The sequence below is a fragment of the Pituophis catenifer genome, unplaced genomic scaffold (assembly GCF_029215685.1).
Source record: "Pituophis catenifer annectens isolate HBS135680 unplaced genomic scaffold, rPitCat1.0.hap2 SCAF_2, whole genome shotgun sequence".
Classification (NCBI taxonomy): Eukaryota; Metazoa; Chordata; class Lepidosauria; order Squamata; family Colubridae; genus Pituophis; species Pituophis catenifer.
The window spans coordinates 50,953,822-51,242,179 of NW_027256882.1; the positions used below are offsets into that span (position 1 = coordinate 50,953,822).

The following is a 288,358-nucleotide window of genomic DNA, read 5'->3' on the forward strand; positions in this document are numbered from 1 at the left end:
CTCTAGATTATTAACTATATCATCTGTTTTAGTCTTATTTTAGAGCTTTTAGTGGTGCTGCTTCATCCCTCCATGACTGCCCATCAGAGGTGGTATTCAGTTGGTTCAGACCGGTTCACCTGAACCGGTAGCGGAAATCCCGCCCATCTGGGCTCCATGCCATCCTATTTAGGCACATTTTTGAGGCCTGGCGCATGCACGGAAGGCAGGTGCGCACACAAATTGAGCGCATGTGCGCACCAAGCAAGCGTGTGTACGCGTGGCAAACCAGTAGTAACATCATGTGAAACCCACTGCTGCTGCCCATATAGTGTCTATTTCTTCCCCTCCCCCTCCTGTGCAGACCAGTTCATTACTTGCTTGTAGTGTTATAACCTATATCTGTATTGCTTTTCCTTCTTCTAAAGCCAAAAGGGACTAGACTCTACGGATAGTGCTATTCAGGATATGATCTATGCATACAACACTTAAACGTTAGGCAGTGCAAGTTCAAGATGGACTGTTTTCCAACTATTACCCATTGAATGTAGATACCAATAAAAGAGTACCTGTAGCACTGGACTGAACTGTGGAGACCTTAATGTTCTCTGAGCTTGATTGTTTGCTTGCAGATATTTCATTAGCCAACATCAGTGTTCCTTCTTTATATACAGTAGCTTGCTTTGCCAGTGTTGATAGGGAGTGGTTTTCTCTTTGAAAGTTCCCATAGAAGAGAATATTTGTAGCTCAAGTTTGAACTGTGCGGTCCTCAGAAATTACTTGATTAGGGTAATATTTTTGCTTGTTTGTTTCCTTGGGGTTAATCCCAGTTTATCTGGATGTTGGTTGCTAAAGAGGATGTGTCATGGTCTTTTTGTTTCCTTCTTAGCTTTTCTATGGTCTCTTTTGAATGGTCTGTAAATGTGTTTCACCTCTATATGTCTATTGATGGCTGATATGTCTGAATGCCAAGCTTCCAGGAATTCCCTAGTCGTTTTGGATTTGATGCTCAGTTTACCAGTTGAAACTATGGTTGAGTCTGTCCATGTTTTGTGAATATATAGACCACATTGAATGTAGATGTTTGAAAACAAACTTCAGTACGAGTGTCACTTATTTACGTATATTCAGCCACATGGTCACCCTGACTGCAAGGTAGAGGTGGGTTTCAGCAGGTTCTGACCAGTTCTGGAGAACCGGTAGCAGAAATTTTGAGTAGTTCGGAGAACCGGTAAATACCACCTTTGACTGGCCCCGCCCCCATCTATTCTCTGCCTCCCGAGTCCCAGCTGATCGGGAGGAAATGGGGATTTTGCAGTAACCTTCCCCTGGATTGGGGAGGGAATGGAGATTTTACAGTATCCTTCCCCTGCCACGCCCACCAAGCCATACCACACCCACAGAACCGGTAGTAAAAAAATTTGAAACCCACCACTGCTGCACGGACTTCCCTAGTGCTTTTTTTTGGAATATGTATCTTGGCAGACATCCAGACCCTGAATCCCTGAGAATTTTGATTGTATAACCTAGCAATGTCAACCTTTATTTTCTTTGTCAAGAAGAACAAATATGGTTGTAACAGTATACTTTTTTAAAATTCATTTTATTCATCCTATGTATACATTTTGTTTTTGTCCATAGGAAAGCACCTATCCAATGCAGCACAATGTGATCAATAAAAGAAAATCACTGAAACATTATTTACCCCTTTCTTTTACTGACCCAAAAGGAAAAGTAAAATAATTAAAAAATAAGAAAGCAAGATAACAAAAGTGCTTGCAAATATTATTGAATTTCATAAAGATTAATGGGATCCTTACAAAAGTATATGTATATATTACAAGAACTGCTTAATCATTTGGTGGTCCTCTTGTTGGAAAAAAAAAGAAGTAATCCACCTAAAAATTAGTAACTATCGTAACCTCCTTATATGTCATTCATTTTCTTTCCTTTTTTTGCACCATTGATAGACATCATCATAATACTACTTAGTATAAAGGAATGTATAGGGTTTTTAAAATATATTTTTGTATAAATACTCAGTCACCTCATTACTGAAAAATAGCAGATGGAGTTAAGCACCATATTTCTGTCTAAATGCTTACAGTGCAAGTTTCCCTTTTCCCTACAGAACATTTTAAAAAATGAGTGATATTGTAACAAAATCACTACTCCTTTATACTACACAGTATTTTCATAAAATGTACTCTAAAAGGTATTTTTGGCATTTTTCCTTTTTAAAAAATACACCTTTTAATATTTATTTAAATCTATAATGTATATTTAACATTTTGACCTGCCTGAATTTATTCAGTTCTGAAATCTATCAGCTGTGAATACTTGTAAGAAACATGTTTTTTTTTAATTATTTGTTAAAGATATTCATATATGCTTCTCATCAGAAATCATCCTATAATAACTGTAAAGCGGATTAAAAAACAGTATTTTGCTATTTATCAATAGAACCAAGGAACAGCTTATGCTCCACAGTGAAAGTGAGAACATTCAGGAGAAATCATATTGATGGCCATTATCTTACTGATCCACAGCAAGAATAAATGTATAAAAGATGGGTAGTTTGTGGTCTGGTGCCAGCTGGAAGCAACCAGATCCATTCATGAAAAGTTCATCTACTTTGTTGCGTTCTACCTATAATACAAGAATCTCCCCAGACTGTTTGCCTTCTCTTGGGAACCAACAGATGAGGTTCCATGGAACTTGGAAGAGGTCTTTGGCTTATGCCTTTTGTAGCTGAGCAAGGACTCAAGGCTAGTTCTAAGCTTGACCCCTCCTCCCTGCCTGGCTGGGAGTTTCTTAACATTTGGGCATATTTGTAAAGAAGATTATGTTATCTGTTCAGTCAAAATAATAATTTTGATCTAGCAGTTAGGTAAATGAGCTTGGAAGACCTAAGTACCTGGAGATATGGAACTCTTTGTGGAGAACCTTGTTTGTACTTTGTCTTCTCAGACTGGTCACAAGCTATTTGACCTGACAAACTAGTGAGAGCAAAAATGCATTTGATATTTGAATATGCAATGCTATATTAATCAATTCTTTTGATATTAATACAATGTGTTTATTTTGAATCAGATTTCGCTGACAACCCTTTTTACGTCAGAGAAGGAGTTCAACATAAATTATTGTAAAGGGACAGATATTTCAGGGAGGTTTACAGTAGAATCATTTAATTTTTCTAAATCTGCCCAGTAGTTGATAAGCAAATGGCTTAGATATTTTTTTTTTAAAAAAATAAAACAATAACTCATGGGGCGACTTGCAAATGCATAACGAACATGGTGGTGTAATATTTTTTTTTTGAAGCTGTTTATATTGGAAAATGTAACCACCTTTATTAAGTCTATAACTTACTGATTTTAAGGTATAACTGTTATTAGGGATATCAAGTTTGCCACAAGAGAAATGGCTTTGCTCCAGTACTAGATGACTATTAAGTTCTGAAATCTTACCATGCAATAATTAAAACTCAGCTAAAATTAATAAAATAAGGTATGTGTGCTTATCAATCTTGCAGATAAAAAGTTAGTTTGAAAAAAACAAATAGGGAAATTAGACATAACATCTCTTCTTCATGTGGTATATTTGGCAGAAAAAACAACCTTCTGGTATTACTGACTTCTCAATAACAGAAATTAAATATTCTGATTTTTGCGAATTATTTTTGGAGCAAATGTAAACACACAAAAATGATTCTGCTCTGCATTGCTCTAGAGTAGAAATGTTTTAAATATAGCAGTTGTGATCTGATCCATATGTACTTGGTTTTTTTTTGAAAAATAGTGCAGTATGTATTGCAGATTCACCTAATTCCTGAAAGGAATATATGCTGTGATATAGCATATATAGCAATTCCAGAATTTCATCAATATGTATATGGATTAGTGTACATTATTTTTTCCTTGTTAGTAATGATTCTGTAATTTGTTTGAACAATCGATTTTTAATAGCAGAAGGATTGTATAGGACTAATTGTATAGCTCTAATTAAGGCAAAATATTTTTGTGTTCCATTATGTTTGCTTGAAAAGCAAGTATATTCTTCCTCAGCAGAAACTCAATTCTTGGAGCTTGGGTCAGATCCAGATCCCATATATTGAAACTTCTCTTTAAAACCATGTTTAAAAAGATGGTTCCTGCTAATATGAAATTTTAGGCAAAAAATTCAAATGTCTAATTTTTAGAGAATTTTTTCTTCAGTATTCGTTTACTTTCCATATTTTAACTTCCAATTTTGAAGACCACTGATCCAGACTGATAGTAACTGTTCCTTGTGGCTATATGTTGCCAGTATGATAGCACACACAAATCCTATCACTGAAAATAATTTCTCTGAAGAAGGAACCGCTCATAAATTTCTGAATAATATTAGGCCTTCATCCAATGTAGGTAAAAGCTTTGTCTGTCTTAAACTAATATTTGAACCAATTCTCATTTTACACAAATTTAATTACTCATTCTCCATTGCCACAAGACAAGGCAAAGAATTAGCTTTTAAAGCCTACAGGTTATTAATAAATATTATCATATTAGCACCAAACCAGTGACTTTTATAGGATTAGTCAATGGAAATTATATGCCATTACAAATATGTAAGATATAGTTATTGATAAAGCATAAATACTACCATGCGTGTTCACCAAATCTCTGCAAAGTACTGATTGCTATATAAATTTAATAACAATAATTATATTCCTCATAAGGGAGAATTGGTTTTAAAATGCCAGAAATACCTTAATGAAAACCAGTTAGCACCTTACAAATATCAGTGCAGCCTGTAACAAGAAGAGAAATTACTGAATGAAGGTAAACAACTGAATACAGTGACAATAAACATATCACTTTTGTCAAAATGCTACATATGATGTAGAATATGTAAAAATGCAGTGGTGTGACTGCAAGGTTTAATTTTTTTTTTTAAAAAAAGAACAGAGGATAAGCAGCTTTAATATAAAATTTTACATACAAAAATATTAAATCAAAATAAATAATTCCAGACATAAATATAATACATTAGAACTTCAAGAATATACTGTACACACATACACGTATGCATACATACACAGATACAATCATACTTTTTTTTAAAAAGGCACATTACGTACATTTCTCTCTCTCACACATACACATATACACGCACATACACATACACACACAAACATAGAAATAAAAAAAAAAAAAGGAAGGCAGAGGTATTGCTTAATTGTCCTTCATCCATCTTGCTTAAGCTCCCGGCATTAAGAAATCCTGGAAATTAAAAACAAGATAAAGAGATCTCATTTCTACTTTCTAGACAACAGAGGGGTGTGTGTGTGTGTGTGTGTGTGTGTGTGTGTGTGTGTGTATGATCTTTTATGGAGGCAGTCTGATATGCACAGAAGCATCATAATTCTACTCTGTACAGTTTAACAACCTTTTTTTTTTTTACATTAGTGCAACAGCTTCCAGCACGAGGTCCTTATATCACTAAATTATCTTTATGTCATTCGACTTAGGCTTTATATGCAGATAATTGAATTATACATAGATTCAACCCTTGCAGACTCAGCAACTCCTCAATGTTTTTGGAACCATCACGTTTGTGAGAATCATTTCCCAAAGGGTCAAGTGTCCTAGCCATGGATGACATCCAAAAGGTCAGCTTGAAAAGAAAACTGGTAGACTTTCCTTAAAGCAAACAAAGAATCAAACAAACTGTTAGGAAATGATAGTTACCTAACTTGTTGGGTTGGCAATATATAAAACCTCAATATAGCTTTAAGGCTGTATTGCTGTATTGCATCATACTGTTTCCTGATTGGTTAGCTCTGTAGCCAATGTCCTTAAGAGGGAGCTTGAAACATGGTTAGTGTCTCTTTACTGCTCTCTGCTACTCTTTGCTGAACGTTACTGATCGTTACTGCTATTTGCTGTGTTTGCTACTGTTTGCAACTGTTTATTGTGTATGACTACAACGACTGGTAAGAAGACTTTGTTATTGGAATATCCCCTATTTTACTCTCTACTACTTTATCTGTGTATGACCTGGACTGTTTATTGGACTGTGCTTATTATTATTTTCCTACAAGTAAACACAACTCAGTGTATCTGTGTGTTGACTGTGATTATTTGCAACTGCTCTCAGTCGCTTTCATGTGCACACCCTTGCTACTCTAGGGTTGCTCTGTGAATTCCTCAACACAAACCACTATTTTCATATGGAGCCTTGAGTGCTCATCTTAAAAGAAAAGGAATGAATGAAGGAATGGCAATTCAGAAATACCAGCCAGGGATAGGTTTAAGTGGATGTGATTACTCAGAAATTGTTTTTTTTTTAATCAAATGTTATAGTACAGTGATGGCAAACCTTTTTGGCACTGAGTGCCCAAACTGGAACATGTGTGTGTGCATACACGCACGCATGCGTCAGAGCCCAAGAAGCTCAAAGACTAGTTGGCCAGTGTGCATGCACGCGCTGGCAACCCGGTCTTCAGGTTTCCGGGGCTCTGGCACGAGTGAAGATCAACTTGCCGGTGCACATGTGCGTGCTGGAAACCAGAAGAGCAGCTGGCGATGGCACGCGTGCCCACAGAGAGGACCCTTGTGCCACCTCTGGCACGCGTGCCATAGGCTCACCATTGCAGTTAGAGTAGTAAGCAATATTGTTGTGATGACATCTGAATATTCAAGAAAAACAAAAAAATAAAAGTTAAAACTTAATCAACCAAGAGCCTTGGTAGTACAGTGGTCTAAAGCACCCTGTTATTAAGACCAGCTGCCTGCAATTACTGCAGGTTCGAATCTCGCCAGGCTCAAGGTTGACTCAGCCTTCCATCCTTTCTAAGGTAGGTAAATTGAGGATCCAGTTGTGGGGGCAATAAGCTGACTTTGTATAAATATACAAAAAAAAACCCCTGAGTTGTCATTCAATTGACAATTGAATGTCTCCGACGTTGCTGTTCCTTACACTGTTTGATGGAGTTCCAAATACTGAAGACAGCCAGCATGAACCTGAACATCTGATGGTAGAAGTATTGTACTATCACAAAGCAAACCTTACTGCTTTTATTAAATGAAGGAGTAGAGTTTGTCTCACAATATGGCTTTTGTCATTTTGATGCAAGGAGCTATGGATATAGTCCCGGAAAAAAGTTTTTACAAAATGTGAGTGAAACAGGGGCCTCTTCTGAACATCTTAATCAAAGTCCAGATGGCTTGTCATCATCAGCAAGCCTGTGAAATATTTCCCAGATGAGTCCATAAAGGGGCTTTGGAGTATATGAGGGCACAATGCTCCTTTCTGCACATCCTTAAACCAATTGTGATATGAAGTAGTCAGTAAACAAAGTCTACCTGTACCCTCTTCTTCTGAACAAATCACACTTAGGTGTGGGTGGAAAACTTAGGAAAAAGGTGGAAGTGACAATTTTAGAGCTAAATCCAAATATGGTTTTGTGCCAGAAGTGATGTCATTATACTCAAATGCATCAGTGTTCAGTGACTCCATGTACCAATTCTGAGGCTAAGAGATTGTAAAGGAAAGCTGGCCTGGTGGAATTACAATTCAGCCAAATGAACTTCACTGCAAATAAATACAGACCTAGTTGATTAAATAAATATCACTGACCAGATGCACAATTAAGCCCATAAACATTTAAATATGTGTAAATATAACACCAAAATATGCAGAAATTACAACTTACCATTGCTATAACACTTGAACATCGAGGCCAGTTCCAGACGATGGAGTACATTTTCCACAGTAACCACCACATTTTCCTATTACTTTGGTACCATCCTATATAGATAAAACGAGGGGGGGGGGGGGGAAATACACCAGAGAGGAATAAATGCAATTCTTTATATCCCAAAACTATTTGAGCAATTTATAGAAGGAAAATGTATTAACAACCCTAACCCCAATTACATTAGTTAAAGGGAACATATTTCTGAATGAAAATGCAGAGGGTTAGAAAAAGAAAATATATTTAGGTTAAAGGAACATAGAAGGAAATGAAGGAACTGATAATAAAATAAAAACGTATAAAACAAAGAGGTCGCCACCCCAGCTCTGTAAAACCTTATGATTTTAAAATGAAATTATACACATATAACATTCAGTATTTGTTCTGTTTTCTTTAATATGCATAATTTTGTACTTATTTATTTATTCTGTCATGATTATGTAGTGTATATTGGAGGTGGTGACCCTTTGAGGGTTGTATGCAACAAAATTTCATTTTAATGTATGCCGATTAGCGTACATTCAAAGTGACAATAAAGTGTATTCTAAGTCTAAGTCTATTTCTGCTTCAAACGCCTTTTGATTTTAAAACAACAACAACAGAATTTGCCTCAGAAAGACAGAAAAAAATATATATAAAGGGCAAAACGAACAACACAAGAGACTTTCCAGTCCTACATGTTGTTAAAACTTCTGTGTTTGCTACTCTTGATCTCTGACACCGATCCCACTTTCTTGTTCACTTGTTTCTCCTGATACTGAAACTTCAAGAGCTGCGTCTGACAGCCGAAACAGGGAAAGTAGCCAATATTGATTGTCTTGAATCTCTGCTTTCAGTTGGTCATTTGGGACTCCCTCTAGGAGTTCCTGCTGAACATTGATTTTTTTCCCCCAGCTGCTTCAGAGTAACAAAGTGAAAATTCTCCTTTGCACTGTCCCTTTTGAGACAAACATGATGCCTTTTATTTTCCACAGGTCTTGGATCCCTTTATGTGCAAGTGGCCCAAGTATGCCAACCGTTTTTCCGCTGGAATTGTCCTGCTTACTGCAGCAAATTGTTGATCACGGCAAGATTGACATTTGTGTAGATTCTCAAACTGCGGGTTTGCAGCTCTGGGGAAGGAGCAGGGACCGTAATGGGGAAACCTGAAAGGGATTGGACTTGTTCCTGTTCTGCCTGAATGCGTTTGTTGACTTGCTGGACTGGGATATGTGCAGAACATAGACTATTCGGTCTAGTGGTGAAGGCACCAGGCTAGAAATCAGTAGAGTGTGAGTTCTAGTCCCTCTTTAGGCATGAAAGTCAGCTGGGTGACTTTGGGCCAGTCTCTCTCACTTAGCCCAACCCATTTTGAGGAAAATAGGAAGAAGAAGGTGTATTAGCTGTCTTGACTAATTTATGCTTATTTATTCTAATTGTATGTTATATTCAGGCATATTCAGGAAATATGCCTATTATTATACAATTATTATGGTAGTATAGTATAAATAAGCCATAATAAATGGAGCAGCCTAGCGCATTAATATCTCTGGATTCATGGAGGATGAGGGTACTTAGGCACTACAGACCCTGGGAAAGAATTTGCCTTTCTTTCCTTGAGTTTAATAGCATTGTTAGAACAAGCACTGAACTGCCTACTGTGGAGGACTCAGACAATTAATTAAAGAAGTGTGTGCAATCACGAAGCTCAGTCTTTTTACTTTCACAGTTAAGCAGATCCACTAATTAATTGCAATAATACAGATCAAGTTGAATTTACTCCAATCTATGGTTTTAAACCCACCAATTACATACCATGCTTTGCAATTCTTGGGCTTTAGTTTTGACTACCCTTTCATATACACACACATACTTTTTGCTATTTACAAGAAGGAGCGGCAAGTTAGCATACACAACACTTTAATTCAAAGTAAGTTTCGCTTACAGGAGATCTTGTGATTTCAGAAACAGCGTAATTTCCTTGTGAAAGCCACTTTGAGGTCTGCGTTACTGACAGGCCGGTTCCAGAGAGGTTGATGCTAAAGCGACCCTTTCAAAACAACAACAACAACAAAAGACGTATATGAGATTGTACTGGCTTTCTGAAACGATTACTAAATACCCGAAATGCACGCTCTTTTAAAAGCAAAGACAAAGGAAAGAGAAAGAAAGAAAGAAAGAAAGTCTATTTGTGAACAATGTCGTTTTCTAGTGCTTTGGGTCCCCTGTGTAACAACAGACCACAGAGTCATTATTCTAACAAGATCTCCCTGGCACTGTTTTCAATTGTTCCAAGCCCTCACAGCGATTAGCACATACTGTACAAATCACAGCAGGACTGAGATTAAGCATTTATTCTCATTTGCAGCAGTTCGAGAACAAGGCTGCCTTGCTGCGGCCTGCCAGTTGAGGGCATTCTTGTCCTTCCAGTGTTCTTTGTCGCTTTTTAACTCTTCTGAGAGAGGGAGGAGAGAGTGAAAGAGAGAGAGAAAGAGAAAGAAAGAAAGAAAGAGAGGGAGAGAGAAAGAGAGAGAGAGGGAGAGAAAGAGAGAGAGGGGGAGAGGGAGAGACGGAGAAAGAGAGAGAGAGAGGGAGAGAAAGAAAGAGAGAGAGAGGGAGAGAAAGAAAGAGAGAGAGAGGAAGAAAGAGGGAGAAAGAGAGAGAGGGAGAAAGAGAGAAAGAAAGAGAAAGGCAGCGGGAGAGGGAGAAAAAGGGAGAGGGAGGGGTAGAGAGACAGGGAGAGAAAGAAAGGGAGAAAGAGAGAGAGAAAGAGAGGGAGAAAGAGGGAGAGGGAGAGAAAGAAAGAGAGAGAGAGAAAGTGGGAGAGAGAGAAAGAGAGAGAGGGAGAGGGAGGGAGAGAGAGAGAAAGAGGGGGAAGAGAGAGAGAAAGAGGGAGAGGGAGAAAGAGGGAGAAAGAGAGAGGAGAGGGAGGGAGAGAGAGAGAAAGAGAGGGAGAGAGAGTGAAAGAGAGGAGAAGAGAGAGAGAGAGACAAAGAGAGGGAGAGAGAGAGAGAGGGGAGGGAGGGAGGGAGGGAGAGAGAGAGAGAGAGAGGGAGAGAGAATAGCATTTTCCTACATTTGGACAGCTATATTTTCTTGCTCTTTTATCTAGATAGGACATTTGCCTGGTTGACTTGTCAGGATTTTCTGTGGCCAAAACTAAGGCTCCTTTAGCATTTGTACGTCTGAACATATTGAACATGCGAATGCTAAAGGAGCCTTAGTTTTGGCTACAGAAAATCCTGACAAGTTCAACCAGGCAAACATCCTGTCTCAGAACATGTTCTGAGTTTTAGTTTTGTAATTTAAAATACGTATCATAACACTTTCCTTCCTGATCAATTATAAGTTGAAGAAGCGTCTCTTCCTCCCTCTCCCCCCCTTTTAATCTCCATGGAGCAAATATTCATTTTGCTGCATGAAGCACTGGTGTTTATATTGGCTAAAACAGGACTCTGTGTATTTTATTTATACTGTCATTTTATGCAATGCTCTTAAAGGTAAAAGTAAAGGTTTCCCCTCTCAGTCAAGGCTGAGTCTAGGGGGCAGTGCTCATCTCTGTTTCTTAGCTAAGGGAACCAGCATTACCTGAAGACATTTCCGTGGTCATGGAGCTGGTATGACAATGCTAAGGCGCACGGAACGTTGTTACCTTCCCACCGAAGTGGTACCTATTTATCTACTTGCATTTGCATGCTTTTGAACTGCTAGGTTGGCAGGAGCTGGGGCAAGTAACAGGAGTTCACCACTTAAACTTTATATATCACCTTGATGACACAAACCTAGCTTGTTACATCTCAAGGATAACTGGCTCTCATGTGAAACCATTCATTTCTCATATATTCAACAGGGCCTAGTCTTTAGTCCCCATTCATGATGGGAAGCAGAGATTTCTCTTAATCTGCTGCCCCCCCTGCCATGTTTGAGATTCTTCAGTTACACAAAAACTTGTTGCTCCAATTATACATTGTTTTCAAAAACAAGCAAATATTATTTTGTTTCCTTAGCTCAAATTAGTTATTGTAATGCATTTTAATCTGATGATTTATGCAGTTTTAATAATTAGTTCCCATTTATTTTATGAGTCTCTTTAAGAATTCTTTTGGATTAAACAGTGGGCTACTTGCAAAGAAAACTGGCTTAAATGCAATAATATATTAAATATAAGATAAAAAAATTAAAGAACATTTGATCGCCACAATATTTGGATCACCACAATAAATCCTCAATTCAGAGGTACTAACTCTTTTATCAGTACAATTAAAAAAAAAAACCCAAACAGAATGTACAATATTTAAGAAAGGAGATGTTAGACAAGGAGTGACAGAATAAGGCAATGGTTGGTGCATGATTGATTTGATTGGGAATAAATGACAAAATGCTGGAAGGTAACTAGGGATCAAGGGATACCTGTGGGCATTTGGCTGCACTGTAGCAATCCCCAGCAGTGGCAAAAGGAACAGGTCTCCCATCAAGTGTCTGTGCAAACTGTAAGTCGGTAGCTGTGAAGAAATATTTGGCAAGAACCACAGAGACAAAGGGGAAATGGAATGGTTGGAAAAGAAAAAAAAAATGCAAATGTTTAATCTGGCTCTTACAGAAAATAAAACACTTAACTTTATACATTTATTTTTCTGACTAATCAGCAATCCTCCCTGATTTTTCACATAGATAATTAAATGAGAAACTTGGCACAACGTTTAAACTTGTGTAGAGAGACACTGAAAATGAGGAATAATTCTGTGAAAACCATTCACCATTACAAGCATTGTAAATATGCAGGGGTGCCAATCTTTTAATAATGCACTACGGGTTTGCCTCTTTTCTCTTTGTTTGTTTGTATTTTTTAGTATGTCTAAAATTTTAGGATGGCTGTATAGCAGCAAGTTTCCCCTGCCATTTGTTTTAACCATAGGCATAAAGTGTGGATGTAGTCTTATAGACCATAAAAGAACTGCAATTTATTTGGTCTATTTCATATGCCTCTTTAGGAGCTATCACTAGGAACTGCCTCTAGCTTGAGACAACGTCCAGCTCAGTGGTGGGTTCAAATTTTTTTACTAATGGTTCTGTGGGTGTGGCTTGGTGGGTGTGGAAGGGGAAGGATACTGTAAAATCTCCATTTCCACCCCAATCCAGGGGAAGGTTACTGCAAAATCCCCATTTCCTCCCAATCAGTTGAGATTTGGGAGGCAGAGAATAGATGGGGATGGGGCCAGTCAGAATTTTTACTACCGGTTCTCTGAACTACTCAAAATTTCTGCTACCAGTTCTCCAGAACTGGTCAGAACCTGCTGAAACCCACCTCTGTCCAGCTAGAATACAAAAACCAGCTCCAATATTGTTGCTAAATTGTGCAATCTGATTGCTCTTGTGTATCCTTTCTGCTTTCTGATGGGACTTCAGTCAAAAGGGAATTCTGGTGAGAACTACCGTCCCAATACTGTGAGATGTCAAGCTCCAGGGAAATCAGGAGATCCAGGCAGTTCAAATGGATTTATTGCAAACTTAAACTCTCTACAAGAATCTGAACCACTAACATTCAAAGCAATTTGGTGGTAGATAAGGAATTCAAGGTGGGCTGGACCTAGATCTCATGTGGGCGAGAAGGAACATGACTGATGACATGTCTGTCCCCTCCCTTAGGCTCAATCTGGTCACCTCCTACACTATGATTTGATTGCTTATTTGTACCCTATGACTATCATTAAGTGTTGTACCATATGATTTTTGATGAACGTATCTTTTCTTTTATGTACACTGAGAGCATATGCATCAAGACAAATTCTTTGGGTGTCCAATCACACTTGGCCAATAAAAAAAATCTATTCTATTCTGTTCTATTCTATTCTATTCTATTCTATTCTATTCTATTCTATTCTATTCTATTCTATTCTATTCTATTCTATTCTATTCTATTCTATTCTATTCTATTCTATTCTATTCTAATTCCCCAATGAGAAATGGGATTACATAAAATAGAATTTTCATGACAATGCTTAAGATTATGATGTTACATTTGAGTTTAGCTGAGGCAAGATAGGGAAAAGAACATTCACAGAAAACTAAGTTTAATGTGCAGCAAGGTAAAATATTTCGTTTTTAAGCACTGTAAAAGAAGATATGATAATATAAAAGTTAAACTCGGGAAATGTAAGCTGGTCTCTTTTAGAATAGCAATTTCAACAATAAGAAAAACAAGTTGAGAAACAAAATATTAGTGTTACTCACTTATTATCTGCATAGCATTCAGGTCCAGCCTTACTTTGCTGAAGGCAGAAAACCCAGCTGCTGTGTAATCTTTCCTACACTGACAATTCTCTCTTCGGCTTCCATTATATGGACATTCAGTTGGGTTATGCAACCTGGATCAAAAGAAAGCCCCTTTTTTACTTACTGCAAGAAAAATTATACAAGGTAGCGAGACATAATAAAAAAATACAGAATGGCTGCCTGCCCTTACCTGTAGCTGTAGACTTCTGAGAAATTCTCCGCATCACCATTTACCAAAGTGATGTATTCTTTAGGGCTATCAGAATCCATGCCAGCACAATATATCTGGGGGGAAAGGAGCCATAATTTTACGAAATGATTAAAACTGATGATGAGCGCAAAGGGCAGAAATAAGAAGAGGGTATAGAATTATGATTTTCTGAAAAAATTGCACAATGTAAATGTAATTGAATCTCAAAGTGCTGGTTGCTCATTTTCTTTTCACATTGTTCTAACAATCTTTTCCCTCTCGAAATGAGAGCTGAAACAGAAAGTTTTCTTCGTAATCAGAAGTGGCATTCTGCCAGTTCGTACCAGTTCGGGTGAACCATTAGAGGCGACTGCGTCTGCCCCGGTGTAATGCTGTCCTATTTAGCCACATTTTCGAGGCCGGGCCAGTGGTAGGTTGTTCCCTGTTTGCAAGAACCGGTAGTAAAGACTGCGGGAAGCTCCACCCACCGCTCCGGATGTCGTCATCAGCAATCTGCGCATGTGCATGCGCGATCCCATTGCAAACCGGTAGTAAAGGTAAGTAGAATCCACCTCTGGGCCAGGCGCATGCGTGGAAGGCGTGCGCGCAAAGTGCATGTGCGGAAGGAACACTTGCAAAGCGCATGCGTGGAAAGTATGCGTGCAGGCAAATCGATGGTAAGCATTTCTGAAACCCACCACTGTTCGTAATGATACTTATTGTGGAATGCCTTGCTTCTAATTCACTGAAAAGCAAATGCCTGTACTCCCAGCAAGAAAACAGAAATTTTAACCTAAGGTTCCCCCCCCCCCGTCATATAAACAGTATTCCCCCTCAAAACAAACAAACAAACAAACAAAAAAAAAACAGAGGACATGTTTGATTCATACCTTTAAAAGTCTTCCTTTAACTTTTAGAAAATATTCACCATCCTCAATAATGACTTTGAGTCTTTTTGCCTCTTTGCAGCTTGTTGGTAGCTCACCTAAAATAAGGAAAAGAAAGATGAGGCTCTAATCAGCAAAAACTAAACAGTCCAAATAACACAGTGTGGATTTCTAACAGCTGATCGGCAGATTATTACTGTGAATATTTCTAGATAGGGTGAGATGCCTTTAGTTATTTAATTAAAGAGAAAGACCTTGGAAGTGTATGAAGCAGGGAAACTCCTCCCCCACCCCACCTGCAGTGATGTTATAAAATTTGTAAGATAAGATTTTTTTGGGGGGGTGGGTGGGCATGACTCAGCACAGACTTCCAATGTCAGTGCAACCTATGGCATTTTGCTCACATAGCCATCTATGTGGTCTTCAAACTTGGCAGCTTCAAGTTGAAGTCCACAAATCTTAAAGCTGCCAATTTTGGGGACCCCTGATCTAAGGGATATGTTAGCACTGGTTATTCTTCATTTAAAGTGATACCAGGCCTGGTCTATCATCTTATAAAGTGTATGAAAAGAAATCAGATATAGTTAGGCATAGAAAACGTTAAAGTTTTCTTAGACTATTATACTTGAAGATGATTGCTGCAGTTCGTTTGTTGGAAGAAAACAGGTTTTTTTTTCTTTAACAAAATGCCATTTTTGTTGCAGTGGAAGATCTCCCACCCCCAGTATCTAGGTGCTAGGAAATTTTATTTGTGCCTTACATTCATTCCACTCTCCCTTTCCTTCGTTGTGCATTGGAGACTGCACATATGATGGTCTCTCAAGCACTGAGCCCCATGCATTGTGAGGAAATCAAGCACCATAACATTCTCTGCTATTTCTGTTGTTGCCTTCCTGGCTTAGAAAGTGCTGCAGAGCATTTTTACAACACACTGCTGAAGTAATGCCAAAGCTTCAGATCACTTGAGGGTTCTTCAAACCAGAGTTCTCAAATTCTTAAGAAAAATTGTGTGAATGTGAAAGGGAGCTGTGTTTTTTTTTTTTTTTTTTAAATCCCTCTAAAGCCGTGATGATGAACCTATGGCACGTGTATCCATATCGGTGAGCACGCGACCTCAGCTCCGGCGCGTGGCCCACCAGAAGTAGGGAAACAGGCTGTTTCCTGCCTCTGGAGGGCCTCGGTGGTGGTGGTAGGAAAGGCCCATTTTTCTCTCTCCCCAGGCTCTAGAGCCTTTCCAGGAGGTTGGGAAGGGCAAAAATTGCCTCCCCCCTCCCAACAGGCCTTCCAGAGAGCAGAAATGGTCCATTTGCCAACTTCCAGTGGGAAGTACTTTTCTCCCCTCCCCCCAGCACGCAATTAGCCATTACTGCTCTAAAGGAATGGCAACTTTCCATTCCAAGGAGTGGCATGGACTTCAACTCCCAGAATCCTCAGTCAGCAATGCTTAGTTTAATTTGAGTGAAAAAAGGGTGGGATATGATATAAAAATATGTGGAACTAGATCTGTACTAATGCTAGCACAGGATTAAAAGGAAAACTAAAACTCATTTCCAAAGACTCTTACAATTATGGATGTTGTGGCATGGCCTTCTTTCCTCAGGTTTTAAATCATCAAGGCACAAGGTACTTGCTTGGTCATTGTTTGTGAGGCACTGAACTGACCGATGCATCACCCCAATTCCACAAGTCACTGAACACTGAAAAGGAAGGAAACCAAATTCAGAACCTTTCCTATTACCTATAACTTTCTAGTGAGTTAAAGGGAGCAAGAAAGAACAAAAACTTAACTGGCTAATAAAACCAAAGCTTAATTAAAAGACTGAATACAAAAAGGAAATGTTTGTGCATCTTTATCCTCTTGGCTCTTCTGAACTCTACAAAATGCTTTGCTGCATATTTAGTACAACTGTGTGAAAATTAAGATGCTCTTTAAAAACAAAGATATTAGGAACTTTGCACAGTGAGAACTACAAGCCTACGGAGGCTTAAATAGCAGAACAATTTTTAAAAGTAGAAGAAACAGGGGAGGAAACTTTTTCACACAGTATGCAGTTTTTAACCAGTGCTATAAACAGCAATTTGCCATCTAACTAACTCTCTCTCTCTGAGCACACATACACAGATTTTCTTGCTGGCAGGCATATTATCACAGCTATTTATGACCGGATATAGTAATATACCAGCTGAAAAAAGGACATGCTGAAGGAAAACCAATTAATTGTTCAAAATATCATTGATCTTTCTGCAATAAAACTCTTTGGTAAGGTGCAGATCAAAGATGGAACAATTAAGGAGAAGTAGCAGGATAAACTGCAGGATAAATTACAGACTGCACTAGCTGTTTGCAGTTATTTAGAGAAATTATTTTCAGAACAACAAACAAATGCAGATGGATACATATACAGTTCCTGAGTAAACAAGTTAAGCGGAGATAAAAGGTAATACTTCCCATTTGTAGCACAAATTAGAAACTACATTGTCCCTAATTTAAGAGCACATTTAGAAGGTTTTGAGAGCACATCTAAGTTACCTTTGGGTGGGCAGAGGATTATATATATAATTGTGGAAGGGATACATGGGTCCCAACATTGGGGTGGGACAAAGATGCAAAATGGGCGGGACTGCACATGGCAAGAATAGAATATTTTCTTCTCTTTCCAAGGTATTCTGGAGACAAAATGTTAGTGTTTTAAAAACCATGCTAAGCCACTTTAAGATTTACATTGCAGCTTTTGTGTTTCCAGCCTCAAAAATAGAAAAAATATATATATGAATTTGCTGAGTTTTCTCTAATGGCACTCCCTTGCTCTAAACCACACTTCTCTAACTAGGGGAGTAATAACTATTGAAAAGAAACATAAGAAACACTTCACCATAACTGACTATTCCAGTTGTTTACTATGAAGGACTAATTTCTCTTTTAGCAAAGATCTACAGCCACAAGCTTTGTACCGTAAAATGTAGGAAGCCAAGTGAAAATACATCTAACAAATATGAAGGTTGCTTGAAGAGCTATCAGAAAGGCTCTTTTCAAAAGTTCAAATGGATTGGATTTTATTTCTGTATCCAAGCAATACAAACAATTGGTCACAGCAAGAGGAGAGCCTTCTGAACTCCAAACAAATGCCAGACTTTTCAGTTGTGTAGGAATGGTGTTAAAAGGAAAGAAAGATCTGTATGTGACCTTGTAAATGGAATTTGGGTTTTTCAGTAGCAAAATTCCATATCTCCTAGCAACACAGGACCACACAATCTGACCACCTTGGTTTGAGCATGCTTCGGTCAACACTTACTTATTTAGTGTTGGCCTGCCTAGCTTTCTTTCTTCATTTACTCAACCGCCTAGAGTTCGTATTGCTTTTCCTTATGCATGAGAAAAACAATGATTGGCAGTGAGAAGATAACCTAGGTAAGGAAAAATGAATTCTCTTTGAAGCCAGAACTAAATCTTGAACAAATTTTCTATCCTTTGTCGCTACTTTCTATTCATGTTAACTGGTTGGCTGATCATTTTATTTTATTTTATTTTGTTTTGTTTTTTGTTTTATTTATTTTATTTTTATTTTATTTTGCCATGAACCAAATGCGCACTTCTCTAAGCCACTAACATTTATGTCAGCTGAGATATAATTATTTAGATATCCCTTTTATAGTCATAAAAACTGTAAGTTCTGGCCATTCATTGTAGGTAGGGAGAATCAAATCAACCTTTGAAGGGTGAAAAGGTGTATTTGGCACAGGCCATTTTCCAAAACATAAATGGGGCCATGAAAATAAGGTGAGCGGGACCAAAACGGGAACTAAAATTCATTAAATAAAATTAATCCATTTGTATTTAATAAGTGTTCTCTTTAGCATGTTGAATGTACAACTCAGTAGCAACTCTGCATGAAACCAGTAGCATAATTAGTATAAATTTATAATACTTGATTATACATAACTCCAACTCTGTTAATCTAATCTAATACTGATGGTGCTCAGTTGTACATTTGTACCCTGGGTTGCTATCAAGGTTCTTTTTTGGTATGTGGAGGCTGGATGGGAAAGATCAGGTTTTGTCTTACTCCTAGCAAGACCAAATGGTTGTAGGTTTTAGGGCCCCCGGAATCTGGAGAGGTTTCCATCTTTGACTCTGGTTAGAGTTGGTACACAATTTGCAGGTCCTCTTGGACTTGCAGCTCTCGACTGGGAAGGTGGCAGCCGTGGCTGTGAAGGTTTTTGTGCAAATCCTTTTAGTGCACAACTTGTGGTCCTTCTTGCCTGGAGAGGCTATGTTCATGGCCATTCATGCTTTGTTCATCTTCCAGTTGGACTGATGCAATGTGATCTGCATGGATCCCTACATGCAGTGGTTGCAAGCGATCTAGTGTGCCCCAGTACATGCAGTTTTGGGCATAAACCAGTTCACCCATGTAGCAACACTGCTTTTCAAACTATGCTGGCTCAGAGTAAGCTTTGGGTGCAATGTGTTAATTCAAAGGGCTGTAAAGCCCTACATATCATAGTGCCAGGTTGTTCGCAGGACTGCTTGTATCTAAGTATTTCTGCTCATCCCACATAATGTGGCAGGTTAGACATGCTCTGGGTCCTTCTGCCATCTAGCAGGACCCAGGAGATGTTCCTTCCCTATTATGGCACCTATGGAAAAATGTCCCCCCAAGACAATTGGAGTAACTAACCCTGTTAGCTTTTTGTAGGACTTCAAAAATCTGGGTTTCCTGCAAACATTGCGCCAAGGATGTCTGCTTAGCTTGATACATAAAATTACTTTAATTTCACATAGTTTACTAGAAGCCCTTGTCACACTGTACTATTTATGTATGTTTAATTATTATATTTTTCTGTAACAGATATTTAAATAACCCTTTCTAAAAGCTTTTATGCTATGTTCTGATGCCTTTTTAGCCCAAAATCAAAATCACGATGTTGAGAAGGACGGTCATATAAATCAATCAATCAATAGGAATAAATCAATAAATAGGAGGACTCTTTGGCATGCGGCACATGGCTCTTGGGCATGAGTTTGTACGGCCATGGAACAAATAAATATTAATTCATTCGTGAAGTAACACACAGTAATCCGTGAAAGAGGACATCTTGTTTCTTTAAGGTCAGTTGGGCTATGTAGTAAAATAAATCATGAATAATAACAAAACAAAAATTTAGAAACATACACTTCCCCAATTTCCAACTCTCCAGGATGCCAAAACAGGGCACTCGCCTAGATAGCATGACTGCACATTTGGTGGTGGTGTGCCTGGACAATGGACATTGTTCTGATAACCATATTCATAGTGATCTTTCCCTGTATAAATCTCACTGCAGGAAACCAGCCTTTGCTTGTAGCCTTTACCACAGGTCACAGAGCACTGAAAAATATGAAGCAAAAGCAAAACATACTTTAAAAATAAAATCACTCAAAGAAAGCATTTGACAAAGTAGAAAATGAGCTATCCAGTGGCCTATGAAGTGTCACGAGTCAAATATGAATTGCTACTATTTCCAGCTTGGCTACTTTCCAGATGTTTTGGCTTAAATTCTATCAGTATATTCCTTTGTTGGTCCTGGGGCTTGGTTCCTCAGCTGGCAGGTTCATTGACTTAACTTCTAAGGAAGGTAAACTTCCTAGGTGGGTCCAGTTTTGGGTGGGGAGTGATTTATAAAAGTATCACCTTGGAAGCATGGAACTTGGTAATCAACTTGGGAGCATGGATATCCTTGGCTCTTTTCCCATATTTTTTCTTCAGGATCATATCCTTTCCAGGAAATGAGGCAATCCGCAAGAGATAGGTGACAATACAGGATGAATACTTTACTTTGTATTCATTCTGTCTGTCAAACTAACAGCAGTGGTCATGGCAGAATTGAAAATTTTGTATGGCCAGGAAACTAAAGTACTAGAAAACAGAAGAACATAGGATGAATGTGAAGTGAAAAAAGAAACTGGAGGCTAAATGTGATGGATTATTTCAATCCTGCCTTTTAATCCTTTGAGTACCTGTTTCAATTGCTCTGCCAAATAAGGTGGGTGGGAATGTTGAAGGAAAATAGCCACAGTATCTTTTTTAATTTTATGAAAATAGCGCCAAATGTCCTGAAAGCTATGCTGTTTGACTCTGTATGATTGATATTGCTTCCTGGAAGCAGGAAGGCACTCTATATCCCTTTTACTATCTACGTGCTGCAAAGACCATATATAATTTGTGAATACATACTCTGGTGACTTTGTTCAAAGGAACGGATACAGTATTTATATTTTATCATTTTTTGTCAGTTTTGACTGACACGTTCTCCCCAACTGTGAACTTTTTTTTTTTTTTTTGCTTTCTGAGGAAGCCAGAAGCACTTTTCCTAAGGAAAACGTAGAAATCCATGCTAAAAATGTTGCTGAATTTCCTGCAAAGGTACAATTTTGCTGCTAGATTTTGGAATATAACCTAAATTTTAGGCAAACAGGTTTTCAAGCTAAATATAAATTTTTGACAGGACCAAGACTTCTGCTTCCTAATTAGATAATTTGATCACCCCCTTCTTTCACTCAATAACACTCAATTGACTACCCAAATTCAGCCTTTCCCAATATCCTTCAGATGTATTGAAACTACAAATCCAAGAATTCTGGATGTAGTCATTCCAACACAAATGGGAGTCACAGATTGACAGGCGAGGGACTTAAAATCTAGCTGTAGTTTGCAAATCTGATTCTGATTCTATTTAATTTATTCTGGCTAGCAATCTTGAAAAACATAATGCCCCAGGAACTTTACAGATGATACTGTGTCAATTGACTTTATATCAATTTCTCAACACATAGGTAAAGTACCAAAATAGATTGGTCATATTCTTTTAAGGTTAAGATTTCCAACTAAAGTACTCTTTTTTTCTATGTACAATACCAGCGTCACAGGAGACCTTTCAAATAAAATGTATTCTATGTGAGATCCTACTAATGTGGTCCAATTTCTTTATTACTACTGCCTATTCCAGACAGTCATGAAACTTTAATTGAAGCTGCTCCATCTATTTCAGATGAATGTTCATAAATGACATTTGATTGGGGTAGTAAAAAGCTCCAGATATTGGCAGCTGGACCTTCCTGTAAGAATTAGCTTGGACACCTGTCTGCAAATGCCAACTTTTGATGGCAGCCCTATCTCTACTTTGCTGCAAGCATTAAGACTCTTCAGCTTTGATTTGATTAAATATATTTTTGGAGCTTCATTAGAATGAACAGTGGTCGTAAAGATGCTCCACAGGTTAGAGAAACTTTTTCTATAATGAGCTAAGCATACATTCTGCCAAGTCTCTCCCCACTGCCTTCACTTTTGGTAACCCAACAAATCAATCAATGAAGAACCAAGGAAACTAACTTCCCTCCCTCCTGGGAATCAAGACTACATTCCACCACAATAACATGGAGGAGATTCTTGTAATTGCGAAGGGATGCTGGCGGGCTACATGTATTCCCTATGACTTTTATTAAATAAGAAAGAGCATTACAAGAAAATTACAAAGCTAGCTGGTTTGTACATTTTATCTTGCCTTTCTGTGTAGCTGTCACTGATTATAGTTTAACAACTAAGCCTTGCTGGTTTTTTCGTTGCCCAGAGTTAAGATACATACCTCTGACCAGTCTCCTGTAATCCAAATGTATTCACATGGGGGTAAGGTGCAAATCTCAACATCGGATGGCCTCTTGTTTGGATCACAGTGAAGACTATCAACTTCTTGCATGTTTTGGTCCACACAGATAAGTTTCCGGTATCTAGACCCCTTGCCACAGGTTTTGCTACACTGTCGACATAAAAAGAATAAAGAGAGCAGTTGGTAGACAGAATATGACACCAGTATAGTTAGATGACAAAGAAGGGGAAAAAAAAAGAGGATTATAAGAAATTTAACACACAATTTTCTCTTGGCTTAATGGCCACTCCAGACTTTACATGGCATGCTGAAGGCTGTATTCAAAATATAGACAGGGCTAAGATCTGTTTTTTCTTTCTTTCTTTTTTTTTTCCAAAAAATGTTTTTTATTTTTATTTCTCATAAACATATTTACATGTACAGTCATTTCCATCATTTTTCATTCATCTTTTGTTTTAACTTTCATTTTTACTTTTTACTTTTTCGGGGCTGCTCTTTTACCCTTTACCTTTACTCTAACCTTTCTTCGTCTCCTCCCCTTCTCTTCCTTTCTCTTTCTCCTCCTACTTCCTTCGTTCTTCCTCTCCTTCTCTTTCCTACTTCCCCTTCTCTTCCCCCACTCCTCTCTTCTTCCCCCCTTCTAACCTAAGAGGGAAGTAGTAGGTTTTTAAGAGGTGAAATGAATGTCCTAAACATATACAAGGCCTATAGCATCCATTTTGCCTTTTAAAACTCCCCAACTGCAAAAAAGAGCCAAAATTTTGACATTGTCAATATCTGTCAGGCCCCAAAACTAAAAAAAGCCATGTTGCGGTTCTTTTAAGCAGTTTCCTTTATTATTTCCTAGCCTATAGATCAAAAATCTTACCAAACTAAAGGAAACTACTTAACACCATTAAACACACTCTGAGAACTACTAAGGATGAACCGTCTTAACTCTCTCCCACGTAAACTATCTAAACTTTGCTGTCTTTTGCTCCTCTGGAATGTACTCCCTCCCTCCCTCCCTCCTGGAAATCAGGACTACATTCCACTACACTATATGTATTGGTGGGTTACATGTATTCCCTATGACTTTTATCCCTTTTTAATAATTTTTAAACACCATTTTCAATTATTAAATAAGTGATGGAGCTGATCCAGTAGCCTCAATAGGTCAATATCAACTTCCCTAAATAAGATGCTTGGAGTAAATCCTAAATTTGAAGCATGTGTCAGCTCTAAATAAAAACACACCTATTCCATTACCATTAAGTTATATATCTCAACAGGAAGCAGCAGCTGGCTGAGCCTGCTTGGCCTTAAAACTAACCAGGGTTATGCCTGGGTAGGATGTGCAGACCATCAATGAATTCAAAGGCTGTAAGCTAGATAGGGAAGTGAAAAACATTTGGGAAGTAGACACTGCCCAAGCACACTACCAAAGAAAACTGCATGATTTTATCCATACAGAACAAAGGAACTCAAGAACAAAGGAACATACAGGTATCTTTCTTCTATTAAGTCATCCATGCTAATATTTAATTGTTGAACAATCATATTAGCAGCTGTTCATAGCAAATTTAACTCTATAATAAATGCTCTAGGCAGAAAAATAAAATTTGGGGATAGGAAAAGTAAAAGACAGCCTGAAGCAGCCACCCAAAAGATAAATATTGCTATATTGGGTCATATGTTATGCACGGTAGCTTGCAAATATGCAAGAACGGTAATATACTCCTGCTGCAATTTTATTTTATTTACAAAGTGTTAAGGCAATTTAGAATTAAAACATAATACAATCTAAACTGTACTAACACAAATGAAATTCATTAATGCAAAACAAAACAAACATCATCCACAGCTTCAAAAAGGTAACACTTGAAATGTTGTGCAAATGTATGTTTCACTCCCTAAAATACCAAGGAATTACTCAAGTGGGCCCAATAAACCCACCTACATCATAACCATGTTTAAGCATTCTAAATAGGCGAAATTACTTCAACCCACTTAGCCTCTCTAGAAATTTCCAATCCTCATTAAATATGGAATAATTTCATAGTGTGTAATATTACTGTGAAATGACTGCAGCTGTACAGCCCACTCTTAACCATGTATTATGTATATTAAATGAACACCAGTACTAGATTTGTATGAGCTTTCTTTAGAGATTACTGAAAATAGATAACAAGTGGCAATTTGCTTAACTGGAAGCAAAGTGACAGTACAATAAATTTTCCTTCTTTGACTTCAATACTTCCTTTCACATTGGGTAGCGGCTTGTGTAGTATAGACATTTATTGTATATTTCAATATAACTACCCATTATCACTTATTTGGTCTTTTCACCCTATTTCCATATCTATAGGAAATACAGCAACTCACTGAAACATTATTGAAACCGAACTAACATTCTGTAGGGGATTCTTCTGAAGATATAAGTGAGGCACATAGTCAGTAACAAGGGAGATTCATCTGTTCACAGGCTTGAGTAAAGTAGCACTTGACACGACAGAGCAAATTCTATGGCCCCAATGTCCTGAAGGGCCCATTTTGATTCCTGAAATTCCAGTATTCCCGTACATTAATGGCCTTTCCATCTACCATATTTTTAGGAGTATAAAACACACATTTCCCCACCCCCCCAAAGGGGGTGAAAATTTAGGTGCGTCTTATACACCAAATGTAGCCCCGTCCACCCTTTGGCCTCTGCCTCCCAGCAGTTTACCTCCTTGCAGCAAGCAGCAAGAAGAAACAGCTCGTTTCAGCTTCAGCATAGCCTAATTAGCAGAAGTTGATTGTCCCTTGGATCGGCCTCTCGACTCTCAGCTGTTTCAGGCTGCAGGGATTGCCATTGCTTATTGCTGCGTGGGCCTCTGCTGCTTGCTGCAAGGAGGTAAATTGCTGGGAGCAGATTCTTTTTTTCTTGTGCTAATCAAGCTATGCTGAAAACGAAAATGAAAGTAAAGCAGGCTATTTGCTGTTTGCTGCAATGAGGCAAAATTGCTGGGAGGCAGAGGCAGAGGCAGATTTCTTTTTCTTGTTTTCCTCACCAAAAAAGGTGGGTGCGTCTTATAGTCTGGCGCGTCTTATACTCCAAAAAATACGGTATTTAACTCTTTTAAACCTAGTTTTAAAATACACCTGAAAATGATCTGAGCAGCTTGACTATTCCTGGATCTATGAGTATATCATGAATATATGCTATAAGTCTAAAGGTGGCAAAGAGATGCAATCTAGTCAATTCTTTCTGGCTAATACCTGAGCAAATACCTCCAAATTTCTAATGCTGGAACATAGGCAAGTCTGCCTTTGGGTTTCTTTACTAAAGATACTAGCAGGTGGCAGACCCTCAGAGTTGGAAGCAAGTCCCCCTCGGATAAAAACACATGGAAATTGTCCTTTCTGCAGCAATATTTACTGCTTACATAGCATTTTCACACCCTCAATGCTGTGACAGTGATATATTAAAATTGCTCACAATGGTTACAAGATTATGTAATTGGTGAAGGATTCATCCTTCCTCAATAACAGGAGCGTGCCTTGCTCTCCAAGACTAAATCAAGATTCTGGGGTGACATTCTGCAGTTGCTGCCAACCTTAATTTCAGAAGGCCTTAAGTAGAGTCGACCATGACGGCAATTCAAAAGGGCAGTAAGTTCACTAAAATGCAGCTGAGTGGGATAAGGGAAACCGTTACTCACACATATCAGAACCTTGATCGTACATGGTGCTGGCTTCCATTATATATCAGCAAAATTCCTGAATTTGAGCACTTGATCAAAAGTCAGATACATCATTACCTCCAGAAATGTGACATATTCTCCCACCTTCACAGGGTACTGTGGGAGGTTAAGACAATTTTCTGGAAATCTAATACTCCCAAATTCTTCTCTGATGAAGTTGATGGACATCTATTTAGATCAGGGGTGTCAAACTCGATTTCATTGAGGGCCGCATCAGGGTTGTGTTTCACCGGGGGAAGGGCGTGGCCAGGGTGGGTGTGGCGAGCTCAATGTCACTCATGTTGTGGGCGCCTTTGGAGGCCTGAACACTCTGTCAGCGAAAACGGGCTCACGAGCTCCATTTTCGGCTGCGACAGCCTCCTGCAACCCTCTGTTAGTGAAAACAGAGTTCTGTTTTTGCTGGCAGAGGCACCGTGGGCCGGTCCTTTGCTGTTTCCAGGGCGGCCCAGCGGGTCAGATTTAAGCACCCTGTGGGCTGGATCATTCCCTGGGCCTTGAGTTTGACACCCCTGATTTAGATCATTTAAATGAGGACAAATTTACATGGGATTTGACTATAAATGGCTATTAGCTCTAATGCCAGTTTTCATTAAGAAACAATAGACAGCATACTTTAAAGAGCAACAGAGGACAATGCCTCTGACCATGTTTATGGACTTCCTGAATGCAGCCAGTCAGAGAATACTAAGCTGGATGGATTGTTGGCCTGATCCAGCAGGGCTCTTATTATGTCCTTCCATGAAAAAAAAAATCTCCTCCCTGCTGTCTTTCCTTTGATTTACACTTTTTGCTGGCTTCCTCTTCATTGGTAATCCGTAACTTGTGTTTACTTTGGACATTTCCTAATCCCTTGGCTCAAAGTTTCAAATTTTGTTTTGGAAACAGAAACCTAGCTCGGAGCACAAGAAACCATTAAGCACATGAGGTAAACTGAAGGGGAAGAAATCGATTATATGTGTTATTTGCCAATTATGAACGGAAATGTGCTTCTTCTGAATATATGCTCCTGTTCTCAGCAACATGCAATATTTGGTAGTACCTACATGACTGTGAAAATACACTCAACAGAAAATAGCTAGTCGGAAATCCGATAAAAAAATATAGTCTGGTACTGGAGAGTTGCTATCTCTTAATAGATCAAGAAACTGAAATAGCTCTGAATACCATTTATATTCACTTCACAGCGATCATCTTTAGCAGCTTATTCTTTCTTAAACAAAACAAAGGGCAATTATTTTCTACTAACAAGGCTATTATTTTTTTTTTTTACCGTTCAGTAGAAACTCATTATTCTTTTATGTTATCCCATTTAAAGTACAGGCTAGAGCTTTGTCACCCTGGCTTGAATTCCTAAAAGTGCCACAGAATATGAGCAATATTTGTCTCTTTTTTACTCATTCCCTTGCCTCATTTCTCTCAAACTGATTTAGCACAGGATTAATTCAGTATCTATTTGCCCCCTGGACTGTGCTTTGTCATTTCTCGCCTAGCACTAATATTATTCCTGCTTTCAGACCCAGAATTCTTGCCACCATTCTTGACTTAAATGCTTATTTAAGTCGTTGCCTTGCATAACCAGAGAAAATGCTTTGAAACAGCAACGGAATCCAAACTTGGTTCTGTAAATGTTTGGTTTTTAGTTGCCAGTTTCTTTAATACTCTATTTGGGCATACGAGGGAAAACCACACCCTTTGTGAATGTCTGCTCTTGAATATGAATAATTGGACCGATTCTTTTTCCCCTGCTGCTTTCTGGTTCACTTAGAAAGAAGTTATTCCTCAAATTGGTGGAACTACTGTACAAAATTTGTTCTTCGGTTTGTATATGCATGTCAATAGAAGATGCCTGGCAATAGCTGTTTGCTGTTTGTTTGCTTCCAATTTCTGCACATTGCTGTGTAACTATCAAAGACTTCATTATATCATTTAGCTAAGAGGAAAGAGTGACATCACATGTCATGGCAATGGATTTATTGATGAATTTCACTTGCATTGCTGGCTTTCACAAATTTTTAATACACTGATTTGGTCTTATGCAATAACCCTAACCCAAAAGTCTAGCGTCATTGCAGAGAATAAAATACTGTGACACATATGCATTATTCAGATTTGGTGTTACAAAAAGTGATTAAAATATCTAAGAACTATGGAGAAGTGTTAAGAATGAACTATGCTATATAGCCATGATGGTGAACCTATGGCACGTATGCCACAGGTGGCACGCAGAGCCCTCTCTGTGGGCATGCAAGCCGTCACCCCAGCTGAGCTCTATCATGAAGGTGCACGCGCCTCCCGCCGGCCAGCTGGTTTTCGGCTCTCTGCTGCGCATGTGCGGGGGGAGGGGCGCATGCAGGAGATGCGCGCACATGTGCAGGGAGCGGGGGGTCGCATGTGTGTGTCACACATGCATGCGTGGAGGGTTGGGGTACATGCACGGGGGTTGCACATGCATGCATAGGGGGTGGGAGTCACATGTGCATGCACAGGGCGCACGTGGAGAGTTGCAGGCAGATGCAGGGGGGGGTGGGGCACGTGCATTGCATTATGGCTGCACGGGGGTTGCACGTGCATGCATGTGGGGGTCACATGTACATGCACAGGGCGCACGCTGAGAGTTGCAGGCACATGCAGAAGGGGGGTTGCACGTGCATTGCATTATAGCTGCACGTGAGTGTGCTTTCGGCACGTGACGACAAAAAGGTTAGCCATCACTGCTATATAGAATAGCATATTTATTATGAAATTTCTGTCATGCTTATGACCATAAGAGTAGTAAATTGAGAACTACCTGAACTTTCTCTGGAAATGGTTACACCAATGGCATCACTGTAGTGTCAAGATATGTTCTATATTTGAAAATATGATTTGGACTTTCTAAATTATCTACAAAAATTACTTTACACCAGGTTTCCCAGATATGTAGGTCTTGCATTATAAAACTTCACCTCCATGTTAGCTGGGGATTTGAAGATTAAAGGTGAACTCTTCTGATGGGCATCGGATTATGGAATGCTGCGCCAACTGCATTTCTAAAGAATTATGTACATCAAAACAAGGCAGAGTTTTGGAAGGATTATGAATGACAGCTTGGGACAGTAAATAACCAAGTGGCGGAGGGTTCAAGTTGAGACATTAATGAGGTTGCAACCTTGTTTCTGTCAATTTGGATTTACTAATAGCTGGCTTAATTCAGTCTGTATCTCATTTCTCAACAAATAACTGGCACACTACTTATATATGTCAGAAAAGGTGACTTTTTGATATGTGTTTTTTCCATTGATTAGCAAAACTAACCTGAAAAGGAGGTGAGGCAAACCAAAATAAGAAATCCAAAATGGTTGGCAAAGAGAAAGATAGGAATAATTTTTAAAACAATCTGATAGGACTAGGATATGCTTTCTTTAAAGTGGAATAAAAAGCGGTGTGTATTTTTTTTTTTTTAAGAAAAGCATTCCTAGTAGTTTCCTCAGTCACATGTTAGAGATTTACGGAGACTAGACACAAATACACACACACATCCAATCTAACACAGAGAGAGCCTGGAAAGCTTTAGAGAATCAGCATAGCCCATCAGATATTCACCTCCCACAAAAGGGTGGGCAGTAATTTTGCAGAGGAGGGGTATCTAATGCTTTCCAGTTGTGGAAAGTTGTAACAAAAATAGTGAGAAACAGAGAGGAAAGCAATGGAGAGACAAGGCAAGTTAGTTACTTTGGAGCTAATTACTTCAACTAGGTAAGTCTTACTAATTCATTTGATGACCTATTTCTTAAGTACTTGTGATACGTGTATTAGCTTAAATGTATTATGTTCATACTGTGTTACCAACAATATCTCACACTCTTTTTACCAGAAGCTTGTTGGAAACAGGATTGTTAGATTTGAATCTTTATTTCTTTCTTCTTTGTGTAAAACGAGTACAAAATCCTGAGATACTGTAAGATACTGCAGCGCTACTCAAATATGCATATATTAAATATATTTACTCCAGTTGAAGATAAACCTCTTTGGCATTCCTATTACCCTCTCATTTCCCATGACATGCAAATAGAGCATGTGTGGATTATAAATCAATAGAAAAACAGAAAAATATGTATTTTCTCTTTTTTTTTTAAAAAAAAAAAAAAGATCTCCACAGTCTGTAACTTTATACAGAAAATGTGGTAAGAAATTCTGCCCTGTATATTGTAGTTTTCACTTAAGCAACTGACAAGAAGGCTGGCATCAAAAGAGATGTTTAAATTGGAGGAAGTTACTTTCTTAGTTTTGAATAATTGTCTGAAAGGGGAAAGTTGGCTCTTTCAGAGTTTGAACAACTGGGAGTTGCATTACTCTCCCCCCCCCTCCTGCCCTTTCAAATAGAAATTCAGCAAGGGGAGAGCAGAGAAGAAAGAACTATATGCTGTTTTGCATAAGTGAATCGTTAGTGCTGCATCTTTCATCACCAGATCATATTAGGTAATTTAACAGCTTATATACAATCGTGTCACCTTGGTGCTAAATCGTATTACACTGGGCAAATGTTATGGTAAAAGATGCCACGGTCTTAATTCACGCCTTCATTCTGCATATAACTCAAAACTAAAATAAAGTTATATACTTTGCATCCTATTTTAAGATATCCTGTGTGATAGAAGTAATGTGATGTACCTCTCCTATATCAATACACCCAAGTCATAACTCACCAAAGTTCTGATTATTCTGTGGAATATAACGAAAATGGGAAGACAAATAGGCATTAAGAAAACCCCTTGGTGGTGGTTATTCAATTTTTAATCAGCATGAAAGTATGGGGTCAAAGTAGGCAGGCCGGCCCCAATATAGAGCAGAACCTCAATTTGATAGAGGGGAAAGTTTAATCTTTTGTATGTCAGACATCAATAAGACTTTTCTGTTTCTTTTGTTTTTGTTTTTAACTACCCGTGTCATGTGAAAGCTCCAATTAGTTTTGAAGTGGGTGCATGGCCAAGGGAGTAGGGATAAAATCTGTCCGGTACACTGATCAGTGTCAGGCTCCTATGCTTTGTTTCAGTAGAAGAAATCCCAAAAGGGAGCTATGTATTGTTTATTTAACCTACTAGGTCATCTAACCAAACTTTTTCCTCTTAGATCAGTATTAATATATCAGGTTGTACAGCCTCAAGTACTGAGAATTTTCTAATTATCCTAACTGTTCTAATTATTACCTGACTTGCTCTGACCTCACATATAATAATTTCCCTCTTAACGATTCTTATTCTATTTTAACAGCCTTTGGAAAAAGGTTTTTTGAGGCATGGACACAATTTAAGCAGGTTTTATTTTCAAAAGGGCCTTCATATGTTTCCTCTTTTCTCTTCCACGACATAGACACTCATTTTGTAGATCTTACACAGCTGGCTGAAATTGAATGCATTCGCACCAGAAGCTGTCCTATATTGAGTCCATCTACACAAATGTTCTTTATTCTGCCTAGATGTGGGTCTTGAAAATATTAGGGACTAAGGTTATTTCTCTGTTTTTTCACTGTGTAAATCCATTTCCTTGTTCATGACTAAGTACTTCTGATTATGCCAAGAGCCACATAAATTGATCATCAGTTCAGAAATACACATGGCCAATTTCACATGAAGGATTTTGACATTTGAACAATCCTTTCTAAATCTACTTGATCAAATACTTAATTTGCCCAAAGCCACATACATAGCACATCGTTCTTTTAAAAAATTAGCATATCGTACCACCTAATGATGCATAGTGACTATTTCTTGATTTTACCTTATCCTATTAAGATGTGTATTAATGTTAGAATTATTTTTAATAACACAGACATCACACTAGCTAGTCACAATAATGTAGGGATATGAAATGTTTTGCATTTAATTCGAAAAGGATGCTTCGGAGTGTATGGAAGTGTGAATGCACTGCTTTTTGGTAACTCAATCGTAGAAAGAGACAATGCTGCTTTAATGAGTCTTTGGCAAATATTGCATTTATGTATGCTCCAAAGCACCTTTTGGGAACTGAATCCAGGCTTACTGCTGAGCATATCTGGGTCTATATTTCAGTTTGCTGTTCCAAAAGTCGTTATTTCAAAATCAATTTAAGATGCAATTGAGGCATGCAACTTTGGATTTATCAAGGCAATTTCAAAACAGAACTATTTTTTTGTCAACATTTACCCTACTATCAGCATTGTAGTTTATACTGAAGAGAAACTTGAAATTATTATATTTGTCTACATGGTAATAGTTAAAGTTAATGCTTATTCTATTTTCTACACTGGGTGAAATAAATGTAACTTACTAAAAATATTCTACTTCTTATCTTCTGAAAAACTGAAATTTCTGCTTCAATTAACAACTCACTGGTTACTGAAAATATCTTGGTGTTCCTTAAATCAAATAGTCAGTATATGCCTGAATTAACAACCCAGGCGCTTGTCCATGGCAGTGTTTTTATTCTGCATGCATCTTTACCAAATGAAATACCCAAAGGTGGGATTTAACCAATTGCATCAGAATCAGTTACTATCCTATTGGGCTTTAGTTCAGAGAGTTTAGTTCAGAGAGCACCAAGGACCCCACAGTTCAACCCTGAGCTACATATACAGATGGTACTCAACTTATGACCACAATTGAGCCCAAAATTTATGTTGCTAAGCAAGATGAGTTTTGCCACATTTTATGACTTTTTTATTTTGGCTACAATTGTTAAGTGAATCACTGTAGCTGTTAAGTGAATAACTGGCTTCCTCATTGACTTTGCTAGTCAGAAGGTTGCAAAAGGTGATCACATGACCCTGGGACATGGCAACTCTCATCAATACATGTCAGTTGCCAAGCAGCCGAATTTTGATCAAGAGGCCATGGGAATACTGCAATGGTCATAAATGTGAAAAAACAGTCACAAGTCACTTTTTTCAGTGCTGTTGTAATTTCAAACGGCCACTAAATGAATGGCTGTAAGTCGAGAGGACTGTGTTCTCTTCTATGGACTTCACTTCATTTCTGATAAGCCTTTTCACTACTTACCAGCCCCAATCACTATGTCAATAAGTCTGTCCGATATTTTTCACCTTCACTCCAATTGCAATGTTTTGATTTACAGCAATGAACAATTTGGTAATATATTAACAATAAGGCATTTCTGAAAGCAAGTGTTTCACAGTGGTCAGACTTGGATCACGTAACATATGTATATTTCTAGAGATCAGTAAGATCAATGCAGGAATAGGGACAAATAGAGGGAGATTATTGTAATCTGTATCCTATTGATGATTAATTTATAGAACCTTTTAATCCAATTCTTCAGGGAGAATCATAGAATAAGCTCCAATTTGTTTATAATAATAAGTCTTTAGTCACACCACTGTGGAACTTTCTGCCAGCAAGAATTGAGTTCACAAATAAAAACACTTTATTTAGGGTTGGTTTTACGGTAGGTACAAAGTAAGACTTTTGACTTGTTCCTTTTTCCGTAAAACAAGAATTGCAAAAACAAGTGATTTTTTTTTTAAAGAAAAGAACCCAATAAAGCCCTAAGGTCAAGCTCTGAATTGAGACATAAGACTTCCTGGTTTGTCCAGTCACTCTCACTGTCAGTAGAACCCCAATGGAAGTGCTTGGTAGCATGTTTTTCTAAATGAGACATGGTACAAGTTAACTGTGCCATAAAAATTGTCCATTTGTTAAGAGCATGCTTGAAGTAGCCAGCAGTTATTTCATTCAGCTCATGGTATTCCTGAAGAAAAGGTAAAGATGTCCCCAAGTTAAGCTCAACCTTTAGTGACTACATTTCTCATTTCTTTCTCTTTTTTCACAATATTATACAAGTGGCTCCCCATTTCCTTCTTTCTGGGATTTTATTTTTTAACTTCCCACTGTAGCCAATAGCTTTGGAGTTTTCTGGTAGTTCCTAATCCAATTATTAAGCATGGCTGGTATGTCCCTACCTATGAAAGTTCAGTTGATGTAAAAGCTTAGATTAATAAGGCCTTCAAAAATAACTCTTCCCTAAATACTTTTAATGTAACTGATTTTATACCAAACTCTTTGTCCACTTACTTCTTGCCAGTCCCCTGTTTTCCAATAATAGAATGAACATTCGGCCATTTGACATTCCTGTTCAGAAGCTGGTCTGCTTGACTGACGGCATTCAGTTTCTCTAGCTGTTTTTGAAGCAGTAAACTGGCAGAAGACGTTTCTCCGCTGAATTCCTTTCCCACAGGATACTGAACACTGGAGAGATTCAAAAAGTAAGTGTCAAGCACTTTGCCTATGTTTTTAAAATCTCTCTTCATTGGAGAAATGTTCTTAATTCAAAGCTTATTTTAAGACAGACATATGCCATTGCGATTTTTCAGAAAATTTATTGTTTCCATATGTAGCGCTCTTATATGGGGCTGATCCGAGGCACCACAAAGCTTGAACAATAAGCTTGAATAAGTTCATTTACTTACACTGAAATTATATTCTCCCATTGGGACACAGACAAATTTATCTTGTATTGATCAAGTATACTGCTAAAATAATAGCTAACTGTTGTATCCACTTTCCATCTGAACAATATATTTGCACTCATGTTTATAATTTCAAATCATTGCACTGTAGGACAGAATATAGCATAATATATATTTACAACATACATATAAAGTATATAATTGATAGCAATTTGTGCTTTACTGTGCCTAAAATCTCCTGGCAAAGGCAGACTCCTCAATATATTTCATGGTATGGCTGGTCTTTATTTTGAGCCACATAAGTCTATTGTTTCTAGGAAAATACGATGCAAAAAATGTAAGTTTACACATGGAAGCACATTCATTTACTTCTATAAGAATCTAGCATATTCAGTGCATGGCAGGTACCTTTTCTTTTATATTAATTATCATTGTGAAGACTTAGGTATTATTAGATGAAAACACTTGATCAATTATCCCTGCACTCACTGATAATGAGTATTTAGGTCTAAGGCTTCTCAACAACAGGTTGAATGTATGTGTTGCAGCCTAATGAAGATGTTTACAAGGAAGACAATCCTAATGTCAAATTAGATTTATTTTGGAATGCTTATGCACAATTCTGCAGCCTGACTATAGCAGTGTCTGATATACTTGTTTGAATATTCTCAAAGGCAATTTGATTCTAACTAGGATAATTAAATTTAGTGGGGAATGGCTAAAAGTCAAGAAGATATATAGCTGAATAATAATCTGATGTTTAGCATTTTTGAACTTTAAAGGCTTTGCAATAATGCAAAAATATTAAACAACATCTTATAATTTACATCCCTCCGCTTTGTGAGATATTTGAAACACAAATAACTGGTATAATGTTTAGTCATTGGCAGGTAGATTATAAAAGTTCCAGTTAAAGCAGGAACAAGTTTATAAATTAAATAACATCACATCCATACGTTACACTTTTTTATAACTTTTTTGCATTTGCAATTTGTTATAAATTACTATACAAAGAAAAAGAAATATTCCACAGAAGAGTTTCTTTAGCCTTTGTTGCCCCATAAAATGGATAAACCCAAAAGAACAAGCTGACTGTGGACATTCCTTTGGATTATAAATATTTATGAAAGCCAGTTTTCTAACACTGAAAAGTGGAACACAATATAGTCTCATTTCTATGTTGGCTGATGCAAAAATTTGCCATATGGTACTGTGTTTTCCATTGTGATTAATAATACTGTTTATTTTTTGTATTCCTCATGGGAATACATGGGATAATTTAATCACAGCAAAAGCAATTCACTCTAAAATTGAAAGCTAGCTCATATCTATAGTATTCAAAGATTTAAATCTCGAGAATATATGCGAACATATGAATCTGATACTTGTGTAATTCCCCAACTAATATCATGGGAATAATTGCAAGCTTATTACTTTATAGGGGGAAGTTAGAACATTTCCAGTAGATAAAGAGATTTGATCTGCAAATCATAATTAGTCTAAAAAAAAGCATCCTTTTTTTTAACTTGAAATTAAAAAAAAAACCCTCAGTAAGGCATAACCCCAGCAAAAAAACTGGGGTTATGTTTCCCCATTTTTTTTAAAAAAAAAATACTGAAAATAATATTTTTTCCCATGAAAAATGCTGCTTTGCTATCCCCAATTTGCTCTTGAGCATTACAGAAATGTGCATTTCCATTTTGGAGTATGCTTACAATCTTAGTTCATTAAAACATGTTTAGGCTTTTATAAAAATTAAATATTTTTTCTGATGCCTTAACGTTCAAATTGAGTAATTTCTTGGTATTTTACTCTCCCCCTCCAAATAAATGCAGGCATAGATTGCCTTTTTTATTTGTGTAAGCTGAAGAAGGTATGAAAGAAGTAAGAGCAGAGGTTTGGTTCACTGGTTTTTTAAAAGCCAAAAAGAAGTATTTGGAATATGTGAGTACAAAGATTGTCATTTTTTTAAAAAATATATTCTGAAAATGACAAAACATTCAAATAACCAATGAATGAACTGTAACAGCAGAGACATCTTCATTGTATCTGCTGAGGAGGGATAGAAGTCCTAATACAACCCTGAGCTTAGATTATGCAGAAATGAATTGGTATTTAAATAGGTTTTGGAACAGAAGTCTCTTTTCTGGATTGAAACTTGATTTATAAAAAGAGCTTGAGTGTTTTATCATAATGTAGGTAACAGTGCAGATATTAATGGGTATCCAAGAGAGCAACAAATGATCAGCTTTGAAAATGGCTTTGCTAACATGACTGCATGTAAGAGTTACTCAGAGTAAGCCAAATGCAAGAAATGTTGGTGATGGTCTTACAGCTGGTAATTCAGAGACCAAAGAAACACTGGGTACAGCTAGTGAATTTCATCTGAAGATAATAGCAAAATTATCAGCCATCACTTTGCTACTTATTATGGAATAAGATTTTAAGAACTATTCTGCTGGTTCAGACCAATGTTGTATGCAGCCTTACCCACTTACCAATTTAGATGCCTATGGGAAGTTACAATCAGCAAGTAATAACCAGGACCATGCTAATGCTCTGATCGAGCTGTTTTAGAACATTTTGGAATGGAAATCATTTCTAATAATTAGGTCAACCACCTCTTTCCCCCCAATTGGTGTGGCTCCTCCTTCATTGGGGGGAAAATTAGGTTAGAAGTCACATTGGGAGCAATTGGTATGAGCCTCATCCCCCACTCCAGTTGGGCAAATGGATTCTTGCTTTCGGCATCTATGTCTGCAGTTGCTTGCTTTCACTATTTTTCATCTCCAATCCTTTGTGGTTTTCAACAGGATTGTCTGTTTAATGTAAGGACATCTCCCCCACAAGCAATTCGAGGTACTTAATTGGGGAAAACACTCCTACTTATGGATGGGTAAATACCAGGGGTGAAATCCAGCAGGTTCTGACAGGTTTTGGAGAACTGGTAGCAGAAATTTTGAGCAGTTCGGAGAACCAGTAGAGGAAATTTTGAGTAGTTCGGAGAACTGGCAAATACCACCTCTGGCTGGCCCCGGAGTGGGGTGGGAATGGAGATTTTCCAATATCCTTCCTCCAGGAGTGGGGAGGAAATGGGGATTTTACAGTATCTTTCCCCTGGAGTTGGGAGGGAATGGGGATTTTGCAGTATCCTTCCCCTGGAGTGGGGAGGGAATAGAGATTTTGCAGTATCCTTCCCCTGCCACGCCCACCAAGCTACGCCCACAGAACCGGTAGTAAAAAAAAATTGGATTTCACCACTGGTAAATACTGTAGTCTTTTAATAGGCATTTTTCTCCCACAGCTTTTGCCTCCAGTAAATTTAAAAGTGAACCATAAAATTTCATGCCTCTCTCCTTCCTTCCTTCCTTCTTTCAGTCCCTTGGATTAAATTTCAAGCCTCGGCTATGTTATCTCTGTGTTATCTTATACCTAAGCTTCTTGACTTTTAGGACTTTCTGTTGCTTTTACATTCCTTTTAAATGACCAGTTCTCTGTGACGCCTGAAGAACTAGGATTTGGAAATGCTACAGGAGGAGTATATTGCAGCAGCTAATAAAAATATTTTTTTTCCCAACATCGGCATCTAGCACTAAGAGGCGCCACATTCTAAGAAGCATTATTTCAGCCTCCTTATGGTCTGATTTTCCAACAGTTCAGCTAGACAAAATGTGCCACTGCGATTGTGCCGTAATGAATAGTATCTTTTTCTAGACTGACTCTATAATGGCAGAATCTCAAGTTCCCCCATGGGTGGCCATAAACACGTTTTGTAAATTTTTCTAAAAAAAATTAGTGCTGCAGCTTTATAGCCAGATGACCAGATGGCTTAAATTGATATCACTTACAATATAAAGGTGACAGACACTTCTATTTATAATGTCTGAAAAATATAGCCTCCTGGCTAGGCCTGATAAGCTTATACTTGAAATAACCATTAGCATTCAGATTATATACAATCTTACACTCAGTTAGGCATGTTTATGCCCACTAGTGTCAATGGGGCTAAACATATGCAACTGGGCACAGCACTGCAATCATAAATCTTTTAATTGCCACATCACAATACATTATCATAGCCTATAAATCATGCTGTAGACTTGCTAATTTGTGTTTCTTTCCAAAATGGACCCAATCATTTTGGATAATGGTTAAACAATTTAAAATGTCTATTTTTATATTTCTTCATGCCTTTGACAGACTGTTATGCATTCTCCAGTATGCGTTTATTAACTTCCAAATTGTTTAACTTATGAGTTTGATAACTAGAGGCAGCTATTTTGTTAAGGAGACCCAATATAATATATTCAGCTTTTCAAATTTGCTCCCAATTATGATAGGTGACCTGATTAACATTTGGTAAAGATGGACAAATACTGGGGGTTTAACAAGGGGGCCCAGATCTTCTTCTTTTCCTTATGCTCTTCCTCACTCTAGCTGGCGTCAGGGCTATCTTCCTTTCCTTAATATGTTTAAAATATTATATTCAGAATATGATGTGGAAAGAAAAAAGACCATTGGTTGATTTATCCACTGCTTCTCCTTGCAGCACCCATCTATCTTCTACCCATTTACTCTCTATGCTTACTAATTCAACTGAATCTTTGGGTGGAACTTTTGTCTTTCAGGATGCTTACCCATCCTCAATTCCTCCCCTTCCCTCTTTTCTTTCTTTCTTTCCTTCCTTCCTTCCTTCCTTCCTTCCTTCCTTCCTTCCTTCCTTCCTTCCTTCCTTTTTCTTTCCTTCCTTCCCTCCTATCCATCCATCCATCCATCCATCCATCTTCAGAAATCCTCCCATCACAGTTAAGCTCTCGATGTAATATTCCACAATTTGCTTCCCACCCACATATGGATTTCTAGGCCTTCAACACCCAGAAATTCCCACTAAAATGCACATTGCTGGGAATTCTGAGAGTTATAGTCCATATGTACAGAGGGTAAAGATCAAGATGCTCAAGCTCCTGGATAAAGGAATAGTAATCCCCCAGCTTTTAATCTAACCAAAGAATAATATTACTAAATCAAAGGCATTTTTGTCATGTTCTTATTATTTACTCAGAGGTAGTCACATTTTAGGACCAGAATGTAACCGTATTTCTAATCACTTGCTTTATGTTTTATGTTTGCATGTTCTTCGCTGTTCTCCCTCTTTCTTTCTAGGTAATTTCATTTTTATTCTTTTCTTTCCTGTTTGCCATCTAGCCACTAGCAAGAAGGGAAAGTTAGGGCCAGGTATTCTTCTATTTCAGGCTCCTTGACCCACCTCACAGTTGCCTAGCAACATCAGGCACTGGTCCCTCCCATTCTTTTCTATTTATAAAAGGATGGTACATTATAACAAGCCTTTTCCGTGAATTACTAAGCGGAATAGTTACAGCACAGACAAAACCAGAGGTCTGGCATATGAGGCAATCTCTGGACTGCATTAGCAGAAATAATGTTCCTCCATGTAGGCTCTCTGCCCTTTCTTCAGTTTACACTCAGAGGCTCAGATCTCTCTTTTCAATAAATGATGTTTAAAGGTTTAAAGCTAGAGATTCCAAGGAAGGTTGTGAAGAATGTATGTGTGCAGGGAAGATTATTATCCATGCAGTTTTATATTATACAATAGATTCTCTATTTTAATAGCCAGTTTAAATTTAGTGGGTGTGCCTATATGTATTCAATAGGAAGATGAGAATTCCACCTCCCCCAAAAATAATTATTAGCAGATTGGGCAGGATAGTCATTTTACATTCTCTGAGAACAGACAATGTTAGTAAAAATGAGCTTAGCCTCACTGCTTATCTGGTAACTCCTAATCCTTTTTGCAATTCCTCAAAAGGGTTATGGGGTTTTTCCCCATCAGAAATTAACCCTCTGCTTGTGGAGGGGAACCAGAGACCGAAGGACAAGGCAGCTTGGTACCAGGGTGGGTTCTACTTACCTTTACTACTGGTTCACAACGGGACCACACGCACACTCTTCTGTACATGCGCAGAAGCATTCTGATGACATTGGGGTTGGTGGGATGAGCCTCCCGCCGGTTTTACTACCGGTTCTATAGAACCGGTGCGAACCGGGGGCAACCCACCGCTGCTTAGTGCCCAAGGATCTCTTCTCTTCCCTATGTAACCTCTGATTAAATAAAACATGTTTGCTTCTATTGAATATAAAGCATACAGCAGATTTATGTTCAGATGTTTGCAGACTGTAGGTGTGAAAAGATATATATGTGAGGGGTCAATTAAACTGACCTAAGAGATGCCTTATTTTATAAGTAATTAATTTTAACCAGCATTTGTTAATCCAGTTAATTTTGACTTGATTATACTCTTTTTAGTGGAAGAGAGTTTGGCTTATGCTTATAGTATGTGCTCATTAGTACATACTTATACTAATGAGCATATACTGTACATATAAAGTGGGTGAGATGCACACATTTAGTGGGGAAATACAGAATTGGTTTGGTTAAGAGTTAAAAATCCTAGTTGGCCAGAGAGAGAGAGAGGAAGGGAGAGGAAGGGAGTGAGGAAGAAAAGAAACCTGGCAGCATAGAGAAAAATTATTTGTGGTGATAAGTACTTGTTAACCCTCCTGGTTTAGAAGTAGGGGACACTTTCTCAAATTAGGGTTGTCTTCCTTTAGTACATCTGAATAGACATGTGGACTATAACGACAGATAAATTAAAAGATCCAGGTTCTGTGTCATACAACAAGAGAAGCAGTGGAGGAAATACTGAAGCTAACACAAGATCACTTTCCTTTTGGTACTGCATCTCAGTCTGATGGATGAGCCCAACCCTCCATCTATAAAATGGTTGGGCTGAAGGGGGAGGGGGCTTATCGATTCAGAAATAGAAAGAGAGGAACTTAGTATTGAGTCCATACTGTCTCTGTCTACATATATCTATGTGTTTGGTATTGATATAGAAGCAAAGCTACCTAAGAATAGTTTCTTTCAAATGAATAACAAATGTTCAACAAGTTTCTTGCAAGTACCAGTTTCTTGTAGAGTACATGGGAAGTTCGGTTATCTTGTGAGAGCATAAAGGATATACTCCTAAGTATTTTCAGTATACATATTCAAAGAAGGTACACATGCTTTTCAGTCTTATGCAAATATGACCAAGAGTTACTATGTAAACACCTTACCTGTCCCCAGTCTCCTGATTTCCATTTTGGGCACCTGCCACCTCTACACTTCCTCAGCACATTTGGTTTAGCCAGTTGTGTACAAAGACTGTTTTCTAAAAGTTTCCCATCCTTCGACATGCAATATACTTCTCGGTACTTCTGTCCTCGTCCACAAGTAACAGAACACTGAAAAGAAAAGAGGGATGCTAATGTACCTTACACACTTGTCTTAAATGCTTACACATATTTCTTAAAATACAGCATTTTAAGGGAAAGGAAAAGCATGCACCAGCAGTTATAAGCTTGGCATCCCCCTGTTTACTACACTTCTCTTTTTCAGTTTCTGGAACTCTTCGAGATGATGTCACCAATCTCTCAAAATAACGTGTTCAATTTTTTCTTTTAGGCTGAAATAATTGTTTGCTGTTGCTTGCTAATTACACATATGTGTAACCAGAAGGGGCTTGGGATTTTATGTACTTTTTGTAGCCAGCTCCAAAGATGAGAAAACAGACGCAATGGGACATTATGAGCCAAGCAAAAAGCACAGCATGAGTATATTGGCTGCAAGCTTTGTAGTAAAACAGTGACATTCAACCTCCTTCTGCTGGTTCATTGAACTTTTACAAATGTGACCACTTCTGGCATATGGGCCCCTGAACCATTTTGATTTTAGATTAGTATCTATCAAAAGATTTAGGAATCAAAAGGAATCTAAAGGCAGAGCAGGAATTTAATATGACAGTTCCTTGCTCAGTGGGCCTCTTACACAGCATGATGCAAGAATATTCATTTTTCATTCCTTCATTACATGTTAAACAAGTCATTATGTGTTATTTCACACACAGTGCCTGTTTAATCCTGAATCCTATACACAAATACGTTTTCTTGTGATCTCTCAAAGTAATGATCTCCTGTTTTCTTTCCAGAATGGAGTCAATACAAGAAGAGGCAGCTCACTAACACCTAGCAGGTTCTTGGCTTGGTTGACAGAGATGATAATCAGTGCAAGGGCTTAAATGGCAGGTTTTTTTTTTTTTTTAAAAAAAATCTGATTTAAGGTAACTGTAACGGCAAGAGCTGGAAAGTATTTATTTTATTATTAATTGCATAACCACCATCTTTTATGTTTACAGTGCCCTTACTGCTTTCACGAAACACCAGCAATGTACTCTTCTTCCAGTATATACTACTGTTATAGGGTATCCAGCCAAATTGCATGATAAAATCTGTCTGTGACTTACAACTAGCCATTCTGAGAGCTTGGAAGAAAAGGTCTCTCTGTTTGTCCTTGTTACTGGCCAAATTAAGTCAGTAATTATGATTTGGATGCTGAATGTTATTAGGTTCTACCGTGCTAGCTAGAGGGAAAGCAAAACATCTAAAACTTTCAGGGCATTATAAAAATATAAGATCCGAAGTTATAATTAGGAAAGCCTTATGTTAAGCTTTCTAAATATTGCTAGAGGGTATAGTTTTATATTTGAAAGGTAACATAAATCAGTGCAAGCATTACTTAACATTTCTATATTCAATTGTTGAATTGCTGGACCTCTATTTTATTTACAGATAGTCCTTGACTTATGACCAATTGCATAGCAACCATTTCCAGACATCCCAAAAGCCACTTACAACCAGTGGTGGGATTCAGCCAGTTCGCACCACTTCAGGAGAACCGGTTGTTAACTTTCTGAGCAGTCTGGCAAACTGGTTGTTGGAAGAAATCATTGGGGCAGAGAACCGGTTGTTAAATTACTTGAACCCCATCACTGCTTACAACCTGGATTCGAAGTTCCATTTTGGAGAAGTTCAAGTCTGTATTTATGAACGCTCAGAAACTACCCCACATTTATGGCCCTTTGCAGCACCCTGCAGTCCTGTGACCATGATTTACAATGTTTACTTACAGTTTCTGGCAAAAAAAAAAAAAGCCCCATAGTGAACAATGGATTTGCTTAATGACTGTGGTAGTCTCTTAGTAATTGCAACATTTGCTTAATGACCAACACAGAAAAGGTGGTAAAATCGGGTCTGGCTAATGATGACTGACCTAGTTTACAACTGTCACAACCTATGATCAAAATTGTGGGCTTAATTACAGTGGTAAATCTAGGACCATGATGGCGAACCTATGACATGCATGCCAAAGGTGGCACATGAGACCTCTCTGTGGCACGCGCGCCGTCGCCAGCTGCTCTTCTGGTTTTTGGCGTGCCAGCTGGTCTTCGTGGGCACTGGAGCACCGGATAATGGCTTGAAAATGGCCCCCCAAATGCCCCCAAACCCAGGCCATTTTCCAGGCTGTTTTCCGGGCCTTTTCCAGGCCGTTTTTGGCCCCGAAAATGTCCGAAAAACGGCCTGAAAATGGCCCAAAAATGGGCAAAACCCAGGCCATTTTCCGGGCTCTTTTCCAGGCCTTTTCCAAGCAGTTTTTGGCTCTGAAAATGTTTGAAAAGCGGCCTGAAAATGGCCCAAAAAGTGACCCAGAAAACGGCCAAAAAACAGGCATGTGTGTGCCAGCCAACTGATCATTGGATTTCCAGCACTCCGGCACACACATATGCATGTGCATGCACACACAGTCCGGTTTGGGCACTTGGTGCCGAAAAAGTTCGCCATCACTGGTCTAGGACTTACCTGTATTTGAAAAGTTGATATGTTGCCTATTACTTTTATGGCCTCCAAACTAAGATAATAAAATAGTCATTAAAAAGTATTCAAAGATATAATGAATAAAAATATAAAAACTGAAACATAAGCCAAAAAAATCTAAGCCTATAGGACAGACTGCTTTAATTCCAGTGGCAGTTTGTTTCATAGCATGAGTTGGGCAGTGGGAAAATAAACTCAAATTCAATTTGAATGTTAAAAGCATCCATGATGGGACCACAAAAGAACTGTCCCATTTATGATCCGAGAGTAGGGGAAGGAATATACAGGCGGCAATTGAATCTTAGCCATGTAAGGCTTTAAACACATTGATGTGAGGTGGGAAAGCCATCCATGAATGTGTTTTAGTACCAGGATAATGAGAAATATCAGTCACTGCCTGTAATTTGGCATCTTGGGTCTACTGGCATTTTCAGATTATTTTCAAAGGCTGTTCCATAAAGACTCCAGTACATTGCAATAATTGAAACTTTAGCTTACCAGCTCATGAATCACCAAAGCATAAAGTCAAAGCCTATAAAAAGTTGCCTGACCATCAGTGATACATAGCTGTCCAACATCAGTGCTAAATCAAAGAAGATCAAAACGTTATTTGTGCCTCTAGCCCTGAATAGTGTGTTTGTAAGGATTCAGGGATATGCAATGTCTCTTTTTATTTCAAGCAATCTTTTCAGATATTAGATTTTTTTTTTTAAGTATAAAGGTAAAGGTTCCCCTCGCACATATGTGCTAGTTGTTCCCGACTCTAGGGGGCAGTGCTCATCTCCGTTTCAAAGCCAAAGAGCCAGTGCTGTCCGAAGACGTCTCCGTGGTCATGTGGCCAGCATGACTAAATGCCAAAGGTGCACAGAACGCTGTTACCTTCCCACCAAAGGTGGTCCCTATTTCTACTTGCATTTTTTACGTGCTTTCGAAGTGCTAGGTTGGCAGAAGATGGGACATGTAACGGGAGCTCACCCTGTTATGCGGCATTAGGGACTCGAACCGCTGAACTGCCGACCTTTCGATCGACAAGCTCAGCATTTTAGCCACTGAGCCATCGCATCTCCCCCCCCCTTTTTTTTTTAATATATTGGAGATTTATTGAAAATACTTATATGGCTGCCCATCTTAAGAGATACAACCCTGGATGGCTCCCAACAACAGTACTCCCCCCCCCCCAAAAAAAAAAACCCTGGGAAGAAAAATAATAAAAGAAAAGGACAAGCAAAAACCTGGAGTTTCAGCCTCTGATGCATTCAACATCACTACATCTGGCTCCTCCCTCACCCTATGCCAGTGTTTTGGGAGAAGAGATAGCTCTTTTGGCCTTATGGAAAGAGTAGGGTTTGCCCAATATGGGGCAGGATGTTCCACAGGGCAAGAGCTGCTACAGAAAAGACACACTTCCTAGGTTCCACACTAGATGGCAGTATTTAAAGGAAGAGACTGAATCCTTTGATCAACATATTGCTAATAAATGTGGAAACTAGTAAAGTGATCAGGCAGGAGCTGTACCTGCAGTTCTCTCCCCTAAAGTGAGTTGTCCATTATGAACCCATGAATGACAGTGCATTGATACAATAAAGAAAGAGAAGTATAATCTTCTACCATTTCCATGTTGTGGGCTCAAACATGAGCTTTACCCATATTTGTAACCTTGCCTGGACAACTTCATTTTCCTCCACTAGCCCAGCAAATATCACTTTGTGATCAGGGAGCCATCCAAATCAGCCAACTGATTAGTTTAAGGAGAATAATGTCAAGCATCTATTGCTTCTTGTTCCCAGTGAGCAACTAGACCAGGGGTCAGCAATCTGCAGCTCTGGAGCCGCATGTGGCTCTTTCATCCCTCAGCTGTGGCTCCCTGTCACTCAAAATATATGTCACAACTGCCAATGTGCAACACCTGCCGGCATGCGATTCATTGAGCTTTTCGACCCCCATAGGCCAACAATGGATAAATCCAAGAAAAGAAAAGTTTCAGAAGAAAACAGAATACAACTACACTAAATCAACGTAGCACACAAAACAACTAAAGCCCTCTAAAACATCTTAAGCAAGCCAAAAACCCAGCAGCCCAAGAAGGAAAAAAAGAGAAGTCATCTACAATATATAGTGTAAGGACTGTAACAATCACTATGTAGGACAGACATGCAAATGGCAAGAAGAATGCATCCACAATCATCAACTACAGTCAGAAGACATGATGAAAACTCTTCAATCTCACAACACACAAACAGACTCAACCACCGTTTCAACTGGGTTAGACCAAGAAAATCCCAAGCTGCTAGGATTGAAATTCACTGAAGCTTGAAATTCACACAAAAGAACCACTAACAGACCCAGAGAGATAAACCATATTTACACATCATTCACCAGAGGGGGAAAAAAAATCTAAGAAGGAAAGAGAAAGACCAGAACACATCTTCTCCAGCAGCCAACACCCCAATAAGCAGGTATTAACATCAGCAAACAATCAAGCAAAAAGCAATACTCTAAGCAAAGAACTACCAAGGAGAAAATCATTCCACTATCAAAACTGGCAGGGCAAGCTAATATAAACAGGAAGTTAAATCCCACACTCACTAGCACTGATAATATCACATGGCTGGCTAATGAAATATCTGCAAACAATCAATCTTAGACAGCACCAAGGATTCCAAATTTCGAGTCTGAACTATGTACACTATCTTATATTGAACTGGAATTGGCCTGTTTACCACCTGAGATCATTGGTGATAATTTTACCTAGATTAGAAAGTGATCCAGACTGTCTCCATATCAAGATAATTATACAATAGCTCAAGCTGCCTTCATGTGTTAGACCAATATCTACTTTTGATACTTTACTATAGAAACTACAAACTCCTGAAGCACCATCATGATCCAATCCCCAAAGCATGAAGATTCAAATCAAGCAGAAATAATATTTAAAAGACTCCAAAGCCAGTCCAGAGAACAGATCATACTGTATGTGTAGAGATCTTGCTGAGAGGGTGAGTGGCGAATGTCAGCAGGATTTGTCCCAATGGCTCGATAACAGACATTCATAACTAGTCACTTATGGAGCAGTGCTCCTGATCATAAAGCAAGTGTCTATTTAAGATCAACAGATCCTGGCCTTGGGACTAAGGCTTTTGAAGGACTAAAAATCCTGGAGGGCAGGTCTCCAAAGATTTGACTCCTTGCCCAGTAAGATCTTAGACATTCCAGTCCCCATGTTTATCCATTGCCAAATTGTGGATAAAAATGTCTTATTACTGGAATCCTGTTATGAGCTACCGGCACAAAAGTGAGATGAACATTAGACTGGATTTCCCTTTCTCTGTATAGCAAACCTGTTGCCTCCTTCCATATTTTCTCCAGTCCATACAACTGAGATACAATTGACCACAACTCCTTTCATTTCATTATTTTCATTTTATTAAATTTGTATACCGCCCTACTCCCGAAGGACTCAGGGCGGTGAACAGGCACGAAATAAAACACATAAATACGAAAGTTAAAACATGATTAAAACCTAATTAAATAATTTTTGCCCGAAACAATTTAAAACAACTCCAGGCTTCTAACATACTCACCCTGCTTCGACTAATTCTTTTTAATCAACCCCATTACCCCACAGGACCACAATTTAATAGAGCCACTCATGTTGCCAGTTCCAGACAAACTTTCACTCACACTTCCTTCTATTATCCCAACACTGAGTACATCAACAGGGATTCTCCCACTAGTGAATCAGGCTGAGGCTCCCCCTTACCTTTTCTCTTAATTTATGTGAAGGCCAAGGTTTTCCCACTCTATTTGGCTGACTATGAACCAAGCTTATTGGAACATAATCGGTAGGTTAAACCTACATGAGGGCTTCTCACATTACCAGATCTACCTGACCCAATTCTGAGTTTTCAAGGGTCAGGCCCATCCCAGCTTAACAGTGTCACCCTACTTTTGATATGCTGTCTCCAAAGCACATTGTCAGCAACACCTTTCCATGGTCTTCCAGGAACTATCCAGGCCAGGGGAAGCCAGTGGTTTCCACTCCTGGCATCTACTTTTCTATTCACAACTCTAATTACAATGGTAATTGCCCCTTTATTTCAATGGCCTCCTGCAGCTGCAGCTTTGGCAGATGATATAACTCCAATCCCATGTGTCACCATCATGCCGTGCAAACAAGATTAAACAGCTGAATCTGTTGGGATGATTCAAAACACTTTTTGCTTTGATATAGCATCTTTGTCCAGATTTCAGAAACCTTCATTCTCCTTTCTTCAATCCTCTATGTCTGCTCCATAAACCATCCACAGTCTTCAGTCTATCTTAATCTGATTCTTCTATTCAGTTCTAGGAAACCAGATAAGGCCTTTTCATAAAATGTTTTTTATCCCATTTTAAAAAAAGTATACATTTCAAGGCGGCAAACATACCAATATTCCCCCCTCTTCCTATTTTCCCCATAACAATAACCCTGTGAAGGTGAGTTGGGCTGAGAAAGAAAATGGCTGGCTAGAATGCTGTCTCTTGGTCTCTAGGCCACATCTTCCTGGATCAACATTTTGAAATACATATCCCACAACAATCCTTCCAGAAAGCTGCCACTATTAGATGCTATCTTGAAAAGAAATGAAAAAGGAAAGAAACGGGAAGGCAAGACAAAACAAAACATTATTGTAATTCTGTTCAATGATAGGTTTACATGATGGAAGCTTTATTTATTTATTAAACGTATTTTATGTCATTGCAATCATCATCAACACAATCCTTTATTGTGGTCTTGAGCAAGAAAACACTACATAGAAATATATATATATATTGAGAGCTAAATGTCTATGAAGATACTCAGTCATCCAGGTTATGGTTGTTCCAAAGGTGCTTTTTCAAAAGATAACTGGACTGTCTTTGTTTTTCCCTTGAAGACATTTCACTTCTTATCCAAGAAGCTTCTTCAGTTCTAACAGTTAGTACTTAAGAAGCTTCTTGGATGAGAAGCAAAATGTCTTTAAGGAAAAACAAAGAAAGCCCAGCTGCCTTTTGAAAAAGCATCCTTGGGACATATATTGAGAATTAAAGATAGGAATAATAAGTAGGGAACAAAATAAATGCAAAAAAATAAATATTGGCAATTCACATATACCAAATTGATCTTGGTGTAGCAGAACGTACCAAAAATATTTGAAGGAATGGTAGAATTTAGAAACACCTTGTGCTTTACAAATGGTTTACTTAATGATCTCTGAATTTGAGATTCTCAATTAAATTAGGAAAGCACTTTGTTGAACTCTTCTTTGAGTTGACTAGAATTTATGCTTCAAAATTAGCCATCGCTTTTAATGCTGTTCAAAAACTAATCAATCAAAACTAACCACACTGAATTGGCTGAAACACAATTTGGACTCAATTATGTAACTTACATGGTCATTAAAATCTCAACAATTAATACCTTACTTTTATTATATTGATGAAAAGCAAAATAGAATGAGCAACAGTAGATGATCCTAAGTCAACTCTTCTACCACTGAAATGGTTTAGATTTTCATAAATCTTATTAAAATACAGTTATTCTAAGCAACACCAGGAATATCGCTACAGCTAAAGCAATGTTCTGCATTAAGTAACCTTTCGTGTATATGTGTGTCTTTGAGTCCATCTTGACTCTTGGCAACTGCCTTGACAAGTTTGCGTGGCAGCATTTTAGCAAGTGGTTTACTAAGACTTTTTCCTTAGGGCTGAGAGAGAATGATTGGTTCAACAACTCCCAGCTGTCTCTGTAGCTTAGACAATACTAGAACTCAGTCTCCTGCTTTCTAGCTTGGTGCCTTAACCTGTAACCCAAATTGACTCTCGTTAATTAAAGAGAATATAAAAATTCTGGGTATCAATGTATGTTTATCGAACCATTTATTTATATTGCATACATATGTATGCATTAAGGAATTATTGACTTTTTGGACAAAATTTGCAATATTTGTCTTTGTTTTTTCGTCCCACGTTAGGTATGGAAGACACTGGATGGTGAATAGATAAACAGAAGAATCCAAGCCAAAATATATGAGACTACATTGAAAGTATTTTGACAATGGAAGACTGAGTCTTATTTGAGATCACTTCTACTTTTTAGTATTAAAATAAACGGGTATATTTTTTTATAGTAATACAGACTAGTGAATGATCTAAAACAGTGGTGAAATCCAATTTTTTTTACTACCGGTTCTGTGGGCATGGCTTGGTGGCATGGTGTGGCTTGGTGGGCATGGCAGGGGAAGGATATTGCAAAATCTCCATTCCCACCCCACTCTGGGGCCAGCCAGAGGTGGCATTTGCCCGTTCTCCAAACTACTCAAAATTTCTGCTACCGTTTCTCCAAACTGCTCAAATTTTCCACTACTGGTTCTCCAGAACTTGTCAGAACCTGCTGGATTTCACCCCGATCTAAAAGTATGTAAGATTCAGGTCTAAATGGGCAAAGATATTTTGGTTCTACCAAGGACTTCCTTCTTATATCTGATAACTTTTCCTTAATAGAACCATACTTTTCCTGGGTTTATATGGCAAATTGCTGGGCACAGATTGGGCAGTGATGGCTGAATGTGGGCAGTATCAAGGGTGTCCTGAAGGAGTTATTACTTCTTTACTCAAGTACAAATTTTTCTAAGTCCACACAGGTACTGTACGAACCTTGAAAATACACAGCCCTTTCAACAAGGAGCTGAGAGTTACTAAGTGGGTCCCCACATCAATTTCAAAATACTTTCCCTTCTTTGAATGTGAACAGTGGGAGACTATTATGGGATCTAGAACATGATTTGCTAACAGGTTCATTTGATTAGGCAATTGAACACAAGTCTCATTTCTACAAAAATCATTGGGTTATGATTTATGAATAATAATTATGTCAAATTAAAGTATGAATACTGACATTCTTGGACTTAAATTGAAGTTCAAACATTTCATAATCAAGCAACTGAGTCCAGGCTGATCTATCTATTATTTAAGGTTCCATAACCTTAAATGTTATTTGACACAATTTCTTACTGATCCATAATATAGATTATTTCAGGGTAGAAGGAGGCCTCGCTTGAGTATTCCTTATTGAGTGCTACGTGGAGACCAGGATATTTAAAGTTTCCTTTTCTTGATGGTGGGAAATGCTAAGCAACATGAAACAGGTTTTTAGACAGCTATTGATCTCATGATTCTGCTTTATACTGGAAGTGGATAAAAGAACTGTACACTGATGAAAGGAGAAGGTATCAACATAACTCTTAGAAAAATATATAAATTGGGTTATGTTTTATGCATATTTATGCATTACTTTCCTAGATTTTAATTAAAGCAGATTAGTTATAGCCAATATGTTTCTATAGATACATTCAGGATCTGGATTTAACAAATGATTGCTGTAACCTGTGCGCATTTATGACCTTGGGCAAATTAGTATAATCCTCAAACCTCAACTCCTATCACGCATTAATTTTGGTATCACATCATTCTCAAATATTAATATCATTGTTTAATTATTTGCATTGAAAGTACGGATAAACAGATAAAAATGATACAGTACTTTTCACATAGTGAATATAAATTAAGACCATCATCAGCATGGCTTCTTGATTTACACTGAAATTATGGGTTTGGTTTTTGATAAACTGAAAAAGCTGAAGAAGTCTTTTGATTTTACTTGCTAATTCTTATAGGCTGTCAAGTCTTTTAAAATTTAGAGAAGTTAATCAGCCAGCAGTGCAATCATATGCATGTCTTCTCAGAGGTTATCTCAGTTTAGCTCAATAAATTCACTCCCGAGTAAGACTGTACAAAATTGTAGGCTAAAACATTGTAACAAAGAAATTAGGTAGTTGTTTAACTTAAGTAATATAAGGGCCGGCAGATGAAAATATTGCCTAATAATATCAATAAAGAAGAATATTTGTAACTCAGGGTTGAAATGAGGAGTCCTTGGTGCTCTGAGCTTGGTTTTTTTCCTGTAGATGTTTGGGTAATGAAACATCTGGAAGAAAACAAGCTCAGAGCATCTGAGAGCGTAGATGTATACGCTCTGAGAGAGAGTATACAATATTATACTACTGATCAGTTTCAATCTACACATCACTAGAAGAAGCTACCAGAGTAAATTTGCCATGCATGGAATAGCCTTGATGCCCATACACCAAAGCAAATTCCAGAAATGTTCCCAGACTTTGGCTAATTTTGTACGAGATCTTGTGAAATTTGGTGGCACACCAAATTGTTGGGTTGTGTTAAGAATAAATAACCAATGTACAATAATTAATCCACAGGGTTATAAAGACATAAATAATTATTAAATTATTTTAATTTAAAATTTAATTATTAAAATAATGCATATACCCATGACCTGTAGGAGGAAATCTGTGTCAGAGGATTCATGGTTTATGCAATGTTAGAAAGGAAGATCCCCTCCATTATCATGGTGAGCACCCTGTCTTAATTCAGGCTATATTGTAAAATCTATTTTGATATATATTAAATTTTGCTAGTTTTACACTAAATTATTCTTCTTTCATGAAGTCTCAAAGATGCTGTACTGTTTCTTTGAGGAATACATTTCGCTTCTCATCCAAGAAGCTTCATCCTGTTCTAGCAGGATGGTGGGGTGGACAGGATGGTGGACTTCCTCAAATAAGTTGCCTTTTGAAAAAGCACCTTTGAGATAACTATGACCTGGATGACTGAGAATCTCCACAGACATTCCTGCATGAAGGTTATTCACTTATCAGTCCTGTGGGCCCTCATGACAGCTGAAAATAAGGTAAGAGGTTCAGTAATTCTTATTTATGTATGTGTTTTACCTTTGTTTTGATTATCAGGAAAAACACTCAAGGATCTAATTTTACAAATGTGGGGGTAAATGATCACAACACATTTTTAAATTTGCTATTTTTTCTTGACCTCCACTTAGTTGACTCAGCCTTCCATCCTTCCGAGGTGGATAAAATGAGGATCCAGATTGTGGAGGCAATATGCTGACTCTGTAAACCACTTACAAAGGGCTGTAAAGCCCACTTAAAGAGGGCTTTATAGCATTGTGAAGCTGTATATAAGTCTGCCAAAACTGCTATTGCTAGTTTTGGCAATTTGCACTATTTTAGGTATCCCCTCCCAGTTACTTCCAGTTCACTTAGGGACAGCCAATTACTGCTACATTCCATGTCAGAAGAGTTACCTATGAAATGATTCTTTGGGTGCTGATCAGTGGTATGAAACAGAGAATTTGGACATTTATCAGTATAAACTTTGCAGGGAGTTCTTTAGATTAGGAAGTTAATATAAAACGATCCTTAGTCTTGCTGACATAATCAGGATGGCTAAATTTATTTTCATGTTATTAGTATCCTTTCCATGTTAACACAATATAGAGGTAAAGACTCTATGTTTCTTTTTTTCACAGTCAATTCCAAAATCACCCTTTGAAAGTCAGTTATAGTAGAGCCTTAAGAATATGCAATTTCCAGGCCCAATGGTATTTTATCTTTTGGTGATTTCAGTTTAGCAGATAGATGTTTAATTACTATTGGAATGGGTAATTCTTCCATATTACAAACAGCCTATACTAGCTAAGGACACGAATATTAAGTGATCTGTTGATTACATTGCAAAAATTCTTATAAGAGATTTATATTTCAGTCCTACGAAATTTGGCACTCTTTCTGTAAATAAAGAATTCTTTTCTATTTAAAAGTGCATACAGTACAGGTTAACCTCGACTTATGACCGTAATGGATCCTGCTCATTATGGTTATAAGTCATGATGGCCGTAAACAGGTTGTAAAGCAAATACTGCAGTCATTAAATGAACCAATGTTTCATACGGGCAGTTTTGTTGAAAACCAGAAGTGCTGGTTTTCAGCAAACTCACAAACATATGTGTTTGTGTGACCGTGGGATGCTGCAAACAGCCATAAATGCGGCCATGTGCCTGAAGTTCCAGCCGTATAACTACAGAGAGGGGGAAACCATCAGAACTTATATCTGGGTTGTGGTAGGTCAGTTGTAACTTTGAACGGTTGCTAATTCAAGGACTAACTTTATATGCAAGTGCATTTAATCCTATAATCAGCCAAGGCTGACCGGGACCTCCTTTTATTAAAATATCCGTATCATAATTTAGAACATTTTCCAGTTCAATAGTAGTCCTCTAGAAGCAACTTTCATCAGAATCATACCTGGAGTTTAATGCATCCAAATATAAAAAGGCACTAAAATAACGAACTTTGTGAAGCTGATTTAAATCTTAATATTTTATGCAGAAATTTACAGTTGTTTGGATGAGCTCTAAAAGACTGGAAGAGCAATAAATTCCTTGGTGAGGACTTCTACTGGCTGAACTATACCAAAAAAACTCCTGAGTGGTGGGCTCCTCTTTTGGCAGGTTTATTCACATATATAAATAACATTTGCTATAAGCCAGTTGGATAGAAGAAGATAATAGTTCCTACATACAAAAAGGGAACACAAAGGACCCTCACAATTATAGGCCTATTATTCTAAGAGATATTGTGACTAAAATATATGCCAGGTTCCTTTTAAATTACAATTGACAGCTGGGTAGATGAAAAGTGCATTCTCGCAAAAGAACAAGCTGGGTTTAAACAGAGTCGATCCACTATCAGCAATTGCTTTGTTTTGAACCATCTAATTAAAATATGTCAGTAAGGAGAAACAACCATTTGTTGCCTTTCTAAAATTTAGTGCAGCATTTGACATAGTAAACAGAGAAATATTATGGAGAAAATTAACTGTCCTCAATATGGAACCCAGGCTGCCGGCACAGATCAAAGCCCTTCACACAAACACTTACTTGAAAGTGCAGTTTGAGCATGACAATAGAACAGATACTCGCAAAGAAATAAGACAAAGATGGATACTTGTACCACTGATATTCAATCTATACATCAACGACTTACCAGGACTGATGAAGGATCCAGAAGTATCTATGCCTAAAGCACTTAAATTCCTATCTGCTTGACAATATGATTTTTCGCAAGCTGGGTTGCATAGGTTGTTAAGAAACTTGGTCCAACTAATTTTCTGATTATGAATACATTAAAGTAAAATATCATGGCTTTTGGAAAATGACATCGCAGCAGGTGTGAAATGCTACCGGTTTGGACCGGTTCGGGTGAACTGATAGTAATAAAAGCTACCCGTTTGGGTGAACTGGTATTTCCGATGATCAACTGTGCCGCGCAATTTATATTCGCTAGAAAGCAGGAAATCTTGCTTTCTAGTGAATCTAAATCGCGCAGCACAGTTGTCTCCACCCCCTCGCTGTTCTACTTACCTTAGAAAAGGCTTCTTAAGCCTTCTTGTTCAGCACTGCGCGGTAGCGCCTGTGCGCACAAAGCACGTGTTTCATTTGGCATGCACCACGCATGAAGCGAACCGGTAGCAGTCTTCAGAGCATTTCACCACTGCATTGCAGCCATAGATAGCTATTATATGGTGAGTCAATAGAGCAGTTATCTAGGGATAATCTTCCCTGAGACTGAATCTTGACTCCCTCATCATGAAAGGAGTGAGGGCACATGGAAATTTTCTGCTCACATTAATAAACCACATCTACCTGGGTTCCTTAGCCCCAATCTTTAAATGTTACCTCTAAGCTTTTATATGGAGCTGAAGATTGGGGCTTACAACATATACTAGTATTAGAACAAACACAAATATCTGAGAAACATTTTAGGATGTATATAAAAGGATCTCACTTGCTGCTACAGTCAGACCTGTATTGGGAATTTATACAATTTGTTCTTTGTCTAAAATAAGATCATACAATTTGGTGCAAAATCAATGCTATAGAAAATAAGAGACTCCCCAAAGTGTGTGAGAACAAACAAAATCTCAATTGCACACCTCTTGGATCGTACCGATCACAAATGATATCGGGAGCTGTGATTGCCCTGTTTATTGACCAACTGTCCTTGGAAAACAAGTTAAAAAAATTTGCTGCACAAAGAATTTGGGATATTGAAGCTCAGGGAGATACAGCTGTCATTAGCAAGGCTGGCATGTTGACATGGATGAACTACTATAAATGTACCTTCCAAATTGCCAACTATTTAAACACAGAAATGCCCAAACATCTTAGGGGGGTATTTACTCGAGCGTGATTAAATATGGAAGATTTAACTGAGTCCCTTACAATGAACATACTTATTTGTGGAGCTCTAAAGATAGAAGACATAACGAATATATTATTTGAATGTCAATTGTATAAGAAAGAGAGAGATCAGTATCTTGGACTGTACTTTAGACAAATAGCCCACTGGGAGCCCTATTTTAAAGCAACAGATTGATTCCATGTGTGGTTAGAATTTAAAAATTGCATATAATATAGCCCTTTATTTGAACAGAACAGTACAGCTGAGACTGCATACAGTATGTGGATCTGATTGGGATAAACTTTAGGACTGACACATAGATATGATCTGCATTTTATTTTACTTATTTCTTTTATTCCATTTTTTAACACATAGCCTTATTACTGTTCGGTGTTTTATATTTTAAATTCTGAAATGTATGGCGGATAATCAATAAAGTATTACCATTTCTATTGTTGTTTAGACATAGGTTCTAAGGATAATTTTAAATGATTTGAAGGCCATTCAGGTTACCAGGCCTTAATACTATAATTCTAATCTTAAACTGACTTTGTAGTATGTTATTGTATTAATTTCTTGGGGTATCTTATTATTTTGTTCTAAGACTAGTTACGCAAGTGTGAAAAATAACTATTACCAGTAATGCATTAATTATGCATTCAAAGATGAGGAAAATCAAGTCTTCATCAATATTTTTATCTGAGAAATGTTAGCCTCCCCCCCCCCCCATTACTGGAGCATAGAAATAAAATAGGGCATTAAGCTTTTCAGAGATTTAACATGTTTCTTGGATTTATTTTGCAAAATAATGTACACAGAAAAATATATACAAAAAATAATGTCACAATTATTTCAGCAGTACAGTATCAGACGGCTCTAAGGACTGAAAAACAGGGCCTTGGCCACAGTATCTATGAGTTACCTCATATCTCTTTATAATGAATCTGTTATTCAGTTAATGCATATGGAATCAGTATTTAATGAATCCTTAAGCAGAAAAGCTACAATAAAGACATTAATCTTTATTAATAACCTATTCTGGCTCCCGAATTTATCTTTATAGGCCAATGTGATATGATTATCTAAATTTGCTGCATCTTTAAGTAGGACTTGGCATGACCTCACCCTTCTTTGTTATTTCTTCACTTTATCTTTACCAAGAGCTTTTAATGACTGGATCTTCACACAATAACTCCACAATTCTGGATATATAGAATAGACCTGTACAAATTAAATGACCCCACATATTTCACTAATTCTTTGTTTTAATATTCATAGGAAAGTGCTTGGTAAGTACTCCCACATCTTATGAACATTAAGGGATTTGCAATACCCTGGGACCCAAATCAAAAACCTGAAGGACCAAATTAAGAAACGAAATTATGGAGAATATCTATCTACCGGTATGTAGTTCCTAAGAACTCTGACTTGATAAAGATAATCAATCAATCAATCAATTTGATCCTGTTTCCCTTGGTCAATTAAAAGAATCAAAAGTACGGAACAAATAGAATTCTAGATTCCATCCATTGCATGGAACCAATGGAATAATTTAGCAATTATTCTGGGCAGGATTATAGAACTGTATAAAAATATTTGCCTTTATTCCTTAATTTCAGTAGAAATTTAAATAATGCACATGAGAATGCATGCATTTCCCAATATATTTGAGGATTCAGGCCATATGGATAAATCAAAACACATCAAACACATCTGCATTTTGTGAATCAGCATTGAGGGCTGAAGGTTTTTTTTTCCAACAGGCCTAAAAGACTTTTAAGAACATCTATCTTGCAGAAAAAGGGATCAATTTCAAAAAGAGAAGGATATAGGTTTCAACTCAATCAAATTTTACCCTCTTGGCAATTATGGCTTCCTTACTTGAAAACCTGTTCCTAATGCATTTCACAGGGAGAGACAAACTGGATTATTATACAGCCAAATACTAGTAAAAATTATATTGCAGTCTTGGGAGTTCTTTGAATGTAGGAAAGAGAAAATTGCCTAGCTCCCATGAGCATTTGAGAGAATGAATTAAAAATAAAGAGAGAACAAAAGCAACTGGTACAAAATAGAGTCAAAATAGCCATACAAAGTTGCTACATAGTAAGGGAAAAATTAGTTAGATATAAAAGGAAATGACGTTCCAGTTGATAACATTTGATTGCAATACTACTCCAGCTTTTTTGCTAGACCTATCATCTAAATCAGTGGTGTCAAACACAAGGCCAGTGGGCTGAATCTGGCCCGCGATGTGGTTGGATCCGGCCCATGGGGCCATCCTGGAAAATGTAAGGGGCTGGCCCACGTAGTTTTGCCCCAGTCTACCCAATGAGGACACATTGGGCCAGTGTGGCTTCAGCCCAGTCTATCCAATGCAAAGAAGAAACATTGGGCAGTGTAGCTTCGGCCCGGTCTACCCAGTGTGAAGTGGAAATATGCCAGCAGTTTGGGTAGTAGCGTCAAGCTGGCCATGCCCACCCAATCGGCTATGCACAGTGAGTGGTGTCATGCTGGCCACGCCCACCCAGTCAGCCACACCCACCTGGCCCCCTGAAGTCCTGATGCGACCCTCAATCAACAGATCTAAATAATCTGTTCCAGGCTTGCAGAACCAGTGTTTGGTTTATGCCTGCTCCGACAACATCTTTACTAAATTCATCTCTCTAGCTATAAGACGGTGGTGACAAATAATCCCATGCTAGGTCATCAGAGGAAAATTAATGCTGTGGTCCAATACCAGAATGAGAACATCATAGGAGGAGTGGGCAGCTTAATATTTCCTCTCTAAAGACACTTTTGTTTTGACAAATTGATATACACTCTGCGGTAAGGAATTGCTGATGTCTTAAAAAACAAAAACTTTTAGTAATTCTAAGCAGTCAAACTACTTGTGAACTAAACCATTGCTTAGAAAAAGGAAAAGACATGGTAGATGCATGCGATGTACTTACATACCATGGTGTTTGACTCTAAAAGCCACAGGACATAGAACATACTGCTGCATTTAATCCCTGATTTTCCTATTAAAAATCTCAGGTTGTAAATGAAGTACACAATTGTTAGCACAACACAGTGAGAGTGTTAACATCACAAGAGTCTCATTTGTTCAAAAGGTCTTTCTTTGTTTTTTGTCAGTTGCTCCAGCTAGATCTGAAATTCCTTTAAGAGCCTAGTGTGCATGCATAGGTGACAGTTCTAACAATTCACAGCAGTGCAAAATATTTAATTTTCAATAACATACCTAAGGATGAAATGCTACTAAAGAGTTGAACTGTCAGTTTTGTGTGGCAACACTACTTCCATATATACAGAAGGGATGGGTTAATAGAACAGACTCACTGCATATACAAATGGAAGCACTGACATACTATACAGACAGGAAGAAATAGAGATGTATAGATACACATGTATAGGGAAGCTTACATGTACAAGAAAATGTACATTTGATAGACTTGAACACTGGGCGCTATCTAACAAAATGAAATTCAACAGTGAAAAAAGTAAGGTTCTACATTTAGGGAAGAAAAACAAAATGCACAGGTACCGTATATGTGGTACCTTGCTCAATAGTAGTAACTGTGAGAGGGATCTTGGAGTCCTAGTGGACAACCATTTAGATATGAGCCAGCAGTGTGCAGCAGCTGCCAAAAAAGCCAACACAGTTTTGGGCTGCATAAATAGAGGGATAGAATCAAGATCACGTGAAGTGTTAATACCACTTTATAATGCCTTGGTAAGGCCACACTTGGAATATTGCATTCAGTTTTGATCGCCACGATGTAAAAAAGATGGGGAGACTCTAGAAAGAATGCAGAGAAGAGCAACAAAGATGATTAGGGGACTGGAGGCTAAAACATGAAGAACGGTTGCAGGAACTGGGTATGTCTAGTTTAATGAAAAGAAGGACTAGGGGAGACATGATAAAAGTGTTTCAATATCTCAGGGGTTGCCACAAAGAAGAGGGAGTCAAACTATTCTCCAAAGCAACTGAGGGTAGAACAAGAAGCAATGGGTGGAAACTAATCAAGGAGAGAAGCAACTTAGAACTAAGGAGAGATTTCCTAACAGTTAGAACAATTAATAAGTGGAACAACTTGCCTGCAGAAGTTGTGAATGCTCCAACACTGGAAATTTTTAAGAAGATGTTGGGTAACCATTTGTCTGAAGTGGTGTAGGGTTTCCTGTCTGGGCAGGGGGTTGGACTAGAAAACCTTCAAGATCCCTTCCAACTCCTCTATTCTATTCTATTCTATTCTATTCTATTCTATTCTATTCTATTCTATTCTATTCTATTCTATTCTATTCTATTCTATTCTATTCTATTCTATGTACTACTTTCTAAAAAGACGTACAAATTTACTCCAACCTTCCATTGCAGGAATTCCCAAGTGCCATAAACCTAAGACTATCAGAAATGTTCAGAAATGGCAATCACACACAGATATTATGAGTTACCACAGGGAAAAAAAAGAAATGAAAAGATATTTTGATGTAGTGATTAAAGTGCTGATCTAGAAACCAGCAGACGTCTAGTCTCACTTAGGCACGAAAGCACTGGATGGATGGACTTTGGGCCAATCAATCTCTCTCTTCGCAGGGTTGTTGTTGTAGGGCAGGGGTGTCAAATTTGTTTTAATTGAGGGCCACATCAGGGTTTTTTATTTTTATTTTTTTTATTTTGAATTTCTATACCGCCCTACTCCCGAAGGACTCAGGGCGGTGAACAGCCATAAAATAAAACACATACATATACAAAATTTAAAATCGAATAAAATGAATTAAATAAATTTGGCTGAATTAATACCCATAATTTAAAATACCCATATTTTAAAATACATTAAAATTTAAAATTTGCACTTAAAAGGGAGAAGATTTAGGCGAGGCCAGCTTGATGAAATAACAGAGTCTAATAACAGGGTTGTGTTTGACCTCAGGGGGCTGGAGTGGGCATGGCCAGAGTGGGCATGGCCAGCTCAATGTCACTCATGTTGGGGGCGCCTGTGGTGGCCCGAACGCTCTGCCAGCAAAAATGGGCTCCTGAGAAGTTTTCGGCTGCGACCCTCTGCCAGCAAAAACAGAGCTCGGGGCCACCTGCAGCCCATGTGAGCTCCATTTTCACTGGCAAAGGCACCACGGGCGGTCCTTCGTTGTTTCCAGGGCGGCCCTGCGGTCCAGATCTAAGCACCGCATGGGCCGAATCCAGCCCCCAGGCCTTGTGTTTGACATCCTTGTTGTAGGGAAGAGAGGAGGCGGAAGGAGTATTAAGCATGTTCATACCATCAGCATGGCATATAAATTAAAAAAAAAAAGTTTTCTACCTTGTGTTGCATATTTAAAAAAAGTGTTATCAAAATCTTTCAAAAAAAGAAAGAAAAAACCATTCTATATTAAAGAATTACATGTTACAGCCAAGCTCGGAGAATACCAAGGACTCTTCATTTTGAGCTACAAATATTTTCTTTTATCAGAATTACATATGCTGTAGAAACAAACAAACAAACAAACAAACAAATGTGTACAAGCTATGCAGAAAAACAAACCTGTTTGGAACCTCGTGCTTATATAAAACAGATGCAACACTTTTCAGGAACAGCCACTGTATCTCAAAGTACCCATGGAAACAACTAATAAAGTACGTATTTTGCTGGCAGAAAGTTTGAGATTCAATCTCTGGTATTTCCTAATAGGAGAATCATGTATAGGAACCTGCAATGCTGCTGCCAAGTCAATGAAGACAGTGCGTTGGCATTACTGAGCTCCATAAACCATGTTCTGGCAGGGCATAAAATGACTTATGTTCCTAGTGAAAAAACAAAAACAGTAAGTGTATTTTGGTTTTAAATGGTTTTGGCTGCTAGGACAGTAACTGCAAGTACTAGAAGGACTGATATATGAGTTTGGTTAAACTCACGGATGTAAATATGAAGCTCACTAGTCTTTGAAGAAGTTGCACACAATGAAACCAAGACAAAATCCAGGCACAATTTCCCAAAGTTGCATTAGTTGCATTAAAATAAGATATTAAATTTGATATGAGTTGATTATTGCTGATGTGGGATCAGATTTTATTACTTGAGCATGAGAATGATATAGAATTGAAGAGTATCACAGCCACTTCTCATGTTACAGGTAGATTATTATTGTATTCCATTTGCTTGTTCCATATATTTCCTCATTGATTGATGAATTTTACTGGACTTCAGCAAGGCAAGCTCACTGAGTATGCCGTAATTCCCCTACATCCTATAATTTAGTTGATTCTTGGGAGAAAATATGCTTAGGACTGCAGCTTTAAAATCTGATCCTAGTATATACTAGTAATAAGGCATGCCTTATGTTTCACTCCAGGCAGCCAAATGATAAGACACAGTCCTAGTAAATCCCTCTGTGTTGGAAATAATTTACTGCCTGATAAATATGTTCCAAACTAGCTGAATTTCATCTTTTTAAAGAGACTCAATATACCCATCAGCTTCAGCTAGTATCTCTTAGAGTTCTATGAATGATGTGCAATATATGCCTTTAGTTGCCGTTTAGTTGCAGCTTAGCTCAAGACAACTTTCTGAAGTAGCATTCAGCTGAACAAACTGCCTATTAAATTCGTGATATATTAGTCTATCAGTAACCCTCAAATATGTCACAAAGATTAAGAAGTTTTCCATAAACTTCCAACAAAGGTGTACTTCAGATACTTCAAATTATTTATACAGCAATCAATCTCTGTCTCTTTGCACTGATATCATACAAGATATTACCAAATATCTACAATTATATTCAGTACCCGAAATGAACAAAGTTCAGATGTTTTGATTTAGCTTCGTGATCCACTTAAAGAGGCACAGATCAGGAGGGGGCTTAGCGAGAAATTGCTTTTCCTTCACAATAACCTTGCCATTTAGAATGTAGGGAAAAAAGCACATAGACAATATCAAATCAAATGACCAGCAAGTAACGGAAAAAATGAAATAGGTATCTTTGCCATCCTCTAGCTCAACCCGATGTGCAGTAGAGAAGATGTAATGTATGGTACCAATTACAGAGATGGCCATCTAACCTCCGGTTAAACATTTCCAAAAAACAGCTCAACATTTCTTGACACTATATCACCATTGAACGACCTCATTTTTAAAGGTTTGCCTAGTGTTTCTTTTCCAAAATGTATATTTCTGAAATTTCTACTCATTGGATTTAGTTTTATTTATGTATTTATTTATTAAGCGTATATGCTGCTCATCTCACAGACAGGCAATGGGGAAAAAATGTGTTTCAACCATGGAATGGCAAATCTCCAAACACTAAAATACAGTTATTCTGTTTCCCAAAGAGTATAGTTCAGCTTATTGCAACTCAGCTTACAACAAAAGGCCTATCTTGTTACCTGTATCACAAAAACAGATGAGAAACATTTCATATGGGGATCAAAATGGATTCTGGAATTTAACAGCTTTCTATGCCAAGTGTTGTTAACATCTAGATATTAGACAGGCAAACTGACCCTCTACAGATGTTTGGGACTCACAATATCCATTAGTCCCTCCCAGCATGGCAAATGGAAGAGACTGTGGAAATTGCAGTTTGATTATCTAGAATATTCCAGGTGGCCAACTGCTGACATACTGAAAATAGAAGTCAAACTGAAAGATTTTGTAAAGCCATCTGGTTAATTCATAGAAAAGTTTATATGGCATGTGCGTACATGCGTGTGAATTGCAAAATGCCTTTGCATATACATTTTTGTTTCTAAACATTTGTTCTTGGTTTCTATGGACATTTTGGTTTCTATTAACAAATTAGCTATTCTGTTGCAAGCGATCTGAATCAGAGCTAGGAAATCTTCTGTTCAGAAATCTGTCTCTTACAATGTGAGTATATTGTGAATGTATGATAGAAGAGCCAAGACAAAACAAAACACATTAACAATATATTTTAATCTTTTTGTCCTTAGACCAGAATTCAAACACTGTAAAGGAAATGCAATGTTTATATAAAATTAAATAGCAATAGTTGAAAAATAAATACATATCATTAACATAAATACATAAAGAAATCCATTCTACCGAAAAGCTTCAGCCAATAGTATACTCTTGGTTCAAAAATCTCCCCTAATAATAACAACAACAACAATAATAATAGTATCATAACATCATCATCATAGGAAGCAACCCTCCATCTGTTACAGATGAAGTATAAAGATCTACAGCAGAAATGTATTAATAAATGTCAGAGCTAAAAGAAATTGTAATTCAAAACTAAAATACTCCATTGCTGTATGATATCAAAACGAGGTAGACAAGCATATGAAACAACAAGCTTATTTTCTTGGAGAAGGTTTGTTTTGGTCAGCACCATTAGTGTTTTCATTCTGGAGAAATCTAACATGCTTAAACTTTTGTGGATTTTATATTTTTTAAAATAGTGATACATTTGGGTTAGCATACAGAGATATGGCTCAGTCCTGCAGATATTTTCGGTGTGTGTGTGTGTATATGTGTGTGGAATATTCACATACGAGGATTGCTGCAATTTTAATGAAGGCCTTTCATAAGACTCTTCCCTGAAGAACCAAAAGCAGTTCATATAACAGAAATGTGCAAAGATACAATATCTTAGCTCAGGATTAATAATAATTGAAAGATATGTTAAGCAGCAAGAACTGAACTAAAATAGGGTTATTTCAGTTCTGCTATCATTTGCCTTTTCAGCATCAAACCTTAGATAGAGGCAAGTAGGAGAATGGAATCATGCAATTAATATATTTCCTTATCACCTTCTGTTTCAGAATCTCAATATTCAGAATATTTAAGTACGTTAGGCCCACTTCTTTAGGTTTCGGTTTTCTAAACTATTGCGATTGCATGTTTAATAAAATGACAGCAGGGCATTTTATTTTTAAAGCTATAGAACAACACACAGAAAATCACCCAACTAAGTTATATTCTCTACTGAGTTCAAATTTCTAATTTTCACTCCTGCATTAAAAAATACACAGGTATCATAATGCTTTGGTTTATTTCTGTTTTAATTTAAAAAAAAAAAACAAGATATTGGGAACTACAGACACCTCAAAGTGTTACCTAATTAAGAAATGTCTGAAGGACATCTCTGTTTAAATATTAAGAGGGAAAAAAAATCACATTTTTAGGATGAGGAACTACATTTAATTTGCCAAAGAATTCTAGAATAATTACAGGAGGGAAGCAGGGCTACATTTCACTGAGTAGCTTTTTATTTCATGCCCTTTGGCTTTGGAAAATTTAGCTTGAAGTAAATGTAATTCACTATCAACAGCAGTTCTCAGTACACAGTTTGGAAATAAAGTTAACATGTAAATTTACCCCTTGGAATTGAGAAGGCTTCACTAGCATCTTGGAGGTAAAATATTTTACAGCTCTGTCCCTTGCAATGATAAAGCACCACAAAAATATGATTTATGCATATGTATTTTGGCTGTTCAATGTTTCACCTTCAATTCCCAAAAAACAATTGATGAATGTAGCACCTGTCTGCCACTCACCAAAGCTACTGTATCTTTTTCCAGGATTGTGCAACTGCCTTCTTGGTTCCTGGAAAATGATGTGGCTGCTTTAAAGACTTGCAGACAAGAGAGATATGTGTACGTTGCATAGTCCAAACACCTTTTGGAATTGAATTCAAAGCATTGCACAGCCCTATTCTGTATGGCTATTAAAACCATTCATTGAGGTATGCAGATTAAAACTACTACAAAACATTCCTCAGAAACAGCAGTGAATAAATGAACACATGACTATTTTTGCAAATGAAATATAAAAACCAGGCAAGGTTAGGAAGCTTATAAATGGATAGAAAAGGATTCTCTTCTCTATATAAAGTGCTTTAGAGTCAAATTAGGCCCAATGCACAAAATAATGGCATAAAATTTATTTTGAGTTTGCTTTGTATTCAATTTTGACAGGGGCATCGGTAATCTATCATTTGGCTCATGTCTCATGTTCTAAAGTTATTCATCTGAGGTGAATATCTATTAATTTAAAAGGTCCAGAAATTCAACAAGGGTTTTATGCCTCCTGCACTATCATTAGAAGAAGGAAGGATGAGTTTATTAGATAAGCTCCGGGCCTCTCTTCAAGTGGTAAATTTGCACAGGACAGAAAATAAAATGCTTATTTATTTATGTACCAGTGTTTATGCTATCCCACAAAGACTTATCTACCAGTAGTATTGCTGGCATCAGGGAGTTGTTTGTGAACAACCAAAGGCTGCCTTGCCTCTTTGCCGGAACTTGTGAGATAGGTTGTATTGTGAAGATAGGTTGTATTGAGGTCAAGATCTTTGCCTGCCTATGCCTTAATGGATCTGGCAAGTCAAGAAAGAATCAGAGAGAGATTCTGGTTTGGTGAAAAAGTCAGCTGAGCTCATTTAAGGTTAATTTGGGGGAACTCAGGAACACTGAAGGAAGCCCAGTTCCTTTATAAGACATGAATCTATTACTAGCATGGAATTAAATATAGGTAAAAATGCAAACTGCAGTACTTCTAGGGATTGTTCCCAAAATACAAACTGGTATAAACAAGCATGCCTCACATTTTTCACCTGAAGAAAGTGATTGAGAGAAGCCTGCGGTAATCAACCAAATGTCCCATGTAAGGGGAAAAAAAAAATTTCCCCTGAATACCGTATCCACAAATGAATGAGATCTTTTCTCTTGATGGTTCCTATCTGCAGAACATGACCAGCCACAAAGCATTCTCAAGGACATCTTCTAGAAATACATATGCACATACTTCTGAAGCACTTCACAGCATGTTACAAACAAAAGCCAACCCAGTCTCAAAACAACAATTAAAACCCGGCCAAAATCTCAGTTCTTTTTAAACGGAATGGGACAACTTGCCACAGCCAACTTGTCATGACCAACTCACTGCAGGACAACTTGCATTGGCCAACTTGCCATGGGACAACTCAGTGCAGAACAATTTAACAATTCTATTTAATTATTTAAAATAAATTAAAAAATATTTTTACTTTTGCCATTCATATTTCATTCTGTCCCATTTTGCATCCTTTCTTCCATGATTCTATTCCACTATTTCTTTGACATTAGTGTAAATCTTGTCCTGCAGTGAGTTGTCCTGTGGTAAGTTGGCCGTGGTGAATTGTCATAGACCCGTTTTTAAATATGGCAAAAAAGATCTACCTGGAATGGTGTCATCATAAGCTTCTGTGTTTGGGAATAATCAGTCAGATCCTGAATCGTTATGAAGCTTGCTCAGAATTAAGGCTGCATATATTATTTGATATTTGAATATGAATAGTGAATGGGTTTTTAAAATGTACTATGTGGCATGTATGACACATAGATTGATTTCTGCCAAGGCCCACATTCCAACAGGGGAGTTATTGCCTAGGCCTGTTGCATCTTCTAATGCTCTTCCTTACATTTGCTAATTTCTAAACAAGTTGGATTTAACATCAAGTTCTGTTTCTGTTCTTTCCAGCTTGGTGCCCCAACAGGAGGGGGGGGGGGAGAGGTTCCATGTGAGTGGCAGGCATGTGCATATAACTCCATTTGCACAAGCAGGCACACATGACGGTCACTTGCACAAGTGGAACTGTGTGTGTGCTTGCCTGATGTTTGCAGGGCCCAGTTCTGAACGAGCTGCGGCCCCCTAGTGGGCCGCAGCCTGGAGGTTGGGGACCTCTGCTATAGAGAAATGCTTTATGTTGGCTCAGAGACATAAGACAACAGAAACTTTTTTCAGGAAGGACTACTTAAGAAGAGGTGCTCCTAAACCTACCTGTTTGGGCTGATAGATATTGAGTTTTGAGAGTTAAGACATGCAAAATGCTTGCAGACGTGCCTAAATTTCTATACTAAATTTCTATCAATTGAGTTTATTCATCATCACATGCCAGCATAGTAGCACTGACGTGTGGGGAAAAAAATATGTTGCCTGTTTCTCCATTACTTATCAAGGTCTTGATGAGTTGAGATCTATCTATAGTACTTGGAACATTAAAAATAAGGACTTGGAACAATTAAAATCAATCAAGAAATCTACTGATAAAATGAGGTTAAAAGGAAGTCACTTCAATCTCTACATTTAGATTCAGACAAAGAATTATACGATATGCTCTGAACTATATTTCACAAAGTAATGATTTCTCCCTCATGTAATCCCACAATCACACTGTTTGTGTGCTATTCTTTCATATGGGTATAGAGAGAAGACTATACAGATCGGACAGTGGTACTTTCTCCTAGTAGCTCCACAACATTAAGGATCTTCTAGGAAGTGTGAGAGATTTGAACCAATTTGAGAATATTGCATTTTGCAATTTCTTCTGGAATTATAGAGAGAGCAATTTCCTGTTGGTGGGACTTCTCACCCGATTCCATCCACTGAGATTCTCCTTGTCCTGCCAGAGAGCAAGATGCCATCTTGCCTTGCTACAGTCGTGGCCAAAATTGTGGAAATCTTTTGGGAAAAGTGTATTTTTGAGGTTTTTTTTTTTTAATTTGATTTATATGCCGCCCTTCTCCGGAGACTCAGGGCGGCTTACAATGTGCTAAGCAATAGCCTTCATCCTTTTTGTATATTTATACAAAGTCAGCTTATTGCCCCCACAACTGGGTCCTCAATTTACCTACCTTAGAAAGGATGGAAGGCTGAGTCAACCTTGAGCCTGGCGAGATTCGAACCTGCAGTAATTGCAGGCAGCTGGTCTTAATAACAGGGTGCTTTAGACCACTGTACTACCAAGGCTCCTTGCTAGGTTTGATGGCTAATAAGACCACTTTTTGGGGGAGTTTCAAGATAATCATATTCCACTGCTGGAATGGCCTGGGAATAGCCCAGACCTTAACCCAGACCTTAATTGAAAATCTATGGAACTGACTAAAGAAACTTGTTAGTCAGAAGCGACCCAGCAATAAAACCTAGTTAATAGAAGCAATCATTCAATCTTGGTTTCACATTATAACAGCTGCAGAACTAAAAGACTTGGTTCACTCTCAGGAACCAATAATGATGGAAACTTGGGGAAAAATATGGGTTAGAAATGTAAAATTTACGCAAGCACAAAATTTAAGAGAAAATTTTTGTAAAATGTTCTATAGATGGCATTTAGATCCTAAAAAGTTGGCTTGTATGTATCTGAATTTGCAATCTAAGTGTTGGAGATATGATTGTGATGATGCCACTTATTATCATATATGGTGGACTTGTAAAAAAGTTAAAGCATTTTGGATTAATATATGGTGGATTATCCAAAATATTCTTAAAAAGAAGATAAAGTTTACTCCACAATTGTTTTTGCTGGGTATAATTACAGATTGTATGGTTATAGAGACTAAATTGATTTTAAATTTAATAACTGCAGCTAGAGTTTTGGTGGCGCAATATTGGAAGAAGGAAGATTTGCCTACTATTGAAGAATGGACATTAAAAGTAGCGAATCTGGCAGAAATGGCGAAAATTTCAGCATATTTGAAAGATCATTCACAAGAAAGATATATATCGGAATGGAGAAGATGGATTGATTATATTCAAAACAAATATCGGACTAAAAAGTATCAAATAGCTTATGAATGAATAGAAAAATTAAGAGTATTTATGTCTAGTTAAGTAAAAGGGGAGTTAAAGTGTGAAGGGGGGATAGGAATCCTTAGTTAATTAACTTAGTTTAGCATATGATTGTTAATTGTTATACTCTGTATTTTGTTCTGGGAAGTTTGGGGGGGGTTAGGAAGGGAGGGGGGGGATGGGGAAATACTTGTAATTTTTTTTTTCTTTTTGTAAAACTCTTTAATAATAATAAAAAAGACTTGGTTCACTCCATGGGAAGGCATTGTAAGGCCGTAATTCATGCTAAAGGTTATCCAACGAAGTATTAACTGACATGGTGATAATTTTTGTATATCTCGTTTTTTCTACGTGTTTCACTTTTCTTCTTTATACTGTAACTGCTATTCTAATAGCAAATCCTTCATAAAAGTTATTGCATTACATTCGTGATTAAATTATCTTTTCATTGTTATATAATTTTATGGTACTACTCCCCCCCAAAAAAGTGGTGTTATTAGCTAGTTTAGGTATTTACACTTTTCCTAAAAGGTTTCCATGATTTTGGCCACTACTATGTTTTACTTTATTTTCCAAAGCTGCACAGAAGGAATCTTTATTTGTTCTCTCATTAAGCAGTGGGCTGATTTTTTAATTATTTTTCTCCTTTCGAGAACAAAAAGAAAGTGCACCAAGGAAAGGAGGAAGTGGGGTGAGGTGACAGCTAGATATATTTTGTGCATCCTTCCTTCCATTGGCCAACTGGAAGGGAGCACCGTCTGGCAAGATGGAGTTAGAGCTCAGTTGTGGGGATAATTTCCCAATGCTGTGAAGTCGCTGCAGAGTATATGCGAGACAAAGGTGGTGGCTGCATGAAAAGGCCCTTATTTCTATTCCTTCTTATTTAAAAAAAAAAAAAATTAGTTCCCACACAGTTAAGTTTGTGCTACACCTAGAAGTATGAAAAAAAAAATGGCAGCATTGTAAGATGAGAATTCCAAGGCACTTTTGCAGAGGGTTCAGACTGTTGCTAAAGAGCTTAATCAGACCGATGAAAACAAAAATGAAAAAAAAGGTTGTGTAATGGAATGTGCTTACAAAATATTGTTCATGAGAAGACGCAAGGGGTACAGAACTCGAAAACGGGCTACTAAAGTGTACAAACTTCACTATCAAGCAGAAAGTGCTTTTTTTTTTAAAAAATGAAGAGATTTGGGAGATAAAGCTTTCCCCACGTGTCTATACTACTCATCATTTCTTGTTCTTTTCAAAAAGACTTTTAAGTGAAGATTTGTTTAAAAAAACAACAACAACAACAAGCAAACAACCACACACCACCAAATATCAGGACCATGACTTTTAAGGACTTTGTTCCATTCCTAAGAATAATGTGTAACATAATAAAATAATTATGTTATGGTCGTACCGAGCTCCAAGGACCAGCATTCCAGGCAGCTTCTCGGGGACAGTCCTGCATATTGCACTGCTCGCGGTCTGGTGGTTTGTCAAGGATTTCACAGCTCAGATCAGTAAATCTCTCTCCGTTGGAATGCTGGCATACAACGAGTCTCGTTCTGGTTCCTCCACCACATGACTTTGTACACTGGAAAGAAAAGACATTACAATGATGGATAGTACCAGTATTATTACTACTTTATGCTTTCTTGGTCTGACTCAAAGCCAGTTTGGACATTAATTTTTCTGCTGTTCAACAGGCATATGATTCCAGGGGGAAAAAAAAAAAAAACTTTCAACACAAAAACAGAGTGAGTTAGCAGCAGTGATGGAATGTGGGGACATGAGATTATTGATGCTCCGCGCACTAAGGGTTTCTTTTCCCCTGGATTTTTCCAAACTTATGAATTGATATAGAATAGAATATAGAATAACAGAGTTGGAAGGGACCTTAGAGGTCTTCTAGTCCAACCCCCTGCTTAGGCAGGAAACCCTACACCACTTCAGACAAATGGTTATCCAGTCTCTTCTTAAAAACTTCCAGTTTTGGGGCATTTACAACATTTGGAGGCAAGTTGTTCCACTGATTAATTGTTCTAACTGTCAGGAAATTTCTCCTTAGTTCTAAGTTGCTTGATTAGTTTCCACCCAATGCTTCTTGTCCTACCCTCAAGTGCTTTGGAGAATAGCTTGACTCCCTCTTCTTTGTGGCAGTTCCTGAGATATACAGAGGTAGTCCTTGATTTATGTGCATTCATTTAAGGACAGTTCAAAGTTATGACGGCACTGAAAAAAATGATTTATGACCGGTCCTTACACTTAAAACCACTGCAGTGTCCCCGTGATTACTTGAAAAAAATTTGGATGCTTGGCAACTGGCACATATTTATGATGGTTATAGCATCCTAGTATCACATGACTACGTGACTTCCCCATTGACTTTTGACAAACAAAATCAACAGGGGAAGCCAGATTTGCTTAACAACCACATGATTTGCTTAACAACTGTAGCACAAAAGGTTGTAAAATTGGGTGTGATTCACTTGTTGACTGCAGTAATGGACGTTCCAAACTCAATTGTGGCCTTAAGTTGAGGACTATCTGTACACTGAAAATAATACTGATTGTGCCAAAACAATATGGAGAGAGGGAAGGGAAAGAGAGAATGAGATTAACTTGTTAGTTATGCTATTAGTTTTCCAAGCTCAAAGAAAATAGAAAGAAGGCTGTGAAAACCTGATTATTTATCCAGATCTGAATGGGACACTTCTGTTTGTGATGTTTTGTATTCACTTCATTGTTTGGATTGCCATCTTGGAATTATTTTGTGGTTATGCTTGTACTTGGTCTGGTTAATTTCTTGTATTTTGTCATTTTTATATCACTCTACTCTTATGAGCTGCACAGAGTTAGATGGAATCAGCTGGCATCCAAATTGAATGAATGGATGGATGGATGGATGGATGGATGGATGGATGAATGAATGAATGAATGAATGAATGAATAAATGAATGAATGAAGCATTCAAAAATCTGGTTCCTTCTATCTTTTAAGATTAGTTCTGACCTCGGCCTCACAAACATGGTTGACAGAGTAAGGAGAAGGAAGTCCTGCATGCTCCAAACTACTTCCTTAAAGATCGCTTGGATTCAGCAACTACTACAATGGTCTGTTAAAATAGCTTCCTGTCATACCCAGCTTTATAAACAGAAAAATTATATAGTAAAGGGGAGAATAAAAACATCTATTCCAGAATCAACTTTCATTAGTTAATATCATGTTTTAATGTTATGTGTTTCACTTGCTTTTATAGGCTTTCATTGATATACTTTTGCAAAGTTTTGATTTAAAAAAAAAATTCACCTCAGCAGACTTTAGTGGTCATTGACATACTGAACCAAATAAATACATACATTCACATACCTTCCCTCCACTTTAACAATCAAGATCTTTCAGATCAAGATCATTATCGCTGGACCAAGCCTTAACACTTTTGGAGAAACCCTTTTGAAACAATGAATGAAATTCACTTTCAAATGCAATCATAGTAATTATAGTACTCTATTACTAAAATATTATAGTAATAGCAATAGCAATAGCACTCAGACTTATATACCACTTCACAGTGCTTTACAGTCCTCTCTAAGCGGTTTACAGAGTCAGCCAATTGCCCTCAACAATCTGGGTCCTCATTCTACCCACCTCAGAAGGATGGAAGGCTGAGTCATCCTTGAGCCTGGGGAGAATCGAGCTGCCAAATTGCAGGCAGCCAGCAATCAGCAGAAGTAGCCTGCAGTACTGCACTGTAACCACTGCGCCACCCTGGCTAATAATGGTACATCATTACCATGTAATGGTAATGACATACAAAGTAAAAGAGTTCACTTGTTTTTAAAGCTAACAGAAAATGGCTTACCTCACTCCAGCTTCCATAGGCCCACTGAGGGCAGGGTCCCGATTCGCAGGATCTTAGCTCATCTGGTTTCATCCTTGCATCACAATTATCAGCAGCATATCCATTTTCATCCTGGCATACGACTACTCGCCGTTGAAATCCACCAGCACAGGTACTTGAGCACTATAAAAATTTAATTGTCACAGGCTCAGGATGTTTACTGTAGGTTGCTGCTCCTGTTTCATCCTTGCTATAAATCCAGATCTCTTAAATGTATAAAAGCTTTTGTATCTTTTTGCTACTAGTAGCAGTGATAATATAAATGTTAGCAGCAACAATAATAAAAATGTCAAAATATTCATCTACAACAAGCAGGTAAAACCTGTCTCTTCTGATAGGGAAATAACTATCCCCCTCAGATTTTGTGGAATGTCCCCTTGTAGGTCTTTTGTTTCAAACTGGACAGCCTGTCAGTTTTCTGAACTAAACTCCCTCTATTTGCAATCTCCTCCAGGCTTCATTCAGAAAGGAGGCTTCGCCTTCAAATTAACTCATAGACCTATGAACCTATGTCAGTTGCTTTTCAAACTTGGCAACTATAAGAAACGTGGTTAAGGAATTCTGGGAGTTGAAGTCCACACCTCTTAAAGTTGTCAAGTTTGAAAAATACTAAGACATGCAACACAAATAATAGATACAATAGTGAAAAGCAATAAAATGCTTACAGACTCTTGTAGAATTATGTGATTTTTCTCCTTCCCTCCTTGCTACAACTCATCTAGCAATAGCACTTACACTTATATTTCGCTTCACAGTGCTTTTAAAGCCCTCTCTAAGCGGTTTACAGAGTCAGCATATTGCCCCCAACAATCTGGATCCTCATTTTACCAACCTTGGAAGGATGGAAGGCTGAATCAACCTTGAGCCTGGTGAGATTTGAACTGCTGAACTGCTGGCAGCCAACAGAATGCAGTACTGCATTCTAACCACTGCGCCACTTTGGCTCTGTCTGTCTGTCTGTCTGTCTGTCTGTCTGTCTGTCTGTCTATCTATCTATCTATTTATCTATCTATCCATAATCCATCCATCTATCTATCTATAATCAATCAATCAATCAATCTATCTATCTATCTATCTATCTATCTATCTATCTATCTATCTATAATATATCTATTTATCTCTCTATCTATCCTGTATCTATCTCTCCCCTCCCCCCCCCCAAGTCTACTTTTAAGGCTGGCTAATCTTCTGGAACAGATTTTAAAGTATGGGAGCAATTGCAATGGGAATCCCTTCTGTTAGTAGAAAAAGCTTCTACTAATGCCAAAACAAAACTGGATTCTACCTAATAATTAATTCATTTCATGTATTTCTATCTTGTCCTAATCTCCCCCTTACAATATACAAGGCAGAAGGTTTATTGGTAAAATGAGAACTGGAGTCAGGGATTGAAGTGAAACCTGTCTGGGATGGGAGATTAGTTGCACAACTATAGCTAGTTGCAAACCTTCCCTAGCTGGCCAGGTTTGATGCCAGCTATCTAAACCTTGACTACAGCAATAGGTTCTATGTGGGGCTACCCCTGAAAAGTGCTGGAATTTGCACCTGGTACAAAATGATGCTAGCCAGTGTAAAGTACAGCGAGCTCATGGTGCCAGTAGCAAAAGATTGCTGCCACCTGCCAATCTATGGTACAATGTAAGGATAGTGTTGCAAAGCCACTTGTAAATTCTCTGAGCAAGGATTTTTATTGGTATCATTTCTATTATTCTTTGTTTCACTGATTCAGAAACCATATGATACCAATCACTCTGTCTTCTCCATCTTTCCATGTTCTTGGGAACCTTTAGTTGGGGGGAGGGGAGGGGAGAAGGAATGCAAACTCCTTAAAATCTTGAATTTTTGGAGCATAGATAAACCAGTCTGGGATAGCTGAACATTTATTTTATTGGTGTGGGGAATGAGGAGTGTTATATAGCAGGTTATATCTACTGCACAACCCAATTTACAAGAGGGCAAAACAACAGGATATTTGCGAGACCACCTTCTGCCACCGATAACCTCCCACCAGCCAATACGCTCCCACAGAGAGGGTCTCCTCAGGTGCTGTCGGTCAAACAATGTCGACTGGCGGCCCCCAGGGGGAGAGCCTTCTCTGTGGGGGCACCCGCCCTCTGGAACGAGCTATCCCCAGGGATACGACTGATCCCGGACCTCCGTACTTTCCGCTGGGCCCTGAAGACTTTTCAATTTCAGCAAGCCGGGCTGGCTTAAAATTTTTAACTGGTTAATTTTATGGGTAAGGGGTTTTAAATTGGGGAAGCCAAATTGATTTAATTATGTTTTAAATTATTTTAATTTTCATATTGTATGTATTTTAATCTTGGCTGTTCACCGCCCTGAGTCCTTCGGGAGAAGGGCGGTATAAAAATTTAATAAATAATAATAATAACAACAACAACAACAACAACAACCCAGCAACTACTTACTGCTCCCCATGGCCCAGTTCGCCACTGGTTGCCTCCATGTCCATGACCTTGATTTCGGTTTGGGTGCCCGCCTCGATTGTTTTTTTGATGATAGTCAGGGTAAGGAAAAGGATTAGTGGGTCTGTTACCCGGGTTGATCTGCTGACACGATGGCATAGAGCAATCCTGCTCTGTCGCAAGGATATCTTCAGCATCACACTCATTTCTATCGATACTCTGGTCATTGTAGTCTACGCAGAGTATTTGCCTGGTCACCTTACCTTGCCCACAAGTTACAGAGCACTACATTAATAAGGAGAGAAGAGAGAGAATAGCTGGCCATAGCCCTAAGATAGATTTTGAGAAATACAAAACAACAAGAACAACAACCCAAACAAACAAATCCTCATGCATATAAACAAGGGGTGGGCAACTATGGCCCTTTTATGACTTGTGGACTTCAACTCCCAGAATTCCTAAGCCAGCCATGTTAGCTCAGGAATTATGGTAATTGAAGTCCACAAGTCATAAAAGGGCCATAGTTGCCCACCTCTGATATAAACCTATTTTAAGTACCAGAAGTTTCACTAAAGTGGATTCAACAGATTTCATTGTTTTATTGCATTAGCAGCTTACAAATCTGCCTTATATCAACTCAGAATACTTGCATCTAGCTCTTTGGGTATAGGTATTTGCCTTCACTGAATACCTGGTCCTTTTAACCACAGATGGATGCCAGGTATGGACTAGCTCCTGCTTCACTATGTATTAATCTGATCATTGATAAAACCATCTTGACTATGTTACAACAAGGGTACTGGTTACATTATGAAAGAAGAGTTGCCATGATGCCCAACAATGATGTGCATTTTGTCTTCCACCTAAGAGAAAACCAAATCTTCTCCTCTTAATGGTGAATTATGCACGTTCAAATGGGCAGATATTTGGCATATTTAAACAAGGAAGTTGCTTACTGGGCTCCATTCCATGGCTTTCCACCGGCCACAAGATATTACAAGACACGCGTCTGTTGCTGATGGTTTTGGAAGATGGAAACAGGCAGCTTCGTCAGCCACAGAGCCATGATCATCACGACAGCTGACGTACCTCATCCTGGTGCCTTTCCCACAGGTAGCAGAACACTAGAGAAGATCGACAAGAATGTCTCTGAAGAAGCAGATTCTTTTGACAAGTGTATCATAATCTTTACATAGATATGATTAATTATCAAGGGAAATAAAAAAATAAAATAAAATAAATTGGTTAGTTTTAACATACAGAAGTCCAGGATCCAAATCTCCACTGGGTTCTGTGACTGCTTTGCTTGATTTCTGGACTGCTAGGATGGAGACGACATGGCACTGTTTCACAGTCCTATTTCATAAATAAGAGCATTAAAAAAATAAATACAGTATCAGATAACTGATATCACAAATATTTTGTTACATCTTAGGGATTACACTACTGAAATGATAAAATATTAAAATTATTAAATCCCCTCTTGTCCAGACACAAATATAACTGACTCATCTTCTATTAAAAGTGGATATATTCAATATATCTGGCAAATCATAAAATATAAATATATATTATATATAAAGATAAAGGTTCCCCTTGCATATATGTGCTAGTCGTTCCCGACTCTAGGGGGCGGTGCTCATCTCCGTTTCAAAGTCAAAGAGCCAGCGCTGTCCAAAGACGTCTCCGTGGTCATGTGGCCAGCATGACTAAACACCGAAGGCGCACGGAACGCTGTTACCTTCCCACCAAAGGTGGTTCCTATTTTTCTACTTGCATTTTTTATGTGCTTTCGAACTGCTAGGTTGGCAGAAACTGAGACAAGTAATGGGAGGTCACCCTGTTACGTGGCACTAGGGATTCGAACTGCTGAACTGCCGACCTTTCAATTAACAAGCTCAGTTTCTTAGCCACTGCGCCACTGTGTCCCCTTATATTATATATACATACATATAAATTGAATCTACAACTACAATTTGCTTTGATCATTAGTAGTTCAGATTCTTGCAGAGAGCTTAAACTTGCAATAAATCTTTATATTCATTTGAACTGCCTGGATTTCTTGCTTTCCTGCGCTTGACGATATATAAATTATTACTAGTTTTATTGTATCAGGTAACATCTCTCTGGAAATCTAAACCATGATGGGATTTGGTGTCAAAATGTATTCCCATTACACAAAAAACAGCATTTATAAACATATACAGTACAAACAATTTAGATAAGAATATGGTGGTACTATCAATTTTTTTCCTTAGTATCAAAATATATCAGAAAAACATGCTCCTATATGTACTACAAGTGGCTTCTAGCCCATGTCACATCACAGAGACTGGAATGTATTTCAATAATTATTCAAACAAAATTTTATAATTGATTAGATAAGAGGAAGAATGCCAAAAACAAGGGATAATGAATGTCTGGAAATGTATATATCAATGTAAACAAATTTATACAAATTTACATATCTTCTATTTCATTATATATCAAGTATGCAGTATTTTACTTCCTCAACAACTATCCATGTATTTAATAAACCTATATTACATTCACAAATTCAATTGAATTTGTGAATGTAATATAGGTTTATTAAATTATGTAATATAGGTTTATTAAATACATAGATAGTTGTTTAGCAAGTAAAATACTTCATACTTTATATATAATGAAATAGGAGATATGTAAATTTGTATATAGATCAAGGAATAGATTACTTATTAACTTGATTTAGACGCAAATGTTAGAAACCAGAGACGTTGAGCAATGTCCATTTTTTTACTTTTAAAACTAATAAAATATTTTTTAAAAAAATAATTATTCAAATGATGAGACGGAATTAGGAATTAAATTAGTTAATGGCAAACAAGGAGAGCATGAAAAAGAAAACTCTAAATGGCCCTTTTGAACAGGCACAAATTTATCAATTGGATAAGATACTGTACCTACTTCAAATAAAAGAAAATCACGAGAAAATGAAATAGAAGAGGGAGCTAAAAATACGATTTAAAACTGCAAGCATCCTCAGTTTTCTTGGATTGTCCTATTTAATATGGACTGGTCCATTACATTGTTAATGCCTTCTTACATTTTAAGAGTCACTCTACAAGCAGAAATCTTTAAATGTTATAAAATGGTTAGAAAAATTGCACTTGGCTGAATTCTTCCATAAGTGCTCATTGCGCCTCATGGGTTTCTACCACTTTGCAAGAAAATACCATTTCATCCAAGATGGTTGCATGCCCCTCCATTCAGTGCGAGATGGGTCGTTTCTAAATTAATTAATTAATTAAATACAAATTTTCAATGGTATTTCAATCTTTGTACCTTGGGCTCCACAACCCTTTTGAAATGTTAAAAAAAAACCCTGAAATTACTGCATGTCTACTCTATCACCACACCACACCTACCTGTGTATCTGTTGGCTTGGTTGCAGCATTGCATTCATTATCATCTACTACAGAGATGTAGGCACCAACAACACATTTCACTGCCCTCATCTGATAGCCTTGCCCACAGGTTACTGTGCACTAGAGGGGGGAAAAATATCCACATATTTTTTAAAAAGGTCTGAATATATCAATTCTGCAAATAAACACTTACTGATTCACATTAGCTTAACACATTGATGTCCAAGCAAGTATAGCCTTGGTAAGAGTACAGAAAGCCCAACTCTCCTAGGTGAGTAAGGCTTTCCTATAACCTTCTAATTGTACTAAAGCCTTGCCTGATTCACAAAACTTTAAAGGGAAGGGGGAGTCTAGATAGAAGCCTTCTGTATTTTTCTATTTCTTCCTTGTTTAACATTAAAAAAAATAAATAAATTGTGAAACAGCGAACAGCTGCACAATGCTTTTGGATTAATAGTGCTAGGAAATCTCTATCTGGAAGCAATATTGTAAATAGAATAGAATAGAATAGAATAGAATAGAATAGAATAGAATAGAATAGAATAGAATAGAATAGAATAGAATAGAATAGAACAGAACAGAACAGAACAGAACAGAACATCAAATAAGACCTTTATCACAATATACACGGATGATTTCAGAAATTAAATTCCTCAAATGTACAATTTGTCTTGCCCAATGCAGGGAAGAGCCAGTTTGGTGTAGTGATTAAGGCACCAAGTTAGAAACTAGAAGACGCGAATTCTAGTCCTGCCTGAGACTCAAAGCCAGCTAGATGACTTTGGATCAGTCTCTCTGTCTCCCTCTCTCTCTTTTTGTCAGCCCTAGGAAGAAGGCTAGAAAATTGCAGGGGTCAAAACTGACCCAAAGATGCCATCCCACCTCCCCAAATGGAGAGAACCTTACAATAAACAAAAGTTCTTTCTACAGTTTCAATTCCTTCTGCTTCCAATTACATTGAATAGTTAAAATATATTCCTTTCACTAGAATCCCAAATTCCTCATTTATTTTCTTCAAATAAATGTGTGCAGTGATTTATGGATTAGAATATCCTCCCGCTCCCATACTTATTTTCATTGGGTTATCTGCCTTGAAGACCACACAAGATATTCTTTGCAGGTTCAATCCATTTTCCAGATTACAGCCTAGTTAAGTGTCGGGTTTAAAAGGACTTCTATCTGATGTGGAGCTTGACACAGATAGCTTGTTACATTTCTTCACCAAATGTGAAGGTAGAGAAATGAGGTGGAGAATTCTCCGACTTTCTCCAGGGAAGAAGAAATTTTCCAATCATTTCTCAAGGGTAAGACTTCGATTTAGCAAGGACATACCAAAGTTACTAAAAAAAAAAAAACATGGTAAAATGAATTCCCTTACTTTACTCTCTCAAGGGATTCAACCGAATTGTAGAAAGTAAAGGAGACTGTAACTTCTGGAAATGCCATAATAAATATCCCATCTTTCATTGTATACCCTTGGAACTTGTAAACCAACTAATGAAGACATGAAAACACCATATTCCGCTGACAAGAATGTCAAAGAAATTTTCTGCTTTAGAAATTTCTTTCAAAATAAAATGTCTTATTTAAAACTGAATGAGAACTGTCCGAAAAAAAAAAAACCCAAGAGGCTTTCTCCGGTACTAGTCTCTGACCATTTTAATTCATTTACCCGTATTTTTCGGAGTATAAGACACACTTCCCCTCCCCCACAAAAGGGGGTGAAAATTTGGGTGCGTCTTATACACCAAATGTAGCCGTGCCCACCCGCTGGCCCTCACTCTTTGGCCTCTGGCTCCCAACAATTTACCTCCTTGCAGCAAGCAGCCCATTTCAGCACAACCTGATTAGCACAAGAAAAAAAAATCTGCCTCCCAGCAATTTACCTCATTGCAGCAAGCAGCAAACAGCCCGTTTCAGCTTCAGCACAGCCTGATTAGCACAAGCAGTTGATTGTCCTTGGATCAGCCTCCCGACCCACAGCTGTTTCAGGCTGCAGGGATTGCCATTGCCTATTGCCGCGCCTCCACTGCTTGCTGCAAGGAGGAAAATTACTGGGAGGCAGATTTTTTTTTTCTTGTGCTAATCAGGATGTGCTGAAAATGAAAATGAAACTAAAGCAGGCTGTTTGCTGCAAGGAGGCAAATTGCTGAGAGGCAGAGGCAGATTTTTTTTCTTCTTTTCCTCCTCAAAAAAGGTAGGTGCGTCTTATACTCTGAAAAATACAGTAATTTTTATACTGCTGCAACTAAAAAATATAGTTATAAACAGTCTGGACTTTAGAATTGGGCTCAGGAATCTGTAATCTGACTCAGTATACATTTCTTTTTACTTTTTTTTTTTTTTAAATCAGGGCATGGAAGTAGATTACAGTTAAGAACTGTACCAAGAACATGCTCTAACTCCTGTGAGGACCAAGTTAGCTATGATTGTTTAAAGAGATGACTCACTACTTCAGCAATAGCATGAACTTGGCTTTCTCTTGGCAAGACAGTTACATATTGGGTACAATTATGATCTGATTATTAGAATGCTGCATTAAAGCCGAGAAGATTTTTAAGTTGCCTTACCTTTCTTACCTGAAAATTATCAAAATAAAACTAGAAAGGGTAGGAGTCACAGACAACACTTGCAGGAAAGGTGGCTTATAAATAAAAAGATATTCAGGCAATTTGCACATGTTTTTTTTTCCATTTCCTATTGTTTTAGCTATTAATATCCCAACTGATTGCCTAATCATTATTACCACCATCATCATAATTGTTGTTGTTATCATTAATTCAATACTTTGCCTTGTGTCTTGCTTGGTATCCTTTAGTTGTAGAACTAAACATTTTTTTGTTATTGCAGAATGATTGACATATTTTGGAAAGAAACTAACAAGAAGGAACAAATGGCTTCAGGTACCTGGCCCCACAATCCTACTTGCCAAGCTGCACATTCTTGCTGCTGGCAATCTTGCATGGAATCTGGTTTGGCCTCAAGATCGCAAAGTCTGTCATTGATCCGATCTTCTCCAAACTGGCACCAGATTTGCCGATGCTTGTGCCCTTTTCCACAGGTTACCAAACACTGAAAGAAGAACATATCAACTTTAAGCTGGCCTCACTCATTCAATGCCTTCTCTTCTCAAAAGGTTAATAAAGCGATACAAGAGTTTAAGGAAGGGAACAAGCTTGGCCACATCAAGGCTGAAACTAGCTCTTCTAATGAAACATTGTTCGAAGTAAATTTTAGCAACTTACAGGTCACGTAAGTTCTACACAGCCCCATAGGATCCATAAAGCAAAAGTTAAATCATTGTCATACCAGTGGTGGGCTTCAAATTTTTTTACTACTGGTTCTGTGGGTGTGGCTTGGTGGGCGTGGCATGGCTTGGTGGGTCTGGCTTGGTGGACATGGCAGGGAAAGGATACTGTAAAATCTGCATTTCCTCCCGATCAGCTGGGACTTGGGAGGCAGAGAAGAGATGGGGGCGGGGCCAGTCAGAAGTGGTATTTACTGGTTATCCAAAATACTCAAAATTTCCGCTACCGGTTCTCCAGAACTGGTCAGAACCTGCTGAAACCCACCTCTGTGTCATTTTTATCTGTTTTATTATCTGATGCTAAATGAATGCTGAGATCCACTTTTCAAACTGAAAGGAGGCCTACAGTAGCTAGTCTAATTCATCATGCTAATGACAGAGGAAGACGTGAATAAAGTAAATCCTAACTGTGCATTAAGGAATGGACATGTGAAGAAGGTCATCTGATCTGACTAACCATTTTAGTGCAATTTCGCTGTGATTAAAATTACATTTTTTTTAAATGACCCCATAATCCCTTGCATCGGGGTAGAGTCTGGGCAAGTGAATGGAGCTGAGTGTTTACTGGCCGGATGCCCTTCCTTTCGCCAATGCAGAGGTCGCAGCAGATATATTCTTGTTGTACCCAGAGAGACAAATATCTGCCTCTACTTAGGCTCGAACTCACAGCCTCATGATTGTGAGGCAAGAGCTCCACCTCTAGGCCACCGTATCACTCTGTGATTAAAATTACAGTATTAATGCAATATAACATTCTTACTTCTGACCAATCTCCTGTTTTCCAGTGTGGGCACGAGAGTTCGTTGCACCGCTGTGCTGTCACTTTTTCCTGCTGGCTGCATTTACTATCCTCCAAAACATCATTGAATGTATTCATGCAGACTGCTCGACGCCTCTTTGTGCCACCACCACAGCTCTTAGAGCACTTCAGGGAATAAAAGCGAAGTCAAAGTTAGGGACTACTACTAAAAGGTCACCTGAAAATGCCCACTCCTCCAGATTCCATATGGAGGAGTGGTCGGCATATGATTGAGTTTTAAGTGTGTGTTTATCGAAGAGTTCTTTACAAAAACAACCAGGAATTTCTCCTTAGAAAATCCCAGCTATAAAGCACATGCTAATTATTGCTACCCTGACTCTCTCGACAGTCTATAAACTGGAGAAATTGTGCTGTATCTACTCTGGCTAATAATTGCTAGTACATACACTGAGCACATCCCAGTAGTAGTAAAAACAGCTACTTAAAAATAATAATAATAGGGAAATCCTTGAGTCACTATGGTCTTCACAGGCTGATAGCCCATGCAAAGAACTGTTGTCCCATCATGGCAGCTGTTTGGGTGATGCCTTTCATTTCTAAGCTCCTCGTCAGCTAACTGGCCTTTAGGGTTAGAATTGCCATCTGAAATGAGAAGATAGGATCAAATCTTTTTAGGGGTGGTTGTTGAAAAAGTGATTGGCTTACAGCTCCAGGGGTCCCTGGAAAAAGCAGATTATGTGGCCCACTTTCAGTCAGGATTCAGGCATCCTTAAAATAATGAGACAGCATTGATTGTGTTATTGGGGTTATTGTTTATCTTTAGATGCTGTTGGTTTATGTGTGGTAGGTTTTTGTGTTTTAATTATGAAAATCATTGAGATTCGCTTGTGCAAGTTGGGTGGCTATAAAGATCAGATACAGTATACAAACAAATAATGTAAAATACAAAGTAAAGTATGAGCAATCACACAGGTGAAAGAATAAATATTCCAGTTGTTAGGGAACATAATTCAGTGGCTTAAATGACTTCTGGTTTAAATATTACATTGAATCCTATTTCTTTTATGTACTGTGTTTCTCCAAAAAGAAGGCTGGGTCTTATTTACTTTTGACCTTCGAAAAAATGGCTTCTTTTTGGAGGGTTCTAATTATTGACTCACCTCGTGGCGGCGGCACCAACAGCCCTACCCAGCAGGGCCCGCTGCTGGCCCACTTCTTCTGTGGCCGCTTGCCGCCACTCGCACACATTGCCCTGGCCTCTGTTTTGTGTTCAAATGCCTGCCAGAAGGCATCTGCAGCCAATAACAGAGCTCCGGATCGATCCGGAGCTCTGTTATCGGCTGCAGATAACAGATGCTGGTAGGCATCTGAAGGCGAAGTGGAGGCCAGGGAGATGCATGCGAGTGTCAGGGTGAGCGAGGCCTGGTAAGTAGGGCAGCTCCATCCCTCCCATCCCCTACCTTATTTTTAACCTGTGTGCCTCACCCCACCCCCTGCAGCCCGAGCTGGGCAGGGTCTTAATTTTGTAGGTGGGGCTTAATTTGATTGCATGTACTCAAAAACGTGATAGGGCTTCTTTTCAAGGTGGGTCGTCTTTTTGGAGAAACACAGTAATATAAATGCTTTTGTTCCATTTTTAAAATTTCCCTTTTTTATTTTTTTGCATATTAAAGCAACATCTCCCCATCTAATACTTTTCCCATTTTTTAAAAAAATGGGATCGATTTATAATGGTTAATGAATTGAGAGATTGGTTATTCAGCATATACTGTAGATTACTTAATGTAAAATGTAAGATGTTTATACCACAGTTTTAATCATTTTGACTTTCTTTCATATCATGAAAGAGTTATACACAGTTATACACAGTTATACACAGTTCTAATCATTTTGACTTTCTTTCATATCATTCTTCTCTCCCACCCCTGCTGCTTTTTTCCCATAAAGGACCAACTTACTTCAGTCCAGGCCGAGTAGCGCCATCCTCCAGTGTTGCAGTCTCCTGAACACTTTTCCCTAGAGTTCGGTTTGGATATGCCACTACAGTATCGGTCATCATACTTTTCAATTTTGCCTTCAAGCTTGCTGTACTTGGCACAGGAAATTTCCAGAGTTTTATAGCCCATTCCACACTGCACAGAGCATTCACTCTTTCTCACAATATGCCACCTATATATACAATCGAGAGCATGTATTAGCAAAGGCAATCATTGCAAGAGAAAGCTCTTTAGATGGTCAAAAATGTGCCTGGGACAAAAAGCAAAAACAGAAGCAGGGGAAATATGTAGCATAATTGTAAGCATGCTTCATTTTTTTCATTTTATCCGAAGCCACTTTATATTGAATTCAGATATATTTGTATGAATCTGAATTTAAGCACACTGCATGTACTTCCAAATGATTAAGGTATAGGCAACAATATGGGGGAGGGGGGTTGTAAGATAGTGAACAGATGAGGGATCCCAGTTTGCATAGATGAGTATGAGGTAAAATAGGCTATATTTGTGTTAGTGGCATGCTAGCCAAAATGTGCCTAGAACTACCCTTAGTGTTTTCAAGAAATGCTGCAAATGGCACAGGTGTGACTGAGTTTAGTAATCTAGTTTGCACCTTCTCTGATTTACTAAAAATGTTATATGAAAGCCTCAAATCATCAGCCAGGCTCCAAAAATCAAGAAAGACACATTCAGGCTTTTCTAAGCAATTTCCTTTATTGTTCTTCACCTATAGGAGGGGTGTCAAATTCTGGTGTCAAACTCGCAGCCCCTGGGCTGGATGCGTCATGGTGCTGGCCATGCCCATGCCCAGTTTAGTGAAGGGGGAAAAAGTTGCAATACGTCACATGATGATGCCGTGACAACACAAGTTTGACCCCCCTGACCTTTAGACAGCAAACTTGCCAAACTAAACCAGACAACTTGCATCATTAAACATGTACTCTGAGAACTGTTAGGGAGGAGCCATCTTAATTGTCTCCCATACAACTATCAGAACTTTTGAGCTAACATGCCACTAACACAATAAATGTATAATGTAATGTAGGTTACAAGAGACAGAGGAAATGCAAGGCACTTTGATGGAAAGTGAAGCAAAGCGCGCAATCACCAAACCGGTTGTTAGACCGGTAGGAACCCACCACTGTGTAGACGGTATAATTTGCATAAATGTTAAAATGCCCATGCTTATTGACTGGCCCCCTTCAGCCCCCCCCCCCCCCCCCCCCATCCCCGGTAACTCAGACAGGAAACATGACTAGATGACTTACCGTATTTTTCAGAGTATAAGACGCACCTTTTTCCCCCAAAAAAGAGGGTGAAAATCTGGGTGCGTCTTATACGCCGAATGTAGCCCCACCCAGCTTCTCAAACTGAGGTTTCAGAGGCTGAAAAAAGCATCAGAAATGAAGCTTCAGAAAAGAAGCCCCCAAACAGAGCTTCAGAGGCTTTTTTCTGAAGCTGTTTTGGAGGCTTTCAGAGGCAGAAAAAAAAGTTTTTTCTGAAACAGAGTTTCAGAAGTTTCAGTGACAGAAAAAAAAGCAAGGCACAGAGCTCACAACCAAGGAACCTGTTGCTAAAATTCACGTCTGGGAACAGCTGATTGGGGGTATTCCGGGAGGCCGAACCACCTGCCAATCAGCTTTTTTCTTATTTTCCTCCCCAAAAACTAAGGTGCGTTTTATACTCCGAAAAATACGGTAATTCTACTTTATTGTAAGGCCGCATTAACAGAATCTTGCAAGTCTGAAAGTACAAATTTCTTGCTGTCACTTTTAGCAGCCTGATCAATTAGGGCCAATCCATCCTAAGTTTCTTTCTCTGGTTGTTTAGCAACTGTGTGCTCCTCTGCCTTTCATTTGATGCTCCCTGGAGTACCAGAAAGAATGCAAGAAGTGACAATGTGCAATATTTGAGAAGGGCAGTATAGCTAGATGAAGCTGGAAATGCAACCCAGCCTGACAGCTTTGCAGCCGAGCAAACTCTTGATGAGAACCAGATGAATTAAAAGCTGATTGGCTTGAGAGAGGCTCATTATAGCTGCTCTTACTTTGTTGTTAAAACCTAGGGGGAAAAATATGACAACAATCCAGCCACCACCACTTATTACTAGAAGCAACATCTACTGCTAAAGCACCCATATGGTCAACTACTGTTGTACTGTTACTGTCTGGCAGACTTTGAGTGTACTAACTTTTTTCTCTACGGACCCCAATTTTTACAGTCTTCTGTTTTGAGAAGGCAGGCAGAAAGAAAGGATCTGTTTCACATGTACTTAGAAAAGCAACATATTTGAACACTCCCGAGATCATCCCCAAAGGAAAACTAAAGACAAAAAGCCCTTATGATTTACCAATTTCAAATGTTTTTAAAAGAAAGGATCTGTCCTGGATAAATTGAACAATTTTGTAGTTGGAGTTGTGGTTGCCAAATGAATGCAGATTCCCCACCCATCCTCTTTTTAAAAATAGTATTGGGAATAGAGAGGGAGAAAGACACTATGGATGTTTATTTTATGGAGCTTAGTGTTCTGAAACAAAAACTTTCTTCCATGATCTATCGAGCTGTGATCTTTTTGGGGAGAGAGAATGGGAGAAAAACTAAAATACAGAACTCATATTATCCTTTCAAAGAAAAGGCATCTGGCAACCTTCAGTATATTTCTTCAGCTACAATTTTCGGAAACGTTTTTCTATTGTTTTAACAGTAAGAGACTACCTAAGAGACTACTTTCTGCTACCAATTAATTTTTCTATGGAGCTAAATTTAAAATGGGTTATTTTTATTTACAATCTGTACCACCCACAACAGAAATATTCTAAACGCTCAGAAAAAATTACAAGATAATAATAACAAGATAGATAATTAAAAAATGACCAACTAGAAATTGGCTGCAATATAAATCCCATAAATTCAAAGGCTAAAAAAATAAATAAATGAAAATGAGCAGAAGTGGGATAGATAGTATCACCATCATGGATTTGTAACTGGCTGACAAACCGTACTCAACGAGTAGACCTTAATGGTACTACATCTACATGGAGGGAAGTAAGCAGTGGGGTACCACAAGGTTCTGTCTTAGGCCCAGTACTCTTCAATATCTTCGTAAATGACTTAGATGAGGGAATAGAAGGGGAATTTACCAAATTTGAGGATGATACTAAACTGGCAGGAATAGCCAACATCCTAGATGATAGGCTCAAGATCCAGAGGGATCTTGACAGACTTGAACACTGGTACTCATATAAACTGGGTGAAACCAGGCTTAATAGCAGTAAGTATGAGAGGGATCTTGGAGTCTTAGTGGACAACCAATTAAATATGAACCAACAGTGTGCAGTGGCAGCCAAAAAAGCCAATGTAATCCTAAATTGCATTAACAGAGTGATAAATTCAAGATCAAATGAGGTACTAATACCACTCTATATAGCCTTAGTAAGACCACACCTAGAGTACTGCTTCCAGTTTTGATCACCACACCATAAAAATATGTTGAGACTCTAGAAAGAGTGCAGAGAAAAGTAACCAAGATGATTAGGGCACTGGAGGCTAAAACATATGATGAACGGTTGCAGGAACTGGGCATAGCTAGTCTAGTGAAGAGAAAGACCAGGGTAGACATGATAGCGGTGTTCCAATATTTGAGGGGCTGCCACAGAGAGGAGGGGGTCAAGCTATTCTCCAAAGCACCTGAAGGTCAGACAAGGAATAATGGATGGAAACTGACCAAGGAGAGATTCAACCTGGAAATAAGGAGAAATTTTCTGACAGTGAGAGCAATCAATCAATGGAACAGTTTGCCTTCAGAAGTTGTGGGAGCTTCATCACTGGAAGCTTTCAAGAAGAGACTGGACTGCCATCTGTCAAAAATGGTATAGGGTCTGCTGGGGTGGGGTGGGGTTGGACTAGATGACCTACAAGCCCCTTTCTAACTCCGTTCATCTGTAATCTAACGAGGTCTGACTGCTGCCAAAATTTCGTAACTGTTGATGCCATCACTAAGAAGCCCAGATAACAGGCTGATCACTTGCCCAACATTGGCTCTGGGTCTGGCAGAAGGGGATGTTGAGAACCCCATCGGTAAAGGAATTCTGGCTGGTAGGGTCCCGGAGAAATGCCTCTTTTTTTTTTTTTTTTGCCATGGCTCCCATCCTCTGTAAGATTGTGCCCCTTGAGGTGAGATCCACCCCCATCCTTAAGGCCTTCCAAAGGAGCCTCAATCTCTAGATCTGCTGGGATGTTTCACACTGGAGGTGGTTAGTGGACTAGGAAGAAGATTCCCGCCTTCACCCCAGTGTATTTTAGTTTTTAACCTGTTTAATCTCTGCTTATTTTAATATTTAACATTTTAATGTTTCTATCTCTGGTTTTAGGATATTGTAAGCTGCCCAGAGTTGCACGACAGTGAGATGGGCGGTATATAAATTTCATAAATAAATAATTAAACATGCCTGAGGGGAAAGAAGGCAGGAAATAATATAAGTAATAATTGGCATTCAGTTCTCCCATTCAATCTGCATTCTTTGGGATTATGAACTCTGTGCACTCTCTAATATGAGATGAAAAAGAATAGTATCCTTAAAGGTTCCAATTGTTTGATGGCAATTGTTTTGCCTATGAGTGAGCGAGGTGCCTATTAATGCAATTTAAAAATGTGTGCGCAGGGAGAATAGAAATCATGTCCAACCTATCATTAGAGTCAGGCACAGTCTCAGCGGGAAGGTCTAAGTATCATAAAAAAGGCAGAAAATGGTTAGTCATTTAATGGATTTTGACTATCAAAGAAAGGGAAATGCACTTCTGGGATTTCCTGTTACATGTGAAAAATATCTTGGCTGCTTTTCAGGACTATACACTTTGATTAGGGAAGGGAAAAAAATGGTTCCCCCCCCCACACCCCTGTTATTTTCATTAATCACTGAACAGCCCCAAATACTTCTTTTTTCTGAGGGAGGGGGAGAAGCACGAAATAATAGAAAACTGTGGATGAAAGGAAGTGTTTAAACACCCACATTCCAGATCCCTTTCATTTTAAAAACAAAAGCCACCTAATCCCCTCCCTATTACATGACTGAGGCAAATCTAGATTGTCAATGGAGGCTCATCCACAGCTTGTGGGGGCACATGTGGGCCTCAGGTGCTCCTTTGGGGAAAGGACACGCATTGTTTGAGAGAGGCTCACTTCCTTTTTCTTCTGTGCAGTTTGCTGTTAGATGGGGATATAAACTAATGATTGTAGAAACGGGAGAAACAACCATCTGCAGAATTACTGAGAGGGAACAACAGGAGGCTTCCCAAAGAATGAATGAGCATTCACAAGATCACTGTTATCTTCTTGGCATTACCATCAGGGGAGTAGGAATCTAGACCATGATAGGGCAGGGGAATGGTTAAACCTTTCCACACTACAGTACACTACAGAAAGAGAACAGATCAGTGGTGGATTGCCCTTGGTTCGGACTAGTTTGCAAGAACCGGCAGTAAAACTGGCGTGAGGCTCCGCCCACCGCCCCGGATGTCATCATAGGCGATCTGTGCATGCGCAGAAGCTTCCCGTTATATGCGATCCCATTGTGAACTGGTATTAAAGGTAAGTAGACCCCAACCCTGGAACAAATGTGCATGTACACACATGTATACAGAAGGTAAACACAAAAGCCAAAATCACTGACATCCTAATCAAATCAACTAATCTGGAAATAGCAAGTGCTTCCTACATGTTCACAAGTAAGGCAAAAATGCCACCTTCATCTTCACTGTTGTACCCCCACTCCAGTGCTACTGATATACAGTAATATGCCATCTTTGAACCTAGAACAGTGTTTCTCAACTTTGGTAACTTTAAGATGGCTTGACTTCAACTCCCAGAATTCCCCAGCCAGCATGCTCCCATTCCCTTTTCAACCTGTATGAGTTAGTAACTTGCTTCATCTCTAATAGCATCACAATACAATAAGTGAATACCTTGAGTACAAAAAAGCAAGCCATGACATGGGCAAACCAGAAGGTTTAATGGAATTATAGTACCTACAAATATATATTTTTTGTGATCAGAAGTGGCAGAGCATTTGCGAAAGCAATCATACAACCTTACTAAATTTACTGTAATCTCAGAGAAAAGTATGATCTTCTTCGGTGCAATGAAGGCTCTTTTGAAGAGCCTTGGTTGCGCAGCAGACTAAAGCACTGTTATTAACATCAGCTGCCTGCAATTATTGCAAGTTCAAATCTCACCAGGCTCAAGGTTGACTCAGCCTTCCATCCTTTCGAGGTAGGTAAAATGAGGACCTGGTTTGTGGGGGCAATAGCTGACTTTGTATAAAAAAGAACACCGCTTAGGGCCCCCCTGAAAGCCTTACTAAGCAGGTATATACAAAAGTATGAAGGCTATTGCTTAACGCATTGTAAGCCACCCTGAGTCTCCAGAGAAGGGCGGCATATAAATCGAACCAATAAACAGAAAGAAAGAAAGAAAGAAAGGAAGGAAGGAAGGAAGGAAGGAAGGAAGGAAGGAAGGAAGGAAGGAAGGATGCCCAGTCTTCATAACTGTGTTACGTAGGGCCATTGGAAAATGGAAAGTTTGTAACTAACTAAACTACTGATTTGTGCTGTAATTAGTTGTTGTTGTTGTTTAATTTGGGGTTGTTGTTTTTTTGCCACTTAACACAATGCCACAATGATTATTTCTTTGAAAACTGAATTTTGCTTTGGATGCTTTTAGTGCCCCAAAGGTTCTTATCACTAATAAAATATTAATATCTATGAGATTACACAGCAATGCACTTTCCTTTAAGTCTAGGCTGACTTCACAGGAAATGGAAGTTATATAGAACAAACAGCTATGCTGTTAACACTCAGTGGCTGCAAAATTGTGGATTTACTGCAACCAGCACCAGAAGGCAAAAGAAGAAACAATGGATGGAAACTACTCAAGGAGAGAAGCAACTTGGAATTAAGGAGAAACTTCATAACAGTAAGGACAATCTTGCCTTCAGAAGTTGTAGGTGCTTTATCACTGGAGGTTTTTAAGAAAAGATTGGACAGTCACCTGTCTGAAATGGTATAGGATCTCCTGCTTGACCAGGCGGTTGGACTAGAAGACCTCCAAGGTCCCTTCCAGCTCTATTCTGATTGATTGAACCCAAAAGGGAAGAACAACATTCTACACTTCGATGTACAGATGGTCCTTTGCATACAACCACACCTGGGATAAGAATTTCCATTGATAAGCAAGACAGATGTTCAGTGAGTCCTGACTGATTTTATGACCTTTGTCGCAGTTGCTAAGCAAATGACTGGAATTGTTTAGTGAAACACATGGTTGTTAAGCAAGAGCCGAGGTGGCGCAGTGGTTAGAGTGCAGTACTGCAGCTACTTCAGCTGACTGCTAGTTCAGCAGATCAGTGGATCAAATCTCACCGGCTCAAGGTTGACTCAGCCTTCCATCCTTCCGAGATGGGTAAAATGAGGACCCAGATTGTTAGGGGGCAATATGCTATTTAGTATACTGTCTTTGGTGTAAGCCGCCCAGAGTCCTCGGAGAGTGGGCGGCATAGAAATATGAATAATAAAATAAATAATAAAATAAAATAAGCATGGCTTCCTCCATTGACTTTGTCGAAAGTTGACTAGGAAGGTCAGAAATGGTGATTGCATGACCATGCAACTGTCACAAAGGCTTGCCAGTTGTCACATACCCAAATTTTGATCATATGACTTTGGGGATGCTATGATGGTCCTAAGTGCAAGAACAGGTCGTAAGTCCCTTTTTCCAGGGCTATTGTATCTTCAAATGTTTGCTAAGGAATGGTTGTAAGATTTGTATAACATTTAAAATTTAAATTCATCATTTATCATTTTAGCCATTGTCTATCCACTGCAGGACGAGGGCCTTTTTTTACCTATTTGCTTCACCCAAATTAATATTTGTATAATAAGGTCCTGAGCTTTTCTTTTTTTTTTTTTTGCCAATTGGGCCTGCAATTTAAATTATGGAGTCTAAAACAATGGGATCCACATATAGAAGACTGCCTTACCTTAATTCACAATTTAAATTACACAGCTCTGTTACTGGATCAGGTTGGGAAATTTTATCACATCTTTGGTCAGATACCATGAGCTGATCGGATTCCCGGGTGCAAATAGGTTTCCTTTTTCGTTCCCCTGAAAAGAATGAAACAAATACAATTACATAAAGGGCAAAGAACCCATTTCCCCCGTACATATGTTCCAAAGCAGGCCTATATTTAGATAGGTTCTAAATACTGTTTATGCCCTTCCTAAACAGTTTACATTGGCTAACTGCAAGGAACTGAAACGCCAGGATATCTGAAGTTTATTTTTCAAAACCTGGCTATATTTGAGAACTTCTTTTAAAATTGCTACTTGATATAACTGAGGTTTAGCAACACTCCCCCATGTTTCATTTGCAAATAAGTCAAACATGAGGGGATTCCTAAATCAAACATTTTGGAGATGCAGGGTTCAAGCCCCCCACCTCCAAACAATGTGCAATGTACTTATGTTAAATTATAATGAGAGTTGGAGGGGCATCTACTACTGTGTATGAACATAACACAGAGCTTGACCCATAGACATTCACTGCAGGTATGATTATTCCTTTTGCTAGGTTTAAGTAGGTTTAAGTAGCTATGTGCTCTCTTCTTTGTCTTTTGTTTCATTAAAGGAGGAATAATGATGAACTCAGAAAGAAATAGTGGTGAAGCTAACAGTTCCATTCCTCTCTGCCAACCCAAATTAATATTTGTATAATTTATGCAAGTCTTCCTAGCTGAAGGTGTTGTGCAGAAGCATATATCAAAATCTCTCAGCCAACATTTTTTTCTCTCCTTTGCATCAATGATAGTAGAGTTTGTGGAGCCAAGTCCCACCCTCAGCAGCAGTGAAGATGGGTAAAGGAAGGATTCAGTGGCTACTTCCCTGCAGAAGAAATAGGCTTGAATCCCTTCTCCTAGTATTCATGTAGGAAAAAAATGGCACGGTATGATCCACTTTTCTCTTGGTATCTTATATAGAGTCCATATTAAATGACCCAATATCGCATCATTTGCTCGGCTTTGCATTCTTACTTCTACTCTGGTACCAAACTGGCTCTAAAGAACAAATGTATAAATCTCTTCAAAAGGGGGGATGAGCTGAGAGATGCCAAGAATATACATCACCTCTGAAATGACATTTCCAGGGACTAATTAGATCAACTTCCCTCACCCATGAAAAGGTATTTAAGCCAAGACAAGTGAGAGTGAGTTTGGAAACCTAAGTGTAGATGTAATAGGAAAGATGCTGCATTCCATCTGACATTAGAAAGAGGTCTGTCTATAGCAGGGCTGTTAAACTCGAGGGCCATGGGCCGGATGCGTCACACGCTGCCCACGCCCATGCCCTGTATAGCGAAGGGGAAAAAAGTTGCGATACGTCACATGACGATGCTGTGACAATGCGAGTTTGACACCCCTGGTCTACAGTCTTTTCAGAGTTCCTGTGTGCAGGTGAAGGTGTTTAGGTATACCTTCTCTCATAATTTACTGTATATATATATATATAGGTCTTTGGTTATTCAGGTTTTCTCCCGCGTAAAATTGGAGGTGTCTTGGCAACGTTTTGACAAAATCTCATTTGTCATCTTCAGGCTGGTGTTTTCGGCTTCGTGCTTCTAGGAGCAATGTGTGTGATCCTAGAAGCACGAAGCCGAAAACACCAGCCTGAAGATGACGAATGAGACTTTGTCGAAACGTTGCCAAGGCACCTCCAATTTTACGCAGGAGAAAACCCGAATAACCAAAGACCTACATACAAACACCCGCGAAAACCTCAGAAATATATATATATATATATATATATATATATATATATATATATATATATATATACACACACACACACACACACACACACACACACACACACACACACACATACGGTATATATATATATATATATATATATATATATATATATATATATATATATATACGGTATATATATAATTTATATTTGCTGATAAAGAAATATCAGCAAATATATCAACAAATAAATTTGGTATAAAATGGTTTGTTGTGAATGTGACTGCTTGAGGGCTCCTGGATTGGAGCTGAAAGGCGAAAGGGAAGCAGTATGCTCCCTCCCATATTGGGATAGACCAGGTGCTTTGATAGAAAAACACTGTATGTATGTATGTATGTATGTATGTATGTATGTATGTATACATATATAGGGACGCGGTGGCTCAGTGGCTAAGATGCTGAGCTTGTCGATCAGTAGTTCGGCAGTTCAACGGTTCGAATCTCTAGTGCTGCGTAATGGGGTGAGCTCCCGTTACTTGTCCCAGCTTCTTCCAACCTAGTAGTTCGAAAGCACGTAAAAAATGCAAGTAGAAAAATAGGGACCACCTTTGGTGGGAAGGTAACAGCGTTCTGTGCGCCTTTGGCGTTTAGTCATGCCAGCCACATGACCACGGAGATGTCTTCGGACAGCGCTGGCACTTCAGCTTTGAAACGGAGATGAGCACTGCCCCCTAGAGTCGGGAACGACTAGCATATATATGCGAGGGGAACCTTTACCTTTACCTTTTACATTAATAAACTTTTGGGCTCTTTGTTCCATGAGTGTTTAGTTTTGTTTTCTGTCTTAAATCCAAAAGAATCTACTAGCCCCTAACTGGCCATTGAGTGTCAGAACATCTGGGCTCCCATTAGAGTCAGGGAGACCCTGTCTCCCCCTGCCATCATTAAATGCAACCGCACATTTTGGAAGAACTCATGACTCCTCCTCTAAAAGATCCTCCTAAACTCAGCTACGTGAAAAGTCTGTGCTCCAAACTTTGATTGGCCAGAAAATAGCAGAAAACACCTTTCCTGTCTGCATACAGATTTCCTCCCTCTTCATTCCTTCACAAGCATCAAAAAGGAAATGAGAAGAGAATGAAAAAAGGGATGAGGATGAGAACTCTATTCCCAGTGTTAGCTGCTGCTGAGACAACAACTAGCTCGGGAATACTTGTCTGCTGCCTCCTTCCTTCTGTGCTATTCCTTCATTATTACTTACTGGAATATTGAATTTGAGGTACCATGTCTGCTATGCAAAACTCCACCAGATGGCAACAGAGAGTCAAGTTTCTTTGCTGCCATGTCTAGAGGTCATCTGAGTTTTACAGTCCATATATGCTACTAGTCCTACCACACTATCATATTTCTTGAAGGCATGGGGAAGCCTGGCAGGGTGTACTGGATCCCAGACCAGTTATCTCACTATATTTAGGCCACTGTTACTGTGAATACAGGCATCTAATACCAACTGTAATCATGAAGACGTAAGAAATATTCAGCATAAAAGTCACAGTGCAAATCCTGGCCTTTGGTATTTGCATCCAAAAGTCCTAAAGTCTGCATTACAATGCACATTTTTCATTAGCTCCTCTCTGCAACTTTCACCCCGCCCCCCTCTCAAACGGTTGCCTATACTGAGAACTGGGAACAAGTAATTCATACATGGAAAAGCCTAGATAATTTTTGATGCATCCCAGTTCTCAGAAGTTTAGTCTTCTTCTTTGGTTATAATAAGTGAGCTATTAATTGATTTTCCCAGGCCCCAGGACAGTGGGGGAACTTAGGTTGGTATCCTATTGAACATGAAGAAAGAAGGAGCAACTTTGCTTTGAAAATAAAACAATAATCTGTGAGAATGGCCTACTGAAAAGATCAGTCTCCAAGGAAAAAGTAAAGCCAGGGAAGCTAAATTAATTGCAACACAGACCCAGAATTTGTAGCAATGCAAGACTGGTGAAACATGTGCTTAATCAGTAAGATTTTGCACATGTTAGAAACAGACTATCAAGGAGAACATACTGTATTTTTCAGAGTATAAGATGCACCTTTTTCCCCCCAAAAAAGAGGGTGAAAATCTGGCTGCGTCTTATACTCCGAATGTAGCCCCACACAGCTTCTCAAACGGAGGTTTCAGATGCTGAAAAAAGCATCAGAAATGAACCTTCAGAAAAGAAGCCCCCAAACAGAGCTTCAGAGGCTTTTTTTCTGAAGCTTTGTTTCAGAGGCTTTCAGAGGCAGGAAAAACTTTTTTTTCTGAAATGGAGTTTCAGAAGTTTCAGAGGCAGAAAAAAAAAGCAAAAAAAGCTCACAACCAAGGAACCTGTTGCTAAAATTCACCTTGGGAACAGCTGATTGGGGGTATTCCGGAGGCGGATCCACTTGCCAATCAGCTTTTTTCTTATTTTCCTCCCCAAAAACTAAGGTGCTTATACTCTGGTGCATTTTATACTCCGAAAAATATGGTATTTGAAGGTCAATCTGGTTACTTCCTTGGCCTTTTTTCTCATACATCCTAACCATTATCCATTCCATTAACATTAATTTATCCTACAATTAGATTACTTTTTTTCCTCCCGCACCAACTTGAGAACCGAGATTTTTGGCTCTAGACAGGTACAGCCATTGTGATCTAGGAAAGGAAGATTTAGCCTTAGAAAAATGTTAATCAACCCATTGCATAACGTAGGGCAAAATCACTGTTTCTCAGTTTCAACTCCCCATTCTGTAAAACTGTAATGAAAGCTTACTGGTTGGAAGTTTTAGAGATCGAAATGGGTTTCTCAGGTTTGTTAACTTAATTTCAACTTGGAGCAAATTTCCAGCAGTAAGTTATTCCACGGAAAGGGGCTATTCATGTCAATCAGCCATTATATTGACTTGGACAGAAAGGGCTACAGAAGATTGATCAGAGCAATAAAATCTTTCTCGGTCTGCTGGTTGCCTAGGTCAGTTGGGACTTAGTCCTTGGTTTTGACTCTTGCCACTACAGCAGCAAGATACAGCCCTAAATTTGATATTCACAGATTAATAGTGAAAGTGAAACTATAAAGACACAGCACTATGCACATTTTGCCAACAATCATGGCAAAACAGGTCATAAAATCAGTTGTATTACTCTGTCTTGAATTGCACAAGGGAAGCCAACTTAAGGTAGAGTTGTTGTTTTCTTTGATGTCTTAGAGTCAGTGTTGACTCTGGTGACTCTCTGGATTGGTCCCCAAATTTTCTTGGTAAGATTTCAGAAATGGCTTGTGTGCTTCCTAAAACGGAGAGAGAACTAGCCCCAAATCACCCAGCTGGACTTGTGCCTAAGAACTCATCATCTCCTGGCTTCTAGACTGGTGTTAACTACCCCACCAAACTAGCTCTAATGCAGAGCAGCTGGTCATAATTTTGAGGTAAATATTCCCTCAGGTCAGCCTAAAGTACTAAGAAGGGTACTAATATTGTGAGCAGCTGAAAAGATGGCATCCATCATCCCACTATAGCTTTTGGAAATGTAAAGTTTGAATTATTTTTCAAATCCCTTTAAAGCCACGTACCTTGGCAGAGTTTACTGCAGGGCTGCCAAGGTCCATAGACATTCCAATAAAACTGCTGAGGTTTATCTTCAATGGGGATATTGAATGTGTATCGAACATCAGGGTTATATAAATTACCCACCGATAAAACCTGAGAAGAAAAAGATACGGAAAAGCATAGCATCAAGGGAGCAACTGTACTATTTCATCTACATAAACATTAAAATAAAGTAATATATATTTGATTTTCCTTTAGAGAAAGAGATTTTCTTTTACCTGAAGAACTATTTCTTGATCAATGCGGTAAGTAGAATTGATTCGTTCAATGGGAGTGTCTGAGCCACTGTATTCTATGACAGCATTTCCAATTTTGATTTCCTTCTTAAACATACTGACAACATAGTCTCCATTTAATATGAAGCCCTCATTGCTTGACAATGCTATGTTCAAAGACATAAACAAAAAATGGATCAAAGTAGTTTTCTTGTATACAACAAGAAGGATATTACAGTGCATTTAGTATCAATATTGATTTATTTATTTTACTTCTAGACAACCCAATGATCGTGGTTCTTCCAGCAATGTAGAAATCAATTTATTTACATAATATGAATTCTATAATTTAAATTCTGCTTTAAAAAGTAGCCTAATTAGAATAAATTAGAAAATCATAACCATATGTGTGTTTTCCAGGTGCAATCCCTCAATACCAAAAAATCATAACCTGTAGAATTGTGCTTTTTAATGAACTACTAGACTACTCAGTTACTTTGGAATACTCTGCAACACCTTTTCAGGTATCCTTGAACTGTACCTATATTCAGAATGATATGGTATCATGCTGGAACAATATCTGTTATAGAACAAATTACATATTTTTTTCCAGAATGGATCTCATTTTTCCGGAATGTGATTTCAACAATAACCAGATTAAGGCAGGCAGTCCTCGAGTTATGACTGTAATGGAGCCTGCCTATTAGAGGTAAGTAATTGTAAGTAGTGACGGTTGTAAAGTGAGACACCTATGTGATTGACTTGATTTCTTTTTTTTTTTGTGGTGGTGGTTAAGCGAATCCTGTGGTTGCTAAGTGAATCAATGGTTCATTTTGCTGAAAACTGGACGTAAATGTGAGCTGGTTGCCAAGCACCCGAAATGCAGTCACATGATGGGGGAAGGGCAGGCGTGGGCAGTCATTAGAACCTTGGAACGGAATTCTAAATACCCTGGTAAAATCCATCCTAACTTCAAATTGTCATTAAGTGACCGGTTGTAAGTCAAGGACTTCATGTAGAACAGAGGTGTCAAACTTGCATTGTCAGGGCGTCATCATGTGATGTATCACGACTTTTTTCCCCTTCGCTAAGTCGGGTGTGAGTGTGGCCAGCTCGTGATGCATCCAGCCTGCGGGCCGCCAGTTTGACACCCCTGCTGTAGAAGAAAGCTATGTGACATTCCTAATTTTCAGTGACTCCTGGAGTGATTGGGTGGAAGGTAAAAGCTGCTCTTTTTATATGATTTTAGACAACCTGTACAAATGAAGTTCTAACTTAGTGCCATTTAATCTTGGATAACCCAGCAACAATAGTTCTTTAAAAGTTAATTTTTAATAAGGAATTTGTAGAGTCTTCAAACGTAACTCTACCTTTGGTACATTCCCAATTCACTTCTGTGCATTCGTAGTTGTAGCTGATGTATCAACCAAAGCCAATAAAAGGATTTCAATTGTCTCTCAGATTATTTTAATCTCAACCAGTGGTGGGATTCAGCCGGTTCTCTCTGGATCGTGTGAACCAGTAGGGGCGACTGCGGGAGGCTTCGCCCACTCGCCCAGATATAATGCGCAACTACTGCACATGCACAGAAGACTGTGCACATGCACAGAGGTGGCGCGTGCGCTCACATTTGCGAACTGGTAGGGAAGGTAAGTGAATCCCACCTCTGATCTCAACTATCCAAGCTGGGTCTTCAAGAAACTCCAAGTTATGAACTTGATCTTAGTGAAGAAAATGTATCCCATTTAGAGCAAGCTGTAGTCAATTTAGCCAACCACAACACTTAATCCAGGATAAAACCAAGGAATCAATTAAAATCACAGGGGAAAGAAAAAAGTAGTTTTTGCCAGTATGAGGGAATATATTTCCAAACAGTAATCCAAATTGTAGTCAGACTAGTTTTCAGTACAAAACCAGGTTACATTGTGGAAATTGAACCATATTTCTTCAGAATTTAGATTGCACTCTCTCCAAGGGGATAAAGGAGCTATATAGTCCCTAGTTCCAAATTGTTGGCTTGTCATAACTCAAGTAATCTAACTAGGACCAGGACCAGTTAAATCAAAATAGCTTTATTTTCAAACATGCCAAACTGGTCATGGCAAACAATGTGACATAGAATAGGGCCTGGTTAACCATATTCAGAATGTGTTTTCCTCAGTCTGCACTCAAGCATTTTGATCATGATTTAGTTCTACCATTTTCTACTATGAAAAGGAGGCTCAGCCGAAAAGAAAAGAAAAGAAAAAAATCACCTTAACATCTCAAAAACAAGGCTTCACAAATAGTAAATCACCATTCTAGGATTTTCCGAAAGGACTTCACTTCTATGGATCCTAACAGGTTTCTGTGCTTCCAGACAAGATAAAGAAAATCAGAGCCTAAAGCTTAATCAGGTTTCCTTCCAGTTGTATATTCTACTTGTGTATTAATTGGATGTCTGCCTGTATATGAAGGGAATATATATGTTGCAATATTTCCCACTATTTATAATTACAGGGGGGAAAAAAACTCATCTCAAACACCACCACAAGCACAACAATATTATGCTAGTTCAAATTTCTACCTTCCGGTCTACCCTCTTCCCCATACAACATCATAAAAAAGAAATCATCTATTTGTACAGAGGGCAATTAATTCTAAACTGAACTTACAAATGGAGAGTTAGAAAGTCTTATGTTTGCATATTTTATCTTTGACTTGAAACTATATACGAAATTATACACTAAAAGATGAAGGCTTCAAAGCTTAGAAGAATAGTTCCCTTTCAGTTCCGGAAACCATGCCTTCCTTTAAAATGTATTGTTTCCTGAATGACAGCAGCCTGCTGTTATTATGTAGTTAATTTCCTAACTTAGTTTCTCACCTGTTTCTTATCACTGCCACTCTACTGCCCTAAGGGAGTACTCAGTGGAGACTGAACAAGACTTCAAGAGATAAGACACAACTGATAGAGAATCCAGGCACGATCACATTCTATTCTATGTTTGTGTGGTGCCAGACAATAATGACTAGACCCAGATTTATGCTTACAATAGAGCCAATTAAATTAATTAAACATGAATTGGCCAAACCATTAAAAAATATGAAAAAAACTGAGAAGGATGAAAGTCTGAGAGAGATGAAATTCCTCCAAAACGTCTAAGTATCAATGTCAGTTTTAATAAAACAGGCCATTATAGAAGGCCTTAACTGCATAAAAATGTAAAGACATTGTATTGAAAGCTTCTATAGACATTTCAATTAAAGCACATTTGCTCTGTTCCACATTTTGAAAGAAAGCTGAACTATATTTCAAAACGAAAATAGAGAAAAATACAGCAACATTCACTCTAAAGCAGGGGTGTTAAACTCGATTTCATTGAGGGCCACATCAGGGTTGTGTTTGATCTCGGGGGGGGGGGGCGTGGCCAGCTTGACATCCATTGTGTTGGGGGCACCTGTGGTGGCCTGAGAGCTCTGCCAGTGAAAATGGGCTGCTGTGCTCCGTTTTTGGTTGGGACAGCTCCTGCAAACTCTCAGTGAAACTGGAGCTCTGGCAGGCCATGTGCAGCCCTCACGAGCTCCATTTTCAGCTGGGATGGCTTCCTGCAACCCTCTGCCAGCAAAAACGGAGCTCGGGGTGGCCACATGCAGTCCTTCCGAGCTCCGTTTTCACTGGCAGACACTGCGGGCTAGTCCTTCGCTGTTTCCAGGGCAGCTCCGCGGACCAGATCTAAGCACTCCATGGGCTGGATTCGGCCCGCGGGCCTTCAGTTTGACACCCCTGCTCTAAAGCCACCTCAAATGATTTTTTTAAAATGCAGGAAAAGGAAAGGAGATAGACCTGGGCATTTGGACCATAGTATACACAATAGGTAGAATGGGGTTAATTTTACCCAATAAAATGCCCATGTCTATGAGATTTAGCCTTTATCCTTCACATGAAGTGATAATATCAAAAAAAATGTGTATTTTCTACCCTCCCATCTGAATAGGGAGGGTGATGTGGCCAGTTATTAACACTTGACAAAATGGACAAGTCTGTTAAGAAGTGTTCATATGAGTCTAATGCTAATATGATACAGAAGGCCCAACACAAGTAGTCCTTGATTTATAACCGATCACTTAACAAATATTCAAAGTTACAATTGGATTCTTATGACCTCTGGCCACACATACCCCATGCATCACTGCATTTTGGGAGTTTGGCAACTGGTACACATTTACCGCCATTTGCAGCATCCCGTGGTAACATGACTGTCATTTATGACATTTTTGCCAGAAACCAGTGTTTATTTAATTAATTAATTAATTAATTAATTAAACTTGTATGACACCCTCTCTCCCAAAGGACTCAGGGCGGCTCACAACAATAGAAAAAACACATAAAATTCAGTATTCAAATATAAAAACCAATAAAATCCCCTTTAAAAAACTCCTTCAGTCCAATCCGGCCAGGCCAAATAACCATGTTTTGAGGTCACGGCAGAAAGAGCGAAGGTCAGGGGTCATCCGGAGTCTCAGGGGGAGCTGATTCCACAGAGTAGGCACGCCCACAGAGAAGGCCCGCTCCCTGGGAGTCACCAGCCGACACTGTCTGGCCGACGGGACCCCAAGGAGGCCCTCCCTGTGAGAACGCACCGGCGATGGGAAGCTGTCACTGGCCACAAATGGTCCGCCAGGTACCCCGGGCCTAAGCCATGCTTCCAGTTTGCTTCCAGTTTCTGCCAAAAAAATTCCGCCCCATAGTGAACAACGGGTTTGCTCAATGACCATGATGTTTGCTTAACCACCACAGTACTCACTTTATGACTGCTGCAAAAAAGGTCCTAAAATCAGGCACGGTCACATGGGAACCTACTTTACAACCCTCACAGCTTATGACCGAAATTGCAGATTCAATTACAGTTGTAAATTGAAGACTGCCTATGTGAACTTTCTGTCTTTTTCCAACCAGTTATATGACAGTATGACAGGAGCATTTATTATTTTTTTTAAAGGGAATAACATCAATTTTCAGTTGCTGAAGAGCATCACTTCTTACCAAGGTAATTATCATCTTCTGGTTTCCCTGAGTAACTATGCTGCCGTACGTCGATATTTGTAGCACCGGCTGGAATGCGTATCACAGTGTTATAACCTGAGAAGACAAGCCAGAAAATCAAGCTTATTATGCACGTGCAGCCTTGGTGGTTTTTTTTGTTATATAATAACGACAAAAAGAAAAACTGTGCTACAATTCAATATCACAGCAACCAAATTGATGCTTTCATGTTATCATCAAATTAGCAAGAAGCTCAAAATATGAAAAAAGTGAAAGCGAAATCTTCTTCATCCTAGGACTGGTTTTTCAAAACATGCCACAGATGGTTAAGTTTGCTAGCAAACAGCTTTTCTCTACTTACCATAGTGCACCGTATTGAATGTCCCTGCAATGGTTTTGCATGATGAATTATCGCCACCACACACACCACATTTATCCCTTCTGGCTTTGGAATTGAGCACGTGATCACATCCAGCTTGCTTTAGAGAAAGAAAAGTTCAGAATGAAATTGGACAAATATGAAAATAAGATAGAATTTACACGGTTGCAAATGAAAACCATACTACCAGCAATGGCCTCTGACGGCACATTCATTCCTTATTTTTCCAATATCCTGTTATGCTATAATAATCATAACCATCCTCCTATTAGGACATGAAAAGTAAGCATGTTTCAAGGCACGTGAAGTACAAAACCATATAGCATGTGGGAGATCAGTGAGACAGGATAGGCAGGTGAGTTCCTAGTGCTGCAGAGAAGATGACACAAAGTTTGTTCTGTCTTGTGGAAATGGGTAGCAGTTGTAACAACAACAGATGAGTCTGGGTTATTAAGCGCCTTTCAGCCAAATTGTGATGCAATTGTGATCCCAACAAAATGACTACAATTGCTCCAATTATCTACCTTCATTTGTCCATAATAATGCCAATCTCAACCATGTAGGTTTTCTGCAACTCTAAGAAAGTGAGATTTCTAATAAGAATAAGGGAAACTTACAATGATGTGATCTTAAGATGCTTAAAACCAGCTTCTCAAGAGCACAACATAATCTCATTTACAATACAGTAATTCTTGCACCGCGTTTTCAGAATTCTTCAGACATCCAGGGAAGGAAATGGCTCCCATTTACAAACTTCTTACAGTGCACCGCAGGACTCTTTTATATCTGTCTTAGTTAAATTATATCGTTTTATGGGAAGCCTGGCACCTAAACAGTTCTCATAAATACGTATGTGTAAGCCAATCCTATTAAGCCTCTCTAGAAAGAAAAAAAACCCAACATGGCTGTTTCAATTCTGACACTACAGCTGAACAGGAGAAAGAGAAAGCAGATACTTAGAATGTACTTTTTTTTTTTTAGCCTCTCCACTGCTTTTCAATCATTTTCAAACAAAAGAGGATTTACAGGCAACAGAGAATAGAGCTGATTTATACTTGAATCAGACAATTAGCCCATTTAGTTCAGTACAATCTGTATTGCATGTGGAACAAGCGGTGCACACACGTAACACTGAGAGGACTCCCGTACAGATCAATACGGGCTTTCTGGTTCCCATCCGTGTCCCCTGCTGCTGCAGCTGCTGCTTTGTGAAGGACGATGACACACAAGGAATTATCCTGGCATGTTGTCTTCCTGGTTCAATAATGCTCCTAAGTTAGTGGAAGTCGGATGGAAATGTGGAAAATGATATTCTGCTCACATCTTGTCTCTTCAAACTTAATTGTCTCTCAACAGCTCACTAACAGGCTCTTTGGAAGATAGTCAGGAAAGCAATTGAAATGGGGAAGATGGTGTGGGGAGCAGGGCTCTCCTCAGATCCAATCTTCTCCATTTAAATTTCATGCCAAGGCTGCTCCCGAGAGTTGGAAGGCACCTTGGAGATCTTCCAGTCCAACCCCCTAAGTAAAGGTAAAGGTTCTCCTTGCACATATGTGCTAGTGGTTCCTGACTCTAGGGGGCAGTGCTCATCTCTGTTTCAAAGCCGAAGAGCCAGCGCTGTCTGAAGACATCTCCGTGGTCATGTGTCCGGCATGACTTAATGCCAAAGACGCACGGAACACTGTTACCTTCCGTCCAAAGGTGGTCCCTATTTTTCTACTTGCATTTTTTATATGCTTTCGAATTGCTAGGTTGGCAGAAGCTGGGACAAGTAACGGGAGCTCACCCCATTACGCAGGGATTTGAACCGCTGAACTGCCGACCTTCCGATCAACAGGATGTACAGTGTCCCAGACAATCCTGTGGAGCTCCTCAAGCATCGCTTATGTGCTTATGTGCCTGGATAGAAGGGAGTGAACTGCCAATAATCTTTTCTGCTATCTGTTAGATTCAACTCCAAACATGTCATCCACTCTCCAGTTATCCTCGTCTTCAGTAACACCTCCCTATTACCTGTTCCCCCCATCCTGTCCTTGGAATGCTACTTCCCTTAAAAATAGTTTTATTTATAAAAGTCTCCAGTTTTAGCATCTTAGCCACTGAGCCACCGCATTCCTAGTCCAACTCCCTAGTCAGGCAGAAAATCCTATACCATTTCAGACAAATGTTTGTCCAATCTCTTCTTAAAGACCTCCAGGAAAGGACAGGTGTAAAAATCTCAGCATGCAGTGAAGGAGATTTCAGTTTCTTATCTCTGCTTCCTGGCATGGGGAAGGAGTATTTTGCCCTCCCTTGCTATGTAAGTCTCTGAGTATAAGTATTTGGTGAACAAGAGGAAAAAGGAATAGAAAATTTGTATCAGCTTGAATTTGCATAAATGAGAAGACATAGTGTGGCTACTAATTCAGTCTGGGTTGTATGGCTATCGGGATCAAAAAAAGGGCATCTAATTTAAGCTCAGCTGAACTAAAGAGATTGGTGTAGTGATCAATGTGCTGGCCCAGAAACTAGGAGCCTGTGAATTCTAGTCTTGCTTTAGGCGTGAAAGCTGGCTGGATAACTTTGGGCCAATAATTCTCTCACAGCCCAGCCCACTTCACAGGATTGTTGTTGTGGAGAAAATAGAAGGAGGTAGGAATTTATGTACTGTATTTTTCGGAGTATAAGATGTACTTTTTTCCCTCCTTAAAAGAGGCTGAAAATTTGGGTGCATCTTATACTCCGAATGTAGCTTTTTCAAAGCTTTTTTTCAGCCCTAAGGAGGCGCTAGCGATCTTCCGGGCTTTGCCTGCTCCCTCCAACTCTCAGCTGTTCTTTAGAAGCTTTTTTTCAGTGAAGCTTTTGCCTGCTCCCTCCGACTCTCAGCTGGAGCTTTTCAGCTGGACTCTGAAGCTTTTTTTCAGCCCTAACAAGGCGCTAGCAAGTGAAGTGATCTCTGTGGTTTGCCTGCTTTTCTCATTGCTTCTCTCTCCAAAGATTCGTTGTGCCTTAGAAGCTGTTTTTTATCCTCAAGCAGGAGATAAAAAACCAGCAAACTAATGTGCTGAAGCTGACCAGACTAAGGACGCTAGCTAGATAAATACCTGGTAGGCAGACTTTTTCCGTCTATTTTTCTCCCCAAAAACTAAGCTGCGTCTTATACTCCGAAAAATACGGTTTGTTCATTTTTTTGAGTTAATTATACAGTATTAACGGCAGGACAACAATTTAATAAAATAAATAAAACTGACAACAGTTCTTCAAAATTCAAGCCTCAGATCTTCCCTAAGTTATCTTGGAGCTGCTGGACATTAAATGGATATTTTTTTTCCACTGAAAACAAATACTATACTATTAATAGGAACTGTTTTTGCTTACAGAGAAATGGCAATACATTCTGCTAAAGCAGGAATCAATTAGTAGAATTTAAATGCTAAATCCAGATCCATTTAGGATTGGACTGGCTTTTTTTCCCTCTGTAGATTCAGTTCAGGCTTTTGATGCCTCCATGTTCTGACACATGGCATTAACGTAGGCATGCACTGGGATCAAGCAGGATCTCTCTTTAGGATGGCATTTATTTATGCTTGACATACTTGACATTCTGTACAATTTGGAACTTTACTACTGTGGTTAGCCAAGGAGTAATACAAAACAGAAAAACTATTGTGTAAATTACATAAAATAGTGCTCTGGCTTAAATTAAGGAAATGTCACACAATTATCAGTTCATGTGAGGAGAAGATGGAAAACGTGACCCATGTTTGAAAATGGTTAGCTTGTTAAATAAAATAAAGTAATATTTACCCGACAAAGTCCTTGTACACAGATGTCATTTGTGTCTGGGCCACAAGGGGTGCCATCAATAACCCTGTCCCTGAGCTGATAGTAAGCTGTATTTCCTGCCACTCTGCAGAAAAGCTTGCACCGGTCTTTCATTAAAACTGTCAAAGCAAAATAATCCGGTTATTTTCTATCTGGTCTTTTCACTTTCTTTGGTAAGAAAGTTCTCTTGTCATTCATCCATAACATCCATGCTGCGTCCTTCTTGCGTCCATACTTTGGGGGGGGGGGAGTAATGTGACTGGGAAGGGGTGGCCAATTTTTTTTTTAACTTTTAAAACCATTTTTTCTACAACCTCTTCGGTTGTAGGTTGTAAAAAAGAGGTTGTAAAAAAATGCTTTCAAAAGGCTCTGACGATCCCAGCTGAGTTGCCTGATCAGCAGAGGCTTTTTTTCTTTTTAAAGAAGCCTCTGCCGATCAGGCAACTCAGCTGGGATCGTCAGAGGCATTTAAAAGAAAAAAAGGCTCTGCCGATCAGGCAACTCAGCTGGGATCATCAGAGGCTTTTTTTTTTTTTACTTTTAAAAGCATTTTTTTGGCCAAAGAGGTTGTAGAAAAAATGCTTTTAAAAGTAAAAAAAAAAAAGCCTCTGATGATTATGCGGCTCAGCTGGGTATTGCGGGGGGGGGGGGGGGGGCGCGGCAGGGATTTTTGCTACCGGTTCTCCGAACCACCTGCATCCATCGCTACCGGATCTGGCGATCCAGTCCAAACCCCTGCTCCTATCCTTCTTTAAGAATAACAATAGCAATAGCACTTTGACTTATATACCGCTTAAGAGTGCTTTACAGCCCTCTCTAAATGGCCTCCAACAATCTGGGTCCTCATTCTACCGACCTTGGAAGGATGGAAGGCTGAATCAACCTTGAGCCAGTCAGAATGGAACTCCTGGTAGTGGTTAGAGTTACTCTGTAATACTGCATTCTAACCTGAAGACCTGGCTCTGCCAATTGGCCTGGGAACCCAATGGGGGAGTACAACAGTGGCGGTAGCTACAACATTGATAGCAAACCCCACCTCCCTCTTGCTCCCTGCTTCCCCACCTGCCCATCTTTTATTCTCAGGGGACAGGAGAGTTTGTCTTCCATGAAGAACAGGGACAAAAACAAAGAGGAGGTAGGGCAGCCTAAGCAAAGGAGATTGTTTTAAGCTGTAGCCCATAAAACCTAAATAGTATTCACATCTAAAAACACTACACATTTTTCAACAGGGAGGGGAGGGGATGAAAACGTGATGTTTCTTCTGATTTTTACACCAGAAGTGCTCAGTTCTACTTTTGATAAGATTTTCCCAATGTACTTTCAATGTTTATTCATTCAATTTCTTACTATTTACCTCAGTTGAGAAAACTTTTTTCACAGTGATTCATCTCATAGCAATAGTTATGAGAGTCAGCCACAGAGCTAGGAAGAACAAGCCCTACAATGGCATTTAGGAAGGGAACAGGTGGTTTTGGACCCGTGATTCAAACAAATAAATCCTTCACAAATTTTCACTTCTAGTTGCCTTATTGATGTACTTACTTCCACTATACTTAGGAACCCAGCGCACATTAGGAGGTAGACCGTTAATGTTAAAATGCTTCCCATCAAAGACGGCACATTGTTCATCACGGAAATCTTTCTTTAGTTTAGAACATGGTTCAGTGTTGCACGATTTAAATTTCATCCTGCGTCCCACACAGTATTTTCCACCATTTTTTGGCCTAAAATAAAATTTAAAAAGATATGTTTATGAATGACATTAAGAGCTTTCAAATTCTTTCAGATTCAGCTCAATTTTTGAGTTCATGATGCTTTTCTCAGGTTTTGTTTTCTTTCCATTACACCAAGACCTTATTGTGTCTGGATTAAGTTAGCTTTTATGTTTCCTTTTTAAACAAAGATGGCAGCTTTCTTTGAAAGTTACCAGGCTGGAAATACATGCTGCATCTTAGGATGCTACTTCTTGTGAATTAGGAATCAGTTGTCTCACAGTGACGAAACATATTTATAAAGACTAAGGAAATCGTATTCAAAGAAAAGGAAAGTGATAAATGAACTATTATCTTTAGAAGTAATTAAATCAGTCCAGTGTGTTTTAGTGAGCAAAGAAATGTATTTATTAAATAATGAAGGTCCTCTTAAATTTGAACTAAGAATTATAATTTCAATTTGCACATCAAGATAAACGTTTACAATCAAACCTTTTAATTGGAGCTTAAATCTCACATTCAAATGTAAAAGAAAATTAGGTTAGCATTAGCATTTAGCCTTAGATGCACTGATGAAGTGTGCAAAGGAAGAAAAGGGAAGGGAAGTGGAGAAAACTTGTAAACCACACTTATTCTCCACCTGAGGAAACAGTGGACCGAAATGGTTACATTTCATGATTTGTTCAGAGAAGAAGAGAAACCATTTTAGACATTAAACTGATTTCAATTTCAACATATATAACATAGAGAGACCAAATGCAATTTCCCAGTTATGTGGAACAGCCATCTAAAGACTAAAAACCAATATTTTCTTATTTGACTGGGGCTGCGAAAGCAAGAGAATTTTCAAACCCATGAAAAGCCACACAATGAAGCTATACCCTATATTTAGTTTGACAGGTAAAACTGGTTTCTTTTCTATGCCTTTATTTTCAGGCAGAATTTTTTTAAAAAGAGTGCATGAATCTGATTGTGAATCATTAATGACACCTTCCAATACTTAGGAAAATAGATAAGGTGAAAATTATCAAGTGTGTGGCCATTCAAGAGAGCCAGTCTGGTGCAGTTGTGAAGGTTCTGGTCTAGAAACCAGGAGTCTGAGAGTTCTAGTACTGCCTTAGGCATGAAAGCCGAATGGGTGACTTTGGGCCAATAACTCTCTCTTAGCCCTTTCTACTCACCGGGTTGTTGTGGGGAAAATAGGAAGAGGAAGGAATATTAGGTATGTTCAGTGCCTTGAGTTATTGATAAAACATAATTAAGGCAGGATATAAATCAATATGTAAATAAATCCAATCCAATCCATGCCCTGACTGAATATTTAACTTGCATGCTGTACTTCACATCTTTCTCATCACTTACGGAGAAATTATTTACTCAGGAAAATATGAAAGCTCAGTTTCTTAATGTTAACATATTTCAAGGGCAATACTCCATTAGATGAATTTCATTTCTTTTTCAAGGCTTAATAATGTAATAATACAGAGAGACCTCAATTTATAACCGTATAAACTTAGTTGCAAGTCATTGTTTTTGTCAAGTGAGACATCCATATGACTGCCTTGCTCAACGACCACAATCCCAGCTCTCCCTATTGCAGTTGTTAAGGGTGCCTAAGGGGGAAGTCGTGGGAGGTCCAGTGCCCAACTCCAAGCAGAAACCTACTGGGGCCCAGAAGGATTTGGCCAGCCAGGTCCCAGCAGCATGTGGGCCTCCTCCTCCACCCTCTCTGTTGTGGTCCCCCAGCAGCCTGCGGAGCTGGCAGCGGAGTCGGATAGTGAGGAGTCTGGGGAGGAACATGGGCCAGTCCTGGAGTCTGGGGAAGACCCGGATGACAGCTCTGCATCAGAGGCAGAGTCAGAGATGGGGCCAGGGCCATCTGGGAGTGAGGCGCGGACTCCAGAGCCTCCAGAGTCGGACAGCAGAGAGGCAGAGGAACAGGAGGAGCCTGTTCTTAGTGTGCGCATGTGCAGAACTGTCAGAAGGCACGAACAGTTAAAACAAAAGGGACGACTTGGGAGTAAGGCCTGGAGATGATTGGCCCCTCCCATAAGGCTTAAAAGAGGAGCAAAGGCACATGGGCACTTTGCAGGAAAGCAACGTTGTTAATTCTGTTCCCAGTCGGCATCCCTGTTTGATTCTGGAATCCGTGTGGCTTTGCCAAGTAGATCTTTGGCAGAGTGTCAAGGGAGATAAAGGTTGGTGATTATCCTGAAGGACTTCTCCCGAAGGACTTTTGCAACTAATTGGGACTCAGCTGTGAATGAACATAATTCACAGGTGTTGCAATAAAAGAGGTTTTTGGGACTACTTGTGTGTTTTAATGACTCAGGAAACCTAGGTCACAACACACTTTGTCAAGGGACCCGGTCTTCTCCCTGTCCCACTATGCCAACTGGCTAGACCCAAGGGCATGCAGGCCTTCTCTCTCTCTCCCTCCCTCCCTCTTTCTCTCTTTCTTTCAAAGGAAGATGTCTTTGCTAGCTTTCTAGCTGAGCCTCGCATCAACTGGACATGCCTGTCAGCAGCTATAGGGAAAGGGAAAGATAAATGGACCTAGGAGTTGGCAGCTGGTGCCTTCTGGCATGATGGGCAAAGAGAAGGTCCAGGCCTTTCGGGAGTGACAGAGGGGAGATGGGAGCCTGCACATGGTTGGGTTTGCTCAATCAGTCGAGGCCTTCTAGCCTGTGAGAAATCTCCTAGGCAGCTGGGAACTCCTGCTCTACACTTGGGGGGAGGCAAAGTTGCAGTATTTCCATGGTCGTAAGGGTGGACCCACTGCCAAGCACCCAAATTTTGATCACATTGTTGTAGGGGCACTGCAACGTTGGACTGTTAGGTACAGGTTCATTTAGCGCTATCATAATTTCAAAAGGTTATTCCATCTATCTATCTATCTATTACCTATCTATGTAAGCATCCAGAGGAAAAACAATGGAAAATTACATATGTGTCGTGCAGAGGTGGGCATCACATACTGTAACAACCGGTTCGCCCAGAACTGAAAATATGAGTGTGTGCGTGCGCATTTTGATGCCACACATGCACGCGGCATCGAAAAACCAGTGATTATATAGGACATGACACCGCCTGGTCAGAACTGCTGGTTCGCCCGAACCTGTCCGAACTGGCACCAGTCCACCACTGGTGCCGTGACATCACAACACAAGCCCGATTGTTACACACAGCCATCCTGATATTAGACCCATTTACTGTATATAAACCATGCTATTTGCATTCTGCCCTCTCACTTCCCCAAAGACAGTGATGCCTGGAGCAAATCACATAATTATATGGGATCTATTTCTAAAACAAACATACCTATGAGGTTTGTACACATAAACAATCACTCCTTAAGACTTTTAAACATGATACTTTTTCATTAAGATGGCATGCACTTTTTAATCTGATGACAGTAAACAATAATGGATTGTTTAATTTATCAATAATGGATTGTCTAATTTACATGAAACTAGGTGTGAAGGCCACCTACAATAATTTCTGAAAGGAATACTATTCTCCACAGAATATTGTTTTTTTTAAACATCAGAGGTAATATACAACAATATTGTTTTTTTTAATATCAGAGGTAACATAATATGAATACATGTTCTGTTGTCATAAACTGTACAATGCAAGGTTTTTCTTCCAAGCTATCATTTATGAGCTTCAGAGTGCTATGATGGAACTTTCTGTCAATTGCGATGAATGGGTTAATATGTACTGCTTTGAAATGGGTTTCTTTTCCATTTCTGGCTCCTAAATATTCTGACAAAGTTATGAGACTTTGGAAAATTTAAGGCTTAATCTTGCTTTTCTTTGAAGCAAGCAAACCTGGATCTCAATCTAATCCCACTTCAAAAAGGCCTAGAAGACCTCTATTGCATCATGACTTGTAAATTGAGCTTTACAAATCAACTTTTTTAACATATTAATGTTTCATCATGAATCATTAACCAACAGATTATTATGCAAAAGTCTATCTTATGGTCTTGAAAAATTGAACAGCTCTACAGTTATCAATATAAGGTGCTGGTTCTAATGTGGTTAGAGAGAGTCAATCAAGTGCTTTTATATTCTTTTCTTAAAACTGACAAGTTTGAGTATCAAACATTTGGCTGGAGGTAGCCAGATATAAGACTTAACTACTGAAGCCAAAAAGAGGACTATCTCTATCTTGATGCTATTCCCTGCCTCTAACATCTATACACTGAATGAAGATATGTGCAAAAAATATTGGCTTTAGCAGAATGTATGTTAATGTGCCATATGACTGAGGTTTTGGCTATTACTAATTCTCCAGATTTTAATGCAACCCATCACAACAATAATATGAAGAAGGGGGTAGCGGCTTGATCGAAATGCTGAGGAATTGAGAAATGAGCTGCTTTACCAGTTAAATATCTTCGTTCAAATTGTGATTGCAGATAAGTGAAGATGTGACAAACCATCAGTTTGTCATCTCTACTCCCAGAAGAGAAGAAGGGGTGGGGAGAAGCAAGCTGTTGATCCTAGTCCTTTATTCATGTTTTTTTTTTCAAAACTCAATTCCCATGTGTTCAATAGAGGTTATTAGCAGATAAAGTATCTCTACATTGCAACCTTGCAATATAATCCTATACATGTATATCTGAAATTCAATGTCACCTAATCCTGTTGTTGCTTCCTTTTAATTAACCAAGCATGCATCTGTTTCAAAGTGTAACTTTGCAGCTGCAAAGATGAGAAACTATTTTAAAGGTACACTGTAGATTCCTTTCATACTGTATTCTCATAACCTTATATTTAACTGTGAGCCCAAAGAAATTTTAAAACATTTGTGAAGTTCTAAGAGCTCACTAAGTTTTATTGAGATAGCCTAGAGGTATTTCCTATATTAAACCTGGAATCACTTCCAGATTACATAAAAAAATAGTACACTATATTGGAAATCAGTTTTATATTGTCAGGCATAGGGATTTTTGGAACTTCATGAATTCACTCTTTTCTGTATCCTTTTCTTAGTTTTGGCATAAGTTTCCACTGTCACTATAAACAATATTATTCATTTGAACACCTGTATTTGGGAATGGATGCTTTATTTCATACCCAAAAATAAACAATTATTTGGAAAAAAAAACATTGAAGGCTTTTAACTATGAAGCAAAATCATGACATTTTGTTCCATATCATTAACATGTTTATTACAGCCTTTCCCCCAATATAAATGTATTTCCCAATGTACAAACTGGTCTTGATTGCAAACAAACCTCCCCTACCGTGAATTAACACTCATGTAACACCAACTTTAGAATAGAATAGAATAACAGAGTTGGAAGGGACTTTGGAGGTCTTCTTGTCCAACCCCCTGCTTAGGCAGGAAACCTACACCACTTTAGACAAATGGTTATCCACCATCTTCTTAAAAACTTCCAGCGATGGACCATTCACAACTTCTGGAGGCAAATTGTTCCACTGATTAATTGTTCTAACTGTCAGGAAATTTATCCTTAGTTCTAAGTTGCTTATCTCCTTGATTAATTTCCACCCATTGCTTCTTGTCCTGCCCTCAGGTGCTTTTTGAAAATAGCTTGACTCCCTTGATAGAATTCTTGATAGAATTCTCATGACATCTGGCAGATTGGTACAAAAACAGAGAAAGAGTCTGTTAGTTTTGGCCTCTACCAACATTTTTCTGCCTCTCTGCATCAATGTACCATTAACTGCCATCCTTATTCTCCCCAAAACCATGGTCATGCTTTGCAGGCACAAAAAGGTGTCAATATTCTAGGAAAACCTTCTCCAACTGGAAGGTTGAACCAACCAGAAAACAAAACAACTCATAACTGCATATGTATTCACCATGATGGTGAATTCCAACAGTTCTAAAAGGAGCAATTTGGAAAAGACAATCTAAAGAGTCTTTAAATTTCTCCTTATATAGCAAATTGATTACAACTCTCTAAAAGAAGTTTGCCTTGATATATTAAGTATCAGGGCTTACTCAGAGCCACCATAAACAATAAAATGTAAGCAGTAAAACAGTGGAATAGTCCTTATGTAGGTGCTATCTTGAGATGTTTTGTGCCTGGGTGGGTCAGTACTCTAGAATGACAAATCATAACAGTAACTCCGGTTCCTATTACTATATATGGTATGGAAGCAGATTATTCAAGCAATATTTATAACACTTTATTTTCTCCAGACATTACGTGATTCTTTTTTACCCCATAGCAAGACTTGTATGCCATATTCTCCAACTCAGACCAAGAAAATAGCAGAGCTGGGTGTCACTAGGGTTTTTGCTCATCGGAGGAAAGCACTTTTCACCCACATTGCAGAAACTATAACAGCTTCTTAGGCCAGGACCAAAAAAAAAAAAGCCATTTGCTTTTTTGATTCTGATGGGTTAATGCAGGGTTGCCCAGCATGAACTGCAAAAATCTCGGCAGCTATCAAAATGGCAGCAAAGAATAAAAGGTTCTGCATCTCTTTGCTAACATCTTATGGTCCTCCACAGGTTTGCAGCTCACATTTACAAGTCCTATGTAATATTTTCCCGTTTTTTTTTTTTTTGAAGTTAACAAAATTTATTGTCTCCAATTTTTTTTAAAAAAATCAGACTCTTGCAATTTGCTTTGTGTGTGTTATAACGTCATCGTAACGCCACAGAGAGCCTTCTCTGTGGCGGCGCCCACCCTCTGGAACAACCTCCCCCCAGAGATACGTACAATAACAGACCTCCGGATTTTTCGTTGGGCCCTGAAAACCTATTTATTTCAACTAGCTGGGCTGGCTTGAGTTAAATTTTAAATTGGTTTTAAATTGGGTTGTTTTAATTTACGGCCAAAATATTTAATTATTTTAAACTGTTTTTAAATTTTGTATGTTCTGTTTTTTACTTTGGCTGTTCACCGCCCTGAGTCCTATTTGGAGAAGGGCGGTATAGAAATGGAAACAAACACACAAATAAATTAATTAATTAATAAATCGTTTGCAAACGTTTAAAAACTGCAACTGCAGTGCAACTGCAACTGCACCCTTCTAAATAGTGTTTCTCAACCTTAGAAACCCTGAAAGCAGATGGACTTCAGTTCCCAGAATTCCTCAGTCAGCATGTGTTAAGTGATGTGGACTTCAATTCCCAGATTCAATTCTGGGAGTCGAAGTCCACCTGTCCTAAAAATTACCAAGGTTGAGAAACATTGTTCTGGAGCACTGTGGGTAATGAACATTTACAACATCCCAACTATTATTCATATATGCAGATTTTTTTAAACAAACGAGGAATATTTATTAGATTGTGCCCAAATCAAATAAATCTTTTTTTCTAGCAAAACAGCAGCTGGTAGAACATTGCGAGTTCCCGAAAAATGGATTCCCGTTGCAAATTCTGTGTTTGTTCATGCCTGGTACCAAGGACCTAATGTGGAAGCTAAGAGCTGGAAGGAACCCAGAAGTCATCTAGTCCAACCCTTGCCCTGGTACAGGACTCCACCGCCATTTCTCTATCCGATGCATCAGTTGTTGTTGTGGGTCATTTAATGACCCTGTAATCCCTTGCGGGGTGGAGTTTGGGCAACTGAATAAAGCTGAGGATTTGTAATACTCTGTCTTGAAAATGTCGATTTGCATTCAACCATTCGCTTAGCAACTGTTCAAAAGTTGCAATAGCATTAAAAAGTAACTTACAACTGGTCCTCACACTTAGGACCACTGAAGCATCCCCATTGCCATGTGATCAAAATGCAGGCACTTGGCAATTGACATGTATTTATTTGCAGTATCCCGGGGTCATGTGATAACTATTTGTGACCTTCTCACAAGGAAAGTCAATGGGGGAGGCTTGACAATCACATGATTCACTCAACAGCTGTGGCAAAAATGTAGTAAAATTGGGTGAAGAACACTTAACAACCGCCCTGCTTAGCAACAGAACGCCTGGTCCCAACTATGGTTGAAAGTTAAGGTCTGCCTCCTCCAGTTCTCAGTATAAAATGGAATAATTCCTAATCATAGCAGTTGATTACTCTTTACAGGAGATTATTCTTTGGAGACCGTAAAGGCCTTCAAAGAGTTTGTGATGTGATGACAGCCTACAACCATAAATGAAAAAAGACACTTGCAAAAAATACTTGAGCATTAGCATTATTTTATGAGTTAAGATTAATGCTAAATTAAAATGTTTTTAATATTTGTTAATGATAATGATTTTAAATATTTATTCTTCCAACCCAGGAGCTGTTGATAGAGTTCTACAGAGGAATTATTGCGTCTGTCATTTGTACTTTGATAACAGAATAGAATAGAATAGAATAGAATAGAATAGAATAGAATAGAATAGAATAGAATAGAATAGAATAGAATTTTTATTGGCCAACTGTGATTGGACACACAAGGAATTTGTCTTGGTGCATACACTCTCAGTATACATAAAATAAAAGATTAGTTTGGTACAACAATCAAACAGGACAGGTACAGACTTCAACAAATAGTTAGGACTGCAGAAAAAACAAATGCAACTAACCCGCCTGTATATTGCCTGGGTAAGAAGGAGGGCTGAGAAAATATCTACAGATCTCTCCTGGCATAAAATGTTTCAACTCCTCTTTCAGATGCTGCTACAGGGTATTATTTACATGCCAAAACAACTAGATACAGAGACAGTTTTTTCCCCTCAAGCCATCACTCTGCTGAACAGCTAATTCCCACAGTACTGTTTTATACCTAAGTATATTTACCCACGTGGTATGGCTGTATTATTATTATCCTTCTCACTTTTCTACCACCTCCTCTCATTGGTATCATGATTATGATTATTATTCTGTTGTTTTGCATGTACTGAGAACTTCTGAACCAGAGACAAATTCCTTGTGTGTCTAATCACACTTGGCCAAATAAAGTATTCTATTCTGTTCAAATTTAGTTTTGCAGTATACCACCCAAAGTCACTTGTTTGTGAGATATGTAGTTATATACGTTAGATAAATAAATAAAATAAAATAAATAAATTGAAATAAGTATATGTGTATCAGTGGTGGGTTCCTCCCGGTTCGGCCCAGTTCTGCCTCCCTCCGCGTTATTCTTACCTTTTATTTGGCCCCACCCCACCCCTTTGAAGCGGTGGGGCTTCAAGGGGCCGCCCTACAGCTGATCAGTGTTAAAAGGCAGTGTGGTGGTAGACCAGTGCCTCCAAAAACAAATGAGTAGACCGGTGCCTGCAAAAATAAATGGGTAGACCAGTGCCTCCAAAAACAAAAGAGTAGAACAATGCCTGCAAAAATAAATGGGTAGACCAGTGCCTCCAAAAACAAATGAGTAGACCCATGCCTCCAAAAACAAATGAGTAGACCAGTATAGCTCTGCAAGCAGTTAAAAGCTTGGTAGACCAGTACCTCTGCTAAATCCTAAAGACTTGTCACATGACCATCAAGGCACACCCACAAAATAAGCCACACCCACAGAACCGGTAGTAAAAATGTTTAGAACCCACCCCTGATGTATATGGCTTCAAAAACTAAGGGACTGGTTTGGACAAAACTCAGCAGCACTTTTTTGTGTTGATAAAAATAGGATCGCCAACATCCGATGACGGATATGGCACACGAAGAAGATGAAGTAGTATCAAGACTGCATGAGGTAGGGGAGGTAAATTTCCCATTTTCCATTCTAGCTGTACTTCTAAGAAAAATATCTGAATTGACTGTTTTTCTCCCCAATGCAAATCACAGCTTTGCTGGAGCAATTCTGAACTAAGTCCCAGTTTCATTTGAACTAATGAAATCTGGTCTTGGGGGTTCAATCTTCATAAACACACTTCAGATTTAGTTCCAATTTAGGGCAATTTCCAATCTAAATACAGATCTATACATAGACCAACTTATGCAATAAAACATGTGTTTCATTGAATGCATGTTGAAACCCTTCACTGGATTACAGCTGTCCCCAGTATGTACACTATATGTATGCATGTGTGCCATCTGTTTGTCATATACTATATGTATGCATGTGTGCCATCTGTTCATCATCTTCATATCCCATTTACATGAATCATTCGTGATATCTTGATCCATTTTACCAAAATGCCTTTCATACAGTGTTCTTATTTATTCGTCTTTTAATCTAGTTATCTATTATAAGAATTTATATCCTGTCCCTCAATAAAATTCTAAAGCAGATGACGCTATTTCAAAACATGCTAAAATATTCAACACTGTAAATTAGCAACAGCATAAAAACAAACTCAGCCACGATAAAACATTCCAAATTAAAATAAAGTGTATCACTGCACTGAACTAAATTCAGAAGAGCCATCCGGCAATCCTCTCTAAAAAATGGGTTTCACAAAGAGTGTTACCCCCTACTGTTCTGTGAAAAACCTGCATATTTTGTGAGGCAGCATCTTTTATTATCAAGATACATTTGGGGTTTTCAGAGAAGAGTGTTCATTATATGTTATAGCTTCCTCATTACTTTTGTCATCTAACAGGCTGCTTCCACATTTTTTAAAAAAGCCAGGAATCCTGTCATAAACCATCATGCGAACAAGCAACTTTCTGATGGATATGGCCTATTCACAGCAGCTTCACTCCCCCTTCAGATGACTGAATCACAAGTCAGAAAGAGATAACTTCATGTGATATTTGAATGTAGTATCATTGGGAATAAACTAAGTTCAAGCCAGGATGAATTGCTGATTTAAGGGTACTTGAGTAAACCTCAAGAAGTTAGTAGTCCCCTTAACTCAACAATTCATCCTGGCTTGAATTTAGTTTATTCTCAATGCTTCAAATAGGGATGCAGTTGTTCAATAAAGTTAGTTCTTCCAGATTCTACACATGTAGAAAGAAGAAACATACTTGCTATGTTGCAAACACAGGTTGCTGTCCATTCATAATGGGTTTATTAAAACAGGATTCCTACCTTAAAGCGTTGAGAGAGTTGCAATATTTAACGTTTTGTACTTACTCAGGCCTGTTGCATTCTCGAATGGCATTTTTAATTCCCCCACCACATGTTCGTGAGCAAGCTCCGAAGGGGCTCCATGCACCCCAAGCCCCGTCTGTCATAGGTACTTCTCGCTCTTTGGGAACACAGTGGCCATACTTGCAATGCTAAATTCCAGACAGGAGACCAGAGAAAGAGGTTAACAAGATTATTTTATTGTACAATTAGGCTTCATTCTATCATATTACAGTATTTTTAATAGTAATTTTATTAAAGATCATAACTGCAGCAGTAAAAGCTAATAAGAAAACTAAAAAAAGTAGAATAAAAGGAAAAAGTAGATGGTGCAAAAAAGAAAGAAAAAAGGGAAAAATAAGGAGACAACAGAAAAGAAAGAAAAGTAGGGATATAGGAAAGAAAAAGAAAAGAAAAATATGAAGTAGTGACTTCTTACTATCATAACAAGTACAAACAATTTTACCTTAGGCAGTCCTCAATTTACAACTGTTTCAAGTTAGTACAAACTCTAAAATGTTATTTATAAACCATCCTTGAAGTTATGACTACTGTAGCCCTCCAGCAGTCACATGATTGCGTTTTGGGTGCTCAGATTTACAACTGGTCATATAACTGCATTTTGCAACTTTTAAAAACCATTTTCTGGCAAAAAAAAACACCCATTGGAAAAGCTGGATTCAGACTTACAACCATGTGATTTGCTTAATGACCATAATATAAACAGTTGTAAAACTGAGTGCAGGCACATGGTGACTTATGTCTGCAACAATTTACAACCAAAATTCTAGCCTCAATTGTAGTTGTAAGTCAAAGACCACCTGTAGCGTATCACTTCCTCTTAAAATACAACAGATGTTCTCTTCTTCACACACACATTACAATCTTTTTGAAATAAATCTTTCTCTAATTTTGTAATGGCTGTGGGAATGACCTTGGGGAACAAGAAGAGCGGCAGCCTAAACATAAACAATAAATGAAATTTGAGTCTGAAGGAGAAGAGGTGGCAAAGCTGTTTCAGAAGGGACCTTTCCTAGTTTCTGGGTGAGTAAAAGTGAGAGCAAGAGGGTACTTTCAGACTTGCAAGATTCTGTTAAATGTAGCCTTCCAATAAAGATAGAGCTGGATTTATTGTCATGTTTCTTGTCTGGACTATCTTGAGGGTTAGCAGGTTGTTATAGCAATAGCACTTAGATTTATATACTGCTTTACAATGCTTTACAGCTCTCTCTAAGTGGTTTACAGAGTCAGCATATTTTCCCCAACAATCTGGGTTTTTATATTACCCACCTCGGTAGGATGGAAGGCTGAGCCAACCTTGAGACTGGTGAGATTTGAACTGCTAAATTGCAGGCAGCCGGCAATCAGCAGAAGTAGCCTGCAGTACTGCACTCTAACCACTGTGCCACCGTGACTCATTATGGTTATACTTGTAAAATGTTTCCCTAAAGATAAGCCTTCCTTGCTCTCAAATGAATTGAGAGAGATAGTTTTATTCTGAATGACACACATTAATTTTCATTAGTATCCAAAATTATGTCAATCTATTACCTTGCTGTCTTACTACAACATTATTTTTTATTCTTTATTCTTGTGGTTTTTAAATGTACTACAAAAAGCAATTTATAAATAAACATATGCAATAAAATAAATTTTTAAAAAGCTAGAGTGGTTTTTTTCCCTGCATTTCCTCAGAGATATCCAGGCTAGTAGACAATAAATATAATAGAAAATTGAAATTACTTTGAACAATTGAAATTAGGAAAACATTCCATCACTCTGGAAATACTTGTGTTTCTCAATGTAATTAATAATGATAGATAATTCAATGGCACTAGCATTTGAATATTTGCAACAGACAAAGACTTTTAATGATTTTCACTGCCATATTTTTCAACTGCAAATGTATTAGCTGATGCTGCATTGTAGTCATTGTACAGTAACTGAATATGAAAAGAATAAAAAGCTACGCATAAAATAGCTCAAAGATTTTCTTAAGATACAGTGTTTATGTAAAAATTCTCCCCACCACCTGTGTATTTCATGGATAAGATCCAGCTTTTATAATATCTCAAAGTTTCCTCCATACATAAATATTTCATGTCAAGATGTCAGAGGAAATTAAGTTTTGATTTACAAAAATCACAGAGAGAAAACTGGTAGCCTAGATTTTGATAGACAGACCATATTTTATGATGATCCAGTATCATATGTTTATGTGATAGCAGAAGGGACAATTAAATTTAGATTGGCAGAAACAAAGAGCAGAACTGTATTGGCTTCCAGTGGTCTTCCGGGTGCGCTTCAAGGTGTTGGTCACCACCTTTAAAGCGCTCCATGGCATGGGACCTGGGTATTTGCGGGACTGCCTTCTGCCGCCGATAGCCTCCCACCGACCAGTACGCTCCCACAGAGAGGGACTCCTCAGGGTGCCGTCAGCCAGGCAATGTCGGCTGGCGACCCCCAGGGGGAGGGCCTTCTCTGTGGCAGCTCCTGCCCTCTGGAACGATTTGCCCCCAGAGATACGAAGGATATCGGATCTCCAGGTTTTTCGCCGTGCCCTAAAAACTTTTCTTTTCCATCAAGCAGGGCTGGCGTGAACCCTCCCCCCTTTAGTCTTTTTTAGCTTTTTAAATTGTCAAATGGGTTTTAGTTTTCAATGTTTAAAATTTTTGGGGCACAGTTATTTAATTCTTTTAATAATTTTAAATTTTGTATTGATATGTGTTTTAGTTCTGGCTGGGCACCGCCCTGAGTCCACTAGGAGAAGGGCGGGATATAAATTGAATAAATAAATAAATAAAACTTTAAAAAAATTGTGATGGCACCACAAATGGGAAAAAGAAATTCAAGTGTCAAAAATATGGCTCTACCCATGTTGACAAAGGAAGTAACATAAATCTATGTATAATTCACTAATTATTATTGTTGTTGTCACATTATCCTAAACCAAAATTTGTAGTCTCTTCAGTTAAAAAACAGAAATACAGAAATAATGGAAAGCACAAGTTTTTGGTATTTGTATATATTCTTAACAGGATATCTTGACTGAAATGTTACCTCTTAGATGCGTTCAGCACATGGGATGGGCAAAAGGTTTATAAGACGGCAAGGGTGATATAACATGCAGAGTAGCAATTACTGATTCTACTTCTGTATCTGAGCAGAAGCACATATGATTTATTGTATGGGAGACTAATATATTTGCCCAAAGTCTCCATACTAGGCATCACACCAATTTAAGTCAAGGTAAAAAGTCTCCTATGTGAGATATTCAGGATGTTTTAGAAGTAGCAAGGAATTGTCCATGGAGCACCTCAAATTACATATAATAGCGGATTATTTTGGCACTCTCATTTTCTGCTTCTAAATCCCAAATCCTCTGAGTCCAATTAAGGCATTGTCTGGGCCAGAGGTCGGCAACCTTAAACACTCAAAGAGCCATTTGGACCTGTTTCCCACAGAAAAGAAAACACTGGGAACCACAAAAACCTTTTGACATCTAAAATGAAGATAACACTGCATATATCGTTTTTTACCTTTATGCTATGTATAAAAAAACTAGTGTGTTCCATTTATGTAATCAATGAATTGCTACAGAGAAATTTTTTTTTTAATTTCTGCATGCAACAAAAACATTTTGAACTCCGAAAAAAAAAGATGGGTCGGAAAGCTCAATAAATTGTGTGCCAGCATTGGCGGTTGTCACACAACTTTTGAGTGACAGGGAGCCACAGCAGAGAGATGAAAGACCCACACGTGGCTCCAGAACCACGGGTTGCAGACCTCTGGTTTGGGCCAAGAGATCATATTGCCTGCAGTAAGATGCCACAATATGTTAGATCAGAATCCATTTGCTTCTTTAGAGAGGAGGAAAACCTATTCAGTAGAATGAAATGAACCAGAGCCTGAGACTCACCCCAAAGGATTTCTTTTCAGCCAAAACCTGAGATAGCAAAATCTCAGGCTAACCCAAGAGAGCCAACCACAGGCATTTAAAGTTAAGTGTGGAACAGAGAGAATAGTTTTCAAAAAATTATTTATTTATTTATTTATTTATTTATTTATTTATTTATTTATTTATTTATTTATTTATTTATTTATTTATCAGACTTATATGCCACCCTTTCTCCACAAGGACTCAGGGCGGCTCACAGCAATAAACAACAAGTCCAATTAAAATTCAACAATAAAAACTAAAATTCCCATTAAAACCCCATTCAGTCCAGGGATGGATGAATGAATGGCTTTTAAAGTAGGGGCATTTTTATATTGTAAACACAGAACTGTGCACCATTTAACAGAAAGCCCAAGATCTATGCTGTATGCAGTTTTATTGTTGCAGGGACATCATTACTGTGTCTTCTATGATCGCCTTAGAAACCTTTTGAGCATTAATTAAATAAATTGAATTGAATTTGAATTGAATTGACTGCTTTACTTGGCCAAATATGATTAAACCTTATAGGAATTTGTCTCCAGTTCAGAAGCACTTAGTGTACATGAAAAGAAACAGAACAAAAATAACAATGCCAATACAATTAAAATAAATTAGCACTGAATTGAGATTTTTGGACATAAATTATAAAAATGTTCTTTTTTAAAAAAAAACTTGCTCCTACCAAAAATACGCTCTAACAACATGTTGTTAATATTCCTTGAATATACAGGAATCCTCAACTTATGACAACTGAGCCCAAAATTTCTGTTGCTAAGTGAAACATTTGTTAAGGCCATTTTATGACCTTTCTTGCCACAATTGTTGAGTGAATCACCACCGTTGTTAATTAGTAACACGGTTGGTAAGTGCATCTGGCTTCCCCATGGATTTTGCTTGTCAGAAGGTCGCAAAAGGTGATCACATGACCCCGGGACACTGCAACTGTTATAAATATGAGTCAGTTGCCAAGCGGCTGAATTTTGATCACGTGACCAGTGGTGGGTTGCCCCCGGTTCGCCCCGGTTCTATAGAACCGGTAATAAAACCGACGGAAGGCTCCGCCCACCGACCTGATGTCATCAAAACGCTTCTGCGCATGCAGAAGAACCAGTAGTAAAGGTAAGTAGAACTCACCCCTGCACGTGACCCATGGGGATTGCTGTAATGGTCAGAAGTATGAAAAGGGCTCAATGCCATTGTAACTTTGAATGATCACTAAATGAACAGTTGCAAGCCAAGGACTACCTGTATGGTTAAGACAAAATGTTTAACACTGCTTCCCTTTAAAAATTTATGTGACTCTTCCTGTCTCTAATCTCAGAAATAGTACTATACCTTTTTAAAGAAATGGAATCTATTTCATTGGCAGTTTCTAGCTATATTGTCCTCAGAACTGTCCACTGTCCTTTTATTCTGAAGTGGTATTCTCATGAGTGAATTTTACTAAAGTCAAGTTGGCAAAAATGAAACTTCTATTATTTCTATAGTAGATGTGGAAACACAAGTATGTATTCTACATGCACATACATGCTGCATTTTAAATTCAGGCACATTTTATATTTACACTTCTAAACACTTTATTTAAAGCAGGCAGTATTTTGCATGATAATCAGGCCATTTGATGTTGTACCAAGAATCATAATCATTAATCATATTAATCAATTAACCATTATTAGGATTGTGGGGATACAGATCTACTTTGATGAATACTTCATGTCAAACCATTGGTTGGTTGGTTGTTTTTCATTTTATACACGTTTAATACAAATGCTAAGGTAAGTCACATTATCAAATCATTTTTCTAATAACAAAATTTAAAGAGACAATGGATTTCTGAGTTCAGATATCACAGGTAACTGCAATTTGGTCACAAAACAGAACCAGAAGCTTTCAGTCTTTCTCTTGTTTTATAAAAATAAATAAATAAGGCCAAGTGTGTAATTCAGATGACTGGGCAAGATAAATCCAGAAAATTTATAGCTTGCATTGCAATAATAATTTTAAAAATATTTTGCAATTTAATAACAGCTCTTATTCTCTTTATGCAGTTTATTTACTGAGACTGGCTGATCTATTCTCTTGGCTTTGCCCATTTAGTGATCCACGGGGTGCTTAGATCTGGCCCGTGGGGCCACCCTGAAAACAGCAAAGGACTGGCCCGCGGTGCCTCTTCCAGCAAAAACGAAGCTTGGGAGTGCCGCAGTGGCCCTCTCGAACTCCATTTTCGCTGGCAGAGAGTTGCAGGAGTCACAGTCGAAAATGGAGCTTGAGAGGGCCATGGGTGGCCCTCCCGAGTTCTGTTTTCACTGGTAGAGGGTTGCAGGAAGCTGTTGCAGCCAAAAATGGAGCTCAGGAGCCCGTTTTCACTGGCAGAGTGCTCAGGCCACCATAGAAGCCCCTGACATGAGTGACGTCAAGCTGGCTATGCCCCCCTGGCCCCCTGAGGTCAAACACAACCCTGATGTGGCCCTCAATGAAAATGAGTTTGACACCCTTGTTCTAAGGAAAGCAATCTGTCTGTTTTTCAGTTACAGGTTAGATATTAACAATATCTGAACAGAAAATGTTTTATCTGCAGAATGATTTTTTGACGCATAAACTATCATATTAAACAGCGCAGTAGCAAGGAATGTAAACAGTGGGGTAGGCTGTTCTGAGGTGCAGTGGTAAGCCCAGTATTTTCTAGTTAGGTTGGCATCACGTCTCTGATCTGGATAGTTTAGAATCAGTCTGCCTTCTAAAAGGCTACAAATAGTTGCACACCATTTATGGGCAGTTAGTAGACTCCAAATGGAAGAGACAGTCTGAAAATTAAAGAAAATTAACACACTAACCTTCTGCACTGGCCTGTTAGTACCTCAGCTGACATCAATAAAACACACACACATGGTGTTAACTGAGATTGCACTATCCTTTAAGAATAGCTCCATACACACTAAAATTGTTGAAAAGCAAGTATGCCCACTGCAGAATGGATTGATAAGAGACATTTTAAACAACTAGAAGTAACAGTGGAAGGCAGGCCATCTCCTATGAGAAATTTATTTTGACTGAGATCCCAACAATGGCTTATTACAGATGATATTTCCCATTTAGATGTGCAAATTCAATGCCATAATCATATTCTGAAAAATATATCTGCTTTTTGTATCATAGCGGCAGCATGCTAACCCTGAAGTAAACAAATACCGTATAACAGATATTTGTCTGAAAAGTTTAGAGTTTGGATTATTATTTGGTTTAATACTATCCAGCTCAGTGTTCTCACACATGAAATATGTCTAACACATCACATTAGTTTGTTTGCTGTAGGAAAGAGACTTAAAGGAAACATTTCTATAACGTTGTTGGTTTAATTTCAGAGTTTTTCTCGGTATCTCAGGTTTTAGGTCTTAAAATGTATTTTCTTTTTTATTTATTTTTTACTGATTATATATACCCACGAGTTTTAAAATCTGCAGTTCTGAAGCAAAACATTTTGCTTCACTGTGGTTAGAGAATACAGAAAATGTTTAAAAGGAAGATAAACTTTCTCCAATTGAGGGAACTGGACTCCAGATGTTGCATCAGTACTCTGCACTCAAACTACTTGTTCCAAATTAATTGTGGAGTGATGTTGCCTTCAGCAGTGTTTAAAAAGAAAACGTTATGAGATGATATGGGAGAATCCCTCACAGAAATAATCTGTAAAGTAGCCTTCATGCAGTCCAATTATTAATGGTCACCAGTATAAAGTTGGATATTACAGAAAGGAAAAAAAATCTCATTCAAAAGAGAAGGTTGAGCTTTTTCTCCTAGTGAATAAGCAAATAGGAAGTGGCCTGTGAACGAGTACAGTCTGGTGACAGAGAGTTCAAAAATGCTGCTGTCAAACAATAAAATGGTTAAAGATATTCTCAATGAACAGATACCATTATTTGGTGTAGTGGTTAAAGTGCTGGCCTAGAAACCAGGAGACAGTGAGTTCTAGTTCTGCCTTAGACATGAAAGCCAGCTAGTTGACTTTGGGCCGGTCACTCTCTCTCAGACCAACCCACCACATAAAATTGTTGTGGTGAAAATAGGAGGAAAGAGTATTAGGTATGTTGAGTTATTTACAAAAAAATAAAGGTGGGATAAAAATCTATTACATATATATTACATAAATAATGGAAAGAGGTAGAGCAAAGAGACCAACTAACCTTTCCAAGACCACAGTCCGTCCCATCTGCCCACGGTGTGTGTTGCGTACGACATCCTTTATGTGCTCCGTCATCATTAATGCACCATAGTCTTCTGCACTGCTTCTGCTTAAGTGATTTTAAATGGTCTCAGCATTACTCAACAGCCAGTATAACATATGCTATAGGCCACATACATATTTTAGATTATCTCCCTGGTGTTATTACCATCACTGAGAAAGGAAGTATAAACAATGAGCACAATAAACTAGAGGAAGTGACTTGGCTAAGGTTGCAAACGCTGACATTTTTGGCTCAAATGCTTTAACCTCCTGATTGAAAAGCTAAACCTGTGCCCATACAAAATGCTCAGAAATCCCATTAGGAAAAATTGGTTAGAAACTTCCTCTTGCAAATGAACAAAACACTGAAAATCAGAAATAGTGAACATTTTCTATTACTCCCAAATTTGACAGATTCTTATTGAAATATCTGACCCTATTCTCCATCTGGACTGTACTTGTATTCTCTTTCCTTGAAGTAATTAATGGTTTCTATTTTTAAATTTCGTGATTATTAAGAAAGAGTTGAATATGCTACAGGCAGCTGAGAAAGGCACATGGTCCCCAAATTATTAAGACTTGAGTGTCCTATGCTTTCAAATCAATCCCATTAAAACAAAACCTCTTACATAGATTACCAGTCACTATTTCCTATGAGAGAGATTTTCTTACATATTGTTCTATTCTTTTATTAAAAATACAGATATAAGCTACAACTCTGCAAAAATGTCAGTCAGCTTCCTCTGTAATTTCTATTTAAAATGGCTATATATTATTCTGCATTGTATATAACAGTGGGTAGAATTTAGAATTTACAATTATTTGTAAGTACTGTACGTTTTATTATGTTCAATGGGAATTATTATTGAGTAGATACTGGGAAATTTCATGGATTAGTTGCTTATTTTAATGTATGCTGATTAGTGTACATTTAAAATGACAATAAAGTTCTATTCTATTCTATTCTATTCTATTCTATTCTATTCTATTCTATTCTATTCTATTCTATTCTATTCTATTCTATTCTATTCTATTCTATTCTACTTTACCCAGAGTTATTCCGTCTATTCCATCTTTGTATATATCTATATATCTAAATCTATCTGTTTGTGTATATCTATATCTATATCTATATCTATATCTATATCTATATCTATATCTATATCTATATCTATATCTATATCTATATCTATATCTATATCTATATCTATATCTATATCTATATACAGCCACCTTGCTTTTGAGATAAGGAATGTCCCAAATGACATTCTGATTCTCAAGAAAGTCTCTATTGCTTCTCAGGTCGTATAAGGGTTGATATGACTCGGTCAGATTAGATTATTATTTATTGTTTAAATAAATAGGAACTTTTTACATCCAGAGCTAGAAACCCTACATTTCTGAAAGATATCGACATCAAGCCCCAATCTATGCAACCAAGTTACAAAAACAGATTCCACCTTTCAAAGTTGAAATTACGATATATGTGCATACTGTATATACTGTAAGTGTGACTGTTGAAGGCATTTAACACATGTTGATAAAACTAGTGATGCATTTAATCTGCAACTCCTCTGATTAGTCATTTTCTATGTCACCTCAATCCTGATTAAATAATCAAGAGGCCATGAGTGTGACATCAACAGTCACAGCTCTTTCATAGCTGTATAAAGAAAACAACAACTCTGTTAAGATATTTGCTTGTATAAACAGGTGATGGTGAATGTCTGTAAACAAGCTCCCTACTTTTTATGCTAATGGATTTTTCTCTCAAAAATTCAACATGCAACCTAATTTTAGTGATTATTTCACTCACACGATGACAAATTCCTTCTGAACATTTAAAAAAAAAATGCTTGTTAAGTATCTCAATTGCTGATCAAATAGGCTGCCTTCTCGCATAATTTGCTATAACCTTCTTTCACTAAAATCATAGAATCATGGAGCTGGAAAGGACCTTGGAGGTCTTCTAGTCTAACCTTCCGCCCAAGGCAGGAGTCCTTATATATCATCCCGACAAATGGTTGTCCACTCTTTTCTTGAAAACCTCCAGTGAAGGAGAATGGATCAGTATTTCTCAATCTTGGCAACTGTAAATTGTCTGGACTTCAACTCCCACAATTCCCCAGCAAACATTGTGAATAGCTGGGGAATTCTGGGAGTTGAAGTCCAGACATCTTAAAAGTTGCCAAATATTGCACTAGGCTATGGAATGCATGGGCCATACCAGGGAAGGCTGACAAAATTCCCAAAGGAAGGTGCTGTTTGTTTGAGAGCGGTGACTGGTTCCATTCACCTACATGAAGTCCTCGACTTACAACCACAATTGAGCCCAAAATTTCCATTGCTTAAGGAAGAGAGTTAAGTGAGTTTTGCCTCACTTTGCACCCTTTCTTGCCACCGTTGTTAAGTGAATCACTGTAGTTGTTAATTTAGTAATGTTGTTAAGTGAATCTGGCTTCCCCATTGACTTTGCTTGTCAGAAGGTCGCAAAAGGGAATCACATAACCCCAGGATGCTGCAGCCATCTTAAATACATGCCAGTGTCCAAATTTTGATCATATGATCATGGGGACGCTGCAACAGTCATAAGTGTGAAAAATAGTCATAAGTCACTTTTTCTGTGCCATTGTAACTTCCAACGGTCACTAAACAAATGGCTGTAAATCGAGGACTACCTATACAAATCTCAAATCACTGGCCACAAGGCAGAATATTGTAGAAACCTATTTGGGGAATTAAAAACTGAAATCTAAACTTTGGTCAGACCATAACGTTTTTCTTCAGAAGTAAGGTCTTTTTCCAGTTCCAAATCTGGCATACCAAGCAGGCATTTTCCTTTTGATAAACCTAACAGTTGTTCGTATTATAAGCAAACCAAAGAAGTAAAAAAAGCACATTACCATATAAGGGCAAACCTTAGCTCCAGGCCCAAAAATTAACTCGCACTGCTTATTGACATCATACATGTGACCAGGAAGTTGTTGAGGCAAAGTGTAGGTCCTTGATGAAGGCTCATCCAACAAACACTCCCCGTATCCAGTGCTAGAATGAAAAGCATTACAGTTATCTTCACTACTACAGTGTGGTAGTAGATTAAGGTTATTTTAAAATCTCCCACCAACAGATAATCAGGAGAATATTAACACTGAACAGATAGCACTCGTCCTGCAGTTAAGTAAAACATTCAGTTCATATACCGGTAGTTGCCAAACAACTGAACAATCGCTATCACACCATCAAATGCTGCATTTCATGACATGCACCTGCTCTTAAGAACAGTACTATAGTATACATTAAAATTCAATGCTTGTTTCAAAAATGACTTGGAAGAAAGGCTTCAGACCTCCTGAGAGCACAGAACTTTGCTGCTATTAATTAAACAGCTAAAGCTTTTTTTTTTTTTTTGAGCTTTCGTGTGTGGAAAAAGATGGGACTGACTTAAGAGTCGCATTAACTGTGAAGAAGTAGCATCTATTTTTTTCTCCTCGACTGGGAAAAAAAAGTGAATTTCTTTAATGAATTGTAGAGATACTGGGCTCCTGTGAGTTATTTGGCAATTCTTCCAAATGATTTTGGAAGCATGCCAAACCCCAGCTAGCCCTATTATTCTGGGAGAAAGCTCTGCTTAAGATCTGGGTTTTACACTACAAAATGAACCTCTTTAGTACTCTTTTTGATATGAAACTCAGCTACCGAGTATCAGTAAAAGTAAAGCCAAAGAAGGATAAAAGAAACCAGAGGGAGATATTACTATTTGATGGGACCCTTCCCCCAATTTGTAGAAGATCCTTACAAAAACAGAATTTTTCCCCCCTTAAGAACACAATGGAAAATCAGTTTGCTTAGTAGCTAGAAAACACCTGGGAAAAACCAGAGAGGAGAGAAGGAGAAAACAACAGAATACACAGTCTAACATTAGGAAAAGAAATTATTGCAACTTTCTTTGGTCCAGGTTTTATGATCACACTCTTTTTCAGGGAAATGTTCTTTTTTTTTTTTTTTTCATGTGGCTTCTGCCGTTTGCCACTTAGTTCTTTCTTTTTACCCAGGACTTTACCAAGGAAAAATGAAACATTTGGGTAGGAATTCATCCCTGTGCACCTTATGATCCACAAACATGTCATGTGCAGAAAGGATTCAGGAGATGAGGCGCATATATGTATCGGCATTCACTTTGTGATTCCTAAATTTATGTGCTAGTTATTACAACCTTTCTATCATGCCCTACCTCAAATGATTTCAGGCGGTTTACACTACGGGAAAAATAGCACAGTAAATTTCATTAATGTCTGTATAGGTGTACCAAAATTCAGATCTCATAGGTCAATCGCAATAAATTTATATAGCCACCCAACTTAAACAACTCTGGGTGGCTCACAACAGCAGTAAAAACCAGTAACTATAAAACATAATCATAAAATGATAAAACAAAAACAAAATAATGGCATCTTAATCATCTGTTCTGTTCTGTTCTGTTCTGTTCTGTTCTGTTCTGTTCTATTCTATTCTATTCTATTCTATTCTATTCTATTCTATTCTATCCTATCCTATCCTATCCTATCCTATCCTATCCTATCCTATCCCTATTCCTATTCCTATTCCACTCCACTCCACTTTTATACTCCACTGCACTGCTTTGCAGTGTAAAAACCCAAGTCTTTTCTGGAAAAAACGTTACAGCAGTTAGAAATATTCAAAAGTGAAACAAACGAAGAAGCATTTAGAAGAAAATGACAACCAATTCAAACATGTAGTGTAATGTATATAATGAACTGTGAATGTAGCCTGTATTTTGGTACACCCTACACAGAGAGAGAGACATACACATTAGACACTTGCCTACAGTGTATCATTACCATCATATTTATTTGCATGTCACTCTCACACAATATTATGACAAAAGCAGCTCATAAAGTATTTTTTTAAAAAAATCATGTGATATCCATCAAGAAATCATTAAAATCTTACTCCAGAAATTCCGTGATGTATTTACGGCTACATTTTGACCACATCCAGGGGTTAGTGTTGTAGTTGAGGGTGGGAGCCATAACATGTTGCTGGCTTTTTCCTCCTTCTTCTTTGCACTTATTATTGTCATCATGGGGCATGTTAAATCTAAAGAGAGGTAGCAGGTTGACCACTGTGTTATACAATATTTTTTTAGAAAATGATTTGCCCAAATTAAATACTTTTATATATAGCGGATTATATGAATTAAGACAGGTTAACTCCCCTGTTAAGATCAATGAGGTTTAAGAGCTGAATCTGCTGGCTTATGATTTAAATAGGATTTATTGTGCAAAACAGAAGTGCAGAAGTTGCAGATAAGCATACAAATTTTCATAACCCTGTTTCTTTGAAATATGAAGTACTTTATTAGTAGGGTTCTTTTCTGTAAACCAGAATCCTCATTCCAAAGCAAAGACCTGTAGCCTATATGCATAATCAGAGGAGCTATCCAAAGTTGGCTAAATATATCTGAACCCAAGAATGATTGATTGCATGCCATCAAGTTATTTTCGACTCTTAGCAGCCACATAGATATTCTCCAGGATTATCTGTCCCTAACTTGAACCCAGGAGCAATCCCAACAAAGAATTTCAATTTCTGTACAGGCAAGGAAACAAAATATCACCAGCAGCCAAAATAATATCACCAGATATACATAAATTAAGAGGTTAGTCCTCATGGGATTCAAAGATTCATTTACTTATGAATATTTTGCTCTGTATTATAACATACTGTAGATATTATGCAACCATTGTAGAAATACTTTTGAATTCTACAATTCACTATGACTGACTGATTAAAACACTCCCAGTTTTCCTAGTTTATTGCAGTTAATTAGCTCTTTCCTGAAAACTATTAAGTTCTTGGAACAATTTAAAACAATTCATTATTCTTTTATAGATTCAGCACATTTATATCCTGCTGAATCTTGCAACTCACAGGAGTTTATAATAAAACACATAAACCAAAATATAATTAAAGCCACAAAAAACCCATCCCAAAGTACAGATAATAAAAAGATGAACTATTATGATAATCCCAAGAGTCCATCCAATCTCTGAATTTACGAAGAGTTCAGTTCCCAAATTTTCAGTTATGCATTAGAACAAAATATATTAAAGTATATTAAAGTTTGGAAAACTTTTGATTCAGCTAGTAGACTAAGCTGTGCTATATCACAGTTGAATGAACACCGGCTTGATTCAAATGTAAGTCCAGATTTGCTGTTCTATTGTCAGCTACTGCATTCCTTCTTTTCTCTTTTACTCTTTTAATTGGGTAAGACTAAATTCCTGTCCCACCTCTTCCCTCAATCCAGTAGGCTTCTAGGAGAAGAACAAAGTGCCTTAAGTTTACTGCTTGCAGAAATTAGTGCAAAGCCAGGACCTTCTGCTATTGTAGGGCATTTTTGGATTCAATAGAGAGTAACTTTAATAGCCATACTTAAGATTTATTATGCTGACTGAGCTTGTTGCTTGCAGATGTTTCACTATCCAACTAGGTAAAATAATCACTGATAGTGAATGTTGAATTTGCTCCCTGTTTATAGACAGTACAGTAGTGGGTCTTGTTAGTATGTGACTTTCTCCTTGGTAGTTCCTTGATTAGGGTATTGGTAAGCATCTTAAATCAAGCTAAATCCAAAAATAATAGGGAATTCCTGAACATTTGGCATTCAGACAAATCAGCCATCAAGAGACATATATAGGTAAACCACATATATGCACCATTCAAGAGAGACAATAAAAAAGTTAAGAAGGAAACAAAAAGACCAGAATACATCCTCTCCAGCAGCCAACACCCAGATAAGCAGGGATTAACACCAAACAATCAAGCAGAAAGCAATACCTTAATCAAGGAACTATCTAGGAGAAAATTACACCCCCACAAAAACTAGCAGGGCAAGCTAATCTCACCTTTGCTAGCACTGATGATAATGTTGCCTAGTTGGGTAGTGAAATATGTGCGTGCAAGCAAACAAACTCAGAGAACACCAAAGACTCTAAATTGAATACTGAGCTACATATACAGGTAGTCCTCGATTTATAACAGCTCATTTAGTAACCGTTCAAAGTTACAACGGCAATGAAAAATGTGACGTATGACCATTTTTCACACTTACAACCTCTGCAACATCCCCATGATCACATGATCAAAATTCAGATACCTGCATGACCATTCCTGTTTCCCAAGGTCATGCGATCACCTTTTGCAAACTTTTGACAAGCAAAATCAACGGGGAAGCCAGATTCACTTAACAACCAGATTACCAATTGCAGTGATTCCCTTAACAAGTGTGGCAAGAAAGATTGTAACATGGGGCAAAAGGTCATGTGGTCAAAATTTGGATGCTTGACAACTGACTCATATTTATGATAGCTGCAGAGTTCCGTGTTCATGTGATCAACTTTTGAGAGCTTCTGATAAGCAAAGTCAATGGGGAGGCCAGATTCACTTAACAGTCGTGTTACTAACTTAACAATTGCAGTGATTCACTTAACAACTGGGGCAATAAAGGTCGTAAAATGGGGCAAAACTCACTTAATGACTGTCTCGCTTAGCAACAGAAACACTGGGCTCCATTGTGGTCATAGGTTGAGGACTACCTGTATAGGCTTTTTAAATATATTACCCAATATTGTATACTGCTGTTTTTAAAGTTGATATAAAATGACAGCACGTACACATGGCCAAGTTCATGTGCAATTGTAAAAGCAGTACTTAGTCCACTGTCTTCACTAATTGAACAACTTCGGTATGGATCACAGACGGTACCCAATTCAGCCAAACCTGGGAAATTAAAAAAACAATAAAAAAAAAAGAACTTGTTATAAAGACACACAACATGCTGTCAAAAATGTTATCATCTTAAGGATAAAAAAAAAAAAGGAGGTTAAGCTTACCTAAAGTATCACATTTGTCATGAGCTCTACAAATATCCTGCCTGAAAGCAAAACACACTTTTAATGCCTTTAATCTCCATGCAAGTCATCATTTGCAATACAATAAACCTATTCTTCCTGCTAAATGTTAATTTTCAATATTTTTTTCATACCAATTCAGTAACAGCAGCCTCAAAAACAAGAATGAACTCTATTTTTTTTTAAAAAAAGTGTTAGAATAATACATGTAAAGTACATATGGAGTAATCTTATACATATTCAACCAACGATCTGAAATATAAATTAACATTAACATTCAACTGCATGCATTTAAATGCTATTATTTTTCTCCTGGCCACAGCCAGGTTTTGGGATGTGATGATCAGCTTGTTATAAGTCACAACTGCATTCCCCACCAATTTCTTTAAAAAAGAAAAGTATATTTCTGTTTTAGAGGTAACAATATCTCTGAATATCAGGGAATTTTGCCAAAATTCAGCCCATGAAGGTATCTAGAAAGATTCTCCATATCACAGGCTGTTCATAATATATTGCTAAATTGATCCTGTTACAACCAGATAGTCCCTTATGCTTTTAACTAGAATCATTTGATATTATTGCTGTTATAGATCAAGTCAGTTTTCTGCAACTTAGTACTGTCTAGATGTGTTAGGACTATATTTTCCATATTTCCCAGCAGGCATACCCCATGGCTGAGGATTCTGGGAACCTATTTGGGTGGTACCAGTCTGGGGAACCAAGTTTGAGAGCCAATGTGTGTAGTGCAGGGATGGGCAAATGTGGCCCTTTTACAACCTGTGGACTTCAACTCCCAGAATTCCTGAGACAGCCAAGCTGGCTCAGGAATTCTGGGAGTTGAAGTCCACAGGTCATAAAGGGGCCATATTTGCCCACCCCTGGTGTAGTGGTTAAAGCAGTAGGTTAGAAACTGGGAGACTGGGAGTTCTAATCTTGCGTTGGCCACGAAGCAAGCTGAGTGACGTTTGGCCAGTCACTTTCTCTCAGCCCTTGCAATGGCAAACCACCCCTGAAAAGTCTGGTCAGGAAAACTACATCAACTTGTCTAGACAGTCTTCGAGAACCAGGTATGTTTGAATGGAAAGGAAAAAACAATCACATGATTATTTCAGCATGAGCTGAAAGCTTCCCATGACATACCTTGTCACCAATACAGCAGTATCATGTTTATCTGGATGTTCTTCAGTGAGCTGGTTCTGAGTTTGCTGCCATTGACAAAAGTTTTTTAGTGTTGTCTGAGCATTGTAAGATATGGCTGGGCCATCCTAAACATAAAAAGGGACAAAAAGAATGGTGATATAATTTTTTATCCTCCTTAGCTGTCCTCCCTCTCTGCGCCAGAAGCAAACTGGCATCAACTTTTCAGATGGGCAAATTTTTATTAAAAGGCATCTCATTCTGATAATAAAATACCTATCTGCCATTTTTCTGCCCCAAATATGCCTCAGTAAAATATAAACTCAATAAAGAGTAAAAGGATAGTCATAAAATCGCAAAGTAATATGAACAAGATTCGCAATCAACTTTAGTAATTATCAACCGTACTAGAAACGGTCAGAAAAATAGCTCTGCGTGTTTCCTCTCCCACAAAGTCCTTCCTACAAAAAGAAAAACTGAGTGCTAAATTATATATTAGATGGGCTCACACAACCCACTTTATTTGATTGCCAAATTAACCTATTTTCTGGCAACGCACTGAATCAAACTAATTAAATTGCCTGCATTCATACAAGGTGCTGATCCACAAAAACAAAACAACCCAAGTTAAAATCAACTGAAGTTAGCATATTGTGAAAACATAGATGTTAGCTTTTCAACTGAGTCCCAGGATGCTGTAATAGTGAAAGTGTTGGACTAGGATTAGAGAGAGCAGACTATTAGCCATAAAAACACATTAGGTGACTTTTTACCACTCACTCTCCATTAGATGCCTCCAAGCTTCCAGAATGACTGTCAGGGAAAGTAGAGAAATTCTATTTTCAACCTTAGCAACTTTAAGCAGTTTGGAATTCAACTCCCATGATGGTTGGGGAATTCTGGGAATCGCAGTTTAAAGGTGCTAAGATTGAGAAATCCTGATCTAGAGGAAAGAGGAATGCTGTCTAAATCTAATAAATAAATTTAATTTGATCTGGCTCCCTGTACTTCAATGGTAGTGAATCTTTTGGCCTGGGAGTGCATGTCAGAAATAGGAAAATATCCTTACTAGCATCGATGATGTAATCTAGTTTGGGTAATGAAATGTTTGTAAGAAAACACTCAAGCTCAGAGAGCACCAAGGACCGCTCAAACCAGAAAATGCGTAACTTGATCCTGCTGGCATGTCACCCCTCACACAACAATAAAAACAATTTTCTATCTTCCCCCTCCCCCATCTAGGCCATGAACAGTGGCATTCAAGTCTTGGGGAACAGGAGGATTGTCCCAGCAGCCTAGTGCTTCCCAGAATCTACCACATACCACTTCTACATTTTCTCTCTTTCTCTCTCCCTCTCCCTCTCTCCTATCTATCTATCTATCTATCTATCTATCTATCTATCTATCATCTATCTATCTATCTATCTATCTATCTCGGTATACAACTGAGACACTCAGTGACTAATGATGTTTGGTCTTAATGCAAGCTAAAATATATAGGCCCCATGACTGAGATAGATTTAAACTACTTGCCTCTACCAGTCAAGTTTCAGCAATTTGAAACACAGTGAATTGTCAGGCATGACATGTTGTCAAGCATCTCCTTGAAGGAATAATTAAGAAGGCATTTTTGGAAACATAACAAGCAGGTACACAAAAGAAAGGGAGTATTCTCAAAAGCAATTACCTGTTCATTATGTATGATGGCTAATTTCACAATAACAATATTAATTAAATTCCCAATGCTTGGGTCTTTGTATATAGATGCTACCTGCGTAAAAGATAATTTTTTAAAAAAATGTTAATTAGCATACAAGCAAGGAAAGAATTGACAGCTTTCCCACCCCCTTCTTTTGAACAATTGGTATTAACAAATATACAAGGAAGCATAAAGTGAAAGCTACACAGAAGGAAATGCTGCACCATAATGCAGCAGGCAACCAAGATTGCCTGCTGGATATAACTTTTTTCCTTTCAGTAAGCAAGCACAGACGGAAAACAGCCCTGGGCTACCAGACTGACTGAGAATCTTCCCTATCCAGGCTGGTATTATCTTCCTGATATTATCTTAACTGATATTATTTATATATCCTCTCTTTGACAGTCATACAGGTGCTGGAAGCGTGGCTTTTACAGTCATAAAGCATAAAGCACCTTCTTGGTGGTCAGGAAGCAAAAGCCATGATAACTCTACTTTAAAGCCAAAAGGAAATCTAAAGTTGAAATGAGCAATCTAGCAAAAAGAGTGGCTTAAGAAGCATAGCGCAGATTTAAAAGAGAACATAGAAGAAAAATGTTCTTTGTTTATATAATACACCAAAATACTCTAAAACATTACATGGAGAAAAAAAATAAAAAAGGTTTTGGGGTTTTTTTGTTTGTTTGTGGGGTTTGTGTTTTGTTTTGCTTTGGGTTTTTTTCAGAAATCACTGTTCTCCGGGAAAAATTGCTTAGGCGATTTAGTAATTATAAGTCTAGGAACAAACAGAGACCACACAAAAATAGGTTGTTTTCACATACCAAGACTTACCTCAATATGCAAAACTATATACATTTGTAAACAAAAGTCCTGAATGTAAAGATATGTAGCTTCCAGGATCTTAGAGAATAGTTTGGACATAGAAATAATGAACTATGTCAGCAAGTAATTTCATTGTTTGGAGTGGGGATTTCTGGACTCAAGCTGAATGCTGCTTTCAGAACTCCCCCAGAACTGCCCACAGAATGCAATGGAAAAATCCAGGAATTTAGCATATTTACAATTGCACAGTCATTTTCTTGACATGAGTTCTATGTATGGTAAGCACCCTCTACAAAGAGAATTGGCTGTATCTTGGGAGGCTCCCTTTGACCTATCAGATCATGATTCCAAATCAGAATTCCAAACCAGGAGTCTTCCAAACCATTCCATTATGGATAGTCATGTTCTACACCAAAGAACTATTTCACCATGGGTAGTCATGTTCTACACTGAAGAACCATTCCACTGTGGGTAATCATGTTCCACATTTAGAAGCCAATAGAAGGAAAAAGACTAACATAGGCAACCCACTCAGTTTGGTTAGTGCGCAAGTATAACATTTCAGAGCACAGTGGAAGCACACAGCAATATAGAGAGAGCCAGTCTGGTCTATTTTTAGAATGTTATGGGTAAGGGGTTTTAAATTGGGGAAAGCCATTGGATTTAATTTTGTTTTAAATGCATTTTAATGTTTGTATTGGATGTTTCTTAATCTTGGCTGTTCACCGCCCCGAGTCCTTCGGGAGAGGGGGCGGTATAAAAATTTAAATAAATAAATAAATAAATAAATAAATAAATAAATAAATAAATAAATAAATAAATATTGATTAAGGTACTAGGCTAGAAACTGGGAGACAGTGAGTTCTAGTTCCACCTTAGCCATGAAACCTAATGGAGTGAGCTTGGGCAAACTCTGTCAGCCCAACCCATCTCATAGGACTGTTGTTGTGGGGAAAATAGGAGGAGGAAGGAGTATTAGGCATATTTGCTGCCTTGAGTAACTTATAAAACTATTAATGGCAGGATACACATAAATAAATAAAATAAATAAATTTTAATACTTACTATGGACATTAATGTCAAAATGTAGTGCTGAAGATTAGTTCCATGGTATGAAGCCATTCGACTGTCTGCCACCACCATAACTTCCACATATCGAGGATAGGAGAGAAATCGTTTGATTCTTCGTGGACTACTTTTTTTCCTTATGTTGCCAGTGTTATTTTTACTGGATGCAGGAAATTGCCCTAAATCAAGTTTCAAAGCCTCTATGTCAGAGAATACACTATTGGGGGGCCACTCCTTTGCCCTGTTTTGTCTTTTAGGGTTTCTGTGATTTTTTGCATGCCCTGCAGTTTTAAAAGGAAATAAAGCAGTAAGTATTCTCCACAAGATAATTTAGTAACACACAAAAATCCCAATCTAAACTTTACATGTTCTTAGTAAAATAAACAAAATAGCATAGCAGTAACACTTAGACTTATATACCGCTAGTACTTTTACAGCCCTCTCTAAGCGGTTTACAGAGTCAGCATATTGCCCCCAACAATCTGGGTCCTCATTTTACCCACCTCGGAAGGATGGAAGGCTGAGTCAACCTTGAGCTGGTGAGTTTTGAACTGCCAAACTGCACCTAGCAGTCAGCTAAAGTAGCCTGCAGTGCTGCACTCTAACCACTGCACCACCTCGGCTCATGCTCAAAAGCAGGCATTTAAGTGGAGAAATGAGAAAAGTAGAGAATGTTTGACATCTTTTCCAAATGTGTTTATGAAACAAAACACATGCGTTGACTGTCAAAATCTACAGTTTTTAAAAGAAGTCATGGTGCATTACAGTTAAATTCCCTTAAAAGATATTGCATGTTAATTAGAATTGATAACAAATCTATGTGAATCTACTTCAGACAAAATCTAAATTGTTATATAATAAAGTATATGCTCAAAAAGAAAATGTAAACTAAACTGGCAAAAAAAAAAGGATAAGAAAGCGACAAAACCATTTCTTAAAAGAGAAACATATAAATGAACTTATTCAATATAATAATAATGCAATTACCAAACCATTCACCTTTCAAAATTGTACTACTATTCTACAGTCAGAACTGAAGAAGCTTCTTGGATAAGAAGCAAATCATCTTCAAGGAAAAACAAAGCCTAGTTGCCTTTTGAAAAAGTATCTTTGGGATATTCTATAAACACTTAAGTTATAGTAATATAAATACCGTGTTTTCCCCAAAATAAGACATCCCCTGATAATAAGCCCAATCTGGCTTTTGAGCGCATTGGCCAAGCGCTTATTTCAGGGTTCAAAAAAATATAAGACAGGGTCTTATTTTCGGGGAAACACAGTAGCTACTGTTCAATTTTTAAATAGTTGAATTGAGTCTACACCAGCGTTTCTCGACCTTGGCAACTTTAAGATGTATGGACTTCAACTCCCAAAATTTCCCAGCTACCGAAGAAAGGGAACGCTGGCTGGGGAATTATGTGAAGTCCACATATCTTAGAAGTTGTCAAGGTTGAGAAATATTCCAAGTCATATGATGTAGGGAAAAAAAATCTGATTGTATACCTCTATATCTATTTTATAACTCTCATTCTTGAATGCCAAATAAAATTAGCAACCATATTCACTAATAGTTTCCAATGACTCTCTGTCATTAATCTTGTGGGGCTATTTTCCATTGGTTCCCACAGTGTAAATCAAAGCTTGTTTCTTAATAAATTGTTTAACAGAAGATAATCTGCCCAGCTTTTTTTAAATTTCAGCACCAGTAAATAGAATATTATTTATATCAGAACAAAGACAGAAAGAAAGAAAAACATAGGTAAGAATAAAGTTGGGCACCATAGTTCTAGAAATATTTAAAAACATATGATAAGATATCCAGGCTATATGGCAAATCACATATCCATAATCCCTGTGCCCATAAGAGTTGTTATGCTAAATCAATGTCTCTCAACCTTGGCAACTTTGAAATGTGTTAGATTCAACTCAGGCTGGCTGGGGAATACTGGGAGTTGAAGTCCACACGTTTCAAGTTGCCAAGGTGCTAAACTGTTATGAGAGGAAAATCACAAATTCTTAGTACCTCTGACCCTTTCACTTCCATATTAAAGTAGTGCTTCAGAAACTAGCATTTTTCTATTACCCAACCATGAAAAATAAGTGTAAACTTGGTTTCAGGTCTGTGTGGGGAGAAGAATGTCTATAGTAACCTTGACTCAGCCACCTCAGGGCTAAATACAATAAGGAGGGAATTAGTTATTTCAAAAGGCTTTCGCAGAGCTGATTGTTTGTTAACTAATGTTCCTTATGGCAATTGCACATACTGTAGCGTAGATGGAAAATGATGGGGATTTTCTTACTGGCTGAATCTCAAATGATATTGCCTTTATTTAGAACTGTAACAAATGTACCTTCACTGTGTCTCAGTACACTGGGGATGTGGCAGCAATAAATTGGATTACAAGACTTGCATACAAAAGTCATGAACATGCCTGGAGTAATCTGTATGGTTCTTGTTTAATGCAGATTCTAAAATAGGCCTATTATGAATCTTTGTTCGAAAAGCAAAGAAGTCAAAGTGTAGAGTCTGTTCTTAACTAGAAGCATCTTGGATCTAATTGGATCTAAGCAGGGGTGTCCAACATTGGCAACTTTAAGACCTGTGGGTTTCAAGTCCACAAGCCTTAAACTCAGAGGTGAAATCCAGCAGGTTCTGGAGAACCGGTAGTGGAAATCTTGAGTAGTTCGGAGAACCGGCAAATATCACTTCTGGCTGGCCCAAAAGTGGGGTGGGAATGGAGATTTTGCAATATACTTCTCCTGAAGTGGGGTGGGAATGGAGATTTTGCAGTATCCTTTCCCTGCCACGCCCACGCCACGCCCGTCACGCCACGCCACACCCGCCAAGCCACACCCACAGAACTGGTTGTAAAAAAATTTGGATTTCAACACTGCTTAAACTTGCCAACATTGGAGATCCCGATCTACAAAACAATGTGTCCCCACATTGCTCTGCTGATGGAAGAGGAAGCAGCAGCTTTGATTGAAAGGATTTTGAATTAGAAGCACAAATCTTGAGCCAGCAGTTTGGCAGCAGCTGCCAAAAAAAAGCCAACATAGTCCTAGGCTGCATTAATAGAGGGACAGCCATTAAGATCACATGAAATGTTAATACCTCTTTAAAAGACCACACTAGGAATATTGCATCTAGTTTTGGTCACCACGATGTAAAAAAGATGTTGAGACTTTAGAAAGAGTGCAGAGAAGAGCAACAAAGATGATTATGGAACTGAAGGCTAAAACATGAAGAACAGCTGCAGGAAGTGGATATGTCTAGTTTAATGAAAAGAAGATCTAGGGGTGATATGATAGCTGTGTTCCAGTATCTCAGGGGCTGCCACAAAGAAGAGGGTGTCAAGCTATTCTCCAAAACACCTGAAAGCAGGAGAAGAAGCAATGGGTGGAAACTAATCAAGAGAGAACCAACCTAGAATTCAGGAGAAATTTCCAGACAGTGGGAGCAATTAACTAATGGAATGACTTGCCTCCAGAAACTGTGGATGCTCCAACACTGGAGGTGTTTAAGAAGAGACTGGACAATCATTTGTGTGAAATAGTAGAGTTTTCTGCTTGAGTAGAGGGTTGGACTAGAGGACCTCCAAGGTCCCTTCCAACTTTATTATTCTGTTATTCTGCTGGCCACCTATGGTTGGAAGTGAACTCAGGAAAGGCCCTATTGAAGGGCTATAAGAGAAAAAAATGAATTCCTTGCAAATTCTGGGTTTTACACAGTCTGGATTAACATATATTAAGGTCTGGCTAAATGGATAAATGGAAACATAGCAAGGAATATGGAAAAGATACCAGAGCTGGTTATTTAGGTTGGAGTGAAAACTTACAGTCATCATTATTGACAAGGATATGGGAAAGCATAAGATAGGAACAGAAACCACAGATTCAGTTTCTTCATTACCATAGCTAATTCTCATACATGTTCACTGTCAATTATGGCATTTAACCCAAATAACTTGAGCTTTCCCCATCGTATCTTGGAAAACATTATACTATGCATGTCTGCACTATGCATAATCCCTTGATTAAAGCAACTGCCACAACTTCATCTCCCATGGTCTTCTAAACTGGGTTATACTGTTACACAAAGTGCACGCTGTTAACCCAGGTTTAGAGATACTACTATATATGCTGTGTGAATTTCACTAGATAGCAGAGGCCAGGACAGCAGAGAGAAAAGTGAGAGTTAAGAAACAGGAAAAACTTCCCTCTCCTCTACTGTGTGATTGATTGATTTACTTGCAATATTTGTACACTGACAATTCTATGTGGCTATATATAGGGACGTGGTGGCTCAGTGGCTAAGAAGCTAAGCTTGTCGATTGAAAGGTCGGCAGTTCAGTGGTTCAAATCCCTAGTGCCGCGTAACAGGGTGAGCTCCCGTTACTTGTCCCGGCTTCTGCCAACCTAACAGTTTGAAAGCACGTAAAAAATGCAAGTAGAAAAAATAGGGACCATCTTTGGTGGGAAGGTAACAGTGTTCCGTGCGCCTTTGGCTTTTAGTCATGCCAGCCATATGACCACGGAGACGTCTTCGGACAGCGCTGGCTCTTCCGTTTTGAAACGGAGATGAGCACATATGTGCGAGGGGAACCTTTACCTTTAATTCTATGTAATCTCCTGATGATTTACAGATTATTCATGAAACCATTTAAACAATTAAAACCATAATGTAATCAAATCTCCTTCAGAATTCATATTTCAGCAATGCTATACATTAAACATTTTATGGAATAATCCCGTCTTTGCTGCTAGCTTTAAACACTACCAGGGAGGGTGTTACCAGATCCCTGGGAGCAGACTATTCCATAATCTTATGTCCTACCTCCCACCAAATCTCACATGGGAGAGGTGCTCAACTTCCCAATTTGGACAGATGCACTGGTAATTTTATCTCCGTCCCAGGAAGAGAATAGATGGGGGCCGGGCCAGTCAGAATTTTTACGACCGGTTCTCCGAACTACTCAAAATTTCCACTATCGGTTCTCCAGAACTGGTCAGAACCTGCTGAAACCCACCTCTGATTACAGTGCAATTTATAAATACATCCAAGTTCCCAAGTGCTTGAATTTTGATCACGTAACTGCAAGGGTTATAACTGTGAAAACGGTCATAAGTCACTTTTTTCAGTGCTGTTGTAACTTCATATGGTCACTAAATGAATAGTTGCAAATTAAGGACTACCTTTGTAATTTTTGTAATTACATCTTTGTAATTTTATTTTTAAATCTGCGATGTAGGAACAATAGCATATGCTTATTATTAACCAAGTTAAGCATGTGCCAATTCAATCTTGACTCAAATTGTCTAGAATCATCACATCCTTATCGTCATAAATGTTGTGAAAAGAAAATATAAAGAAAACAGGTGATGTTTATGTTATTGATTGACTGAGAGCTTATGCCACTATGAAATCCAACTCTTACTTCACTTCTGGTAGAACTAGTCCTAAAACATCCATACCAACAAAGATGTCTATTCATTTCAGCTTATCTCTAAATGCTTCCATTATAGAGAGTTTTCATTATTTCAAAGGTCCTTTTGATTACAGCTAATGAAAGCTGCTAACATTAAAGATAGTGGAAACTTATTCCATATGGCCATTACTTCACCTTGCCTCCAGCTCTCCCCAAAACTCCAGGTAGATAATACAATACTGTAATGCAGGCTACAGTAATTCAACTATTGCTCATTCTGCTAATGTATTTCAACCCAGACTTAATGGGGTCACACACAGAGTCTCCCATTTCTATTGCTTAATGCACAGCTAAGTATGAGAACCAAAAACTATTCATTCATTCCCAACATGACCTCCAAAACGGAGAGTGCAAAGCTGGGAACAGATCTCAATATTATTGCTGCAGAAACTTCCACACACTTCAACCTCTCAAAAAGCAAAATTTGAAATCACTCCACAATATTCTTCATTTCTGTTAATCTTGCAATGGCTGCTTATCTTTTAGTCTAGTTGGTCAACAGATGAGGAAGAAACCCCCCCCACCAGTTTAGAAGTGACATGAAGCTGCCACTCCACACTCAAGCACAAATGAAACAAATTGGCTGCGTACAATACCCTCTCCCTCACAATTTTCATATACTGTATTCCTTTGTTTGTTGATTTAACAAAAAACAACAATCTGGAAGCTTTCTGTGTTGGGAAGCTGTGAGCGAACAAGTGGATCATAAAAAATGTATAGGGAAGCATTTAAATTCTCAATTCATTTAAAGGCTGCAAAAGAGTTGTGAAAGTGAAATGTAAACAGGCTTGCAATTTTGCAAACGGGCGCTTCCCCAACAATTGTGACCCAGACAACATGCTGCCATATGATATGGAGAGAAAGATAGACTTTTAAGTACATAGACACTATCTATGGCAAGGAGTAAGGAAAGAGACTGGAAAAGATTGAGGGCAAAAGAAAAAGGGGACGACGGAGAACAAGGTGGCTGGTTGGAGTTACTGAAGCAGTCGGCGTGAGCTTAAATGGACTCCAGAGGATGGACTCCAGAGGACAGGAAGGCCTGGAGGAACATTGTCCATGGGTCGGACATGGGTCGAACGCGATGGGTCGGACATGACTTCACAACTAACAACAACAAAGGAAAGACAGTAATGACTGGCTTGAGCTCAGGGACTGCCCACAAGTATTGTAAAACTCCTGTCTATAAAAGATTGCCCACCCTATTCTTGCCCATGGTTTGACATTCAATTTAGCTTTGTTTCGGTATTGTTTATCACAATCCTGCATGCTGTTTACCTTTTAGAAGGAAAGCAATGTGCATAAGTCATCTCTCTGTGTATATAGATCTAAATTAGTCAAACCACATCTGATGCAAGTATATAAGAATCTGATTTATACTTCACGTAGGAGAGAGAGAGAGAGAGGGAGAGAGATCAAGTATGAGGTGATTTCTTCATGCATTTAAGCTTCAAAGAGTTGTGGTGTGCATTGAAGCGAGGGGACAAAGGACCTCAGACAAAAAGCCTTTAACACTTCTGTCACCCACACTTCACCTGACCAGTCACTGTTGAAAGGGGGAAGAAAGATGTTGGCGTCAGGTCCCCCGTAGGGTCCCAGAAACTGGCCCCATGCTAAGAACAACTCTGCTACCACTGCAGGAATCGGCAGAAGGCCTTTTCTCCCCCGATTGTAATCCCCTTTTGGCTCTTCTCAAGAAAAGGGAAATCTGATCGCTTCCCTACTCACAAATGAGATGAGTAATGCGGGGTCACTAGAGCTCTGGGCCTCGGGTGAACATTTCACCTCGATCAGGAATCCCTGGCCTCTGCAAAGGGCCGAGGCGTGCAAGCAGCCACACCAGGCATACCGGGACTCGGCTTTCAATCTTGTTCCTTAATATATGAGAAATCACCTTATCAGACGCTGCAGAGACCAAAGCAGACTCGGCTCTCCCTAACCGCCCTTGAAGACCAAAGAAAGGTCAACAGGAAAATGTTGTGCAGGGAAGAGGAGGCCACTTGTATGACACGTTTGAAAAATATAAAGGTGAAACCAAGAACAAAACAAAGGAAGCCAAGCAAGGAAAGGCCAAACCCCAAGTTGAAAATCATTCAGGAAGCTGAAGAAGAAAGGACCAGAAACAGCTCGTTAAAAAGGACACTTCCTCAATGTACTACGTAGGGAGAAGGAAAGAAAGACTGTGTAGAGGCCCACAGGTAGGGAGAAAATAAAATGAAATAAATCTAGCAGTGAAAAATTGAAGGAAACTGCAATTGTGTGATCCAATCCGTGTTTAGTTGGAGATAAGGCTCACTATGTACAATGCAACTTACTCCTAAACTGTTGCATATAGGATTGCATTCCTAGTTTTACAGAAATAAAATAAAGTAACATTCAATCATTCACTGGTATACAGACTTACAACCACCATTCAGCCCAGGATTACTCTTGCTAAGCAAGTCAGTTGCTAAGGGAATTTTGCCCCATTTTACAACCTTCCCACCAGGGGTGGGTTCTAAAATTTTTTACTACCGGTTCTGTGGGCATGGCTTATTTTGTGGGCGTGGCTTGATGGTCATGTGACAATTATTTAGGATTTAGCAGAGGTACTGGTCTACCAGGCTTTTAACTGCTTGCAGAGCTGTACAGATCTACCCATTTATGTTTGCAGGCACTGGTCTACCCATTTATTTTTGCAGGCACTGATCTACTCATGTATTTTTGCAGACACTGGTCTACTCGTTTGTTCTCTTTTAACACTGATCAGCTGTAGGGCAGCCCTTTGAAGCCCCGCAGCAAGAGTTTAAATAGCTTTTTTCCCTCTAGCCATCAGCTGGGACTCAGGAGGCAGCAATAGATTGGGAATGGGGCCAAATAAAGGGTAAGAATAATGTGGGGGGGCAGGGGGGGGCAGAACCGGTTCGGTGACATCATATCGTCACCGCTACCGGCTCAGCGGAATTGGGAGGAACCCACCACTGTTTCCCGCAGTTATTAAGTGAATCACCGCAGCCGTTAAGTTAGCAACACCGCAGTTAAGTGAATCTGGCTTCCCCATTGACTTTGCTTGTCAGAGAGTCACAAAAGGTGAGCGTGTGACCCCTGGAAACTGCAACTGTCATAAATAGGTAGCAGTTGCCAGGGCATCCGAATTTTGATCATGTGATCATGGGGATGCTGAAATGGTCACAAGGCAAAAAACGGTTGTTAAGTCACTTTTTTCAGTGTTGTTGTAACTTCGAACGGTCCCTAAATGAACTGTGATAAGTTGAGGTAGAATCTGTAATTCTATCATCCCCTTGTACAGTTTATTATCCCCCAGTGTTCTTACCAATGTGCCATTAGACTGTGTGCATAAATTTACTGATAATAGAACTATAAAATATTATGAAGCAGAAAAAAAGGTATGATGACACCACCCTTGCTTATTAATTTTTTCAACTTCTAATAGAAATACTTCTTCTCTGAGACCTTCCTTACAAACCCTTCTCCCTATACTTTCCTAGGATTTCACTCCTAGAATTGGCTACTGGCTAGTGTAGTAAACTGGATTGGAATTCAGTTTGGAAAATATAGCCCCGGTGTATCCGGACACATCAGATCATCCTTAAATCGAAGTATATTTAATTAAAAACAATAAACATGAATTTTGCCATTTTTGTAGCCAGCTGCTTCACAATGCAAAGTCCTGTTGTTGTGCACAAGTTGTAGAAGTTACAGGATGTGGAGCATTCCTGAACCATTCTCCCACAAAAGCTCAGGGACATGATCATGTCTCAGGAAAAGGAAGTGATACAATTCTCTACACTAGAGAATCAGATCTTTAGGAGCACAATGGCTTGCGTGATTTGGAGATTAGCAAGCCCACGTTCAAGACCCTGAGTGCTGCCATGGAATGGGATGAGCTTTCGTCCTTTGCTCCAGCTCCAGCCAGGGACATGAAAGGCTCCAACTGGGCATCCCCTGGGTGATGTCATTGGCTAATCCTTTCAACTTGGAAGTGCTTCCGCGCTTCTGAAACAAGTGCAGGAGATCTTTAAGTTTCCACAGAAACAAAGACCTATATGAGCCTTTCTCTGATGACTGAGCCATATTATAATACAAGCCACAAGCAAACAAACCATACGCTTTAACATACTTGATCCTAGCCACCTGACCATCTAGAGCGGTGATTCCCAACCTTGATATCTTTAAGATGTGTGGACTCAATCCCCAGAATTCCCCAGTCAATATTCCAATGTTCTGATACATTTATATTCCATGAATGTTGCCCATATCATTCTCTATACAACCACAGCAAGCAGAAGCTAAGCCCCAAAACTGCTGAAGATAGTCCTTGACATACAACAGTAATAGAGCCTGCCTATGGTGGTTATAAAATGTGATGGTCATAAATCTAACTCAGTACTAACTCATTTGGATGTCTTGTTATTCTGAGAAGCAATAGAATCATGACAACAGAAACCAGAAAGGTAGAGATATACTCTAACAGCCAACTCTACCATGTTTCCCAGAAAATAAGACCAGGTCTTATATTTTTTGTTCCAAAACACACATTACGGCTTATTTTTGGTTAGGTCTTATTTTTGGGGAAATACAGTACTAAATGCGTCTATCTGGCTGACAATCTTAACTGGGCCTTTTTTCTGTGGTATGGCTTATATTACGAGCATCCTGACAAATCATGCTAGGGCTTATTTTCCGGTTGGCTCTTATTTTCGGGGAGACAGGGAAAAATAAATTCCATTAGTACTAATTTTGCAAATAATTAAGAAGGTCCATGGAGAAATCAGGTTTAGAGTAAAACCACAGAATTCAATGGAATCTGTTATCTATGATAACCTGACCCGTGAATTCAAAGAGTTTCCTTTAAGCGTGATTGATTGATTGAAGCCATCTTCTGGTATATCCTGTAGGAAAATATGTGAGGAACTATTAAACTAGACTATAAGAGGATATGAAATGAACATCCTGTGTTTCATAGTGCTATGACTTGATATTACTCTATCTCTAGCAATAAAACCTTAATTCTTGACCTTTTAACTAGTCTCCCTTTCTTTATCATTAAGCAAATCTTAATTCCCCCCTCAGTATCCTACCTCAACAACTCAAGAAAGACTCAGCTCCTAAAATCTGCTATGAGAAATTTCCTTTCTTTATTAAAGTTATTTTTAAGTTCCCAATCCCCTCCTTCTCTTGGCTGTCCCCTTCACTTCCCCTCCCTACAATAACTGGAAATGTTTAGATCAGAGTTATTTGAAGCTCAGATCTGAAAGACCCACTCAACAGGGATGCTGGCATAAAGAATTACAATTGGCACCGATTTGAGCTTATGACTAGAAGACTCCACTGGTAGCTACATTCAGTTCTGCGCCGTTGCAACCAGATCTTAACACATCAGAATTACCAGTGTGCAATATTTATTGTTGACAAGCTCCAAGGCTGCAGGCGTGATGAACTTTAAAAAGAACAGAAACGTCAACTGCATCTTTTGTAGTTGGCAATTCAGATTGATCTATTACAGTCAAAACAAGATTTAAATTCCAAGAACTACTATGTGCATACTAACAACAGTAGTTCAATCACAAAATATATGTTTGGCTGCCAGAAGCACCTACAGCCAATGCCCAAATTTCTCCAGACTGGGGTGGCAAAGGATACTGACTGAACTTGACTCCCACCAGAGAGCTATATGGGATAATTAAAGGCTAAAACTGACTGTCCTTTCAATGGAGGGAAAATTCCCCTGCACTTATGAATTGCATTGTCTTGCATATACAGTGTGCTATTTAATCTTGTGGGCTGAAATCCTGCGATCAATGGAAAGCTCTGTGACCACATGAAGTTCCCACACCAGGCTAGTTCTCTGGTGCTCAGTTGAGACACGCACATCCCTTTGATTGATAGGAACCTGAAGGCGAGAGATCACTCACATCCTGATGTGATACAGGCAAGATACACCGTGTGTTTCCCATCTGTTCTCTCTATGTTCTTGTTACCCATTTTTTCCTGTCATTGCCGTGTGACACACCTAGACCCTCTGAGGACTTGACCTGGAAACAGGAAGTGTTCTATTAAGCCAAATGGGACACAAGAGGAAAGTGGGGAGGGAGGCAGGAAGGAGCCCCTGCTCTGATGGGTGGAAATGTGACTTCGAAATAGCACCAAAAGTTATCTGTGAGTCACGGGAAATTCATCAGGTAAGATTTACTTTCTCAGCTTAAAAAGGAACGGGGATCGACACAAATTATGCTCCCTTCCATTTTAAAACCTATCCTCTTTCCGTTTCCCTATACCTGACCTGACTTTGGAATCCGCATACTGTACATTCTTGATCTGAACATTTCTTTCTTGGGTTAACCAATACAGGTAGTCCTTGACTTACAACAGTTCCTTTAGTGACCGTTTGAAGTTTCCATGGCACTGAAAAAAAGTGACTTACGACCATTTTTCACACTTACGACAACTGCAGCATCCTCATGGTCATGTGATCAAAAATCTGACACTTGGCAATTGGTTCTTATTTATGACGGGTACAGTGTAGAATAGAATAGAATAGAATAGAATAGAATAGAATAGAATAGAATAGAATAGAACAGAACAGAACAGAACAGAACAGAACAGAACAGAACAGAACAGAATAAGGGAGTTGGAAGGGACCTTGGAGGTCAGCTCTTGGCCAACAATATTTTAGCTGAACTATTATGAATGAGTCTTTAAGGTATTTCTTCATTTGCAATCTTCTTCTTTAGTTAGAATAATAGAATAACAGAGTTGGAAGGGACCTTGGAGATCTTCAAGTCCAACCCGCTACTTAGGCAGGAAACCCTATACCATTTCGGACAAATTGTTGTCCAATCTCTTCTTAAAAACTTCCAGTGTTGGAGCGTTCACAACTTCTGGAGGCAAGTTGTTCCACTGGTTAACTGTTCTAACTGTCAGGAAATTTCTTCTTAGTTCTAGGTTGCTTCTCTCCTTGATTAATTTCCACCCATTGCTTCTTGTCCTGCCCTCAGGTGCTTTGGAAAATAGCTTGACTCCCTGTTCCGGGGTCATGTGATCCCCTTTTGTGACCCTCTGGCAAGCAAAGTCAATAGGGAAACCAGATTCACTTAACAACCGTGTAACTAATTTAACAGCTGCAGCAATTCACTTAACCCCGTGGCAAAAACAGGTCAAAACTCATTGAATAACTGTCTCGCTTAGCAACAGAAATTTTGGGCTCAATTGTGGTCTTAAGTTGAGGTTGACCTGTATTTATTCCAGTAAAGGAATGAAGAATAGCAAAGAAAAAATGAGATAAGCAAAAGAAACGGAACATAGTTAAAACACCACTGCTTATACCTCTCTATACCTATCCTTACAATCCACCTGTGCAACACCTCATCCATACACCTGTTCATTTATCACCTTTAAACTTTTCACTCCCTTTCTGAGGATCTCAGCTTCACATAACCTTAACTTTCTCAGTCTGTCCCTTCCTCTCCACTCTTCACTCTTCCCGTCCCTTCCTCTCCACCTTCCTCAGTCTGTCCCTTCCTCTCCACCCTCCTCTCTTCACTGTTTCTTCATCTTCTGGTCTTCATTCATTCTGTTTGATCAAGCCACCACAATGTTCTTCATTCGTGTTGGTTTCTCATTTGTGTATTCAATCTACATTCATTCAGCGTCCATTCATTTCTGTCTTTTCCCCATTCCGACTGCATTCCAGCTTACTTTTATATTCCTCCTGGCATTCTCAACTATAACACATAACACAGTGAGCCAAAGCATGTTGTTATATTGTATGTAGCCATTCAGCTCCTTTTGAAAAAAATGCATTTTTCACAATAGACCACACCATATCCACTACCTTTCTACTAGCGTAGGCACGTCTTAGAATTTCTGTATTCCCACCCATAAATATTTTAAACAATTAACAGCATCCTTAGTGTTGAACTATTCGAGGCCCTATTTATTCTTCTGTTTGCTTTATGCCCGTCTTACATTCAGCAAAGAATCATCAATTCTGTATTTGCAGAAAACATCCCATAATTCAAGGCTATTCGCTTTATTATACACTGTCTCTAAATCAACAAAGTACAATAAACTTTCCTATGCCCGTTAATTTTCCATGACCTGCGCGAGAACAGAAGTCCGGTCTGAACATTCCGTCCTCTGCACAGAGCTGCGGCGCATTTCTCACTTTTCTACTATTTTAATCAAAATTAATTTGATAAAATCAGAATTTAATCAGAATTAAGAGTTGTAGTGGCGCAGTGGTTAGAATGCAGTATTACAGGCTAACTACAGGCTAACTCTGCCAGGAGTTCGATCCTGACTGGCTCAAGGTTGACTCAGCCTTCCATCCTTCCGAGGTCAGTAAAATGGGGACCTAGATTGTTGGGGGCAATAGGCTGACTCTGTAAACCGCTTAGAGAGGGCTGTGAAGCACTACATAAAAAATTCCCTATGGGTGGTCTGGGTCTTCCTCAAACTTGGATCTTCTACCAAAGGCCTGGGAGTTTTGAGTCTTCTGAGCAGTATCTTCATTTTTCCTAGCACTTCACTCTTCTGGACAGAGAGCTCTAATGCTGTTCCTGGGAACTGTTTGAGCCTCTTGCCCAGTTTAGGATTCCCAGCCCAAGAGTTCCTACCACCACTGGAACCACTCTGACCTTTAATTTTCCACATCCTAATTAATCTTTGAGCCCCTGGTACTTCTCCAGCTTCTCATATTCTTTCTTCCTGATGATCTGCATTATCTGCCCTTTGGGTCCTATCTAGTTGCTAGATTCTTGCTACTATGGACTTGGTGCTTAGTGTCTGCTCTTGTTCTACTATGAGCAGTGCCTCAGGGCTTTTAGTCCAGTCCTTTCCAACTACTGGTAGGAGATGGATACATCCTCTGGGGATGAGGTGAGCCCCCACCTTTCTGATTTTCCAGAAAAATATAAAGATCGGGCTCTGCCAATTAGCGTGGATATCTAAGAATAAGATGCAATCTTGAGGATGGCTGGCAACTTGAAGCTACACCCACTGTTTGTCAATTATTAGCATTTAAAAAAAAAAATCTTTCAATTCCACTATCACCTTATACGTTTTAACTTTGTTCCTAACTCCCTTTTTAATCTATATTTTTATTAATGTGTTTATATTGTTTTATTATGTTAGAGTAAACCACTTACATCACATAGGTGAGATGGGCAATGTAGAAATTTAATAAACAAATAAACAAAATACATATGTACAATGTACATATATGTGTAAGTGCGCTGTAGATGAAGATGTAGATGTAGATATAGATGTAAATAGATAGTAAATTTAGCACATTTTGATAGTCAATTTTGTCCTAGACAGTTTTAGGCATGGGCTGCATTTTCTCTACCAACTCTTACTCTGTCTGAGGAAAGAGGTTTTGTTTTAGCAATTCTTTCAATAGTGAAGAGGGTAGAGAGATCCTGGTTGGTAATGTGTGGTATTTTTGAACCTATTCAATTACAACATGGACGAAGAATATGAATGTCCTTCTTGGCACTATACAGTCAACCTTCCAGTGGTCTGTAGCCTGCCAAGCTACCCACACTTCAATTAAAACACAAGGAAAGACATAAGGTGGGAACCTCTCCAGTAACAGTATCACTCAGTGCAGTTCTGCCCTTGAGAAATTGTTGGATAGTTTCCCATCTGCTGAAATAAGCATCTACTCAATTTTCCTGCTCTTAAATGTGATGGAGAATTTATATCTAATTCTAGAGTATTTTTTCCCCCTCATGTGAGGCAGGTTTCCCATTAGCGATTTTTATAACCTATTTTGAACTGTAAAAGATAAGTAGAAAAACTCTCAGAATACCATTTAGAAAAAGTCAGTATTTTTTGTCATCCCCCAGGAAATACAGGATAAAGGAAGAGAACTAGTGTAATGTCTTCCTTAGAAGACCCCCAAGTAAAATTTAGGAAATGACCACATAAATTATTTTTACATTTAGGAAATATTTAAAAGCTAATAGTATCTGAGAAACCTTTTATTTCTCATGAACCTACATTCAGCACTTGGCCAACAATATTTTAGCTGAACTATTATGAATGAGTCTTTAAGGTATTTCTTCATTTGAAATGCTCTTTTTTAGTTAGAATAATAAAATAATAAAATAATAAAATAACAGAGTTGGAAGGGACCTTGGAGATGTTCAAGTCCAACCCCCTACTTAGGCAAGAAACCCTATACCATTTAAGACAAATGCTTGTTCAATCTCTTCTTAAAAACTTCCAGGGGCAAACTGTTCCACAGATTAATTGTTCTAACTGTCAGGAAATTTCTTCTTAGTTCTAGGTTGCTTCTCTCCTTGATTAGTTTCCATTAATTAATCAACCTTTGCTGATAAGAAGGCGCGTGCAAAACATAGCTTGTTCAGGGGCTGCTGTAAACATGAAGTGTCTTCCTGGAAGCTTCCAAGTGAGAATGAGATTATTTCTTTGTCTCAGGTTGGCTGGCATCTGTGACTGATGAAGTCACCCTACACAAAAGGACATCAGCAAGCAAGTCACAGTGATGAAGCTGACAAAAGCCACTGCTCCTCCCCACTGCCCTGTGCTTTTGGAGCAAGACACTCTCCGACAGAAAGCTCAAAGAAGAGGATCTCATGGTCTGTATGTACTGTGCCTCCCAGGCCAACAGTTACCAGCACAGTAGTCTCCCCTCTGACGATGATTGAGAAACTGAATAATGAAACCTGGTTCTTCTCGAGAAGCAAACAACTTTTGATGTTCTCCAAGTAAATATTCAATCAAACAGGGGTGCTATTCAGCAGGTTCTGACAGGTTCTAGAGAACCGGTAGCGGAAATTTTAAGTAGTTCGGAGAACTGGCAAATACCACCTCTGGCTGGCCCCAGAGTGGGGTGGGAATGGAGATTTTGCAATATCCTTCCCCAAGGAGTGGAGAGGGAATGGGGATTTTGCACTATCCTTCCCCTGCCACGCCCACCAAGCCACACCACGCCCACCAAGCCACGCCCACAGAACCGGTAGTAAAAAAATTTGAATTCCACCACTGAAATCAAGCAATTCCATTTAAAAAAAGAAAGAAAGAAAGAAAGTTGGCCCTAATCTCCCTCTCTCTCTCTCTACTCAAAGTGACAATGAAAGACTTGAAAGGGGGTGAAAAGAAAGACAAGAGAAGAAAAATTTCCAAACAGTTTGCCGTGTTCCTTCCAACTACCTTTGCCTTGTTGAGGTCTGGGATCTGTTGCTTCAATCTTCCAAGGGTTGCTGATGAATTGTGCCAGATTCCGTGTTTCTTTCCAACTGTTCTGAATCTCCTGTATCTGATCTCAAAGAAGGGAGCAGATTCAGCTGGAAGAGAGAAACCAGAATGGCATAGTCCAGCAGCAACCTTCGGAAGAACAATAAAAGCCTTGTGAGAGGTACCATTCTCTCTCCTGTACGCTCTGTCCTCTTACATGATCTAATAGGACGAAATGGTCACATCTCTGCATGGTGGTTCCTGGTTGCATTCATATTTAGAATTTATTAGAATAACAGAGTTAGAAGGGACCTTGGAGGTCTTCTAGTCCAACCCCCTACTTAGGAGGTTGAACTAGAAACCCTACACCACTTCAGACAAATGGTTATCCAACATCTTCTTAAAAACTTCCAGTGTTGGAGCATTCACAACTTCTGGAGGCAAGTTGTTCCACTGATTAATTGTTCTCACTGTCAGGAAATTTCTCCTTAGTTCTAAGTTGCTTCTCTCCTTGATTAGCTTTTACCCATTGCTTCTTGTCCTGCCCTCAGGTGCTTTGGAGAATAGCTTGACTCCCACTTCTTTGTGGCAGCCCCTGAGTTATCGGAACACTGCTATCATGTCTCCCCTAGTCCTTCTGAATAGTTTTTATTCCAGAGCTATAATTGCACTCAACAATGAACTAAAGGGCCACCATCAGTGAGCTGTTGAACAGCATTACTTGGTCTGTTGTGTGGATGTTTGGGTGGTTAGGGGTACGGAATTGTGGTGGGTGGGAGTATGCTTGGGGATTATTATGTGTGTTGGACCTGGTCTTTGGGTGTTAAGTGAATTTTGTTGTATGGGTATACCGTGTATACACGTACAATGACAATAAAGTTATTATTTTATTTTATTATTGTATACCCAGTTCCTGCAACCGTTCTTCATATGTTTTAGCCTGGAAAATGCCTACTTGGGAAAGGCTGATTAGGTATTATCTATTATCCGTACAGCTCAATACCTATGGCTGCCCAATCCTTCAGATTTGATTTGAAACATGGGCTTCAGAACGTGCAGAAATGCGGATGCCATCCAGTCTGTGACTCATTAAAGCAGTCATATCCACTTCCAGAAGCTGCACAATCCTGGAAACAATCAAACCTCCTTTAATGAATCAACTGGCAGGTGCTGTGCTCATGTTCCAAAGCACCTCTTCCAGACTAAATCCTATTCCAAATCTCCATCGTTTTCTATATATCCTTATATGCTGAATGCCAGTACGGTTGCTTAGAATACGAAATATGGAACAGAAGCTCTGGAGTTCAACGTTTATGGCTGCCATAAAATCCTGCTCACCTCTCTCCAACACAAGGAAATGAACTATATACAGTAGTGGCCAAAATTGTGGAAACCTTTTGGGAAAAAGGTTTATTTTCTAAAACTAGCTAACTCCCCCCACTTTTTGGGGGGAGTAGTACCATAAAATTATATATCAATGGAAAGATAACTTAATCAAAAATGTAATGCAATAACTTTTATGAAGGATTTGCTATTAGAATAGCAGTTACATTATAAAGAAGAAAAGTGAAACACGTAGAAAAATGAGATATACAAAAATTATCACCATAGAAAAAATGAGATATACAAAAATTATCACCATGTCAGTTAATAATTAGTTGGGTAACCTTTAGCATGAATTACGGCCTTACAACGTCTTCCCATGGAGTGAACCAAATCTTTTAGATCTGCAGCTGTTATAATGAGAAACCAAGATTGAATGATTGCTTTTATTAACTGGGTTTTATTGCTGGGTCGCTTCTGAGTAACAATTTTCTTTAGTCGGCTCCATAGATTTTCAATTGGGTTAAGGTCTGGGTTATTCCCAGACCATTCCAGCAGTGGAATAGGATTATCTTGAAACTCCAAAAAAAAAAAAAAAAAAAGTGGTGTTACTAGCCAACAAACCTCAAAAATACACTGTTCCCAAAAGGTTTCCACAATTTTGGCCATTACTGTACTTTATAGGTAGCAATTACTCCAAACAGCATGTAAGGCACTTTCACCAAATTTAAAGTGTGGTTTATTATTTACTAGTTTTAAATCAAGATTATAAAAATACATTCTAAATATTATTTATAGGGACATGTAGGTCTAGTGTTTGTAAGCACTTACTACGCCTTCATCTTTATTTTTCTCAGAATGATGCAAGAAGCCATGACATCTATACTGTCAAATTATGCTATTTACCACCACTGATTGCACCCTTCCTCTCACATCATTTGAATTTTACCTTGCTATGCATAGTCACATATTATGCATATCACATATTATTTCTATTTTATTAACAAGATGCAATTACAACTAGGGTGTGGTTTTAGTGGTCAACATTAACTTGGAACCCAAATGTTTCATCTGGATTTTTTTTTTGCTATTTTACAGGTTGATACAATAAGTAGTAATCTTACATATTAGTCTTCTAATCTGAACTGATAAACACAGCTGATGCAGCCTTCGTTGTTTTGTTTAATTTATTTTAGTCTAATGAATAAAGAAATCAATCACTTTAAGTTGCATAATCCGATAACTTTGTTCGGTTTCTTAGCACTAAGGAATCTGATATTGTTCCTTATGTCTACTGTCAGGAAGGTCTCACCAGAAGAAGACTCAAGCAGGACACATTTGGTGATGGACAGAGGGTGGAAGGAACTCTGGATGGCAGCTAAAGTTCTCTCTGTCTGTTTTGACTACGTTCTCAATCAATTTATAGAAATTGAATAAATAAATGCATAAATCATGAAATAAAATTATATCAACTCAGAATTCTGGGGTGTAGCTACAAATCAACTGGAGAAAGTTTTCCTCTCCTTCTTGAGATATTATAAAGTGAACACCATATTATATTTTTCATAGAAGGAGACTAAGGGTTCATTTCCAGATTCAACCATAATGAAATATAGGTAGTCCTTGACTTACAACCATTCATTTAGTGATCACTCGAAGTTACAACAGCACTGAAAAAAGTTACTTTTTTACTCTCTTTTTTTTACACTTATGACCGTTGCAACATCCCCATGGTCACATGATCAAAATTCGGACGCTCAGCAACTGGCTCATACTTATGACTGTGGCAGTGTCCTGGGGTCATGTGATCATCTTTTGTGACCTTCTGACAAGCAAAGTCAATGGGGAAACCAGATTCACTTAAAAACCATGTTACTAACCTAACAGCTGCAGTGATTCACTTAATAACTGCGGCAAGAAAGGTCATAAAATGGGATGAAACTCACTTAACTGTCTCACTTAGCAACATAAACGTTGGACGTCAATTGTGAACGTAAGCTGAGGACTACCTATAAAAGGAATATAAGCCACATATAATGAGAGATGAAAGCGACTGAGGTTCACCCCAGGAGAGCTCTATTCAGTACTGGCATCCATTCTTCTTTACTATGTTTAGAGTAAAGAAACGCCCCATACAATCAGTTCTTCATGTTGGCTCTTAGTTCTCATGAACAGAATAGTATTGTAGTGTAGTAAGTAAGTTATTAATAAGTTGCTTTACCAGTTCATACCAAAGACCTGAGAAAATATAAACAGAAAGTACCTGAAATGTCACAAGTCTGCTTGTTTCTTGGTGAGAATGTTGGTGATACACTGTGCCGGTAGACAATATGGGGCTTTTTATGTTCTTCTTCATATTCTTGTTGATCAGGTGATATGAGCGGCTCTACAAAGTATTCTCCATCGTGAGACCTAAATGTGCCTAACTGAGAAGGAATGAGAGACACATAATGTAACTTTCAACGGAGCGGTGCTTAAAACAATAATAATAATAAAGCCACCAAAGTTTAATAGAGATTTATAAATCTTCTGCTGAGAACTGTAGCTGTTTCTCAGACCCACAAGGGTGTTTTTTTTTTTTTCTGGTTTTGCTTTATATGTTTTATCATTCCTAAGCTTCCTGCATGTCAGCTCTTTTTGGAGGCCAAGGTAAAGGCTACATCCCCCCCCCAAAAAAGGGGCGAAGCCACAAAATTACTTTTACTTCCTCATGAAAATTAAATCAAGTACATTTGAGTTGATATAATTGCTCCCATACGTGTAATAATTTTCCCCTTGGATGACAACAAAATTATAATTTGATAGCTACTTCAGGAAGGCTCTCACACTTGCCTAATCAAATAGAAAACATGTCTAGCTGTGGTTTCTTGAATGTACCCTCAGTTGCCAACCTGAGTTGACCTTTACTTAAAACACGTTGCACTGGTTGGTCACCTTTGGATGTGCAGGCTTGGGTTAGTACTTGCACTGGAGACTTCCAGAGAGCTATAATATCAGCCTGGGAAGTTGAAGATCTCAACTGGAAGAATGCAATGGCAAACCACTTTTGTACTGCTGGAAAGTTAGCTCAATGGCTCTGTCCATGAAGTCACCACAACCAAGCACAATTTGAAGGAGACACAATGTTTTTTAATGCCAGCTTGCACAGCAATAAGGCCTTTCAGTTCACTGCCACAATCCCGGAGAATGGGAGAACACGCCGCAGCCAACTCACCATGGCCAACTCACCATGGCCAACTTGCCATGGCCAACTTACCATGGCCAACTCGCTATCTCGCTGCAGGACAACTCACTGTGGTCAATTCACCACGCAACAACTCACTGCTGGACAATTCAACCTTTCAGTTTAACTATTTAAAGTAATTACAAAATTATTGTAATTTTTGTCATTCACATTTCATTTTTTCCCTCCTTTGGCATCCTTTCTTTAATGATTCTATTCCACTACTTCTTTGATATTAGTGTAACTCTTGTCCTACGGTGAGTTGTCCCATGGCGAGTTGGCCTTGTAGAGTTATCCCATAGTGGGATACGTGCTGTTATCCCATAGTGGGATACGTGCTGTGGCACGTTGGCTGAAGTAAGTTGGGTGTGGCAAGTTGTTGTAGACTCACAATACCCTGCAACAAATCTGGAGTGTACTATTTGGAGAATGGTTGGCATAATTTATGAAACAGTTTTAAACTGTTTTAGATAGTATACTACAGGGGTGTCAAACCTGATCACATCGTGGGCCGTAAGATGACGTTTTTTTGCCTTTGCAGAGCCAGGGTGGGTGTGGCCTGCGCAGGCCGTATCCTACCCGCGGGCTGCCAGTTTGACAGGCCTGGTATACTAGATAAACCAGTTTCATGACTTCCTATCAGATTCTGAATCTGATGAATTTATCTTTTTAAATTTTGGGAGTCTTACTATGCTACCGTGATGCAACCACAAAAAATCAACACCCAAAAGGGACATTGTCCAGGAAGTATGTTTTTAGTCAGCCAGCCTTGTCTTCAACCTGCCTCCCAAATTAGTTGCTCATCCAATTTCTTGGGAAGGAGTTTGATCTAGTGGTTAAAGCACCAGGTGGGAAACCAGGAGACTGTGAGTTCTAGTTCTGCCTTACCCATGAAAGCAGGTTGGGTGGCATTGGGCCATTCATTATCTCTTAGCCCAACCCACCTCCATGGGGAAAATAGGAGGAGGAATGAGTATGATATATGTTCACCACCTTGAATTATAAAAATAATATAAGAGGAAAATAAATAAAGTGAAAATTAACTTGAAGACACCAAGCTGAGGCAGTATAACTGTAACTGACCCCTTCGCATCTTTCACTAGGCCAGTATCTCACAAACACAAGTTCAGGACTGTATGTAACAAAAAAATACAGACTATGGGAGAAAGGGAAGATTTTATTTTACAGATAGCTCTTTTCTTTCACGAGTTTCCTTGATAAAATAATGTAAGTTGTTTTTTTTAAAACAAACAAACAAACATTCTGCTCCTCCTACTCTAATAAAAAATTGAAAAGATCTATTGGGTCTAAACATTCTATAAATGGAAGAGGGTACTGTCTGCCATACTGTCCACACTAAAGGCAGATGCTATACAACAGAGTCTTACCTCCCCCACATTCCAGAGGTTACTTCCAAGTTCGGGGGAGGGCTCCTCCTGCCATCTGCCACAATTCATTTTGGACCTATCTCTGGACAGCCTTCTCTTCTTTCCACCTTAAGTCTCCATAAAAGAGTCTGGCCTCCCTTAAGGTTGATCTTCCATGAAAGCTAATGCCAAATCTTGCAGTGCCTTATCTACCAGGAAATGGGTGTGAACTGTTTTCCTCTTCAGCTTCAACCCCGCTTGCAATCCTTGCCTGGAGGGCTGGAAAAACATACTCCCACCAGCTCCGTTGGTTCCCTTGGGAGAACGCTGGGGCGGTATCGGCCCTCCTCCTTCTCCTCTGCCCCACCCACCAAACATCAGAACACCCACAATAACAACAAGCCCAGAAAGTGACCGCCACGGTACAAACTGGAGGAAGTCAAGATGGTTTGGGGGTGGTGGTGGAGAATGGGGGCTCCCCATTCCTACAGACCCTTCCTGTTTGATGTAGGGCACAGCCACTGGACTGTTCGGCCTGGCTGGTAAGTATAGCTAAACTCAGCTGCTTGCATCCTTTTTTTAGAATACTGAAGAAGGAAAGAAGAGCCTAGCTCCCTCACCCCCCCCACCCCAATTATATTTGCAGAACAGATCTTGAAAATCTATTAGAAAATCTATTAGAGGAACCCAAACCCCTACTTCTTCACCACTCAGAGCAGACAGCTACCAAACTATGATTCTCTCCCCCCCTCCACCCCCAATCCACAACAAACTTTGAGCTGCTAAGAGCATAAGTTTTCAAGCGGAACGGGAGTAAAATCAAATTACTGATTTGGTGCTTTGGAATCCTCTCCTTTACTCTCCCCCACAACTGCTTCACTTCTAAACCATTTCACTGTTCCAAGGGTGGTGGGAATGGTTCCTCTCAGTCCAAAATGTATGCATGCTGACAATTCCTTGCCTTTTTCAAATCCCATTCCATTAAACGGGAGCGACTGGCTCTTAGCATTGGCACTCAAATCTGCCTGGAGTAAACTTTCGTCCCTAGAGGGAGTGAGGGAGAAGGAATCAATTACGCAGTTTCTGTTTGCCTCCCTCCACCTTAAATGTCTCTCGGGCCTCCAAGTGCCACCCTTGTTTGCAGTTCAGACTCAAATGCTCTTCACCAACCCACTCAGGGGCTCCTTCTTCCCAAAAGCCACCTGGGGTAAAACCCAACCTCCTTGCTTTAACTCCCCTGGCAAACATCAGAGTCTCCTTGATGTTAAGATGTTGAAAGTCTTCAGGGACACAGCTGTTGCCAAGTGCACAAAACAAGGCTCCCAAACTACCTGTCTGGGATGACCCTTAAGAGAGAAAGTATAGAAATGGTTCATGACTACTGCATGTTGCTGGCACCTCCCAGGACTTCCCTCCCGTCTTCTCCCCCTCCCATCAATCAAACTGAGAGCTCCTTAAAAGCAAAGCCTTTGATTCTTGAGGTTTTGCCATATACTCCAGTAATGATTTCTTAAGTTTCCTGCCACTAGATACAAGTTATTTATAATCTAAAAGAAAGAAAGTGGCTAGGCAGGGGGGCAAGAAACCGGGAAAAGAAAGGCACCCTGTTGTAGTGTTGATCAGCACAACTTTGAAGAAAGTTTTGCTGTGCTTTTAGGTTTTGTTGCAATCAAAACCAAGAAAACTGTGGAGAAGACAAAAAAAGAAAAGGGGTTTAAAAACACACGATGTGCTTCCCACTCTCCTAGCAAGATCCAAAGCTGGGAATTGAGGTCTTTTCTTAAGAAGATGTTGATTTGCATCCTGTAAACAAAACCCTGGATTCAGCAAGAGGATTATACACTTACCATCCCAGAGCACAGGCTTATGACTGCTGTATGTTGGGGCTCCGTGTTGACATGTCCTTTATAGAAACAGTGCTTAATATCACTTTCCTCCTCGGTGTAAAAGTTTGTTTGGTTAACCTCGGGTTGTCCAAGGAAGCTGACCGTGAAAAGAGGGGCAATAAATCCCGAATGGGCCGTAAGGTTGAAAACGAAGTGCTGCCCGAAGGCTTGCAGTCTATAATGCACTTGGGTGGTACTGAAAGAAGAGGAGGCAATGGGAGAAGAGGGAGCATCCAGGATCCAGGGCTCAGCTTCTGAATGAAGGCTTCGTTTCTTTCTCTGAAAGTGCACCTTTGTAGACAACGGCTCTCCAAGCTCATTCACACGGGTCGGGATCACAATCTCGTACTCTCTCAGCGTCTCCAGCAGTTTGGCTGTGAAAAGTTGACATAGGTGCCCATGAATGGATATGGGTTGTGGGTGTGCGCGCGCATGCGCACACTATTTAACAATACTTTTTACAGTGCTGGTCCAACAGGGAGATTAATTTAGCCAGTCACAAAGGAATATTCTTGTTGGAACCGATTAGAAAGCCCTTCTAAAACTTTATCGTCCAAATCAAACACCCGTTCCTTTTACCACCCCAACTCAGTTCTCCAATATTCCCAAAGTTGATCGGTCTGCATACCGTCCCATAGGTGAAAAGCTGGCAACTTAGAAAGTGGCAGCAAAGGATGCTGAATTCATTTTTTAGCCTTTATGTAACCAAGCTAAATACTGCGACTGGCACACACCATCAGCAGCATTTGCAGAATTAAAAAGGAAAACTCAGTTAGGACCTGCAAATACTACTTCCAAAACAACCCCGCTGCAGCATTACAGGTAGGAAATACAATCGTCGTTCACTATTAATATACCCTAAACTCATCATATAGGAAATAAGTATTTTTTAAAAAAAAAGAAAAAAAAAAAGAAGTTTCTCATACTCAGAGAATACTGTCACCAATAAGAGTTTCAAACTGTGCCCTTTGGCAATATTTATTTATTTATTTATTAAAAAACCTTATTAGCTTTAATGCAAAAGACCAAAATGTCAAGAGAGAGATAAAGAGATATGTTTGCAAGTTATGCATGGTGAATGGGTGGGTTTTTTCCTCTCTCTCTCTCTCTCTCTCTCTCTCCCCTTTCGGGGTGGCAAGAGGACACTTGGTGACTTCCCTGATCGGTGCTTTCTAGGACATGCACGAAAAGAGCCACCATGAATAAAATTAGCATACATTGGTAGGCGGAGCTGCTGGGTCGACTGGAGAGAACTTCAACGGGCTTAACACCACTTTAAGAGCTTTTGCCGTTTTTTTTCCTCCCCTGCGGCAATGTTAGAGGGGGGGAGAGAGAGAGAGAGAGAGAGAGAGAGAGAGAGAGAGAGAGAGGAGAAAAAAAAAAGGAAGAAAGAAAAAAAAAGAAACACAACCTGACCTCACACAAAGTAACGCCAAAGTCGCTGCCTCTCTTTCCGACAACTCTTGCGCGCTGCTCTTGCAACTTTCTCTCCAGTCCTGCCAAGCATCTTACCTTGTCGGAGATGCCTCCCTTGCTTTCTGGCTGCTGCTGCTGCTGCTGCGCCGGCTCTATTCAAGAAGTCTTGCAGGAGTAGCGTGCTTAATCCTACCGCCCATAACACCAGCTGCATGGTGGTTTGTGCCGCTTCGTTGCAGCGATCAAGCTTTCCACCCCCCTTGGCACCCCCCCGCGAAAGTCCTCCCTTCTAGTTGCTTGGGGAGGGGGGGGGCGGAAAGAGGGGAGGAGAGGTGGTTTATTGTCAAAACTCCCGAGATCTTTTCTCCCCTCCTCCTCCTCCTCCTCCCCCCACACCGCCTTCCCCGACTTCACTTTTATTAAACTTGAGGATCGCGCTCATCTAATTGGGATTCTCGGGATTCGGCTGTGGCGAGAACTGTCCGCCCTGGAGGCAGTCGATCGAGAGGAGAAAAAGGAGTCGGGCTCGGGAGAGGATAAACACCAGCATCGTGCTTTTCGCGAGAGGGGCTGGGTGGAGGGGACGGAGGAGAGAGAGAGAGAGAGAGAGGGAAGGAGAAGGGGAAAAAAAAAAAATCAGCCCCACTAAGCTGCGGCTCCCCTTCTTCGCCCTCCGCCTCCTCCCCCCCGTTTCTCCGCCGCACTTCAGGGTCCTTGGAAAGTCTTAGGATTCCCGAGGAGGCGGGATCCGAGAGTTCCCGCCTCCCGGGAAGGAGGGGACAAAAGGCGGGAGAAGGTGGGGAAAGGCAACCGCTCCGGCTTCTTGCTTGCCGCTCGGCCGGAGGGGTTGCTGCTTGATGGCGCGGAGGCCGCGGAGTTTTTGAGGGGCTTGGGAAGTTCATGCCTGCCTTCGGTGGCGGGGGAGGCCAAGGCCAAGCCGCCGCAGCGTCTCTTCTTCTCCCTCTTAAAATCTTCCTCCAGGAGGGGAATCCCTTTCCGGGCACCCTTGGCAGGGAAGGCGCCGGCCCGAAAGGGCAGCGCGTCACTTTTTTTTTTTTGCCTCCCCTACCCCACCCCAAAGGAGTCGTAGCGGTGGGCCCCCTTCGCTTTTTCCCCGTTAGGATTTTGCCTCCCGAAACCCGCCTGGTTTGGGCTCTGAACCTCCCTTTAAGGTTAAGGCGCTGATCGGCCAAGCTTGCCTCAATTTATCTTCCCCGTTTGATTAAAAAATTAACCCGGGACCATCGAGCATCTTAGTAATATTTTCTGGAAAGTGCAGGGTTTCCCACCCACCCCTCTTTCTTTTTCCCCTTTTTCTTTCAGAGACATAAAAAAGAAAAATGGATCACCAGCCAGGGGGCATTTAAACAAACAAACAAACAAAAAACCCTGCCGGTGCTTTTCTTAAGAAATAATTTAATACACTCCCCCTCCCCCTTTTGAAGTTTTTACTTGTATTATTTTAGAGTTCTTTTAGACAGGGTAATTTAAACTTGGGGTGGTTTTTTTCTGCAGGTTTATCTAAGCATGAACTATTGGGGAAAAGAAGTAGTAACTTTTAGTGATGCTACCTTTTTTTTTATTTGGATGTTGTATTTGGATGTAGGCTTCATTGAATTCAATATTGTCTTTTCAGGGGGAAAAAAATGTAGGGCTGACCATATAGCATGCCAGAATCAGTGCAACTGAATATATTGGGCAGGTAAACACAGTTGTCTAGAAAAATAATTGGGAATGTATTTCTAGGCACATCAGAAATAGCATTCACTCTGCCTCTCCTATACCCACATTGGTCTCTAAACCAAGGTTATACAGACACAGACAAAGATTGATTTTTTTAGATAACTGATACCCTCATGTAGACAAAAAAGTGAACTTCACTGTTTGAAATGTGAGGTAGTTATACGTATAAAGTTGGAGGCCACAATCAGCAATACAACTCAGAGAACGTAAGAATGGCTGTACTCCACCTTCTAATAAATTATAATAAAGCCAGGATGAGAACAGCTTACATGTTCAACTGCACTATAAAAAAAAACTTTTAATGTACTAATGTAGAACAAAGCCACCAACACATCTCTGGTTAAAATGAACTAATATCCTCTTTCAATTGTTCTTTTGAAAGACTGCTGTATAAGTAGAAGCCAATCTGGTCTTGCAGAAGATATTTAGGCCTAGGCATATGTAGATACCTCTACATAGGCAGTCTGGCAATACCAGTGAAGAAGTGGCCATCCAGTCCCCCTTAAATCCTAAGGACCAGAGAGAATGGCCTATGCCCAGTGGCGTGGTGGGGAGGAATGACTTCAATAGCCAGTAGGAGTTGGGCAGATCCCAGTCCCTGATATACCACTGCCAGCATTTCAACAAGACATCAATTGTCTGTACTGCAAGTTTTGTGTTGGGAGAAGAAGGGAAAAAGCTCTGTAATAGCAAAAGAACTAAAGACTATTCAGGGTCTCTCTGCAGTAGGTTAGGGATGAGACAGAAGCAATGTCAGGAGCACGGCTCTTGTAAAACTGCTTACCAAGGTGTTTTTGTGCCACAGTAAGTAGGATCAGTCCTTGGTTAACCATAACAATTCCCATAAAATAAATACCAGCAGTGTAAACATTAAAATGATGACATCCATCTCTGCTGCATTAAAGTTACAATGAAGTAAGTACGGGACTTGCTTCATTTGCAAATAACCATGGTGCAAACTTGCCTGGACAACATCTTTTTTTGTATGTTTCATGATGCATCTCATCTTTAAGCTGTCCTTAGCTGCACTGGAGTTAAAGTAATATTTATCATTTTATCCTGCGGCTGCCCAAGGGGTAAGCTGAAGACATGGAAAATCTGATAATTGTTAGCTATCACCTTGGAGGCACCTGAGCTGACTGGGATCGACAGCAATAGAGCTATCACAGGGGGATGACAATTAGGAAAGCAAATTTAATGCTGGTAGTTTTTTATTATAAAGAACAAGAGGGTAACCCTTTAGTTCAGCTGTGGGGAAAGGTATGGGATTATACAGAATTTCATAAATTTATTGTTATTATTTATTCATTAAATATGAAACTCATGTCAATTGAACATTCAAAAATGCATCACAAATACCACTGACTGGTGCTAATGATTGATACGGGTTGCTGCCAGTGTCCTAGGTATCAACCAAGTACCAAGTACCTTCTTAAGATGTACAATGTTCCAAGTAGCGCAGTTTTTTGCAGTTCCACTGGTGTTATTGCAGGAAGCTGCAATTTGTTGATATATCTTATAAAATTCTTGGACATGGTACCAAGTGCCCCGATGACAATGGTTATCATTGTTACATGTTTCATCCATAACCGTGTAGTTTCCTCCTCCTCCCCATCCTCCTCCTCCTCCTCCTCCTCCTCCTCCTCCTCCTCCTCCTCCTCCCCTCCTCCTTCTTCTTCTTGACTTTGAGTCAGTGCTAACTCCTAGTGACTACCTGGACAAGTCCTTCCAGTTTTCTTGGCAAGATTTTACAGGTGGTTTCTCTGCCTTCTTCCTAGGACTGAGAAATAAGGACTGGCACAGGTTCACCCAGCTGGCTTCGTGTCATAAGTCAGAATCAGACATCTTGGTTTATAGGTTGGTGTCTTAATCACTACACCAGACTGGTTCTTTATTCTCAACTAATTTCAGGATAGAACTGGAATTAAAAATAAAATTCTTAAATGAACCTTAAATGTTATTCATTTTATTTGGAATTTTTTTCTGGTATACCCATACCAAGGACATTCAGTCTTCTTCAGAAAAGTCCTTGAGGTGGTTAGAATGAAAGCAACATGCCAAAAATCAAATTTTGAACTTGGCACTTTAAAAAACTTTCATTGTAATTTAATAATTCCTGTTATTATACCAGGCTGATTGCACAACAGATTTAGATCAGCAAGTCAACTAATCTGGTTAAGTCTTCTAACCCAGTGTTTCTCAATTTTAGCAACTTGGACTTCCCCAGTATGCTGGGAAAATTCTGGGAGTTGAAGTTCACACATCTTCAATTGCCAAGGTTGAGAAACATTGTTCTAACTGATGGTTCAGGCAACATTGCAATGTGACTCACTTTCTCCTGGAAGTGCTTGGTACCTTATGAACTCTTGCACCACAAAGTATTTTTACAAATACAATTGGTTCAAAGTTGGCTCAGTGGACAGACGTAGGTATGGCTTCGGTGCTACAGCCAACCAGTGTTTGGAAACAAAAGGTTTTTTGCAGTGAAATCCAAGAGCTGGGCTTCATAGCTGCTCAGATTTGCTTCAAACCGTGAGATGGATGGCAAATAAATTTAATAATAATAAAAAGAAATAGCAGGCCATCTGGTTAGCTGCTGCAGGAAGACTGCATAGACTAACCACTAACAATGGTACAATAAAATAGCAACAATGGTGCATTGGAAGATCTGCAGGAAATATTTGTCTTCAAGCAAGAAGTGGTGGGACCATAAAAGATAGAAAGTAATAGACGATGAAGAAAGCTAAAGTGCTAGAATTCAAATAGAGAGGCACCTGCCACATAACAGCTCAGACTTAATTGTCGATAAGAAAAAAAAATTGGATAGTGGACATGGCATATCTGGAGACAGCAAAATAGAAGAGAAAGAACTGGAGAAGATAACAAAATACAAACACCTGCAAACAGAAATAGAACGACTGTGGCAAAAGAAAGCAAAGGTAGCACCAATAATAATAGGTGCCTTGGGTGCAATCCCGAAACAACACTTGGAACACTTGGCAGTTGCCATCAGTCAATTGTAAAAGGCAATTTTACTTATTTCTGGTTATTTTTTAATGGCTTGATTAAAGAACATTAAGTTCACCATACTATGGAAAGCCATAACATGGGTTGATTTGGAGACGGGTTACATGTCTTGTGTGAATACCCTCTTTTTTCTCAATAGGATTGACTGGACAGAACTTGGAAAGTACCTCCCTTTTGAATGGAATATAGCATTCACACAATGCATTGCATTGCATTGTATCAAATGACGATAGCCTAAGACAGGGCTATCAAACTCGCAGCCCGCGGGCCAGATGTGTCACACGCTGGCCACGCCAACGCCCGGTTTAGTGAAGGGGGGAATCCCAATACGTCATGTGACACCACTGTGATGATGTGAGTTTGACACCTGTGGTGTCACATTCGCCTAAACCTGGAACTGTCTAATATTAAACTTTACTGCTGATTGAATTATGGTGTTTGCACAATATGCTAATCTCACCATTGGCAATCAGGACCTGGGCTACAAAATAATTACATATTTTTGAAGTCATTCATTGTCTTCTGCAACAAATCATTAAACTATCTTAGCCTGCCTTAAAGTATAATGCACCTAAAATAAACGGGCTCCAGTTATAAATGCTGATGCTACAATAAAAGTTACAGTTCCATGTTCCCTGATCTTTTTTCCAGATATTCAAAGCACCTCATGAAATAAAAAGACATATAGTATGTTAGTCACAGCAAGCTCTGCTCCTGAGTGCTTTCTTTGTTCTTCTGATTGTTATCCCACTTTTCCTCTCCTGCAATTTTATACACCCGACAATGACCTTGTGAGATTAGTTGGGCTAAAATGAGGGACTGGGGTCAGCTCCTTCAGTGAGCCTATTGGTTTGTACCGAGTCGATTCATATCCAAGTTGATGTCCACAGCATTTATTCTGGGCAGTCAGAAACACTGAATTATGGACCCAGATGTACTACATTGCAGGTAGACTACACTTGCACACTACAAAATTGACACAGTAGATGCTATGGTTAATAAATAGCAAGTTGAAAAGTTCAATACTGGTCTTTCATCTACCCTCCACAGCACGTGTGCACCTAAAGTTTAAATCTTTAAAATTAAATACTTTTAAAGTGCATTTAGTTTAGTGTGACAGTGCTAATAACAGATTTTTACCAAAAAGAAAATCTGCTTTAGACAAAAAAAAATGCAATTGACTGAAGCAGAACTTGTTGTTGAGTTATGTTTTAGATTACAGCCTTAAGCACAGGCTTAATATCTCCAACTAATATATATGATTCTAAAATGTCAAATTTGATTGTGTTATGGCACTGTGTAATAATTTTAAGCTTTAATGGTAAAATGTCTCCATAATTGTTGAGCATTTTTTTCCCTTTAAAAACATTTTCAGTGTTTATTAAGAGGATGTGTATCCTATATTTTCACCAATAGGTGGTGCTCAAGGTAGCTAACAAAATAAATTTAAACAATACAGTACAGTACAACTAAAAGCATACATTAAAACACATTAAGATATACCATGATTTGAAAAATGCTAACTTTATCAGCCAATCCTTGACTACATGTGAAAGAATTGCACAGGTAGCTTTACCACCTCTCAGAGTAAAGAATAATCATCAGGTTGGCTCTCTCATGTTCCACCAGCCATGTCTTGATGATGGAAAAACTGAAAGAAGATATTTTCCTGAAAAACTTAACACCTGGGCAGATTGCCTATGGAGATTCTCAATCATCCAGGTCATGGTTGTCCCAAAGGTGCTTTTCGAAAGGTAACTGGACATTCTTAATTTTTCTCTGAAGACATTTTGTTTCTCGCCCAAGAAGCTTCTTTCTTCAGCTCCATAGTTGAAGCTTCTTGGATGAGAAGCAAAACTGAAGAAGGTTCTTGGACGAGAAGTGAAAGGTCTTCAAGAAAAAACAAAGAAAGTCCAGTTGCCTTTTGAAAAAGCACCTTTGGGACCTGGACAGATTCCTGGGGTAGGGTTTCAAGTTGTAAAGAATGTCTTGTCATAACCAGCACATGGAATCATGCCTAAAACTTATCAGTAGTTGTTAAGATAGTTTTAACAGGGAACACATGTTATTCCTTTAGCTAACTTTAATCAATAGTTTGGATCAATGGAACTTCCAAACCATTTTTGGATGGGGAGGAACAGGCTCAAGCTCAACCCTTCCAAGACTGAGTGGCTGTGGTTCCCGGCATCCCGATATAGTCAGTTGACTCCATCACTGACTATTGGGGGTGAGTCTTTGGCCCCCACAGAGAGGGCTCGCAATCTGGGAGTCCTCCTGGATACGCAGCTGTCCTTGGAGGAACATCTGACGGCTGTAACCAGGGGGACCTTTTGTCAGGTTCGCCTGATTCGCCAGTTGCGGCCCTTTCTTGATTGGGATTCCCTGTGCACAGTCACTCATGCCCTCATCACCTCTCGCCTTGACTACTGCAACGATCTCTACATGGGGCTCCCCTTGAAGAGCACCCGGAGGCTCCAACTGGTCCAGAACGCAGCAGCGCGGGTAGTGACGGGAGCAGCATGACGCTCCCATGTAACACCGCTCCTGCGTGAGCTGCACTGGCTCCCGGTGGTCTTCCGGGTGCGCTTCAAGGTGTTGGTTATCACCTTTAAAGCGCTCCATGGCATAGGGCCTAGCTATCTTCGAGACCGCCTGCTGCCACCGATGACCTCCCATCGACCCGTGCGCTCCCACAGAGAGGGCCTCCTCGGGGTGCCATCAGCCAAACAGTGCAGGCTAGTGACCCCCAGGGGGAGGGCCTTCTCTGTGGGGGCACCTACCCTCTGGAATCAGTTGCCCCAGAGATAAGGAGAATCCATGACCTCAGTGCCTTCCGCCGTGCCCTTAAAACCTTCTTTTTCCAGCAAGCCGGGCTGGCCTAATTTTTTAAGTGTTTTTAATTGTTTTGTTTATCGTTTTTAATTAATGGGGCCAAATTTATATATATCTTTTAACTGTATTTTAATATTTGTATTTGATGTTTTTACTTGGCTGTTCACCGCCCTGAGTCCTCAGGGAGAAGGGCGGTATACAAATTCAAAATAAAATAAAAAATGAAAATAAATAAATTTTAGGGATTGCCCTTGGTAGAGAATATTCTCCAACTAGGTTGTGTTTAAAAGATGTATCACCTAGCCAAATAACATCATAAAGGACAGATATATTAATATTATGGGAATGGATGTATGGAATGGAATCCTAGGGCTGAGCCAAGGAATCTTCAGGCTATATATAACTCCAGCACAGATGATATCTCTAATCCTATGGCCTATTTTGTTTCAACTGTCCAAAAGTAAATTTGTCTTTTCTGGATTAAGCTCCATTACATTAACAGTACTGGACACTGAGTTAGGATTTCAATATCTTCCTTGCAAGATGGAGATGGAGTGCTAAAATTATAGAAACCACTATACTATAGGCAATCCTTGCTTAGCGACTATTCAAACTTATGATGGACGTTCTCAGAGCTACTTATAACCTAATTTGCTTAATGAGAGTGTCACCAAGAGCCTTGGTGGTGCAGCGGACTAAGTGCTGTTAAGTGCTAGCACTTAGCTGCCAGCTGCCTAGTGCGAGTTCAAATCTCACCAGGCTCAAGGTTGACTCATCCTTTCGAGGTAGGTAAATTGAGGACCCGGATTGTGAGGGCAATAAGCCAGCTTTGTATAGAACAACACCGCTTAGGGCCCCCCGAAAGCCCTAATAAGCAGGTATATACATAAAGGTATGCAAGCTATTGCTATAATGCATTGTAAGCCACCCTGAGTCTATGGAGAAGGGCGGCATATAAATTGGACTAATAAATAAATAAATAAATTTGCTTAACAGCTATCAGAAAAAAAGTTGTAAAATCACACACAGTCTCGTGGTGACCTATTTAATGACCACCACAACTTAATCATCATAATTCTGGGCTCTGTAACAATCATAAATTGAGGGCTTCCAGTAATGGCATTGAATATCTAAAATACAGAGTATTTTCTAGCAGAATTAAAAATTCAAGGAGGATAAAATGAAAACTGTTACCGAGCCTTGGCACCATCTCTTGAAACCTGCTCCAAGAAGGAGCAGTCCCATCATAAAACAGAGCTATGAAGACTAATCCAATTATGATATCATGGCCATTTTAAATTAAAAAAAAAGTCTGAGAAATCCAGCAAAATCGAAAGCAACGTACACTCCTTACTAGTTTGCAAATTAGATCATTCACCATGGTAACCGAAGCAATCTCTTTATCATAAGCACACCCTAAATTATGCTATGTGTAATCGACCATATGTTCATATAGGAACATTTGAGACTGCCTAGAAATTATCCAGTATGAATTTCAGGGATTTCAATTCCTAGAATATATAGGAGGTGAGATTCATGAGGGACATCTGTAGAAATTCAGAAAGGCCAAGAATACATCCCCCCCCTCACTCTCTCTCTTGTGTGTGTGTCTGTGTGTGTGTGTTTAGAAGTATTAGAAGTACTTGGTATAGATGGCTAAGAATTGTTGTTGCTTTGGTAATCCTTGATTTATGACCAAATTGTTACCCAAGTTTCTGTTGCTAAGTGAAACATCAGTTACGTGAATTTTGCCTCATTTTACGACCTTTCTTGCTACAGTCATTAAGTTAATCACTACAGTTGTTAAATTATCAACACAGTTGTAATCTGACTTTGCTTGTAAAAAGGTCACAAAAGGGGATCACCTGGCCCTGGGATACTGCAACCATCATAAATATGAGTCAGTTGCCAGGCATCCAAATTTTGATCACGTGACCGTGGGGATGCTACAATGGTCATGAGTGTAAAAAGTGTCATAAGTCACATTTCTCAGTGCTATTCAGAGGTGGTATTCAGCCAGTTCAGACCTTTTTGGGCGAACTGGTAGTGACGACCTGCGGGTAGGGGGTGGGTGGGCGCAATCCTGTTCTATATCGCTGTGTTTCTGATGCCACATGCATGTGTGGATGGCACATGCGAGCGAATTGCCATGTTGTTTGATGCCACATCAGTGGTGGGTTGCCCCTGGTTCGCACCGGTTCTATAGAACCGGTAGTAAAACTGTCGGGAGGCTCCGCCCACCGACCCCGATGTCATCAAAACACTTCTGCACATGCGCAGGAGAGTGCATGCACATGCAAGTGAAGCGAGCGCGTGCATGCGGCCCCGCTGCGAACCAGTAGTAAAGGTAAGTAGAACCCATCCCTGTGCCACACGCATGTGCCGATGGCGCGTGCACATTCACATTTCTGGTGCTGGGCAAACCGTTTGCTACAGTATGTGAAGCCCACTTCTGGTACCGTTGTAACTTTGAATGGTCACTAAAGGAACTGTTGTAAGTCTAGGACTACCTGTATCTTTTTGTCTCCTTAAGTGTACCATTAGCTAAAATTTAAATTGCATCTTTCCTAACATTCTGATATAAAGTTATATTTCACCTTTCTACTTGCTAAAAGCATAGATACCCTATCAAAACACCTGCCCTTCAAAAGTTAAAAATCTTTTCCCCCAGCACTTGAGAAAAGCTTATGGGTATATCAGCACTAATATATATGTCTGTTTCTTTCTGTATGTAACCTTAAGGAATGAAATCTTAAAAGAGGGTCCTGACACAACTAAAAGCAAAATTAGGCCAAGAACATCCAATGTTTGTATAAATAGATTTGTACCTAATAAAGTTTAATCATACTAGCTAATTGTCACATCCGCATATGAAACTGCTATCACGATACGACTGCATTACAGCAAAGTCACACTTTATTATTTAAATTGGTACAGAAGGTACTCAAATTAAATAGCAAACGTATGCACTTGGCCTTGTCAGTTATGAGCTATGAATATTCATTTAAATAGCGAGGCTGTTCATCATTGGGTATGTAAGTAGGGATTTCATCTTTTTCCAGATTTGTTTCTTAGTTTAATGCAGGAAAATTCAGCCATCCAACATCACGCACTCTTCATAACGCATGACGCTATGCATATATTTTACTGTTTAAATTGAATAAAAAGGTCGTGTCCAAATCAGTTTTGAATAATGAAGTTATACTTTATCAAACTTTACTCAGAAGGAAATTATAAAAGTGGATCACACTAATATAGTAGCATTTTAGCTGCACTATTCCTACAATTGTGTATTAAACATTGCATTAGAGTAAATTTGAGGTAAGACGGGGGGGCTATAAATGTAACAAACGAACAAACAAACCTGTTCTATGGTCTATAGATTTTTTTTAAAAAATTTGATTTATATGCCGCCCTTCTCCGGAGACTCAGGGCGGCTTACAATGCGCTAAGCAATAGCCTTCATCCTTTTGTATATTTTATACAAAGTCAGCTTATTGCCCCCACAATCTGGGTCCTCATTTCACCTACCTTAGAAAGGATGGAAGGCTGAGTCAACCTTGAGCCTGGCGAGATTTGAACCTACAGTAATTGCAGGCAGCTGGTCTTAATAACAGGGTGCTTTAGACCACTGTACTACCAAGGCTCTTGAAAAGTAGATTCACTACTTTTTTAATGTTCATATTTATTTGATGTGCATAGACAAAATATTATTAATTTGGCAGAAAAGATGGAAGTCAGACTCCATTTATGCCCGCCACATACATGCTTGTCTTTATACTGCTTATATATACTGCTTTATATTATACTGCTTATATACTGCTGATACTGCTTTATATTGATACTGCTTATCATACATTTGCTCAATATTTCATTTACTTGAATAGTTAAAAAAATAAAAACCTTCTAACTCTAAAGTAGTGATTTTCAACCTCAGCAACTTTAAGATGTGTGGACTTCAACTCCCAGAATTCCCCAGCTAGCATGGGGAGTTGAAATCCACACATGAGGAATATTGATAAAATTGTGTAAAATGGCTGAACATACTTGTAGTACAGGTGTATTGGACTCAGATCTCACAATGCCCAGACAGTTAGGTAAGGTAACCAATCGTCCTCCTTTAGGGAGGACAGTCCTTCTTTTGTAAATTCTGCCCTCTCTCGAAAAGTGTCCTCCTACATGTCCTCCTTTTCGATATTTGAAGACTAATCTCTAAATCTCCGTATTTGATTGATGCCAATCCGATCCGTTGCGTGTGATGTGACATTTGTATTTGACATGATGATTCGTCAAGGCTCGCTACAGTGTGGCGAGACGTGATTATGAGATGCATGCGCTCTGCACAGGAGAATTGTTTTGAGAGACTGCGCTGCGCGCAAGTGGCTTTGTTTACTTCTTACCGAAACACAGCACGGCACACATGCACACGTTAGACTCACTTCTTTCTCAGTGAATATTCAATCATACACAGGTAGCACAATAATTCACATTTTATTAATTCATTATGTATTTAATAATTTCCAAATACATATAATTTTATTGACAAGTTTATTCGCTTATGTTATTGTTTCAGTTTTAATAATTCATTTTATTTATTCATAATGAATGTGCTTGCATCGTTCGTGTAGCTCTATGTTTTATTTACGATATTTTTTTTCCTTTCAATTTATTTGTGTCCTCCTTCTCAATGTAAAAAAGTTGGTCACCTTAAGTTAGTGCAATCAAGCTAGCTACACTGGCTGAGGATAACGGGAGTTGTAATTCAATGTGTTTAGAGTTTACCAGAAGGTCTTAAGCTTTTTAATATTAAATCCAACACTTAATAATTTTGTTTCTTTTGTCTGCACCTATTCCTACTCTATTGGATAATTTAATGCCAGGGGGAGGGGTACCCTCATTTTCCCTCCCTGAGTCACACAGGAATACATGCATATACATTAGTGGTGAAATCCATATTTTTTTACTACCGGTTTTGTGGGCATGGCTTGGTGAGCATGGTGTGGCTTGGTGGACATGGCTTGGTGGGCATGGCAGGGAAAGGATACTGCAACATCTCCATTCCCACCCCACTCCAGGGGAAGGATATTGCAAAATCCCCATTCCCATCCCACTCTGTGGCCAGCCAGAGGTAGTATTTGCCAGTTCTCCGAACTGCTCAAAATTTCCGCTACCAGTTCTCCAGAGCCTCAGAACCTGCTGGATTTCATCCCTGATATACATGTAATAATCTGTTAAAGTATGCACATGTGTATATGTATATAGTGATATTCCCATTATGTTGCCCATACGAAAAAAGAAGAAGAAAAAATAGTTTCAAATTATGAAAGAGTGCTAACTAATGCAAAGGAATATTTCATTTCAATTTTTTGGCTCCTACAACCAAAACCAAATCATACATCTACATAATGAGAACTAAACTAGAGTTTCAAAATCAAGTCTTTTCTAAGCTACTGTGTGAAGTGTTTGTTGACATCAAAATTATGTTTTAAACAACAAAGTGATTTTAACCTACACCTGGACTACAGATTCTATTGCTTCAAATTATAGAATTAGAAGGGGTCATTTAGGGTCAAACCCCTGCTCCATGTGGAATCCAAGTTAAAGCATTTGTAACAGTTACCCAATTTACCTCATTGAAGTAATCCGATGAGTAGAAACGTTCTACATCTCCTAAGCAGCTAGTTCCACTTTTGAATGGTCTTAATGTTGGGTGTTTTTTTCCCCCTAATTTTCCACTGAAGTTTGTCCTTCTATAACTTAAATCCTTATTTTGTATTCTGGAATCATAGGTCTTAACCTCCTTCTGTGTGACATCTTTTCAAAGACTGGAAAAATACTATCGATTTGACCCCCTCGGTCTTCTTAAGGCTATACATATACAGCTCTTTCTCTTTTCATATTTTTTCAGTCCCTTAATAATTTCGTTTCTTTTGTCTGCACCTATTCCTGCTTTTCTTTTACTTTTTAAAACTTCTTTTAAAAAATTTAACCTTTAAAACTTTTAAAAATATTATCCCCAGGACAGCGCAAAGTTCTCAAAGTGGAAACTAGTTAATGCAGACTCAAGTAGAGCTAGTACTTCCTCAGAATTAGAAATGTACAGTCTAATTCTTTTATTGATGCAGCCTAAAATTGTGCTTTCCCTCTTTGCCACTCATCGCACTTCTGAGTCATATTCAATTTGCAGTCAAATACTAGTCTGAATACTTGTGAAAAACCACTATTATTAATTCAAATTTTCGAGATCTATAGCTATGTATTAATTGTTGCCTTAGTGGGAAAAAAACCCTCACATTTCTTCTTGTTAAATTGGATTTTGTTACTTTCAGGCCATTTCCCTAAGCTGTAAACAGCAATGTCTGCAGCAGGGATGAGGGTAAATGATAACTGGAGCATCATATAATGCAAGCTTCACCACTTTAGGATAATGTGATATGATCTGCAAGTATGAGAGCCAGCTGGGTCTAGTGATTGGGGATTAGAAGACTATGAGTTCTGGTGCCATTTTAGGCTTGAAAAACTGGTTGGGTAACCTTGGGCCAGTCACTTGCTCTCAGTTCAATTCAACCCACAGGATTGTTATTGTGGGTAAAATAAGAGCAGGAAGGAATATTAGGCATATTTGCCCCTTTGAGTTATTTATAAACAATAATAATGGTGAGATAAAAATCCCAAAGGTGTTTTTTCAGAAGGCAACTGGACTTCCTTTGTTTTTTCCTTCTAGACATTTTGCTTCTCATAAAAAAAAAACCTTCTTCAATTCTTGGATGAAAAGTGAAACTTCTTCAAGGAAAAAAACAAAGCTCTTTTGAGAAAGCACCTTTGGGACAACCATGACCTGGATGATTGAGAATTTCCATAGGTAGTGAGATAAAATCAAATAAATAAATGAAAGGGTCAGACCAGTTGCATCCCTTTCTGGACCGGGATGCCTTGCGCACGGTCACTCATGCCCTCGTGACGTCCCATCTGCACTACTGCAACACTCTCTACATGGGGCTCCCCTTGAAGAGCACTCGGAGGCTCCAACTGGTCCAGAATGTGGCCGCGTGGGTGGTTATGGGTGCGACTCGGTGCACCCACATAACACCCATCCTGCGCGAGCTGCACTGGCTCCCGGTGGTCTTCCGGGTGTGATTCAAGGTGTTGGTTACCACCTTTAAAGCGCTCCATGGCTTAGGACCGGGGTATCTACGAGACCGCCTTCTGCCATCAACAACCTCGCACCGGCCAATACGCTCCCACAGAGAGGGACTCCTCAGGGTGCCGTCAGCCAAACAATGCCGACTGGTGACACCCAGGGGGAGAACCTTCTCAGTGGGGGCACCAGCCCTCTGGAATGAGCTGCCCCTAGAGCTCCGTCTTAGCCCCGACCTGTGTACTTTTCTCCACGCACTTAAGACCATCCTATTCCAGCAAGCCAGACTGGTCTAATATGATTTTTTATTATGGGTGTATGTATGTTTTAACTTGCGGGCCAATTTTATATATTGATTTTAATTGGTTTTAAATTTTATAAATCTATGTATTTTAATATGGCTGTACACTGCCCTGAGTCCTCGGGGAGAAGGGCGGTATAGAAATCAAATAAACTTCAAACTTATATTGCGATGACCCTATGGCCTACCCCTATAAAGACCAATTTGAACTACATTTCTGCCCTCCTGAACATTAGTTATCCCACCCAATTTTGTGACATCTACAAATTGAATAAGCATTCCCTTTACCTCTTCATTTAAGTCATTAAATATGTTGAGAACATACAGAACAAAACTTGGTGGCAACCTACTGTACCTGCTACCTCATACCAATTTAACTGGATTCTATTAAAGAACACTTTTGATATTGATTTGGAATGAATCCTTTTAATGTTCATTTGATTTTATTCTGTAAGTCAACTCCTAATCTCTCTTGGGAAAGAAAGTTTCCTTCAACAGGAAAGCACATTATAGACTAGCATTACTCTTCTAAAATTAATTATTGTTTGGGCATTTTAGCTTTCCTGATCTGCCAGTAACGTTATTGTGTTAAAAAAGCAAAACAAAATCTGTTTATATATGTTAAAAATAAAACTTAAGTATTATCCCCAAAGGCAGCCAAATAAATCAGTTATTGAAAATATCATTTGCATATCACACCCTCAAAATATATCTAGAAGCTGGATCTTGACAGTTAAAAAAAAATCCTCAGGTTAGTCAAGCTCTAAAGGGACATTAGAAGATTGAAATATTAATTATATTACTTTAATTAGAACCCTACACTGTATACTGTTCCCATCCCAAAATATCTTATGGAAATTTCTGGAAACCCCCCCCCCCCTTCTCTCTCACACACACAAACAGAATGAATAGCATTTTCTTTATAGAGGGGACATCTTAAAGTCACATCTTTTCATCATGCTTCCTTACAGGACGAGCACCTTGGTGTCAGTGAGGCTGAGGCCATTGAAATCAATCTAGACATGGGGACAGAAAGCTGAAAAAAGATCAGTACGCAGTTGATGGGAGGTGAATGTAGTGACCATAATTAGCACTCTTTCCCACCATAGCATTCAAAAACAAATAGTTGCACTGTGAATTATGATAAATTTCTAATAGGATGCAGACTCTTTGACAATAAGGCGTTCTCCAAGATACAGTTTGCGATAGTTCAGTTTTCTTTTGTGGGAGACTTTGTTCCCAAATGCATGGGCTCCCAGTCCAGTTGAAAAGGTACCCCTCAACTCACTCCTTCTGGTATCCTCAAGATGATCAGGAAATTAAATGCAAGGAATATTCCCAACACAGAAAGAACGATTTTGCTTTTGTTTGGTATGTTAGCATGAAGATGGATTCTCACAATGCTGCTCATGTAGTGATCCAAAGAAAATAGAAGAGAAATGTGGAAATCACACCCGACACATGCAGATTTGATAGTTTCAGCTAAGCAGATTATATTTATACAAAAAATTTTACACATGATGTTAGATTTTAATTGAATCAGCGTATCTAGGTTGTTGGTTTTTTTTTTTTTTTTAGAGTTTTCATTGCATATTTATGTGAAATTTCTTTCTCTTTTCTTGTCATTTACAATTCCTTTCCCCTTTAGGATCATCCACCTAGAGTCCCATAAAAGTAAAATGGTCAGTTTTATAAATCGAATGAATAAATCTATTTTGGCCTAGGCTTTTTGAAAATCCAAATCAACTTACTCCTTAAATGGTTTTGGTTTATGATACTTAAAATAGCAACCATTAAGTTGGACTTATGCAGTGCTAGAAAGATGCATTGATGTTGCCAAAGTTCATAGCTAATTGGCTCAAGGAAACATGAACTTGTCCAACTTGAAATGATCGGGGCTGCAGTCCAATGACTATTGCTGCATTTTCCTCAAAAGTTCTTCTCTGTTTCCTAATTCAAGCAAGCACTTTTGTAACTCCAGTAACTAATTTCGAGAATAGTCTGGAAAATATAGCTTGAAAATTGTGGCTTTCAACCTTTCTAATTTCCCAGATAGCATGGGACATATTAAAAATGTGGAGTGTTTTTAGTATAAAATTAAAATAAAATTACTTTAAAAGTACCTGGTATTTAATACCCTATTGATTTTACACTTTTTTACACAAATAATAGCCCAATTATTTAGAAATGAATGAAGTATAACTTATATTTAATTAAGAACTGGATATGAGTTAGGAATGGATTGGTGGGAGTAACATATATGACAAGAAAGTGAAATGACCTTGTGTTGGATGAGGCAAATATTGTTGAAAATCTCAGGCAGCTGCAAGTAAGTTATCTAAAACCTAATGGAAATAGAGTGAGGAATGATGATGTAACTTCCCCTATTTAACATCTTCTAGCTATGCAAATATCTAATTAAGTGTTGTACAGTTCCTTAGATATCTCTAAGTATATAATAACACTGGATTCCACTCTACACTATGAAAAACAACCTTCTCAGTCTGACTTCCTCCCATAATGGGAAAAGCAACCCTGGATTATATTTTAGTGTTGTAACTATTTCCCTCCTCCCAACAGCAATTAATATGGGCAATAATGCTACAACATATTTCAGTTTTGTATAATTCTTCATCTGAACCACTACTCTTACCTTGTGGACCTGTCAACTCCACATCTTTGCCCTCAGGCCTTTCAGGTAACTGTGGAAAACACTGACCAAAATGAGGTCAGAGGGCTTCCTTAAAGGAATAAAATATAATCTGACCAGCTGTTGAGATAACATTCTCTTTGTGTTTTAATATTGCAGAACTTCAACCAGAAATGTACTATGAATTATACATAGCCTTAATTTGTCTGCGTCTTGAGAAGTCTATAATGCTGGAAAAGTGGAAAGGAAAGTGCCAGCAGCAAAGTGGATGTCCTCAATTACACAATGATAGGTGTTCTTTTAAAACAGCTGAAATACCACACTGAAGTCAGATACCCAAGATAAGGTTTAGCTATGTTGTCTCTAAGAGTTGACACTGATTATTCATATAATCAACCAGTCAGTCCATTTCAGTTGTCTTCTTTATAAGAGAGCTTATACTGTTTTTATTTAACCATGCTTGCTTCACTGACAATTTTATCAGGTTACATTTTCTCTTCCTAGATCTGTCAAATGTCACTGACTTCCCTTATGAACCTTGGCTAAATGGAGAGTAAGGCATTGTATGTAAATCTCTTTCCATCTCAGTCGGGGCTGTAGAAGTCATAAATTACTGCTACTGCTGCTTGCTTATAAGCCATTATTTCCCAGTCTCAATACTCCTTCACATTATATGGAGGAAGTAATTATTGACTGTATTTGTGAGGTACTCCTTTCATGAGGTTTTTGTATTTTGTTTTGCTTTTTGAAAGCAGTAACTTTAGAAAAGAGCAAGAACGCTCTGTGTTTGTAATGGTGGGAAATAATATGCCCTCCAAATCACAATACAAGAAACCAGGAGTCTTTGGCCCCTGGGACCCAATGGACACATTCAGAATTTTTTTTTTCTGCAGATGGAAACAAGATGGCACCAATATTCAACAATGAATCTTTCCTGCAATGTTTTAAAGTCTACAGCCTTAGAAGCTGTATTTATAACTAAAGTCAAAGGAGACCTTAGTCATAAGGTCTCCTTATGACTAAGATGCTAACTTGATGGCGAAGATCTCACCGGTGCACAACATGGTATTAAAGATGATATTGAAACCAGTGGTGGGTTTCAAAATTTTTTACTACCGGTTCTGTGGGTGTGGCTTGGTGGGCGTGGCCTGGCTTGGTGGGGGTGGCTTGGTGGGGGTGGCAGGGGAAGGTTACTGCAAAATCCCCATTTCCTCCCGATCAGCTGGAACTCAGGAGGTAGAGAATAGATGGGGGCGGGGCCAGTCAGAATTTTTACTACCGGTTCTCCGAACTACCGTATTTTTTTGGAGTATAAGACACACCTGAGTATAAGACGCACCTACCTTTTTTGGTGAGGAAAAGAAGAAAAAGAAATCTCCCTGTCTCTGCCTTTGAGTAATTTTGTCTCGTTGCAGCATACAGCAAACAGCCTGCTTTACTTTCAGTTTCGTTTTCAGCATAGCCTGATTAGCACAAGGGAAAAAAAAATCTGCTCCAGCAATTTACATCCTTGCAGCAAGCAGCAGAGCCCTGCACAAAACAGCTGAGAGCAAATCAGCTGAGACTCGGGAGGCCGATCCAATCAACTTGTGCTAATTAGGCTGTGCTGAAGCTGAAACGAGCTGTTTTTTCTTGCTGTTTGCTTGCAAGGAGGTAACTGCTGCGAGGCAGAGGCCAAAGGGTGGGGGCCAGTGGGTGGGTGGGGCTACATTCGGTGTATAAGACACACCTAAATTTTCACCCCCTTTTAGGGGGGAAAAAGGTTCGTCTTATACTCCAAAAAATACGGTACTTAAAATTTCCACTACCGGTTCTCCAGAACTGGTCAGAACCTGCCTCTGATTGAAACTCCTATTAAGCAGAAAGCAGCAATAGGTTATTTGCAGGAGTAAAATGCTCTTAATGCATTATAGCTGTTCTACACTCCTTATAATTGGCTGCCTACTCGTTCCAGTTCAGTTTAAAATGTTTAAGATTTATTGTTCTAGACTAGTTTCTCTGAAGTTTATCTTGCATTCAGATTGATATTCTGTCATCTTTCTGAGAATAGGGAATAACTACTGTCTCAGAGAACAGAAAGAGATACCAGCTGAAGGAACATGAGTCAGTTTGGTGTAATGGTTTAATATATTGGCCTAGAAACCAGCTGGGTGACCTTGGGCCAATCACTGTCCCTTAGCCCAAGTTACCTCATAGGTTTGTTATGGGAAAAATAGGAGGAAAGAATATTATGCATGTTTACCTCCGTAAATTATTTTAAAAAAAACAGTAAAGCTGGGATAAAAAAAGACCTCATTAAAAAAATAAAACAAAACATGGTCTCTTATGTAATCATTTTGCAACTCTTTTCCCAAGGGATATCTGAGGTACCTCTCTACTGATTTGTAGAAGACACCCATATACTTAAAAAAAAAAATTCCAGTGATCTTTTCAATTACTTACTGACTTTCTTATTTTGTTGATATTATTCTCATGAAAGACTCACTCAGATGAATTTAAGGTATTCTCAATCCTGCAGAGAGAGCCCCAAATGATTTCACTGGCATCTAAATTTCACGAAAGGGCATGCAAAGAAATGGTGCCCTTTTCCTACTGTTAGAAAACTGCTATTTTCAGCTATAGAGAGAGGTTTGTCCCTCACCAGAGGAAAAAGTGCCTAGACTTTTAATCAGTTAACCTTCTATTTTGTAAATCAGGAAACCAGCCTTAGAAATATCAAAAGATATCCTGCACCTTTAGTATATCGTTGGACATAATAAGCTGCCACTAAAATCTGTCTTGCACTTTCTCAAGCATTTTCTTCTTCTTCAAAAGAGGCTTCTGCTTCTCTATCTCATTTCCTGAGTGCTTCAGAATTCCTTTTGAATGCTTGGGGAACTGGGGAGGGTTGGTGGTGGTGGTGAGGAATTATTGTTAGAAATGGCAGAGAGCTATCACTGTTAATGTTGTTCTTTTTTTATTGTTTATCTTTCTATCATTCTGAAACCTCTTTGCCTTCCCAATCTGAAAAGGCTCTGTTAGAGAAGGAGGTTTTTTTTCCTCAAGTCTTCCCTTCCTCTTTAATTGAAGAGTGGTAAACCAGAGAGGTTGCAATCTCTCACTTAGTGAGATGGGTGGAGTATAACTTTGATCACATAATAATAATAATAATAATAATAATAATAATAATAATAATAATAATGATGATGATGATGATGATGATGATGATGCACGGATTGAAGATAAGCAGCAAGAAAAAATCACAAAGTACCGGGACTTGCAAATTGAAGTTGAGCGACTGTGGAAAAAGAAATCGTGTGTTGTCCCGAATGTAATTGGAGCCCTTGGAGCAATACCCAAAGGGCTACCCCGCTATTTAGAAATTCTAAATTTGCCGGACTTGAACATTTTGACTCTACAAAAAACCACCTTACTCGGAACAGCTTACATCCTCCGATGATACCTTAACAGTTCCTAGGTCCTTGGTTAGGACTCGAGCTGCTGAGCTATTAACCAGCCTCAAAGGCTGTGAATCTCACTAAAGATTAACCAATAATAATAATAATAATAATAATAACAAAATTTATTTGCTGCCCACCATTCAATGTGACTCTGAGCAGCTGATCAATAAAATAAAATAAACCTGATGAGAGATGATTATTAAGTGAAAGGCAGGGCACTGACCCATTTCCTTGGCCACTGTGATTAAAATAATTGAAGAATTCCACAGCTTCATCTATGAAAGGTTTTTTTCCCAAAATTCAGTTCATCAAACTGAATGATAAACCAGCTGGAAAAAATGCAGGGGAATTTTTTTAGCAGAACAGTATTAAGAAAATTACAACTTGCTGTGAATTAATTATATGGCCATCTGAATTATTGATAGTCCTTGATTTACAACCATTCGTTTTGTGACCATTCAAAGTTACAGCACTGAAAAAAGGGACTTACAACCAACCTTGCACTTACAATTGTCACAGCATCCCCTACAGTTAATTAAGAATTAAACAGTGGAACAAATTATCTTTGGAAGTTGTGAGCGCCCCATCAGTGGAGGCTTTGAAGAAGAGACTGGACAGACATTTATCAGAAATAGTATAGGTCTCCTACGAGAGCAGGGGGTTGGACTAGATCAGTGGTCCCCAAGTTTGGCAGCTTGGTGGGCCAGCTGGGGAGGGAGGGGGTAACTGGGCCAAATGAGCGGCAGTCTGACATGCATACCCACACAGTCCTAGTGTGAGTGATGGACTGGCGTGCATGTGCACAGCTTGGCTTGTGCGAGCGATGGGCTGATATGCAGGACCGATATCCATGGCCAACCACTCGTGCAAGTTGAGCTGTGCGCGGGTGCTCCAGCCAGCCAGCTGTGCGGCCCAATTCCAAATAGGCCACGGCCTGGTAGTGTGCCACGGTCCAGGGGTTTAGGGATCCCTGGACTAGATGACTTCCAAAGTCCCTTCCAACTCTGTTACTGTCATGTGATCAAATTTTGAGCACTTGGCAACTGGCATCTATTTACAATGGTTAGGAGCATCCCGTGGTCACGTGACCAGCATCTGCGGCCTTCCGACAAACAAAATCAGGAGGGGGAAGCTGAATTCTCCTAATGGCTGTACAATTCTCTTAATAATAGCAGTGATTTGCTTAATGCCCGTGGCAAAAAAGATTATAAAATCAGACATGGCTCACTTAACAACCCTATTGTTTAGTAACTGAAATTCTGGACCCAATTACAGTAAATCGAGGACTACTTATATTAGAATTTGTCTCTACAAGAGACTACATACTTCGTGGCTGACTATGACTGACCACAATCTGTCTAGAAATCGATTTCTGTCTCTCGCTCTCTCTTTCTGACACACATTCTTAAGCCATTTCTGAACCTTTATTCTTTCTGAAAGACACACATAAAGCAGCAGTGAGAACTTAACATATCTCCAAAATCAGCCAGAATCAACCAAGTGAAATGTACAGAAGAAAGGAAAAAAACAAAACCCAAAGGTGGTTACAATGGTAGCCAGAAGCTGAGGTGATAAACTGGTTTGCCTTTTCCTGTCCACATGTACAAAAAAGTAGACAGCATTAGAGGCACAAGTTGGCAAACTGGATGTGGTTCTTGGATGAATGACAGGACGTTGCTCAACAAACTTCACAGCCGCGAGCTAACTCTACCCTGCAAGTCCAATATTTGTAAACCACATTAGTAGCTAATGTAATACATACATGTCCAAGCAAGATGAAATAAACCCTGGGAATTGCACAGAGACCAATCCATTTTTAAAATTACTTCAGTCTGTGGGCCCATTTTCCCTGAAAACCATTGTTCCTGTACACTCTCTTTTGGCTCAGGGTCAGTCTGGGTTACCCAGAGCAGTGAGACTAGTCTTCACAGTTCCCAGGCAACATTTTCATTATTCCTGCAGGCTGGAAGTTATGGGAAATTAGTCTAATTCAGGTAGTCCTCAACTTATGACCATAAGTGAGACCAATTTTTCCATTGCTAAGCAAGGTGTAAATTAAGTTATCTCTAAATTTACAACTGTTTTTTTTTTTGCCATAGTTGTGAAACAAATCATGCTGTCACTAAACGAATCTGGCTTCTCCTGTTGACTTGCTTGTTGGAAACCAGTTGGGAATGTTATAAACTGAGATCACATGACCCTGGGACACTGCAACTGTTGTAAATGCATCCTGGTTTCCATGTGTCTGAATTTTGAACATGGGGCTGCTGCAACAGTCATAAGTGTGAGGACTGGTTGTGACTCGTGAGTCACTTTTTTCAGCACTGTTGCAACTTTGAATGGTTTCTAAATGAATGGTTGTAAGCCAAGGACTACATGTATAAGTAGAAGACTCCAGATTTCAAAGACTGCCATTGGTGAAAACAGAATTTAAGAAATAATTTCCATCCGTTTTGGAACTGTAATGCTTGATAAGGATTACCCACTGAGAAGCACTGGAAAGGTTTGCTGTAGTCCCAAAATACACAGGGCCAAGTTAAACATTAAATTAAAACAATACCATTAGTATAACTCCATACATTCAACATTTCTTTAAAAAAAAAACCTTGTTAAAAATGACATCTTTGGCAGGAGCCTGGTGATTTGTTCAAGCTTATTGGGACTCTGTGGCCTCAGATTATGCTCTCTGCTCAAATATTACCCCTTTCCTGTAAGGAGCTATGAAACAGACAGATCTGTGGAAAAAAATGGGGCTGAAAGGGAAGAGAAGGCAAATTGGAAGGAGCCTGCCTGTGATTGAAGATGGTTGAAAAAACACATCTGACCAAAGAAGAAAAGCTGAGAGAGATGCAACAGTGCTCAGGCTCTTAAAGAACAGTAAAATATTTGACACCTCGTCTGGAGATAATATATTAGGGCACCTTTTAGCAGTGATGGGATTCAAGTAATTTAACAACCGGTTCTCTGCCCTAATGATTTCTTTCAACAACCAGTTCGCCAAACTGCTCAGAAAGTTAACAACCGGTTCTCCCGAAGTGGTGCAAACTGGCTGAATCCCACCACTGCCTTCTAGTGACGTTGTATTTGGTTTTAATGTTCACTAGACCTGGGGTCCACTGGGTCATCATTTCAGAGATGTTTCCTTACCTAAACAGAGAAGCAGAATGACCAAGGCTGGGCAAAAAAAATCAATGAGAGTGGGAGTATTTTCCTCCCTCCCTCCCTCCCTCCCTCCTTCCTTCCTTCCTTCCTTCCTTCCTTCCTTCCTTCCTTCCTTCCTTCCTTCCTTCCTTCCCAGAAGGGATCCTCTCTCTCCCTCCCTCTCCCTCTCTCTTTTTGTCTTTCCTGAGAATGAGGCAATTCAGAAACCACTTTTGAAAAATCCTTGCCAAGAATATTGCTGGGATTTCTCCAGGCAGTCACCAGGAGTCAACACTGATTGGAAAGCACATACACACGGGGAGAGAGAGAGATAATATGTATATACAAAACATATCATATAAGCACCAGAAAACAACTCAATTTTCCCATAACATCTGCACTAACTGGAAAAAAAAACGGTATTTCCTTTATATCTGGCAGACTGTAACTCCCATTATGCCAAGCCAATAGACCTCTGCTGGTCATAAGCCAAGGCATTGGAGAAATTAGGTGGAGAATGAGTAATAATCATGTAATTATTTGAAGAGAACTTAAGAGATAACAGTTTTGGCCTGTTTTGTTAAGTACCAATTTTAGCTCTTAAAAACTCAAGTTGAGCACAACTCCAAACAAGCCTCCGGTGTTAGATATTAACTGCAAATGGTACTTACTAGAATGTTTAATCAAGTACCTAATTACAATTGACTTATTTCATCATTCTCACATAATTTCATTTTTTGAAAAGAAAATACAATAAACACAGGAAAGATCAAGGGAGCCCTGGGGGAGGGGGGGGGCTCATCATCATCATAAGATTCTATGGAGAAACCTTTTTTTTTTTTACAGCAAACTATTTACTGAGAAGTAAGCTTCTTGCTTATTCCTAGTAAATACATTGCAGTCTTAATTACCTTTTACCCAATTATGTTTTCTAGAAAGGAAACATACAGCATAAGGAAGTAATTTCTCCAAAGAACAGTGTGCTCCCTTAAAATCTGTTGTTAAACTATAATATTATTCTGTGTAGCACATACTTATTTAGCTGTTTCATTGTTGTCAATAGGAACAGTTCCATACTGTAATAGTAGCAAAGGCCATTTGCCTTTTCTTCTTTAGAAGTATTCCGACTTTAACACATAAAGGTCAAATAAATGCTTATTTTGTGTTTGTTTTGTTTGTGTTACCAGGCTTGATCAACATATTTCGGGGCTTACACAAAGAGCCATCAACTATGGAATGGAACTGTAGATCAAACTCTGCTGTTGCCCCCAGTTCCTGGGTGGTATTGTATTTGACTATTTGATTTACTGTTATTGGCACTTTGGATGACATGCAGACTAGTCTCTTATAGTTCTGTGCCATGAATCTTTGCAGACAAGAGAGACCGTGTGCTTGTAGAAAAACTCTAGCCTAAGTGAACAGATATCCAACATCTGAAAGAACAAAGCTGTAATCCTAAATACATACTCAGCAAATAGCTTCCCTATCATGAAAGGTCTGTTTCTACTCACAAGCAGCTCTGGATATAATATTTGTGCAAACATTGCACTGTGTAGTCCCAAAGAGAGGAAAATGTCATTTATGTGGGGCTAAAATTCAGCTCCTTCCTGCTGTTTCAGATTGGATTAATTATTGGGGTGATCAACGTACTGCATTTCTACATTCAAACCAGTCTTATCCAACTTCCAGAAATGCCAGTCTGCACAACCAATTCTGTGAATGGCAACCCCCACATTCAGGTTTAGGTAAAACTGAACTTTAACTTAATAGTTCAAAGTGCCCAGAGATAGTCTGGGTTCATATAAGGAAGATGGATTAATATAATTGATTTTATAGTTCCAAAATTATAGTGTATAATTTTGATTTATTTTGTAAACTGGAATTAGATCATGGTGTAACATGCTGGTGAGTGAGAATTCAGTCATAGGTTGATTTCTCAAAAAAGTCAATGAGCTTTAGTTTTATAACTAATGAGTCCAAATTATTCAATTAGCTTTTAAGCCTGGTCCATGTACTACTGAAAATATATGTGAGTAATTCTCCTGTGGTTAGGCTTCATCACTCTATATGGAAGAATACTATAACATAAGTATGAAGTAAAATGTTTTAATTACTTGTCCTTGTTGTCTACAGACTGTAGGCCTTAGACACAATGAATTCGTGGTAAAAGAAGATAACTTGTCTTTTGTAGAATGTGGCTACTGGCCTTGACTTTGAAGCTGTCTAAATAGACTGTAAAGTGTAGAAACATTTGAATCTGTCTTCGCTATGTTATCTTTTATTATTATTAATTAACTTTTTACTGCCAGCATTTTGTGCATTTATTGTAAGAGGTTACAAGGTTCAAATTACAAATGCAGACATATTGTCTAAAACTGAAATAAATAATACAATTCAGAATAATGCTATACATGCAGAAAATAAAATATTAAGGAATCTAGATCTTATAATTAATTAACAGGATTATAAATCTTGTTTGTGAATAAAAAAAACAAAAATGCTTTACTTACTAAGTATTACACTGGTAAGCAAGCATATGCACACATACTATAGGCATGTATTCCTATCAACCCTGTTATGGTTGATTCTATGACAAGACTAAAAACACGAAACATGAAAGCCGTTTTTAAAAAAACCAAGTTGTATATTAGTGGAGTCCTAAAAGTTAAAGGAGAAGCAAAGGCAGCTGGAAGAAATGGTTCAACTCTCCTAGAGACGTTAGAGTACCTGACAACACTAAGAAGCAAATGATTTTGTCCTCAGAACTACTAAGACTACTATTAATAGCAGAGTCATAAGTGCATGTTTCTATAGAAAGGACATCTAAGAAATCCATGAGCTATAAATAGGAAACCTTTTCATATTAGCAAAGGTTACTAGAAGAATATTATTTATTTAATATTATCTAACCAGTGCATTGCTCTAAGGATGACAATTTCTGAGTATTTTCTTTAACCTGATTTAAAGTTTTGCCCTTTGCAATTTGGGAGGGAAACAGTGGTGGGTTTCAAAAAAATTTACTACTGGTTCTGTGGGTGTGGCTTGGTGGGTGTGGCATGGCTTGGTGGACGTGGCAGGGGAAGGATACTGTAAAATCTCCATTCCCACCCCACTCCAGGGGAAGGATACTGTAAAATCTCCATTCCCTCCCCACTCCAGGGGAAGGTTACTGCAAAATCCCCATTTCCTCCCGATCAGCTGGGACTTGGGAGGCAGAGAATAGATGGGGGCGGGGCCAGTCAGAATTTTTACTACCGGTTCTCCGAACTACTCAAAATTTTCGCTACCGGTTCTCCAGAACTGGTCAGAACCTGTTGAAATCCACCTCTGGAGGGAAAGTATAATAATAATTACTTTTTCAGAGCAAACCTTCCCATGACCTGGAAGAACATGAACCTGTACCTTGTCTTAAAAAGACACTTAGAGGAGTAAGTTAGTAGTAGTCCTCAGCTGATGTTCAATGCCAGGCAGGTGATCAGCTTACACACTGGTTCTTTCAGGAATTGAATTTATTTAACAGTAAACCAAGTAAGTGACAATCTGCTGCATGTTACATTTCCTAACCAAAGTAGGTTATGTTAGGTTCTGGGCGAAGAATGGAGGCAAGGCTGGAGTGATTTCTAATAGTTCTTTATTCAATACTGCCGGTGAGGCAATCTCTCTCCCTGGTTGACACAGCTCCTTTTATATGAAACTGATCAGCCAAACAACCAATTAGGAGAGAGTATTCCCCCCCTCCTATAGAGGACCAGAATGAGAACTTCAACTGACAACTATACACTATATACAATACATAACAGGTTGTCTTGTCCTGTGCAATGTTACTACCTACACAGAGAAGTAAGAGTCAGGTAGACATGAAGTTTAAATAGCATGGATGTAAAGCAGTAACTCATCAAGTTTTGAAATCTGACACATAGAAAAATAGGTTTGGGAAATATTAACCACAATAGGAAGAGAGGGTGAGAGGAGCAGGAGAGGACACTTTCAATACACTTTCAATCAGCTTTTTTTTTTTTACATGCCCCACATTATCTATGCAAATATTTTAATAACAGAAGATTTTGGTCAATTTTATCTGATTTTCTCTGCTTATCCTCTTTTTATGGTAGCCCATTGCCATTAAGTGCAACAGAAATATTTGTAAAAATTGTTGCCATTCTCTTTTCACATTGCCACTAAGGTTCCATTCTGGTGGTGGCCCCAGATAATTCATTAAAAAAAGAAAAAAGAAATGAGACTGTCATTACTCCATGAAAGCCAAAATGGGCACTATTTTCTAATGGCTGCTGGGTAAATGCTGCAATTAGCTTTCTAGTCTGCTGCTGACCTTCTGTAGTAGGCTGTCGTGGACTCATTTTATCTTCGTCTAATTATTTACCAGAGGGGTGTGTGTGTGTGTGTGTGTGTGTGTGTGTGTGTGTGTGTGTGTCAAACCTGACTTCCTCATTAGAGCACAGAATTCATCTTTATTTCTGATAGGATGTATTATTTATTTAGGAAGAAGATTCATAACGTGGGTGAATTCAACTATTCAACCTTGGGAACAATCCGTTTATTCATACCAACAGGAAGGAAGGAAGGAAGAGGAGGGTTATTACAATTTAAAATTCACTACAGCTTAGCTGGAGATGAATCCACTCATCTGTTGAATTTAGAGGATGGGCAGTTCCTCATTGCAGCCTTGTCTCTCATACTGCTCATGGGTGTTTCTTATGCCATCTTTAAATATTCTAGTCTGGATTGTGGTGGATTGGGAATAGGGTTGGGTTGGTCACGTAAGATATGGGATGTCCTTGGGAAAAGAGACAAGTAAACATGGTGTGTACATTCCATTATTCTGTTTAATCAATCTGAAATTTCCTGGATCTGGTTTTCCATATGTGATGATTCCTCACCCAAACTATGAGCATCCCAACTAATCTGGTGTAATTGGTAGGAAAGCTATTCTAGAATATTTTCACCATCATAAATAGCCTTTTATTTTCCTATATCCCTTAATCTGTACTCGATTCCATTATACAATGATTGTATATCCATTATCCCTTTTTTGGGGATATGTGTCTTCTATTCTTGCAACATATTTATTTGTGATTTTTTTTTTTTGGTAACTGATTGTAATTTTGAAAGGTGGAAAATAAGAGTTTATATGAGTTTATATTAGCACACTTAATCGTTGATCAATAATAGAAAATTTCGGTTCGGATCCTGAAACTGGAAAGGCTATGAAAATGCTGTGGCACCAAGAGTTATGTTTTAAGAATTATGAGTGGAGGAAAGAGGAAAGGAAGAGAATCTGAAGCATTTTTGCTGACTCCTGCTTTAAAGGGTATCAAATTACTGATAATATAAGGAGACACGTTGACTTAAGTGGCATAGATAAATGTTTTAGCAATATGCAGGATTTAAAACCTGTCGAGGGGCAATTTTACCAGGAAAGAATGATTATTACTTAGGGACACTTTCCACCGTATTTCTGCCTTTTCAGCAATTTCCTTTTTCCATTCATATTCTCTCTGTGTGTGTCAATCCTTGGAGAATCTAGTCAACTTTTCCTTGAATACATCTCATGCTTTTATGCAGTGGTGAGATTCAATTTTTTTTACTACTGGTTCTGTGGGCGTGGCTTGGTGGGCATGGCATATCCATTCCCACCCCACTCCAGGGGAAGGATACTGTAAAATATCCATTCCCTCCCCACTCCAGGGAAAGATTATTGCAAAATCCCCATTTCCTCCCAATCAGCTGGGACTCGGGAGGCAGAAAATAGATGGGGGTGGGGCCAGTCAAAGATGATATTTACCGGTTCTCCGAACTACTCAAAATTTCTGCTACCAGTTCTCCAGAACTGGTCAGAACCTGCTGAAACTCACCTCTGCTTTTATGCATAGGAGGCTACCCAATAAGAAGGTATTACTATTGCTATTGTTATTATGGTTGGTTGCAATCAACCCAACCTGGGATAGGCAGATATTGTTGTTTGATGGTTAAAAGGTATCGTTGTAGGATATAAGCTGTTCCAAGTCAAGCTGCCTTTTGAAACTGACTGATTCCCATCCAAATCAATTCACTGCAGGATGTAAGGTTGTTGAAGGTTATGGATCATAATCTACTATGCTGGTTTGCAGATAGATTTTGTTTTTACTTTCCAGTCCCAAAGTAAGTGGCCCAAGGTCACCCATCATATACAGTAATGGTAACGATTTGAAAACATATGTACCCATGAATCTCATGACCCATGAAACTTTGCCAGAAAAATTATAAATGGTATTCAGTTAAGTGGAAAAAACTGTAATTCTTCTATCTAACCCAGAAAATGATTTGTGAAATGTGTAATGTACGTAAAGGCCCAGAGAGATTTTAGCCTTATGGCCATCTATTTTTCACTAACTATTTCATAATCCATGATACCATAAAGTAATCATTCAAATAAGCTCATGAGGAAAGTAATGCTGTGCTCTTACAGCCTGGGTCCAAGGACAGGCCATCTATCAGCAGCAGCGAACAAGTGGACCAGACTTCTAATTTTATTCATTTTTATTTGAAAATGAGCACATCTGTTAAGAATCTGAGCACATATATAGCATGTGGGCAGTGAACCTGAGGCTTTCCCACTGTATCCAACTAATCAGACTTCTGAGAAATGGTGAGTCGTTCCAACACACATCTGCTTGTAAACTGGCTTATCTCAAAAAGGTGACACAATCACAGGAATGTCAGAGTTTGTTTTGTCAGTAAGAAGCATTGTTGTGCAGAGTGACACTTCCTTTGCAAGGAAGCTGCAATATCTCCTTAAAAACGACAGCATCAACTTATGCTGGGAAGCAAACATTTGGAGCAATTTCTACAATGGCTGCCATGGTTGCTATAGTCAGTCACAAAACATTGATTAAGACAGGGGTCTCTAATCTTGGCAACTTTAAGACTTGTGGACCTCAAATCCCACAAAGCTGGCTGAGGAATTGTGGGAGTTGAAGTCCACAAGTCTTAAACTTGCCAAGATTGGAGACCCCTGGATTAAGAAGACAAGTAGGAGAAGTTTGACATCCATTAGCTCTCCCCTCAGATGATCTCTAGTATCTTTCTCTCTTTTTCTCAGGGCTAATGGGCCTACATCCAAACAAAGCACTTGCCTGAAGCCATCCAATATTATTATTTTCTAAAGAATCCATCTAGGCATTTTTGTAAATAAAATGATGCTAGAGGCTGGAGCTTTGTTTTGTAGCATGGCCTCTTCCCAGATTATTATTATTTAATTTTAAAAAATTATTCTAAAAAAATAATCTGGTGATGCAGTGAACCTGGCAGGCACCAAGGGTGGTGTCACAAGTCTGTGTTGTTTACCCCAAAACTATATAAAATATTATCTTGATGTGTAGGATAAGCAATTGTATCACAAGGCGGCATTTTTTTAATAGCTTTCTCAATTAAGCTTTTTATTTTCCGCATTTTTGATGTTTTGATTTCCTTCAGAATCAAACAACCTGGTCACAAAGGCATTAGCTATTTCATCATACTGAGTTTATTGCTGTGATTTCCTCCGCAAAAAATATGATGTAGAAATATCTATGGAGATTCTCAGTCATCCAGGTCATGGTTGCTCCAAAGGTGCTTTTTTCCAAGAGGCAACTGGACTTTCTGGGGTTTTTTTTGAAGACATTTCACTTCTCATCCAAGAAGCTTCTTCAGCTCTTGAGAGCAAAATCTTTCTCTCCCCCCTCCCCCACCCCAAAAGTCTAGTTGCCTCTTGAAAAAAGCACCTTTGGGACATGATGTAGAAATGTTGTTGAATCTTCCAATAATATTTTTTTCTTTGTGTTCTCTGAGCTTGGTGGTATTCTTGTAGATCAGGGATGGCTGCGCGCGGGCCAGATGCATCACACATAGGCCATGCCCATCCCAGCTCCACGAATGGGAAAAACTGTAATGAAACATCAAGTGATGTCAATGAGACAGGGTGAGTTTGACATCTGTGTTGTAGATGTTTCATTCGCTAACCTGGTAACATCTTCAATGCTAGAAGAGAGTGGGGCTTGCTCTTTGACCAACAGTCAATGTTGGTGGCAGTGTTGTTTTTTTCTTGGTAGTTCCTTGATTAGGCTGTTGTTTATTATTTCCCTGTTTGTCTGAGTTGGTATTTGATCAGAGTATTGTTATGGCTTGATTGCTTCATGTTAATCCTCATGTTAATCCCTGTTTATCTGAGTGTCGATTGCTGGCAAGAAGATATTTTGGTCTTTTTGTTTCCTTTTTAGCTTTTTCATTGTCTCTTTTGAATCGTGTGTAAATATTATTTATCTCTGTGTGTCTATTGACAGCTGATTTGTGAGTGCCAAGCTTCCAATAGTTCCTTAGTGTTTTTGAACTTTGTTGGGTCTAGAATGCTCACAGTTTCCCAGTTGGAAGTATGGTTGAATCTATCCATGTGAGATTAAGGGGCTTTTATTGTGTCTGCTGACTGTTGGTGTTCATGAATGCACTCTGCTTCTTTTGAGCTGTCTGTCCTAGATAGTGGCTATTACAATCCTTTCACAGTATGTTATAGATTTTTCTTGTTTTTCCTTCTTGAGCTACTGGATCTTTTGCTTTATTTAAGATTTTTGAAGGACTTTAGTTGGTTTAGTTGGTATCAGTAGGCTGATACCATTTGGTAGTAGTCTGGGTTATTTCTGAGGTATTTTTCTGGATGTCTAGGTGCGTTATCCTTTTCATAGTTTGTGTAATAATCAGGCACTTTTTGATAAAGATGCATGGGTATCCATTTTGTTGGAAAATATATAGGCACTCTATATCCTTTTTCTGGTGTTCAGAGTTGCTGCAGTGAGTGCATTTGTGCCCTAAATAATGTTCTTACATAGGGATTCTTGTGGGAGCTTGGAAATGGAAGGGAAGAATGATATATTGTAGTTTTCTTCTTCCTTTGTGAATTGTATTCCTTTGAAAGTGCTGTTGGTTATTTCATGTGTCTTTTCTAGTTGTTCTTTTTCTGTTATGACAAAGGTGTCAACTACATACTGGATCCATACTTTTGGTGGTATGCCTTGGACTACTATAGTTTCTACATTTTGCGTTAGTCTCTGCTGTGAGTACTGATAGTAGTGATCCCATGGTTGTTCCTCTGATTTGTTGGTATATTTGCCCATCAAACTGAAAGTAGGTAGTAAGGCAGAGGTAAAAGTCTGTAGAGATTCTCAGTCATTCAGGTCATGGTTGTCCCAAAGGTGCTTTTTCAGGAGGCAACTGGACTTTATTCTTTTTTCTTTTGAATATGTTTTTCTTCTCATCCAAGAAGCTTCTTCTGCTCTGACACACAGGATCCTGTCAGAGCTGAAGAAGCTTCTTGGGTGAGAAGAGAAACGTCTTCAAAAGAAAAAACAAGAAAGTCCAGTTGCCTCCTGAAAAAGCACCTTTGGGATAAGGCAGAGGTAGATGTGGTCCATGATACTTGATACAGGTAGTCCTCGATTTATAACAGTTCATTTAGTGACCATTCAAAGTTACAGCGGCCCTAAAAATGATTTATGACCATTTTTCACACTTATGACATTTCTAGCAGTCCCATGATCATGTGATCAAAATTGTCATCTCGTTAATACTTATGGCCATTGCTATATCCCAAGGTCATGTGATCACCTTTTGCTACCTTTTGACAAGCAAAGTCAATGGGGAAGCCATATTCACTTAACAACCTTGCTACTAATTTATCAACTGCAGTGATTCACTTAACAACTGTGGCAAGAAAGGTTGTAAAATGGGGCAAAACTCCCTTTGCAAATGTCTCGCTTAACAACATAAATTTCATGTAGCTACTCATATTGGTTTCTCTGGGTCCTTTTCTGAAAGAGCATCCTTGACTATTAGTGAAGAAGCTAAGTCACTCCTCCCCAAGTTGGAGCCAAACTCCATTGTATCATCTGAAACATCATGTCTGAACTAGTATCCAAGAGAGGCAGATGAGTTTTAAGATAAAAAGCCAAATATCCTCTAAAAAAATAAAATTACTGTGTTTCTTGGCCATGAATGGACGATACCAGATGGTTTTGGATGCATATTAAACAGAAGACAAGTTCTCTTGGCATATTGAAATTTTTTTTCAGAGATTGTGTTTATATTTTTAACATGCTTTCTTTGGAGGCAAAATTTGCCCATATTCTTCAGGTTTTTCATAAAAAAGAAAACACAGATCAGAACATTTTCTTTAGGGGAAAAAAAAAGGTTCCTAAGACCCATTTCTCCAAAAACAAAGATCATTGTGCACAGCTCCATGAATCTAGTTCCTGGAAATTCACAGAACTGGTATCACTTAGAATGCAGTGACAGTTTGGTTAACTTCTAACACTTCACCGAAATTAGAGCCCTTCAGTTTTCATATAAACCAGCCTTGTATGAAAGATCCTGCTGTGAGAAACCATGTGTAACCCATGCCAAAATGTACTTATTTTTTCTAAAACAGTAACAACATGCCACATAAAAACCTTAACAAAACAATTTGTTGTTTAATTAAGGAAACAAACGGTTGCAGGAATTGGATATGGCTAGTCTAGAAAAAAGAAGGACTATGGATGACATGATAGTAGTGTTTCAATATTTGAGGGGCTGCCACAAAAAAGAGGGGGTCAACTTATTTCCCAAAGTACCAGCCCCAGGGCAAGAAACAATGGATGGAGAGGTAATCAAGGAGAGAAGTAAAATTAAGAAGACATTTTCTAACAGAACAATTAACCAGTGGAACAGCTTGCCTTCAGAAGTTGTGGGTGCTTCATCACTGGAAGATACCAGACTGTCATTTGTCTAAAATGGTATAAAGTCTCCTGCTTGAGCAGGGAGTTGACTAGATAATCTCCAAGATCCCTTCCAACTCTGCTGTAACTAACTAACAATCCTAACAAAGCTCCAACATTTCCAGGGCCCTAGTAATGTCAGAGTAGCTTGACGAAAATACAGGAAGAGCAGTATCTAAAGGAAAACAACTCTGGCTATTGTAAGCTTGAAAACTAGTTTAAATATGAAGAGCATTCAGGAGAAATAACAGCCTGCAAAATAGCATAGGATCTAGTGGATCCCAATCCTATCTGGCCTCACCCTTTTCCAATCCCAATAATTTAAGGTGGGTATTTTCTAGGGTTGTTAATTTCCAGTCCTAAAAACAACTGACCTTGGAGGGCAGTTGACATTTGGGAGGAAGAATTCTTGACCCTGAGGTTGAATTCTTGACCTTTGACCTCGGTGAATGGGAAGCAGCATATGTGTTTCTTGTACCTTTAAGGATAATGTTTATGCAAGTTCATACCTCAGAAGTTAATTGGAAAGAAATGAGGGCAGCAAAGGAAGACTTGCAAAAAATTATTTGTACATATTTTTTAAGTATTATTTTCCCATCCTTATTATTGTATGAACGTTCTCATTCATTGAGATAATTGCTGAAGCTCTTTTTCTGGCGCTTTCTCCATCATAATGATGAAGGTTGGCAATTAGAGATCAGGCCTTCTTATTACCTGGCAAGCATTATACGGCATTGTTCCCTGATGTAGATTGTTATGTTTCCAATTCTTGTCATCAGTGTTTTTCTACTGTTTAAATTTTTTATTATCTATACACTGCCTACAATTGCTTCAAGAAATAACACTGCAATATGCTTGCTCCAGAATATTTATTGAATCTTTCTTTGCTATTATGTTAGTGACTCTCTCTCTCTCTCTCTTATTTTTTTTCAATCTGGGGATATAGAAATTAAACTGTCAATATATACCTGTTAACTTGATAAAAATAAAGTTGGTAAAATAGGATATTAAATGTTTTTCTGACAGTTTCTGATCTTCTACTAGGTGCAAAATATGTATTTCAATATACTAGTGATGATCCATCAAGTGCATTTAAAATAGTTTTTACTTCTGTTTCTGAACTTATTGCTATTTCTGTCTCTGCCTGTATTTTTTTAGGAGTGATGTCACTTTATCTCTTCACAGATTTATCATATGGAATATTTTCTTTTCTCTTTAGCAGCTAATTTTTCTCAGTGTAGCATAGTCTTCTTCTTTGTATAGTTTTGCAGCTGGACTTCTTTCTTCTTTGAAGATTTTATAGCAGTGGATTTGAATTTCTTTTAGCCATTAAATTCACCACTGAGTAGATGCTACTACATCTAAAGTAGGACATTTTGTATACACAACCATGACCATTATCAATTCGTCATTGCATAATACATTCCTGTAGTAGAATATGCTGCATGCTCAAGGAAAGCTTTTAAAATTTCTTTCTGCAGATACTGTACTGCTGTGTTTTGAAATTTTGCGTATAACTAAGTTTAAAACATAACCAGCAGAGACCCCACCTGTCGTTACAAAAATTGTGGACTGTTTCTTAAAATGACACTGACAGCCCCAACAAGATATCATATGTAACTCTCTTGGTAAGTGAAATTCTTGAATAGTATGGACACACATATTTTAAACATTCTATATTAAAACTGATGTCCTCACTCTCCACAGATAAAGACACATGGAATCATTATTATGAGCCACAGTGGCACAGTGGTTAGAGTGCAGTACTGCAGGTTAGTTCTGCTGACTGCCGGTTGCCTGCAATTTGGCAGTTCAAATCTCACCAGGCTCAAGATTGACTCAGCCTTCCATCCTTCCAAGGTCAGTAAAATGAGAACCCAAATTGTTGGGGGCAATTATGCTGACTCTGTAAACTGCTTAGAGAGGGCTGTAAAGCATGTAAAGCAGTATATAAGTCTAAGTGCTATTGCTATTATTCTATACCAGCTCAATATATTTTAATGGCTTTTCAATTTTCCTATTTCTGTTTATTGTGTGTATAACTGTTTAGCTTTGTAATACAGGTAGTGTCTGACTTACAGCAGTTCATTAGTGTTACTAAGTTAAGGGCATTGATTTACTTAACAACTCTGGAAAGAAAGGCCGTAAAATGGGAGCAAAATTCACTTAACAAATGTCTCACATAGCAACAGAAATTTTGGGCTCATTTGTGGTTGTAAATCGAGGATTACCTGTAAATCTGTTTTTTTTTCACTTTTGCAATGTTTCAGCTAGTCTATTTTTTCATTTAGTTAAAACACCAAACATGTACATAGTTTGAACTCTCTTTAATTGATATTGCTCATCTTCTCACAACCCTAAAACTCTTTAATTGCCTGCATTGTCCCTCATGCTGGTTGTGCTAAATAAGCTTTCAGCATTATCTTTATGGTTGTATGATAAGATAGTCAAAGCTTCAATTTGTTATTGTGTAATTATCAATTGGCGTACCTTCATTTTTTAAAACATATCATCCTACATTGACCACTGAAGGCCAAATTACAAATAATGAAATTTACATCTGGGTAAAGATGGGATGATCTATTTGTCAATCATCTATGTATCGAGTCAACACTGATCTGATGGCACATAATCAGTCAGAGACGGGGTTATACTACCCATCTCTGAGATTTTAATGCAAAGTGAACTTGCCTGTATTTTGCCATTTGTCTTTATTACTAATAAAGGCAAGGGTGATCTTGTCTTTATTAATTATCAGAACTGCTTGCAAATGGGATGCTTACCTCTATATATCTCATCACCTGCAATGTTCCTAGAATCTTGTTTTTAACTCAGTCAGCAGATTCTGAGAGCTTGGGACAACTTGGCGGATTGTGGACTTGTAAAACTCCCAGATTCATGATCTCTTCAGCTGAAAAGAAAATATATCAACAGTTATGTAACAAATTGGCTGCTACAACTCATCATGCTCAACCTGGCATACTTTATGTCAGAGGTGAAATGCTCCCGGTTCGGACCGGATCGCCCGATCAGGTAGCGATCGCAGCGGGTGGTTCGGAGAACCGGTAACAAAAATCCCTGCCCCTCCATTGCCCAGCTGAGCCGCGCAATCATCAGAGGCTTTTTTTTTTTATTTTTAAAAGCATTTTTTCTACAACCTAAAACAGAGCCTGGCTAGCTCTGCAGACAAAGGCACTGTAATTTAACACCAGCTGTCTGCAATTAAAGTAAGTTCGAATCTTGCCAGGCTCAAGGTTGATTCAGCCTTCCATCCTTTCTAAGATAGGTAAATTGAGGACCCAGTTTGTGGGGGCAATAAGCTGACTTTGTATAAAAAATATACAAAAGTATGAAGGCTATTGCTTAACGCACTGTAAGCCGCCCAGAGAAGGGTGGCATATAAATCAAATTTTTTTAAAAAAACACCTCTTTGGCTGAAAAAAATGCTTTTAAAAGTAAAAAAAAAAATGCCTCTGATGATCATGTGGCTCAGCTGGAATCAACAGAGGCTTTAAAAAAAAAGACTCTGAAGATCAGGCAAGTCAGCTGGGATCGTCAGAGGCTTTAAAGGCATTTTTTTTACAACCACTTCAGCTGAAGAGGTTGTAGAAAAAATGGTTTTAAAAGTAAAAAAAAAAAAAAGTTGGCCATGCCCACTCAGTCATATTAACCCCCCACCAAGCCACACCCACAGAACTAGTAGTAACAAATTTTACATTTCACCACTGCTTTATGTAGGATTTTCCTCTCATTTTACTCGCCTAAGCAACATTATGAGGTAGATAGGATGAAAGTGGGGTGGGGGGAGAGCAAGAGAGAGGGAGGGAGAGAGAGAGGGAGGGAGGGAGGGAAGGAGAAAGAGAGAAAGAGAGAGAGAGAGAGAGAAGAGAGAGAAAGAGAGAGGGGGGGGTTTCAGGAGACAGCTGGACTTTCTTGTTTTTTCTTTCTTCTTTGAAGATGTTTCATTGCTCATCCAAGAAGCTTCTGGCTGAATGGTGGGGAATGAAAGGATTTATACTCCTTGCAGATAGCTGGTCATTTGCATCCTTTTAGAGAGTCAGTGAGGCCACTTAGAGGTTTACTCTTCAAGTGACGCTGAGGACACAGGTAATCCTCCAAGTGGCCTCAATGGCTCTCTAAAAGGATGCAAATGACCAGCTGTCTGGAAGGAATATATATCCTTCCATTCCCCACCATCCAATCAGAGCTGAAGAAGCTTCTTGGATGAGAAATGAAATGTCTTCAAAAATAAAGAAAAAACAAGAAAGTCCAGTTGCCTCCTGAAAAAGCACCTTTGGGACAACCCTGACCTGGAGGACAGAGAATCTCCATAAACCAAAAGAAAAGAGATCTTGGCTATTACTTTAATGAATCAAAAACTATTCATATTTGTCTTCCAGTCCCAAAGCATTCCTTCTTGTTTGAATCTGATGCAGTGCACAGCTCAAATCTAAAGGGCAACACTGTATACAATTTATATTGTGTTTGTTTAACAAGAACCCACACCTCTATTCAAAACTACAAGAATGTCAGCTGTCAGTTAGATAAATAATTTCTAAATGACAGAGGCTTCAGAGAACTGAGTAGCACTGTTAAAAGTCAAGCCAAAATAAACTCCACTTATTTAACCCTAATTTTACGCTGATAGTACAATAATACAGTTCTGAAGATGAAAAATAAACTTTTTTTAAAAAAAACCCTGAGGATATAGATTAACAATGGCTTATATCTGGGAACAGCTTAAGGAAATTGAGTAAACCAAATAATTATAAGGAAAGTAAAAATATATTTTGAGAACTTCTGTTTAGACTATGATATATGAGCATATTTTAAAAATCTATTTGCAGAGAAGAAACAGAAAAAAAATCAATTTTGAGCAAGCATAGTACACACAATAATAAATAAAGCTAGGGAGAAAAAACATTTATTTGATTTTTTAAAATGTGAAATTGCACATCGCACTTCCCAAACCTATAGGCAACTTAAAAAACTGGATAGATCAACATTACAATTATAATCTAGCTCATTATAGAAAAAGTGTGGACAAAAATGCAAAGAGTAATTTATTAAAGTTGTATGCTGCCTGACTCTCAATAACTCTGTATGGCTCACAACAAGCAAACAAAGAAATAACAAAATATGCACTCAAAACTGAATACAGCTGGTCCTCGAGTTACAACAGTTCATTTAGTGACCGTTTAAAGTTACAACGGCTGTGAAAAGTGTTTTATTTATTTATTTATTTGTTTCAATTTATATACCGCCCTTCTCCAATAGGACTCAGGGCGGTGAACAGCCAATATAAAAACAGAACATACAAAATTTAAAAGCAATTTAAAATAATTAAATATTTTTGGCCGCAATTTAAAACAAACCCAATTTAAAATCAGTTAAAATTTAACCCAAATCTGTGGGATCAAGCCAGCTCGGCTAGTTGAAATAAATAAGTTTTCAGGGCCCGATGAAAAATCCGGAGGTCTGATATTGTACATATCTTTGGGGGGAGGTTGTTCCAGAGGGCGGGCGCCGCCACAGAGAAGGCTCTCCCCTTGGGGGTTGCCAGCCGACACTGTCTGGCGGACGGCACCCTGAGGAGGCCCACTCTGTGTGAGCGTACTGGCCGGTGGGAGGCTATTGGTGGCAGAAGGCGGTCTCGTAGATACCCCATCCCTAAGCCATGGAGCACTTTAAAGGTGGTCACCAACATCTTGAAGAGCACCCAGAAGACCACCGGGAGCCAGTGCAGCTCATGCAGGAGAGGTGTCACATGGGAGCGCCCCGTCGCTCCCATAATCCCCCACACGGCCGCATTCTGGACCAGCTGGAGCCTCTGGGTGCACCCCAGGGGGAGCCCCATGTAGAGAGCGTTGCAGTAGTCCAGGCGGGAGGTGACGAGTGCCTGAGTGACCGTGTGTAGGGAGTCCCGATCTAGAAAGGGGCGCAACTGGCGTATCAGGTGAACCTGATAAAAAGCCCCCCTGGCCACGGCCGTCAAATGGTCTTCTAAAGACAGCCGTGCATTCAGGAGGACGCCCAAGTTGCAAGCCCTCTCTGTGGGGGCGAGTGATAGTCAGCGATGGCACCAGCTGGCTATATCGGGACACCGGAAGCCACAGCCACTCGGTCTTGGAAGGGTTGAGTCGGAGCCTATTTCTCCCCATCCAGGCCCGCACGGCCTCCAGGCACTGGGACATCACTTCAAGGGCATCATTGGGGTGGCCTGGGGTGGAGATGTACAGCTGGGTGTCGTCAGCATACTGATGGAACTCCACCCCAAAGCCACGGATGATCTCGCCCAGCGGCTTTACATAAATGTTGAACAGAAGGGGCGAGAGAACCGACCCTTGTGGCACCCCACAAGCAAGGTGCCTCGGGGTCGACCGCTGCCCCCCTGTCAACACAGATTGCGACTGGTCAGAGAGGTAGGAGGAGAACCACCACAGAACGGTGCCCCCCACCCCCAGTCCCTCCAACCGGTGCAACATGATACCATGGTCGATGGTATCAAAAGCCGCTGAGAGATCTAACAGGACCAGGATAGAGGAGCAACCCCTAACCCTTTTTCACACATACAACTGTTGCAACATCCCCATGATCACGGGATCAAAATTTGGATGCTTGGCAATTGACTTGTATTTATGACAGTTGCAGTGTCCCAGGGTCATGTGATGACCTTTTGCGCCCTTCTAACAAACAAAGACAATAGGGAAGCCAGATTCACTTAACAACCGTGTTGCTATCTTAAGAAGTCTAGTGTTAAGTGCAGTTGTGGCAAGAAAGGTCATAAAAAGGGACAACATTCACTTAACAACTCTCTCACTTAGCAACAGAAATTTTGGGTTCAATTATGGTCGTAAGTCGAGGACTACCTGTTATATTAGTGAACAGAACATATATGATACAGAGATGACCTTGCACCAAGAATTGCATAATGCCATTTGGTGATGGACTCAGACGTGTATCTTCTCAGCATTATGCCTGCCCATTGGAAAACTTTCTCTCTATTCCATCTCAGTTTTTGAGATGTCTACATAACAGAATAACAGAGTTGGAAGGAACTCTTCTTCTAGTCCAGTGGTTCTCAACCTTCCTAATGCTGCGACCCTTTAATACAGTTCCTCATGTTGTGGTGACCCCCAACCATAAAATTATTCCTAAACTATTGAAAATATGTATTTTCCGATGGTCTTAGGTGATCCCTGTGAAAGGGTCGTTCGACCCCCAAAGGGGTCCCGACCCATAGGTTGAGAACCACTGTTCTAGTCTAACCCGCTGCTCAGGGAGAAAAAAACTATACCATTTCAGACAAATGGTTCTTCTTAAAAACTTCAAGTGTTGGAGCATTCACAATTTCTGGAGGCAAGTTGTTCCACTGGAATGATACCACTCCTAGTTCTTCTTTTCATTAAAGTAGACATACCCAATTCCAGCAACCGTCCTTTATATGTTTTAGCCTCCAGTCTGATAATCATCTTTGTTGCTTTTCTCTGTACTTTTCCGGAATCTTAACATCTTTTTTTATACTTAGGTGACCCAAACTGGATGCAGTATTCCACGTGTGGCCTTACCAAGGCATTATAAAGTGGTATTAACACTTCATGTGATCTTGATTCTATCCCTCTGTTTATGCAGCCTAGAACTGTGTTGGGTTTTTTGGCAGCTGCAGCACACCTGTTGGCTCATATTGACCACTAGGACTCCAAGATCCCTCTCACAGTTACTACTATTGAGCAAGGTACCACCTATACTGTAGCTGTGCATTTTGTTTTTCTTATCTAAATGTAGAACCTTGCTTTTTTCACTAGTGAATTTCATTTTGTTAGATTGCGCCCAATGTTCAACTCTGTCAAGATCCTTCTGTATCATAAGCCTATCTTCTGGAGTGTTGGCTGTTTGTGCCAGCTTGGTGTCATCTACAAATTTGACAGGTTCTCCATCTATCTGCTCATCTAAATCATATATAAAGATATTGAAGAGTACTGGGCCTAAGACAGAGCTTGGGGTACCCGACTGCATACTTCCCTCCATGTAGATGCAATTCCATTGAGGATTACACGTTGAGGATTACCCATTTAGATCTCAGTTCCAAATATAAGAGTTCAATCAGATTTCCAGAACCCTCTATGGAATGAAGGACCGTAGTTTAGGTTGTATAGGCATTGGCAGGGAAATATTATTTCTTTCCCAGATTGAATATCCGTAAACCCCCCGTTTTTTTTTTCTTTCTGAATTCAGCCCCTGATCTCCCCAGCTAAAGTCCTTCCAACATGTTTTGAAGCTGGCTGTGTGTTTACCTTCGCTCCTTCAACCTTAGCATGTGGAGAACAAGCAGAGACCATGAACTAGAAATTCATCATCCTTCCAGTAGATCCACAGAAGAGTGTAAAAATGGTAATTTAAGAGCTATTAGAGCTCCTGAAGTCACACAAATCCTCTCATACCCACTGTACACAAGAAAGGGAAAAATAAACGATGAATACTCCCTCCCCTGTGTTTTCAGTACATGCTGTGTCGATTTGTCTGCCTGATTTAAAAAAAAAAAAAAAGAGAAGAAGGAATGGAAAGTTTTTTGACCTAAGACATCATTCCTTTTGGCATGTTGTACTGAAAGCGGTTACAGTAGTGATGATTTGTATTGTTGTGGCCGGTGTTTTTCCCATAGCTGTAACCCTGTAGCAGAGTGTAAAGCTTCTATGTAGGGAGACAGAGTAATGGCTTAACTAGGCGGTTCTCAACCTTTTCTCCACCATGTCCCCTCCTTTAAATACCTTTTGTGGCCATGGATGATGGCCACAGACCACCAAGACTTAACTCAAGATTTAAATCATAACATTTCTTCAAGTCCTCATGGACTCCCGGTGATGACATTGCGGCCCCCCCCCCCAGCAGTCTGCGGACCACAGGTTGAGAAATGAGAGCTTAATCGAGAGCCATGGTGGTGCAGTGATTAGAATGCAGTACTGCAGGCTATGTCTGCTGACTGCCGGCTGTCGGCAGTTTGATTCTCACCAGGCTCAAGGTTGACTCAGCCTTCCATTCTTCCGAGGTGGGTAAATGAAGACCCAGATTGTTGGGGGCAATATGCTGACTCTGTCAACCCCTTAGAGAGGGCTATAAAGTACTGCGAAGCGGTATATAAGTCTAAATGCTATTGCTATTAACTTATTCTTAATTTCTGGGACAAGGTAAGTTCGGTTCCTGCTACTTACATAAATAGGGGAAACCCAGTAGCTTTTTACAAGGAGTTTGAAAGTGATTAAGTAGGAAGCAGAGGAAGACTGAAAAATTGGGGAAATTGCAAAAGCGGGGAAATGGTCTCAAATGCAACTGAATTTCACAATGCAGTTTGCAAAAATTGAAGCTTTACTATGGGAACTCTGCGGAGAGCTAGAAGGAAATCATCTCAGCTATCCCAGGAAGGAAGAAGAAGATCTCAGCAAAATGGATTCCGAGTCAGACAAGCCCAAATGTCACATGCGGACAGTATGACGGTTAAGGAATGTGCCTGAGAAACTGAAGCATCGTCACAAGTTAAGGATGCCTGTACTAGCTGAGTGGGTAGGTAGATTGATAGTTAAGCAAGGTAGCTCCTTATATTCATGGATATGATGAAAACAGTTTTATGGGAATAAAATAGGTGGAGAAGTGGAATAATGCACAGGTAGTCTGCGGCTTACAACAGTTTATTTAGTGACCGATCAAAGCTACAATGGCCCTGAAAAAAGTGACTTATGACCATTTTTCACAATTAAAATTCAGACACTTAGCAACTGGCTTATATTTATGACGGTTGCAATGTTCTGGAGTCACTTTTATGACAGGCAAATTTAATGAGGAAACCAGATTCACTTAACAACTCTGTTATTAATTTAACACCTGCAGCGATTCACTCCACAACTATGGCAAGAAAAATGGTAAAGCTCACTTGACAAATATCTCACTTAGCAGCAGAAATTTGGGGCCCAATTGTGTTCGTAAGTCAAGTACGCTTGATAAAAAGATGGTAAAAAGGGAGGCCAGGCTCCAAACTAAGATTTGGGATTTGTGAATGGAGGAGGAGGAGGATATATTATACCAGCACCAAATAAAGCACATCTTATCCTACAAGAAATAAGATGTCATTGCTTGATTAAAAAAAAAAAAACAAACGAGGAGAGGAGATACAGATGCTGACGAAATTATTGACTTTTTTTTCCCCTTTGCCCTGGAAATCAATCAACTTTTGCAGTTTTAGCACATTGCCCTAATCTTCCTTTTTTCAAGTTCAGTTCCTTTCTTGGGTTGCTTTCTAAAGTGGGGAAGTCACGGTGACCTGGCTTTTCAAGCTGGATTGAATCCTTGAAGGAGTGCTCTGAAGCCAAGGACTAGCCGCAGTTATTTATGTAAACAGTTTAGGAGAACAGCATAAAAGGGGGTTGGGGAGACGAGAGGAGAAAAATGTTCTTTGTGGTATCTTTGCTGCTTCGGTGAACAGAGCAGTATGTCTGGATTTGCTTCACTATGCGTCATTGGGCCTCCTGCGAGAAAGTCTGGTCTCCCTTTACATGCACACTCAACAGAAAGCAGGCTCAGGAAAAGCTTGAAAACTTACAGGCTTGTAGTATTTACAGGGTATGGCCATCCCTTAATGCAGGGGTGTCAAACTCATGTAGTCACAGCGGCATCACGTCAGACGTGGTATTCAGTTGGTTCAGACCGGTTCACATGAACCGGTAGTGGAAATTGTGGGTGGGCCTGCCCACTTGCCACCCCTGCCCTGGCTCTATGTCATCTTATTTAGGCACATTTTTGAGGCCGGGTGCATGCGTGGACAGGGTGCGTGCACCAGCCGAGTGCATGCACAGAAGGCCGGGTGCATGCGTGGACAGGGCGCGTGCATGCATACATTTGCAAACCAGTAGGGAAAGTAAGTGAATACTGCCCCTGCGTCACATGATATATCGGGACTTTTTTCCCCCTTCGCTAAACCGGGCATGGGCGTGGCCAGCGCGTGATGCATCCGGCCTGTGGGCCGGGAGTTTGACAGCCCTGCCTTAATGAATTATCAGGTCTGATGTCAGCAACTGGTATCTCCAGGAAATTGTGATGGTCCCAGTTGCCCTGTGTTAGGGTGTGTGTAAAAAGTATTTGTTGCTTGTGCAACGAGCAGAGCAGAAACACACAGGGAAGAAGATAAACGTCCAGCTCGTGTGAGAAAAATACTTTTATAGATAACAAACAGTCTCGGTGTAAGTAAAACAGTCCAAGGTCATAAACAGTAATATCAGTCCAGTAAGTATCTTCCCTTACCAAAGCAAACAGACTTTAGTAACTCTTGGTATTCAGTACCATATAACAGACGCAGTAAGCAACAGGATACAATCAGGTATCAATCTGGAAGAAGCAGGAAGAACCAGGAAGAAGGAACGCTTCTCTGTGCTGCTTATTTATGCACTGTAGCCTAATTACAGGGCTCAGCAAACCCTGATTACGTGGCTCAGTTGTTTCTTAAAGAAACAGATATTGCCTGACCAACAAGTTAGGAGTACGCTGCAAGCTGAACCTAACATTCTCCCCATTGGGCAGGACAATATACACAATAGATACAGAAACAAAAATACACATCCAAATCATACATTGTACAGTGGTATCAGTTACATTTCAGATTCTTAATCCAAATCTTTCACAACAATTGGTGTGTTTAATGGCACCTTGCGCTTTGGTAAAATTATCAGCAATATTGTCCTCTGATGCGCAATATTCCAATGTAACCATGTTATCCTTAACACATTGCCGAACATTCAGATAACGTATATCAGTGTATTTAGTCCTTGTCTTTACAGCAAGATTCGTTGCCATTTTAATGGCTGCCTGGTTATCCTCATAAACCGTAATAGGATAATCCATTTTGAATCCAATATCTTCCATCAACTGTTTATAATAAATCAGTTCAGTACATGTAAGTGATAGACAAGAAAACTCCGCTTCCATGGTAGACAAACTTATGTGTTTCTGGCGAATTGATTTCCATCCAATCAGGCAGTTATCCAACATGATTGCTATTCCAGACGTAGATTTTCTGGCAAAACTGGCATCAGCATATGCCTTTAATATCATATTGGCATTTGGTTCTAAATACATAGCAAAATGCAATGTTCTTTTAAGATACCTAAGAACACGTTTAGCAGCCTGCCAATGCCTATCAGTAGGCTCTGAACTATATTGTGCTAGTTGATTAACACTAAAAGCTATATCAGGCCGTGTCCAGTTGCTCAAATACGACAAACTGCCTATTAATGATTGATACAGTTCTTTACTGAACTGTGGACTCTGCAAACTATCCTGCTGGAATTCTTGTGTCATAGGAGTCTTGGCAGGTTTACATAATTCCATCCCATATTTTTTCAACAATTTGCAGATCTTATTAGATTGTGAAATTTTAAATCCTTTAGATGTTTTCAGGATATCCAGCCCTAGATAATGCCGTATATGTCCTAGATTTCTAAGTTTAAATTTTGTTTGCAACTGACCGATAATCTCTCTGGCCTCAGCGTCAGTTCTGGTAATTATGGCAATGTCGTCTGTAAAGAGTAACAAGAATGAAACACATCCATCCTGTTCTTTTTTAAACAGACATTTATCTGCTACGCCCTCATAGAACCCAATGTTATGTAATTCCTGCACTATACATTGGTTCCACTCGTAACCTGATTGCCTTAAACCATATAGGCTTTTTTTTAGCTTCCAACACTCAGTTCTATCCTGTGTATCATAACCAGGAGGTTTCTTCATATATATTGTATGCCTCAACGGAGCGTTCAAGTAAGCTGTTTCGACATCTAAATGAGTAATAGAGCATTTATTTCTAGCTGCCCAAACAAGCATCGTTCTCAAAGTGCTCGCTCGTAGACTTGGAGCAAAAACCTCATCATAGTCTCTATCTGTCTGTGAGAACCCTTGTGCAACAAGCCGAGCTTTATGGGTTACTACCCCATCTACACTTTTCTTTACCTTATAGACCCACCTACAGCCTATAAGTTTCTCATATGGTGGTATTCTTACAACTTCATAGACACCAAGCCTCTTCAATGAATCAATTTCTCTATCCATTGCCTCTTGCCAGGCTTTTTGCTCCTTTTCTGGATATAATTTTATATCATGATAACTGGATGGTTCGATATCTACTTGGCAAACCACTGTGGCTTTATAGCGATCTGGTGGATGCCGGTCCCTGGAAGATCGTCTAGGCATAACAGGACTAACATCAGGTATATTGGGTTCATCCTCCCCTAACCCTAATTCCTGTTCCTGTTCTTCAACCTTAATAGATGGTTTATCATCCATCTCAGATGAACTATCATCAGGAATATGGTCTACCTTAACATCAATATCTGTAAAACCATAGTCTGCTTTTTCTAACCTGTCCCAGCCTTCATGTTCTAGGAATTTAGCACTAGCGCTACACAAAACTTTTGTTGTTCCTTTTTCCCAGAACCTATAGGACCTATGGTTAGCCTCATAGCCAACAAAAATCATTTTCTTTGCTCTCTGTTGGTCCTTCCTTCTCTGACTAACTGGTATATGCACCCAGGCTGGTGCACCAAAAGTATGTATATAACTTAAATCAGGCTTCCTCCCGTGCCATAAAGTAAAAGGTATTTTTCCTGTAGAGGAGTGCATCACATTATTTAAAATATGATTGGCACATAGTATTGCTTCTCCCCACAATTTATCAGGTAAACAAGCATCAGCCAGCATAGTCCTAGTCATAGCTTGTAGGGTCTGGCCTCTTCTTTCAATATATGCATTATGTTCTGGCCGAAAAGGGGCAGAACGTTTATGCTGTATCCCAGCTTCCTTCAAAAACTTAGCCAACTGATGGTTAGTAAACTCAGTTCCATTGTCAGTAACAATGCATTTCACCTTAAACCTCTGCTTCCTTTCAACAAAACGAAGCCAATTTGTGATACATTGGAACGTATCACTTTTGGACTTCATAAGGTAGCAGAAACCATATCTGGTAAAGTGATCAACTATACTTAAAATATAGCATGCTCCCCCTAAACTGGGTTTCTTTGGCCCTATTAAGTCTAAAAAGACTACCTCCAAAGGTTTAGTTGTTTTAAACCCATTGCAGCGGTTTGCAGGTGTAACTTTGCTTTTATGCTGGTTACAAGTATTACAGTTCAGGTATTTGCTGCAAGCCCTTAATTTTATGCCGTTAGACTGCTTAACAGTCAATTGCAACAACCTGAAATTCAGATGACCAAGCCTTCTATGTAATAAATGTACGCATTCATCATGAGGCTTTACATTTCCAAATTTAGCTTTTGACTGAACTAACAGTAATGACTTATCCCTAATGACAAATAAGTCGTTTTCTAATTCTGCAGTAACTACAGTGCCTTCACATTCCAGCAAACATTTGTTGTTTTTAAAAGTTACTGTAAACCCAGAATGTAGTAGTGACTTTACAGATAAAAGGTTATATTTCAAACTAGGGATATAAAGCATGGGTAAAGGGTGCTTACTAATAGAACATTGAACAAGTCCCTCCCCAGCTACAGTCACATTCCAGCCATTAGCTAATTTGACCTTTTTAGTACTTTTCTTCATATTTAGAAACAGTTTTCTGTTTTTTGTTATGGATTGAGAGGCACCGCTATCAATCACCCACCAATCATCTTTTATATTATTAGATGAACTGGTTGCTAAATTACACCCTTTCCTGGGTTTAGCAGAGTTTCTAGCAGATACTTTCTTATTACAATATTTTGCAATGTGCCCCTTAGCCCCACATGCATAACAGCGTTTAACAATATTGACATTTTCATATACAGCTTCCACTTTTGGTTGCTGTTGCATCCTTAACTGGTCTCGTTCTTGCCTACGTTTGGCCTCATCCAGTAACCTACCAGTTATACTGGCCAATGTTAGTTCATCTCTAGACAATACTTCTAATGATGAAACAAAAGAGTCATAACTGTCATCCAACGATGAAAGAATAATATAAACTTGCTGCAGTTCAGTAAACACAAGGTCTTTCTCATGTAGCTCCTGGAAAAGCCCTGTCATGGAGTCCAGGTGAGCCATCATGTCTCCTCCTTTCTGAAGATGTAAGCGAAATAATTTCCGTGTCAGGTAGATATGGACACCCACAGAGTCACGAACGTAGAGCTTCTTTAGCTTTGTCCAACACCTCGCAGCAGACTCATCGCCCCGGAAATGGACAAGTTGCTGGTCTCCCAGTGTCAGGCCAATGATGCATAAAGCACGCTCGTTGTCCCTGTGAAACTTCACTATCTTTTCAGCATCTTCTTCGTCATCAGCATTCAATGCAGTTATGTCCGGTGGATTATTAACCATGTCCCACAGTCCTTCTTTTCGCAAAAGTAGACAGCATTTTGTGGACCAGGTAACATAGTTTGTTCCATCCAACCGGGTTATGGTAGAATAACTTGTACCTTGCTCAAAAGCCATCATCTTGACTACTACACCCACTGCCTGCACTTCTCACTTCCACAAAAACAAATTAAAGAGCCCTGGAACGTTCTGGGCCCATAACCAATGTTAGGGTGTGTGTAAAAAGTATTTGTTGCTTGTGCAACGAGCAGAGCAGAAACACACAGGGAAGAAGATAAACGTCCAGCTCGTGTGAGAAAAATACTTTTATAGATAACAAACAGTCTCGGTGTAAGTAAAACAGTCCAAGGTCATAAACAGTAATATCAGTCCAGTAAGTATCTTCCCTTACCAAAGCAAACAGACTTTAGTAACTCTTGGTATTCAGTACCATATAACAGACGCAGTAAGCAACAGGATACAATCAGGTATCAATCCGGAAGAAGCAGGAAGAACCAGGAAGAAGGAACGCTTCTCTGTGCTGCTTATTTATGCACTGTAGCCTAATTACAGGGCTCAGCAAACCCTGATTACGTGGCTCAGTTGTTTCTTAAAGAAACAGATATTGCCTGACCAACAAGTTAGGAGTACGCTGCAAGCTGAACCTAACACCCTGCTAAGATCTTCTGATGATGGTTGTCCAGTCTACTATGCCAGCTCCTCCATTTGATGCAGAACAGAGATTTAGCTACATATTTAGGGGCTGGTTTAGTGTCACACTGGGAAACTGCAACTGGCAGCCCTTTTAGATGCTACCAACATAGGATGGCACCTATGGAGGACATAGGATATCCACAAACCTAGTTACACTGATATATGACCTCCATTGTTAACTCAGAGATTGTTATGAACTGCTTGGGTCAAAATGCCTGGATGGTTACATTGTTGTACATTTAGAAGCTGAAATAGTGGGTTTCTGAATTTCCATGGAGCTTGCTACAAGGACGACTGCTGCTGATCCATAGGTGAGGAAAAGCAGACATAGCAAATAAATGTGAAATGTAGCTGAAACCAGAATTGTTAATAAACCAGTGAGAGAATAACAGAATAATAGAGTTGAAAGGGACTAGAAGAGGTCTAATACCACTCTATAAAGCCTTAGTAAGACCACATCTAGAATACTGCATCCAGTTTTGGTCACCACACCATAAAAAAGATGTTGAGACTCTAGTGAAGAGAAGGATCAGGGGAGACATGATAGCAGTGTTCCAATATTCGAGGGGCTGCCACAGAAAGGAGGGGTCAAAGGCACCTCAAGGCCAGACAAGGAATAATGGATGGAAACTGAACAAGGAGAGATTCAATCTAGAAATAAGGAGAAATTTTCTGACAGTGAGAACAATCAATCAATGGAACAGCTTGCCCTTGGAAGTTGTGGGAGCTTCATCACTGGAGGCTTTCAAGAAGAGATTGGACTGCCATTTGTCAGAAATAGTGTAGGGTCTCTTGCTTGTTCAGGGGGTTGGACTAAACGACCTACAATGTCCCTTCCAACTCTGTTAAATCTGTCTTCTAGTCCAATCCCCTGCTCAAGCAAGAAACCTTATACAGAGTGACATACAGAGTGATGCCAATACTATGAAATGGCCACTGAAGAGAAGTTAGAACTGTCTCTTTGCTGATAGTATTTTTCTGCATCCACAACAAAGTACATCTCTAGACATTTCCATGGGCTGAAATCTAATTTCAGCTCTGTTAACTGCTTCGCAAATGTTAGATCCTAAAGTGGGTTATTCCCTGGAAATGGGCATGACTATACAGCTGTGCAATGGAAGTCTCTTTGAGGTGGTAAGAGTTAGATTTAAAGCTCCTTCATTCTCCAGTTTTCTTCTCATTATACATTTCCCCTTCATCCCACCTCCAGACTTCCTCTGCTCTCAGATTTGTTTGCCCCACTGGAACCAATTGGTAGGTGAACAAGGAAGAGGTTAGACAACTGGATAAATAACAAAAAGGAGAACCCATTCCTGCTCCTACTTTTACTTTTGACTGATGTCAGGTGACATGCCTTTGGAAGTTTGACTCTCTTGATAATGATTTCATGGGCTGAAAGTCACTTCATAGACTTCACAGGCTGAAACATCAAATTTCACTCAAAATTCTATACCTTGGAGTTCTGGTTTTAAGCTCTCTGATAGGAGTACTTGGGAAAATGCTTTACTGTGCAGTGAACAGGTATTATACATGGAGGCGGTGAGCAATTCATTTTCAGCAAAAGTCTTCCTTGAGTTGTAAGTGTACATTGCTAGAGAGTCAATTCCAGCTTACTTTGGTGAGAATATTCTTCACAAGTAGTGTGCTTGTGTGACGAGCTTAACACTGGAGCTGTGAGCTCATCAGGGATGGTAATTTGCAATTTTTGATTCATAGAAGAAAAGAAGTGACCAGTTATCCTGACTTTATATCATCCCCTGCAATATCGTTCAAATGACAAATGAAGGAAGAAAGACTTTACATGTAAGACTATCCATACATTGACTTCCAAAGCTACTCAGAGCTTTGCATTAATCTATGGAGATTCTGCAGAGAATCGTGCTGTAGACACAAGTCCATTAGAGCTATAGTATCTTGGCAGGGGCAGTTATTATGGAGAGCACTCCCATGGTGTTAATAACATCTGAATGGGACTTCAGAATCTGGAGATATGTGGAAGGTGATATATGCCACCTCACTTCCCACAATATAATGTCCTGATTCTCTACAACAGGGGTGTTAAACTCAATTTCATTGAAGGCCGCATCAGGGTTGTGTTTGATCTCAGGGGCCCAGGTAGGCGTGGCCAGGGTGGGCGTGGCCAGCCTGACATCATGCATGCAGCCCTCCCGGGCTCTGTTTTCACTGGCAGAAGGCTTCAGGAGCCCCTCATGGCCAGAAACGGAGCACAGGAGACATGCGTGTGGCACTCCCGAGCTCCATTTTCACTGGTAGAGGCACCGCGGGCCGGTCCTTCGCTGTTTCCAGAGCGCACCCATGGGCCAGATCTAAGCACCCTGAATCTGGCCTGTGGGCCTTGAGTTTGACACCCCTGCTCTACAGCTTTGAATTCATATTTTTAAATAATTTTTTTGAAGTGTGCCAAAGTTAAAAATTTATTACAGTCAATTTGAATATGTATCATCTCATACTCTTATTACTTTTAGGATTTTACTTCCATAGCCTTGGTTACATTAGGTTCTTTGTTTCTGCATTACTTGAAGAAAATAGTTGTTATGTTTGAAATATTTCATATTAAATTTATAATGGTTCATAGTGTATTTGTAAAACACAGTGCATCATTTGAGGATACGAAAAAAGCTTCATGACTTTTATGAAATCCTGATGATAATGATGGCTTATTATTTTATTATCCTAATTCACAGGACTAGCGAATAAAGTGTTATGAGGCACATTGCTCTTAGAAGCACTGGGAAGATGGTCGGGCATGAAAAATATTACCATTTCTTCTTATTTGCATCCTCAATGGCTTTTCTAAGAAATAATATATATATATTTTTAAAAAGTGTGGATATTCCTCACTGTTATTCAAAATGAGTTCTCAGTAATTGCGTTCTTTCCTGCTTTCTTGTAAGGGGTTATATCTGGGCCAATGCAGTAATTCTTTCTCTCTGAGAATTCAAACTGCACTCAAGAAGTCTCAAAAGAGTTGACTTGAGAAAAAACTTTATTATAGATTCTCTGCAGCCCTAGTGGCAAAGACCAGCTTCTGTGGAGACTAACTATCTAGCCATATGTGTCTCTTTGCAGGTGCCCAAATCCCAACATTTAACTCCTGAGCATCTTTCTCTGGTTCTTCCCTTGAGTTCCTTGGGTTGTTGATGGCCCCTGCTCTGTATCTATAGTGTCTATAGTCTCTGATTCCAGGCTCCTAATTTCCACCTTGCAAGCTTCAGCCATCATACTTGTACACACTTGGGAACGTTTAATCTTTACATATAAAAATAAGCCATGTCTTGAATAATCCACCTGCAGCTCACGAGATTAACTCATGTAAAAGCACATTGTCAAACTTTGGGGGCAAATTACTTAAATAACAAGGATGCATTTTTCACACCAATTTTCAAACTCACAAAAAGGCATGTGTTAAGGCCCAAATAATCTTGCTACATTTCTGTGTGTGTGTGTGTGTGTGTGTGTGTGTGTGGTTGTTGTTGGTTCGTTTGATGATTGTTATCCTACCTTCCGTCTAGAATCTTCAAATATATTCATAACACTCCCTCCTCAGCTTATTCCCATAATAAACAATTTGTAGACTGAAACTGGCTAAATGCCATCCAGTAAGGGTGATGTTTGTTTATTCATTGCTACATGCGAACTCAAGGTGTCTTTTTTAAAAAAAAAATCCTAAGAAAAAAAACCTAAGGTAAAATACAGTCAGGTAAAGTCTGTAAATAGCTGTGTATATACATAGACGCGCATTTGAAATGCTACACATGAAAACATTCTGCCTCAACCATTTTACCTCTCCCTCTTCTTCCCTTTCTTCTTTCTCCTTCTTTGTATCTTCACAAACTACAATAGCCACTATTCAGAACCCAGAAAAGGAATAACAAAACATTAAGCCAAAGAAATGAAAGATTTGCAATAAGAAAAATAAAAGATCCCAGCACGCTCATATGTTCTGAAAGATCTGCAGTATTTGTGAAGCATCTTCACGCTGCAGTTAAGGGAATGTATGAATGAATTCTTAATAAAATTAAGAGGGATATACTAGTTGATCGGTTTTACTTGTACTCATGCCAGATGCAACGTTCTTTATTAATGGTAAGGATAGTACCAGTCAATCATGGCATAGTTTGGCCACTTTCAAACAAGTACAACAAAAGTTCCTTTTTCTTCTAAAACATGCTGAACAATATTCTATCCAACGTAGAATCCAGAGACTATTTTGCCAACAAACATACTCTCATACGGCAAACTAGAAGTAATATGCACGATATACATTCAACCATTCAGGATGTATATCAGAATGAATGATAAAGATAGTCCTTGTTTAGTGACCACAAATAGGACCGGCAACTTGGTTCTGGTCATTAGGTGAAATTGTGCATATGGCCTTCAGCTTTCCTTTCCTTTACCGTGCAGGCCTGTCTTACTGGAGGCCCGTGGGCTGGATGCGTCATGTGCAGGCCACTCTCACCCCAGCTCCGCAAAGGCAAAAAATGTCACGATACATCATGTGATGCGATCGAGGTTGACAGCCGTGCTTTACAGGCCTGCGAAGATTGTAAGTGGAAAGAATTGGTTGCAAAGTTACTGTCAGCCTTCGCTTTTTCTTTACTTACTTGCTCGGCTGCCATTGTAATGGGGGAGGGGGGAGCTATTGGAATATCTGTGAGGGGGAAAGTGAACTGGTGGAGAAGAGCAGAGAAAGTTTTCTTCAGTTTTCTTTGAAACTGATAACAACTCAAGGTCGACCGTCGTGGCAGAGCAGGAGGATGGCACCATCGGACGTTGCACCTCACATGACCCCTGGGGGGAATGTGGATTGGATAATTTTTGCTGGACGGTTGGGGGAAGGATTTTGGGGATGATTTCTATATGTAATTTTCGCGCCTTTTGCCTCAGACCTTGCTTTTCTTTGGTTGCATTCAGTTCATACTCAGTAAAAGTACCTTTCTCTATGAAAATGGAGTCAGGGTTTTTCTTTCTTGGGTATTGAAAGGAGGCGTATCTGACAGTTACTTTGTCATCATCATTGTAATTGCAAACAGTTTCTGTATGAGGCTGTTACTAAAAGAAGAATACCTGTATTGCTAACCCCAGAGTAATGAACTTCTTAGGTTAGGCTACTACGTTCAGGCACATAATAGCCTCTTGACACTGAATTGTGCCTAATAGTCAAAGTAGGCAATGCAACACGAGCTATATAAATCTGTAATTTCTAATAGTTTGTGGAGCCTTTGCACTGTCTCCCAGCCAAATCAGTCCAAATCAGTCATGGTGGTTAAACTTTAAAGATTTTTTTAAAAAAGGCTTTTTCCTGAAATGGGGCGTTGGTCCTACCTGATACGCTCCTTCTCGTTGAGTGGAGACAGCAGCCAGTGTGGGTACCACTCATCCAATCAGATTGCAGGACTGAGCCAGCCAATAATTTCAAGTCCCGCCCCTGTTGCCGGGCAGGCCCAGCTTTGGCGAAGACTCGTAAGACTGACTCGGCGTGTGGGCACAGAAGGCAACAAAGCCACCAGGTAAGTAAGGAGAGGAGAAGAGAAGACAGACAGAAGACACAGCCGGAAAAGGGGAGGGTCTGGCTGCTGTCTCCACTCAACGAGAAGGAGCGTATCAGGTAGGACCAACGCCCCTTCTCCATTGAGAGTGGAGACAGCAGCCAGTGTGGGACATACCCCAGTTCACTGTCCCGAGTTCAGGGTGGGAACCGGCTGGTCGACAACAACAGTCTCCCCGGCAACGACACGCTGAAGCACCCGTCGTCCGAACGCCGCCTCTGCCGATGCAAATTGGTCCAAGCGATAATGACGTATGAAGGGAACCGGCGAAGTCCACGTGGCAGCCCTGCAGATCTCGAACAAGGGTGCCTGGGTCGCCCATGCGGCGGTCGTAGCTGCGCTACGGGTGGAATGGGCGGTCAAACGAGCTGGTCGCGGAAGAGAGCGGAGGTCATAGGCCGAAGCAATTGTGTGACGAATCCAACGACCGACAACCGACGAGGAGACCTTGCACCCCTGGGAAACGGGCAAAAAGGAGACAAACAGCGACTCCGTACGACGGAAAACGGATGTCCTCTTAATGTAGATCCGCAAAGCCCGTCGTACGTCGAGTGAGTGCCATCTGCGCTCCCGTGGATGACCAGGTCGCGGGCAGAAATTAGGCAGGATGAGTTCCTGCGAGCGGTGGAAAACCGAATTGATTTTCGGAACGAAAGTGGGGTCCAAACGGAGTACTACCCGGTCCGAATGAAAGACGCAGAGGTCAGAATGGATGGACAACGCTGCTATCTCCGATATACGACGAGCCGACGTTATCGCCACAAGAAAAGCGACTTTGCAGGAAAGAAGCCGGAGACTAGTAGTCCGCAGTGGCTCGTACGGAGGGCCCATAAGCGACTCCAACACTAAAGGGAGATCCCAGGTCAGGTATCTGTGTAATACAGGAGGACACAAATTCGTGGCCCCTCAAAGGAAACGCCGGATTAGAGGATGTTGCGACAATGATGGCAGGGATCCGCAGACCAGGACCGAAGACAACGCGGCCACATGCCTACGTAACGTATTGGACGAGAGGCCCTGAGTCAGGCCCCGCTGCAGAAAACATAAAATGTCCACAATGGATGGCTGAAGAGCGGAAACTCCAAACTCGGAACACCAGGAACAGAAGGCACGCCAGGTGGCAGAGTAAATCCGATCCGTAGAAGCACGGCGCAAGGCTTGCAATGTCTGAATAACATCCGGCGGGATATGCACTGCTGTCAAAGTGCTCCGCTCAACCGCCAAACGGTCAGGTTGAGCCAGGCGAGGTCCGGGTGTAATAGAGTGCCCTGGGACAGAACGTCGTCCTCGAGGGGGATGCGCCACGATGGGGCCACCGAGAGGGACACAAGGTCCGCATACCAGGGTCTCCTGGGCCAATGAGGTGTTACAAGGACCACTTCCGCCCGCTCGTACAAGATCTTGCGAACCACCCTGGGCAGGAGTGAGGTCGGGGGAAAGGCGTAGAGAAGACCCGCTGGCCATGGAATTCGAAGAGCGTCGACGCCCGCTGCCCGAGGATCTGGGAACCAGGCGAAGAACTGCGGCAATTGAGCATTCGTGCTTGTTGCGAAGAGGTCGATGATCGGCGTGCCGAACCGACGAGACAGCTCCTGGAAGATCCGGGGATGGAGGCGCCACTCCGCGTTGTCCACTTGACGACGACTCAGCCAGTCCGCTTGGGAGTTGTCCACTCCGGAAATATGCTGTGCCCGGAGCGAGCAAAGGTGCCTCTCCGCCCAGAATCCCAGTCGCAGGGACAACAGAAGAAGCGACCTCGACCTGGTACCTCCCAGCTTGTTCAGGTGTGCTTTTGCAGCAACATTGTCCGTCAGGACGAGGACGTGGGAGTTGGAGATCAGATTTTGGAAGGCCCTGAGAGCCAGGAAGATCGCCTGTAGTTCTAGCCAGTTGATCGGGCGACGGGACTCTGCCGGGCTCCAAGTGCCCTGAGCCAACTGACCTTGACAATGGGCCCCCCAGCCGAGGAGACTGGCATCTGTAGTTACTACCACCCTCTGAGGTTCCAGGAAGAAGGACCCCGCAGCTAGGGCCGGGGAGCGCCACCACCGCAGGGATCGGCGAACAGCAGGAGGGACCGGAACCGGCCTGGATAACGTGCCTCTGCCCGCCTTCTGCAACGGCAAGAGAAAGCATTGAAGTTCCCGTGCGTGCAGTTGCGCCCAAGGAACTATGGAGATGGCCGAGATCATCTTGCCTAACAGTTGGGAGAGGACAAGAGGGGAAACGGCCCTACAAGCTTCCACCTTGGAAATTAACTGACGAATACCCGCCTGTCTATCGGGGGACAGGAACACCTTACCCTGAACAGAGTCGATAAGGGCCCCCAAATGGACCAAACTGGTGGATGGGGAGAGGTGACTTTTATCTAAATTAACCGAGAAACCATGGGCCGCTAAAGTCTCTACAGTGAGGCGAACATCCGAAACTGCCTGAGAGACAGAAGGGGACAACAGGAGAATATCATCGAGGTAACATAAAAGCCTAACAGAACGGATACGAAGAGAGGCCGCTAGGGCGGCCAGTACCTTCGTAAAAGTACGGGGAGCAGAGGAGAGACCAAAGGGTAATGCCCTATATTGATAATGGACCCCACCGTAACAAAACCTTAAAAAACGCCTATGGGAAGGAAGGATAGGGATGTGCAAATAAGCCTCCGTAAGGTCTATGGAAGAGAGGAGATCGCCCCTCTGAACACCGGCTAAAATAGTTTGCAATGATTGCATTTTAAATTTACGGTACACCACGTACCTATTCAAACGTTTCAGGTCCAAAATAGGGCGCCACCCCCCCGAAGATTTGGGAACCAGGAAAACCCGGGAATAGAAACCCTGACGCTCCTGACCCACAGGGACGGGTTGAATAGCCCTAATGGTCAGGAGATGCTGAACTGCTGCGTCCATAAGGGACTTTCTGTCCGAATTACGAGAAATCGGACAGCAGACAAAGGAGTCAGGAGGGGTGGAGACAAATTCGATAGCTAGACCAGAACGAAGAGTGGCTAGGACCCACTGATCAGAGGTGGACCGCTCCCAGGCAGCAACGAAGATGGCCAATCTGCCGCCAATGGGAGGATCAATAATACAATCAGCGCCGGCGACGGATGGAACGACCTCCTCCCCCTCGAAAGGGCCGTTTGGACCCAGACGATCTGCCCCGAAATGCCCTATCTTGTGAGCCCCGATGCCTGCCAAAGTTTGTGAATGGCCGGGGCGAGGGAAGGGAAGAGTAGGAGGAGGGCCCCCCAAAATCATTACCTTGAAACTGGGGACGGGAGGGATAAGGGGAGAAGCGAGAATCCCCCCTGCGGAAAGCCGCCGCCAAAACCTTTCGTTTGTCCCTCGTCTCGGTCAAAAAGGGATCTAAGGCTGCCCCAAACAAAAGGGACCCCCCAAATGGGACCGAAGCGAGCTTCCACTTATGTCTGGCGTCCGCCTGCCAATGCCGGAGCCAGGTCAAACGGCGAGCCGTAGCAGCCGAAGCTAACGATTTGGCAGCGAACCGTGCAGCACCGAGTGTTGAATCCGCTGAAAACTGAACCGCAGCCACAATCTTGTTAAGGTCATGTTTGATACGAGCATCCTCTGGTGATAACTTCTCTTGTAACTGGCGGAGCCACAACAACGTGGTGCGGTTAAAAAAAGATGCTGTTGAGGCTGCCTTGATGGCCCATGCGGCCCCTAGATGTGCCCGTCGGAGGACCTGATCAGTACGGCGTTCATCAGGGCGTAAGTTTTCAGCGGGATCGCCCGGAATGGCGGCAGAAGACAGGAGAGCAGCGATGGGAGCATCTATTGACGGAAGCTGCAGAAGAGTGTCCAGTTCAGCTGCGACGTGGAAATTCGTATGGTCAGACGAAGACGGGATAGGAGCAGACCCCGGCGAAGACCACTGCCGCTTCACGACATCCAGGAAAAGCGGAGGCGTGGGGATAGCCGTAATCAGTTTGGCCGGCTCGGCGAACATCGGGTCCAAAGCCCCAGGCGGCACTGAAACGGAAGATTGGGAAGTTGGGGAGGAAAGTTGGGCCGTATTGACGGCTTTAAACAGAAGAGACCTGAACAAGGCCTGCGGAAAGAGGGCAGTAGACGCCGGCTGATCAGGTGGAAGATTCTCGTCGTCCGACAACCCAGAGTCACTGTCGTCCACATCCGACAGGGAGGAGAGATGACCAGCTTGGGAGCACGAAGGAGAATGAAGCGCTCTAGAGGATTCGAGCCCCGAGGAACGAGGCTGCTCTGGCGAGACAGATCGAACAGAGCCAGCCACACTGGAGGTACGACGGCCCTCCGCCAAGGTCTTTTGTACCGCAGCCTCGATCATCTTTTGCAGTTGGTCAGTAGGGAGAGGACAAGTCACCACCTCCTGAGACAGAGCCGGATCCACGGGAACCGTAGAGGAGTCCTGAGGAGATGGTATATCAGGAACATCCTCGACAGTGGGCGGAACAGTAAGAAGGTCCACAGGAGCAGAGCCCCACAAATTCGAAGTGGAGATAGTGACAGGACAGTCCCTGAGAGACAGCTGGTCAGGAGTAGCCGGCCGGGAACCCTGTAGCGGAGCAGAAGCCGTCGATGTCTGAAGTCCAGTGCTCGCTTTTGCACAAAGTTGAGTGAGGACTTTATCCCTGCGTTTTTCTACTTTGTCCAGCGCACTGCTATGCTTCCTACTCTTGTGATGCCCATGAGAAGATGGGGCAACATGTGACTGTGCAGGGTCTTGATGCGAGGTAGATGCATCCTCCGACTGCCTCTGAGTAGAAGAACTGTTTTTACGACCATATTTGGATTTGGCCAATGACTTCGGCATAATGGCAGATCACAAGGCAGAAGCAACAGTCACTAAATGAAGACAAGGTGGGGAGCGCGGCAACTCCACTAAATTCAAGTCCTGTGCCCAAAATTCCAGAAGCAAAGGAAGGGGAGCGCAGGCACTCCACAAAATGGCCGCTGTAATTAGGGAGACAGCAAATAGTGGCTGGCAAGGGCAGCGGAAATACAAGCAGCTCCAACAGTCAAAGGGAGGGGGCGCGAAGCTCCACGAACACACTCACAGCCAGCCAAATTAAATATAGTCCAGAGAGATGCCCTTTGGGGTTGCCAACAGCAGGGAAGACCAGCAGTTCAGATGCAATCGCTGGGGTGGGGGGGGCGCGAAGCTCCACACACACACGCTCTTGATGGGCAACTAACAGGAAGCAGTCCAGGCGCTGTAGCAGGGAGACGTGGTAACAAGGGAACCCTTCAGGCCCGGCTCAGCTGATCGTCGGCTGTTAGAGCTGCAGAGAAAGGGCGGGAGCCTAAAAAAACTCCACTAATTAGCTCAGCTGTTCGTCGGAGATAAGAAGCGGCGATTCCAGCGCTTTTAGCAATGACGGAGCTTAGACAGCAGAGGAGGCAACCGGAACAGCAAAGGCAGCGAATTCGGCTCCCAGGAGGCTTAGACAAGCAAGCCCAGCAATCCCAAAGTCCAAAGAAACAGCCAGAAAAATTTTTTAAATAAAAGTTGTACACGGAGCGAGGGGCGACAAAATGGCCGCCGCCACAGAAACGGCGCGAAAAAACGGCCTAGAAGAAAAAAGCGAGGCCCTGGGGAAGGCGTTTGGCAAGGGAGGGCCAGATCCTGAAGGAAGGGGAATGCCAAGCCAGGTAGGGGCGCCCAGGAAGCCCCCCCAGGGGTCCCCAAGGGAACAATTCAAACGCCCTCACACCAGAGTCTTAACAGCCCTTAAAAGGAAAAAAAAAACTCACAAAGTCCAAAGGCAACCAAGTCCATAGGGATAAGCAGAAGAAACGTCAGAAACAGTCCAGATCAAAAAACACCAAATATTCCAAAGCAGAACAGATAATTTGAAGAAAGCAGACAGAGCTAGAGACCCACACGCCAGTCCAACTGAAGGACTGAGCCAAAAGCTGGGCCTGCCCGGCAACAGGGGCGGGACTTGAAATTATTGGCTGGCTCAGTCCTGCAATCTGATTGGATGAGTGGTACCCACACTGGCTGCTGTCTCCACTCTCAATGGAGAAAGTAAAAGCTAACAAATGAGTTGCAGCTGTTAAAATACAAATGCCACACTGGTAAAGTTTTTGGACCCAAAGATACCAAGTCATTCTATTCTTTCCAGACTGTTCATTTTTGCCTGGAAATAACTGTAGTGATTATTGTTGTTCCTGTTGCAGTTGTACTTTCCATACAACTAACTACCTACAGTTCTTCAGTCTGGTGTCATTTAAGAAATGAAACTGCTACTTCTGAATGGGTAGATAAAATACAGCGTTGGACACCATCAGTGTACTGATGGCACCATATCACTTCAGACTTTCTTTTGATCAGATCACAGAATAACAGAATTGGAAGGGACTTTGGGGGTATTTTAGTCTAACCCCCTGCTCAAACTGGAGACCCCATACCATTCCAGACTAATGGCTGTCTAATCTCTTCTTAAAAACTTCCATTATTGAAGCACCCACAATTTGTGGAGGCAAGTCATTCCCCTGATTAATTGTTCTAACTATCAGGAAATTTCTCCTTAGTTCTAGGTTGTTTCTCTCCTTGATAAGTTTTCCATGTATTACTTCTTGTGCTGCCTTCTGGTGCTTTTGGAGAATAGATTGACACCCTCTTCATCCATACTGATTTGGTGTAGAATCTGATCGAAAAAGATTTTTGTATTTATTGGGTTTTATATTGTTGCATCAGCAAATAAGAAAATGGAAGATGAATTGGTCTTAATTGGAACTACTGAGATAGACAAGAAAAGCAATCATGGATAATAACTAGCAGAGCCAGAACAATAAGATCAAATTTAAGGTTGTCATTAGAGTCTTTTTTCTCCCTTCCATAAGGAGTTGATTTCAAAAATCTCTTAATTAAGTACAATCATATCTGTGGTTTGAATGTCTAAGATCAGCATTTACTTTGGGTACATCCATAATTTAATAAATAAAATCACTACAGTATGGTCTCAGAGAATGTATCTTCTAAGTGGGTAAGCTTGATTAAAATGTGCACACACAAAACATTCCTGCAGTGTTACAACTTAAAAACTTAACACTTCGTTGATCCAACATGGCAACAGAAACAGAAGAGATTTTATTCTGTGCTCAATATTTGCAGGCAAAAGGAACTGTATCTTTATATCAGAAATGTACTTTATAGATTAAGCTGGCTTGAGTAAAGCAAGCTGTGTAATCTTTTTTAGAAGGATGTTATACTGCAATTGGAGAAGATGCAGAAAAGCTAATTGGATCAGTTCTTCTTTGAATAATTATTTTATTTATTTGTCTAGTTGCCTTATACATACATATATACAGTAGTGGGTTTCAAAATTTTTTACTACAGGTTCTGTGAATGTGGCTTGGTGGGCGTGGCTTGGTGGGCGTGGCAGGGGAAGGATACTGTAAAATTTCCATTCTCACCCCCTCCAGGGAAGGATACTGTAAAATCTCCATTCCCTCCCCAATCCAGGGGAAGGTTACTGCAAAATCCCCATTTCCTCCAGATCAGCTGGAACTTGGGAGGCAGAGAATAGATGGGGGCAGGGCCAGTCAGAATTTTTACTACCGGTTCTCTGAACTACTCAAAATTTCTGCTACCGGTCCTCCAGAACCTGTCAGAACCTGCTGAAACCCACCTCTGCATACATACATACATACATACATACATACATACATACATACATGCATACATACATTACATAATGAAAGAATAATTGGCCATAGTATGACATAGAATATTGAACAAGATTGGGTCTTTGCCTGATCCAGCCAAACTGTTATGTTCTCTTTGATTTCAGATGTCTGTTAAAGGATTTGCATGAAATATTTTCTCCTGCCCATTTGCTTAAACTAAAACATGGATTCAGCCACTTGCACTGACAACCTTCATATCCGTTTTCTCATTGCTTTGGGACCACAATAGAGTATGTCATTCAGACTCATCAGGAAATTTAAAGTCATCTATACAAATGCATTTGGCAATTCTTTCTAACAACTGCCTTAGTCCCAACAATATTTTCTCCCTAGCCACCAGAGCCAATAGCAGAGGCCAATGCCAAACTCTGCCATTGCCAGTCTCTGGAGCCTTTTAGTCATGCTCCAGGTCATTATTGCTGTGCTCCCCATGTGCCCATTCAAGCAGGACAACTATGTTGAGGATGGGAAGAATTCTCTCTCCATCTGACTTGTAGCCTCTTTCTGGTGGTTGCATGGGTTGAGTGCAGAGGAAGAAGGCAAGTGAATGGATACATTGCCTTGGAGAGGAGGTGGGCAGCCCACTGGTGGCATCTTGCTCAGCAGTCTTCTTGGTGAGACCCATGTGGCTCAGATAGAGAACATGGGAAATATCTCTGCCCAGATAGATTTTTTCCCCCATCATATTTCCATTGTTAATTGCAGTGCTTACAGTTTCTATACCATGAGGCATGGCTACATTGAGCAATGTAATTTATCAAAGTAAAAACATAATATTAAACATAGACTATTGTGATACTTCTAGCAACTTTGTTCTGCTGACTAGCTTTTAACTTGCTGACCAGATAGACTTACTTGTTGGCTTTGAACATCCAAAAGTGATTTGTTGAAAACAGAACTAAGGTCAGAGAGCAGGGTGTTGGTGGTCAACTTAATCTCTTTCAGAATAATGCCTGGAATTTTCTGTAGAATCATCAAAAAGTAAACTAGATTTGTTGTAATGAGCGTTGTCCTATCAAAGAGCTCATTTTCTCCTACGTAAACTATGCAAAAGTACTATCTTTTTCAGATAAACGCACAATCATTTTTTAAAGTTCTATTCATTAAACAAAGAATCTTCTTTTTTTATCAGTCTCATTGGGCTTCCAGGGCAGGTCATGCCGCACATTAATGATGTTCTAAAACAAAGTGCATCTCAGGTAATAATATTTAAAATTCCAGAACTCCAAGCAAATAGCAAGCCTAGAAGCCCGTGTGACGTAAGTAATGTTTTGACTCAAGATTGCTGGATTCAAATCGTAATGCCCTTGCTGAACCACATTCAGTCTAAATTAAATTATGAAGATTATTGTGAAGGTATGGAGGGTTTTGTTGAATAATGTCCTTGAAGTCCTATCATAATATTTCTCAACTTTAGCAACCTTAAGATATGTGGACTTAAACTCCCAGAACTTCCCAGCCAACATAGCTAGCTGGAAGTTGAAGTCCACATATCTTAAAGTTGCCAAGATTGAGAAACATTGTCCTATCAGAAGCACTTCTACCTGAGGCTTCAACTGAAAAGTTTTTCAAAGTACCTTACCTACCATCCATAAAAGAAGGCTATGTATAGGCTTATATTTATGTTTCCAAGAAGGAAAGCAAATCTCAAAAGGATGCATGGGAAATCCTGGTTATTTTGCTAAAGGGCCAAGGAGAAATTGGAGTTACAGAGCATACAGAACATCATAAATGCTTGTTAAGGTTCAGCAGGCATTGGAAAGTGTTTAGAGCAGACATGTTGAACCTGCACGCGGCCTTGGAGAGCTAAATAATGCAGTCCCACAAGATTGTAAACTTTTAACATTATTATGTCATTTCTAGTGATAGTTACTATTTTACATATGGTACATATGTACCATTATATACATATGTAATATTATATAATGTAGTATATAGGAGCCCTGGTGGCACAGTGGTTAAAAAGTGCAATATTGCAGGAAAAATTCTTCCCACAGCCTGGAGTTCGATCTTGAGGGGGCTCAAGGTTGACTTAGCCTTCCATCTTTCTGAGATCGGTAAAATGAGGACCCAGATTGTTGGGGTCATTATGCAAATAATGCTTACATTTTAATCTACCCAGAGCATGCTGTAAAACTCTATGGGATGGTATATACATCTATGTGCTATTGCTATTAAATATTTATATGCAGGCCAAGACAATTACTCTTCCCTCAATGCAGCACAAGCAAGCCAAAAGGCTGGACATGCCTGGGTTAAAGCCTTCCAATTTTTGTAAGATGTAGCTGAGCATAACTCTTTGTTAAAGAACCTAAATAGCTTCTTATCCCAGTAGACACACTTACTGAAATGAGATTACTTACAGATGACTTCTGACGCCTACAGTTGTTTTCCCCTATAAAATTTTCATATTTTAAAAGTGGACTGGATAGCTTGTAAACCAAGACATCTAGCATATCTTGATTAATACCTATGAACTATAGCCTGCCAAAAGTTTAACAATTTTCCTGCCTCTTCTGTTGTGGGAAGAAAACCAAAATAGAAAAGTTACACCATTGTACATTTGCCTAAAGAAAAACAAGAAAATTGTGGGTAGGTGGAATTCTTCAGTGTGATGGAAATCATGATTGTGCAGGTTGTGAAAAGGTTTTGAACAAGTGCTTCAATATGTTCTTGGAAAAAAAGGTATGGTTGTTTTAGGAAGCCAAGTTATTAAAGTTAATATGATTCTAAAAGCTATAGCACCATGCTCGTGGAAGTTGAAAAAGTTTGGGTTGCTTTAATGAATAGCAAAGAGATGTCATGATGCTATGAAGTCGAAAGCACTTCTGAAACATGCATAGTCCTATTATATTTCAGAAAATTACAAATGGAATTCAGGTAGGCTTGTAAAATACTGGAGTTCCTAGATTTTACCCAACTGAAGTAAAAGTGATGCAAACATTTTACCTTTTCAAATAAACATCGGGAGAATTTTAAGGCAAATACATTTTCTTTTCTAGACAATGAGAGAGAGGGAGAGAGAGGGAGAGAGAGAGAGAGAAAGAGGGATGGAGGAAGGAAGGAAGGGAGGGAGGGAGAGAATTCTTTAACAAAGTGACAAAATTAGTGGACCAGAGGAATGCTGTCAATATATTTGGACTGCACTAAGGCAATTGATAAAGTAGACCACAATCTACTAGTAGATAAAATAGAAAAATGTGGGTTAGACAGCTTCACCACCAGATGGATTCGTAACTGGCTGACAACCACACTCAAAGTGTAGTCCTCAATGGAACTGCATCTACATGGATGGAAGTATGCAGTGGGGTACCTCAAGGCTCTATTTTAGGCCCAATACTCTTCAACATTTTCATCAATAATTTGGCCGAGGGGCTAGATGGGGAACTCATCAAATTTGCAGATGATACCAAGTTAGCAGGAATAGCCAACACTCTGGAAGATAGGCTTAAAATAGAGAAGGATCTTGACAGACTTAAACATTAGGCGCTATCTAACAAAATGAAATTCAATGGTGAAAAAAGTAAGGTTCTACATTTAGGCAAGAAAAACAAAATGCATAGGTACAGTATATATGGTCAATAGTAGTAACTGTGAGAGGGATCTTGGAGTCCTAGTGGACTCTATTTAAATATAATCCATTTAAATATAATCCAGCAGTGAGCAGCAGCTACCAAAAAACCCAACACAGTTCTAGGCTGCATAAACAGAGGGATAGAATCAAGATCATGGGAAGTGTTAATACCACTTTATAATGCCTTGGTAAGGCCACACTTGGAATACTACATCCAGTTTTGGTCGCCACAATGTAAAAAAGATGTGAAGACTCTAGAAAAAGTCCAGAGAAGAGCAACAAAGATGATTAGGGGACTGGAGGCTAAAACATATGAAGAACGATTGCAGGAACTGGGTATGTCTAGTTTAATGAAAAGAAGGACTAGGGGAGACATGATAGCAGTGTTCTGATATCTATGGAGTTGCCACAAAGAAGAGGGAGTCAAGCTATTCTCCAAAGCACCTGACAAGAAGCAATGGGTGGAAACTAATCAAGGAGACAAGCAACCTAGGACTAAGGAGAAATTTCCTGACAGTTAGAACAATTAATCAGTGGAACAACTTGCCTCAGAAGTTGTGAATGCTCGAACACTGGAAGTTTTAAAGAACATATTGGATAACCATTTGTCTGAAGTGGTGTAGGGTTTCCTGCTTGTTCGGGGGGGGGGTTGGACTAGAAGGCCTCCAAGTTCCCTTCCAACTGTTATTCTGTGAGAGAGGGAGGGAGGGAGGGAGAGAGAGAGAGACATTGAGATTCCTTCTGTTTCTTTTAGGGATAATGGATGAGCTGAATCCAGTTCTCAGATTCTCAACTTTCTTTCTCATGTATGAAATATTTAATATATAATATTTCGGTATGCTATTTGCTAGATTTCTTGTTAAATTTTCAAATTACAATTTAAATAATTTTAATTGCTTGTTATAAAGCGTATTTTTATTCTTGTTATTTTTTTAGTAACTGTGAATCGCCTAGAGGGCATGAAGATTAAAGTGGTAGATAATTTTGCATGAATAAATACAATTAAATAACAAACTTACAACTTCTTATACCATGAGATAATTTCTCAGCAATTTATACCCAGGGACAAATTGGACTGTGTTATCAAAATGAATTATCTTTTTACAAATGATATCCACAATCTGTGTTGACAATTATTTTATCATCACATTGTAAATGTAAATCTTTCTGACCCTTGGCCTTGCTTGGTCTTCAAGACACTTAGTCTCTAATGTATTGAGTTTAGTGGGTCAAAACTTGTGCTGTTGTATTTTAATAAAAAGAAACAAAATCCTATTTCCCTTCTGAATTTCAGAACTGTTAGAAGACCATTGCTAGAATTTATATTTTTTATTGTCTGCACCAAAATGCTCTTCCATTGATTCAAACATTTTTTTCACTTCCTCCAAATCATTCTAATTTTGCTGTAGGGAGAGCATGTTGTCTTTATCAGAAAATGCATACATCATTAGTGGCTGCATAAAAGGGGTCACTAGGTTGTGGGCAAAGTTTAGCAAAATTATAATGTGTTAAGTATAGATTAGAGTTTCCATTTCTACAGAGCAGTTACCTGAGCATCACCATCTGAAATAGGAAATTGTACTTTTAACGCTTTTCTGCATTGTTTTACACATTCATTTCCCACATAGAAAAGAGATAGTGTCATGACCTTCAGTAAATTGTCAGTAGGATGAGTTCAGTTAAATTGAAAAGGCCTCCAAACACTGGATGTGTTACAGAGATTGTTCTTATTAATTATAGCGTGACTGCTATGTAAGTAAATTTATACACAGTCCAAATTAGACCCAGATTGATAAAATATGAAGTTTCTGCACCATGCATATTCCCTGATCATGTGGAAAGCACATGTCTACTGGGTGGGAGCCCACTGTTGTGGGCATATGCTGTACATTCTTGCAGAGCGATCACCCACGGAGGGTGGTAAGGAGATTAGGGGGTTGAAGATTTGGGCCTGAGTTCAAATCCCAAATAATCCTCTTCTCTCCAATTTTCTTTATTTTTTTTTTATTTTCAAACAAAAACAAAACATAAAACCATCATCATTCCAAACAATTTTACAGACAGTGTGTCGATCGGTTAACATTCTTTTGTGCTTAATCCCATCTTCAAAGTAACCAATTTGTAACAAAAGCTTATTTCTCATAAAAAAGAACTTCACATATTTTATCTTTACATCAACTTCATATTTCATATTGCATCTCCATGTTTTATTATCTATCCGTTGATAAAACAAATCCCATATCAAATAATATTGTTTATCTTCCTGTTCTCTAATTTCAAATGTCAATTTACTCATTTCAGCACATTCCATAATTTTCTTAATAACTTCATCATCAGTAGATAACTTCTCTCCTTTCCAATTTTTAGCAAAAACAATTCTAGCCGCTGTTAAGACATTCACAATTAAATATTGCAATTCTCTATTGTATGTTTCTGGCAAAATCCCCAATAAAAATATCTCTGGTTTAAAGTCAATGTGTTTCTTTATCATTTTTTCCAACCACGTGTGTATCTTAGTCCAATATCTCTTAGCTTCTACACATGTCCACCACATATCGTAATATGATCTTCTCTCCAATTTTCTTAATTCCATTGATTAATAGGTATTGTAAGATATAGCCCGAAAGAAAATAATTGCAAAGCTCACCATGTACTGTAAAAAAAGAAATTAAACAGGACAAACCCACTTAACGTGAAAGGACGATAGCTATAATATCACGAAAACTGGGCATTATCTGATGAAGTGGAGTCAATACAGAAGCATGTCTTCTTTCACTCATCTTAAGCAACAGCTATCTTGGCTAGAAGATTATGAGAATTGTAGTTTCAATACATCTGGCTAACACTAAATATAATAAAGTGAAGTTCTGGTATCCAATGACCAGAGGTGGGTTTCAGCAGGTTCTGACCAGTTCTGGAGAACCGGTAGCGGAAATTTTGAGTAGTTTGGAGAACTGGTAGTAAAAATTCTGACTGGCCCTGACCCCATCTATTCTCTGCCTCCCAATTCCCAGCTGACCGGGAGGAAATGGGGATTTTGCAGTAACCTTCCTCTGGAGTGGGTTGGGAATGGAGATTTTACATTAGCCTTCCCCTGCCACGCTCACCAAGCCATGCCCACCAAGCCATGCCACACTCATCAAGCCACGCCCACAGAACCGGTAGTATTTTTTTTTGAAACCCACCACTGCTAATGACCAAATACTAAAGACTCTCAAAACAAACTCTTTTTAGATATACATTTCCTAGCTATAATCTTGATGAATCCCTAAACCCACCTAATAAATTAGATTTGTAAAGAGGGTAATTCTCTTTAAAAAAAAAAACATATCTACAATGCTGGGTGGGTCAGAAAGGGAGACCGCAAGGTTAAAATGAAGATTTAAAAGGCTGCATCTCTTTTTTAGTTCTTCATCCCTAACTTAGTTCTAAATGAAGTCTCCTCATTCTGAATGTCCACATAATGTGTAAACTGAACTCTCTCAGAATTCTCAGAAAAGGCCATGCCAATTGGAGAATGCTTGGATTTGAAGCCCACACTTCAACCTGGAGAATTTAAAGACTGACAATGACTAGACTAGTGGCTAAAGTTATAGTACTGACAAAATAACTTGGAGTTTCCAATATAAAAAGAGATAGTCTAGTACTCTCTACCAGTTCTGCAAAAATATTGAACATCACCCAATACTGCCTGTCTGTTGACATGTGTAAGACTTACATATTCCAGACCACTCCTATAATCCACACCGCAAGATGCCATAAATTCCATCAGAAGGTTCAAAAATGCACCACATAACTCCAGATGCCTAAATTGCACAGTAGAGTAGAAAACAAATTTTATTTTCTGACATCCTTCAGCCCTTCCCCACCTCTGAGCTCCAATCATAGTTGATAATTTTGAGAGGGAGACTTTCTTACTACCTCTATAAACAGCTGAAGGTTAACTTGCTGCACAAGATCTCACTAAGCTATAATATAGATTCTTTGGCCTTAGTATAGGGCAGTGATGGTGAACCTTTTCGGGCCCGAGTGCCAAAAAGGTCGTGCGGAGACGTTGCACACTTGCGCGCGCTCATTAGGGCCACGCTCCAGAAAAGCCAAACTTCCGGGTTCTAGCGCACATGCACGCCCAATGATCAGCTGGCTGGTGCACATGCGCAGGCTGGTTTTCAACACTGCCACATGCATGAAGGACAACTGATTGTCCCAGAAGACAAACAGGCAAGGCTTTACCTGGGCGACATGGCTTTACATGCCACTTTGGGCACATGTGCCATAGGTTCACCATCACGGGTATAGGGATTTCTATTGTTTTTCTGTACATGAACTGCTATATCAGTATCAAAAGCACTTGAGCACCACACATATACCAAGGGCCATTATGTGGCATGCACGAACCCTTGGAACCTCACAATTGATTAAACACTAATTATTTTTTAAATAAAAATGAAGAGTTCACAAGATCACCAGTTATGGTGAGATTCACCAGTTATTGTGAGAATTCAATGTTCATTGCCTAGAATCTAATACGATTTTGAGTGAGAATGCCTCACAAGGTTTGATACGTTGGAGATTTGACCATTTTAAAACAAATGTTCAGTATTTATTCTGCCTACTTGCAGTGGCTTCATGGAATACCTATCCATCTTTATATTCTGAGATTTATAAAACAAGCTGTGTAAACCAAGACAACAATTTGAAACTTGTTTAGTAAACCATGGTTATGCAAAACATCGCTTCATAAAACTTGCAAATCCAGCCTGTGTGTATACCCCAGCAGTCTATTAAAGATTTTTCCTCCCCCTTCCCTCTTTTTTTTTTTTTGCTTCAACATTTCCATACTTTACTTTGCATGCAGTTAAGAAAATGTTCCCGCATATAATCATGTACCAGAATGAAAAGGACTTTCTAATGCTGTGTACATAATTTAGGAGATACTGCAGCTAATGGATTAAGAGACTATTTTCAAATGGAATTCTTCACTGCTTTGGCCATGAAGCAGAAATCTGAGCTGCAGAAATGGTATAAAGCTGCTAAATTAATGAACAGAAGGAGCATATTCTGGAGGACATTAATTTCAGGTACCCTTTCCTGGGGTGAAGTTGCTATTTTAATCAAAGGAGTGAAATAAGGCAGGGAAAGGAATGCACAAAGGATAGAAGCCATTAAATTGATGCTGATATAGAAGGATGTGTAGGATAATTCATTGCATAATTCAGACCACATCACCGAAACAAGTTGGAAGCCCAAACTAAGAACAGGCACAACCAACATACATTATGTCTGAGAAGTCTGCAGGACAGAGAATCCAACAAAATCAGTCTCACCAAACCAGTCTTGAACCGCCACACAAGGACACCTCATCATTCATGCCCATTGTGTTTTCTTGGGGGACTATTACAAAAACAAAAGATATCCATTCACTTCAGGGGTGGGTTCTACTTACATTTACAACAATGGGGCTGCGCGTGCGCGTGCTTCTCTCGCACAGAAGCATTTTCATGACGTCAGGGTCAGTGGGCGGGGCCTCCCGCCAGTTTTACTACCGGTTCTATATAAACTGGTGCGAACCGGGGGCAACCCATCACTGATTCACTGATTCCTCCAAGTACTCTGTGGGAAAGTGAGAAAAAACAAATGCTCCATCTCCTAGATCCACCATCCACTTCTCAATCCATCAAACCAGAACCTTAAAAGAAGAAGAAAAGTAAGCAGCCATTCAAAGCAGAACATGCTGTAGAAAAGGGACATTTTATCGGACTCCATAACTAAAAATGAAGCTTCTGATCATGCTTAGGAATATCTTTAACTGCCAGGAACTGCCAGAGTTGAGAGTTTTCTTTGAACATCACGTATCCCAAAGAAATTGAGAAAACTTAGGCCATAGAGAAATGGAAGGCTTTTATGCCGCAAAGGTGCTTTAGAGCTTCATCTGTTCCATCTTTCAGAGCAAACTTGGGTGTGTCTTTCTCTTTCTGTGTCTCCCTCCGACACATTGATTTCGAAGCAAATCCATCATTTTCAAGAACTTCCTTTCAATTGTAATTGTGACTTCTGAGAATGATTTTTTTAAAATAGAAATCACACATCTTTTTCTTTCGTGAAGGAAGTTACACAATATGTAATCTTCAAACATTTGACAGTAGGCCACCCAATCTTTTTCACTGGGTGTCTGTAATGAGCTGAAACAAAGGCAATAAAAAAAATCAATGAAAATGAAGAGGTTTTAAGTGGCAGTGTTGTCATCAGCTGCCAAAAAAAAATTGAATCACATATTAACACAATTTCCTTTTCTGGACAGTCTAACATTTTGCACATCAGTGTTTGGGGTGGGGAGAGAGAGAGAGAGAGAGAGCGAGACTTGGAAACAGACAAACAAAGAGAATTATAAGATTTATAAGAACAGAAATGTTGACATATATTTCTATTAAACCAGAAATATCCCTTTGTCTTTAAGGATTGTTTTTTATATATAAATATAAAGATTCTGGTTCATTCTTTCATGCCCGGTGGTCCTCAGTCCAACTAGGCATGATCAGAATAATATAGATGTTTGAAGAATCCTATTTTTGCGAATATATGAAGACAACTCTGTTTCCTGGGCCAATGTAGAAATCATAACTTTATTATCCATGGTTTTCATATTTCCCAGTTATCTATTCTGAGAGTAGACCTGTTTCAAATGATGTTCTGAAAATACATATTTAAACATTGTGTTTTGGGGTAAATTACACATTAATGTAGAATTAGGAACATGCTTTAGACTGGAAACAAGTCTGATTGGGCCATGCCTACACAGAATCTGGGAAAGGAATTTTTGGAGATCACTTACAGTTTGTTTGTTGATGAAATTAGGAAATTATTGAAGATGAATATGTGTTGCTCAGGAATGGTGTGTTGCATTGGTAAAGATCTCTGAGCTTGGTTTTTGGATTGTAGCTATTTTTTTTAACCTCTTCGGTTAACAGTTAATAATACCAATCCAGTAGTTTTGAAGAAGCATAGATTATTGTTGGCAGGGATTTTATATTATTTTGTCTTTCCTGTTGTGTACATGCTTGGAAAAATGGTCCTGTTTTGCAAGTCATTGATGTTTTGTTGATGATAGGCAATTTATTTAGCTGGTAAGCCTGTAGTTCTTTCTTAGTTATGTTATGGGTGCTTCCTGTTTGTTTAGTGATGTTGATATTGGTGATGTAATATAGGAGGTTGCTGTTCTTTTCCTCTCATTGTTGACTCTGTAGTTGAGTTGGGTTATTACATTAATAAAGAGATGGCTCTAGTTCATCTAGAGCAGGGGTGTCAAACTCAAGGCCCGCGGGCCGCATTCAACCAGCGGGATCTTAGATCTGGCTCTCGGGGGCAGCCTGGAAACAGCAAAGGACCGGCCTGTGATGCCTCTGCCAGCAAAAACAGAGCTCAGGGGAGCTCCGTTTTCACTGGCAGAGGACTGCAGGAAGCCAGAATGGCCAAACACGGGGCTTGGCCCACGGGGTTGCTGACAGGGGGTTAGCAAAACAAACTAAAAATAAAACAAAAGGAGAAATGTTCCGCCTTTTGCATTTGAGCATGCAAGAAGGGACAGGAAAGGAGAAAAGGAACAAGGAAAGACAAAGAAAAAGATGGGAAGATGGGAAGAGAGCACAGAAGGAAAAATAAGGAAAGAGGGGAAGGAAGAAGAAAGGAAAATGAAGAGGGAAGAAAAAAGAAGAGAAGGAAGGAAGGAAGGAAGGAAAGGAAGGAGGGAGGGAGGGAAGGAAGGAAGGAAGGAAGGAAGGAAGGAAGGAAGGAAGGAAGGAAGGAAGGAAGGAGATTATAATGAGAATGAGGGACGGTCTCGGGGACGTCCTGCCTTAGCACATGGCCACCACAGGTGCCCCCAAAACGAGTGATGTCAAGCTGGTCATGCCCACTGTGGCCATGCCACACCCTGGTCATGCCCTCTGTCTCAGGAATGCCGTGCGAGACGCAATCAAAACACAGCTACAGCCTTATTCAGCTCTTTTGGCACGCTGGGTTATTCGCATCCGCATCCGGCTACACACTGTGATTCGTAAACACGATTGAAATCGGCACTACATTACACCAAGAATGGGGCGTTTATACAGCCCATCTTTCCATCAACTCATATGTATATGTCCCTCGATGCTTTCAGCACGCGTTAGCGATGTCGAGCAGGTTGCTAGGCTCGACACTCTGACTCTCCGAGGTCAAACACAACCCTGATGTGGCCCTCAATGAAATTGAGTTTGACACCCCTGATCTAGAGTCTGATTCTAAGTGTTGTCTGATTCTTGAATAATGGAAGGCATGTTGTCTTGTGTTGATGCCTAATTCTAAGGTAGTTGCTTATGTCTTTTGAAAGCCATAATCAGGATGAAAAAGATGCTAAATTATATGGTTTCTATTTGGAGATGACAGAATTGGATGAGATACTCACAGGAACAGATGCGAGAATGATTAAAAAATTGTATAGTTACTTACTTTGTACTAAATTAGATGAAGAACAAGTAAAAGAAACAATGATAGCATGGGCAAAATTTTTTGAATACACAATAGAGTTAGATAAATGGCAGCAACTATGGGAAAGAAACTATAAATTAACAATGGCAACAGCATACAAAGAGAATTTGTATAAAATGTTTTATAGATGGCATATGTCATCAGAAATATTGGCAAAAATGTTTAAAGATATATCAACTAAATTTTGGAAATGCCACTAGACACCGGGATCGTATTATCATATGTGGTGGACATGTGCAGAAGTGAGAAACTGTTGGGCAAAAATTTGATTATAGTTAGAGAAGATGACGCAACAACATATTGATTTAAAACCAGAGCTGTTTTTGTTGGGTATTTTATCTGAGAAATTTAGTAAAGAAAATGTATATTTGATTATTCATGTAATAACTGCAGCGAGAATTGTATTTGCACAAAATTGGAAAGTGGAAAAAATCCTTACAGAGGGAGAGGTAATTAAGAAAATATTAGAATGTGCAGAAATGAATAGATTAACATTGGCAATTAAAGGGAAGGATTGGAATATTATAATATATGGGGCAATTTTATCATTGGATGGAAAATGAATATGGACAAAAAGTGGTATAAAATTAAATAAATTTGGAAGGAAAAGGCTTTAACAGGAGATACAATAAATTGAAATGTAAAAGTAAAGATATGTACATATTAAGAAAATGGTAGTAAGCATTAAATATGATGACACAAAAAATTTGAACCCAGATGATGCACTGATTGATCAATGATGTAATGTTTGTTAAGAGAAAAAATAAAAAACTTTCTATAAAAAAAGAGAAAGCCATAATAAGGGATAAAAAAAATACACTTAGCTTGCCAAATACCTGCCAGCAACTAACACACTGTTTAATTTCCTTTATTGTATCACACATAATTTTCAAGAACAACCTCTCCCTATGCCTAAAGAGAAAAGTTTTCAATCAGTGTGTGCTACCTGTTCTAACATATGCCGGTGAAACATGTACACTAACCTCACAATCGATACAAAAGCTACTAGTGGTGTAAAGAGCCATGGAGGAATACATGCTCGACATTACAAGACAAGATAGAAAGACCTACATGTGGATTAGAACAAACAACAGTATACAATAGCATCAAGAGAGTAAAAGAATTGAAATGGAAATGGGCTGGTTACATAGCAAGAAGAACTGATGCAGGTGCACCAAGGCAGTCATAGAATGGATCCCACTTGATAAAAAGCATCCACAAAAGAGACCTAAAACAAGATGGCTCAACGACATCAGCAACTATTGCAGATCCAACCAGAAAAAGAAAGCCCAGAACCATATAGGTTGAAAACATGCAGAAGAAACCTTTCACCCCACAGGAGATAGACAATGGCTAGAATGAAATGAAATCAGAGATAAGACAATATGTCTGTTGATTACTTGGTTGGTCTGCCATGTTACTAACAAGCTGAATACAAATTTTGTATGTATTTGCATGAAGATATACATTTAAATATGGGAATGTGTCTAAAGAGAAGTGTGGGGTCCCTCTGCACTTTATTTCTGTTAAATAGGGGGGAAAAAATCCCTTTCCAGTTTATATATTTATTTATTCTATATGGCCAAATCAGTACTATTGTGTTGTATTGGACTATTGTAATGCTCTCTACATGGGGTTCCCCTTGAAGAGCACTCGGAGGCTCCAACTGGTCCAGAATGCGGCCATGTGGGTGGTTATGGGCGCACCTCGTTACACCCATGTAACACCTCTCTTGCGTGAGCTGCACTGGCTCCCAGTGGTCTTCCGGGTGCAATTCAAGGTGTTGGTTACCACCTTTAAAGCGCTCCATGGCATAGGACCAGGACATTTAGGGGACCGCCTTCTGCCACCAATAGCCTCCCACCGACCAGTCCGCTCCCACAGAGAGGGACTCCTCAGGGTACCGTCGGCCAAGTTATGTCGGCTGGCGATACCCAGGAGGAGAGCCTTCTCTGTCGGAGCTCTTGCCCTTTGGAATGAATTGCCCCCAGATATTCGTAACATCTCTGACCTTCGGGTCTTTCGCTGTGCCCTCAAGACCCTACTGTTCCAACAGGCGGGGCTGTCTAACTGAATGATTTTAAATTGGGTTTTAATATTGGGTTTTAAAATTTGGCCAAAACTATTTAATGATTTTAATTAATTTTAACTATGATATTGTATATTTATGTTTTTAATTTTGGCTGTACACCGCCCCGAGTCCTTCGGGAGAAGGGCGGTATATAAATAAAATAATAATAATAATAATGATGATGATAATAATAATAATAATAATAATAATAATAATAATAATAATAATAATAATAGATTCACAGAGATAGTCAAAGTTGGCCTTTGGTTGCAAAAAGGCTAGATCAGTAGTTCCCAACGTGGGGCCCAGGCCCCACAGGGGGGCAATTTGATTTTTAATGGGGGCAATTGGAACCTTGTTTAAACCAAGTTAATGGCCTTTTAGGCTTCCTCCGAGTGAGTAGGAGTTTACTTTTTGAATAGTAAGAATTATATGTCATGGGTGGGGGGGACATCAGGATTTTAGAGAGGCTTTTTGCCTGGGCATGGGCAAAAAAAGTGGTTGGGAACCACTGAACTAGACACTTTGGTCTGTTACACTACAGATTTCTGGAAGCGGCTACAATTAGAATAAAACCCATATAATTACAGTCTAGTTCTCCCAAAGACTGAAAGTCAATAATTTTAATCCAGTGCAGAGATAATCAACAGAGATAAGCAATAGATATAACTACAAAGTTTGGTATACAAGAAAATACAACAGAAGAATTGAAGTGTTTTGGCTTCCTCCATATTTTTTTCATCAACTTCTATTCTAATGCAAAAAAGACTCTGTTTCTATGTAAAAGGAAATTTTACAGGATTTAGCAGATCTGGCTATCTTTTTTCCCCCTAGTAAATCATAGTAAATCATCAGGAATATTTCAAGCCTGTCAATCTTGAAGTCTTGCTTAATTTACTCTTATTCTGATATGTTATCAACGTTCTGATTTTTGAAGAGTTTTCTCTATCTACATAAAACTGCCTAATAATATTTACCTCATGACTTTAACTTTATTGCTGCCCACCTTACAGACTATATTAAATTGCAAATATGGGTTAGATGTAACCTGATTACATCTATTTTCTTTTTACTTGGTTCTTTACAACTGCCTATTTCTAAGAAACTCAGTGTTTACAAAGTCAGTAAAAATGAGACTATTGCCTGTCAGCACTTGCAGCATTTAAAAAAACATTAGAAGAAGGCTAATTACAGTAACTTGTAAAAAATATTGCTTATGCTGCTAAAATAAATGGAAATTAGAATTTTGTAAGGTTCAGAGAAAGTGATCAAGAGATTAGTCCAAAGGCCTTGGGAGCAAATGAAGAAAACTTGGATACAATCTGTACAAGAATCTTCCTTCTGGAAATGTATCATTTCCAATTGCTGACAAAATGAGCAAAGAAATGTTATTTCTATATCATGGCAGTTACTTAAACACTCTACTTTTCTATTCCAACTTTGCAATGTTTCTGCAGGTTTCAGGCAAACTGATAGGAGGAAAACTTTAATAAGTTATCTGTTGCTAGGAAAATTGTAGCCAAAGGTTCATCAGATCCATAAATTGAAGACATTTCATTGTGAAATAAGGAATTACACATATGATCCCATGCATAACATATAGTACAGTATTTAGTGACAGACAGTCCTGTGCAGATGATCTATTCTGATTTAGGAGAAGAACAACGAAGATGATTAGGGGACTGGAGGCTAAAACATACGAAGAACATTTGAAGGAACTGGGTATGTCTCAGAGGTGGGTTTCAGCAGGTTCTGACCAGTTCTGGAGAACCGGTAGCGGAAATTTTGAGTAGTTCGGAGAATTGGTAAATACCACCTCTGACTGGCCCCGCCCCTATCTATTCTCTGTCTCCCGAGTCCCAACTGATCGGGAGAAAATGGGGATTTTGCAATAATCTTCCCCTGGAGTGGGAAGAGAATCGAGATTTTACAGTATCCTTCCCCTGCCACGCCCACCAAGCCATGTCACGCCCATCAAGCCACACCCACAGAACCGGTAGTAAAAAATTTTGAAACCCATTTTACAACTTTTCTTGACACATCTGTTAAGTGAATCACTGCATTTATAAAATTAGCAACCCGGTTGTTAAATTAATCTGGCTTCCACATTGACTTTGCTTGTCAGAAAGTCGCAAAAGGGGATCATATGACCCCGGGACACTGCAACTGTCATAAATATGAACCAGCTTTCAAGCACCCAAATGTAAATCATGTGACTATGGGGACGTGGCAATGGTTATAAGGGCGAAAAATGGTCGTAAGTCACTTTTTTCAGTGCTGTCGTAACTTTGGATGGTCACTAAATAAGTGTTAGTGGATAACCTGTATTACGAGGGCAAGTTGCTTCAAAGAGGCTGTGGAAAGCAAAGCCACACTGCATTGTTTAGCAGTGTGTAGATTTCTTGCTTTCAAGGTGGACTCAGCCTTCCATCCTTCCAAGGTTGGTAAAATGAGGACCCAGATTGTTGGGGACAATATGCTGAGTCTGTAAACCGCTTAGAGAGGGCTGTAAGAGCACTGTGAAGCGGTTATATACAGCTAAATGCTATTGCTATTTCTCTCCTGGCTTTTTCATTTTAGGTGAATCTAAGAGAAAAGCATCCCGAGGGGACATTTTCTACAAAGCTTTTTCAGATCAGGAAGCACAACAAGCTGCAGAACTCTACCTCTCTACAACAGTAACACTCAAACCTATCATCAGGGCATTAAATTAATTTTAAAACGTGGAAAGTACTACCAGAAACTCAGTTTTGATGGCAAACGAGTGAGTGCAAAATGAAAAACAAAACCCTTCCCTTTGTTAATACAAATCAAAGAGCTAGTAATGAATATGAATTATTCCTGGCCTTCATTCCAGGTCAGATGTTATTAAATTTGTGAATGGTGGTTACCAATTGACCCCCCAAAAAAGAAAGAAAGAAAGAAAAATCCTGCTGTTGTCATTGTAAAACTGATGGCACTGAAAGTCTTCTATGAAAACAATACTATAGTTGAAGAATTCCTTCCTTTGGCTTTGTCCTTCATTTGAATCAGGCTTTCTATTCAGATTTAGGGAATTTAAATCACAAATTATTATTTTTTTAATCAAACAATATAGTTAGGAGTTAAAATTAAAACCAGTATCATTAAAATTAGTTAACAATGAGAAGCTTAGGGGAAAAGATGGTTTTGTCATTGTCCTGAATATTGGGAAAATAAGGGCCAAATGCCATTCCGTTGTGTACATGCACCTAGCCAGAGGTATGCATTGGTCAGAATTGGCATGTGAGTGTATAAAAGTGATTGATGATTGTGATGAAAACTCTGCCAGATACATGTTTAAAAAAGGGGGGTTTAATCAAGCAGTGGTGACTGCTGTCTTAACTTTTCTGATTCCCTTTGTGGACATAGCTTCACACATCCCAAATTCACAGGTAATTCTTTGAAGAAAGACAGCCGTCTTCAACAACTGCCGTGGGGAAAGCATATACAGGTATTCTTGTTCTTTTCTTTAAGCTACAGTACTTGATAAACAACCCTGTGAAGGTTTTGACAAGCATGCATAATTTTCAGAGAGATTTTCTCTCTCTGCTGAGCAGACGGGCAGAACTAAGTTTCTTGAAAAATACCATAGAAACCTTTGCTTGAAACCTTTCTGAATGTCTTAGATACCTCATGGAAGTGGAAATGATACTACCAGCCCTTGGAACAGGAAACCTTACATTGACAAATCTCCCTCCTCACTGAAATGTCCCAAAGGTGCTTTTTTCAGGAGGCAACTGGACTTTCTTGGTTTTTCTTTGAAGGAGTTTTGCTTCTCATTCAGGAAGCTTCTTCAGTTCTGACAGAATAGCGGGGAATAAAAGGATTTATATTCCTTGCAGACAGCTGGTCTTTTGCATCCTTTTAGAGGGTCATTGGATGCAAATGACCAGCTGTCTGCAAGGAATATAAATCCTTTCACTCCCCACGGTCCTGTCAGAACTGAAGAAGCTTCTTGAATGAGAAGCAAAACTCCTTCAAAGAAAAACCAAGGAAGTCGAGTTGCCTCCTGAAAAAGCACCTTTGGGATAACCCTGACCTGGATGACTGAGAATCTACAGATTTCCTCACTGAAATATTACACAAAGCTTGAAGAACAGACAGGAATCATCCTTATCAACTACTTTGGTTTACGCTTGGTCAAAGTTTAGAGCAGAGGTCTTCAAACTTGGCAGCTTTAAGACTTGTGGACTTCAACTCCCAGAATTCTCCAGCCAGCTATTCTATGCTATGCTAGGCTGGCTGGAGAATTCTGGGAGTTGAAGTCCACAAGTCTTAAAGTTGCCAAGTTTGAAGACCTTTGGTTTAGAGGTAAATGATCAATGTGTTTTTTTTTATTTAAAAAGTTTTAACAGTCATTACAACCATTTTCCCCCCTCCAACCCCCCCATCCCTCCTCTCCCTCCAACCCCTGTCCCCCCCGACACCCACCCCCCCCCCGACTTCCCAGAGCAAAAACAGGGTATAGCATAACAAACATAAGCTAAAATAATATAACTTTCTGTGGTCTCCAAACTCCCCCTTGCTCTTTAACTCCCCTTTCAACTAACTAAACATATTCAAAAAGGAAATATAGATTTCATTCATAAGCTATTTGAAACTTTTTAGTCCGATATTTGTTTTGAATATAGTCAATCCATCTTCTCCATTCCAATATATATCTTTCATTTGAATGGTCCTTCAAATATGCTGAAATTTTAGCCATCTCTGCTAAATTCACTACTTTTAATGTCCATTCTTCATTAGTAGGCAAGTCTTCCTTCTTCCAGTACTGTGCCACCAAGAGTCTGGCTGCTGTTATTAAATTTAAAATCAACTTAGTCTCTATAACAGTACAATCTGTAATTATGCCTAACAAAAAACACTGTGGAGTAAATTTTATCTTCTTTTTGAGAATATTTGAATAATCCACCATATTTTTATCCAAAATGCCTTAATTTTTTTACATGTCCACCATAAATGATAATACGTGGCATCATCACATTCACATCTCCAACACTTAGGTTGCACACTTGGATACATACAGGCTAGCTTTTTAGGATCCAGATGCCATCTATAAAACATTTTATAAAAATTCTCTCTTAAATTTTGGGCTTGCATGAACTTCACATTTGTAACCCATATTTTTTTCCCATGTTTCCATCATTATTGGTTCTTCAATATTTTGTGTCCACTTTATCATACCGTCCTTAACTAACTTCGTTTCTGAATCTATTTCTAGCAACACATTATACAATCTTTTTATATGCATTTGACTTTGATCTCTAATCTGTTTTACCAAGTTCTCCTCATTTTGCAGAAAACCAATTTTCTGATCTTCTCTCCATCTAGCTTGCAACTGTACATATTGAAACCATGTTCGAATTGTCCTTTCTTCTCTTAGTTGATTCAAAGATTTTAATTGTAGTATACCTCTTTCCTTGTTAAGAAGCTCTTTATATGTAATCACATCCTGCCTTTGCTCTACACTTATATTCTCTATCACGTGTCTGGGTATTGCCCACAATGGTAACTTCTCGTTTAGTTTATACTTGTACTTTTTCCAGACACGCAATAGAGCATGTGTTTTTTAAAGGTCACAAGATTTTTCTTGAAACAGATTAAAGCTCTGTGACAGGCTCCAAGTACCACAGCTGTATTTGAGAGCTCATCTATATATTGCCTATGTTTTCAGTCACAAATTCAATTCATTTTCCAACCCTGGCTGAAGGATCCACTGAATTGTATGCTGCTGGCTTAGATCCTGCATATTTGACAGGATAACAGCTTCCTGGGCGTATGGATGACATTTCACAGCAGTAAGGAACAAATACTCTGAAGGACCAAACTTTAAAAATAATCCCTATTTGTGGGACAGTGCTCAAAAGTCACTTGATTTATCATTCATTCATCTAATGTGTCAAAGTTTCATATTTCCCCAGAAAGTAGGGTAAAAGAGAAAAGCACGTGGAAATCTTAAATAATAAATGTAATCGTCCTAAAAGAGCTAGTGATTCATACACCATCTGGATAGTTCACTTTTTGTTTTCAACAAGGTCACAGTCACATTTTCCAGGTGAATGTTCTCATTTGGTGAATTTCATTAAGAAATTCTTAATGGAATTAGGGTGTTGTTAACAAAGATACAAAAATAGTCACCGTTCATGGAAGGTTTCAAAGGAAAATTAAAAATAAAAGTTGATTTTCCAGTTACCTAGAGTACACTTCCTGATACTTCTGTAGATACCGTAGTAGCAATCATCACATAGAGTTGGAAGTATGGAGTGAAATTTAATCCCATATCTTCTTTTTCTTACCAGTTTTAATTCAATTTGCTGAAAGGTAATTTGTTTTCTTCCTAATGGAGAAATTAGAAAAACTTCGTCAATTGACACCTTTTATAGACAACTCCGAAAGGCCATTCCTGTTCCATGCGTTTGAAGAGGAGCACTTTTTCTAGATTTACCATGGACTTGCCTACTCAAGCTTCAGCCACTTTATTATACCATTAGATCAGATAGGCAGACATGAAATGTACTTACTTGTTTTTATTTCTCCTGTACTTCCCAGAGTAGTTTCTAATAAACATGCTTTTAAAAACCACACATGGAAACACACACACACACACACGGGGGGGGGGGGAGAGAGAGAGAGAGAGAGAGAGAGAGAGAGAGGGAGAGAGAGAGGGAGAGAGAGATATGGGAATACTCTAAATGGCACAATCCAGAAGCTGGCATTGTGTAGAGGAACATTTGCATAGTGTATGGGCTAGAGTAGACCCTCTCAAATCCAGGTGGAAGATTCCACAGAAGATGGAGAATAAGAGAGCTAAGATCCTGAGGGATTTCCAGATCCAGACAGACAAGGTGGTGATAGATGTAGTAGTGCCAAGTGACAGCAACATCAGGAAGAAGGAGTATGAGAAACTGGAGAGATACCAGGGTCTGAAGAAGGAACTGGACAGGATGTAGAAAGTAAAGGCCAAAGTGGTTCCACTGGTGGTAGGAGCACTCAGGACTGTGTCTCTATAAACTGGGAGAATAGCAGGTCTGAGGAACTACACTGGAATTCTTTTTCCAGAAGAATGCAATGCTAGGAACAGCTAAGAGGACCTGAGATTGAGGAAAACATAGACCACCCATAGGGATGAAAAAGGAATTGTTTCTTTAAAAAAATTTATAATTGATGGATGACGGTTGTGCATATGTATGTACATACACATATACCACACACAGAGACACATCATCAATTAACATGTTAATGAGAGAAAAAAAATCACTCATCTTTTCAATCATTTTCTTATTTTCTAGCCTACTTTTCCACACAGAAGAGCAATGAAGGCAGTTAATGTTATAAAAAATACAAATACTAAATTATTTTTTTTAAAAAAAACAACACAGGTAATATTGATCAATATATTAATCAAATCAATTAACTAATTAAATTCCTGGTGAACGACATGCATCTTTACCAACTGTGTCACTGCTGAGATCATGGCTTCTAAGCCCAATGGTCAAGGAAGGCATGCATTGCATAGCCTAGATTGCAATTTATTTATTCATTAAATTTGTATAACCATCCATCTCAAACAAGTGACAATGGGAGGCAAGCAATCATTCATAAACTCAGTTAAAAATAATAACACTCCCTACTGAGACACAATTTTGATGTGAGCTCTGAGGTGGAGGATCTCTAGAAGTACTGGACAAGTCTCATTAGAGGAGCCAGACAAAGGGAAACAATACGGTGAGACATAACTTACAGAAACCTATACCAAATTGATCATAACCCAGGCCAACAAGGACCACACTAGGTGGTGAAATACTGTACTTGGACATCTGATGATAAGTGGCATATAGGATTTGGGACTGTTGGCTGAGCAACCAGGGCCAGTAGCAGCAGACTACTGGAAGAAAAGTTGCTTGCTTGTCACAAATATACAAAAACAAATTTAAATAAATAAATAAAAATTAAAAACTGAAACAAACATAGTAATAATTTACTATTACAAATCAGGTCCAGCAAGAAGAGGATGTCATCATCATCATCATCATCATCATCATCATCATCATCATCATCATCCATCTGACCTGAATGGCTCAAATGGTTTACAATATTCACACTAGATTGCTTAAATACATTAAAAACAAAATAACAGATTAAAGTCGATATAAATTCAAAATCATTCAAGCTACAAAAAATATTAAAAAGCATAACATGATACAATACAATCTGCAATCCAAATGAAGCAGCTAGTTTGGTAATGGAGTTTGAAAGAGAGCCAATCCATTGTATTCTTACAAGTCTTATAAAATCTTAAGCTTGATCCTCATTCTTTTATTAGACCATATGATTTTAGTTATTTGTCTCTGACAGTCTTCTGAAGATTTTCAAAGCTCACGCAGCTCTAATAGATAGTAGCAAACATTAGGGACAGGATGAAATCTTAAGGCATTGCAAAATATGATAGACACGTGGGCTATAAATAGTACCACAATTGGTCTCTTTCCTGAAAAAGAGCAGTAATCCTCAGAACATCTGGCTTCTAAGCTTTGTTCCAGCAAGTCATGTACCAAAAAGGGCTTTCTCTCTTTGTCCATCTCCCAGTGAAGGTCATGCAACCAAGGCACCAAGTTGAATTCAATGGCCAGAACTGGAACAAATATAAACAGTCACTATCACCCTAAAAGGTCTGGAGATGAAACTCTGTTTAGTATTTTAATCTAAAAACCAAGGAATTTGACAGTAGCATTTCACTATTCAAATCTAGGGTGTCTATATTTATTTTCCTTAAATGGGATTGAACGTGCCCTTTAGAAAAATAAAAAGATGCCACCCAACTTCAGGATCCAGTCTGATAATTCAGACTCAGATGCTTTTAATAACCCCCCCCCCCAAAAAAAAAATTCAGAGAGCAGATGGTAGAATTCAGGGAAACAGAAAGTAATCAAGCAAATAAATGTACTTATGTGTACACACACGAGAGCAATGCTTCTGCCATCTGGATAACACTGACAGAATATAGTAATACTATTGGATGCTTATCCTACGGTTGGGTAGGTAATATATAGAAAACTATGTTCTGTAACTTTAACTGCTACAAGATGACTAATTGGCTGTGCTAAGCAGACATAAAAGAAGGCAGGAAGTCCATTCACTTCTGCTCCTGCTATTAGAAGGTTGAACTGCTGAAAGGAACTGTGTCTGTGTTACTGAAGAGAACTGGAATTGTAAGCAAACTATGTTTTTGTGTTGAACCGTGATTATTTGAAGAAGTGTTATCTTTGTTTTGAGAAGCCAAGTTTGTTTTTTTACTACAAGTAAAGACTGTTTATTTTTCTTTAAACGTTCAGAATCTGTGAGTATCGGTGTGTTTTGCTAAGCACCTTTAGAACATGGACTATTGCTGAAGTCTTTGAAACAGGTGCTTCAGAAGGCGCTAGGAATATTACTTCAGGTATATCTTTATTATTAATTCTGCCCTTAAGACTATTGGGTTAGTATTTTGTCTGAAGAATCAAAGCTACATAAGATCAATAGATTTCCATCTGCTCTTTGTCTTCTACCTTTCCTGTTTTTGAGTTTACATTTCCTTACATTACATCCTATAAACAACATGTCTTTCTGATTGGTCAAATTATTTCCGACTATTCATCATCCACAGCAAAGGAACAAGTGGTCTTGTGTCCCTGTGAATCAAAGCAACTGAATTAATCATAGCGATTCCAAACTTAATGGAGTTAATAAATGTAGGAGAGAAGCAGAATTGTGATTTTTGTAGAGTAATAATGAGGATTTTTTTGTATTAAAAATGTATAAAATGAATTTTTACAATATGTAAGACCTACTGGACTTCATTCTGTTGCTCCTGCTTTCCCAGAAAGGTTTTCTAAAATGAATTTTTGATTTACAGGGCAAAAGAATAAATTGGTAACTTAAGTCTTCTATTGAAGAAATGATAATTTATGACTCAAGGAAAATTCCTTATTGACAGTTTCTGTCTTTCTCAAGATTCATTCTACTATCTGGGATAGGCCAAGACCTTAAACCAGCTAAATAAATGATCTCAGAATGAAAGGCTTTTATGTCAGCTGCTCTTCTGCTTCAACATGACAGCATCTATCCACAATTAAAATGTGTGCCCAAATTAACAACCAAGGGTAAGCAATCAACATAGATGCCATCGTAAAGCTAGAGATAATTCAAACCTTACTTCATGGCAAAACTAGATATCAGGTGAAGGCAGCAAAGGGAACATATAAAATCACTGGTGCATGTTGATTGTTTATGTAATACTCATAAAAATAAATGTCATGCTAAAGAGACTGCAGTCAATGCTAGTGACTGGTACACTATATTTCTGTTGCACAATGACAGCCACCTCAAAATCTTGCCACTCCTTAAACTTGATTTGCTTTCCAATGGCCAGCAATAGTTTACAGATAGGTTTGTCTACCTGCTTATTCCTTTCTAGTTGTGATCTTCAAAGGCTTAGTTTATAGTCCCTTTAATAACCTAATAAAACAAGACTCCAGCTGAGCCATATGTCTCAGGAAGCTCATCTATGGCATCAGAGTATTTTAAAACAGATGGGGAGGAATTAAAATTAAATTTGAATGTCCCCTGGCAAGGGTTAAACTATCATTGGTTTGTTTCACTTTTGTAACAGATAGAAGGACAAAACGTAATATACTGACATTGGGTAATATAAGCATAGAAAAGCATGCCTGCACAAGTTTTTCAAAAAAAATGTCTGTCCAATAGCAGCGGGGAGGATCATGTAGGGTTTGTTACTCCTAACTGTAACATAAAGTCAGATTTATCATCTAATTCTGCTTCCATGTCTTAGTTGACCTCTCAGTATTTTCCTTGGTTGCCATGCCAATTTCAATGTTTATCTTGTTCTGTTCATATTTATATAAAGAAGGCAATATATTTTCTCTATGAAAGATAAAAATCCTTTGTGCTAAGTTCATATGCTGTACTCTTTCTCAGACTTTCACTCTCTAGTATGCACACATGGTTCCAAAGAAACCTTGAATTGTGGCTTGTACCATTGTGACTGAAGAGATTTGATTTGTACCAGGCTTTTATACCAGCTGCTGATACATTTCTACAGGGGAATTATTGAGTCTGTCATTTGTACTTCTATAACTGTCTGGTTTGGTACAATAATTAAACAGGACAAGTACAGACTTTAATCAACATTAGCACTGCAGGAAAAAAAAAATTGCAACCAGCTTGCCTTCCATTGAGGACCTGTATGTTGCATGGGTCAGAAAGAGGGCTGAGAAAATATCTACAGACCCCTCACATCCTGGCATAAACTGTTTCAATTCCTCCCCTCAGGATGCTGCTATAGGGCATTGCATGCCAAACAACCAGAGACAGACAGGTTTTTTGTTCTCCCATGCCATCACTCTGCTAAACACCTAATTCACACAGTACTGTCCTATGCCTAAGGATATTTACTCATGTAATGCGCTGTATTGCTATTATTCTTCTTGTCTTCCTATTACCTTCTCCTATTGGTATCTTATGATTTATCACTTTGTTGTTAGTATTTTATTTTTTATTTTTTTTATTTTTTTTTAATTTGATTTATATGCCGCCCTTCTCCGGAGACTCAGGGCGGCTTACAATGCGCTAAGCACTAGCCTTCATCCTTTTGTATATTTTTATACAAAGTCAGCTTATTGCCCCCACAAACTGGGTCCTCAATTTACCTACCTTAGAAAGGATGGAAGGCTGAGTCAACCTTGAGCCTGGCGAGATTCGAACCTGCAGTAATTGCAGGCAGCTGGTCTTAATAACAGGGTGCTTTAAACCACTGTACTACCAAGGCTCCTTTGATTTATGGTTGTATTTTATGATTTATCACTTTGTTGTTTGCATGTACACTGAGAGCTTATGCATTGGAGACAAATTCATTGTGTGTCCAATCACACCTGGCCAATAAAGAATCTTCTCTTCTCTTCTCTTCTCTTCTCTTCTCTTCTCTTCTCTTCTCTTCTCTTCTCTTCTCTTCTCTTCTCTTCTCTTCTCTTCTCTTCTCTTCTCTTCTCTTCTCTTCCACTCCTCTCCCCTCCCCTCCCCTCCTCTATCCCATCCCATCCCATCCCATCCCATCCCATCCCATCCCATCCCATCCCATCCTTTCCCTTTTTTCAGATGGATGGTTACATCTCCCTTTTATAACTCCAGGACTTAATTTAAATCAGTAACTCATCTCCAACCTTAATCCCATAACAACATTCAGAGGTCAGATGTATTGAGAGTTAGTGAGTGGCCCATAATTGGCCAGTGGCTTCTCTGATTGGATTGAAATGAAATTTGAAACTAAGTCTCCCCAGTCATAGTAGAGTGGTTAGAGTCATACACCACACTAAGCTATGTGTGACCACATCTTGACCACATCTGTGCAATGAAATACTAGAAACATAAAGAAAAAAAATGTTGTTCTGAATGTGCGCAGAACAGATTTTTCCCAGTCTATGCAAGTCCTTGGGACTGGATGATTTTGTCTTCAGTATTTAGAAGTTTATGAACTAAACAAGCTATTGAAATAGTCTGTAGCTTTGTCCAATGTTTTTCAAGAATTACCCATGTGTTCAGCTCCTTTTCAAATGTGAGGCACAACAGTATTATATCCAAAGGCACATTACAAAAGAGGTCATACCCTCTGTTAAATCACCATGTGATTCACTTGGATTTTGCTTCAGAGTGTTGCATGAATATGGTATTATTGGTTTACAAATCATGGTCTGAAAGTTGGAACTTAAAAAGCAAGATGGGAAGGAAATTGACTTGCTTGAACTGGTGCTGGAGAAGACTCCTGCGTATTCTGTGGACAGCAAAGGTGACTAACAGGCAAGTACTGGAGTGCATACTATCAGATGTGCCACTGGAAGGCAAAATCACAAAACTGAATCTCACTTATTTTGGACATGTCATGTGGGAAAACATACTAGAGAAAACAATTATGTTTGATAGCATTAGCGGTAAAAGGAAAAGAGGCCATCAAAGAACATGATGGCTGGACACCATCAAAGCTGATACCAGCTAGAGGATAGGATAACTCAAAGAAGCAATGCAAGATTGGAAGAGGGTGGAGAGACCTGGCCCATAGAGTTGCCAAGAGTTGGATCTGACTGAATGGATAACATCATCACCAAATCATGGTCTGCACCTTAGTGTGCTGTGTGAATCTAGTTGTTTTGTTTCATGCAGCAAACAATGGCTCAGCATAATGTGTGAACTCTCGTTCTTGTCCTTTTTCTGGACTGAAATCTTCTGAGTAATAAAAATAAGGCATTATAGATACTCGCATATTGAGCTGATCATTTTAAGAAAATGTTTTAGCACGTTGCTTGGAACTCTGCATGACTGATGCTGCATTATTTTCATGTTATGCTTGTCCACACTTTCCTTAAATGGTCTACTTCTTTAACCAGACTCCTGGGATATTGCAATCTATTATAAACTAAACGGATGGTCCAGATTTGCACAATACTAAGTGACATGTGGGTGACTAATTTGTGATTAAATATGGGAAACATGGCAGGTCAGGCCATCTTGTTCGGGACTGTCTTACTTTATCAGACTATCCTGCTAAATACTGTCCCACTTTATCAAGTAATGTCTCCCACTATGTGAGACCAATCCTTTAAAGTAGAGATTCAAGCAAGTGAAGCTGTAAGTTTCATGAAAACGATGCATTCTTCCACTGAGCTGCAAGCAATGCCTTTCTCCCTGTGGTCTCCCAGTATGTTCCAGGACTATCTTTGGAATAGAATATTGCATCATCCGGTCTGTTCCTGAATACAGTTCTGTGGGATGGTTTCAAGATAAGACCATTGATGAGTTTTATGGATTCTATGCAGCCTAGTCATTCGTACTATCACCCACTGATGAAATTATTTAAGAAGACTGTATCTCATTGTGCCTACCATGGTAGCCAAACCCAACAACTTTGGAGATAACATTGTCTTCTTCACCACAACGGAGAGACGAGGCCCCTCTATCTTGAGACTGATTTGTCAATTGTGTCTCTGGACCCTGGGGATCCGTTGGTGAAAAATGATACTAGGTCTGCATGTCTCTTTTCTTTACTGGGAACTGCATTAACATGGAAGTCCATCTTTGTTGTATTTCTTCCAAAAAAAAAAGGTATCTAAAAGCACTGTAAAATTTCAGTAAAAATGCCTTCCAATTTATTGCCTGTTTCTTTCTCTGTCTTTCTCTTTTCCCACCGCGTAAAACCCTGTGCTCAGTGCTGCTTGACTGCTTCTCTCCTATTGTGTTAAGTAAGCACTTCAAGAGGTGTGCTCTTCTCATCAGAGCCCAATCTCAGTGAAATGTGAAAAGGATTCTTGAACTCCCAAATTCCAAGGGTATCTGTGAGCAAACTGCAATTTTACCTTCAGTTATGCTTCAGTAAGTGCCACCAAATGTGAGATATAACTGGGGGGGCGGGGGAGAAGTTTCTTCATTATTTTATATTGTTCTTCTTTTGTTCTTCTGAAAGAAGACCTGATTCTCCTTCCTAGGATGAGAGAGAGAGACTGGCCCAAGATCACCCATCTGTTTTTGTGCTTAAAGCAAGACTAGAATTCACAGTCTCCTGGTTTCCCATCTGATGCCTTAACCACTGCACCAGACTTCTATTCTTCATCACTGGAGGTTTTCAGGAAAAGATTGGACTGCTATTTGTCAGAAATGGTGTAGGGTCTCCTGCTTGGGTGGGAGATTGGACTGGATGACCTACAAAGCCCCTTCCAACTCTGTTAATCTATTCTATTCTGTTCTGTTCCGTTCCGTTCCGTTCCGTTCCGTTCCGTTCCATTCTGTTCCGTTCCGTTCCGTTCCATTCCATTCCATTCCATTCCTCGTACTTCTTTAACCAAAGCAATATGCAAAGGAAGAAGACAGGCAACCAGGGGTGCTATTCAACAGGTTCTGACAGGTTCTGGAGAACTGGTAGCGGAAAGTTTGAGTAGTTTGGAGAACTGGCAAATACCACCTCTGGCTGGCCCCAGAATGGGGTGGGAATGGAAATTTTGCAGTATCCTTCCCCTGCCACACCCACCAAGCCACGCCCACCAAGCCACACCATGCCCAGCAAGCCACGCCCACAGAACTGGTAGTAAAAAAAATTGAATTCCACCACTGCAGGCTGTTAAAGTTCAAACCCAGGGAAAAGAAATCAAGGGACAAGAGGTATAAGATGCCAAAAGTTGAAGATATGAATATACTTTGTGTCCCACATTTGATGTCATGGTGGAAGCATCAGGCTAGAGACTGGAAGACTGTAATTTCTAGTCCCTCTTTAGGCCCAAAGCCATTTGGTGATCTTGGACCCGTCACACCCTCTTAGCCCTTTAGGAAGCAGACAATGACAAACCACTTCTGAAATCTTGTCAATAAAACTGCAGGGACTAGTGAAGGCACATACTCATACACAATACATACAATTACATACAGGAGGGAAGTAACTACAGGCTACCTTACCTGAACTGCAAAAATCCGAATGACTACTAGATGGCAATAGAAAGATTTAATAAAAACGGCCTGAAAAAAGCCTCAAAAACAGTCTGAAAAAAGCCTCAAAAATGGGCCAAAACCAGCCTCAAAAATGGGCCAAAAACAGTCTTGAAAATGGGCCGAAAAAAGACTAGAAAACAGGCAGATAAAAGCCTTGAAAATGAGCTGAAAAAAGGTCCAAAAATGGGGCGCACAGAGGCCAAAAACTTTTTTTTGTTGATTTCCTCTTCTAAATTTAGGACTATAAGACCTAAATTTAGGTCTTATAGTCAGGTGCATCTTATAGTCTGAAAAATACGGTAGATCTTGCTGAGAAGATTTCTAAATCTTAATCCTAAATCCTAATAGAAAAACAAACACACACACACACACACACACACATTTTCTGACCCTCTGGACAAGATTTGAATTCAGGACAATTTGCCAATCTAATTTCAATTTAGCCGTGTCTTACTATTATAGCCACATAGGATTTATCTTTAAAAATTGCCACCTAAAAACTGCAACCTGAGGCAGATCCTTAACTTCATCTAACTGTAGGCCCAAATTTCTGCATGAATTGATGTGTGTTCTTAAAGGAGACGCAAGACTAAATGGAGAAGCTTTGAAATAACATCTTAATGATAGACAGGAAAACATCTAAATCTGTAGTGGGTTAAAGTTCAAAGCAGTGAAAGCAAACAAGCAAGCAGCAGAAATAATACATGATAAATGGGATTTTGAGAGAGGATTAGTGGTTGAAAACTGAAGAGGGCAAAATATAAAAGGGAAGGAAAAATGAAAGACAGCAGAGACTAAAGCAAATTTGTCATGATATATTAATAATATATATCCTATGTCACCTATAATAATGATGATAAATGAATTGCTATGAGAGGACCATGCCCTTATAAGATCCATCTGTATAAATCACAACTTGTCGTAATCTTTTTAAACACAAAGTGACACTGTTAGATTTTTTCCCCCCGTTGGCTTCCTCGTTATTTTTTATATTTAGAATCTACTGGAGAAAAAAGTGTGTCAGAAGTTTGATTAATTTCCCAAATTATACCACAGCAAACTATGATTTGCCTGTTAATAATTTGTCGACAAACACATAATAGCTTGATTTCAGAAAACATACAAAGTCAAATCCAAACAAACCATGATACGGTCTATGGAACTTGATGGAAACAGTTCTGATGATGAGATTCTAAAGACAATAGTGGGCTGCTGCCGATTCGGACCGGTTCTAGCGATTCAGTAGTTCTGACCATCCCTTGGCCCCGCCCACCTGCCCCCGCCCTATCCTGTCCTATATTTCCTTCTTTCTAGCTCAGCTGATTCATGTGGCACAGCTGATTTCAGCGCCTCCGCTATTCTACTCACCAGGGTTGCCTTAGAAGGTAAGCAGCTGAGCTTCAAATTGTGCGCAATTACATAACCTGTTGTTAAACTGGTAGCAGTCCACCACTGTCTAAAGATAATAATCATCCTTGAGGATTTTCAAGTCTGGTTAAACAACATACTGACATATAAAAAGATCTGCTTGATTTTGGCTAAATCCTGATTTCAGGATTTCAGGATTGAAATCAGTTTGCTGCAATGTCTGAACCCATTCAGACTATATATCTAGGTGAGGTTATATGGCGAGCCATGACTTAGGACTCAGCATGATTGCTGATGAATCCAACCAGTGATAGTTTATTTAGTTCATTAGAGTAATATGTAAACTCAGCAAATGCTTGAAAGCAATGATGATTATCTTTTTTTTTTATTATGCCGCATTGCTATTTTCTTCTTGGTTATGCTTTCTTGAAAGAAAGAACTTCAATATCAGTGTGTAAATCAGGGGTGTCAAACTCAAAGCCTGCGGGTCAGATCCGGCCCATGGGGTGCTTAGATGTGGCCCATAGGGCCACCCTGGAAACAGCAAAGGACCAACCCATGGTGCCTCTGCCATTGAAAACGAAGCTTGGGAGGGCTGCGAGTGGCCATCCTGAGCTCCATTTTCGCTGGAGAGGGTTGCAGGAGGCTGTCCCAGCCAAAAACGGAGCTCGGGAGCCCATTTTTGCTAGCAGAGTGCTTCAGTCACCACAGGCGCCCCCAACACAAGTGATGTCAAGCTGACCATGCCCACCCTTGGCCACACCCATTCCTGGCCACCCCCACCCCCGAGGTCAAACACAACCTTGGTGCGGCCCTCAATAAAATCGAGTTTGACACCCCTGGTGTAAATCTTCACAACTACTATTTGTTAGAGATATAGCTCTCAATAATGATAATTTCACCAGGTTGTAGAGATTTCCCTAAGGTTTACAGTGCATTTTAAGCTTGCATTTTCAACCAGACACAGCAGTACGGTGTAGCCGTGAAGAGGGGAGGACAAAGCAGGAATGGTTGAATCTGGCAATTTTGGTTTCTTGTACAATTGGGTCTTAGTATTGCTATACTAGTCTGAGACCTGTTTTAAAGTTTGCCCCTAAAATTCGAAATAATTTTTATGCATATCTATAAAAATGTGTCTGTTGGAAATTTTACCTAAACATTTTTCCTTATGCAGGTAGTCCTCAACTTACAACCGGTTGCTTAGTAACTGTTCAAAGTTATAATGGAGTCTCCAAAAGATACTCCAAAGGTCCAACAGTTGATCCCGCCCTGTCACATGACCATATTTTTTGCACTGGGCAACCAACCCACAATTATGGCCATTTGTGCGGCCAACAGTCACATGACCACAATTGATAGCATTTTTGCTGAAAAACGGCATTGACTTCTAGTTTTCAGCAAAAAATGCCCATTGTAAACAGTGGGTTTACCTCGTAACCACTGCAGAAAAGGTCATAAAATCATGTCAGTCATGTGATGACCCACTTTGTGACCATTCTGAGTTGTGACTATAACAGGCAGGATATATTATTGTAAACTGCCTAGAGTAGCTCCACAACAAGATAGGCAGCAAATAAATTTAAACAAACAAACAAATATTCATTTTTGTAGATTTCCCTAAGACACACTTTAAAAATGGGTGAATTACATTAAAAAAAAAAAAACCTCAGAAAACAAATCTGAATAAATACATTCAAATTCCACCATCACCGCCTCTACCAGCACCTGGCCCTATATTTTGCTTCGTATAATAATGTCTGAACAGTAGGATTCATTTGATAAAGTACAGAAAATAAAGTATTGAGCTACATCTTTCAGCCTAGCTTGCTTCACTAATTTGTGAGGTAAAACTGGAAGGAGAAGGTGTTGCCTGAGCTGCTGGATGGCAGACTAATATAAAACAAAATGAACACAGAAAGTAATTTGTAGTAAGTTCATCATAGAACTTAGTTGACTAATCAGCAGGACTATCTGGAGAAATCAAAATGGCGGCCATGGCCGCTCAATCCAAAACTTCCCTTTGATTGTACTGTTCTTGCTTCCCTCTTTACTTTTGTTCAACCAATTCTTCAGACCCTCCTGCTGACCAACGTTATCTTCAATGAGCAGCTCTGGAGGAAGAGAAGCTTCAGAAAGTCCCCACACGTTGGGAGCTACAGTAGCACAAGTTGTGCTTCAGAAGTTTGCTGGGTTCCCACCCCCTCCTGTTCCTCCTTTTCTGATCGTCCGGATGCGAGCATTTGAAGTGAAGCCATACGGAAGATCCTGCGGTTGCCATAGCTCCCTGGCAGCGGCTTTCAAACGCACCGTTTCATTCAGAAAAATCCCCTCACAAAGCCGGTGAGATTGTTTACCCATGGCTGACCCCCAATGTGGCACAGCAGGCTTGGCAGCCAATTCCTCAATCACACTCTCGCTCCTTACAAGCAAAGTGGCCGAAGAGGGAGGGGAACGGGGCGTCAGCAGGGGAGAAGCCGTGTGCTGGACAGGTGATGTGCATTAAACCTTCCCCAGCGCATAACCCCTGGGATCTCTTCCCCTAAATGGCAGAAGGGTAAAAGAGTCAGGGTGGAGGGATTGCAGAAGAAAATCAAGAGAGGAGAAATTTCCCTTCTTCCACTGCTTTGTAAATCAGCCACAAACACATAAAGGGAACTGTGGAGCCGTTGATGCTCTCTAAACTTGGTTGTTTTCATGCAGATACCTAGTCAATACCTGACTAGGGAATGTGAAGAGTTCATGTTCCTGAGCCATAGTTCAACCCTGAGCTATAGATTTTCTCTTCTATTGATATAGGAGGGAAGGCTCTGTTTGTCACCCAGTCATGATCCCAGCTGTAAAGCCATTTGATGTGGCTGGTTTTTTGGGTGTTGCTATCACTGTAAGTCAATGGCCAGCTTTCCACTATGGAGGCAGGAACCAGATTCCTCCCAAGGATCTAAAAAGTGCTGATCCCAAGCATTGCTGATGCCATGATATATGCTCCATTAATACCATTCCCTGGGGGCACTTCTCATTTTAATCCAAACCCTGTGCAAAATAGCTCTTTGTGTCTGAACAAATGGCCTTCCTTGTATCCCTCCCTCCCTCCCTTCTTTTCCTTCTCTCTCTCTCTCTCTCTCTCCCTCCATTCCTTCCTTCCTTCCTGCCTGCCTGCCTTCCTTCTCACTATCCATTGAAGCTGGCTTCAAGAGCTGCTCCAAGGCTTGGCACTGGCTGCTTTGAGGCCTTTCGAGGTCTTCTGAATCTGAATGGCCTCCTCCTTTGATTTCATTGCTTTTATGTTGTAAGAAGTGGGTGCTTGACTGCATTATTTCTGCAAAGTGTGAACTGTTCCAAGGACTATTTTCAACTGAAAAAGTTTCAAAGTAAGTAGAGAGTCCCCTTTACCATTTGTCTTTTGTCTTTCAGATGATAAACAGCATGACCCAACATGCCTGTTCTCTTTCATGACCTCAAGAAAAGCTGGCATTGAAAGCTCCTAAGGAGCCAGAAAGGCTCCTGCTCTGACCTTGTAGAGGGAACTCTTCTCTTGTCTGGCATCTTAAAGGCTGTAGAATGGCTGAGGAACTTTTTTTAAAAGTCTTCCTTTACTATTAAATGCACAGTGCATGTACAAAGGCATTAGGAACATTAAGTAAATTGTAGCTTACATGGCATTTATCAAAAGCTATTCTAAAAACGTTTTGCAAAAAAACAAAGGGCTCTTTATCCAGGTCAAACAAGGCTAGAATTGACGGGTAGAAGTAGCAACTCCCTTTTTTCTCAGATGAAAGTTTCCCAACCTTACTGGGAAGTGCCAGAAATTGCGATTTGATTTTTGTGTGTGTACAGGTGCAATACTGTGAAACCTTCCCTTCTTCCTATCTCCTGTACCTTCTCCCCCAATGCAGTAGGACCTCTGAACAGGATGGGGAGGCTTTCCTCCTTGGCACACAGGTCAGAGATCACCAGGTGCTGGTGAGTTCTGGCAATGTGCTAGACACACTCAAGTTTTCCTGATGCTTCACTTAGGCTGCTTGGCTCAAAGCCTACAACTATATATAAAAAGACACATTCGTGGTGAAAGACACCTATATAAAATGGGTTCCATGGTTGCAGTGAAATCACATACAGAGGTTGCAGCTAAGAATACCTTAACGCATGAACAGATAAAGAGAAACATAAGGCAAGGGCAAGGAAGTGAAAAGCTATAAAACACAAATAAAGCCAGCTGAAGAAATTAGAATACCTACAGTCACCTGGAAGAACAGAGATATAAATACTAGCACTACAATGTCTATTTCTGCAACAGTAGGAATATAATAATATTGCAACAGTTTTTGAGACTGTTACTTAGGCACAGAGTTTTATTATTCTAAGCTGCACAATATTTTTGTTTATTTTCTCTACTTTAATATTTTACCCACCCATCTGGACAAGTAAAAATCTTCCCAGATATATTTTGTTGGAAAAGGCAATGTTTTGGAAATATGAAAAGCTATTATGGCAATAGACTGAGAAGCATGACGTAGAATTCTTTTTATAACAAGTGTATTGATGAAAAGCTGTGATGCAGAGAAAAACAAATGAATTTATGAAATTGCCATTGTTCCTCAATTTATGTCCAGTTGGGTTGAAAATGAACAATATTTTAATTTCTTTGATTATCTTTCTCCAAAGCAGAGACTCTTTGCTTTTCTCCATCTTTGTTTGACCTTCTAGCTTGTGGCTAGCACAATTTCTGGGTATGATTGGAGATTGGATTAAAGGGTGGAAATTTGTGTATTTTTTGCTCACAAATAACCCCTGCTTCCATTTACATCCTTCTTGGAATATTCTTCTCCCCATAAAATAATCTTTGCTGGATTATTGAACACTTTGGTACCAGATTTTGGTGCTTATTTTATCTTGGATTGCTGGAGGGGATGACCCAGTGCCTCCTTAATAGGCGTAGCTCAAGGACACATTAGCCATCACTAGAACCCACTCATGAAGCCCCACCCCCACCTCAGGGCAGTTTAGCCAGCCAGGAGGAGCATGGATCTAAAGAGCAGGTAGATGAGCTCACAGCCCCAAAGATTCTGTCCATTTCCTCCGGTCTAACTGGTTACATAGCAAGACTCCTTAGGCATCTATGACTAGACTGCAACAAAGCCAGTATCTATCTGAGAATGAATCTAAGCAATGTTGTATGACAGATGCTGGAAACATTTATCCACACACCCCTATACAAAGGTTTTCTGAGCCCTCCTTACCAGGAGGGCTTGTGTAACCTAAAACAGGGCTATGGGACAACTATCTGTGGATGGAATGAGAACAGAGGAGTAATGATGCTTCACCACTCTTAGAACCTCTTAGAACCTGTTAGGTAGGCCTAACAGCAATAGCACTTAGACTTATATACCACTTCATAGTGCTTTTACAGCCCTCTCTAAGCGGTTTATAGAGTCAGCATATTGCCCACAACAATCTGGATTCTTATTTTTACCAACCTCAGAAGGATGGAAGGCTGAGTCAATCTTGAGTCGGTCAGAATCGAACTCCAGACAATGAACAGTGCGTTAGCCTGTAATACCACATTCTAACCACTGCGTCACCCTGGCCTAATAGCAGGCCTCGAACCTGTGTTTGGTCAAGTTCATCTCTCATGAAGTGGCAACAGCACTTTAGATGCCTCTTCACTCACTTCATCACCCGCAGAAGAAAGTTAAGAAAACACACCTTGTTGTACTGCAAGGTAACAGGCTACGTTGAGGAACCTCAGAGTAGGCTATGCATGGCACACAACCAAAATTAAGGACAGCTCTTGGACAATGTAAATTTTGAAAAAATACAAATGAAGTCTCAATGTTTGCACCTTTGCAGCTCCTAAGAACAGAATGTTGTTGTTGTTGTTGTTGTTGTTTTAGATCAAAAGAGGAATAAAAGTAATGATTCACATGCAATCTTTACACTACAAAGAACATAGAAAAATACATGACATGTAGGGGGAGCATTGTCTGATTTATTCCAGTCTTCTCAACACAGAATGATAGCTGCTTTATGGGGTTTAAAGCAGATTATCCAGCCATTCTTGCCACGTACCATGATTCCTTTATTTTTAAATGTATTGCATTTAGGACTGCAATAATAATGTGCATCCTACCTACCTAGGTGTGAGCCTTATAGAACTCAGTGAGATCTAATTCTAAATAAACTACATGCCTGTTGGATTGATTTCAGAAGTCAGATTTTGATTAAGAAAGAAGAGCCGAGTTGCGGTAGAACAAAACAAAACAAAACAAAATTAGCTCTGTTAAGAATGAGAAAAACACCAAATCTACTCTTTTGCTTAATAACCAGCTGAAATGTTTATCTTTCTGTTTGCAGAAGGTAATAAAAAGAAGAAAACTTATCTTCTAGCAAAACCAGGTCAGTTCAACATAAGAGCTGTGCCTGCAGAAAGGTCATACCACTTGTGCCTGTAAAAGTCTTTCTTTGAGAGACACAACAGTGCACTCCGAAAAGATCTGTTTTCTGGCTCAGAAAGACACAGTAATCTTTATTTGAGCTATGCCACGATCCAGATTGAAAACAGAAAAGGGGACATAGAGCAAGCGTGGGCAAGCATGTCGCCCTTGTTGGCAACTCCTTAAAGAAGTTGTGTCTTTTCTTCGGCTTGCATGGTTACCCTAGAAAAAGAAGTGTTTGATTTAGGGAAGTGTCAACTGATGTGACATGAGCCTTTTATTTTCCCTCTTCAAACCTAAGATGCTCTCATAGCTGTAATCTGTAAGTTATTTTATGATATCCATCACTTTAAAAATAAGAAGACCTGCTTTGTGTAAAGTGGGAAGGGTGCCTTCTACACTTCCAAGATGTTTTCTTGACTGGTTTAGTTTAATTCACAGCAGAGGTGGGTTTCAGCAGGTTCTGACCAGTTCTGGAGAACCGGTAGCAGAAATTATGAGTAGTTCGGAGAACCGGTAGTAAAAATTCTGACTGGCTTTGCCCCTATCTATTCTCTGCCTCCCAAGTCCCAGCTGATCGGGAGGAAATGGGGATTTTGCAGTATCCTTCCCCTGGAGTGGGGTGGGAATGGAGATTTTACAGTATCCTTCCCTTGCCATGCCCAAGCCATGCCCACCAAGCCACATCCACAGAACCCGTAGTAAAAAAATTGGAAACTGTTGCAATATTTTTCAGGATCAGACTCAATAAATTTAGTAAGAGTTAAAGGTTTAAATATATCTCCTTTTATTTACAATAGGCATTCTATATTCACTGAATATTCATAGGTAGAAGCAAGTAAATGGGGGCAAACAGCTCCTTATATATACAATGGGTGGAGCTAGATGTGGGAGTGGTGAATCATGAATACATTAAGAAGTGAAGAATAAGTTAACCCCTGATACCCCGTTCATATATTATTTACACATTATAGAATAAGGCATTTACATCTGACAAATCCCCCTCTAAATGCCGATTCGTTATACAACACCAATTACATTCAGATTCAGGACAGTACAAAACATACAATTTAGAAGTTAAGTATTTATGCTGCTTGGCAGGTAAAGGCTTTGTCAATATGTCAGCTAATTGTTCTGAAGTTTCACAATGCACAGCTTTAATAAATCCATCCTGAGATAATTGTCTCACATGTTTAAATTTTATATCTCTGTGTCTGGACCTTTGTCCAATGGCGTCAGATCTGGATATTTCAATAGCTGCTTTATTATCTTCATGCATAATAAAAGGTAAAGCAGGTTTTTTCCAAACATCTGAAATCAAATCATTAAACCATACAAGGTTATTTGCAGCTTTAGATAAACAAACATATTCTGCTTCTGTCGTTGAAGTGGCCACTAATTCTTGTTTACCAGTGTACCAGTAAACTGGACAGTCATTTAAGAGGAATATATAACCAGATGTACTTTTTCTACATGATGTGTCTCCAGCCCAGTCTGCATCTGCATAACATGTAAGCTTTGGTTCTTTATTATCGTTAGGTTCCAACATTAAACAAAAGTCTAGTGTACTTTTCAGATATCTTAATATTCTTTTAACAGCTTCCCAGTGGTACATTGTTGGCTTGCTGACATGTCTGGATAATAAATTGAGGGGTAAAGCGATATCTGGTCTTGTCCAATTAGATATATAAAGAAGTGAACCTATGACTGATCTATAAAATGTGTTATCTTTGAATTCAGGGGATGATTCATCAGTATTTCTTAGAAAGTCAGTTTGCATAGGAGTATCACAAGGTTTGGCATTACTTAGATTGCATTTATTTAAAAGCTCTATGATCTTATCTCTCTGAGTAAGTTTGAATCCTCTTTTTGTTTTATTAATTTGAACACCAAGATATTTGTTTACTTTGCCTAAAGATTTCAATGAGAAATGTTCATTTAGCTTAGTTACAAAAGTTTCTCTTCTCTCTTTATGTTTTCCTATGTATAAAATGTCATCCACATAGATCAATACAAATTCCATGTAATCATCACCCTTTTTAACGAAAAAACAGTTATCAGCAGTGGTGGCATTGAAGTCCATGGTTTTAAGTACTTTTACTAAGCAATCATACCATCGTTTACCAGATTGTTTTAACCCGTATAAACTCTTGTTTAACAACCAAGTCTCATTTCTGTTTGTGTATTGACTGTGGGGTGCTCTTACATATATTTCCTTATCTAGTTTTGCGTGTAGGTACGCTGTCTGTATGTCATATTGGAATACATCGAGATTAAGTGCTGATACTACCACTAGAGCTGTTTTGACACTCTCAGTTCTTACTGTGGGGGAATACGTGTCAGTGTAATCCTCCGGATATTTCTGTGCATAACCTTGTGCAACTAGTCTAGCTTTGTATAGGGTATTGCCTCCCTCTAAGTTCTTAATTTTATATATCCACCTGGTACCAATAATTGTTTTATCCTTTGGTGCTATTGCAGGTGTAAATACATTTAGTCCTTGTAAGCTTTCCATTTCTTTTTTCATTGCTAATTCCCATTTTTCTTTTTCTTCACGAGGGAGTTTTAACACTTCCTCATATGTATTAGGTGTCTTTGACTCATCATCCATATGCATTATATAGTCTTTATATTTATTTGGCATCTGATTTCTGGTGTTTCTAATTGTTTTTTCAGGTTTACTATTGTTATCATGCAAATATCTTGCTTCCTTTTTAGTTAGTGTGTCTGTCTTTATTTTGTGTTGGCTATTTGTCCATGTTTTGGTTTTGTTTTTATATTTGTTGATGTTTTGCTTTTCTATGGTCCCTTTCTCTTGAGATTTTGTATCTTTGTTGTCACTTGGAAATATTTCATTAAGATGTATTTTAGACCAGTTGGCCTGTTCATGGAACACAGCTGTTCTGGAGACTATAAATTTGTTATTACTATCAATGAATCTGTACCCTTTAGTACCTGTCTCATATCCCATAAATCTGAGTCTTCTGGACACGTTTTCTCCCTTTCTTCTCAATTGCTTAGGTATGTGTACGTCTGCAGTGACCCCAAATATGTGCATGTGTGCCAATTTTGGTTTTCTATTATACATTACTTCATATGGTGTTTTATTTACAATGCTGGACCAGGTTCTATTCTGTGTGTAATTGGAATAATGTAAGGCTTCTGACCAGAATTGTTTGCTTAAGCCAGCATCTTCCAATGTGCATCTAATCATGGTTTGTAATGTTGAGTTCTTCCTCTCCGCAATCCCGTTCTGGAACGCAGAAAATGGACTAGACGTGTAATGTAACATTCCTCTGTCCTTTAACCATTGGGAGAATTCTTTAGACATGAATTCACATCCCCTATCTGTCATAATTTGTTTTATTCTGATATTGTGTTGTGTTTCTATGCGTTTATAAAATTCTTTAAATTTTTGGAAGGTTTCGTCTTTGTGTTTTAATGTATAGACAAATCCATAACGGCTATAATCGTCTACTATGGTTAAGAAGTAACGTTTTCTATAAGTGATTGATGGAGTTAGTGGACCAACTAAGTCCATGTGTACTAAATCAAAAATTTGGTTGGTTGATCTGGTGGATTTTCTTGGTCTGGGGCTAGTCTTTAGTTTTGTAGATTTACATACTGAGCATTCCAAATAGTTTTCACAATTTTTTATTTTGACACCTTCTGCGTGTTCAGTCATTTTTTGTACTACAGGAAAACTGGCATGTCCTAACTTCCTATGTAAGATGTGAGCACACTCATCATGAATTGGCTTACCTATTTTTGGTTTTTTTTCATTGTGTACATCTTTGTGATCATGAGATATTTTACATTCATCATTGTCACTGTTGCTAATGTTTCCATCATCTACTTCAATACAATCTTCCATATTTGAATCAATGTTGTGTAACCATTTTTCCTTTGTTATTAGATAAGGTAGGCCTCCTTTAATTATTACAGTGCCTATATCTATTTTATTTTTCTCTAAAGTCGCCTTTCCTTTAGAAAAAACTATGTTAATATCAGAATCTCTACTTAGTTTTATGGCACTTAGTATGTTATGAGGTATTTCAGGTATTAGCAATACCCCCTCTATTTTTCCTAGACCTGGCAGTATTACATTCCCTCTGCCTAACACTTGAACCTTTTCTTGGTTAGCTACCTTTATTACAAATTTATCTTCTACAAATGAAGACAATATATCTTTGTTATTAGTGGTGTGATTAGTTGCTCCAGAATCAATAAGCCAATTACTATTTTCATTCTGCTGTGTGTTAGTGTTGTCTTGTTTATTTAATCCATTCAATGAACCAGATTTTCTATCCTTTGAATTATCTCTGCCCCCTCTATTGTCTTTGTAATTTGGTGGGCTTCTGTATCTATGTCTATCCATGGAAGACTGTCTATAATTGTATTTGTTTCTATATTCTGACCTATGTCTTTCTTTTGAAATTTTGGGGCAATCCCTTCTATTGTGTTCCCTGGATCCACAGTTATGACATTTAAATGTTTCATTATATTTTTCTTGGAAAGCTACTTTCCTATACGTTTTGTGTTCTATGTGATTGTTGGAACGATTCCTTCTTGAATTGTCTTCTGCTATTAATTTATTGGATAGACTTTCTATGGATAAGTATCCTAGATTGATTGTGTCTAAATGTGACATATAATTGTCCCATGATGGATCAAGTGAGTTGATAATAACACTTTTCTTTTTTTTTTTTTTTTTAATAAAAAAGTTTTTATTTTCTGATCAAACAAGTATACAATATAAACAATCATTCATACTATCATCAGAAAAAAAGAAAAAAAATCAATTTGGTAAACTCAATCTTCAACCCCTCCTTACCACCCCCCACCCCGACTTCCCAGAACAAAAACAGGGCATAGATTTCACCAAACATTCGCTAAAATAAACTAGCTAACTGCAAGATTTAATAACTCCCAAGACCCCTTAACTCCCCTTTTACAATTTCATCAACCTCCCTTTATATAAACACAAAGTAACATGTAATCCAATAACTCTAAGAATTTTAAAACCATTAACAAATCTTAAACATTCAAACCTAAAAACATTTTTCCCCCTCCTATTTTTCTCAAAGTTCAGATATTTTGAAATCTCATAACAAAAAATAAACCTTAGATATTCACTAATTAAATTTCTACATTTTTATAATTAACCATTAGTACATTAACTAGAAAACCAAAAAAGATTAATCAACCATTAATACATCATATTTAAAAATCAATATTCAACTTTATACTTTTTCCCCCTCAGTAGTTATAACACCTAAAACATAATCAATTTAAACCATGAATAGAACAACTGCAAAGCCAAAAAAAAAAAAAATTAATCTTCCATTCTTGGTTTCTTATTTTGAAATCTCATAACAAAAAATAAACCTTAGATATTCACTAATTAAATTTCTACATTTTTTAAGTTTCTAAATTTCCCCCCTTCATTATTCCTCCCTCCAATTTTTAAAATTTAAAAGATAATCAACAACATAATTAACCATTGATACATAAACTAAAAAACCAAAAAGGATTAATCAACCATTAGTACATCATATTTAAAAATCAATATTTAACTTTATACTTTTTCCCCCCTCAGTAGTTATAATACCTACAACATAATCATTTTTAACCATGAGTAGAACAACTACAAAGCCAAAAGAAAAGGTTAATCTTCCATTCTTGCTTTCTTTTTATATTTTTTCCAATCTTTCTGCATCCCTCCTACTTCTATTTTGAGGAGGTTTTTCATTTTAATTTGAGGTTGATATAACTGCAAAAATTGTCCCCTTTTTAAAAAAGTTTCCTCTGATTTAGAGCCCCCAAATCGCCTCTTCATGCTTATATAAATCAGTTCATTCCTTCGTCTGTAAAACCAAAGTTTGTCAAGAGTTTGTGAAGAAAAGTTCAATTGTTTCTTTTCTATTAAATGTATAGATGCCACTGACAAGTCTCCTTCATCTTCTGAAACTTCGAAAGTCTGGTCATTTACTACTTTTTTCCAAACCAAGTCATAATTTTGAAGGATTCTATCAATTTTTCCGAAAAGAGCAGAGAGTAAGCTCGAAAATTCTTGAGAAAATTCTTCCACCCTCTCTGCTGCAATATCTCCTGAGTTGTCATCATGCTCCATAATTGTTTTGATTTCCTCAGTCATTTCTGTTGTTATCCCTTTAAGAATTGCTATTTGGTTACTTATAGCTGCAGTATGATTATTCATGGCTTCTTTTATAAATTCTGTAAGTTCTGCATCAAAATCCTTACAACTCTGTAAATCAGACAACTGTTTCGTTTCTGACACCTCCAAATAGCATCCAGCACTTTCAAGATCTCCTTTCTTAGAAGCCATTTTATTTTAAAGAAATTTTCTTTCTTCCCACAACCATAAAATCATAAAGTCAGAGCCATCCTTTTGAGCAGCATTCAGCAATTTCTTTATAAACAATCTTTTCCCAAACAGCTCTTCAAAATCTATTCCAGCAACTTAAAGCCAGTCTCTGAGCACGAGTCTGTTAGCAAAAACTTTTTCTAACTTTCCCTTTTAAAATCGCAACAAAGAAACGCCATCTTAACTTCCAGCTCAGAAAATCCAATTAGAAACATTGTATCCCCGGAGTTAAGTGTTATACTTGCAAAAAGCTTGTCCTCCTGCTTCTGTTCCGCCTGCTTTTTTGAAATCATTTAATCTTCTGTTTGACAGCAGAAATTGGACGCAACACCTAGCTCTGTAAAAAAAAAACAGAGTCCCCCCGGATCCGGAGCTTCAGTGGGCTGAACGGGGAGCTCTCACCCTCCTAACCCCTGGAATTAATCCAGGGGTTTTCAGGGAGCTCTACCCTCACCCACCTGCTCTCCTCCCCTTCTTTTCCCGAAGGGGAGATTTTCAAGCCGTTTGACAGCTGATTAACGCTGTCAGAACAGCTCAACGGAATCACGGGGGCGGCGGTCTAAGAAGACCGTCAATGGTGCTGCGGAGCCAACCCGGAAGTCGATAATAACACTTTTCATTGTTTGATCTGAAATCACCTCCCCCCTTAAATGCAGCTCAGCTCTTATTTTGTTTAAAGATATTAAATGCTCACTTATGGAAACCCCTGGTTTTATCCTAGATGAAAAGAAATCTTTAGACATCCTTGTGGTGGTAGCTACACTGTCACTGTAAAACAAATTGAACATGCATTGAATAATTTCTGACACAGTCATATTTTGCTTAATGCTATGATACATTGCAGGAGACACGCTAGATATTAATAAGAAAAATGCTCTATGGTGTAAGCAGTCTATTTTTAGAGTCCAAGGTCTTTTTGGGGGACTAGTGATAAAAAACAGTAAGTTTTCCTTCATAAAGACAACCTGGAGCTGCTGATACCATTCTTGCAAATTAATGCCATCTACCCTTAGCTTTGGGAAGTCACTGGGTAAATTTCCGACATTATTAGGTCCATTACTTACAACCTGAGGTAGTCCGTGGTCTCGCAAATGCAGAAAGTTACAAAACGGTGTGGGGATGCTCGCAACGAGCCTGCACGGTCTCCTCGCCAGTTCATGTCTTCCCGGACCGTCTGCGTAGTCTTGCGCATGCGCGTTGTTCATTTCTTCCACGGAGTCGTCGTGAGAGGTTCTCCTCGTTGCGGCTCGCTCGTTCTGCTCCTCCTCAGACGAATTGGTCTCTGGCTCGATTTTGGGAGTCTTGACGATGGCGGCTGCTCTTCTTCTTCCTTTGACGGCGTTGGTGCTTGCTTCGGTCTGTGGCGTGGGGCGGTATCGGCAGGGCTCTCTGGGTTCGGGCGTCGTCGCTCTCGTAGTCAGAATGGGAGCGGGCAGGTCTTGAGGCATTGGCTTGCCCGCTCGCTTCTTCGTTAGCTTTTTTGTTATTTTTAGTTTTGGTCCAAAGGCAGCAAAAAGCGTTTTCATTGCTGATTTTATTTGATTGTTCGTTGAATCCTCTTCACTTTCCGATTCTGATTCTTCAGAGGTGTTAGAGTCTTCTTTTTCATTTTCGTTGTCTGATGTTTTTCGCGCCAGAAATTTTGAATTGAGCTTTCTGATTGGCTCTGCTTCGCTCACCCTGGAGGTCTGTTGAAACCAAGATGGCTGCCATTCAAAATTTCGCGCGGGATCACCGGTTTTCTTCTTCACAACAATATTTTCTGTAGTCATATCACTCACTATTTTGGTGTCTTTTGATTTTTCATTAGTGATGTGCTTCTCTCTCGCTGCTCCGCTGTTCTTCAGCATATCTTGGAGGTTCGCGATGAGGCTTTCATCATTCTTCTGGCTCTTCAATAGTTTTAATATTTCTGACCTGAGTTCGTTATTCTCTATTTCGATTTCCTCCTCATCATCATTTTCATCTATTATTTCTTCGTCTTCAGTGGTGTATTCTTCAGATTCTCTCGAAATCGCGTTTGTGGATTCGTTGATTATTTCTTGTTCTGTTTCTATTTCTTTGCTGTATGCCCTGGTGTTGGGCCTATCTTTCTTAGACATTTTTAATTTTTATTGAGTCAATTAACCATCCTCTGCTACCAGCTTGTTGCAATATTTTTCAGGATCAGACTCAATAAATTTAGTAAGAGTTAAAGGTTTAAATATATCTCCTTTTATTTACAATAGGCATTCTATATTCACTGAATATTCATAGGTAGAAGCAAGTAAATGGGGGCAAACAGCTCCTTATATATACAATGGGTGGAGCTAGATGTGGGAGTGGTGAATCATGAATACATTAAGAAGTGAAGAATAAGTTAACCCCTGATACCCCGTTCATATATTATTTACACATTATAGAATAAGGCATTTACATCTGACAGAAACCCACCACTGATTTACAGCCCTGGAATATCTTCATGGTTTTCCCAAAGTTTGCTTTTGTTCCCTGCTAAAGAACCCGAAGAAACTGGAGCAAGGATGTTCCAGTTTCCATTAGTACTTGGGCAGCCAGTGTTATATGTTCTAGTCACCTGGTCCCACCTGATAGGGGCTGAATTATTTTTATTTAGAGAATCAATTTACCTAACTTAACATCAACAAATGTAACATTGCATTTGCTAGATTTATTTATTTGTCTGTCTGTCGGTCTGTCGGTCCATCGATCCATTGATCCATCCATCCATCCATCCATCCATCCATCCATCCATCCATCTATCTATCATCTATCTATCTATCTATCTATCTATCTATCTATCTATCTATCTATCTATCTATTGATTGAATTTATATTGCCGTCTATTCGCCCATGGCGACTCAAGGCAGCTTATAGACTATAAAACCACATTTAAAACAATAAAAACTAACAAAAAGAATCAAACAAATTAATATAGTACAATATAACAAAATATAACCTCTCCCGCCCCGCCCGGCCGATAGTAGAGCACACGAGCCATTTAATGGGCTCCATCCCACTCTGGGTTCCCTAGGCCCCCTGGCAAAACCAGGTCTTCAGTCCTTTCCGGAAGAGTATTAGAGTGGGGGCCATTCTAATCTCTGGGGGAATGATGTTCCAGAGAGAAGGAGCCACCACGGAGAAGGCCCTTTTTCTGGGTCCCACCAGGTGTATCTCCTTTGGGGATGGGACCCGCAACATTCCCTGCCTCCCTGCTCTGATCCATTTAATGCACTTAAAAGTGCACTTCATGATTTTTCTTATTTTATTTTTAAAATAGTACAATATAAAAGAAACAAAATCTATGTTGGATAATGAGTAGAGTAAAACAAAGAGAAACAGCTACTAAACATAAATAAAAATGTGATAGTGACACAGTCTCCCCTCTCCTCTTCTTTCTTCTCCTCTCCATCCATCTACTTCTCTTCCCTTCCTTCCTTCCACTCCTTTCCTATTCCCCTCCCTCCCTCTCTCCCTCCCTCCCCTTCCCCTTCCCCTTCCCCTTCTCCTCTCCTCTCCTCTCCTCTCCTCTCCTCTCCTCTCCTCTCCTCTCCTCTCCTCTCCTCCCTTCCCTTTCATTCCCTTCCCTTCCTCAACCTAGATAATCAGTGACCAACATTTTGGCTTGCCTAGGCTGCATTAAATAAAGAGGAATTGTCTTGGGCTGCACATAAAATATATAATGTAGTTAATATATATAAATTACATAATAATGTTAAACGTTTATGATTTTGTGGGGCTGTGTATTACTAACTGCCTAAGGCCACATATGGCCTACAGGCTGTGAGTTGGACATGCCTGATCCAAATACTTATACTTTGCACTGAATATTAAAGATTATTGCTAGAATCTATTTAAGTCCTTGCATCTATTATTTACGGCTGATCTCATAACTCCTTTCCTAAAAGCCATATTCCAAATATCTAAATTTGCCCTGAAGTGCAATGTTTTGTATATAAGAGAGCCATTCTTGCTTAAATTTGATTAAACTTTTATTATGGATATATATACTGTCAATTTTACCATGGATGCATGGAGTTTCTCAATCTGATATTGTTGGCAAGATTCCCCTTTTCCAAAGTTGTGATGTATTTGTTTTTGCAGCTCTCAGTATATATTTTAATAAATTGTGATATGTTTTCATTTATGTTTTCTGGGGGTATACCTAATAAAAATAGCTGTGGTTTCAGTTCACATTTTATATTTAAGATTTTTCTGAATGTTTTGATGTATATCTTTTCAGTACTTTTAAGGGTTTTTTTAAATATAAGCACTGCATATGATAAAATGTCCCTTTGTTATGTTAATTGCAGCATTTATTATTATATAATTTGTCTAACTTTGTAATTATGCACCATCTGTAAAACATTTTGTACCAATTTTCCTTTAAATTATAACTTGGAATAAATTGGAATATTGATTTTCCCTTAAATCTTCACATTGTTACACTCTGATTATTTCTTTGAGTTTTGCATCCACTTGATGATATAACTTTTAATTTGTTCTATCTCTGTGCCATATTTCAATAACAATTTATATACAGCCAGTCCTTGACATACAACAGTTTATTTAATGACCATTCAAAGTTACAACGGCACTGAAAAAAGTGAGTTATGACCATTTTTCACACGGCCGTTGCAACATCCCCATAGTCACGTGATCAAAATTTGGGTGCTTGACAACTGAATCATATTTATGACAGTTGAAGTGTCTTGGCATCATCTGATCATCTTTTGCAACTTTCTGACAAGCAAAGTCAATGGGGAAGCCAGATTCACTTAACAATCGTGTCACTAACTTAATAATTTCAGTGATTCACTTAACAACCATGGCAAGAAAGGTCGTAAAATGGGGCAAAATTAACTTAACAAATGTCTCCCTCAGCGACAGAAATTTTGGGCTCAATAGTGGTTGTAAGACAGGAACTACATATATACTGTATATATAAACATACACTTATCCTAAAGGTGATGTTAGTTGTGTTTAATTGTTTCAAATCCTGCCATTTCTGAAAGTCTCTCTTTTGGAAGGAAAAAAACAAGGAGGGACAAGAATTTTATGGAAATCTTGACCTCCTTTGGGGGAGGGGAAGAGTAATAATCCCATCCCATAAAGACATGCATTCTGCGCTCCCTGCATACATCTTTCACCAATCTTGACCTAAATTAATCTCATTCCAGGATGAAGGAGGGAGGGAGGCAGGGGCAGGTTTCAAACCTGTCACTACTGGTTCACTTGTGGAAGCGCACTCGCGCTTCCGACGCTTCTCTGCATGTGCAGAAGAATCCGGGTGGGTGGGCGGAGCTTCCTGTCACCGCCGCTACCGGTTTGCCCGATCCAGGGCAACCTACCACTGGAGAGAGGGAGAGAGAGGGAGGCAGAGAGAGAAGGGGGAGAGAGAGGGGGGAGAGAGTGCTGCTGGACTAAAGTTATAATGCTACTGAGGAAATCTGGTCTTGTGCAAACTCAGATTAGCTAGCCTATTTCAAAAGTTCTATAACAGGGGTGGCAAACTCAAAGCCTGGCGGCTGGATCCTGCCCACGGGGCCACCCTGGAAACAGCGAAGGAACAGTCCATGATTAGTTTCAATTAGTTTATTATATTTATATACCGCCCTTCTCCCAAAGGACTCAGGGCGGTGAACAGCCATGGTAAAAACAATATACAACAAAAATTTAAAAACTTAATTAAAATAATTCAATCATTGGTCGAATTTAAAACACCCAACTAAAATCATTTTAAAACCCCTATCAAAACCCAATTTAAAAACCTTTATCCCGTCAGACCAGCTTGCTGGAATAATAAGGTTTTCAAACCACGACGGAAGGCATGGAGGTCGGGGATCCTTTGTATGTCCGGGGGCAGTTCGTTCCATAGGGCCGGGGCTCCCACAGAGAAGGCTCTCCCCCTGGGGGTCGCCAGCCTACATTGTTTGGCCGACGGCACCCTGAGGAGGCCCTCTCTGTGGGAGCGTATTGGTCGGTGGGAGGCAATCGGTGGCAGAATGCGGTCCTGTAGATAACCAGGTCCTAAGCCATGGAGCGCTTTAAAGGTGGTAACCAACACCTTGAAGCGCACCCGGAAGACCATGATGTATCCTCTAGTGAAAACAGAGCTCGGGAAGACCACGTACAGCTATCCCAGGCTCCGTTTTCACTGGCAGAGCTAGCAAAACAAGCTAAAAACAAAACAAAAGGAGAAATGTTTCTCCTTCTGCATTTGAGTATACAAGAAGGAACAGGAAAGGAGAAAGGGAAAGAGGAAAGACAAAGAAAAAGAAGGAAAGGAAGGAAGGAAGGAAGGAAGGAAGGAAGGAAGGAAGGAAGGAAGGAAGGAAGGGAGATGAGAGGGAGGGTCTGAGGGAAGTCCTGCCTTAGCACTTGGCTACCATAGGTGCCTCCGACATGAGTGACATCGAGCTGGCCACGCCCACCCTGGCCATGCCCATCCCAGCCCCCCAAGGTCAAACACAACCCTGATACGGCCCTCAATGAAATTGAGTTTGACACCCCTGTTCTATAAAATTGCTTTCTCCTATATGAAGAAGTCAGTAAATGAGATGAATGTATATAGAGCTGTAAGATTGTTTCTTCTGTCCAGCCAGCGGGATAAACAATCGGCACATTCACTCTCCATCCCCTTTAGCTCAGTGGACATTGGCATATAAATGAGATTTTGTCAACAGTTTTGTCAAGCGGGGCAGTGCAGAAATCCAAAGACCAACCAAGTGATTTGGAGAGTGATTGGACACTCACGTAGCACTTGTTGGGAATGTTTTACAGTGAGTATGTCTTTTCTGGGATCATGTACCAGCTGTGGAAGGCAGCTGCAGAAGCCCAAGAAAAGAGGCAGCTGTGTTAAGATGTTCCCAACAGATGTTACATATGTGTTCATACATCCTCCAAATCAATTTTGCCTTTGGCATTCAGAGTTTCGCACAACCAAACTCTTTTTTTTACCTCTCTTTAGCTAGTCTGACAATACCGTGTTTCCCGGAAAATAAGACCCTGTCTTATATTTTTTTGAACTCCGAAATAAGGGCTTATTTTCAAGGGGGGGGGGGCTTATTTTAGCACATGTGCTCAAAAGCCCAATGGGGCTTATTATCAGGGGATGTCTTATTTTCAGGGAAACAGGGTAGCTGGATTGCAAAAATCCAGGCAGCCATTATATGGCAGCAGTTTTAGACTGTTTTCCATCTCCTTTTTCCCATCTAGTGGTTTAATGAAAAATTTACAGGCAGGATATGGTAGGTCTCTGTGCCTCCCAAATGAATATATTGAAACTGCTATGTCTGTCTTTATTTATGAAATGTTAACCCAGTAGCACTTTTTTTTTTAAAAAAAATCAGTCTAAAGTTCATATAGCCCTTTAAAATGATAAACTATTTGTTCAGGTCTAAAGGTAGATTAGTTGGCCATAGACACTGCAAGGGATTCAGTAGGGCTTTAAACTTCAACAGTCTTTCTTTTTAAAGGGACAGTAATTTAAAGTACAAGGGATGCGGTGGCTCAGTGGCTAAGAGGCTGAGCTTGTCGATTGAAAGGTCGGCAGTTCAGTGGTTCGAACCCCTAGTGCCGCGTAACAGGGTGAGCTCCCGTTACTTGTCCCAGCTTCTGCCAACCTAGCAGTTTGAAAGCATGTAAAAAATGCAAGTAGAAAAATAGGGACCACCTTTGGTGGGAAGGTAATAGCGTTCCATGCACCTTTGGCATTTAGTCATACTACCACATGACCATGGAGACGTCTTCGGACAGCCGTGGCTTTTTGGCTTTGAAACGGAGATGAGCACCGCCCCCTAGAGTCGGGAATGACTAGCACATATATACCTTTACCTTTACCTAATTTAAAGCACAATGAGATTCCACGCTCCATGCACTGTTACAATTGTACAGCTTTCCCATGCTTATTCTTGAGTAAATACAATAATATAAACATTTATGAAAGATAGTAGCTACACCTTCGTTTTAGGTTTCCCAGACTTGGGATATTGTATATACTATATGGGTAGTATATCTCCTATCAAGCTTCACATACGTTTCCCCTGAAATATGATTTCATTCCTAGTCATTTGAGTCTCTACTGGGGCGAGAAATAAAGCAATTGCTATTTTATCTTCTTATTGCAGACATCCAAGAAAAGGCATCTGCTTCTTGTGCTTACCTATGTTAAATTGTATGTCTACTCTCATCTGTCTCTGCAGGAGGCTTGAGTGGTGGCAAATTTATTTCATTACTGTTTTTGTGGAGGTGGTAGTCCTTTAGCATTCTGTCTCCAAACTGGTCATGATTGGGCTTTTAGCCTTAGGAGTTTCTAGATGGATTATATAGATCTATTTCAATCTAGTTTCAATCTTGGTTAAAGGATGGAGACTAGTTTGAACACTTTGGACAGGAACTCAATAGAATCTACGTCTCTCTTGGTCCTGCTTTATTTTTCAATGATTTCCAATCCATAAACCATGATGTCTTTCTAAATCAAGCCAAAGGAAGGCAACAGGCATATATTCATAGGACCCCACCCTTTCTTGGAAAAGTGATTTCAAAAGATGGCACTGGAAGATAGCTGTCTGACACCTTGTTCATTATTCAGTAGGAACCAACTTGCTTCCATAATATGATGAACGGTTACAGGAACTGGGCATGGCTAGTCTAGTGAAGAGAAGAGAATGACCAGGGGAGACATGATAGCAGTGTTCCAATATTTGAGGGGCTGTAGGCTGTAGACAGGAAGGTGCCAAGCTATTTTCCAAAGCACCTGAAGGCCAAAGAAGGAATAATGGATGGAAACTGACCAAGGAGAGATTCAGTCTAGAAATAAGGAGAAATTTTCTGACAGTGAGAACAATCAACCAATGGAACAGCTTGCCTTCAGAAGTTGTGGGAGCTTTATCACTGGAAGCTTTTAAGAAAAGACTGGACTGCCATCTGTCAAAAATGGTGTAGGGTCTGCTTGGGCGGGGATTGGACTAGATGATCTACAAGATCCCTTTCAGCTCTGTTAATCTGTATCTATCTGTATATTAATTAATGAGGTTCAGAATTTGAGGCTCTGAATCACCAAGTTTAATTCTCATTTCCACTCAAACCCAAGAAAGATGTTCAAGTTCTAAATCATTATTAAAATGTTAGTCATAGATTCACTGAAGGCAAAGAAATAAAAGCTTAATTGAGACTCACGATTTATTTATTTATTGGATTTCTATCTCAACAATCTATCAAGAGCCTTGATAGTACAGTGGTTACGCACCCTGTTATTAACACAGCTGCCTGCAATTTACTGCTGGTTCGAATCTCTCCAAGGCTCAAGGTTGACTCAGCCTTCCATCCTTTCTAAGGTAGGTGAAATGAGGACCCAGTTTGTGGGGGCAATAAGCTGACTTTGTATAAATATACAAAAGTATGAAGGCTATTGCTTAACGCATTGTAAGCCGCCCTGAGTCTCCGGAGAAGGGCGGCATATAAATCAAATAATAATAATAAAAAGTTACTCTGGGCGGCCTGCATCAAAATGGTTTGAAGTACTTTAGAAGATTATTAGAAAAATATACCACCTAGAGTTTCTTAAATAAGGTGGTAATCAGATTTCGTCATGCATACATTCATGAAGTCTTTCAACAGTTATTAATTATGACTGCCACAAGTTGTCAAAATAGGGGAGATCATCACTGAATACCAATTGAAAAACAGAAGTCTATTGTCTTCTGCTTGTAGTTACCTCAGGCACACCTGTTGACTGTAGTGAGAAACGAGGTTGGCACAGATGGACAATTGACCTGATTCTACAGAAGTCTTAAATGTGTATGACCCAACCATCCAGAGCAAAGGCTGAGTTATTTTGGAAGTTAAAAAATGGTGACATATGTTCCAGTACTTTGGTTAGATCTTAGTTGCAACACGCTCACAGTTGGTATGACAAGCATAAATATAACTTGTGTTGAAATCTTAAAATTTCATAACCAGGTACAATATTTTATCTCTCTCCCCACCTTCATTTTTATTTCAAATGCTCCCAAGCATATCTGACAGAGATCATAAACATCTCCCTACACATGCATAGCACGAGTAGCTCTGAAAAAGATATTTGTCTCGTGAAGTACTTTTCCGATTTCACACAGACAAGCATGAGAAGAAGAAAGCAAATGCTTTATATTTTACATGTGATTGTCTCTTTCCTGAGGCGGAGCCATCCTGCTAAGAACATAAGGTAAAGAGATAAACTAGAGATAAAATGGAAAAGTATTGCCATGAGGTTAACATTACGTCAGGGAAAGACATTAGAGAACCATCATCCAAAAACCCTCTCCCTGATGATCTTTCACTTCTGCTACTTTCAAGATGCAAAAAGTGTGTCTGGCATTCAATGAAGATAAAATGTCAGTACTGGGAACTTGTCAAGAATTCCTGGGCTAGCTTCCCAAAGTTGGTGCCCTCCAGATGTATTAGATTTAGTATTTCCAAGGAATCTGAATGTCAGAAGCTAATCAACCAGAAGCAACTGCACGATTTCTTGATTAGTACTGATTTATTTTGGATCTTTTCTCCTTTCAACTTAATTTGTTTAAAACTTTTTTTCTGGCAACTGCAAATGCTTGGATTCTTGAACCATGCTGCTGCTGCTTCTGCTGTTGTTGTTGTTGTTATTTCTTTTATTCATTAAACACTCAGTCAACTGAACATTTAAAAATGTATCACAAATATCATTGACTGGCGCTAATGGTTGATATGGGTTGCTGCCAGCCTCCTAGGTATCGGCCAAGTATCTTCTTAAAGTGTACGATGTTACGAGTAGCGCAGTTTTTTGCAGTTCCGCTGGAGTTATTGCAGGAAGCTGCAATTTCTTGATGTATTTTATAAAATTCTTGGACATGGTACCAAGTGCCCTGATGATAATGGGTATCATTGTTACATGTTTCATCCATAATCGTGTAGTTTCAATGGCCAGGTCGCGATATTTGTGATTTTTTTCCAGTTCTTTTTCTTCAAATCTGGTGTCTCCTGGTACACTGATATCAATATATTGTACGCTTCGGTTTTCAACAACTGTGATATCTGGCGTGTTGGGTTCCAAATGACAATCCGTTTGTATTCGAAAGTCCCACAAGATCTTCACCTTCTCATTTTCTATAACTTTTTTCCACTTTATGTTCCCATGACTTTTTGGATACAGGTAAGTCATATTTTTACATAATGACCAGTGGAATAATAATAATAATAATAATAATAATAATAATAATAATAATAATAATTACTACTACTACTACTACTACTACTACTACTACTACTACTACTATTATTATTCCACAATGTCTGCATGCTGTGAACAAGTCTGTCAGAATGGTTAAAGTATTTTATGAGAATTGGGGATATCGATGTCCAAGCATATCCTCAACCACAGAGGAAGTTTCTTTTTTTTTTCTTTCTTATTTTCATTCTCATTTTCATTCCTTTTTTTTTTTTCATCAGCCACATTCTTTCAGTCCAACCTACCCCATGTAGATGTTGTTGAGAAACTTAGGAAAAGTGCAAGGGATGCCACCTTTTGCTCCTGGAGAAGAAGTTGAATAGGCAAAGGTACAGGTACAGATTCGGTGAAACCTGGCTCAATAGCAGTAACTGTAAGAAGGATCTTGGGAGTCCTAATGGACAATCGTTTAAATATCAGCCGGCAGTGTGTGGTCGCAGCCAAAAAAGCCAATGCAATCTAGGTTGCATTAACAGAGGGATGGAATCAAGATCGCATGAAGTATTAGTATCGCTTT

At 39.3% G+C, this 288,358-nt stretch overlaps 1 protein-coding gene across 1 annotated transcript; it reads right to left on the reverse strand.

Annotated features, from left to right (window-relative positions):
* Positions 1-5,190: 5,190 nt before the first annotated feature.
* Positions 5,191-168,591, reverse strand: ADAMTS9 (ADAM metallopeptidase with thrombospondin type 1 motif 9). The gene is made up of 40 exons (XM_070934351.1): positions 168,446-168,591; positions 166,895-167,307; positions 162,721-162,883; positions 142,438-142,721; positions 140,539-140,622; positions 138,855-138,979; positions 137,697-137,737; positions 137,478-137,583; positions 134,752-134,898; positions 132,684-132,825; positions 129,740-129,844; positions 121,625-121,770; positions 110,508-110,689; positions 108,948-109,084; positions 105,144-105,261; positions 104,783-104,878; positions 99,760-99,923; positions 99,505-99,634; positions 94,154-94,280; positions 86,082-86,292; positions 84,124-84,288; positions 82,964-83,128; positions 80,057-80,176; positions 77,910-78,005; positions 77,606-77,773; positions 76,653-76,934; positions 74,185-74,346; positions 71,740-71,916; positions 41,996-42,163; positions 34,464-34,637; positions 22,673-22,843; positions 20,224-20,418; positions 16,614-16,746; positions 15,053-15,147; positions 14,163-14,257; positions 13,931-14,064; positions 12,110-12,201; positions 9,645-9,749; positions 7,679-7,773; positions 5,191-5,243 (listed from the first exon to the last, which is right to left on the reverse strand). The coding sequence occupies exons 1-39, from the start codon at positions 168,561-168,563 to the stop codon at positions 7,684-7,686; spliced, it is 5,826 nt and encodes a 1,941-aa protein (XP_070790452.1). The 5' UTR covers positions 168,564-168,591; the 3' UTR covers positions 5,191-5,243; positions 7,679-7,683.
* Between the last annotated feature and the right edge of the window lie 119,767 nt (positions 168,592-288,358).

What these genes read in the sequence shown, in the direction of transcription:
- ADAMTS9 (XM_070934351.1), bottom strand. Translation starts at nt 168,563, where the DNA reads ATGCAGCTGGTGTTATGGGCGGTAGGATTAAGCACGCTACTCCTGCAA. An exon ending in CGAGAATGCAACAGGCCTGA is followed by an intron (nt 110,690 to 121,624) that starts GTAAGTACAAAA and finishes ATTTTATTTTAG; the next exon opens with GCCAAAAAATGGTGGAAAAT. An exon ending in AAGCCATGGAATGGAGCCCA is followed by an intron (nt 76,935 to 77,605) that starts GTAAGCAACTTC and finishes TTATTAATGTAG; the next exon opens with TGCTCTGTAACTTGTGGGCA.